The sequence below is a fragment of the Cyprinodon tularosa genome, unplaced genomic scaffold (assembly GCF_016077235.1).
Source record: "Cyprinodon tularosa strain WSP-4 unplaced genomic scaffold, ASM1607723v1 ctg89, whole genome shotgun sequence".
Classification (NCBI taxonomy): Eukaryota; Metazoa; Chordata; class Actinopteri; order Cyprinodontiformes; family Cyprinodontidae; genus Cyprinodon; species Cyprinodon tularosa.
Window position 1 is genome coordinate 1630213 of NW_024039662.1, and position 288358 is coordinate 1918570.

At 38.9% G+C, this 288358-nt stretch overlaps 11 protein-coding genes, 2 long non-coding RNA genes and 1 pseudogene across 18 annotated transcripts; 5 read left to right on the plus strand and 9 right to left on the minus strand.

Moving 5' to 3' along the window:
- The first annotated feature begins 9307 nt into the window (after positions 1 to 9307).
- Positions 9308 to 45021, plus strand: LOC119775720 (ankyrin repeat and fibronectin type-III domain-containing protein 1-like). Its single transcript, XM_038273796.1, has 19 exons — positions 9308 to 9498; positions 15676 to 15987; positions 18013 to 18280; positions 18379 to 18579; positions 22544 to 22660; positions 29052 to 29149; positions 31312 to 31402; positions 31948 to 32055; positions 35040 to 35139; positions 35485 to 35614; positions 36993 to 37112; positions 37336 to 37445; positions 37559 to 37673; positions 37765 to 37931; positions 38055 to 38229; positions 40548 to 40710; positions 41051 to 41217; positions 41350 to 41554; positions 43253 to 45021. The coding sequence occupies exons 2-19, from the start codon at positions 15826 to 15828 to the stop codon at positions 43948 to 43950; spliced, it is 3195 nt and encodes a 1064-aa protein (XP_038129724.1). The 5' UTR covers positions 9308 to 9498; positions 15676 to 15825; the 3' UTR covers positions 43951 to 45021.
- A 1278-nt stretch (positions 45022 to 46299) lies between these two features.
- LOC119775729 (GTPase IMAP family member 7-like) lies at positions 46300 to 52758 on the plus strand. The gene is made up of 2 exons (XM_038273805.1): positions 46300 to 46560; positions 51394 to 52758. The coding sequence occupies exons 1-2, from the start codon at positions 46530 to 46532 to the stop codon at positions 52392 to 52394; spliced, it is 1032 nt and encodes a 343-aa protein (XP_038129733.1). The 5' UTR covers positions 46300 to 46529; the 3' UTR covers positions 52395 to 52758.
- Positions 52759 to 52843: 85 nt separating this feature from the next.
- On the minus strand, positions 52844 to 65670 carry kdelr3 (KDEL endoplasmic reticulum protein retention receptor 3). The gene is made up of 5 exons (XM_038273806.1): positions 65287 to 65670; positions 56927 to 57027; positions 53962 to 54120; positions 53362 to 53614; positions 52844 to 53281 (listed from the first exon to the last, which is right to left on the minus strand). Exons 1-5 carry the CDS (start codon positions 65375 to 65377, stop codon positions 53238 to 53240), a joined length of 648 nt encoding a protein of 215 aa, XP_038129734.1. The 5' UTR covers positions 65378 to 65670; the 3' UTR covers positions 52844 to 53237.
- A 9968-nt stretch (positions 65671 to 75638) lies between these two features.
- On the plus strand, positions 75639 to 88787 carry LOC119775683 (ATP-sensitive inward rectifier potassium channel 12-like). Its single transcript, XM_038273744.1, has 3 exons — positions 75639 to 75875; positions 80368 to 80507; positions 83109 to 88787. The coding sequence occupies exons 2-3, from the start codon at positions 80476 to 80478 to the stop codon at positions 84721 to 84723; spliced, it is 1647 nt and encodes a 548-aa protein (XP_038129672.1). The 5' UTR covers positions 75639 to 75875; positions 80368 to 80475; the 3' UTR covers positions 84724 to 88787.
- A 1802-nt stretch (positions 88788 to 90589) lies between these two features.
- On the minus strand, positions 90590 to 109636 carry LOC119775684. Its single transcript, XR_005279685.1, has 2 exons — positions 109336 to 109636; positions 90590 to 91057 (listed from the first exon to the last, which is right to left on the minus strand). It is a non-coding gene; the product is annotated as an uncharacterized LOC119775684 (long non-coding RNA).
- A 2696-nt stretch (positions 109637 to 112332) lies between these two features.
- sox10 (SRY-box transcription factor 10) lies at positions 112333 to 121587 on the plus strand. Of its 2 annotated transcripts, none has more exons than XM_038273755.1 (4): positions 112333 to 112488; positions 114898 to 115747; positions 118610 to 118878; positions 119039 to 121587. In XM_038273755.1, exons 2-4 carry the CDS (start codon positions 115317 to 115319, stop codon positions 119794 to 119796), a joined length of 1458 nt encoding a protein of 485 aa, XP_038129683.1. In that variant the 5' UTR covers positions 112333 to 112488; positions 114898 to 115316; the 3' UTR covers positions 119797 to 121587. The 2 variants fall into 2 exon arrangements, with proteins under 2 accessions (XP_038129683.1, XP_038129684.1); XM_038273756.1 differs by having other exon boundaries at positions 118610 to 118770.
- An 8028-nt stretch (positions 121588 to 129615) lies between these two features.
- Positions 129616 to 134790, minus strand: polr2f (RNA polymerase II, I and III subunit F). The gene is made up of 5 exons (XM_038273733.1): positions 134629 to 134790; positions 134434 to 134503; positions 134189 to 134319; positions 130104 to 130175; positions 129616 to 130008 (listed from the first exon to the last, which is right to left on the minus strand). Exons 1-5 carry the CDS (start codon positions 134646 to 134648, stop codon positions 129918 to 129920), a joined length of 384 nt encoding a protein of 127 aa, XP_038129661.1. The 5' UTR covers positions 134649 to 134790; the 3' UTR covers positions 129616 to 129917.
- Positions 134791 to 136425: 1635 nt separating this feature from the next.
- LOC119775703 lies at positions 136426 to 154933 on the minus strand (annotated as a pseudogene).
- A 443-nt stretch (positions 154934 to 155376) lies between these two features.
- On the minus strand, positions 155377 to 158087 carry LOC119775690. The gene is made up of 3 exons (XR_005279686.1): positions 158044 to 158087; positions 157583 to 157717; positions 155377 to 155713 (listed from the first exon to the last, which is right to left on the minus strand). It is a non-coding gene; the product is annotated as an uncharacterized LOC119775690 (long non-coding RNA).
- On the plus strand, positions 157605 to 170540 carry LOC119775689 (ADP-ribosylation factor-binding protein GGA1-like). Of its 2 annotated transcripts, none has more exons than XM_038273748.1 (17): positions 157605 to 157679; positions 158766 to 158850; positions 160596 to 160671; positions 160766 to 160864; positions 160954 to 161077; positions 161231 to 161331; positions 161431 to 161511; positions 162762 to 162899; positions 163017 to 163098; positions 163247 to 163357; positions 163469 to 163609; positions 163711 to 163784; positions 163900 to 164087; positions 168268 to 168479; positions 168618 to 168787; positions 169343 to 169453; positions 169680 to 170540. In XM_038273748.1, the coding sequence occupies exons 1-17, from the start codon at positions 157637 to 157639 to the stop codon at positions 169788 to 169790; spliced, it is 1947 nt and encodes a 648-aa protein (XP_038129676.1). In that variant the 5' UTR covers positions 157605 to 157636; the 3' UTR covers positions 169791 to 170540. The 2 variants fall into 2 exon arrangements, with proteins under 2 accessions (XP_038129676.1, XP_038129677.1); XM_038273749.1 differs by having other exon boundaries at positions 163978 to 164087.
- A 7889-nt stretch (positions 170541 to 178429) lies between these two features.
- On the minus strand, positions 178430 to 204595 carry LOC119775710 (transmembrane protein 184B-like). 3 transcript variants are annotated; one of them, XM_038273778.1, is made up of 10 exons: positions 204189 to 204595; positions 200865 to 201098; positions 197684 to 197849; positions 192099 to 192189; positions 191899 to 191974; positions 190266 to 190357; positions 189723 to 189892; positions 183332 to 183526; positions 183096 to 183122; positions 178430 to 180549 (listed from the first exon to the last, which is right to left on the minus strand). In XM_038273778.1, exons 2-10 carry the CDS (start codon positions 201096 to 201098, stop codon positions 180320 to 180322), a joined length of 1281 nt encoding a protein of 426 aa, XP_038129706.1. In that variant the 5' UTR covers positions 204189 to 204595; the 3' UTR covers positions 178430 to 180319. The 3 variants fall into 3 exon arrangements, with proteins under 3 accessions (XP_038129706.1, XP_038129707.1, XP_038129708.1); XM_038273779.1 differs by lacking the exon at positions 204189 to 204595 and adding an exon at positions 201255 to 201274; XM_038273780.1 differs by lacking the exon at positions 183096 to 183122 and having other exon boundaries at positions 204189 to 204593.
- Positions 204596 to 207395: 2800 nt separating this feature from the next.
- Positions 207396 to 224056, minus strand: LOC119775698 (casein kinase I). 2 transcript variants are annotated; one of them, XM_038273765.1, is made up of 11 exons: positions 223843 to 224056; positions 216196 to 216286; positions 215906 to 216016; positions 214382 to 214530; positions 213690 to 213918; positions 213103 to 213273; positions 212814 to 212962; positions 212543 to 212738; positions 212276 to 212415; positions 208037 to 208103; positions 207396 to 207960 (listed from the first exon to the last, which is right to left on the minus strand). In XM_038273765.1, the coding sequence occupies exons 2-10, from the start codon at positions 216269 to 216271 to the stop codon at positions 208071 to 208073; spliced, it is 1254 nt and encodes a 417-aa protein (XP_038129693.1). In that variant the 5' UTR covers positions 216272 to 216286; positions 223843 to 224056; the 3' UTR covers positions 207396 to 207960; positions 208037 to 208070. The 2 variants fall into 2 exon arrangements, with proteins under 2 accessions (XP_038129693.1, XP_038129692.1); XM_038273764.1 differs by having other exon boundaries at positions 216196 to 216310.
- A 2761-nt stretch (positions 224057 to 226817) lies between these two features.
- Positions 226818 to 247775, minus strand: LOC119775721 (trinucleotide repeat-containing gene 6B protein-like). The gene is made up of 21 exons (XM_038273797.1): positions 247440 to 247775; positions 242742 to 242829; positions 242005 to 242026; positions 241438 to 241881; positions 238510 to 241215; positions 238267 to 238413; positions 237938 to 238134; positions 237788 to 237850; positions 237551 to 237706; positions 237258 to 237383; positions 235997 to 236167; positions 235698 to 235814; positions 233226 to 233436; positions 232985 to 233137; positions 232674 to 232841; positions 232280 to 232426; positions 230523 to 230615; positions 230156 to 230365; positions 229859 to 229929; positions 228313 to 228452; positions 226818 to 228108 (listed from the first exon to the last, which is right to left on the minus strand). Exons 2-21 carry the CDS (start codon positions 242796 to 242798, stop codon positions 227574 to 227576), a joined length of 5934 nt encoding a protein of 1977 aa, XP_038129725.1. The 5' UTR covers positions 242799 to 242829; positions 247440 to 247775; the 3' UTR covers positions 226818 to 227573.
- Positions 247776 to 250044: 2269 nt separating this feature from the next.
- On the minus strand, positions 250045 to 277367 carry zmp:0000000896 (caspase recruitment domain-containing protein 10). The gene is made up of 24 exons (XM_038273804.1): positions 277109 to 277367; positions 270027 to 270266; positions 269433 to 269570; positions 267845 to 268031; positions 267552 to 267690; positions 264868 to 265074; positions 264670 to 264789; positions 262296 to 262421; positions 261035 to 261211; positions 260838 to 260942; positions 259212 to 259248; positions 259068 to 259105; positions 258897 to 258985; positions 258766 to 258812; positions 258571 to 258670; positions 253177 to 253360; positions 252924 to 253047; positions 252542 to 252782; positions 252344 to 252413; positions 252126 to 252228; positions 251882 to 252040; positions 250989 to 251101; positions 250766 to 250881; positions 250045 to 250671 (listed from the first exon to the last, which is right to left on the minus strand). The coding sequence occupies exons 1-24, from the start codon at positions 277113 to 277115 to the stop codon at positions 250464 to 250466; spliced, it is 3075 nt and encodes a 1024-aa protein (XP_038129732.1). The 5' UTR covers positions 277116 to 277367; the 3' UTR covers positions 250045 to 250463.
- Positions 277368 to 288358: the final 10991 nt, after the last annotated feature.

Consider the following 288358-nt stretch of genomic DNA (forward strand, 5'->3'; position numbering starts at 1 on the left):
AATTAAAAATGTTTCATTAACTGATTAAATTCAATTCAGTTTATTTATATAGCGCCAATTCACACATGTCATCTCAAGTCATAACACATGTCATCTCAAGGCACTTTACAGTTCACCAGATCATACAGTCAAATTGATTGAAATTTTCTATCTAAGGAAAACCAGCTGATTGCATCGACTCATTGACTGGGATGCAATGCCTCACAATAAGTAAACTTGTAGCGACAGTGGAGAGGCAAAACTCCCTTTTAACAGGAAGAAACCTCCAGAAGAACCAGGCTCAGTGTGACTGGCCATCTGCCGAGGCCGACTGGGGTTCAAGGAGACAGAAGCAGAGACACAAAAAGCAACAGTAAAAGGCGGCCCCGTCCAGGAAACACACAGCCAGGCAGACGAGCTCTGAGCCAACTCCAATGTCAGAGGATGAAGAGAGCACATCTAGCCAGTCACAGTCAGAGAAACAGGAATATACTGGAAAAACAGGCTGAGCTCCAACATCTACAAACAAAGGTGTTGATGGCAGCAGCAGAGCTGATATTTCTCTCCAGGGTGGTGTCACAGCCAAACAGGAACAGCTACTATGAGAAAAGGCAGAGAGAGCAATTATAATATAATAGTGAAGAGTTAAAACATAAACAATAAAATACTGTACTGTAAAGAGTTTTAACACAATAAAACTGTGCAGAATAAATAACCAATATACAGCTATGGACATTTATACAGCAATGGATATTTGAAAATAGCAGCAACATCAGAAATGTGCAAAATGACATCATATTTAACTGACTAAGATAGAAACTGTGCTAAATCAGCATGAATCTAACCACTTATTGAGGTTGCTGGGAACAGTGATGGTTATAAAGTCTTACAGCTGCTGGGAGGAAGGATTTGTGATAATGCTCCCTGATGCATTTAGGGTGAAGCAGTCTGTCACTGAAGGAGCTCTCCATTTCTGCAACATCTTCATGCATGGGGTGGGAAACATTATCCAACAGCGATGTTACTTTAGTTAGGATCCTTTTGTTTCCCACCTCCTGCATCAAGTCCAGAGGGCATCCAATGACAGGGCTGGCCTTTCTGATCAGCTTATGCAGCCGCTTTCTCTCGGCTACAGATAAAATACCCAAAGTCTTCTTTTTTTTTGGTTTGTTTGGTTATGAAGATCCCTGTTTGCTTTTGCAAAGCAACACCTATTCTTCTTGAGGTCTTCAGTTTTCACATCATACACCACATACAAAGAACAAATAGAGGGACTAATTCTGACACATACATACTAAAACCATAACAACCACACGCAAGGGCATACTCTTACATTGAATCTACATTAAAGTGAAAAATAAATAAAAACACTATTGAATAAATGTAACTCTGAAAAATGTCAGTACCCACAACAAGCCTGAACTTAACAGTTCATTTATATTCCGATAGTAATCTTTATGACTTAGAATAACATCCTAAGAGTCAAAATTATATGCAAAGTAATTTAATTTGAAAACTATATATTACTACTATATTTTTCTTCTTTGATAAGGAAGAGCATCTCTGAGCATTCCATTCATTTAGTACTTTAGATATTACTGTACATTGAGCAGCTGTCTTGGTTTTAGGTAAGGTAAAAAAAAAAACCTCTTCTTGTGTGTCTTGTGCTATATGTCTGCAAATGTGAAATAAAGGACAAATTACCATATACTTAAATTCTGGAAATTCTTTGTATTGTTATTCTTTGTTTGCTTTTTAACTTTTCCATATTTTAAATATTGTAACTTTTGATTTGTGTAAAGTTTAAATCTGTGCCAAGTGGTCTCTGCTGTAAATTATCATTTATGTCTCATTAAAGCTACCAGCATAAATAAAGGTTAAATCATAATGATAATAATGATGATAATGAAAATGTATGGAATGCTTTCTCTGTTGGTACCTCATCCAGCATCACCTCATGCAGGTTAGTAAACATAAACACACTTCTTACACAAGGAAAAAGGGGATAAAATGATTACCGAAAGAATTTGTTTATCTTTAAGAGCTACAGGATTAAAATTGTCCCAGTACAAGGTTGAATATAGGAGAGCTTAATGTTTGGGTATTTTATGCCCAAGGTGGGACAACATATTTTCTCAGAAGTTCAAATTGTACCTCCGTAGCTTAAAAAGCACTGGAGATATTTAGAAGTGAATCTCCTCACCTCTGCGCAACCGCAGCTTTGTGGTTGGTCTATCAGTGTCTGTCCTCAAGTGATGCAACTTATTCAGAACCGGGCTGAAACACCATGTGTTAAACAATGTGAAAATAAAACTACATTGTCTAGCACATCTGCAACTGTGGAGCTCCTTAGGTTCAGTCCATACAACTTCAAGATCTCTTATTATGTAAACTACTAGCCAATGACCAGGGGTGTTGCTGTTTAGAATGGGGGGTGGTGGGGGGGGGGGGGGGGGGTCCGTGTCCCAGAGATTACACTGGAAAAACAATCTAGAAATAGGTAAAAAAAAATTCTGAAAGTAAGTGTATTTAACTTTAATTTGAGTTGGTGAATGAGATAGTTTGCCAATAGGATGAGTAGTTTTACTCTTAAAATAAGATAATTGGATAATGTACACTTGAAATACAACAGTGCATTTGTGTTTTCTAATTTTAAGTGTAAATCATCTTGTTCCACTGGCAAAATGTCTCTTTTACCTCCTCAAACAGGAACTACTGCACTTATTTTAAGAAAAAATGACTTATTTAGATTCAATATTTTTGCATTGTAATGTTTGATATGTGCATATAAACCCCATGGCAAAGGCATAGACCTTACAAGGAAATTGCATTAAGCTGGTAATAAAATATCGATGGCTCTAATTTTAAGGGTGCAGGAAGTGGGACGCTTCACAAACTTGGTGACGTCATGAAGAAAGAAAATTATGTGCTAGACATCGAACCATGTCCTAAAGATATCAGTAAGTCAGTTAAGGCTTAATGAATCTTATAATATCCACTAAGTTTTAAAGTAGCTTAAAGCTACAGTCTGTAATTTTCAGCGACATCTAGCGTCCAGACTGCAGACCGCAGCAACATGAACATCTCCCCCCCAGCGCTTCTCCCCCCCAACAGTATGGCGAGCGTTACGGGACAAAATGTCTTCCACGACGTCCGCATCACCTACCTTCTCAAGTGATGAGGTTTGTTTACATAGATAATTTTAATACTGCCATCTATTGTTCAGTACCGTCTCAGTTCATCTCTCTCAACTTGCCGTAGTTACTTTCAAGCGTAATGGGCGATCTCGCAATCACTAGTTTGTTGGCTCTGCGCTGCCGTAGCGCAAAAATGTCTGCCTCCATGGCTGCGAGACCCGCTCCTATGTAATTATAAATAACGAATTCTAAGGCAACGCAAATATTAAGCTTAAGAGGCTGAGCTCATAGATGATGATAAATAACATAGTTATGTATAATATATTACATTTCTGACTGTATATCCCTGTAATTATTACACACTGTAGCTTTAAATACAACAGTTGTTAAGATTTTTAACTAAGAAACATAACGCCGTGATCTCATTCCCATCGTGAATTTGTGTTTAAACATTAAAAAAGTGTGTGAGCAATGCAGCCTAAATTGATGAAATCACAGTTCTTCTGTCTGCAGAAATTTTCCAAAATTCCAATAAAACGATTGTAAAAAACATGTACAAGGATATCTAAAATATTTGATTTAACTTATTTAGTCTGAGTCATTTCTACAAAATGTTTTGGAAATCAATGTAAAGTTCTGAATTTCAATAATTTATTAAAAAATGCCTTTTGCTTTTTGCATCTAGGACTAGAAATAATGCAGGTGTTAAAATCTGGCCCAAACGAAGAAATCTTTATTCTGATTTTTTAAGTGTCTTTTTTTGTTATCTGTATGTTAAGCTGTAGTAATTGAGTGCAGGAAGAATTTCTCTTTGAGAAATAATGACATGTTAAATATAAACATAAATTTAGACTATGGGCTTGAAGAAAGGGATTCTTTTCTTAGCCTTTCCTTTTAACTTTATTTTTTGCATTCCGATAAAGCTTTTAAGTGCTAACAGGAAGTAAACTTGTGTGTTAAAATAAAAAGCATTTAGAAGAAGAACTAGGCCACTGTTTTAAACCATGGTTCTAAGGTACAAGTACCACTGGTGGAAGTTGCACCTTTGCTGGTACATAAATACAAGTTCATCAGCTGCACCAAAAGATGAAAATATGAACTGTTCAACCAAAAAGATCCTTTGATTTGACGGTTTCTTGTTCTTAAAACTCTGAGAGTAGAAATGCAGTGGAATAAAAATGAGTCAGAACTTGGATCTATGAATGAATCAAACCTTACTTGATCCTTTTCCTGTTCAGAAAAGATATTTGATATTTACTTGTTTCTTTTCTCAGCCACAACAAAATGAACTTTCTCTATCTACAAGGATGTTAGATGTGGTAAAGACTGAGGAAAAACCTCAGAATTTCGCACTTAGACTTTCATCTTCTCTGAACTTTTTGGTAAATCTGTTGAACCACAAACCTCACTTTTCTAACCTGTATATAATAATGTAACTCATACTGTACATATGCTAAGTCTTTAACTCAGTTACACAGTTTCAGTAAACGCCAATGTTTATTTTTTCTTCCTTATTTTACAACACTCTCTGTCTTGAAGCTACAGTATTAAGGATGCCAAAGGTTTAGATAACTTTTTGTGAACTTTTACACCCTTAAAATAGTAACTATAACATTACTATAACATAGTTTTATAAAATATTAAATCATTCAAAATAAGGCTGAAAGTATCACTGATGTAGTATATCGAAAATATGAACAGAAATTCACTATGCACCCCTTCTTGTTTGCAGCTGTCAAACAGAAGGAGTCATCACGATCATGTTGTTTGCAGATGATACTGTGATTTGCTATGGGAGTTCAGAGCATAAGCAGGAGAGTCTGGAGAGGATAATATTTGCTCTTGAAAGAAAAATAAAAGCAAGACAAATGAATTGGACATTAAAGAAAGTAAGACACGGGGAATCCGGCAGCTGCAAGGAGAAGATTCACTAAAGGTGGATAAGTTTGTATACCTGAAGTCAAATATCCAAAGCAACCCGCTTTCAATTAAATTAAATTCAGTTTATTTATATAGCGCCAATTCACAGCAAGTAATCTCAAGGCACTTTACAGAGACAAGTCAAATAGATCATACAATTAAATTGATTCAAAGTTTTCTATCTAAGGAAAACCAGCTCATTGACTCAAAGGCAGAGAAGAGGCAAATAGAGAGTGCAACAAAGATGAGGTGGTTGGACACAATTCTGGATGAGATCAATTTTGACAAAAGACGTAAAGTGAAGGTTAATAAGATGGTAGTCAGTCTTCTTATGATGTATGGCATGGGATGGTGGCATCGGAAAGAAATAGGGCAGTACTTTGCAGACTGGTTTACAGCTTAACAGGATATATAAAAGCTCAGCGAAAATACATATTCAAATATTTACCGTCATTGTGCATTCAAATGTTATTGACTAAAGTATTTTTTTAGATTTCAATTCATTCTAAGGAAAGTTTCTGTGTAAAATTTTAAACATTAAAAAAACATATTGTTTCCATTACTGTTTGAATGCCCCTCCAGGAAGTGAAGAAAATAAAGAAAATTACTCTTCTACATATTTTCCATAGAAGGAACTTTCCAAATGACGTAGGACCGGCAAAAAAGCCTAAAGGAGTAACTTTAAGTTCATACATCATCGTTGATTTCTCATTTTTTTCTTCTAAGGAATGCCATTGTTAAATACCACACTTTGAGTTTCATGTAATGAGTTGTGAAGGTTTTATTTTTCCTTGCCCACGAAGGCCACAGTTTGGCCATCACCATGACAACTGATTCCTCTTAGCAGCTAAGCAGCAAAGTGCTGCTAGGTGTGTGGGGGCGATGATCAGCAACTTCCAACTCAGTCTATCTCTCCATGAACAGACTGCTCTGCACAAGTGTAGGGAAGCACGTAGCCCAGAGAGTCTTTCTGAGTAAGCATTTGAGCATGCACTTATTGCCTGCAGGGAGCTCACTCCTAATTGTTTCTCAGTCTGTTGAATTTAGTAAATGTGATGTGCTCCAGCAAATATTTTGGAAGCAGAAAGTGGGCTGTGCTGGGATTCAATTTAAATTGAGTAGTCAAATAACCAAAGAAATGCATGACTGAGAGGAGCATTAAACTGACAGGAAGTTAGTAAGTAATTGGTTTTAAAAACCTCCACTTAAGCCTGGAGCTGCGCGATCTGTCAACATGTGGAGTTCTTGATGATGAACATCTGTAAACTTCATTTGGCTACAGTTTCTCATGGCCTTCAGAGAAAAGGAAGTAAAGAAAAACAAATGCAATATATTTTAATACATGTCTTAAAATAGAAACCGGTGTCAACATTGTTGACCTTTGTCACTAAAAACTATTTCTTCTTCTTCTTCCTTTGAGCCCACAAGCACCCACACACCTCAGTCTAGCGTGAATAAGTCATAGTGTGGCATGCTTTATCGCTTTTTACTGGTGTTATTCCACCAGCCACGCAGAAGACCAGATGCGGGGCTGCTGTGAAAAATAAGAACAACTAAAAATAGCCCGTTTAACATTTTCCATTAAATAGATTCTTTTCACACAATTACTGAACTCATGCAGCTTTCTGTGACAGTTACCATAAAACATTTATTAAAACCACAGCAGAGCAGTAAATAGTACTACATGAGTTTCACATTTTTTGATAGATAAAAAATATAACAGTGTATGAACCCACATTGCTTTCATACCCCAAAATGAAATCAAGGGCAAACTACCCTTAATTAGTTTAATCCACTAATTGCTACTAACCCGTGTTCAAATAAATTTCAAACGCAACTTATACTTTAAGACCTACAAAACATCAGCAAACATAAGGAACACATGGTTGAGGTTCAAAATTGTGGATCTGGACACTAAGCTGAAGACAACAAACCTTGCATAAGTGGTGGTGGAAGCATCATGCTCCGGGGATTCTTTTTTAAAGCTGGTCACAGTTAATCAGAAAAGTGTTAGATGCTTCAAAAGATGCTGTGGGGAATGACTCTACAGCTATAATGGGAATTTTTTTTCCAATATTACTGTAAAAAAAAAAAATTTTTTTTTTTTTCTTTAATTCAGCTGTAATTGACAAGAATACCTTAAAAAGATCATATAGGTAGTGTATGACCCAGAGTAAAAAAAAAAAAAATATGAATTAAAGCTACAGTGTGTAATAATTACAGGGATATACAGTTAAAAATTTAATATATTATACATAACTATGTTATTTATCATCATCTACGAGCTCAGCCTCTTAACCTTAATATTTGCGTTGCCTTAGAATTCGTTATTTATAATTACATAGAAGCGCGTCTCGCAGCCATGGAGGCAGACATCTTGGCGCTACGGCAGCGCAGAGCCAACAAACTAGCGATTGCGAGATCGCCCATTACGCTCGAAAGTAACTACGGTAAACTATCTCTCTTGGTTTAATCACCTTCTCCTCTTCCATTAATGAAATAGCATCACCAGGGACCCCTCTGGCACGTAAAAAGTCACCTAATTGTAGTGATGGGCAAGTGAAGCCTCATGAAGCAATGAAGCTTTCCAACGCAAAGTGTTGAAAAAAGTTCATTACTCGATGCTTCATTCATCACTCACTAGTGACATCTGCTGGTGAAACTGTAACAGCCTTGTTACTCAGTTGGATCATACTTCCAAATATTAGGAAATGCAATATTGTCACAAAGTTTTCATCAAACTCGTGTTTAGTAAGAGGAGAATCCTATTCAATTGTCATGTTTTAATGATTAAAATGATTTGTAGCCAATCTAATCCTTGACCATCAGTGGTGGTGTTAGGTTTTCTTTTATGACATGGACTTATTAGACAATGAAGATATGTGTTACTTTAATGTATTGAGAACTGAGTGACTGTTGCTGCAGACTCTGTGTACTTTGAGCTTGAAACTTGCTTCCTTAAAGACAGAATTTGTTTAAAATCATCTCTTCCTAGGAGTTCTAGTTCTGATTCTTAATATCAAGTTACACATAGAGTTTGCCTCTTCTAATGGCTTTTAGTCTGGTTTTGATGTGTGATTCTGATGCATCTCCTGATTAAACAAAAGAAAATATAGAAATTTCTGGATTTTAGGTTTAATTGTTTTTATTTAGGAATATGACTTTTTTCACTGTTTCAGGTTGTGATTGTGATCTGTCATCTCATAATACTCCCACATATGAGAGGTTTTTCTCTTTTTTGACGGCTCCATTACAACCACTGCTGATGAAAACTGTTCTGCTGAGACCAAACCACCTACTACAACCCACAAAGCAACAGGATTCATCGCGCTTTTATTTTGAAAACCGACACGCAAAATGAAGCAGTCACGTGACCAATGCAATGCGAGGCCTCGTTTGTTGCCAGTCACGTGGTTTTCAACAAGACAACACAGGCCTCGAAGCGGGGCTTCATTGACACGCCCCCTTATTACTCGGTACAAGCCTCGAAGCCTGGCTTCAGATAGCCCATCACTACCTAATTGCATCATTTTCCACCAATGTCACTGGCCCTCTCAAACAACTCACATATTTGTAAGTGAAGCTGAGCGCTCCCACAGCTCTTACTTCATGGTGCCCATCTACATTAAAATCAGAAATTCTGAGATTAAATTTAGAATTCTGAGAAAAAAGTCAGAATTCTGAGATTAAAGGCAGAATTCTGGGGAAAAAAAGTCAGAATTACAAGATTAAAGTCAGGATTGCAAGATTAAATTCAGAATTCTGAGGAAAAAAAAGTCAGAATTCTGAGATTAAAGGCATAATTCTGGGGAAAAAAAGTCAGAATTCTGAGATTAAAGTCAGAATTCTACATATTAAACTGAAATAATATTTAATATTGTTTGTTTAAAGTGGCCCTAATCCTCTTCCGTAGCCTACTGCTTAATTTGGGCTATAATATCTACACTTATACGACATTGTTTCATTTTATTTATTTGTCCTTTTCAAGCCCTTTTCCTGGCATTTCAGACATATGAAAACTTTGGTTTTGTCTCGGTAGGTTTTACTATAAATAGTGGGATACACCGCCCACTCCCACACCCTGGTGGAAAATAATAAACTAATCAACATTATCCCTCTCATCGCATCAGCTGATCAAATAAAAAAAAAGTAACGATCTAGTGCAACACAAACAAATAATAAAAGGGATTTACTAAATGATTTTAAAGGAAATATAGCCTAACTATTTGAAAGAGAAGTTGAGGAAGTGGGCGGAACAAGGGAAACGTGTGTGCTTGAGTGGGTGTCGGATAATCTTTGGTCTCCCACTCGGGTGTAACGGTCAGCTGGGTCTGTCAGTCTGTGGAGCAACGTTTGTGAAACGATGGATTATATCCGATCAGCTGGCGGACTTCTCTGAACAAAAACAACTATGTGGAAGCGTCTCCGGAGGGACGGATAGAGCAAAATTACCGAGTTTACGGTAAGAGACGCAAAGGTGTTTGACAGGATGGTGACAGAAGGGAGAGGCTCCTTCAGTACAGGAGAGCGCTGACCTTCTTGGCTTTAGAGTTGCATTAAAGTTTCTAAACATTTTTATGTTTATTTTAGCTTCTGGAATAATCAATGATGTAAGGAAAAAAAAAAAAAACGAAAAAAAAAAACTGTATGCTTTTTCGTAAGTTTTTGTTTATCAAATAGAAACTTAGACGTTACTGTTGACCTGAAAGAAAAATTATTGAGGAAGATATTCACGATCAGGGTCTTGAAGAAAAAAATAGGTTACAGTTTTACGAGAGAAAAAGATCTCAAAGAACTTCCAAAAAAGTTAGTCTTTGATTTAAAAGTGATCCAAAAATGATTTATAATATAAAAACTACATTTTTACCTAAATTTATGAAATAAAATGACTTTGTTTCCTTCATAACAGTTTACTTTATTGCATGTTGCAGGGTATATGGAACTGAAGCAGCAGTGCACAAAGAAATTAACTCCTTTCTAAGAAAAGCAAGAGAACAAATGTGGTCTGTAGCTGAATATGACCTAAATCATGAGATTTAAAAAAACAAACAAAAAAACGCTTTTGCACTTAAAATGAAGGGTTAATGTTAAAATGTAGAAGCTGTTCAGAGCCTCATTTAATCCCAGAAAGTTGTATAATAACATTATTGTGCGTTTTTAACCAGAACATCCTGCTCTCATTAGTGGAACAATTACCTCTTGATCCATTTTAGTGTATTCTACAGAAAAACAGCCTTCATGTGAGCTCAGTCTCTTTCCCAGAATTAACCAGTGTTTGTAAAACAAATATCCGTCATGGCTTTGTCTGCAGTGACAAGTAAAAATAGTTTAAAGAAAGACGATAGAGGTCCAAAGTGCTGATTGTGTTGTTTAATGTACCTCAAAGTGACCAGTCATCTTGTCTTGTCATAAGGAGAGTAATTGATTAAAAAACCTGCTGACAGATCCTAAGTCTATTTTGTTCCTGTAAACAAACCATTTCCCACCAACATGCTTAAATCATAGCATATCATTGGTTGTAATTAAGTGTTATCATGAGTTTCCATGATATACTGAAAGCTTTGGCATTCACAATCACGTCACAATATCAATATTTACAATATGTCAATTGCAATTGATTGTTTGGATAACCAGTCAGTTATACTTTAATTGCAATACGCTGTGCATCTCAATGATATATCTGCACAGCTTAACTCAATTCCCATCCACTCTTGATGTATATCGTGGTGGCTAAGAGGCTACAATTTTGATTATATTGTGGAGACATCGTAATGATAGAAAAGAAAGACAGAAGTCAGGAAAAAGAAAGTTAACAACCACAATATTTAGCAATACCCTGCATGTGCATTTTTTTTCCGTAATACTGTGCAGCCATAGCCACTAAATATTGACTGCAGTCATAAAACCACATTTACCCAAAGTGGGCAACAAAACACAGAAAATCAATTTCAGTCAGTGGTGATCTAATCAGGTCTAACTGGTTCTACAATTAGACATGAAATTCTTCATGTTTATCGTGAACATCTCATTAGTTCACCAATTTCCTCCCAAAAACTATGCTAAACAACCTAAAATGCAAGCTTACCAAATAGTTTAGGAGTATAATGGCCAGCATTTGTTTTTGGTTACATTGCCTTAATTAATAAGTTGATTTAATTTATTTATGAAAATAAAATTATGAAAATTCCAAAACAACAAAAAAGTCTATGTTCTTTGTTTTGTTTTGTTTTTTATTAACTAAGAATTCCATATGCCTTGAAACCAAAATAGCTGAATTCTGGAGGGTTTGGGATATGATCCAGAACACAGATAAAACTTTGCTGTTAAGACATAGCATTATGAACTTCTATATAACCCTGGATGGGTCTTATTGTGAGAATCAGCAACTCTTCTCTATTGGGTTCTGGATTTAAGACCCACCCTCATGGGAACTGAGATGCTAGGTGCCTAATGATGGCGAGCGTGACTGTCTATAAAAGTAAATGCCCTTTCCCCTATAGAATAGGGTGTTATACAGTAGAACAGATTTTTTTTAACAGAGTTGCTATATATGTCTAGTTTTCATGTTTTGGCTGATTGGTCACCTCACTCTGCTGGCTGATTTTAAAATTAAAGCAGCATTTGGTTAACAAATGTTAGATAAGATAAAAGTGAAACAATATTTTAGATACAATTATAAATCCCCATTTTTATTTGGAATTAGTTTCACAAACTCAACCTGAAGTCTATATTTAGAGCTGCCTTCACTGTTCTGTTTAACTGAAACATCCTTATTTTGCCCAAACTCTCTTTTTATGCAGTGCTATGAACTTTCCTCTGTGTGCTTTTCTTCTCCTATGTCCTGATCATACAGCATTTTGAATTGTGTTGTTACTGAAATCTACTAATAAACTTGGGTTGCTTTTTAAATATTCAGTATAAAAACTAGTGTTGATATTTGATTGATTTATATATATTTAAACATGTAGTCTCAATTTAGGGATTGTCTTTATGCAAATAAAATTACTGGCTTCTTTTTGTGATGTCACAAAAAATAGACTGAATGATTTTTTTAAGAACCTATATTATTCAGTTTAAACTGTTCAAATGTTGCTAGGCACCAAATTTCTTTGCCATATTTTCTTCACCGTGTACAAAGGGGATTCCCAATACATTTTGGATGGAAATTAAAATAAGCATCCTCAAACTGGTTCAAGACATGCAAATAATCTATTTATAGATATGAAGTTTAAGTACTTGTGCCACCCCCTGATAATTGGGCACTGGGTGGTGTACCATATTAAAAACCCCTACTGTGGATTCGTTTGAATGTTGTTTACTAAACTCTAAAGTGAACCTAATATTGAATCTAAAAACCTAATCTTTTAGGTATCAGTAAATCAATTACAACTCAGCCCTTTGACGTTTCAGGCCACTCTGTGGTTTATTCTCACAGTTGACTGTGCAGCATCACTTCCTGTGGGATTGACATTATTCATCACAACTTTCCATGCATTGCTGAACTTTAGAGCCGCTGCATTTTCGCAGACTAACAAACCGGAAAGACCGCTTGCACACATGCGGCACTCTCATGTCTGCATCAGACAGCTTCGCAAAGGTTAAAGAAAAAAAAAAGAAAATAGCATCAAGTTGAGAGTCTGACAAAAACCACAGTGAATCTGTGGTGTATTTTCCTCTCGGGTCAGTGTTTCATACCCTCCTGCTCACATATTCTCTAAAGTGCATCCTCCAGTTTCTGAGAAGCCTGCCTGATCTTGTTTTATCTGAAAGACAAACACTAAACAGGAGCTTATCTCCTCTAGCAAATGTCTCATCAGCACTTTAAGGGGGTTCTGTAGGACAATATAAACAAACAGTGGAAAGATCTTTCTTTTAGTAACACTGATACTGCCCTTATAGTCCTGTACCCAGACTTATTGACAATGCATGCACTGTGCAAACTACTGACTCACTTAACAGGCATGGCGGTGATGTGGTATCATTATGGCCAAATTAGAACTCACCATGGAAGTATTTGATTTCTCCCAAGGACAGTTTACCACTTAGTGCATAAAGACCTGGTTCCTCAGGGAGATGAGATGGCGACGGTGACAGATCCACTTATTCACATCTGACATCCTGTGAATGTCCGCCTTTAGAAAGAGGGATGCTTTTTGAAATAAAGTTGAGGCGACAGGAAAATGACTCAAAGCTGTGGAGGGGATGAAAAGAAAAAAAAAAACAGTGTCACAAAATGAGACATGTTGACTGAAAGGCAGAGAGAAGTAATTCAGAACCCGATCATAATAACATGGTTTGAAATCCTGAGCCATCATTACTGATTTTCTTTCAGGATTTAAATAGATTCATACCCATTAAACCTTTTCACATCTAGACAAATCACAATGCAAACTTTGGTGTGTGTCATTTGGGTTAAACGTCAAAGTTCAAAATGAGAATAGTATGTAATTGTTAAGTAAACAGGAAATGGTAGTTTCAAAAACTTTTGTAAATAATGGAAATATTTTCTTCTCCGTTTAATGATAATTGAACTTTATTGATCTCACATTTGAGAAATGTACCTCTGCATTTAACCCATCCTCTTGGGGAGCAGTAGGCTGCCATCATGGGGCACCTGGGGTGCGATCCCTGATTAAGGGTCTTGCTCAGAGAGCCAGAGTGGCAGTCTGTGGGAGGGGATTTTGGACTCACAACCTCAGTATTCCAAGCTCTACGCATAAGCACTAGGCCACCACTCCTGTCATGGTAAAACCGCTCAAGCTCTCATTCATTGATGGACATCATCTAGGCCATTCTATATTAACATTTGTTGATTTAAACCAGTGTTTCCCAACCTTTTTTGTTTTCGTACCCCTTTGGGCATTTTGCCTCACCATGAGTAACCCTTTTAGTCCAAATTACAGATGATTGTGCAAAAGTGAGATGTACAATAACTTATTTTAAAAAAAAGCTATTTTACTAAATCTTTTAACCCGAGCATTTAATTCTTTGGCATTTTTTTATCCTTTCCATCTCAAATAAAAGGTAAATAAGTAAGGAATCGAAAAAAATAAAGATAAAATAATAATATAAACCTGTATTTTTAAAGCTGGAGCTACTCTTAAACTTGTTCAATTGGGAAAAAAACAGAACAAAAATTATAGTCTGACTTAATTAGTTTTACTTTGTTTTCATCGAGACACCTGAGCTGCTTTGATGAGCTCTGATAGCTCATTGTGGAAAACAGCAGATCCCAGGCTGTTCTCTACATCCAGCCTGTTCCTCTGCCAGGTTTTAATGTGGGTCACAGCTGAAGGTGAACTCCAAGAAAAACATACTTTTTGGTTGGTAAAAGCTTATTTTATTTTTCAACTTGGTCTTCACAAAGCAAAACACATCCCAACCCCATTTTATTTTACTTCCTATAGGAAAAAAATATTTTTCATGTACCCCTTGCAATGCACTATGGGTACGCGTACCCCCGGTTGGGAATCACTTATTTAAACCATTCAGTGTGGTGCTGGCTGTATGGAACTGAGCCTCTGCCCAAGTGTCTTTTTGATTTTAATTAGTTCTCTCCATCCTTCCTGGCCCTTTATTTTTTTTAGCAGACGGAAAGGAAAAAAGGAAGCACACTGCAAAAGATTTCAGATTAGAATTCAAATCCTGGACCACTGCCTTTGCTGTTTTGACTAATTTTCTCTAAAAAGGATGACCAGGAGTGAAATAAATATGCAGGAATAAAGTATTTAAAAAAAAACAACTTCTAAGACCTTCAGCAAATTGCTAAATCACACACAAGGGGACTCTTTGCTCGTTAAGTTAACTAATTAGGACAATTTTTGGCTCTGAAATCTTTCAAGGGAGATCTAAGTAAATAGGGCTGAATGATAAAAAATAAATATTTATCAGGGGAGTGTCGGCCTAGTGGTTAGGGCATAGAGCTTGGAGGTTCTGAGTTTGAGCCCCACTCCCACAGACTACTGTACCACTCTGGGTCCCTGAGCAAAGACCCTTAACTCCACACTGCTTAGGTTAAATCTAGAGACTTCATTTCGTTGCTCTGTACTTGTGACAGTGTAATGACAAAAAAACTACAAGGGGAAAAAAAAGAAAAAATGATTTCTTCTAGTTAGTGTTGATCTTTAGGAAAAAACTTCAATTGATATAACTAAAATTTTGTTTTTGTAATGTGACAAAAATATGGACCAATTTAGGAGAGATTTTCACTTCAGATCCTTAGAAGATGGTTAAGTTCATAATAAAAAGATGTAGTTGTGTGAGTTTGTAAATCTTTCCTTAATTAGAACGATGGGTCACCTCCTTTGTTTGTCGCAAGATTGCATTCAGAGGGCAGAAAACCCATGGCACATAACGGCAGGTAAGAGGAGAAGAAGCAAAAGAGCAAGCGAAAGCTGAATCCTTCAAGCCATTTTCATCTGCTTTGAACAGACATTACTGGCGTCCATTTATCCACTGACAGCTCTCAGCCAATACTCAGCACTCAACTTAGAAGTAAATTGTCTTCAATGAAAAAAAAAAATCAGTTAGCCTCACTCACTTTTCTGTTTGCTCTTTTTTGGGGGAGGGGTTCCCTTTTCTCAACCTTTCATTTCTCAATTTTCCTGGCTTTTATCAATCTCCCCTTTGTTCCTCTCAGAGTTCTAATCCTTCCTTCAATTTTCAAACAACTCACATCTTTCCTCTGCAACATTTTTGACCTCTAAGCTCTATTCCCTCTGCTTTAATCTTTTCCTGTCCCCAACCCCTGCCCTTTCCTCTCCTCCATCTCTTCGCCCTCTCTGTCCTCATGTCCGTATCTATGAGGAACCCACCCCAACGCCGGCGCTCTCTGGGTCCAGTCTCACCCAAACGAATCTACAGGAACCTCTCCGTCAGACTGAGGGGAGGAGAGTCCTCGGTAGCAGCGGAGGTGGATCCACCCAAGCACACCACCAAGCCTGCAGAAGCTGTAAGATATTAGCACTCTCCTCATGCTTCACCTCCTGTTCCCCTACATTCATATTTAGCATCAACAAACAGCTCAAGCTGAGGCAGTTTTATATCATATTTGCATTTCCTCAGAAAATGTGCAACTTTTCTCATAAACAGGTAGAACAATATGGCTACTTACCTACACTTCGCCCATGTGAAAAAGCAATTGGCCTTTAAACCTAATGATTGGTTGAACCATGATCTCTTAGTTAAGGTGTGTAATAAGAAAAATATATTTTATTCTCCGTTGAAGAATTCTGGTCTGGTTTCCTGTGCAGAATGATTTGAATTTAACTGTAGTGAAGGATTTTCAAGAATGAGCTGATGCATCACCTCTTAATAAGATTTAAGGCCAGACTTTTAGATAGATTATTTTAGACAATCGTTTAGATTAGTTTTGAAGCATCTGACGGTGGCGTTGCTTGTGAGCTCGGCTTATAATTAAGCAAACAGTAGCTGGATATTCTTCAAGAGAGATTGTCTCAAAGAGTCTAATTTATAGTTTGATCAGTTATGTTAAGTCATCCAGGTTCCACAGACCATCACAGTACCTCCAACATGTTTGACTGTTAATAATGGGTTTGTTTTCTGACAGATTGAAAAGGACAAACACCTTCCAAACCTCACATATAATTTCACTAAATATTTTCCTAAATAGTTTTCTGACCATTCAGATTATTCCCAAAAAAAAAAAAAAAAGAAAATTAAAAACAATCCACTGGACTTTGTTTCCAAGTTCGAAGACGTTTCGCTTCCCTTCCAGGAAGCTGTTTCAATTCAAAATGTCAGGAATGGTCCTAAAAAATGTCAAGATTATTTTTCTTGTACAAATGTAGCACGATCATATCCTGTTTGCTGTTTGGTCACCAGCAGATTTTGAAATTCTACAATAGATTTGATCTTTCACCTAGTCTCTCTTTCTTATACATTCTAGCTGATACCAGTAAGGCCTGAAGTACTTAAGTTATTGTTCTTGGTCATTTTATCACCTCCAGGGTGAGTTGCTAATGTGCTCTTGGAGTAATTTTTCTTGGCCTCCTACTCTTGGAAGGTTTTCGTACCATCTTACCTTGTTTTTTCCATTTGTTAATGATGGTTCTTACTATATTGTAGTTTACGGGAGTCCCCCTGTCCTAAAAATTACTTTTTAATCCATATCCAACTGACTGATGCTAATGACTCTCACCTGTTCCTCAATTTCCTTAAACCAGGAACATGTATTTCTTTTTGAGTATTAGTCCAATTCATGTTGTCAAAAGGTTCTTTTAAAGTAGGTACTTGGCGCTATAGGTTTGGCACTGATGGAAATTTTACTCTGAAATCTAACTAAAGGAATTGAGTTATTTTTCCTATTGCTGCAGACCGTATGTCCTTCAACATTTGTGTTCAATTCAGTTCAAAAATACTTTATTAATCCCAAAGGGAAATTAAATGTTGCAGTAACTCATAGATATTTTTTTTCAAGCACAAAGCTAATCCTTGACAAAGATCATTTGTGCTTTCACTAAACAGAGTATGTGTTACTTAGCACGATGTCCTGTGATTTTGATCTGTTTTATGGTGAAGAGCTAAAACTACATCTGGTGCATCTGTGAAAGTTTGGCTGCTTTGTAGATTATAGCTGGGTTTGTGTTCAAACTGAGGGCCAAACTATCCAAATGCACACATAATACAGTATAAAGCATGAACACCCCCACAAAGAGCTAAACGAAAAAGAAAAAGAAAACTGTCAACACTTTTCTTTCATCTTCAGTAACCTTTTTATTCTTTAATAACTCAAATTCCCAAGCTTTCGTTATCTCATGATGCTAGAGTATGAGTTTGTTGTCCTTGGCTGCTTTGATTTATGGATCTTGTGGGTGTTATTTTTTTTTCTTTCATTTTCTTTTAATGCAGCTCCCTGCCCGCCACCTTGCTAAATAAATCTCTTGGACATCTAAAACCTTCTTTTTCTTTCTAACACTCTCTTTGGTGGTTCACCCTTCCTCCTTCTCCCCATTAGTACAAGACCCTGTGGGAGGCAGTGGAAAATGAGGACACTTTGGCTGTGCAGAGCCTTTTGTCCAAAGATCATGGCAGCTCTGGAGGAGGAGGAACAAGCTTGTGGGAGAGAGGAGAGAAGAAAGAGAAGGACTGGGAGAAAGATAAAGAAAAAGGGGTGAACAGAGTGAGCGAACAGGGTTTGGTTCCATTGGATGTGGCAGCACTTACCCACAACTCCCCTCTTCTACATGTGCTGACAAAGGCAGGAGCCAGACATAACCCTATTTGTAAGTACTATGATTTAAATGATCCAAAAAGAGCAAGAAAACAGTTAAAGGGTTGATTTCACATGGTGAATTATGTACATCGACTGTCTACCTCTCAGTGTGCCGGCCAGTAGACTGGGGGCTCAAGCTGGATTCCCTGGTGGATCTGGCAAGTAAACGAGTGGAGGAGAGGAAGCTGGAGTTGACCAGAAAAACAGGAGCGGGCCCCCAGGCACAGGCTGAGGTCCAGAGACAGGCTCGCCTCTGGAGACTCCGGCTGCAGCTGTACTGCCGGATGAGAGAGAACTTCCAGAACACAGGTCAGTGCTGTTGGGTCAGACTGTGGTTCCTCATAAACTGTGAAGTATTCACACCCCTTGAACTTTTTCACGCTTTGTCCGCCTACGGTCACACACATCGATGCATTTATCTAGGAGATTTTGTGAAAGACCAACAAAACACTTTCACTTTCAATTGGTTTCCAGAATTTTTTTGTTCATAAAAATCTACTTTTAGCTCCAAGTATCAATCGTTTTGAGAAGGCTTGAACAGGAACATCAAGAAAGCCTGAACTCAGTCAGATTAAACGAATGGGATCTTTGAATACACATTTTCAAATCTCGCAGTTATGAAATTTAAATTGGTTTCGGACTTTGACTTGGCCATTGAAACGCGAAAAAGAGAAGAAGCAGAATATGTGTTAGACACAGGTTTTGAAATTTTTTCTTTTCCCTCGATTTCAAAATTTTGCACAACTTGGTTTTGGTCCATGAAAACAAATCACATCAAATGTGCGTTCTAAACATGATAAAGGGGTAATAATGCTATGTACTGCTGATTGCATAGTGTATAAAACACCAAATTTATATTTAATCTAAAATATCAGTATTATGGGCTGTTGGTCCTTGTCTTACAAGGACACTGGAGGCCTATTGGTTGATGCAGAGCTCTTGCTTTCTGGAAAGGCTGTTAGTACCTGGTTCTAGTCCCATGGACTGTTACCCTTGGTTCCTAAAAAAGGCTCTGGCCCTAATTCTCATGCATTTTACTCTCTTCTGCAAATAAAAGTCTTTCAGGACACTGGTTTGTTGGCAGTGTGGCATGATGGGCAGCTCTCCTTCGTCAGCCATCAGCAATAAACTATTTTTGATGGATAAAAGAGCAAAACACAACAATTTCCAGAAACCAGATGACCGTAAAATAGACTTAATCTCAGTATAAGAGAGGTCTAGAGTGAGGATTGTCACATGGACACATTTTAGGAAGAATAACAGAGCACTGGAAGCTGCTTTCTGCTCCCTCGGGGTGTTGGGTTAAATTCAGGCCACAACTCTCATTGGAATGTATGTTATGGATGTTTTTTATGACAAATAAATTTGTATTAGATTGTGGTTAAAACTTCACAAACTTAACTGAACCAATGGGGGTGTGAATACTTTTGTAAAGCAGTAAAAGCTGAAATTCCTTACCCAAACATTGTTTTTAATTTCCTAAAACGGTGTGGTAGCTATGAAGTTCTCAACGTAAAACTGTCTGATTTATTCTGTAAACATTTAGAACATACTTTGTTTTGCTCTTCCCTTTTTAAGATCTTTTTTATTGCATTTACAACAAACCTGCCATATGTTTTAAGTAGTCATTTTTTTCTAACACAACCCCTTCATGCTATTCAGTGTCACTTTTCTAAGGTGCTCTTTCTGCACTTGTGAGAGACGATACACACCGAGTCCCTCACCAGTAATCTTGCTGCATGATGCCATGCCAGGGAACGCTGTTTATGCTCACGTTTCTTTAAACAGGATGATAAAACACTGTGCTTAATCTGCAAATGAAGATGTCTCAGAACAAACTACAACTCTGATTAGGGAAAATAAAAGCCCATGTTTTCAACCTAATCTGTTTAAATTTAGATGATCTTTAATGGGGATTTTACGCTGCTTCTGCAGGTTTTTCCACAGGACTTAACTAACCAGCCAAGGGCCAAACAAAAGGTCCATAGTAACTCTGGAGGTTACAATGGGCAAAACAAGACAACTATAGGTCTATGGCTGTACTCATTTGGCTTTCCTCAAAAGGGTAACAAAAATAAATCATTTAGAAGGTTTTTTCTTTTTTTTTTTGCAGTTTGTCACAAACCGTGTAGGTGGTACAGCAAACAGATGGTTAGAGGATTCAAATTAAACTAACATGTAAGATGCTGATTGAGTCAGAAAGCTGTTAATGCATATGGAAGTGGTTAAAGTTTCTTTGATTTTGATTTGTAATAATAAAAAACTAAACTCCACTCTACCTCACAGCTACGCTGTACTTTCTGAAGACCTGTCATATGAAAACCAAATGACATGTATTAAGGTTACAACATGGCAAGATATGAAAAAGCTGAAGACGTATGAAATGTCGGCACTTTAATTGTGATTACACTTCTATTCTAGTGAGCTACAGCAATGTGAGGGGATAACCTTCGCTAAAGCAATTAACCTTTCATTTACTTGCCATTCATTTACTGTCGACTTGCATGGGTCGATATCGAGACGCTTTTTTTCTATGTGACGCCATCTGTTGACTGCAGAAGCACAATCTCTGTGACAGGTATGCATACGGAAAATAGTACTGAAACAGCCATGCTCTCCCACATAGCAGTAGAGAATCTAGGTAATATATTCTACTCTGCTGGATTAGTTTGCATGGCTTGACTAGAAAGGGATGAATTCATATTAAAAAAAAATCACACTGGCTGCATATTTTACCAAGCCTCAGAATCTTAGAATTAGATTGTTTTTACAGCTTAGTAACAGCTATCGAGACGCTTTTACTCCATGTCTGATCTACAAAGCCCTCTGTGAGTGCTAACTAAACCACTGAGATCAATTAGTCATCCTCCTATCTTTTTTAGGTTTCACTGACTAATTGTTTCATCTCTTTTGTTCAGTTTTTACTTAAAGTCTCCCTTTAGCCATCCCAGTGTCTCATCATCAGCCTGTCCAAATCCTCATTGCCATTCCTCCACTGGCTGTCTAGATCAAATAAAATCCTTGATGCTGGCAGATTTATGAGCAGGACTCTGCAAACGGCAGGTTCTCAGGGCTACTGTGCTTTTCACTTCTCACACAAACCCGTTTGTGTCTCCATTCTTGGTCCCTTCAGTGGTTTAATGGGTTGTTTTAGTTGTTATGTTATTATGTGTATTTATTACGAACTGTAATGGTTTTAGTTAGAACTCTATTCATTTCTGCTTCAAGGATCTTCACATCTCTTTGCTGGCTGTTTTATCTGCTCACTTGCAAAGAGAACAAGACCTCAGGTTTTCTTTTTATGTGCAGTGAAACTAAGCATACTCTTATTACAAATCTCCGGGGGATGAGAACGTTGGCTGAATGTTCAACATCTAAAATATACATGAATTGTGGTCTTAGGTGCTCGGCTTATTGGGAATCCATTCAATTCCAGGTCACCGCAGATCGCGGCTAAACTATAAATCCCTTTGTCTAGACTTGGTGGGCAGAGCAGAGTTACTTTTGATCACAAAGGAGAAAGTTTGAGCCACTATTATAGGCGAGACAGTAAAGAGAAACTCCCTGCAGTGTGTTAGAGCTACAGGAGGCTTCAAAGGAAGATTTATTTTTGGTTTACTTAGAGGTAATTATTGCAGTTCGAGACACATTGAACTGCTAGTTGCATGACATGATAGATGGAGGATGTCTGTAAAATTTTCAGAAGACTCTAAATTGGGTTTCAGGTTGTACTTTGATTGGGCAGCTCTATTAGACATTTAAATACTCTGATCGACAACACAGTGCTGCTTTTGTAGATATTGTCTCACCATTATTCAAACCTCCTCCCTGTTTCATTAATTTTCTGCTGTCTTTCTTCCATGATCGGCCTGTATTTATTTTCCTATAAACTATGCAGCTCCATGTTCCTGCTGAATAAATGCATTGTTGTTGTTTCTGGTGGGGATAGTGTGTTCGGAGGATGAGCTTTTTTGAACAAAGGTTAAAAAGTGCCTTTATTTGGCCTCAAATCTTGTCCTTTGCTTTCAGAATAATCAGGGCTTCCAAACAGCTGTCTTCTTTCCATTCTATCATAAATACCACATTTTTAAAAATAGTGCTGCAAATAGGTTGTCCTATTTAAGCTGCAGATCCCTACTTCTCCTGCAGCACAAAGAGGGAACTTTATCTTTTCTTTTTTAATATAATAACTTGTCATAATTATTTTAGTAGATACATTTTATATGTTTCTTTGTGTAAATTGTAAAATTTTGTCTTTAACTTTTCTACGTAGAGCTCCCAGGCCCTCCCAGTCATGTGTCTTTATTGGTAACCAGCAGTTCATCCCTATGCGTGGTGATCAAGGAGCCAGAGGGTAACAACACCATGGGGCTTATCACCCGTTATAAAGGTAGGTGGTGGGGTTTTTTTTAATGCAGAACAAAATGAAATTTGAACAAATTTGAACAGCAAAGAGAAACGGTGTACAAAGCAAGAGACGCCCAATGATTCAGTAGCTTGTGGACCACTTTGATTAGACTGTTACTGGACTGTTGCAGCCTAATCCAGTTTGACTCATGATTTAGTTGACAGACAGATGGTCTCATATTTGAAGCTAATATGGCTTGATATGCAGAGAAGCTCATGGTTGAGTCAATAACTGCAGGTCACCCAAGTCTTGTTATGTAACATTGTTTTTTTTTTTTTTCTTTTTTGGAACGTCAAAGGCATTATCACTGAAGTTGATAATTTAAACAAAAATGAAGGTAGGGAGCTACCTGATTATTTAGTAAAAAAATACTTCAAAATCCAATTAAAATTCTATTGTGAAAACAGTCTGTAAATAGGCTAGAGACATTCAACTGTACCACTAAATTTAATAACACAGAAAACTACAGAAAATAAATTGTAAAAGTTAAAAGAAGTACAGACATTGATAAAAACTCATGGTGGTCACAGAAATAACATGAATCTGAACATTATAATTTAAAAAATCTAAGAAAATAAACAAATGAAAGGCTGACATTGCCTTTCAACCATTATTTAACAGAATGGTTAAAATATGTTTGTGAAGATTCTCAGTCATCCAGGTCATAGTCATTCCAAAAAAAAAGTTAAAAACAATCCACTGGACTTTGTTTTTCCAAGTTTGAAGACGTTTTGCTTCCTATCCACAATGCTTTTTCAATTGAGAATGTTAGGAATAGCGTTGAGATCGAGGTTTTATACTGTAGCCCAAAAAAGCCTTGTTTTTGTTTTGAAATCATGCAAATTGGAACGGACAAACGGGTCCACCCCTTTGGAATGGGGGTCGTTTGGCTTCTTTTGTTAGACTGCACTCTTCATGAAGAAACGGCTCAGTTGTCTCAGGTTTGCTGGCCGCTTTTTCCAGACGGCATGTTTCAGCTGCTTCCAAAGATGCTTAATAGGATTTAAGTCAGGACTCATAGAAGGCCACTTCTGAATAGTGCAGTGTTTTCCTCTTAGGCATTCTTGGCTGTTTTTAACTGTGTTTTAACATGCGACTGAGATTAGGCTTTCTGACAATGGGCAGCAGCTTTCTCTCTAGAATCCTTTGATCATCTGGACATTTCATTATGGCCTGCAGAGATTCAAGATTCTCTGTTCTAGATTAAGCAAAGCAGCCCAGATCATGACAGAGCCTCCTCTATGTTTCACTGTAGGGACTGTGTCCTTTTCTTCATATGCTTCGTTTTTCCTTATGTGAACATAGAGCTAATGTTTGGCAAATTCCATTCCGACTCTTTTATGTTTTCAACAATGGTGTCCTCCTTGGTATTCTTTTGTTAAATTCACTTTTGCTCAAACAACAACAGACAGTGCGATCTGACACCAATATTCCTTGAGTTTAAAGTTGGCCTTTATTCTCTTTAGAAGTTTTTCTGGGCTCTTTTGTTACCATTCCTGTCTTCCGTCTCTTTGATTAGTCATCATTTTCCACCTGCAGTCACATCCAAGAAAGTTATTTACTGTCCCATGTCCTTAACTGTTTGAATAATGAGTTCAACTGTAGTCACAGTGGTGTTAATTTTGTCAGCTTTTTTTAATTTAGTCTTAGTCACAATGACAAAAATCAATGATAGTCTTAGTCATATTTTAGTCATTTTAGTCAACACTGTAAACAATAGAACTTCTCCACATACTGCTTCTTTTTTAACATATATTTCTCTGTACAGAATAAAAATTCTGTGGGGTCACTGTGCCAGGAATCTTGTTGGAAGGAAGAAATTTAAACGATTAATATCTAGTGTATCAGTAGAATATCTTAATTCTATGACAGAGAGACAGATACAGGCACAGGAAGACACACACACACACACACACACACACAAATTTACATGTATGCGCCCACACACCCCTGTTCCTACTACTACTGTACAGGCCCACCTGTTCCTTACCTTCTTCCACATGGCAGCATGTTGGCACCTCAGATGTCGCTTGAGATTCGCAGTGTTTTTCCCTGCCATTTTGAAGCCGCCGACTCTTTGGTGGCGTCCTTCCTCCAGTGTTTTCCTTCGCGTTGTAAACGGAATGGCTCCATACATCCAGGCGTTGTTTTCGCCCAGCTCCTCCAACAAACGGTACACCGGTATCAGAGCCCCACGCAATGACTGCCGCGGTTAACTACTACCAGTGACCAGTATAAGCCCTGTGCTGCTATACTGAGCGGCACAAGGTATTGTGGGACAGGCGCCGTGCAAGGACAAACAGGGCAACAATGTGTAATCTTCTATGAAGGTTAAGAAACACTTACATTAACAATTACAAATTAACTATAAACATTTACATTTCTTAATGTCCATTCGTCCATGGCTTGTAAATTTCATCTGGTCTTAGTCTCGTTAACGAAAATCATTTTTTATTTTCGTCGTATTTTTATTTTCTGGAAACAATTTTTGTGCGTCATCGTCTTGTCATTGGCATGGATAAAAGGGGCGTTAGCGAAATATTTTCGTCCTCGTCCTGGTTGACGAAATTAACACTGAGTCACAGGAACATCAAGCTGTTTAGAGATTGTCTTTCCTTTCTAAGCTACTGAGACAGCTCTTTTCTTTGCTTCCTGTGGTCCATGTTGAGTGTGGTACACACCAGGTCACCAAACCTCACAGTGACGACCTGAGGCCCTATATATAGGCCCACGGACTGATTACAAGACTGTAGACACCTATGATGCTAATTAATGGACGGGCCTTGATTTAACATGTCCTTTTGGCCTTTCAGTCTTTTCTAGGGGACCATCATTTTTGGCCAGGCCTGTTTCATGAGTTTATTTTCTTAATAATTCTGTTGATGCATGGTTGAAAAGTAATGTATGACTTTCTTTGCTTATTTTCCTAGAAGATTAATTTTTTCTTTCTTTTGTCCGGTTCAAATTATTTCATTGTTGGTGTTTCTTTCATTAAATGAGAGGTATTAACAGTTTTGACCAAACCTTTGTCTGCAGGTTTAAGAAAAAAGTATTATCTTCAGGAATTGGAAATTAGCCCAGATTAGCTCTTAAAGCTAACGAAGAACAATAACTTGGGAGAGTTGATTTTTCATATTGCATTAACCAGCCATCACAGTTATGGACTGAATAACGTCATATAGATGGCACATTTGGACTCCCAATATGGACTTAGTTTATGACTGCAAATGGAGGTAGGATAGATGGGTGATGATGTCACATGTAAGTTAAGTGCTCCAGCTAACACCAAAGAAAATAGCAGTGGCACTATTTAGCAACCCCTCCCAGTCCAATGTGTAACTGTAAGTATTACTAAGACAAATATTGTTGTGTGTATTAGTTCTAGCGGCATGCCACAGATGATCTTATTATGATCAGAAAGAGCTCTTCTGTAAACACAACATAACTTATAGTGACTATCATCCTAGCATTAGCTGTTGGGATAATTGAGCACAATTTAGCAAGCTTAGTATTAATTGGAAATATTGTATGAAGGTAAATAAAGGGACAAAATGGAATCCAGTGTTTAAACTGTAACATGTAGCCCCCCATGTGGCCTACTATATATGGGTAGTTTAGCACTACAAACACATTTTCTCTGCCTGGACAGAACCTCTTGTTGCAATGTTGTCTGATGAGAGGAGATGTTGAGTTCAGCAGATCTGATCAAGAGAGAAGATGTGGCAGCCACTCTAGGTCTAGCTGCGTCTCTTTTTAGAGAATCTTTGGCTCAAAGTATTCATGCTGAAGCTCGGGCAGCCAGATTGAGGTCGCGTTCTTATTAATGGTCAGGGTACAGTCACTGGATAGACAAACACCAGACTGTACTTTACTTTGGAGCCAGGGTTTCCTTTGAAGATGCAATGTGATACTAGTTGATAGATGAAAAGGCTTACACGGATATCCTCCCCAATGTACCCATTGGAGAGCTGTGAAGAGCTACTGACATTTGCAGCTTTATAGCAACACAAGGAACTCCTTCTTCCTGGGAACAGTGATAAAAGTCGTTCACTGATGTTTACTGATGGTCATACTATGATGGACGATAGACCAAGTAAATTTTATAGCAGAATCTGGCCTTAAACTTAGTATCCTAAACTTTCTTGAATCCCCGCTTTGATCAGCGCAGTGCTGACAATGGACTTGATGACTTAATAGTGCCGAAGGTTGTGTGTTTCCAAAACAACCCGCTATCATCAACACATAGTGCTTGACAGGTGGAATAAGGTGTTTGATCTTTGCCAAATGTCTAACTGACTCACAGCCAAACATCTTTCCTTTATTCTTTTTGTTCATTTAGATGTAAATTTTCAAATCTAGGTTGTGCTGCCATATTCTTTAGAGAGAAGAGGCTTTTCTCTTCAGCCTTGCCAAAAAAAAGGCAATTTAATAACTTTAATCTCTTGAACTTTAACATTTAAAATGCTAACAGAGGCTTGTGGAGTCTCATATTTCCCTTGAGGTTTTTGTAGCTTTTCTAAACCTTGTATGGTCCGATATTGAGGTGACTTTGCAGATTTAAACTTCAGGGAAAATGTACAGCTTTTTTAAACATTTTCTGAATGACCAAATAAAGGTTTTCACAGCTTAAAGATGACTGTCATTTAATTTGGAAATGGCCTTATAATCATTCTTAGATTAACAGACATTAAACATTTCTTCTCTGCTGTCATTTTTTTTTCCTTTTTTGTGTGAATGCATCTTCAAATTGTTTGTATTGAAGCAAATGATAAGATAATAACAATGAGGAATACAGTTCACTTTTTTTTGTGGATAAACGTATACTTATGCAGGTATCTCTGCGGTCATTTTTGAAGTCCTTGCTCTTTAGCTGCTGTGGTTGTTCTTCCAATAACTTTACCTAGAACTTAATTGTAAAAATGAGAGGAGTTCAATTCAGATTAAACTTTTCCAGCCATGTAATGATTAAAGAGCCTGGCAAGACTTCAAAACAAGTTGTACCTCTTTAGGATTTGTTTAATAACTTGAAGATTTCTTATTATGATGAAGGCCAGTGTTATCTGGGGCTGAATGATGTCCACTCCAGTGAAAAATTGTCTTCTGGTGATAAATAATCTGTCTCATTGTAAAGTGGTTGTAGCAGCTCCACAGCACTTGAATTACTCAGCCAGTTACGACGGGTCAATTAAGAGCTTTATTTTATTTGATGAAGATCCTCATCCCAGTCAACACAGTTACATCAGTCACCATGAAAACTAGAACATATACAAATATTAAAATACAAAACATAAATTTACCACACAAACAACAAAACAAAACATACCTCGCTGTTTTCACTGGGGAACACAAAGTATTGATTTCTTGATGACAAACAGCTTGACAGTTCAAGTCATTCATTAGTACAATGATTCTACCAACTTTTATATGGCGTGCCCTCATTTGCTACGGCAGCCCGTGAGGTATGAAAAAATAACAAAAAACCCTTAAAAGTACAAATACCAAATAAACAAACCACAAAAAAGAAAAGTGAAAGGCTAAAAAGCTGTAATTTTAAGATTTTGAATCTTAAATCTATGACTGGACTAAAATTGGACAAAATCAGACCAACCAAACAGTCTGGACTAAATCAAGACTATCACTAACCATCCAGATTTAACCTAAAAACCAACGTCTAAATGACGTCTGGGGTTTGGGGGGCTTTCTTTGATCATTGCTGAAATCTTTCTGCAGTGGCACTGAGTTAATAAACAGCTGTATATGATTAGGAACTCACTAATAAAAGTGATTCTATAGAGGCGGTAAGGCTCACTGATGATCCATTAAATATAGTATATTTGATTAAATATTTTCCATCCTAAATCCTGTGTTCACAGCACCTTTGGTCTTAGTGGCTTCCCCCTTTCTTAATAATCAGGGATAACATGAAATTTGTTTTTGTGCTTTTGCATAAACTCAGTTTGATTTGAAGAAAAAGAACAGATTGGTTGAATTATTCCTTCTTTTTTGACCATGACTGAATACAACAGATGGATGGGTTGTGAGAGAAATGATAAATTATTTGGAATATGAAAGAAACCAAAGGGCGTTTGATGGAGTCTTGTATGAGTTCAATTAGAATCACAATCCCACACATTGGCAAGCTGGCATGAAAAAAAACAACAACAAAAAAAAAAAAACACAATCCTTTTATTCGTGCATCTAAAGTAGGCTTTCCTTTTGCAGCTGCATTATATTCCTCTGCCAAGAGTAGATTAAGCCAATGTTCTTTGAACTGTAAATACTCAAATCCTTTGTTCTTGCTTATTGGAGCTCTGAGCAAAGCCAGAGAGAATTTTGTCACTGAGACAGTTGTTTTTTTTTTCTTCTATTGCAGTGGAGTGGAGCACCTCGGCCGGCTTCAAACGCATCCTGGGTACAGCACAGGTTACAGAGACAAGGAATCCCTCCTATATCATCAACGGCGTGACAGCAGTGAGTTCTGCAGCCCACACATATACCGTATTTTCACGACTATAAGGCGCACTTAAACATCTTTTTTTCCCCTCAAAATGTGCGGTGCGCCCTATGGTGCGGTGCGCCCTATGTGTGTTGAAACTGCGACTTTTGAGACCATCTCATTGAGATGATGAAAGAGTGGCTGAATGTAAGGAGACCAGGTGTTTTTTTTTCCACTCATCACCATCGCTGTTAATATGTAACTCCATGCGTGCCCATCTCACAGCTGATGTGAAAAACATGGGGAAACAAATTAACGCTGTGCTCGCTGTTCAAGCGCTCGACATTGGTGTGAACCGGACCCAGTAGGTGCAGCAGAAGCAGCGAGTTTACATGCAAAGTCAATGGTTGACGTGCGTATAGGTGCAGCAAAAGGTCCCGCAGCAGCAGGTGCAGCACGTCGGGAAGCGTTTAAGCATCTGACGCACCGCCAACGCGCTGCTGCTGCTCGAGATGGAAAAATTGAAGTTTTGCTGCTGGACGCGCCGCATCAACCAATCAGAGAAGCTGATCTGGGAGCTGACAGCGAGACAGACACAGCGCTCTGATGACATATGATATTAAATGAAAAAGGCTGGATGGATGAGATGATGAAAGCGTGGCAGAGGCAGGTGTATGTGAGGAGAACAGGTGTTTTTTTCCACGCATCACCATCGCAGTTAATCTGTGACTCCATGCGTGCCCATCTCACAGCTGATGAGAAAAACATGGTGAATCAAATGGATGCTGTGCTCGCCGTTATCCCGGGGGTCTGACAAAGGAACTTCAACCGCTCGACATCGGTGTGAAGCGGCCGTTCAAAGTAAGGCTGCGAGCGGCGTGGGAGCGATGGATGACAGACAGAGACCACAGTTTCAGGATAAGTGGAAGGCAGCGGCGGGCAAGTTACGCCACCGTTTGCGGATGGATTGCAGATGCTTGGACTGACGTGTCTGCTGGCTCTGTTGTTCGAGCTTTTGCAAAAGCCGGCATTATTTCTGAGGAGCCGCGCTGCACGGAAAGTGACTCTGACAGCGAAGAAGGGGAAACTGTCATGTCTGATTTAGCGCAGCTGTTTAATTCAGAAACAGAGGATGATGACTTTGATGGGTTTGATTAATACTTTGTAATAAATACATGAATAAAGCACAATCATACTCAGTTTTGCTCCCGCTCTATTTTTCTACTTGAAAACTTAATTCAACAGCAGCCTCTGGGCGGGTCTCCTCCTCTTCACCGCGGTGGCTGGCAGGTGTTTTTTCATCTAAATAATCTAAATCTTGCAGCTATATTTGCTGTGATCAGTGGGAATAAAGTAGTTATAATATATTTTTAAGTGAGAAAGTCCACCTGAAAACTTAATAATTGCAGTCAGTTCATCCAGATTATCCATTTCTGTCGGAGGCGCTCAGACCCCCACATACCAGCGGTGCACCGACAGCAGAAATCCTTTCATCAGCAACTATAGGCCGGGCAGCCTCCAGGTTCACCGTGGCTGCTGGCAGGTGTTTTTCATCTAAATAATTTAAACTGCAGGCACCAGGATACCGGTAATAAAGGCGAACATATTCCGTCGGCAGGTTTCAGGATTTTAAGTTAATTTAGGAGTGACCACAGCGCTGTGTCATCTGCGATGTGTCTGTCTCACGGCCAGCTGCCAGGTTTGATTAATACTTTGTAATAAATACATGAATAAAGCACAGTCATACTCAGTTTTGCCCCCGCTGTATTTTTAAATACGCAGTAGAGGTATTTAAAGGTAGTAGAGGACATGTACCTGTATATAAAAAACGCGCCCTATAGTCCGGTGCGCCTTATGTGTGTGTTAAATACAGAAATGGGACACATAACTGAGACTGCGCCTTTTAGTACGGTGCGCCTTATGGTCGTGAAAATACGGTACATAGAAATGCTGCAGACAAGAATACACATTGCTTTAATCATACATTGCAAATGCTGCAAGTCTAGAACCACACATGGGTTGAATTTATTGCCTATTGAACCACGTTCCACAGGGGACCCCTTATCCCACAGCTCCACACTGTTCAGTGGAATGAATTAATAATAGGAAAGCTTTCTCTTTTCTTTGTCCTGTGAAGGCTGATTCACGAGATTAATTCACAGTGATAATTTGGCACTCTGGTGCTTCTTCCATACAGGGAGTGCATTACTACGTGAGAGCAAGCGCCTATAATGTGAAGGGATGGGGCCCGCCTCAGTACTCCACTCCGGTCAGCGCTGCCCCCTCTAGTAAGTATGCTGAACTGCACAGCAAGACAAGAAGTTCATCATCATTCCTATCCTCGGAGCCATGTTTTAAATTTTAGATTTAGCTGACTTCAAGCGTCACGCGAAACAAGTGAAGGTTGGCAGATTGTGTGAATAATTAAAACGTAGAGAATCTGGGATGTCATTGCTCGCTTCAGTTTAAACTGGGCTCATAATCTTCTTTTCTTGCTGCCTTTCTTAGCTTTTTCCTTTAAGTTTTTTTTCTTCTCCAGTCATGCTGCATAATGCTCATCAGAACAGCTTTTTTAATGAAGTAGAAAAGTATTTAACAATGCCGAGCTATTCATTAGATAACTTTCATTCACATTCAACTTACAGTTTAGCTCAGAATGAAGCAGCGCTGAAACTTTCAGACCATGCAGGTTTGTCATGCAAACACACACGCCTCCTTATCTTTCAGAGAAAGCAGCACTCAGAACTTGGCAGCAAATTAATTCTTGCCTTTTGAATGATTTTTTTTTCCACCTAACTGCATGAAAGAGATGATTTGTTTCTCTCTTGTGCAGGCTGGAGAGAGTGCGTTGGTGTAAAGTCGCTGCTCAGGAACCATGAGAGCCTTGTGAGGAAACTGCTGGAAGATGCCAAAGAATCCCACTACAAAGGATATTATATTGGTAAAAACTGACGCTTAGTGATTTAAGTTATTATAGCTGCTTTTACACATGCTTCTGTCTACATTGCCATGCAAACCTTTGAACTCGATCATCATTTAGTGTAATATATGAGGTAGGTGATACAGTAAACGTGAAAAAAAAAGGATTTTTTTTTGCCTCAATGCAAAGCCCTTTGTGGTAGAAAACTAAGAGTTCACATTAACCCAAACATTATTCTCTCAGTGACACATGTTGGTGGCAGCATTATGCTGTGGGGAGGATTTTCTACAGTAAGGGGCAGAGTTGATTTAAACATGAACGTTGTTAGATAGAGGGCAGACAGATTTAGGTGTTTGTTTCCCCTTCTGGGCGACCATTATAATGGTGCTTTCCATTTGTCTTTTAGGAAGTTGGAAATTTCAACTTCCAAGTCATTTATTTCAACCTAAACTCTCCCAAAAGTCTTAATTATTAATTAGAAAGTCGGTGCAACAAGATGGTACTCAACTTCTGCATTCAAGATAGATGCTACTCCTTATTTTGGCATAATTAAGGCAGTTATGCAGGTGTGTGACTTGTACCTGTTTAGAGGATGATATGTTTTCACATATATGCGCAGAATACAATGTAAAAAAGTGTTTTGCCAATATTGTGGTTGTACTAATGGCCATGGTTGCCATGGAGAAAAGTCTACAAGTTGAAAATTGGGAGGCTTTTTACCTCGGAAAATACGTCTCTTTAACAACTTAAATTCCAATTCGAAGGACAATGGAACACTGCATAAACATACAGCCAAAGCTTTAGATCAAAACATAACCATGGTTTTAATGATTCAGTCATAGAGATTGCCTAACTCCAACTGAGAATATTTGGCAGGATCTAAAAACCAATGCTCACTTTTTCAACTCTCTATACAATCTGACCAAGCTTTAAGAGTAACTAAATCCCACATCAATTTCCTAAAAACTGGACAAATTAAGCCTTAAGGCTGCTATCTCGATGTCTCTATCTGGGCAATGTTTTTTTCACATTTTCTTGTAAACTTGTCAAATTCTGCAATATTTGGCCTAAGTGCTGCCCTCTACTGTATATTTTGAAACTGTTTAATACCCATCCACAAGGTAAGGGTTAAAAAAATAAAATAAAAATACTCTAAAAAAGAATATAACCTGGATGTTTTCCATCTGGGAACCACTCATCTTCCAATGAAGATTCTTCCTGTGAACCTTTTTAAACCTGTTCTGTTCAGAAGCTGCTGATAAAGCTATTCATGCTTAGAGTTCAGTCATTTTTTCTATGTTGATGGTCTTCAACAATATTCATCCTCTTTTTAAGAAATCTTCTCTTGATCCTGATACTATTTAAAATTACAGCCTATATTCAGACTGCCTTTTATCTCAAACGTTCTTGACAAGGTGGTTTGATATCAAGTCAACTAATGACATTTTTTCTGATATTATTGTGTTTCTTGATGACATATTTGTAACATTTTAATTTCCCATTTGGAGCATTGTGTGGGTGAAAGGGCTGCATGTTTTATTTGGCAGAACAAACTGTCCTAGTTAAACTGGGCGACTTTGTACAGTATCCTCTGCTGCTAATCTTAATTGTGGGGTCCCACATGGGTCAGCATTGGGCCCCTTCGCCTTGTACTGTACCTGCTTCTACTTGGTTCTGTTTTTAGAAAATATAGAGGATCCTTCCACTCCAAGGTTTTATCTCCGTCTTAAAAAAAACAAGGGCTTCTCATTAGATCTATATTTAAACAAACAAAAGACAGAGGAGATGGTATTTGGTTGCACATCTGACATCTCCAACATAGATTTTGGCTTTCATGGACAATATATTAGACCAGTTATCACAAATCTGGGATTTATGATGGATGATGAGCTAAACTTTTCAGATTAGAGTGTTTTTCAATTGAGGCAACTAGTTAAGTAAAGCCATTTATACCTAGGTAGCTCTTTGAAACAGTGAGTCATGCATTTGTAACATCTAAGCTGGATTACTGTAACTCTGTCTTTTGTGATACATCTAACAGGTGCCTACAGGTTGTGCAAAATGCTGCAGCCCTAATTTCAGCTAAAACAAAAAGGTCTGACCACATAACTCTTATTGAAATGCTCTTCATTGATTGCCTGTACCTTTAGGATCTGTTTTAAAGTTGGATTTTTTAATCTTTCAATACCTATCCTTTTTTTCTATCTAAGCTTATCGATGTATGACTTTTTGACTTACTTTAATTCCGCTGTTATGTTCAGTTCTATGTGCAACACTTTGATGACACTTGTTATTATAAAGTGTTTATAAAAAAATAAGGTTATTTTGGTGTGGTGAGACATCTCCTGTATTTGTTAAATTCACCAACTGGCTTGATGTAACGTACCTATAGTTTGCTTCAATTAGTATTAAAGTTTGAGAGTCAAAATAGCATAACAGTTATGACCTAATGCCAGAATGAAATGAAACTATCTGCATGGTTTAAGTTTGTAAAATGTCCTGCACACAGATGTGAGCAAAGAGATGTTTGACCATAACGTTCAGCGGCACCTATAGAGAAAATCAAACACAGCCTATCAGAATAAACACCTGGGAATAATGACTCATCGTAAGCATTAATCAACTATGAATTAGGCCTTCTGTTCAACATCTTAAAGCTTTCTCAAATCATAAAAGCAACACTCTAAAGACTGCTGGGCCAATACATCTTCCACAACAATGTCAGCAACTGATGAAGCTGGAACCTGAATACTTAAAGGTATTGCTGTTTATGTCGGTTCTACAAGCAGTTAAGCGAGAGGGTGTACATCTGTACATGTTGTTTTCTCATTAAGAAATGTCTTAAAGGGGACAAATGTGTTTTGCAGAATGGTAATGAGTACAGTGTGTGTGAGAGTGACTCCGCAGTGCAGTAATCGCAGCCTGGTTAAACATCCATTTCCTGTGAAGCAGATGGATTTTTGCTAGATTGTAAGATTTTCCTCCATTCTTGTCATATTCAACAGATAGCTCGAAGTCTCTGAGCCCCAGCAAACGCCTGTCAATGTCTCGAGGCATCAAACAACTTTTCCAGTCAGCCACCAAGTTTGTTCGCCTTCTTCAAAGGTAGGTCAAATCTTTCATACACATCCCACCGTGCGCTGAAAGCAAAGAGACGGAGCAGTTACATGGGAGGTCATTAGAGCTGTGCAGATTACACAGGGTAGACTCAAGTAGCTGTCATTATTGCAATGACTGAAAAGTGCATATGTCAAATTAAACGTGCATAGTTTAAAAGTTAGTAAAAAAAAAAAATAGAAAAGCTGAATATGCAAGGCTCCTGGGAATGCCAGGCTTCTTAAGGCCTCAGAAAACTACACAAATCAACAATGCTGGGGATTGCTAATTGGTTAAGGTCTCACTGGGTTAGTTTAATTTATTTTACTGTTTTACTGTCTTCCATACCACCAGGGGTGTGTACTTGGCAACTATTTTCTACCACAAAGACAAAGTCCTGGTAACCGCTGAGGATCAGATCCCACTGGTGGAGATCCAGTGCTGCTCTACCTCCATACCTCAAGACTTCCTTTGGTTTGCCAAGGTGAACGCATCATGAGCTCAGTGTTGTAAAGGAATTTTCTAGCAAATTTTTTCTAATCCACTCAAAGCCAAAATTATACCTAACAGGCTGGGATATAAACCTCCATCCCAATCATACCACCCCCACTAGTTAGAACATAAAAGGCCTCTTGGATGAGAGGCGAAATGTCTTCTGGAAAACTTCACATCCAGTTCGCTAAACTAAACCTTTTCAAGCTTGACCAGGACCTGGATGACTGAGAGTCTTCAGATATACATCCCCACTAACACGTTTCATTTTCTCCTTGTACATGACAGTTTAAACCACTCTTCCTAATAAGAAGTAAAATTTCAATTATTTTTAACTAACATTACAATTGCAATTTTATTTCGATTGGCAAAGGAAAACGGCTAGGTGGTTTACTGACATGGGTGTTTATCAGAAAACCAACCAAGTACAGAAGCTGAGAGGGGTCGTGTACCTCAGATACTTATTCACGGTGGTTTTCTCGAGAAAACAAGTTAATTTTCTCATTATCTAAAGATAACGAAAGCCGTTTTCTCGAGATAACGAGGTGATCGTGTGTATTAAAATTGATTGCATTATTCAACACCACAACAGCAGGAGAGGATTTATAAGTCATGGCAGCCTATGTGTAATTCTGTAAATAATCATGTGTTTAACTTTTAGGTAACGAGACAACATTGATGGTTTGATGATTTGCTTCCATTTTGGATTCATTAGCAATTAGACCTATGCCTCCACTAGCTTAGCGCCGGGTGTTTTCTGAACAGCCCCGGTGTTACGCCTGTAACAGGTATAAGATGCAGTCCAGATTAAAGACTTTCATTGAAAAACAGCCATATTTGTTCCTACTGCATTTCATGCAATCCAATCATCCACATGACCTGACCATAAGTGAAAGGAAACAGGAAACTAAAAAAAATATTATTTGCGAACACATGGTACCGCGACTGCATAACCACTGGCACAGCAGGCATGGATGGGCTGGGTATCCAGGGCTGTTGGCCAGCCTAATTCATTACTCATACAGGTTAATAATTTCTTTAACTCGAGAAATAAAGGACAAAGGACAAAAAAAAAGTTGGGTATGACCGCTCTCGGCTTCCGTAGATAAGAACATGGTCAGATATCCAGAAGAATTATGCCATAAATGCAGCTATGATTTTAAACCTGTGTAATTTTATTGTTGGATGAATCTATTAAAACTGATCGCTACACCTTATATCCATTCTGACAGAAAAAAAGGTGAAAAAACTCCTAAAAAGTAATAAAAGCTTCAATGACTTCATGGCTGTTTATAAACCTCTAATTGAAGCTGTACCACTTATTTTATAATGAACTCTATCTAAATCCTCCATCCGTCCCTGTGTTGTAGCTGTCCTGCGCATGGCAGCAGGTGCCCTGGCTTCAGCAGGGCCTCTCCTCTGCACACTCCTCTCCCTCCTCCCTCCTTCAGAACCGGCACAACATCTTAAGAGCAGTGTCTCAGCTGCAGGTAGGAAGTTAAGCCTCTTACTCCCCAGATAAGAACCGTCGTTTTGGTTTAATTGTGATTTTTAATTACCTCCCTAGATCTCCTCATTCCCCTTTCTCCATTTCTTCTTTCTGCCAAGTTTATTCAATCTATACACATGGAGGCTGTATTTTAATGAAATAATCCTCAATTATTTTTAGTCTCATGGTTCATATTTTACCTTTTCTGTTATGTTTGCTGTCAGTCTTGTCTAGGAACGATGGACCTGGGCCAGGTGTATTATGAACCACTGAAAGACAGGCAGGGAAATGTTCTGATAGTGACGCTGAGGGAGTTCCCAAATCCCCCATCAGGGTGAGTCTGTTCTCTCAGCCTTTATGCACTGTCATACATTTGTTAAATGCAGGATGTTTTATTTTATGACCCCAAAAAATAATCTATTTTTTTACTGTATTTGTCTGTCTCAGTCCCCCAGACCCCCCTTTCCACTGGATTCCCCTGGACCGACTGGAGAAGAACCGCAGCAGAACGCCTCTGCTGCCTGAGCCCACTGCCATGGATACGCTCTATGAGCAGCTGAAGGTGAGTTTGTGTTTGGCTAAAAGAGGGACAAACAGTGTTTTATTACAAACAAGGGTATCCTGGCTATCATGTATGTCCGTCTGCTTTCCAGGACAAACTTTCCTTCCACAGGCACAGCATCCAGTGGACCCAGCCTGGTCTGTATGTGGGCATCCTAAAACTGTGCAGCTCTGTGGACCAGATCAGGGTCCTGGTGCCTCAGAGGCTGCCCAATCTGCTCTGCCACACAAGAGTCCGACACAATCCCCATGTAACCAGGTAACGCAGGTCATCCAAGGGTCATCCTGATATTGTTCTCCGCAAAACAATACCCAGAAGTTCTGTTATCATTGTTTTTTTCTCTCTCTTTCTCCTTTTTACTGCATCATGACTTGGTCACAGAGAGGAGTGGACTTGGCTCCAGAGTCATGTTTACACTGCACACAGCGGCGGCGCTCAGAACCTGAGCAGTGAGGATGAGAGCTCGGCAGAGAGCAGCGGTGTGGTGGAGTTTGTCAGGGCTCTGAGAGCTGCAGTCACACAGCTCCTGACAAAGCTCAACATTCCCCTCTACAGGGTAAAAATGGACCATCTTTAAAAATGTCTTTCTTAAAGCATTGCAGTGCCTTGGACCAGCATTTATTCAATGTTTTGAGTTTTATGTGATAAACCATCATAAAGTCCTTACTCATAAAACAAACTATTTTCAGCTGCAACTTTTCTAATTTTTGAGCCAATCTCTTCTTACTGAGACTAAATAGAAGGCATCATTCTTAAGACTCACTACAGATTCCTGGTGGGATTTACACTGACAAAAATAATGCAACCGTTTTTGGCATTTACTTAATCATATTTAGTTACTTTAACGCAATTGTTTCATGTTAGCAGGGTAGGACAAAAAACATTTTAGGACAAATAACATGACTAACATACCTAAAAGACATAGGCAACAAATAAGGAAAAGAAAAACAATACTAAAAAGATAAAATAACAATAATAAAAACGTCCTCCCACCCCTCCACCGTGCCCTGTAGTGCTCTGTCAGTCCAATTATGTTGCAGATCCAAGGAATCCAGGTATAAAATGAAATGCTTCCAAACACAGTCAAAATCTTCCCGTGTGTTACTGAAATTGTAACAGATTCTTTTTAAATGTAGAGCATCTATTATGACTGATATCCAGGACTTTAACGAGGGGACCTCCTTCCATTTCCATAATAGGACAACCAGTCTGTTAGCAGACACAAGACCATATGACATAAAATGGGCTTGTTTTTTGATTTGTAGTCAAAAAACTTTTTTATATTTGGTAATATTTTTTTTTCAAATGTCTGATTTTCACATTGCTTTTTACAAACTGTGTTCTCTAAATTTATACATACCTTTCTCTTCACTTCTGAGGGTGGGCTTTCCTCTGGAATGAGGAATGAAGATGCATTTCTATTAGTCTGCATGAAGGTTAACAGCCACATAGTGTTGAACAAGAGCGGTATTTGTATTGGGCTTCAGTTAAAGGGAATGTGGTCTGTAGAATACAATTTATAAAACTCAACCTGAAAAACAGAGATTTGAGAAAAATATTAATTGAAAATATAAATTCTTAAAAAGAAAAAACATGTTCTTTGCCTGTAACAAATTTTCTGTTGCTGTAATTGTTTGTTTAGGGTTGTACTTCAAGAAAGTTAATATCTTGTACAGGCTCAGCTTTACCCATCTTTCCATGAGTGTTTGAGAATTGCACTTCCTTAGCATGATACTGCCACCACCGTGCATCACCACAGGGCTATGCAGTTCTAGTTTTCCTCATTAGCACAAACGGTCTGGTCGGTTTCATACTACTAGAGCACCTTCAATTTTAAATTCTGTATTTTGGTTTGTAGTAAACAATCAATAGGATATTTTTTAATCTTTGAACTTGAAAAAACATTTTTTTTTCTTTTTAAGGTTAATGACTTATTGTTAGTCAAGAGATTCCTGCTAAGCTTTCTGCAGCTCCCTTAAAGGTATAGTGGAGGATGTCGTTTTTTCCAGGATCATTACAAATAGTGGTCCTCCTATTTGTCAATCATTCTGGTGATATATTTATGTAAGGCTGTCGTCCTACATGCTCATCCCCATTTTCACTTACCGCTGGTGAGCCTGACATATTTGAATAATTTAAAATCTTGTTTTAGAAAGTAAGCTTGTATGAGCGATGTAAACAGCAACTCTTAAACAGAGCGTGCACGAGGAGAAATGAGCTTGTGCATGCTCTGGCACACATTTTATAGGCGTTCCCTCTCAGGAGCAGGTACAGGGTTGTGCATGTGCACATGGGCGGGTCTTTTAAAAATTTTGTGAAAATCCTTCACTATGTCTTTAAAGTCTCACTGATGCTTTTATTTGCTTCTGCTGTGAATGCTGTCATTGCTCAGTCTGCTGAATGTTTGTTGTTTTATCCTTTGTCTGTTTCCTAAATGATAAATCGAGCAGAACTCTGTGAGATTTTCAAAGGTTGGGATGTTTTTTTATATCAAAACCCTCCTTTGGATCTCTCCCTGATATTCCCCCTGGGCTATCTGCTGTGTTCCTTGGTCTTTACGATGCTGTTTGATATTTTTTGGTTCCCAAACAAACCTTTTAACTTTCAAAGAAAATCTGTATTCATAAAACAACATCTGGACTCTAGTTTATCTATGGGTTTTCAGTAGAGCTGGTTGCTTTGTATTTATTTAGGGCTAATGGCTATGATTTTTATTTTCAAAGCAGTTAGATTTCCCTTTCACTTTTATTCAACAGTAACTTAAGGCTGCGCTTTTGGTTATATATAATTTTTACTCAGACTTTAAAAGGTTTAAAAAAAGAAAAGAAAGAAGCTAAAATTACAGCATACTGTATGTGATTGTGATTTATGCAGGCCTACCAATATGGCGTGTACACGCGGGAGCTGCTGCAGTTTGGTGGAAAGGTGTCCATGCTGTTGCTTCTGCCACCCAGTGAGGACTTCAGCTCCAGTTACTGGCCTCTGGTGGGAACCAAAGAGCTGGGCCTCACCATGCCTCTGCAGATCTTTGAACTGGGTGAGTCACAAGCTGCAGTCTGGTTGGATCAGTGAGGAATGATTATTTTTTGTTCTATAGTGATGGGGTAGACCAAGTATATTCTGTAGGTGCATGATGGCAATAAGGAAAAATGTAACTCTGATAAAATGGGACTTCTTTGGACCTACAAAAGAACTATAGTCATCTTTATTCTGAGGGATAAGGACTTTGAGATCAATATCTTTCATATTGAAAGGAGCTCAAGAACAGAAGTAAAATCTGATTATTTTGTTTTTTAGAGTACAATAAATTCTGAAGCTAACTGGGTTTGCTTTGATGTCTTTATTTGTCCCGGTCTCCTCTGCGAATGGTCAACCAGTTCACTTCTGGACATATGAGCGGGACTTTGTGTGTCAGTACTGCCAGGCGTGGGTAAGGCTGGAGCTGGACACCCATCTGGCCCAGCAAGCTCTGCGTGAGGCACTGGACACCAAGGAGGTGCAGGAGGCCCGGGAGCGGCTCAACAACATCACTGACCTTTCTCGTGTAAGAACATGACACCTGCTTTTTTTCTTAGTGCAAGAAAAAGGAATCGTTTCTTAAAGTCTAATAAAGGAAATATACTCCCTTTACGTCAGCAAAACTGCTTCAAATGTTTTCCTGGACTGCTTCTTTTAGCGTTTGGAGATGTTGTGGAGGGACGCCCGTTGGATAATGGACTGCCTGCAGTGTGTGCGCTCCAAGCAGTGGGTGGGAGCAGTGCCATTAGGCCTGGTGATGGGTGGAGACCCACCCCCTCGTCCTGAAGGGGAGGAGGAGGAAGACAGTCTGACTGCCAGGTTAAAATGGCCAACACGAATCCAAACACAGAGATCTATGTCAGGTAATGCAGCGTTGCAGGTGGTTATTGAATCGAATTTAATCTTTGGTGCACAATTCAGTTTTAAGGATTAAAGCTTCAAAATGTTACAAATAGTTTTGAATATTGTTAAACAGTGCAAATAGTCCATAAAGGTTGCATCAAAATATCCTTAACAATGCTTTGATGCAAGCTGTGGCAGTTTGCTGCACTATGAGGATGAATCAAAATGTCAGAATGACTAGGATGTGAGTCCTTTTGACAACTGTCTAATATCTAATAAGTTAGTTTACTTATGGTTCTAACAAGAAATCAGAGGTGATTACAGTTATTATTATTATTATTATTGTATATTATAGATTTTTTACAGTTCAGTATAAATGTGTCAGGATGGAAGGCAGAAAAACAAATATAAGCAAATAATCCATTTTGTTTGGACCCAGTGATTAAAATCTACTGGAGAGCAGAACTCAATTATCGACCTGCTGCTTGAAGAGGCAGAAAATACAAAGGGGAAGAAAGGCTGAGTGTTAAAACAGGAACAAGAGTAAAGGCTTCAAAACAGTGTGACATGGAGCTTGGAGGCTAGAGAAAATGAAGGTTAGGAAGCCACACTAGCTGCAAGGCTGCAACCAGCAGGCTGCAGCATGATGAGTAAAAGCATGAAGACAGCAGAGATTGATTAAACTACAACAATAAAGGTTTCAAAGTGGATCAAATATCTCAGTTTTTGTTTTAGTCTAGATCTTTATCCTGCATTGCTGGTCGGACATTTTCCTCGAGTTTCCTTGGTTCTTCTGGTTGTTTCTTAGACTCATTCAGACGGCCATGTTATGCTTCCCTTAAAGTATTTTTTATCAAATTCCTTTTGGTGACACAGAATTGTTAGGGAAAGATATTTTAAAGCAGACGAACTTTCCTATCAAAAAGGCAACAGAGAAACTAAAGCCAACTCTAGAAAAAAACAAAAAACAGTACAGTGTCGATATGGAGAAAGGGACAACAAGGAAGTTGGATGTAAAGAAACTGAGTAGCTTTTAAACTAGTGAATATTTCATGGGTTTCCTGCTCATAGTGCTTTCTGTTCACTAATGTTCTCTAAGGTCTTCAAAGGACAGCTGTACTTATACGCTGCAAAATAGATCTAGAATTAAGTAAAGATTTCTTAAATGAAGTGTATTAACCCTTAGTTTGAGTAGGCAAATAAGATGATCTGCCAACGGAATGAGTAATTTTCTCTTAAAATAAGATAATTAGATAATATGCACTTGAAATAAAACAATGTAATTGTTTTTTCTTATTTTAAATGTTAATTATCTTATTCCACTGCCAACGTGTCTCAATTACCTCCTCAATCCAACCAGAAAAAAATGACTTAATTAGATTTAATTTTCTGTAATGACTGATTATAAGGCACTCAGATGGAGTTTATTTACTAACTTTTGGTGTTTCAAAGTAATTAATGCTGGTTATAAATTCTTGCCTTACATTTGAGGTTTGAAATGTTTGTGATAATTTATCCTTTTTCTTCTTTGTGTTGGTCTGTCACAAATACCAATATCATGCATTAAGGCTTGTGTCTGTATCAAAACAGAATGTGAAAAAGTAAAAAACTTGAAATATTTAATCTCCTAAAAAGTCTGGGAAACTTGCTGTTTTTTGCCGTGAGTGTGAAGTCCCAATCTCTCCTAACTTCTCTCTAAATCTTGTTTTCTCTTTCAGGTTCGGCCAATGTTCCCTTACCGGTTACCGCCACGGTCTCCCCTCCACAGGGAATCCCAGCTGCCCCTCGGGATGCTTCGCTCATGTTGATGGAAGGTGTCGTGAAGGGCGGTTACCCCGTTGACATCACCTCTCAGTCGACAGTTGACCTGCCCAGCATCGGGCTGCCGGAGGACGGATACACCGGCGCTTTAACAGAGTCTGAACTCAACTCTGCAGCTGTGGCACAGCTGGAAGCCACGGTGTTGGACAACATGGACTTCCCTCCAAGCATAACGGACGTCCTCAGGCCGATGGAGATGGCAGAGCTGGTGGACATCTTGCCTACGCTGAGTCTGATTGAGGAGGAGAACACCAGCGCTCCATCCACACCGTCTGTCATGGACATGCTAGAGAACTTTGCTCTCGGTGTTGGGGAGGAAAACAACCACTTTATCTTTGAGGCCTCCAGCCTGCTGAGCGAGGGTGGAGCGGCATCAGAGCCAGACGATGTGAATGAGACGTACTGTGAGGACGTTGTACTAAACGGAGGGGAAGATGCATCTTCTTGTTCCACTGTAAGGGCCTCAGAAATCCACACCCCACTATGTGACTTACCTCTAAATGATGCAAAGACAAAGGAGGCTCCAAGTAGGGGGGGATCCCTTCCAGTGAGGAGCCTGGTAGAGTGGGACAGACCCTCCACCAGTTCTTCATGACATTAAACTGTCATTTCCAACTTTCTGTCACACTTCAGCACTCAGCAAAGCAGTGGAAAATACCCACTTCTTTTCACTGTATTCATCATAGTAGATAATAAATGGAGGATGTCTTGTGAGAAGAATATCCAGCCTCATCGGTGATACTCCAGAAGCCAGGCCTGTTTTTGCACACCTCTAAACCCTTCATTTCTAGTTTTTTTCAGCATATAGATTTGTGCTCATGAGTTTCCATTCTGAATATGGAAATTATAAAATATTACAAAAACTTCCCACTAGCTTTGGGTTGATCAAGTCATTTAGTATCAAGCAGTTGTGTTTGAAACTCCCTGGATGCCCCTGCTAAGGTGTAATTTACCTTATGCAGCGTGTTGCCCCATTTTCAACACCAACGGAACCAAAAGCAGCTTGAACTTCTGCTCTGGGTTCTATCAGCTGCATTAAATCCCAAAGGCATCCTCTGATGTTTATCTCTGTGGTGTAAGCGGGCTTTATTCATGCAAAGCTTTTTTTCTTGGTATTCAAATCAGCGGCCATTTTTACCAGAACTGCCTCCTCACTATGCATCTTGAAACAGCCACACTACAGTTTGGCTCTTTGAAGATGCACTCCTTAATTAGAAATCAGAGTCTAAATAGCTTTTTTTGAATATATTTGAGATATCTTTCCTGTTTTATACGGAAAAAAATAATGCAACCACTTTTGGCATTTACTTAATCACATTTTGTTATATTAACACAGTTGTTTGTAACTATGATTAAGTAAATGCCAAAAGTAGTTCCGTTTTGCTCCTAATCATTATCTACACCAGAGCATCATTGGATACAACCATAGGTGACAGAAAAGGTTTAGCTTTTTAATTTATGGTAATTCATGGTATGTTAACTTATGAGCACTAGTCCTAAATGTCAAATGTAAAAAGGTAATAATAATAATAAGTTATTGTTGTAGTAATGACTTGAATATAACTTGCTCACTACAAGACAAAGCCCTATTGGTGCTTTTCTGAGCTGTGTACAAACTCTTCAGATTCAGTCAAATAAATGAGTTTCTTTTGGTTTTTAAGAGAAATGCTGTTACATGTTTTTGTTTCATTAAATTAAAAATGGAAAATCTTTTTATTCCTGTGGCAGAGATATTTGAAATTCTCAAATTAAGCCTCCTCAGGGTCGTTTTAAGTTCTTTCATGATTGCTGATGTTAACCCAAGATCACATTTAGCTATATTTGATAGGTTTACTAACCCCATCCATCTTCTGACACACTGAATCCCAAGTGGGGTTGGGAGGGGTGCTGGAGCTGGGTACAGATAATTAGTCTATCAAAGGGCAACACAGAGACAAACAATCTTTCACCCACACCCCTAAGGAGAATTTAGAAAAGCCAATTAACCTAACTCTTTTTGGACTGTGGGAGGAAGCTGGAGTACCCGGAGAGAACCCACGCATGCACAGGGAGAACATGCAAACTCCATGCAGAAAGACTCCGGGCCGAGAATTAAACTCGCAAACTTCTTGCAGCAAGGCAGCAATGCTACCCACTGTACCACTGAGCAGCCCACGTTTACTATTACTATGGCAAGCCGTTTTGACATCAATTTGGTTGTACCGCCTTTACATTCAAGATATCTCAAATTGTTTTATGACTAGACGTTTAAGCGATTTAAGATATCTCTAATTATATTTTGACTAGTCAAAATACCTATTCGGGATATCTCTAATTACATTCCGACGAGTCGAAATGACGTCAGATTTACCATTTACTTGTATGGAGACGTCAATCTAAGATATCTAGAATACACATTTCAGATATCTAAGATTAAATTACGACTAGTCATAAAGTAATTTCAAGATATCTCGATTTTAGTTTTGACTTGTTATAATTCTAATTAAAGTCAGTTTAATCCAAAGGGGGAAAAGTTAAATCAGCATGTGACGCTTTAAATGACAAATCTGGAGTCGTAATTTGAGATATCTTGAGAGGAATTTTGATTAGGCAAAATGTAATTTAAGATATCTTGAATTATTATTCTTCCTAATCAGAATGTAAATACAAATATCTTAAATTACCATTCCGGATAGTCAAAATGTGGTTTTGTCTAGTCAAAATGTATTTTAAGTTATCTGAAACGTAATTATGGATGGTCAGAGGAAACCGAATTTATATTAAAAAGGCTTGCCATACTATCTCGACCCAGAGAATTGTGGCCATGGGCATTCACTGCCATCTTGTGGTAAAATATGTGAACTACAACGACCCTTTACCGTTAAGCAAAGGATTTTAAACCTTTTTTTGTATGGTCATTTTTGGCCATTTTAATAACCCTTGCTGAGCTGGGATGTAGGCTTTTTCTTCAATAACAATTTAACATTTAAAATAAGTCTCTGTCGGTTTAAATTGGAGTGCAGAGCTCAGCACTGCTCCTCCTGGCTGCAGCTGCGCCCTGACGCATAATGAAAATATAATAAATCCAAGAGGATATATTAACCACAGCAAGACAGACCGCAAACTGTACGGATTTCATTTATCCTAAACTGAATTATCACCACAGTCAAGGCTTTGTTTCATTTTCCTGGTAGGATGTCATCTGAAAGTGCTGCGTCATCCAAAGGTATGTCCTGATGTCTACTGCAGGAAGGCAGTAAGCTTCCTTTAGCTGGTTTCCATTGGAAGTTTGGTTCAGAAGGAGACTTTAAATGTACTAGAGATACAGAATATAACTCTGATTAATACTTCATTTAAAACAGTCCTCTCTGGATGCAGTCATCTTTAGGGATGTGTTTAGGTAATTTATTAATAAAATAAAGATCAAATAAATTAAGGCTAAAATGATTAAAAGTAAAATAACACAAATATTGCTGTTTAAGCGATGAGGTCAAATATTTCACCTTATATTTTTTTCCAATATTACTCAATAAAATTCATTGCTTAAATGGAAATTTTTACCATTCAGGCTCTCCCTACTTTCCATTTTTTATACTTTATAATTTCACCAACCAAAAAACTAAAAAAATTATTTTCATAAATCTAAACTAATAGGAAATGAGAAAAAAAGTCTAAATACAGTAGTCTCTTGGTAACTCAGAAACAGGGAAACACATTAAAACAGATCATTTCTGAACCTCAGCATATTTAATAAATTTTTTCTATAAATATATATATGTTTTTAGTTTTCTATACAGCAATTTCATGTCTAGGAATTATCAGATCTGTCATACTGATTACATGTAACTGTCAGCTTTACTACCCTGCTTGTATACCAACAAAAATATTTTACCAAAATTTTAAGATTTATGTAATTTTCTTACATAGCAAATTCTCATTTACTTTATTTTAAAATATTCTTAGCACATACCTTTTAAATAAATTTAATTTATTTATCAATTTAAAATTGTATATTTTTTTAGAATACATAATCCTCTGGTTTATGTATTTGGAATTAATGACAATGGATTTAATTCAAAAACTTTAAGTTTATTTGTTTGAATTGCATAAGAATCAGGTTGCCTTTATGCAATTATAACAATAAAATGTATGCATTTGGAATTTCAAAAAACTTGAAATAAATACACTCCTTAGTAGTATTTTTGAATAAGCATGCTTTAGTAATACCAAATCCATAAACCTGATGATTATGTAATTCCAATAAATAAGCTTTAATTTACAAATGAATATGCATCCTGGAAGGTTTATTTAACAGGCATTGTGTAAAAAGAATTTTTAAGTAAATGTGAATTATGTAATAAATGTTTCTGAGTGTAGATACTTTAAATGTAGCCTATGTGTAATTAAGATTATTTACATGACACAGATTTTGTACAAATCCATCCAATCAAACTTTGCAATTAATGCAAAACTTTCTGTTTTGGAACTAATGCTGTTTTAGTAATCTAAGACGGATGACTTGCATTCAGTGAACTTCTTAGCAATCTGAGACTTGGAGACTGATTTATTTTATCATTTTGTATACACAAGTGTTTAAAAAAATTAAATTAGTTTAAAACAGCTCTAGACAATTTAAATTTTTTTTAAGTGGCGTCTTTATAAACAGTAATAAATACTGTACATAAAAAGAAAATAGTAATATATTGAAAATAACTGTATATTTACAGTTCTAACATTATTTTTTTAAATAAATAAAATAACCAATTTTACAAAACATTCAGCAGTCTAATGGCTGTGGAGAAGAAACTAATGGAATCTGCTGGATCTGCATCGGATGCTTCGAAGCCTCTTCCCAGAGGGCAGCAGGGAGAATGGTCCATTGTGGGGGTTTGAGGGGTCACTGATAATGTTACGGGCTCGGGACACGCAGTGCTGTGATGAAATGTCTTTAATGGAGGGAAGAGGAGCCCAGATGATCTTCTCTGCTGTTCTCACCACTCTTCTCACCTTCCAGTCTGAGGTGCTGCAGCCTCCACACCACACAATGAGACAGCTGGTCAGAACGCTCTCTATGGTGCTTCTGTAGAAGGTGGGGAGGATGGGTGGGGGCAGGTGGGCTCTCTTCATCCTCCGCAAGAAGTACATGCGCTTCTGTGCCCTTTTGATCAGTGAGGTGGTGTTTACCACTGTCATACTGACCGTGCATGTGGCATCAGTGGAACAGAAAAAACTTTTCAGTGAACGAGACTCAATGTTTGCAACCATCAGCAGTGTCTTACAGGAGGTTTGGAAGAACAGAACAGATGAAAATAAATATAATGAACAACTTCCTTCTCCACTCTATAGCTTAATATGTTAAGACGCCACACTAAAAATCACCAAAAACAACTTTGTAATGCCTGAAAAAGCATAAATTAAATCAGCTCCTGATCTCAGAGGGTCTAACCTGCCCTGGTGATGACAGTGATGACAGTGGCATTATTCTGGCAGGATGAGACTGCAAATTTGCAGGCATCACGCATGCACCACAGACATGACACTACGAGGGTAAAAAGACACAATTTATAACTCTCATAAATAAAAATTATTTCTTACACTAAAATAGAAAATCACTTTGAGGAAAATTGCAGTGTCAGTAATGATATGACTCATTTGAAACAACTAGAGATGCATGATGTCCATCTGATGGTGGGTGGGCATTTATTGGATCATTTATTATCTTGATAAATTGATAAGATGATGAAAACAATCACAACATGGGTGAATAGCCCATTTTGTAATATTTTTCACTTCTTTCCCATTGGGGCATTGGTAAATATAAAAAATATGATTAAATGCGGTGACTACGGGATGTTCAGGGATATAAATCAAATGTATCTGGTGTCCTGAAGAACCCTAGTTTAATTTAGTATATTTTTTAAGAATAATGTTTGGGATTGTGGGACTATAATTTCAGTCACAACTATACAGTTACCTAAAAATTACTTCAAAGAATAAATGAAGGGTGTTTTATTATCAACTTTATTAACTTTATCACAATATGCTAATATTTTGAGAAGTACCTGTACTAACAAATGTAGTTTCCAGTATTTTTTTCCACTCACTAATTGCATTGAATTTCCAAAATGCATTGGCTACACCGGAAAAACGATCTAGATATAAGTAAAACTTTCTTTAATTAAGTGTATTTACCCTTAATTTGAGCAGGTAAATAATATAGTTTGCCAATGGAATGAGTATTTTTACTCTTAAAATAATTACCGTAGATAATATACACTCGAAATAAGACAATGCAAATGTGTTTTCTTGTTTAACTAAATTGTCGTGTTCCACTGGCAAAATGTCTCTTTTCCAAATGCACTTATTTTAAGAAAAAATTACTTATCTAGATTTTGATTTTTTACAGTGTAGTTATAACAGAAATATATTTTTTATATCCTTTTAAGTGGTGAAAAAAGTAGTTTTTTAACATGATTTTCAAAAAGTAGCTGCAACCAACTGTAGAATGTGTTAAATAAAAGTTATCTTTATCTTTTTCTAAAAAAAAAACGTCAAGAATTGTTTGCGGCTCAATTAGTTTTATTTAAAAAAAAAATCAATTCACAAAAAAAATAGTCTACAACGGAAATATATATTTTTTAAAATCTTTTTTGTGGGTTTTTTATGCAATTTTCCAAAAATATTAGCAACCCATTAATTCCCTTTTCTCCTTAATTTTAAAATAAAAAAATTGAGAGGGCGGAGTGCTTGTTTAAACAATTCAAATCTGTGGTAGATATTTATCAAACATGTTTTCTTTTTGTAAATAAAGGTCATGTAAAAACAAGTTATAACAGAAACATATATATATTTATTGATTGGGACATTTTTTTCACGATTTTCCAAAAATATCAGCAACCTGAGGTGGATATCTGTTAAATATATCTTTTTAATATATATTTGTTTAAGTTCATGCAATGTTTGAGGCTCTAAGCAAGTTTAAGTTGGTATTTTATCATTTTTAGCTAAACTATCAGGAGCCGTTATAGGAGAATCAGTATGCAGGTTGAAGAAGAGTCTGATAAAATGGAGAATATAAAATAACATATGGTTAATAAAAGGGTGTAACTTTGTGATGAAAGTTGATGAGGACACTCGGGTGGAGGCTGATGGACCTACAACCCAAAAACCTCAATGTATAAAAAAAATAACGAATAATAGCCGATTCCGATGCCAAAATCGATATCATGCATCCCTAGAAGTACAATTTAAATTCTATCCATCCAGAAAAAAATGGATCTGCTTCATTTTAAATATAGCATAGTATATTTTTTTCTTGTAAACTTTCTGGTAAACTTGGAGATCTATTTTATTGCATGTTGGATATCCCAGTAAATCTGTTTCACCTTTAAATCTGCAGTTCTCCCTACTCTCTCTCTGCTCTGTTTAAAAAGGTTTACAAACCTATTTACTAATATAATAATGGCAGAAACACAAATTTAAGATATGTAGAAACGCTACAGTCTGATTCTGTCTGTACAAAAAGAAAAGGTGTTAATTTTAGCCTGTAACTGGGAGTCATGGTGCTCTGAGAAGTCAAGCTTTTTTAACTAGTAATTAAGAACAATGTTTTCTAAAGCTTCTTGCATTATAATAATAACTTGTATAAACTTACAATCTGTTGCCATCTTTAGCTGAATAAAACTCAAACAAACAGTTTTCAGTGTTATAATCTCAAATTTTTTTAACCAACCCATCTCCTAACTTACTTAAACATCAAAGTAGCTGCTGGTTAATATTCACTAAGTGCTGCTGTGTCTCTCCTCCAACCACGTAGCTACTTTGTACACAGTGAAATGCGACTGCAAATCAGATGTCTCAAAGTGACAGAGCCGATGATGTTACACCGAGAGGCGGGACACGGGAGCAGCGGGAGAGGAACAAAAAAAAGCGGACTCAAAACGCTCTGAACACAGATAGCTGCACCCAACGTCTGTTACCTTTGGCTAAAGTAAATGAGTGAAAAGGGGGGAAAAAGCGGAAATTAAGGTCAACATTTTGTGTTTCTCTGTCGTTTCAGCTGTTCCGCCATCTTTAGTATCAAAGAACGATCCTTTGAGGATTGTTCTGCTGGGCAGCACCGGGTCGGGCAGAAGCTCCTCTGGAAATACTATCCTGGGTAGAGCAGCCTTCTGGGTGGAGTTGTCCCCCTCCTCTGTAACCGCAAAGTGCAGGAGACAAACCGGGACAGCAGGCGGTCGGAGTGTCTCAGTCATCGACACCCCGGGGTTCTTCCATACAAACCTGTCTCCAGAGGACGTCGTGGCAGAGGTGGGTCAGAGCGTTCGTTTATACTCTCCAGGACCCCATGTGTTCCTGGTGACCCTGCGGCTCGGCAGGTTCACCCAGGAGGAGAGAGAGTCCTTGGAGTGGATGAAGGTCATGTTTGGGCCGGAGGTATCCAGGTTTACCGTGGTCCTGTTCACCTGGGGGGACCAGCTGAGGGGCAAAAGTGTTGAATCCTTCCTGGAAGACAGTCCAGAGCTGTCCCTGTTTGTCAGCAGTTGCCGTGGTTATCACGTCTTTGATAACAGCAACCAGGAAGAGAACTCAGCAGGATCTGAGCAAGTCGTGCAACTTCTGGAGAAGATTGACCAGATTATTTCAAACAACCAAGGTGGTTGGTACAGCAATGATATGTATATGGAGGCTGAGAGCGCCATAAGGGAGGCACGGGAGAGGCTGCAGGAGGAGAGGGGACATCGACTTCAGCTGGAGACAGAAGGAGAGGATGAGAAGGTAGCAGATGGGGAGCGGAAGGAGGAAGAAGAGGCCAGGAGGAGAGCTGAGAGGCTTTTCTGGTGTGAGCTCCTGACCGCAGTGGGCAGAGGAGCCGCGGAGGGGGCGGGCATCGTGACCAAGGACAAAAGCAAACCAGTCAAGAAGGTAAAAGTGGTAGAAAAGGCGATGGGTCTGGCGGCGTCACCTCTATCCATCAAATCAGCCGCAAAGGTGCTGGAAGGAGCCGTGAAAGAAGGGAGCAAGGTGCTGCAGAAACACAAAAAGACTCTGCTGCACTGAGACAGTTGATGTTTATTACAAAGAAGTGATTTGTGAAATCTCTGCACATCCTAAGGGCACTTTAAGACTGTGGAATAATGTTTGAATGTTTCACCTCGATCTGACAGCAAAATATAATATCTTTGAGACAAGAAAATTAGTTGGCTGATAAACAAATAAAAGTGGATCTGTGAACACTTTTCTTACTTCTGAAATAAAAACAGAAATTAGACATCATGGCTATGGATAGAAACAACACTGCAGCTTCTTTGGCTTTTCATTATAAGAAAATGATATTTAGCCCTTTTTTCCCTTATAATAATAATAAAAAAAAAACAAAATACAAAAGACACAGTAAACAAGACGAGAAAAAGTAACATAAATGGCAAAAGTGAATACTTTTTTTTTAGAAGTGTAGGAACTTCTAAAAAAAAACTAAAGCTGTTAAAAAAATTAACAAACACATGAGCTGAAACCACCTTCAGGTTCATTTTCATGGATTCAACACTCAAAACTGTTAGCATGACAACAAAACTGGCTCACTGAATAATCTTCAGAGTCAGAAGCGTTTTACAAAAAAAGGAAATGTAGGACAAAAAGAAACAAAAACAAAAACTCTCCCGGCTGTGATTTACAGAGAGCATGGTGCTCATCACTGACACGCATCCTCCGCCACATTTCCATCCCTACAGCATCGTTGTACACAAATTAAAACAAAATGATGCACAAACACAGACTTACGGAAACAATCACATGATAAAATATCTATGTAATGCTGGTGTTCAGATGCAAGAGTCCCATTGCTACGTACAGCTTCAGGGACTGCGCCCCCATGCTGAACCGCGGCAGGCGGGTACGTCAAATCTAAACCGGCATTGGCAGGCTCATCTTTCCTTTCCCTCGGATCACTGCAAAAGAATAGACAAGCTTTGAAAAAGGGACTCCTTTTCCTCAGGAGGGGATTTTACTCCGTTTCACTTTGGCTCACCCCTCGTGACGTAAAGGTAAAAGAAGTCGCAGTAGAAAATGGTCTGAACCACTCCGGACACGACGGCGATCTGGTCAAAGAAGCCCTCCGTGTGGTAGCGCCACACCCAGTTGGCGATGTAGAGGGCCCTGTAGAGGCCGAGGAAGAACAGGTAGTGGGTGGTGATGGACTCCGCTTCGCCCGTCTTGGTGATCATGAAGAGCTGGGGCATTATGGCGACGGACTCAAGGAAGATGGAGAAGGTCCACAAGATCTAAATGAGGAGGTGGACATAGTCAGTGTTTTGCAAAAATATTTATAACCCTTGAAGGTTTCAAGTGCAACAGACCAATACAAAGTAGTCCTGAATTATGACACAAATGGTTTACCAAAATACAAAATTGGTCTCTATTTGAGGCAGTTGAATTTTATTTAGTGGCATCAGAATAAATGAGGTTGAATACCAATTTACATTTGGGATTTCGGCCAATAGAAAAAAAGGCTATAGACATGCATCAATTCCCACTTTAAAAAAAAAAAGAAAGAAAAAAGCATAGAGCCTCCTTCTTTGTGTTGCGATATTAAAGTGGCTGTAGGATGTAAAGTCTCTTTCTCACTTACCTCCAGTGGAGTAAAAGCATAGTTCTCCAGGAAGGACAACCCGATGACTGGAACCAACAAGAACTCCACTCTGAACGTGTCGTTCTCTGAATTGTAGGAGTTCTTGAAGCGCATGTAGATCAGGTACACAGTAGCATAGGACAGAGCCAGAAACACCACCTGGGAACAGTCAGCACTTTGAGCTTAGCCTTTGCTGTTTTGCACGAGGCTGCCTACTTTGCATCATTACTACAGACTAAAGCAGCTCTACACTTTCAGCTGCTTGCCAGAAATTCATTTGGCTACTCTAGTGAATACTTTAGGGTCACTCGGATGTGAGAAAAACAATAGGAAACCGTTGCAGTTATCTATTAATTGTAATATTTCGTAACAATATTGCAGTGTCATGCTTTCCTAATGTCACAAAGCCTCAGTCTTAGGCAATCACATTTTCTGAGGAACTAAATTTGGGGATTTAATTAGTGGTTTGATGTAAATGATGCTGCCTGGACATCCATATGTATGCAGTGCATCTCCCCCCAACCCTAAAGGGCAGATTATACTTCTGCAACTGCACACATTAAATGTCGCTTGGGTCTGGTCGCGAACCAGTTTTGCTGGTATGCTTCTGCAGCGTCAGTCTGGAATTTCTAGGGACGCACAGCAGTTTCCCGCCAAAGTGCAAGGGGGAGCCTATTCGAGAACTTCACATATTTATCTCTCAGTCTCTTCCGCCTTTGTAAACACCCCTTTGGATCCCGCTCAAGGATCTGGTTGTTCTCCCTCCAACAGATGGCAGAGACCTTGGCATCTTTATATAATTTGTCTGAGGCATCGTACAAGAAGTTGTACTTCCGAAACTCCTCGATTAACCTTTCGTCGTAGTTTTCCATTGTAGTTATTCCTCATAGATGGTCCTTGGTTTTTAAAAACTGAATTGAGAAGGACGACCACACAGACAGTCGGAAAGGCATACCAAGCACCAGCCACAGCTGCTTTTTGTCTGCGCACTTCCACTTGAGGCCTGCGAGGGTTTGCGACCGTCCGACGCGTAGTCAGGATTTTTTTTTGACGGTTGCAGAGGCTATGCCTCAGAAGCATAAATTGGCCATAACTCTGAAATCTGCAGTTATCCCTATTGATGTTTACTTTCCTAACTACATTTTTTCCTTCCACTTAACTTTACATACTTTAATACAGTCTGCAAACTGCCAGATTGTTTAGCAAAGATCTTTTCAGTCTCATTTTGAGACAATCAGCTCTCTCTTTTTTCTCACATTACATTTAACTTCTATGGTATCCTTTTATAAGAGTTAGTAACATTTTTTCCCAATTCATTCTAGGTTTTCATTGGCTGTAAGCCAAAAATAAAAAAAACGAAAGCAAATAAGCACCTAAAACAAGAAGATGCACCTATTCATGCATGCAAACGGGAACTTTTAAATAGCTCACCTTAAAAGAGAACAACACTGACTGTTTCACACCCAATCATTACACTGTGTGCAGAATTATTAGGCAAATGAGTATTTCAACCACATCATTCTTCTCATACATGTTGCCCTACTCTAAGCTGTATTGACTTGAAAGCCAACTAAGGTGTGCTTAATTATTAGGCAACTTCCTTTCCTATGGCAAAATGGGTCCGAAAAGAGATTTGACAAACTCGGAAAAGTCAAAAATTGTCAGATGTCTTTCAGAGGGGTGCAGCAGTTTGGAAATAGCCAAGCTTTTGAAGCGGGATCATTGCACAATCAAGCGGTTCATTAGCCAACAGGGGCGAAGGAACCATGTTGAAAAAAAGAAGACGCAAAATAAAACCCCATGAATTAAGAAGGATCAAGGGTGAAGCTGCCAGGAAGCCATTATCCACCAGTTGTGACATATTTCAGAGCTGTGCCAAGAAGCACAAGGTGTTCAATACACCTGGCCAGATAAGGAAAGCCGAAAAAAGGCCACCTTTGAAAAAGACACACAAGACAAAACGTCAAGATTGGGCCAAGAAATATCTAAAGACTTATTTCTCCAAGGTGTTTTGGTCTGATGAAATGAGAGTGTCTTAATGGGCCAGATGGATGGGCACCAGGCTGGATCAGCAAAGGGCAGCAAGTTCCTTATCGACTCAGACGCCAGCAAGGTGGAGGTGGGGTACTGCTATGGGCTGCTATCATCAAAGATGAGCTTGTAGGACCTTTTCGGGTTAATAATGGAGTCGAGATCAACTCCCAGACCTACTGCCAGTTTCTTGAAGACACTTTCTTCAAACAGTGGTACAAGAAGTCGCCATCATTCAAGAAAAACATGATATTCATGCAGGAAATGCTCCGTCACATGCATCAAAATACACCACAGCGTGGCTGGCCAGAAAAAGTCTAAAAGGAGAAATGACATGGCCTCCTTGTTCGCCTGATCTGAACCACAAGGAGAACCTGTGGTCCTTCATGAAAGATCTACAGGGAGGGAAAACAGTCCACCTCTCTCAACAGTGTCTGGGAGGCTGTGGTGGCTGCTGCACGCATTGTGGATGGCAAATGGATCAAGACACTGACAGAATCTAAGGATGGAACGCTTTTGAGCGTCATGGTGAAGAAAGGTGGATATATTGGTCACTGATTTGTTGTTTTTTTGTTTTTGAATGTTGTAAATGTTTATTTCTGAATTTTGAGTTGTTATATTGGTTTACCTGGTGAAAATAAACAAGTGAGATGGGTATATATTTGTTCTTCATTACGTTGCCTAATAATTCTGCACAGTAATATTTACCTGCACACACAGACATCCTCATAAAAAATTGCCAAATCTAAAAACAAAAACACATCAACTTCCCAAAATATGAAATGTTGATACTAAGGAGTATTTTGGGTTGATTGAGAACACAATTGTGGCCTAATAATAAAAATAGTCCTCAGAAATACAACGGGCCTAATCATTCTGCACACAGTGTATTACATAGGCAGCTTTCTGATAGAAATAATAACTCCAAACGTACCTTCATGATTGTGTTGTAGGCTGAAATGTAGACTGTGAAAAGGTCAAGGTACCTGGTGGTAAAAACAAGTGCAAACAGGACCTGAGATTTCCCAGAGATGCCTGTGAAAGGAGTGGGGAGAACGGTGGAAGGAAAACTTATTATTATTCCCATCAGCAGCAGATAACAGCAACAGCAATTAAGCAAACGATGCATCAAATCATAAGCAGTGTGTTTCATGATAACTAGTGATGTTATGAGATGCTTCAAGGCCGAGGCTTCAAGGTGTGTGTCGAATATTGGAGGGGCGTTTTAGACGCGTATCGAGGCTTGCTTCATTCGTGGGAGGAGCCAAAATAGATGACATCCGAAGCTTCGCTGCCCGCCATACCACATGACCGCTTCTAGAAGTGGTTCAGCTCGCCAAGAACTTCAGCAAGCATTTAAACATCCTCAGTATTCAGTCAAGATGTAGGAGTTTGTAGGAGAGTTTGGATATATTCTTTTTTTTTTTTTTTTTTCTTTTTTTTCTCATATGGACACTGCAATGTAAGTAGAGCAGAAAAACAGAAGAAGAAGAAGGAAAAAGAAAAAGAAAAAAACAGGACAAAAGATGAAAGAAAGAGGAGATAGGAAGGAGACAATGACAAAACATTTTCAGTCTGCTTCAACACCTGTAATGAGATGGAGAAAAAAAAAAAAAAAAAAGAAAAAAGAACAGCACAACCAAAAAACATGGTACGAGATATACAATAAAGCAAACACCTTGAAACTATCACTAAAGTAATATTATTAAGTCTGACATGTACTCTGTGTTACCTGAAGATATGAATGTGGGGTTTCTGTTTGGAAGTGAGTCTCTAAGTACCTGAAGCCTAGCACCTGTAGTTGTTTGTGAGGGTGAACTTGTGCATGTAAAGTTTTAACCATAGAAAAAAATGCTCAATAGTGGTTGTGGAGAGCCGGAGAGGCACACCCCCCAGAGCACTGAGTCCAGCGCCGGGAGACCCAAAGCCCCAGGCGCCCAAGGGGACCCCAGAAGCGAAGGCACCAAGGCGGGGCCAGCCCCGGAAATCAGACCCCACCAAGGCAGGAGGAGAGACAGCCACGAGGAAGCCCCCCAGCCACCGCCATGCCGGCGCCCCGGGGAGCCGCGGGGACGAGTCCGCGGGCCCCGCCGGCAGCCGGCCACCCCGAAGTAGGGCCGGGCGCCGAACACCAGCCCCCCCACGGCGCCGACCGAAACGCCCCAGCCCCACAGAGCACCGAAACACGCCCCGCCCCCCCGCACCAAGCCCCGGCGACCGGCCGCAACACCCACCGCGACCGCACCACCCAGGAAAACACTAAGACGGCCCCGCCCCCGGCCGGGGCCCATGCGCATCCGCCGCGAACCGGCCACGAGCGCCGCGGGGCCCCCCCGGCCAAAAGCGCAGCCCCACCCCACCAAGACCGATGCCAACAGCGCGCAACGAAACACACCGCGCACAGAATCAGCCCGAGAGCAGAAAAGCCGCCCGGCGCAAAACCGCAAGAGGAGCAGACCGCAGCCGGCGCAACCACCCCCCCCAGCAGCCCGAGGGGCAGCACAAAGCCAGAGCGGAGCGAACCGCGCCGCCCCCCCCACCGGACGATGCCAAAGCAGCCCAGCCACGTCCGCCACCCCCCCCCGCAGCCCGCACCAGGCCCCGACACGCGGCCAGAGCAGCTCCGCCGCCCCGGCCCCCCACCACGCGCCGGTCATAGCCACCCCAGGCCCACACCCGCCCCGCAGCCCCACCCGCCGCGATCAGTGGGAACAGAGCAGCCCCGCCATGCCTCCAGGAGGGAAAACCCACCCGAATACCCAGCCAGCGCAGCCAGCCCGCCCAGACCGGCCCCCCAACACTACCCCCGCCGGAGCCGCCCGGACCCCCACACACCAGCGGCGCGCCGCCAGCAGGACCCCCACCCAGCAGGCCCGCCTGCCCCCCGAGAAAACAGACATGCCAAACCCCCCAAAGAAAAAAAGAGAAAAAAAAAAAAAAAAAAAAAAAAGGGGCCCCCACAATGCGACAGCGGACACCAGACACCGACCCGCCCGCAACCGCTCCCCCCCACCGAGGAAGAGAAAAAAAATAAAAAAAAATAAAATAACAAATAAATAGGTAAATAAATAAATAAATTAATAATTACAATTAAAATAAATAGGCAAGAGGAGAAGTGCGAGCGGAAAAACCGGAGCCCAAAACAGGACCCAAGACCCGCACCCCACCATGCCGCGCAGCTCCCCCCCTCCCCGAACCGATACCACAGAACCGGCATAGGAAAGAAACACCGCCCAGGAACCGGCATCGTAGCGAAGGCACCGGCACCGACCCCGAAAATCCCCGAACAACACCCAGCCCCACCCCGAAGCGGATCCAGTCCCAGGCCCCAGGGATCCGAGGCCCCAAGGGCACCCCACCCCCAGACAGGAGCCCCAGCAAAGCCCCGGCCGGCCGGGGCCAGTGGAGAGGCCGCCAGGAATGAGCCAGCAGTCCCCCGGGCATCCACCCCCAGCTCCACCAGTGCACCGGTGAGCCCCGACGCCAGCCAGCGGAGGGAGAGCAGGACGGGGGGAATGGGCTCCGCACTTAGCGGAGACTTGAGATGTATTTGGGAGAGGGTGCGGTTGAGACCCCAACCTGGGAAAGAAAAAAAAAAAAAAAAAAAAAAAAAAAAAAAAACACACCATCTCAATCATGCCTTCCTCCCTAGTGCCCCCACTCGTACCACAGGAAAAAAAAAAAAAAAAAAAAAAAAAAATTGAATAAAATAATAATAATAATAAATAAAGAAAATAACAACGCAGACACACATTCACACATAACACTCACATCCAATAATACCAGGACCAAAAACCCGGTGACACCGGTGGTCGGTCCCGGGACTATCGGATGACCCCATAAGTGAACCTAAAATCCGGATGTGAGGGGAGGGGAGCGGCGACACCGCCACACCAACCCATCTCTTTCCTGCTTCAAGCCCGGCCCCCCACCCCGCACACGGACCGGACCACCCCCCGCAAGAGCCCCCCCCGGGACCGGGGCCCACCCATCCCGCGCCGGCCACCCAACCAGAACCGCCCCCCCCCCCGAAAAGAACAAAAAAAAAAAAAAAAAAAAAAAAAACCTTCAACCAGGCACTTCATGCCCCTCCATCCAACCTTCTTTGGGGAGAGCAGAGGTGACAGCCCCGCCACCAGCAGGCCACCTAGGCCCCGCAGCCAGCCCCAGCCAAAACCACGGACCAGGTGGCCCGCTCTTCCTCCAGGCCCCGGACTCCAGGCGGCAGCCGGAGAACAGGGGTGTGAGAAGACCCCGATCCTCACTGCGCCCGCTCGAATGTGGTGTTGTTGCGTGTTGCTCTCAGATGCAATTAAAACTGGGAGTACCAAGAGGGGGTGTCCGGCACACTCCACCCCCCCTCCAGGAGATAGACGGTGCCAGCACACCCTCCCCCTTCGACAACCCTCAACCCTCAATGTCTAGATGCGAGAGGGGATGGAGGAGGCCGACCGTGGTGAGGCCCATAAAATAAGCCCCCCCCGGTGGCCCTGACCCCCACCCCCCGAAAATGCCCTACATAGATGTGTGTTGTGAAAATGATGTAGATGGAAGTGTCTAAAATGCAAAATAAAATTGGGGTGGGGGACGTCATCAGAAGGTGTGGCCCTCCAGTAACGACCCCCTCCCCAAAAACCTACATGTGTGGCCGAGTGATGGAGCAGGCAGAGGGAGGATTTCGGGGATGGGGAGCAAAGGACTGGGGTGCCTGCTGCACTCCCAGGGAGCCAGCTCCCCCGCTGACTCCAATAGGCACCCCCGTTCCCCGAGAGCCCCCCCAGAGAAGGGGGCCCCACCAGTTTCACCACCATAGCCCGGGGGCACGGGACCGGCAGCAGGACCCACCAGCCAGCCGGGCACGGAGCCGACTCCACCACCCCCCCCCGTCCTGTCCATCCAAAAAATTAATAATAATAAAAAAAATAAATAAATAAATAAGTAGATAAATAAATAAAATTAAAAAAAATACATAAATAAATAAATTAAATAAAAAATAATAATAATAAAAAAATAAATAAATAAATAAATAAATAAAAAAATATAAAAGGAAGATAAGAAAAAAAAAAAATAATAATAAATAAATAAATGAATAAGGGAAGGGACAATCCCAGCCGGCCAGCCAACGCGCAACACGCAGAGCCCCCACCCCGGACGAAGCCCCACCAGGGGGCAGCACGGACCAGGACCAAGACAGGGAGCCAGACCCAAAGCCCTTCAAAGATCTTCTTCCCTCTATCACCACCCCCCACCCCCCCTCCGGAGATGTAATCCCTCCCCTACAATAACAATCAAGCTACTCACCACACAAGCGACAGAAGACATCCAGGCCGAGATCATACCTACTCCCCCTCCCTCCCCTTCCCCCACTTACAGAGTGCAAACCCGTGAGGGGGGTAAGCACTTGCCATAGGTGTTAATGTCCATGCCCCCCCCCAGGCAAGCAGGCCCCGAGGCACCCCGGCACACCAGAGGCCGTGGCAGCAGGGACAGACAGCCAGGCGTACACCGGCCCAGAACCCAAGCAGCACTCCCCACAGAACCCGAACCCCCGAACCCCCACCGGGGACCCCGCCCAAGGGCAATGCGCCCCAGGGATCCCAGGCCCAAGGAGCCACCCCAGACCCACCCCGCAGTAGGGCCGGGCAATGCCCAAAAACCCCCGGCACCGGCGCCAGCACCCCCACCCCGACCCCGGCCCCCGAACGACTCCCCCCAACACCGGTCCCACAGCACCAATCCGAAGAAGAAGAAAGCCACACAACACAGCTAAGCGCAAATCCCGAGCCCCACTCCAAGCCCCGATCCCCCCGCCCACACACCCCCTCCCACACAAAAAACAAACAAAAACAAAAACAAAAAAATTATAATATTCTCCCCCTCACCGGAGAAGAACGGCCGCAAACAAGCCAGTGCCCAACACCCACCGCCACACCACGAGGACCCCTCCACCCAGATGCTCCTCCCCAGAAAAGTCAACATGCCTGCCCTCCCAGGAGACAGGCAAGCCCGCCGAACAGGAATCCCCCCGGCAGCGCACCGCCGGCATGCGGGGGCCCGAGCAGCCCCAACAGAAACAACACCGGAAGGCCGACAAGGACGAACCGACGGCACCAACCAAGCCCCCAGGCGGACTCCCCCACCCAAAAACACAACGAAACCACCCCGCCCCCACCGACCACAGCAAACACAGCCGCAAGGCAAAGCAAAGGACAGAGCAGCCCCACCCGGCGCACGCCAGAGAGCCAGAGCAGCAAGGCCGCCCCAGCCGCCAGAAGCCGGCACAAGCAGCAAAAAGAAAGCAGCAGACGCGACCCCACCACCCCCGCCGCGCCCGGCGCGAAAGCAGCACGACCCACCCCGCTCCGGCCCCGCACCGCCCACAGGCCGCCGAGAGGAGGACGGCCACGCCGGCCACGGCCCGTCCCCCCCCCGCCGCCAAACACCGAGCAACCCTCCACTCCCAAGCCGCGCACGATGCACCGCACCACGCGTCACCGGCACCCGCCCCAACAGAGCGAAGCCACACCCCGACCCGGGGGCACTCCAAAGGGACCCCCGACGCCCGCAACCCGCCCACAACAGACACACACGAACCCCGGCCACAGGCGCGACCACCCACGCCCCCCCCGGACGACGCAACCACGGCAAGCACCACGGCCAACCACCGAAACCCGGCACCGGAAGACGAGGCACGCCCCGACGCCCCGCAGAGCAGAAGCACCCCGGCCAGCACCACAAAAGAACCGATGCCCGGCGCCCAGCCCCACCCAGCAGCAGCACAGCCACCAGGCCAGTAGCCCACGTCCGCCACCACGGAACCCCCCAAGAGCACCGCACGCGGCCGCCGCAGGACCCCCCCGCGGCGCCCCAGACCCCGCCCCGACGGGGGCAACAGTCCCCCGGGCCAGACCCGCCAGGCACCCCGCTCCGAGCACCGCCCCGAGCCCCCAGGACCCAAGGACCCCCGAACTAGCCCCCGCGCCCCACAAGACGCACCCCATAGCCCCCCACTACACTAAGTGATGGAGCCGATCAAGGGAGCCCAGAGAGATCGGTCTGATGGGGATGCAGATGCTGTCTCAAGATTAATATGATCCAACAACAGATCTCTGTACTGATTGATGTTGAGTTTATCCTTACTCTTCCAATTCATGAGGATAGTTTTCTTTGCAATACATAATGCAGTGAATGCCAAGCAAACCGATTTTTTTCCCATAGAGCTTCCCTCAAAGTCACCCAGCAAGCAAACTGAAGGGGAAATTAGGATTTTACAACCCAGGCACAGTGATAGATCCTTACATACCTGTACCCAGAATCTCTGAACCGGCGTGCATAACCATAGCGCGTGAAAATAATTATCAAGTCGATTGCCTGTGCACTGTGGACAGATGTTAGATTGCGCAAAACCCATCTTGAATAATCTTTGACCTGTATAGTGCACTCTGTGGAGGATTTTGTATTGTATTAATTGTAAATTGGGGTTTCTGGTCATGTTAAAAGTTCTTAGACATATCTGAGCCCAGATGTTTTGTTCAAAGCTGACTGATAAATCCTCCTCCCATTTAGTAATAGGAAGAGATATTGTATCATCCAGTTTAGTCAGTGTCCTGTATAACTTAGACAGTAGTTTGGGGGGGGTTAACTCTAGAAACTCTGATATTTTAGTTGGAATTATTAAACCTCCATCAATATGCTTAAATTTATTTCTAATTATAGCTTTGATTTGCTCATATTCTAAGAATTTATTTTTGTTAATGCCATATTGCAAATTTAATCTAGCGAATGTGATAAACTCCGTACCTTCAAACAAATGATCCAGATATGTAATACCTTTATTCTTCCAGTACGGAAAGTTTATCACATTATTGTTTTGTGATATATTTTGGATATATTCTAAGAATAGATTGGTGTTTTTTCCAACCAGTCTAGTCGGGTAAAACTAGTCTGGTTGGATTAAACAATGTAATAATCAAAATCTGAGCAAGCCACTGATAAAAATGTAAATCTATAGCATAACTGTGTCGAATACTTAGTGGCGTCAGCTGTAAGAGATTTCCAATCTTTGGGTTCTTTGTTCAAGACCCACCACAGACTTTTAAAAGTTTTGATAAAACACATCTAGTATTTCGGCTAATGTGACTAATTCACATTTTTTGCCCAAATATAAATATAAACACAAAAAAATAGATTGGTAGGTTTAACCAAAAGATTGGTTGAACGCATAACTTCCAACCCGATTAAAAACACAAACTGTGGGAAAACTATTATGTTTAAATAAAAAGGACTAACACCTTTCATTTTCTCATCATTGCCCAATTTCCACAAACACTTTCACTGTCTGCTTGAACTTATTTCACTAAAATGGCAGAAAAACTGTGTACCTACAATTATTCAGGGTTTATACAGGAATGAATAACTCTCACTTAATGCTTTTTAATGCTCTTAGAAATTATTTTAATGCCAACAACAGGTACTCGTCGACAGGCTGCAGCCATGTCCCGAATTCCTCGTTTTCCAGCCACTTTTGTTGAAATTTGCTTTCCCCCCATTCTCTAGCTTTTTCTCCGACTCAAGCTTATTTTCTGAACATACAGCTTTGCGACCAACCGGAAGCAGTTCCACTCAAATATAAGGTGATATAATATGTCTGACAAAATTGTTTTTATAAACATTTTTTTAAATAAAGCATTTTAAATGCCACAATAAACACATTTAATGAATTGTTATGCCAATTAAGGCCTTAATTTAAAAAAAGAATTTAATGACTTTTAATGAATTTTAATGACTATCGGAAACCCTGTTATTGTTCACTTCTAAGACATTTTCAGCACAATAAAACTTTAAGATTTGTATTATACAGACCAAACATTAACAATTTCAGATGAACTTATATGGGGGGGAAAAAAAAAATATTGCAAAAAACAAAAAAACACAATTACATTACTAGCTGTAGTTCTGCACTCCACCAGTAGGTGGTGCCATGCTCACATGAAGCTTCATGAACTGTGGGGACCATTGAAGCAATTTGACCAAACGGTTCAATGCCTCATGAAGCTTCATCTCATCATCACTAGTGATAACCCATAAAGTAGGTGGAGCACCGGGTTTTGTTGACACTGCCACGTAGCCTTTAAACATACACGTAACTATAGCTTTGCAAACTGGATTCATAAAACTCTTCTAAATTATAACTTCAAGAAGGTCAAAGGGGGGGATATGTGAAGCATTTATTCCCCTACATCCATGCACACAGAGTTAAACAACAGGAAAACAGTTGGTTCAGAGTTAGCTTACCAGCGCAGGATTTGGAGCTCCATATCTTCATTAGCAGAATGAGAATAGCCACTAAATGCGACACGTCACCTGCCAGCCGAAAGATATTCATAGTGTTCAACTTCAGAGAACTCCTCAAAGGCCTTAAAAACTCCTGCAAGCACTGACTTCTGAGTTTATGACCCAGAAAGGAGGGGAGCGAAGAAAAATAAGCCGAGATTATAAAAAGGGAAAAAACGAGCGGGTTGTTTAGCAGTTAACAGCAGACGGACCCGTTGGCTTCTTTTTGTCCAAAGAGTGTAAACAGGTGAAATGTCAGCAGATTCCTGGATAGATTCAGGTTTGAGTGAGCAGTGATGGTCCTGGAGGTAAACCAAGAGAGGAGGTGACGTGGCTGTCAAGCTAGCCCGACTAGGATCTGACGGGGACGCTGCTTTCAAAATAAAACTCCACACGTCGGTTTGGGTAAATATACTAGATAATCGGTATAAACAGGAATATTTTCAAGAAAGACAAAATTATATAAGTTTGTTATCCCTTTTTATAAGTTCTTTGTAGAGTATATTCGTATTTTCTTTTTTGTCTCAGGCTCTTATTTTGAAAGTTGATATTTTATATTGATTTCCGGTGCCGGTTTTCTTAATGTCGTCGAACTTGACAATCTGGAAGAATTTTAACTTGTAAATCCTTGATTTAACAGCAGCTGGCGACAAACAAGCAGAAAGTGCGAGCACCCATTCAAAAGCATTGCGAACTTTTCTGTTTGTTGTTATTAATTAAAAGTCAATAAAGTTTTTGTAATCTTTTTTTTATGTGTTAAAATATTGGTGGAATATAAATCCAAAGGCTTGAAAAGGGATGTAAAACTTTAAATTAGGTTGCCAACTTGGTTTCTAAATCATTTATATTTGTTTAATCTAGTCCCTGAGATTTTACCAAATGACTTGATAATTTCTAATAATTTGGCTTTGGACTTTTCTATTTAAAAAAAAAACTAACAATGCAGTTTGAGTTCTTATGGTTATTGCTAATGGTTAAATAGCTTTAATAAACAGCAAAGCAGGTCAAGTATCCCCTTAACTGGATACTTTTTTTTTTACATTTTTATATTTGTTTTAGAAATATTACAATCAGTCTAAATTTGACTATGATAGAAATTTCCATTTGATAAAATATTCACCAAAACTACAACATTTAAAGACCTCAAACAGAAATAAATGCTCCACTCTGTAAATGTCCTTTCAGCATCTGATGAAAGTAGAACCACTGTATCCATTTCTTATTTTTTATTTGTCATATTTAGAAGTCTAACATTATGAAAACGTAACAATTATAATATCTTTGCAAATATTTGAAACATTATTTGATTGAAAATACAAAAATATTTTATACCTCTCTTTAAGTTAGATTTGTTATCAAGTAATAAAAAAATAAATAAATGACCTTTGGGATCTTAGTTTGACTTCCTGTGTTTTTGTCCGCAGCAGTGATGTCCAGCTGTTGCCTTGGTTTGATTTGCCTCCTTGTGCTTTGCCTGTTTTTTATTAACTTTTTTTTTTTGTCTTTTTATTTATTTTTTTCCCATTTGCCTCCATTCTGTGTTTCTTCTTGTAAAACCTCGTTCTTAAATCAACCCTTGGATTGTTTGGTTTGCTGAACTGAAATCCAGGAACAGTTCCGCACGTGAGTGTTCTTCTCCTCCAAGTGTGCCAGGCTCAGGTGGAGAGCAGCAGAGATGGCGTCCTCAGTGAAGCGGTTGCATTGGTAGGCAAACTGGAATGGATCGAATGTTGGCGGCATATGATGGCCAACCAGCATCACCAAACCACAACCTGAGTCCACTTTGACATCCTGCTCAATTTAATGCTGATGTGCTAAAAGATTTAATTATTTGTAAAACCAAAGCCAAATGCTCGACATTCCTCATTTTAGCAAAGAAAGTGCTTCTTGTACGAGTTGTCATAAAATACAGCTTTATTCTTGCAATATTAGGACTTTATTCTCGTAATTTTATGACTTTATGCTCACAATTTTATACTCTGAAAAAAAAAAATACAAATCTCCAGCATGGCCCTAATACTCTGTCATATGTACACACCCAATCAGTTTCTGGAAAATCAGACAGTTTTTCCAGGGGATTCTTTTTTTATTGTTATTTTATTTTAGTTTTTGATGCATAAAGGGATCCCACATCAAACAATGACTGAGTGTTTGCACCATAACACAGTGATTCCCAACTTGGGGTACACGTACCCCTAGTAGTCCGCCAGTGCATTGGAAGGGGTCCATGAAAATATTTTATTTAATTGGTTGTAAAATAAAATGGGGAATGATTTTTGTTTGTGAGGACCCAATAGAAAAATTAAACAAGTTTTTATCAACCAAAAAGTACATTTTTCTTACATGTCTGAGTTAACCGAGACGAGGCAGAAAAATAGACTGGATGTAGAGAACAGCCTGGGATTGGCTGTTTTTCACACTGAGCTATCAGAGCTCTTTAAAGCAGCTCATGTGTCTGATGAAAATAACTAATTAAGTCATTTGGACAATGATTTTTGTTCTGAATTTTGTTCCAGGTTCATCAAGTTTAAATGTGATTTTAGGGGAGTTACTCAGAGGAGCTCTTTTTAAAAAGACAGGGTTTTAATATGATTTTATTTTGTGTTTTTTTCAATTGCCTGCTTCTAACTTCTAGGCAACATATTTATGTTGTTTTTTTATTTGACATGGAACTCCACTTTAAATTAGCAATGGCCAATTTTCATCAATATCTGTTGTGAATAATGCTGCTTCCTAAACTGCACGTTTGCTCTTTGACCAACAGAGTGCAGCAGAGAGGCATTTTAACTGATGACCCTTATATTAATCTTTAATAATAAGATATCTTCACCTTCCTGTAAAGATATATATATATATATATATATATATATATATATATATATATATATATATATATATATATATATATATATATATATATATATATATATATATATATATATATATATATATATATATATATATATATATATATATATATATATATATATATATATATATATATAATTGAAAGAATGAGATTAAAAACATTTTAGTAAAAAGCTGATCATCTTAATTTAATAAAAATAGAACTCTTGGTACTTTTGGACCCTTAAGTTTGCAAACATTTTGTCAATTCATCAAAAAAAAAGAAAACTACAGATGTTTTTGCTTTGTGTCATATTGGTTTGTTATCTTATGGATAAAAATAAACGTGATGTATCATGCAGTCATAGCAACGAAACGAATGAGGAACTTAAAGTGAAACACTTAATGCAAAAACGTCTGTTTTTACAGAATTTAGCAACAACTCTTTATTGTAAGTTACAACTTTCAGCCTGTTTAACAGTGTAGCTACAATCTTAACTGGAAATAGATTAGATTTAACTTTATCATTGCAAGTCATAGATAGTCATAAAAAATTGCAGATTATATCCAACCAGTCATGTCATCAGAATACACCCCCCCCTTCAGAAAGGTCCAAACAGACAGCAGCAAACCATAAAAAAAAAAAAAAACAGGGTAACCCCGCCTCCTGCTCTCCTCTATATTGTCTGCTGTCATAATTCATGCAGCTATTATTTAATCTATATGAAAAATGGAGAACAGATAAGCAGATCATGGCTTGACTACTGTGAAAAAAAAGACTGTGTTAGTTACTTTTGCCGTCACCTTTTTGGAAACAATGGAAGGAGATAAGTGAAAATAGTCTTATTGAGTGGCAAAACGTAGAACAAGTAATGTATGTCTTTTCTACTAAAATTTCTGTACCTGTATAATGGGTCTGTTTTATGTCTTGTCTTCTCAATTCAGAGGGTCCCATGCCTGCCTTTGCCTCGGGCCCCAAACTTCCTAAATCCGCCCCTGCTGGAGATGACAGTGATGTACACTGCTTTTCTAATACTGTGTGTTCATCGGCCTCAGAAATAGGAGAGTCGACAATAGCAAATAAGCCGGGAGCATTGTTCATGTTTTAGTTAATATTCGCCTGCATCTTTCAGCTGTAAATTATATCTGCAAAGTCTCTCTTTAAAGATTTCACACTGAACTTGGAATCCATTTTTTTGCCACCTTCCTTCGGCTGTTGGGAAATCCCTCTTTTCTTTTTTCACTGTTGCTAAATTAAAGCAATCTGCTGATTGTTTTGTTTTTCTGTAAAGATTCATAGATATACTGAAATTAATTTCTTCATGTCCCTTGGCTTCAAATAGTTTCTGTACATAGAGAATCTTGAAGTAAAGTAATGGAAAAATCTAATCTTATATGAAGCCATTAAAGTGAGATTTTTAACAATTTGGTCAATAAGTTGAAAACAAATATTCAGTTCAAGAATTCTACTTATGACAAACCTGATCCTGATTTATTAAAGATACGTACATAAAATAAATCAAAGTCAGACGTTCTTTGTTTTCACATTTTATTTGGTTTTCCCACTGTAGAACAATTCCAAAACAACAAACCATTTGCATGCCTCACACCTAAAATAACTACTAACTCATATAACTTACCTCACCTGTCTTTTCAGTTTATTTCAACCTACTTTAGGAAATCAGTTTATATTAGTGTTAAACATTATTAATGACTACTCGTTGTATGTGTGAAATTGTTCTTTGCACAAAATGAAAAGCTTTGATAGAATGAATGTTCTTCATGTTTTAGAAGGAGGATGGAAGATATCTCTGAGAGCTAATTTATTACCTTTGGTCATTTAGAATATTTTTATAAACGGGCTATTACTCCTTGTTGCTAATGATATGACTAAATTAAATATTTGTTGATTAAATGTGTTGATTGAATGTGAAAAATGTCTGGAGTTAAAGGAATATGGATTTTAAAAATATTTTGAATACCTAATTTAATTTCTTGGTGTAGGTTTTGTATTTTTGTGGATTTGTATACGTAGATAGACTGTAGCTTTCTCAATTTCACGTTTATTACAAAACACTTCTATTTAATTTGTTAATTTTCTCAGGACTTAAAGGAATAGTACACCCAAAACATGATTAGAAGAGCATGAGTTCTTTGCCGAGCTGAATGCGCTGGTTTGGTCTGCCGGCTTCCGTAGCGTCATGAACGCGCATGTGCGCGCTTTCAGGAAATCCTATACACTACTGTTTATGCTCTAAAAACATTCTAAATGACTTCGTTTCGAGTAAATTATGGACGCTACCCACTCAGGACACTTGGAATACATTGGACGAGCAGTATGGAGGAATATTGACACGTTTTTTGTGGACTTTTATGGACCTTTCTGCCTCGGGCGCCATAGACCTCCATTATTTGAATGTCAGCAGACAGCAAGAAGCCTTCCAGATCTCCAGATGCATTTGAGATATCAAAAAAGTACTCCAGAGTGTTGTTCAGCATGGGGGTGAGTAGAAAATGAAGGCTAATCATGTTTTGGGTGTACTATTCCTTTAATATATTTGTTTCAGTCAATTATGTTGAGTCCTAATAAAACCAAACAAATCCAATTCCTCAGCTGTAAACATTTATTAAAGTGTTTTAATTTCCCTGTTTTTTTTTTGTTATTTTTTTGTAAATTTAAAAAGTTCTCTCTCTGTATTATAAAGATCCCCATTTTTTCCCAACCCCATTATAGCCCGAGATTTAAATCTACTCTCTATTCCACCTGGACTAATGTGTTATTAATCCAAATTAGGCTAAAAATAGATATTTAAGTGTTAGCTGTTAGGGAGTGGTTTGGGATTCAATAAAGACCTTTAACCAACAATGCTCCCTTTGTGCTGCAAGCTTCCTGCTGCTCCATACGAGACGCTTCAAAGCAAAGGAAAGGATTTTTGTATCATAAAAGATCACAAATGTTACACTACTGATAGATTAAAGCCTTTATAACATCAAATTTAAGATCAAATATAATTTAGCTCTGTTGTTTTACCTCAATGTCTCAAAAACCTCATTGTGCAGTCAATGTGATATTTAAACATTGTTTAACTTATTTTATTTCAATTCAGTTTATTTATATAGCGCCAATTCACAACACGTCATCTCAAGGCACCTTACAGTTCACCAGATCATACAGTCAAATTGATTCAAAGTTTTCTATCTAAGAAAAACCAGTTGATTGCATCGACTCATTGACTCGAAGGCAATCCCTCACACTAATCATGCCTGTAGTGACAGTGGAGAGGAAGAACTCCCTTTTAACAGGAAGAAACCTCCAGCAGAACCAGGCTCATTGTGAGCGGCCATCTGTTGAGGCCGACTGGGGTTCAAGAAGACAGAAGCAGAGATACAAAAAGCAGCTGTAAAAGGCGGCCCCGTCCAAGAAACACACAGCCAGGCAGACGAGCTCCAAGCCAGCTCCCATGTCAGAGGATGAAGAGAGCACATCCAGCCAGTCACAGTTAGAGAAACAGGACTACATTGGAAAACAGGCTGATCTCCAACATCTATTAACAAAGGTGTTGATGGCAGCAGCACAGCTGATATTTCTCTCCATATGGCTGATTGTATTCTTAGGCACCTGCTAGAACGTACTGCTTAATATGCTGCAGTAATATAATATCTGTCATTCCTTGACAAAGGTACACCAAGGGAGACTGATCTTTTTTAAAAACTGCTTTTAGTTTTAGTGCAGATAGACCACTGGAATATCTGCTGAAGGACATTTTACTTACTTTTGTGTAACCTTCCTTTGGTTATCTGAAAAAGTATTTCCATCCCCTTTGTACAACAACAATATACATACTTTCCATGCTAAAACTATGCTAATATGTCAAAAGATAACGACTGTGCTAAAACCCAAGGCAGTTTTAGACAGAAATTAAGGCATAAAGCCTCTTGGAAAAACCAGTCATCTTTACCGTAACTGAAAATATGCCAAAGACCTCCTGTAAGTTTACAGCATGCTTTTATTTTCAGTAGGTTTCTTTGTTTTAAATTCTCTGTTATTGCTGTTTTTTAATTACCATTTTGCCCTTTCTTTCATCTTGGAAAACCCAACGCCGTATTTGGCTTTTCTAACTTCCATGCTCAAAGGGAAGTCCAAAGACCTGATTAGTTTTTAGCTAATATCCTAATTCTGGTGTGAACAACAGCAGTGTTCTACATTGTCATCAACAATAACTAGGCAGAAAATAAATGAAAAAAGTCTTTAATTCCAAATTATTGTGTTAAAAAAAAAAAAAAAAACTTTAGAAGATTAGGGAAAGGTTCTCTTCATGACATTAAAATATATACAGTGCATGGATGCTGTAAATATGTCCTCACTTCAGGAATGGATTTGTATTTATTATGCTAAAAAAATCTCACTCTAAAAATGCTCTGTAAAAAATCCAGCCTACATGTGGAGTGCTGATAAAAACAACAACAGAATCCACATTCTTTGTGTTTTCTCTAACAAAATGAGGTTTTTTGGTTGTTTGTTTTTGCCAAAATTTTCTCTAAGATGTGAGCAATGGGTGAAATACAGAGTTTAAATCTCCTTATTATGTGGGTTTGCAGAGAACAATAAGGTTTTTTTTTATTGTAATATAGCTAAGAAATAAGGATCTTAATATCTTTATTACTGACTCCCTCTCAATACTGGGATCTTCTTTTCTGTTTATCATCTACAAAGATTTCTATAAAAAACATTGAACAACGTTAATTGTATGTTTGATATATTATTTTCAAATTAATTTCCCCCCTATTTCTATTATTGTTAAAAGACAGAGTAGCCCATAAAGGAAGGTTATGATGCATGAAACAAACAGTTGAAGTAAAAGCTCTAAAAAAAGTTCCCAACTTCCCATTTTCCTAATCCTCACTGTTTCAATTAAATTCAGTTTATTTATATAGGACCAGTTCACAACACATGTCATCTCAAGGCACTTTCTAATTCAACCAGATCATACAATAAAATTAATTAAAAGTTTTCTATCTAAGGAAAACCAGTTAATTGCATCGACTCATTGACTTAAAGGCAATCCCTCTCACCACTTATTTCTAAAACAGTTTATTGGCAGAGGTTGGTAGTAACTAGTTGCATTTACTTTAAGAAGTTATTGAAGAAATGCACATTAGGAGAAGTTTTACAGCATTGGATTCTTAGTTGAATAACATTTCTGGCTACTCCATTCATTGTTGGTGACTTTACTTAATCAAAACAAGCTTGTTTTAAAAAAAAATATGTGCCATTAAAAGGCACAGTTCCTTCTTTTTACTGAAGGCTTATTGGTTAATTGTGTAAATTTTCAGTCATCTGGGTAAAAAAAAACACAAAACAGACTTTAAATGCACTCCTGGGAAAGGTGTCAAAAAGTCTTCAGTAAAACTAAGCTTCAATTTGCTCTCCAATCAAAAACTGTTTTTTCCATCTGCTGTCATTTGAGTGAAAATACAGTATACTGTTATTTAACATATTCTTACATACATGCTAACTTATAATCTTATATATCATCCCAGCTGGGGGGGGTTAAGACACTACAGCAGAGGGGCTCTTTCCTCTTGAAGATCAGGCCCTGTATAGTAGCTTTTTTCTTTATGTTAAATGAAAAATAAAACATCCCAGAACAAGAGAAGAATCAGGATGCGAAGAACAATTACATAGATTTTTTTACATCTTCATCAAGAATCATGGCGTGTTTTTCATGGACAATAAAGGCCAGGCTGCAGACAGAGAGCAGAGATGTAGAGGACATCCCCGAGACAGAGCTGAGCCATGGGAAGGCTATCATAATAAGTGTGAGCAAAAGGTTATGGGAACTAATCTGACACCCAGGCCTGATTAGAAGCTATTAATACATACACACCTCATACTGTGGTGAGTCTGCCTAGCTGGATGTATTCTCCTTGTAAGATGGACTGTGGAAATGACAGCCTATCATATCTTCTAATGTGCAAGGAAGCACCCAGTTGTTTAGATTATCGCCTGTCAGACATTTAGACTTTCTTTTTTTAGCTTTAACTCTTTCTCCAGAGAGGTGCGAAGATTTGCAGGAAACATTAACATGTTTTATTCCACATTTTTAATAATAATAGCAGTTTATAGATATAATAGCAGCATGTAATAGATCAAACTGCCTCATTAAACACTGAGAAGAACAATTTCAATGCAACACAGAACCGTTTATATGTTGGTATTATCTGGCCAGAGCAACAACTTTGACATGGTCACTGCCTTTATAAGGATTATGGAAAAGTGCTAATTGGACTTTATACATATTGATTTTGACAGTGACTTTCCTCTTCCCGTTTTTTCAAAAGAAGGAGATTTTGTTTTTAGAAGTTTCCTTGTCTACAGGTTCCCCCACCTGAGTTGTGAGCTGCAGTTGTGCCAGCCTTTATCCCTTTTTAAATGAAGGCACGCCTAGAACTCTTGGTAATCTTAAATTTAGTTAGCTACTGATGTGCACAAATGCTGACAATCCATTCTCACCAAGCTTGAGCTATTTTACAAAGGAGAAATTTAGTCTCTAGATGTGAAAAGCTGGTAGAAATTTACACTTTAAGACTTGCAACTTTATTTACAATGCAACAACATTAAAACATGCCATTCAAAGATTTTTCTGTTGCATGTGTACAATTTAAATCAGGGTGTTTCAGAGCTAAATCCCTTTATCTGAAATTGTTTCTGTTAAATCTTAAAGTTGAGTCAGAGTAAACTCTGTCTGCTAAAACAGGATTAACTCCTACGTAAGGAGCCCTCTACATGTATTGGGGCTTTTAGTACAAAATCCTTGAAATACATGGTTGTCATGGAGACCTGATGACGCCAGGCAGCCAATCTTTCCTGTAGTTATAGGGTTTTTGGGTTAGAGAGCTTTTTGAGCTTCCCTTACTGCTCCTCTGCCTAAAAATGCAGGACAAACTTAAGCTATCGTCCAGCTTTTATTTTTTTCCCCACAGTTCAACGTATTTGATACTTTTTAAATTATTTCCTTGATAGTCTAAGTGGTCAAGATTTGGCAAGGTCATAGCACATTTCAGCGATAACCTTATTTATAAAGATCAGAAGACATATAACTTAAATTTTTTCTTAAATCTACAATTTTTGAGCGAAGCAAAGAGTCATGCGTTTGTAAATAAATGTTGGTCAGCATGAAAGTTATCTCAAAAAGCAAAGTTCAGACTCTAAAAAAAGCTCCTGTTGTTTATTTTAGAGGAATAATTAAAAGTGATACAGTGACACTTGTCAATTAAGGTTAAAAATAGAGTTTTACTCTTGTTTTAAAACCAGTATTTCAAATATATATATTAGCCAATAAGTGTGTTAAACATGGATGCTTAGACAGCGAGGCAGCTACTAATAGTCTCCTTTCCTCCTCCCAACATCCTCTGCAGAGGAGAGATTGACACAGCACTTTCAGTCTGTTCTATGAGTCCGCACAGTAGAGTAGGATTATAATCAGTGAAGAAGGCAAAGCAGGACAGAAAAGGATTAAAAGAGAAACAACTAGGATAGAAATGATAACTAAGAAATGATGGTGAAATTAAAAGAAGAAAAAAAAGAAGGACCAGAGGAATAGAAAGGTTTGCATAATGAAGAATATGGGATTTAAAGAGTGAAGGTCTATCAAAGGAATATACATCGTACCCAAGCAAGACAACAACCACCAAACAGCAGGGTAAGTACAGTTTTTGATGAATTCACAGCTTTTTTTTGAGTAATCAGAAGATGCACATGTTGGTTTATTTTCAGCAAATTTAGTCGTTAGAAAGTGCACAAACTGTCAGAAAACTAATCAAACTACGCATCAAATCAGGTAACTGGTATCTCAGCTATCATGGACACTTCTGTCATCTGCATGTTTCACTTGATCCAGGGTCAGTTTATAAGCAGAAAGAGACGCTCAGCATTAAGTTTATTTGGAGGACTAACTGTGTGGGTCTGAAAGGTTTTCATTCATGCTTGATCAAATCAGAAAGACCCCAGCGCCTGTAACCTCAGTGTTTGATTCCTCTTCAAAAGCTAGAAAATGCAAAAACAAATAACTTTTCTTCTCTAAATGTTTTTTTCCCCTCATTAATCCTTAAAAGGGCTAAAATTAAACGAAAATTAATTATGTGAGAAGTCCTCAAAACGAAGATGTGTTATGGTTTCTCACTGAACTAGTACTGGAAAAATATCCATGTTCTTATTTTTATCATTTTCACATAATCCTGATTATTTATTATTATTTATTGTGTTTGACCTTCTGCTGTAATTCAATAGAGCAGAGTAAAAATAAAGTTATATAAAATAAAGCCAAAACGGAGGACGTCTGGGATCAGGATAGCGTGGGAATTAGTCTCTCTTTGGCTGAGCTCTCCCCTGTAGGTTGAGTCGTGAACAAAAACAAAAATTCTGAATTTTCCATGAAGATTTTTACATAATACAAGAGCAGAGAACAGTTGTGGAGCCATTTCACTAAATATTAGAACATTGCCATATTATGAATTGCAATACAAATAAAAGGTTGCAACTGCAAGGCAGATATAACGGTAGTTTCTATTTAAAACTATCCAGGAAACTTTGCTCTATTACTCCCTCCTGAATGCGTCAGGTAATTATGAAAACCTTTTACCAGGCAGTAACTTAATTTCCTCCTTTTAATGACCAGCCTAAAGACTACTTTGCATAATTGCTTCTCTAAAAGCCATCTAGCAATGCCCTACCTGGGAAAGAAAAAGCTGCTCTCCACATCGTGGAACAGATTTCAACTTTTGGCACTAAGAATTGTTCTGCTTTTGTCTGTTTTTAGAAAAAAAGCCAAATAAATATTTAATGTAAATGTGGTTCTATGTTTCTTTCCCTTAAACAGGGGTTAAATAAACAGTGTTAAAGATGCAGGATTATCTTAAATGTGCCTATATGTGTGGAGTGGAGCTGATCATGTTTACAATGGTTGAACAAATTCGTTAGTCAATGACTCTAATACAGGCATGTCCAAAGCTGGCCCTCGAGGGCTGCTGTTCTACAGGTTTCCAGTGCTTCTCAGCTTCATCACAGCTGATTCTGACTGATGCAGTTCAGCAAAAGCCTGTTGAGCTAACAATGGAAATCCGCTCTACCGAAGAAGGGAAACCTCTAAAACCTACAGGACAGCGGCAGTCGAGGACAAACTTTGGACAAGCCTGCACAAATATGATGAAACAGTCCAGTTAAGATGTAAGAATCTGATTGTCCATGTCTGTGTGGAAGTTTGCCTGTTTAAATGTGTTGCCTCCTCTGTTCCTTCTTCCTGCCATCAATGCAGCTGCAAAAGCTGCCTCATTACACAATCTTTGAGGTACAGTGATATTTTGGTCTATTCATTTGGGGCAGAAAAAACAGACAAAAGCATGAGAAAAAAGCTCTATGACTCCAATGTTTGTAGCTCAGACTAAATGTTCTTCTCAATCTGTTTTTTTACTCATCATAACCCATTTAAATATTTTCAAAATGAATTGTAGGTGTTGTGTTGCTGCCCCTCCTGCCCACACTCTCTCTTCCCATCTCTAACTCCTAAGACTCATGAGAGCTCTTAATATTGTATGCAACCCCCCACCACCGCTACTTTAAAACCAACTTCTTTGTCTCTCTTGAGGGAACCAGCTTTAGAAAAGCAACACAGATTTACCTGATGACCATTAATTGGCTTATATTACCCACATCTCATCTGTGCCACCTCTTTGTTTATGAGAAAGCCTGCAAATTAAACTTTTTACTGCTTTATAGATGACAGATCGCTACCTGATCTCTACTTCCTTTAACAAATCAGGTAGATTCATGATCTGTATGTGTGGAAAAAAACATAAAACGTAAAAAGTTTTTGCCTTGCAAACAGTTACTAATTTAAACCTGTAGTCATCCTTCATTTAAAGACTCTATTTAGAGGATGTTTTGTTGTGAATACATTCCTTGTTTGAATTGTTTTTATTTTTTCTATTGAAATTCACAAAAGGCAAATATCAACTTTGATTTTCTGTTAATGTGTCGGTGTTGACAAAATATGCCTAGAAAAAATGGAAAGGTGGTTTGTGTGACAAACAAAAAGATGCCCACATTATAAGGTGTTGAGAACAGAGATGTCATAATCATGAAGCTTTTGAGAATTATTTTTATCCACAAAACCACATTGCACTATTCTATAATCCTGCTATCTATTAAAATTGAAACCAAAACAGAAGAGTAAGTTAAAAAGGCTGATTATGTTCCAGAAAACACTTGATTGAACAATGATTGTTAAAGCATTCAAATATTTGCTGTAATTATTCCCATTATATCATCAAATAATAATATATAATAATTTTGTGACATTTGGTTTACAGCAACATCTTTATCAATCTGTTCAAATGTTCAAAAAAGGATAGAGAGTATAATATAGAAATACACTGAAAAAAACAATATTACTTGGTGTAACTATTTAATACAATGCCAGTTTAGAGTTCCTGATGTACCTGATGGGAAGAGGCCAGAGGTGAGGGCAGGGGTGGTATTTTAGATTCTGTTCCTGCCGTTCTGGGCCGAGGTAGAACGGGTCTTCCCAGCACCTATCTTTGTGCAGCTGTTGTGTTGTGTCAGATGTAGTCCCACATTGGTCTTTATTGTCAAAGCAGTATATTGGCCTTTGAATATTCCCCATTTGTCATGTTAAAACTACAAACTTTTATGTATTTCGTGGGGGTTTATGTGTAAATTAACACGGATTAGTGCATATTCTAACTGGACGGAAAATAAAGAATAAAAATCAAAGGCCCTGTGCAACCAAATAACTCAGAAGTTAATTAGTTGCTAAGTCCATTCATGTGGACTTGATCTCCAGTAAAGATGATGCTGTGTGCCCTGACAGCAATAATCAGAAAAGCAGGCAATCTATTGATGAAGTTGGAGGCGTTAATGAAAGAGCGGAGGGAAGAAAGCCATCGTTAAAAGAGTTGTTTTGTGCTTACAGTGAAACAAAGATATGGTAGCATGATGTTGTGGGACTCTTTAGCAGGAACAGAGAAGTTGGTCTGATTGTGTTGGACGATAGATGGAGCTAAAAACAGGGCAGGGTTGGAAAACTCCCCAAATATTTAAGGTTTAAAAAAAATAGAAATTTTAATGAAGCCTCACTTTCTACAGGATGACGATTGAAAAAAGGAGTTTGGATCAAAACACAATTCGGTGTGAAATGGGCCGAATCATATCAACAATCTGAGAAAAGGCTTGAAATTTCATGCTAGTTTCCATTCTGTACTTTTATAGAAGGAAAAAGGACAAAACTTGAAGCCTTTAGAAACCGATAAACTGCTGCGTGACTTCTGCATCTTGAACCAAAGCAAAAGGTTGTTCTAAAGTGTGTTTGTGTACCAGAGGTTCCAGTTTTTTATTTGTAAGGAAAATAAAGCAGTTAATCATGTTTCCTTTTATTACAGCTACAAAAAAAAAAAAAAAAAAAAAGCTGGAAGCATTATGTGCCTTTTGCATTGGTCTGGTTGGTCATCACTCCTATATAAATGTTTATTTGCAGTATAAAAATATATGTAAAAAGGGGCGGTCTGCAACATGCTTGCAAGGCTCTGTAAGTTGTATTTAAGTTTTTTTTTAAATCTAAAAACAAAATTACCCGGATTTGATGGAAGAATATTAAAAGTACACGTCCAGCAATAATACGTCATTTAACAAACCACAGAGAGACGTCCCGCAGAGTCAAATAATACAATGTGATGAGATAATCCAGTCTTTATCTATTGAAGAGAAGCTTAAGCAGGTCTACATAGTTTTGCACATAATATTTTACATGATTGGATCAAAACAAATCCAAACTCAGATATTTATTTCACTGATTAAAATGCAGCCAGTGTTAAACCCACAAGATCAAGCCATGCATTAAAACCAGACAACAGGACATCTTTGTTTGCTTTCTTTAGGTTTTACCATTGTTTTCTAATTCATAAAACTTTATATAGTAAAATATAAATAAAAACACACTCTTTTAAGATGTAGTGTTTGAATATATTTTCATTTGTAATTTGGAGCAGAATAATAAAAACAACAAATTCATTGCAACTAAGCTGATTGAGTCTAAACCTGTCTTGCAACCTTGACACAGAAAATCCCCAATGCCAGTTACAAAGCTGTTCCTGTAATTCTAATCTATTGCTTTTGCTTAGGTTCCCGAAACTTTTTGGTGGCTCTTCAGATGCACCTTCTCAGTCATGGAGAGCTAATGTCTGGGGGCCCGGCGCAGTCTGTCGTCCCAAGGAGGCCCGTTCACAGCAATGACAGGTGCCATGGGAACAAGATCCAACAGGTGGGTGATTTCCTTCCTGAAACCGCTTCTGTTTTAAAGATTTGTTTGACTGATTAAAGGTTGTTGCTAGTTTTCATAAACCCCTGCACTGTAGTTGTGACGGGCTCACATCCCACTGTGAAAATATACAGTGCGTGTTAATATGGCTTGCTGGGGTGAGTCAGCCCCCAGCTCAGGGGTATTTACAGCAAGAAGATCTTCAGAAAGGCCAAGGCCACCCTACACTGCCCTGCATGTAGGCAGGCAGAAATCTACAGCAGTTACTCATCTGAACCAGCTTCATAATGTTAACAAAAAGGTTTAGTCTGTGGGTCAGCGTAACTCAGCTAAAAATATTCTACGGATGTGCAGTTCTCGTTTTTTATTTCTGTGTGAGTGAGACATCTGAGTGGCCATCTGTCCATCCATGTTTGTACCTATTCATTAGTCGTGCATAAAAAGGAGCATCTCTCAATCACATCAGTTGTGTATCCGTGGGTATATGTATGGTTAACTGGGATTTTTACAATCTACCTGCATACTAAAATTACATAAACATGCCGCACTCTCAAAATAGGCTGTCAGACTGACACTGTTTCAAATCTAATCCTATAATCTGATGACAGAAATCCTGCTCAGATTGCTAAACTGAACTCACCTTCCCTGCAGGTAATCCCTCCAGGAGAGACAGGTTACTTTGGATGAGCCATTATGTTCAACTGTAATTTAGAAAATCTGACTAGATTATTTCTGAGCGAGAGATGAAGAAATTCTTGATCGCTTCATTTAACTGAGTGACGTGCAGCAAGTTCCCACTTATATGTTGCTATGAGAGGGCTCCGATTCTCTGTATGCCCTGAGACTGAAGCAAGGGATCACAAGAAAAAGTGTTTGCCTTAATTGTTTACTATTTTTTGCAGTCCTGATCATTCAAATCAAGAAGCCAAATATCAGAAAGTCTTTCAACTAATTTTAGCAAAATTCCATTTCAAGTAATTTCTGAAGGTGCAATGATATGGAAGTTTAGATACAGACATTAATCTGCAGTATATACACTGTGGGAGAAATATTCACATGCATTACAATAATAAATAGTTTCCATATCAGTTCCAGGCCTTTAATGATGTTTTTGAAACTTTTTTAAATGAAATTATCATATGGCCATTACAGCTTTAAGGTTTTCAGGTAAGATATAATGAAAAATATCTATCAATAGGGGATTTTCTCTAGTCCCCTCCAGGGTCCAACTATACTTACAGACTCAAATATTAAGATAAAACTCCCTGTGACATTTTGAATGTCTTCTGGCACAGTGCTTTTCATAGTGGGTGCCACTAGGGGGCGCTAGATGTTAGCTTTTTATTCATCGTTTATATGCAATTTGAAATTTAAAAAAAGGGAATATGGGAACCCCAAAAATGATAAAAAAAAAAAAAAAAAAAAAAAAAAAAACAAACATACAAAAAAATAAATAAATAAATGAATAAAATACAGTTAATATAATGTGAAATTTAAAGACAAACAACATAGCCTCTGGGAGTTTCCGGCCTGCTTACGCCTTATTTTTGTTTTATACGAAATCCATTTTTCAAATTATTCTTAAAATTCTTCTTTCATGTTCATCTTGTGTGTGTTTGCATTGTTAAAATATCTTCTCCAATGCACATCTGTTGTCCATATGTTGGTGTTTCAGTCTTAAACCGGGTTTCGGATATGTATTTTATTGCTTTTTTTTTAACCTGAAAACTTTTTTATACTATAAAGGCCTGTCTTCTCAGTTTCCTTATATATAAAACAAAGTGGAATTTGGCAAAGTCATAGTAGATCCTTTCTGTCTACAGAATCATGACAAATTTTATTCTGTTGGGATCAAAGAGGTATTTTTTGTATGTGGGATTAAGTTACAAATATCTTCCCTTAGAAACATTCAGCAGGCAGTTAGCAACTTGTGCAAAGTATTACTATCTCAGGCAGACCGTGTGGCAACATGCTGCCACCACCATGCTTGTACAGCGTTATTAGTTTTGAAAGCTTCATATTACCTCAAACATTTAAGGTGGGTGTCTGATCTTTTAAAATGACCCCCATGTTGAGTCCCTCCTTCTCCTTATACTTTTTTCACTGCTTTTCACCAAACTACTCAATTTTGACCATTAAATGTTGTGCCCGAATTGTGTTCCAATTTTTGTAAGCCTTAGAGATGGCTGTTACTAAACATCCCAGTAGATCCACCTGTCTGGTACAACCTGTAATCCCATGTTAACAGTCACCTGAATACCCTTCCCATTTTGACGTTTGTTTTGAACAGTGAATTATCCTCACCATGTAAGTTTGAATCGCCATCAATGGTTGCTTTTTTGTGTGTTAACAAGTAAAAAGACATTTGTGTTCGATATAGTGGCCATATTTGATCATGTGTGGATAAGAGAAAACCTACAATAAATCCAAACTCCTCTTTTATTTCTTTGACCCTCATGAAAAAACTCTCAAATGTGTCCTTAATGACCTCAAATTAATTTGAAATCCATGCAGGTGCTTGGTGTATTTTAGCTTTTTATCACTATTGCTATGTTTTTTATCAATATGTATTAAAGGTTTAACCTTAATCCTGCCATTTCCCAGGTACAGCATCGTGTCAGACGTCATACCAGAGGAGGAGCTGCAGAAGATTTCTAGTTTAGCCCTCAACAACGGTAACAGTTCTACCAAAGTCAAGAAGCAGATAGACACAGAAAGAGAGGACAGCAGAAGGAGGCCTGGAGCCCCTGCTGTTGTGCCTGGCAATAGTGGACAGAGAGGTATGAACAGCTACAACGGGAAGGCCCTGACAAGGGGCTCCAACCAAGTCCGAAGCCGTTTTGTGAAGAAGAACGGACAATGCAATGTAGTATTCACAAACATGGAGGACCGGAGTCAGCGCTACCTCGCAGACATCTTCACCACCTGCGTGGACAGCAGTTGGCGATATCTACTACTTCTGTTCTGCACCAGCTTCCTCATCTCATGGCTGATATTTGGGTTAATCTTTTACAGTGTCGCACTTGCACATGGAGACTTCGAGGAACCCCCTAAACAGAAAGCTAACGAGGTGGTGGCAGGGATGCATGAAGCGTCCTCTGGGCTGTCAGCTGGGGGGCAGAAACAAAAGATGCCCTGCATACTGCATGTCCAGGGCTTTGTCGGGGCGCTCCTCTTCTCTATGGAGACCCAGACTACTATTGGCTACGGCTGGCGCTGTGTTACTGAGGAGTGTCCTCTGGCTGTGTTGACAGTGGTCATTCAGTCTATTGTTGGTTGCATCATTGACTCCTTCATGATTGGAACCATCATGGCTAAGATGGCGCGGCCAAAGAAGAGGAATCAGACCCTGATTTTCTCCAAAAATGCTGTCATTTCTTTACGTGACGGCAAACTGTGCCTCATGTGGAGGGTGGGCAACCTGCGGAGGAGCCATATTGTAGAAGCCCATGTCCGTGCACAGCTCATACGATCATATGTCACTGCTGAAGGAGAGTTCATCCCTCTGGAACAAATGGACCTAAATGTGGGCTATGATGAAGGTACAGACCGATTGTTTTTAGTGTCGCCACTGGTTATAATTCATGAGATAGACAAAGATAGCCCTTTGTACAATTTAAGTCGAGCAGATCTGGAAGCAGATGACTTTGAGGTTGTTGTCATCTTGGAGGGGATGGTGGAGGCCACAGCCATGACTACACAGTTCCGGAGCTCCTACCTTTCCAGGGAAATCTTCTGGGGTCACAGGTTTGAGCCAGTGATCTACGAGGATCGGGACCGCTACAAGGTGGACTATGCCCGCTTCCACAATACCTACGAGGTCCCATCAACACCCCATCTCAGCGCGAAAGAGCTCGACGAAGCTGCGAGCCGAGCATCCTCTGCTGCATCTCCTGCATCAGCCCATAGATCTACACAAGACTTGATCCCAAGGTCTCTGACCGCCTTCTGTTATGAGAATGAAGTAGCACTGAGCTGTGCAGAGGATGAGGAGGAAGACATATTTGACTCTACACAGATGGTAGGGAAGGACAGGGCAGAGGAGAGGAGGACTTCTGTTGACTTTCAAAGTATGTTTCATGACACAGCAACCATAACCTCAGGCAGTCACAATGTTATGTGTGTTCTGGACATGGACAATAACCAAATGGAGTTTGACATCCTACAGACTGCAATTCCCCTTGATCCAGTCACCTATAAGAGTGACCAAGAAGCCTGAAAAGTGGAGCTGGGGTTAGAAAGTCAGCTTACAGTCACACGTGCTAGAGCTGAAACTCATTTTGCCTTTCCAGTGTGTTCTTTTGTATTGATTTTATTGTATTTCCACTTATTATGTCAAAATGTTGGAACTATACAGTATTTTTCCCAAGATTGCACTGCTTGGAGTACCATAGTGACCAAGGAGACCGATTCCAAATGTGGTGGAAAAAAAATATCTCCTACAGACTTTTGGCTTCATTTATTTGTGAGTTCCTAACCCAATGAAAGCACAATAATGTTAAACCAAGAAAGAAGGATGTTTGAAAATGTGCGTATATTTTGCATGGGTCAGGAAGATCTTTGTATGAAATACTTTGTTTCTATAGAAAGCAATTTTAAGATTTTAGTGGAAAGTTGTTAAAAAATGTCTTTTATGAAAAGCTTACATCTTCAAGATTTAGGATATAATGTTTGAACAAAGGATGGAAAACTTGTAACTGATGTTGTTAGTAGTTTGGAGTAATTGTGATAATTGCAAGTCTTTTGATGGAACCAGCTTAACATTGTCAGTTTATATTTGTTTAAACTGACAGTGGTAACTTGACCATTTTAAGGGAAATCTCCAAATCTAGCAAATGCTCTTTTTTGTGTTTCTTAAAGCAGCCATTTCTTCTTATAATTAGGGGGCTGTGGAGTAATTATGAATAGTCACCATCTAACATAAAGTCAACAGCAAACACAGTGAGCTAAGTTAAAAAAAACAGACATTAAAAACAGATATTTTGAGGTTACAGTCAAACTGACACATTTAGAGATTAGATAGCTGAAACAATACAAGAAACAAAACATTGGATAAACATTGGATATTATATTTAGGTATTTTTTGCAAATCTCCAACACAAATTTTCCTATTTTGAATAATTTTGTTTAGGATCAGATTTGCTGTGACTTTAAAGTAGTTTAGTCACAAGACAGAAAACGGACATTATAAAAGTAAAAAGGAAAGTAATATAGATGGATATCTGTTAGCATCAGATGATATATACCCCTTTCCCATTGGCCGAAAAACTTATTTAAACCCGGGAACAATCAGTTTTCAGTGACAGTAGCAACAGCTCACTTACCCTTCTCCAACCGAGTTAAACGACTCGGCGAGTGACCCGTGTTAAAATCGGCTCGGCTCTGATCAGTATGCGGTGGGAACACTACAGCCGGATTGCCCTGCTAATTTACATGATTCCATTGAACACAATGTACGTACGTCAACACACTGCGCTAGCCGTTTTTGATCTAACAAACCGAAACAAATCTATTTACATTCATTAAACATGGTGCAGCACTAGTAAGAGGGATTTTTACAGATAAAAAAGCAAAACAATTATGCACACTTACTACACCTTGGCTTTCTTACATGTGGCTCTTCATTGTTTACTCTCCTGATTTCTGTCGCAGTGGTGACATCATCAAAGCTAACGCTATGTGATGATATCACCTGTCATGCAGCTTGCCAGCTAGGAGTTTGACCCAACTTTTTTTGCCAATGGGAAGTAGGCCAAATGCTGATTGTTAGCGGGTCAACCCATGTTTGAAAAACACACGTATTTTCAATGGGAAAGAGGCTGTAGAGGGAGAATTGTTGGAAAACAACTCTTTGTGGAGTCAGCTAGTCATTGCACTGATGTTTATCAGTAGTGTCCCCAATTATCAGAGTAACTCCTGCTTATTTGACAAAAAGACAGGAATGTAAACAGCTGTTTTGAGGAAAGTTGATTATGCGTACGAATATTTAAAATAAGTTTTCCTGGGTTGGGTCAGATTTTAGTTAAGATAGGCATTTATTTTAAATAAGCTAGTGTAGCTGTTAGCTTGAACAAATTAGATACATGTTTCTCAGACAAAAATGTATTTACTTTTGCAAATACCTTCTTAAACTCCAAAATGTCTTTCTAAATATCTCTGGAGATAGCCTAAGTACCAACAGTATTATTTTAGAATCACATAAGAAACATGGCTCCATATTTATACCCAATTATACAAATTGAGAATGGTCTGGCTGCTGTCTGGAAGCTACAGACTGATCATAAATGCTCCACAGTGCTTCACACAAAGTAAAAAAAACCCATCAATTTTACACCTAAGACAGTTTTTTTTCCACTAAAGAGAGACTCCACATTTCAAATGTTTAGAGGTGGAATTGACTTTTAGATTGATTTTTAAAAAAGTAACATAGATTTTAGATTCTATATTGAAACAAAATTAGATTTTATAATTGGAAGTAATCAAATTATTGTGTTTTTTACATGATTACTTCCTTGATATCTAATAGTTACAGTTGTTCTGCATTATCTCTAGTAAAAGTCTGGCCTATGATGAGAAGTGGCTTTTACTTGTATGTCTGCTGTTGCTGTTTGCCAAAGGTCTGTAGTTTGGGAGTAAAAGATGGAGCTCCTCTGATCCCATTTTTGGAAAATGGAGAGAACATCACAGTTTAAGTGTACTTGGTGTCTGTGATGGCAGATAGGCGAAAGGATGCCGTAAAGAGGAACAAAAGGGATAAAGGCTGCTTGTGCCGTCATTGGACATGTTCAACATGTCGCTGGATTTGCACAGAGGGAATCAATGCAAGATTCATTGAATGTAACGGAAAGTGCTTTGGACTGTTTTGGTACAATGATTGTATGATGGATCATATTACATTACTGCAACCCTTTTAAAGGGACAGCATATGGAGAGGTTTAGATACTAAAATAAGATCTAAATCTGAGTTTAGGACGTTTATGCAAACTGTTTGCAAACAGATTACTTGCTAAGCATCAGAAATTCATACATGTGGTGCAGGAATGCTTGTTGGCTCTGTAAACTTTAAACAAAAACCAAATATATTTCAAATGTAAATAAATTACCAAACACGGAGGTGTTAATCCTACTTTAACAGGATGTGATTGTTAAATAAAAGAAAGAATAGAAAACCAAATCTTTAATTTTGGGTCTTTCTTTTTTCCCCAAATGAAAACTAAACTACAACAATACTTGAAAAAAAAAACAAATTTAAGTGGAACTGTTGGATGAAAAAGTTAGAACATCCCATAAAAGGGACAGAACTCTTTGAATCATCTTTATTACATGACGGTAAACTGAATCATTTTGACACCAAGTATCTGGCAAAACAAGGGGGGATAAAAAAAAATTACATAAACTGTGAAGCATAGAGACGTAAGAGTCATGGTAAGGGAATTGTTTGCAGCAGCTGCACCTTATCAGCTCACCATTATATAATACCCACCAATATTCTGGAGTAAATGTGTGAGATTATCTATAAAAGCAAATTATCTAAAACAGCTAGATGAGGTTATTATATAATGACCCAAAGCACACTAATAAATACTCCAAAGAATAGTTAACATGCAAGGAAATAAAAGTCCAGTCACTGGTCAGTGATTTTATTATGTTTATGCAGGGAGCCATCAAATATAATGCTGCTGCACAAAATAATTTGTGATCTGAAAATATGTATTTTCTTCTTTTTCAACTTTGTAACTATGATTTTTCCTTTTAGTATTCTGTTAATTTCTTTTTAAAGATGTCTAAAATTTTAGTCCAAAATACAGATAAAATGTCGGAGGCAAAACCATTTTTCTATAAACTGAAAGTTGCATTGCTAGTGAAAATAAAATACCTCTTCTTTGTTTTTACAAATGACAGGAAAAAAAAGGCACTCTGTGATGTATAGTAACTAAGACCTAATTCAATCAATCATCTGTACGGTCAGTGAACTATGTTGTATTTGTGTTTTGTTGTCTTTGACATGTTCACCATGTTTAGCTATAGGGCTATTCCTTTTTATTGATTGGACAAGTAAAAGAATATATAGCACAAAATATAATATAAGCTACTATATATGTTTAATGCTTGGCATCTACACAGAAAATGCAGCATTATCAAAAGGATATCATTTATTTTTCTGCAACATCATATTTAACTGTAAAAAAGAGCCCCGAGCAAATTGTTTTCCTTACTAAAAGAATATATATATATTAGTTTTAGAAAAACCTCCTGTTCAAAGCACTTTATTTTCTTTGTTCACCTTTGGTATTGTAAATAAATATCTATTTAATATCATATCTTTGTTCTTTTTTAATCTTATAATTAGAAATATGTTTGATCTGTGTGAACCACATTCACAGTTTGCTGTAACCATCTTTAACCAACAGATGTCTCTGTAGTCAGCTGAATGATGAAGTGTTTTTATACTAAATTCTATGTGTGGTTCGTTCAAAGAAGAATATCAAAGCTGAACAGAAATTCAAAAGTGGTTTCAGAAAAAGTACAAAATAGCATTAAAGACAACGATAAACTAAAAATTCCAAACTGAACGGTCTCTGTCTCCCATTCCTTTGCATTTACTGTAAAAACCTGAAAATATGACAAATATGAGAGCCAACCTTCCATTTATATAAACTGCTGAAAATATTTAAAATATGTAATCTAAAACAAGAGCAAATTGGGAGGAAAAAATGAAGCAAAGTAGCAAAGAAGGAAACAAGTTAGAGGGAGAGAGAAGTAGGACAAAAGGATAGATGGACACTGGGGACGGCAGACAGAAGCATAGGAGGATACAAGAATGAAGAGGAAACAAGGAAGGAGACAAGGAAAGGAAGGAGGGACACAACAAAAGCTTCCAGTTTTTTCCGGCTTTTTTTGTATTGTCATTACACTGTAAGTACAGAGCAACAAAATGAACGTTCTGCATTTAACTCATCCCCTTGGGGAGCAGTGGGCTGCCATTGTACGGCACCCAGGGAGCAGTCTGTGGGAGTGGGGCTCAAACTCGCAACCTCAGGATTCCAAGGGCAATGCCCTAACCACTAGGCCGCCACTCCCCCTAGAAAAGAGAGAAGTGGGGTTTGAAAAGGAGAAGAAATAAGGAAATACACAAAGGAAAGAAGAACAGGTGGTACAAAAAGCAAGGAAATATGGAAGGAAGGTGAGAAAAGATTAGGATATAAATGTATAAGGAAGAAGTACAGGAAGCTAGAGGGCAATCATGTAGTGAATGTAAACAAATTACTGCATTAAGGAAGACAACCTAAGAGGAGACCTGGAGGGCACAAGCAACATAAAGAGTTAAAAAAAGACAAACTAGAAAAGGAGGGAATGATGATACAACAGACAGAGGAAGGAAGAGAAGAAATCAGGTCGGACTGAAGGAAGAAAGGGAATACTACATGAACAACACATGGTAGGAAGTTATGAAGGAGATAATGAAATGATAAAACACAAGGCAGAAAAAACAATACAGGGCAAAGAGGAAGGAAAAATACCGCAAAAACGATGGTGAGAAGATAGGTAGGACACGAGGATGGAAGGACAAAAAAAGGGCACAAGGAGAAAAGAGTGCAAAAAGGCAGTCAGATTTTTAGAAAAGAGAAGAAAGAAGGACTAAAGTACACAAACAATGAGGAACCCACTTTCAATAAAAATGGACAGGAGACAAATTCTGATAGTTTAGTTTTTCTCGACTTTTATTCAAAGTTAGAAAAAATTTCTAAATCACATTCCATGCTTGTCCAGATTATGTAGAAAACACCTTCTAAATACAAGTGTAATGGATTTTAAATCTACTTTCCTGCAGGAGCATTTGGGGGCAATCGCCTTTTAAATATGGCTTTAGATCTCTGACTGTTGGGGGAATCTTAGATGAGATGCTAAAGGCAAAGTCACCTGACGGCTGTAAAATGTGCTTTAACAAATGAAAACACTGTATGTTTTCCCTTTAGAAGTAGTCAAGTGTGACTCAGTTTAGGTGGTTCATCTGAACTAAGATCAGTTAAGAAGTTGAAAAGAAAAAGGCAGCAACTTCTTGTGGCAACGAACTACAAGAAGGACACTGTTATAGCCTTTATTTTTGCACAAAGCAGCCTGTTACAGACAAATATGAAAGGACTTCAGATGAAAGACATAAAAACATTATGTTACACTAACATAACACCCCTAAGAGCAAATAAAATTTCCTTTAAGTCTGTTTTCTCCGTTCACGGAAAAAATTAATAGTCATAATAGTCTGGCCCAAAGTTTCCCATCTTGTCTGATGATTTTTAAGTAATTCACTTATAAATCTTAAAGGAGACACCAAGCTGGGGTTTAAAAACATCTTCAAGGATGGCGTGTCAATGCACGATATGGTGATTGGTGAACAGAGAACAATTGTAAAGAGTCTGAGGAGCAGGTCTTAGAACGGCTGTTGGAGGAGTGGTGAGGTAAGTAGAGACAGAGAGTCTTCCCCAATAGATGATGGAAATTAGGAATCCAGTAACTGCAGCCCAATTACTGTGTATGGCCATGGAAACAGGTTACTGTAAAATAGAAAGTATTAACAAAATGTAAGTGCTTGATTAACACTCATAATATCACAGTCATCATCAACATCCATCCATTTTTCATCACGCTTATCCCAAGCAGGGTGCCTATCTCCAGCTGTCTATGGGCGAGATGCGGGGTACACCCTGGACAGGTCTCCAGTCCATCGCTGGGCATCATCAACATTATGTAATTAATTTATAAAATCCTTTAAAAGAACCATCAATCTTATATATACTAACTATTTAAGTCCTTAGTAGATCAACGGGACTTTATTGGCTCTTCACCAGTGTTTGGGGCAGTAGGCTTACTTTTTAATTCTGTTATGGTGCATATGGTCAATTCGGCTAAATAATAAAGAGTAGCACTGAATGTTACAAGTGACACTCAATAACAGGGACGCTCGGTTCAATTCAGTTCAATTAAAAAATACTAATTCCAAAGAAAAATAAATATTGCAGTAACTCATATGTTTTTTTTTTTATTGAATTATTGTTGGTGTTGATCCTACTCTTCACAGCAGACTTAGAGAAGATATGCAGCATCTTGTTGCAAACACCAAAGCACCTAAGCTTCTCTAGGAAGTACAGTCTGCTCTGTCCCTTCCTGTATACTGCTTCACAGTTGCATCTCCAGCTTATTGTCCAGGTGAACACCAAGGTATTTACTCCTTCATCACCTCTACTTCTGCTAACATGATGTTAATAGGATTCAACTTGTTCCTATCTACAATCTGCAATCGTATCTCTTGTTTTGTTGACATTCAGGACCAGATGATTGCTTCCACACCATGCCACAAAGTGGTTCACCAGCTCCTTGTACTCAACTTCTTGATACATCCTTGATACAGCCAATGACTGCAGGATCATCCGAGCATTTCTGCAGCTAACATGACTCTGGTACTGGAAGTCAGAGTTGTACAGAGTGAAAAGGAATGGAGAGAGTACCGTCCCTTGTGGTGCTCTTGTGCTGCTGACTACTCTTGCCTCTAAAAAACAGAATTGTAAATTGTGTTTATATGCACTTGAGAAATCAAAGAACATAATCGTCACAGTGCTGTCTGCATTGTCTAAAAGGTGGGTTTGTTTAAGCAAGTCTTTGACGGGATCTTCAACTCCAACTCCCACAGCGACAAGCAAACTGCAGGGGGTCCTGATAGCTGCTTGTTTGCTTCCTGAGATGAACAGCAGAAGTTGCTCTAGGACCTTCATGATGTGGGATGTCAGGGCAACATGTCTATAGTCACTGAGGACTGTTGGCTGAGTCCTCTTAGGCACTGGAACAAGGCAGGAGGTCTTCCATATCACTCAAATTGTATTTTAAGTCAAGCTAAGGTTAAAGAGGGGCTATAGAATCCCACAGAGCTGCTCTGCACAAGCCTTCAGGACTCTGGGACTGACACCATCAGGACCTGGTGACTTATTATGATTCAGTCTCTTCAGTTTCCTCTTTATTTGACTTCTAGAGACAGACTAGTGAAAGATGGAGCAGCTACAAGTCCTGATTTGGTTGAAAAAACTCATAGAAGCAGGAGAGTCAGTGGCAGAGGAGAGCAGGATGTCCATGGGACTGTAGGCAAGATTAGCTTGTTCCTGAAATGAACCTGTTGAAGAATGTTTCAGTTTATTGCCTCAATCGAGGCTTCCATCTGTCTGATCATCCCTCGGCTTGAAGCCTGCAATCATCTTCACCCCTGACCACACATCTCTGATATTGTTCTGCTGGAGTTTGTTTTCCAGCCTCTTTCTGTATGCCTCCTTCCTTTCTCTTGTATTGACCTTAAGTTGTTTTTGTATTCGCTATTAATTCCCTGCACCCATTCTTCTTTTTAAAAAGTAGTGCCCTTATTGGATTCCATATGCTGCATTTTTAGATCGCCACTTGTTATCAAATTAACTCGAATTCTGATACTTGTTGGTGTGTTACTTAAAATTTCATATCTTATGTTTTTTTTTGTTGCTATTTTGTTTCTTAAATCCTCCATAGGGAAAGTGAAGCTCTCTTGACAGCTACAGTTTACTGCATTATCTGAGGTGTGACCATACAGCTGTCTTTGTGCAAAATAGCATCTGAAACACAAATCATTAAGTTAGATTGTTGACTTTAAGAAGAAATAAGTTTATCAAAAAGAAACATTTTAAGTTTATTTCAGTTTATTGCTTTTTGTTTAGGATTAACTGGAAGTACACTGAAACACTATATGTTAAGCAAAATGATCAACAAGTCATATCAAAACAGACAGTCAACATGCTAACATTATATTTCCCCTGTGCTATGAAAATGTTCTCAGATAGATGAGATTTGGCTGAAGACTTACTGACTGCCTCTAGTCAGATATATTTTAGAAACATTAACGTATCCTTCAGAAACTCCTATTGGAAAAAAAAATTAATATATGTATATATATATATATATATATATATATATATATATATATCTGTCAAGAAAAACAAAAGCAGCCATAAACTTTTGGCTGTGATCAACTGATTAGGCGAGAAATTGGTGTGTCTTATCAGAGATGAAAGCATTCTCTTTGTGTAAAGGAAACTCCTTTCAATTTTTCAGTGCATTTGTAATCTAAGAATCAAAAACAAGAAAAAACTTCATGAAATACATAGCTAACAGGTTTAGTTAGATAGCCTGATGCTTTAATTATTTTCAAATTTCATAGCAGCCCTGATTCAGCTCTGGCTTCTCTAAAGTGTATTTTTCATTGTTTCATGGCAGAAAATCAGCCAACATATTTCTAATCTTACAAAATGCACCAGAACGTATTTATGTATTTGCATTAGATCATAGACATGTGATCTAAAACTTTACTTATCTGATAAAAAAAAGCACATGAAATCCAAAATAGGGGAAGTACATGGTGAAGCAGAAAAATGGGAGCTCTATTTACTGAGTGGCAGCTTCTATATTTGTCACCAATGGTGACTCACCATATTAGTCACTAATATAGTGACTTACCGTATTAGTCCTCAACCTAACGGCCAACCTATAACTCCTGTAACTCTGTAAGGCTGACTCCCTGTTCTCTCTCTGCACGTATCCTCCTTACTAATAGCTGTCACTATGAGTCCCTTGTGCACAAAAGGTATTAATTCATTTCTTGAAACCCTAACACCTCATTACACGTCTGTCATTTTGGGGAAGCATGCAGATATGATTTTGGCAGAAAAAAAATATTCAGATATGCTTACTTCTCAGCAGACAGCACAGCAATTTCAACCAGTAAAAACCTACCGTATCAAAGGTTTTAATAGTAACAAATCATTGGTTGTATTATTAATAGACCAATCGATTTAAAATAAATATAAGATTTAGGCATTTCATTTTTAGTTTAACTCAACATTTTCAAGGAATACAAATGGAAACATGCTGAGCTTGCTTAATTCTCCAATGTGTGCTTTGGTCACTTCAGAATAATATGGAGTTTCTTGCCAACAGGCACTCCACGTGGGTCTGCCACAAAACAAAGGCAACCATGTGAGAAAGCCTGCCAGGGTCACTCTCCAACCCTATAGAGGATCTGTGAGGCTATCTTCCGAAGGCCTTGAGATCCTGTTTGTCATCATGAATCATGATCTCTCTGTGAAATAGATTTGAACACCAGAAAAGCACTCAGAGAGCGCAGACCTCCGACATATTGTGATTTCCACCTAATACCTGTATTCACAGATTCTTTCAAAAAATTCCTGCATTCAGACCATGATCCAGATCATCACCAAGACTCAATTACCTGTAGTTGTTCCTTGGACTGAGGTGCATCTTTGGTAAAAAAAAAAAAAAAAATCAGAAAACTGTTCATAACATTTCATTTGTACACATTCATGCAAACACACAAACTCCTAAAAACATAAGGTAAAAATATGGCAGATTTTTTCAAAGGTACATCTCTGTATGCTCCAATAAGTTGTTATAAAGACAGATTTTTTTCCTGCTAAAGATGTCCACAGCAGGTTATGGTCTTGCTATTGAAAAATTTTTTCAGGCGCCTCTACCCCAATCTTTACTACAACTGTTTCTGACTCTGTAAGCAAAAACGTTTACTAACTTAATTAGGATGAACAAGCTTATCCTCTGAGCCCTCATGAAAGTCCAGTCCAGTCCTGTTTTTTTTTTTTTTTCTGTAATCAAACGTTGCATATCTTGATCAGTCAGTCTATGTTCCCATTCGAAAATTTGCTCCTAAAACCTGAAATCTGAACTTCCAAAAAACAGTGGAGGGGAATTTTCAGCTGTTGGATGAACAGATGAAAAGAGGGAAATGAGGATAAAGGGGCAAGTGGCTCAATAACCTCAGGCCTGGAGGCTATCAGCTTTTCATTAGTGACTGACTGAGTGAAGGAGTGTGATCGGTGGAATGGCAAAATACGAGAGGCCATACTGGGCCACGTCAGCTATTAGGGTGATTTGGGGGCTCCTGCTGACTCCTATTGTGCATTGTCTCCAAAGTGAGCAACGGGAGCCCTACAATAATTCTTTGTGTGGGACTTTTAACTGCCTGCTAGCATGCTAATTATGGGATGTCTGTGTTCCTCTCTGTGCGAGTGAAAAATCCACCAAGTCCTGTTATTTTTCATCCCTCTCTTGGGATTTACACTCCTCCAATTCACCTTTCTCCTTTCTGCAGTTCCCCAAGGCATGTGCCCCACTGCTGTCTCTGTTACTGGATGACCCCTTTAAAACCTCCTTCCTGTTCCCACAATGTTTTTCCCACTGTTAATACCATCGTAGACAGCGTATCTGGATGGCAAAATGTCTAAAGGCCAACTATCTATGTTACTAAAAATCCCACAATGATGATCTCAGACCTAAGAAGACCTAAGGGTGATCTTAGTCATCGATCTTGAGTAAAACCTGTTGAGGATTTTGAAATAAAATGCTGCAGGAGGCACTTTGGTTAAAAAAGATAGACAAAGATCAAGTTTGATTTCAGGTTATTGATCAGGACACATCTTATTTTCTTCCTTCCCTTTAGTCCCATATTAAATAAGCAAATGTTGGTAAAGATTTAGGCCATACGGTTTAAACCTTACCAGACTAACACAAACTAGCTCATCATTTTAAAAAATAATGGATTTTATTCTATTTTTGCACACAAAAAAAATTATTTGCAGCTTTCCAGCTTCAAGTATTTTAATAATTATTTTTTTTCAGATTTGCACACGTAGAGAGCGAATACTGTGCCCATTTCCTTTTTTGTAAAGTACCTCAAACATAAATTGCATGGACAGCATCTGAGAACATTAGCTCTCAAGTCTTGGCAGAGATTCTCAATTAATTTAAGCAATTCAACTATTTCTCTGGCTGTTTGTTTTCAGTACTTGTCCTGGTTGACAGTCAATGTCTGCCTCCATCTCAATTCTTTTGAGGTCTCTAACAGGCCTTGTTCTTAAATTGCTCTTTCTTTAGTTACATTCATCTGCAAATCATCTCTTTTCTATGGTGAAGAAGTATGAGCTGTTTTGTAGTTTGGTAAATTTTTGACTTCTTATTGGTTTTCTTACATTATTCACATTCTCCCTCACCACCTTTCAATAAAAGGCGGGATTTTATGGAGTGTTTAACAAGTAGTTGTCCTGTTAACAGGTTCTCCTATGTAAGCTAAGCGTCTTTTTTTTGTTCAGTAATGTTTTGGATTTAATTCGAGGGGTTTTGGAGCGAAAGGAAGATAGATCTTTATCTTTAAAATATATTAAATGAAACAATAAAAGTATCACTCACAAAACACAGCTAAGGCAATTGCACTTTTCCCAATGTCTTACATTTTTTATCTATATACTCTATAGTTAAGAATATTGTAATACAATTAACTTGGGGTACTTTAGGCTGCAGGACAGTATCTATATGTACTGTAATATCGGTCGCTGGCTAAGGCAAGTGTAAAGTAACACAATAGATGAGTTGGGAACAGATTTTTTTTCAGGTAATATCAATGATGTAAAATATCCTTCTGATATAATGCATCAAACTGCAGGAAGGTGTGGAGTTCACTTGTTATGCCTCCTTAGCCCAAACAGGCAAGTAAGTTACTTAATAGAAATGTGTATAAATAATTGCTCAGTCCCCTCCATACTGATATGAGTTTGACAGCAAAATACAATTGCAACTCAATGGGAAAAGCTAAAAAAAACAAAAACAAACAAAGAGTGACTAAGAAATAATAAGGACTACATTTGTTTAAGCGGGTTAAACTGAAAGCTATGGCACTAGTTAAAAATCCTGCTGCTCTTACCACCATCTTCCCACAATTTGTGGACAGAAGGGTGGTCTTGAATCCACAACCTCGCCGTTTTAAGAGTGTTATGAGATGGAGAGAGTTTATTTTACTTTAAACAGAGCAGACCATCAATGGAAAAACATCAGGTTTCATCCAGAGTTCAGCAAAAGTCAAGAGGAGCAGAGCCATGAAGTACTAGAACCATGAATGGAATAAAAAAGCTACCGGTACTAGTACTGTAATCTTGGGCAGGGCTTGATAGGACACATCTCCACACACTGAAATCACAACTGTGCACTGTTTACAGAAGTAATGAGGTCTGTCTTTAGAAGTGTTTAATAGAGCTTTGTTGAAAGATACAAACAAAAAATCCTAACAGTGAATTCTGACTTCACCCTGTTATTACTCAGCTCTTGAGCAATGGTGGACGACGGAAGGTAAGGAGACAACACAACTATTAATAATGGCTTTTTGCAAAGCAATAAGTGGCCGCTGTTGCCGTAGTGACGCCTACCTGGATGTTTAATGTTAAGTGGCAATGTACTAAAAGTTGGATAAGATGCAACACGACCATTCAGACTGCAGATGCTTTGAAAGGTATTGGGTGCGTATCTGATTTAGTACTACATATGATAGTGACACATCAGTTTTTTGTGTGAGGTGAAAAGGTCAAAATGGGACCTCTCAAACTATGAAAAGGATATATGTGGATGTGAGACAGATATAAACTGCATATGAAGAAAAAGAACAGATTTAAGTCACATTTACCTCCTGTTTGAGTGTAGCAGTGTTCAAGACAAGAACTAAACCAGGAAAGGCACAATTTGCAAAGTAAAATATGCAATAACAGTAGCTCCTTAATAAATCTAGTCTAAGAAAAACTGCTTTTTTTTTAAATGACATACGTATTCTATATATATAGTGTGTATTTATATATAATAGATAGAGCATCTCCTCCACAGAAAGTTGTGAAATAATCAATACCTAATAAACCAGGCTATCACCTCTACCAAAAAGCAAAAAATAAACTATTACAGCCTAAAGAACTTAAAAAGTATGCAATTTCCCATGATCTAGAAAGCCAATGTTAATGTCTGAGCAACCAATCCTCGAACTTATACAAATTATCAACAAAGTCTTCTTCTTCTATTACTGTTTGATGGTGGTTGTCCAGCAGCTTTTGTTACGGCCACCCTCTGAACAGGAGGGTGGATCAGAGTATGAAACTTACCCACACTACATCGTAAGATCAACAAAGTCTTTGTTGGGAGTTGACGTGATCTTTCAAAAGGAATTTTTACCATTATAAAACAAATGAAAACTCTTAATTAAAATTCTAAATTAAATGTTTCGTTCATTTCTCTTGTTCTTTTGGAATAGGTTAGGGTTAGCTATTAAGAAGCCCTTTGGGACTGTTTACTTTAAAAGTAGCTGTATCAATAAAATAGTACTTTTCTCAAAACTTTAAAATTAGCCTCAGGGCTGTATTAGCCACACAGCATGCAATCACGTAAGACGCATGAACCACATTTCTGAACTAGGTGTTTAGTTTGAATATTTCCACAGGAAATACTAGGACTAGAGTAGTGATATTCATGTATGAATCCGTTGACTTCTTGACGCAAATAAGGTAAAACGGAGTGGAAGTTCTTAGTTTTATTTAGATTGTGTAAGAGATGCAGATACAGATTCTTGCTTTGCACTTTGTAAGACAGAGAACAGGCACAAGAGAAGAGAAAAGCACAGTGCATCTGAAACTTTTGTTTGATATGAAAGTGTCAGATAGCAACATAGAGGTGTCCACACTGCCGTTATAAAAGTGCAATATAGACATTTGTGCATGCTTCATTCATATTAAGTGATGAGCTGGTGACTCAAACAATAAAACGACTAGCCTGAGCCGTTGAAAGTGCAGAGGCATCAAGACGCTAATGTAGTTTTTGTCAGGATAATATCTCGGTCAAGTCTGGGTCAGGGAATAATTTAAATCGCTATTAAAATGATGAATACATTGAATTACTCTTTGTTGACTTCTTAAAATAAATTTAAACTAAACATGCCAGTCTTTGGAAGGGCACTTTGTAATTCATTGATCCACCACAATCATCTCCCTTCATCCTGCTAGTTAACTGCTTAATATGTGGTAAGTTTCCCCTCTGTGTATCAGACCGGCCTCTATCGAACAGATTTAAAAAATTATTTAGGCTAAAAAGTCTAATCACGAATTCTTAATACGGCAAAATAATTGATTTGGTGGTTAGGTTTTAAAGCCTGACTTGTTACCCTTACAATGAGGGAAGTGTTCTCGCTTAGATGAGAGTCAGTTTCCTGTTCAGGATGTTTAACTGCATATGATTGGATGCATTTTAACAGCTTTAGCACATATGAATAGATAATCAGCTAAGTATGTGTTTGGGAACAAGTAAACGTCAATATACACATGGCAGTGCATAGGCACAGCTGTGGGCCCTGTGTTTGAACTCTGGCTCACATGGGCGGAACGAGGGAGGGCCGCAGGGTAAGAAAGGGATAGGAGACCGATGCTCAAGAAACTTGCCATCTTCTTCTTCCCTTTCATCTTTAGCTCCCAGCATCAAACAACGGCCCCTTTTATTCCAGCCTGCTTTGCCACCAGCCACCCCCAGACCCCAGAGGCCTCCAACCATTCACGCTGCTTAACTCAATGTTCCGAGAAAAACTCATGATTAGAAAATGACTTTTTTAAAAGTTCTTCCTCTTAGATATCTTCTTTAAAAATGTAACCCTATCTTCCTGCTCTGTCCAATTGAGATATTTTTTTCCATTTAGATCAAAACAGTGTATGCCCTGCCAACATGCAGCAATAAAAGTTGAAGAAAACATATTTTCTGCAATAAAATAAGCAAGGATGCTGCAAGAGCTTTTGAAATGAAATATTAATACAAAGAGGTCAGCATGATACTGCTTTGAGTATAATATAAAATTTTATTTATAAGAAATATATAAAAATTAATTTAGTTTTTCAAACAAATTAAAAGCTATTTCTGGATCTCTTAGTCCTCTGACATCAGTCTGGAGAAAGTTTGTTCTGTATTTTTAGTTTGGAATAATTTATTATTGATTCAGTCTCTTCCAATCATCGGTAGACATACTCATTTCCGGGTCAGTTCTTTGCTGCAAGATGCAGTTCTGTTCACATATTCTGAGTTCCCAGTTCATGGTGCATTCTATTTTTTTGAGCTTTCCAGTCCCTGCTGCAGATACGTTTACCACTAACCTCCCACTTCAATGCCTTAAATATTGAATGAGGTTTAAAGCAAAGATGTAATCTGTCCAGAAGTCCAGGTGATTCTAATCTACACTCATCTCTGTGGAAGGAGATTCAGAACCTTTAAGTGTGATCAGTGGTCAGCTTATGTCATCTTATGAATACTCACTTAGAAACGGGTAGAGCTCAGTGTAAGTACGGCAGGGCATGGGTGAAGTGAATAGGATAAATTGATAATTTTGAGACTATTCAAAAATTTATTGATGACAATGTTGAATTCTGTAACACACTGAAATAAACAGTTACACTTATAATAATACCACTTTTAAAGATCTAGTTTTCTTTTTAAAGGAAATTGTGGTTTGTTGTAATGCAATATAATATGGTTTACTCTGGTTTTTCTGACTTTTCTTTGTTCAACTATCAAAAAGATTGGATGGATTCTTTTTCACCAAAGGGGGACTCAGAAGATAAGTTTGGTAATGACTACTTGAACTCAATATGAATAGCAATAGATGTAAAAAGTACTCCTCAGTGGTCAGGCTTCCTAAGCTGGAACTGCGGCTATTTCATATCCATAAAAGGTACAAAGTGCTCAAAGTTATTATATCACATTATATCTATGTGTTGTTACAAAATGGTTCCTTTACAGCTACAAATGGAAGTTGGATCAGTTAAAAACAGATGAGGAGTAGAAGAGGATGTACACAATGACAGAAAGTGGCAACACCAAATGATTGTTCAAGTGATCAAATAATTTCCTTCACCTAAAACTGTCACACAGCCATGATGCCATACTGTATCTATACTAACAAACACAGCACAACCGATCGCAGCAACACACCAAGGATCCTATGGTAACCACTTTCAATTTGCTGTTTTTCATTGGATGCTAAATACTGTATTTATTCTATGTGCTTTATTCAAATCTTGTTACAAAAAAAATTTTGGCAGCAAACATACAATTGATTAATCTTTTTAAAAACGCAGATAAGTTCAGGCACTAATTACTTTTTTTGATATTTTGTTTTATCCAGAGTCTTGAATGCTCATATGTACTTTGTTTGAACATTATTTTAGGATGGCTCTTAGCCCTATTCTTTGTTCTCGTCAAGTTTTGTTGTCATTCAATTTAAAAATGTCAGTGTATCTATTAACTGTTTTGCATTACTCTCTATATTGTAAAACATCAACTGCTGTCACATCCCTGCATCCATAAGTTGTACATTTTGTCTTGTAAAGGGTTAAGAATATAAGGACTGATTTTATGTAGCAGTCATACTGACCAATTAAAGTGTCCATTAGTTCAGTATTCACCCAATTACTCTTACATATTCATACAACAATATGGAGATCATCTCATAAACATGAGGGAAGTTGTCTTTGTGTTGAAGTCACTTTCAGCATTCAGTATACTGAGGTGAGGGTATACCATGCAAAGACAATCTGAATAACCTTTTATAAGGTAATGTAAAGGTAGTGTCAGGGAGAAGCACTTTTGTTGGTAGCAGTAGAAGTTTCAATTATGGGCAAAATGAAGAAAAAAAGAATGACGAGTTCTTTGTAGTTATCATACCAGTTATTTAAACCAAATTTAATGCACAAAATGCAACATTGCACGTGTGTCCTTTACTTAGATTTTGGTCTTTTTCCTCAAAACACAAAGTGGCTGCTCAAGCTGCATTATCATGTTAATCAATTTCATGTTAAAAAGGCTTTATACAGCAGTCTGGCTCAAAAAGATACTTTACTGTTCAGAGGTCCAAGATTCAGGTCGGGGAAAACTGAAAGACTTGAGGCAGTCAATGGTCATTTTGGGGGGCTGCATTTTATTTCAGGCGTTTGTGTGTATATCTTGTTGTGCTGTTCTAATCAGTATTGCATTAGTGATGCATAAGTGTAATAATTACCCAGCAGCATTGAATTTGCATCGGTGTTTAGCCAGTTCTAATTCCAATGTTCCGCTGTCATGAGACGATTTTGGACAATTTTTTTTATTTATTTATGTGAAGTCTGTGTGTATCTTGACAAGATCAGGGCAGAGTAGCAAAAATATTTAATACATTTTTTTCCCCGCATGTTTCCTAAGCTAAATAAACTTTATCAGCTAAGGAGTGAAATGAATTATAGCACTTTGAAAATGTATTGATGGAATCCTAACTCTTCTATACCTGTTACATCACCATCATAAATTCTAATATATTTCAATGAGGCTTGATGATTTGAAAGACAAACAAAGAGTTACACATGAAAACTGCTGCATTTATTTGTTCCAGGGGCAGAAAAGTTTGCATAAACACTTTTTCTCACTGTAGTTGCAACTGCAAGACATTAGAATATGTTTCTATAAGCTTTGCATAAACAGACTGAAACTGATGCACATGCATCTTGTGAACAATACATAAACGTAGTCAGATTCGATGGCTAGTATCTGTGAACACATGCTAGAATCTAATCTAAATTTAGGTCTAGACTTTGATTAGAAAATTAAAACACTTTTTTAAAAACATTTTATCATTGTCTCCCTTTTATTTTCTAATTTTTTCATCTTTTCTCCTTTTTCCTGTTTTTCCTTTCCTTTTTTTCTTTCCCATTGCAGTGTGCATATAATCTGTAACACTCCCTGCATGAATTATAATAAATCTATTTACATGCATAAATTAAGCGGAAAACTATGGCGATAGCCGTACTGCTCCACTTGTGAAAGCTAAACCTGTTGGGTTCTTTTTGGCATCAACACAATTATTCCTATTGCCACATTGTCAGACAGGACTCCAGATCAAGAGTGAACTCCAGCCCTATATTTAACTTCTTTAGAGCTTGAAAGATGTCTCTATATTCAGCTTTAGGCCTTTACTTCTTTAAAAGCTTGGCTTTCCCTTTTCCCACCAAGTGGGGATGGCATCAGTTTAGAATGGGCTAAAAGGCTTTATTAAATATTTCAGATTCTAATTTAAAATAAAAATGTAAATGAATCATTTACATTTTACTTACAATTATGCCCTATGGACTGAGATTTATTAAAATTGTCTGTTCTAATGAAATGTGAAAAGATTGAAAGCTTTTGCAAAACTAAATAAACATGATAATGTGTGTTCTCGTAATACAAAAACAATAATGATAACAACAACAAAGTAAATAGATTTCAAGTTGGCTGGTAGGGTTGGACAGCATCATAGTGGGTAGAACAAACACTTACAAGCAGGCTTGATGTAAACAAGGCATAGATCATGCATGAATAGTAGGCATGGGTATGTGACATGAACAAAATCAGGGAAAAAATAAGATCTGAAGAGTATAAATAGTGCAACACACAGGTCCAAACAGGGAAACTGATTGATATGAAGAGTGGGATACACTGCACCTGATTACATGATGGCAGAGGCCGAGCTTGGGAGCTAAAACATGAATGAAACTGATCAGAGATACGATAAAACCTCACTAAAGGAAAAAATCTTACTGCTGTAACAGAACCAGAAATTCACCATGAACAGAATAAAAGAATAAGCATGAAACTTGGCAAAGGAATAAATGAATATTTTGCCGTCTGAGAAACAAAAACATTAAAGAACAAACCTCAAAAATAATAATAAAGAGGTACTGAGAAAAAACCCACATATCTACAAATCATGACAATAGATCCATCTTAAAAGCATGTTGTTTTGTTCAGCTATCATTAATGTTACCAAACTAAATGACTTATTTATGAGAACTTTAGTTTGTGTCCAGAGGGCTGGAAAACCATTAAAACCGAACATTTTTGGAAAAGCACATCATCGCTGTGTGATGAACTCCAAAACAGCAACCAGCTAGACATGGGACAGAAGCTGTCCAACAATGGACACCCTTGTCCATAAAGCTGAATTCTTGAACATCATTTTCGACATTTTCCCTCAAATGACTCAATCTCCACGTCCCTCGCCTCTCATTCCGCTCAAATTACCATTTTTTTTTTTCAAACATGCCTTCCTTGTCCTATGGAAATGAACTGCCTCTAGCTTGGGGAGCCTCTGGCTGTAGTTTTCTGAGACATTGCACGTATAATAGGCAAACAAATGTACTAATATCCCCTTCATGGTACATAGAGCAACTCGCTGACAAAAAAGTTGCTGGTTTTATCACAAGAGAGAAAAGGGACACAAGGAACCGCTGAGGTCTCTCATTTATCTCCCCCCCTTGTGTTTCTGGTCTCTTGTGAAAGACCCAGCTGCAGCAGTGCTGAACAGCAGCAACTTTATAGGCTGCTGGTTAATATGAAAGGGTTTAATGTTAAAGCTGCAGTTATCTGAATGTAGAATTGTACAGAAGGCTTTTATTGTTGATTTCTATATTGTATATCTGTTGCATTTACAAAATAAAGGCATACTCTAAAGAAAACCGGCAGAGAGAGAACCAGATTTCTTAGAAAATTGCAAAAACAAATATTATCAGCATCACATTTGATCTAAATAGGACTTCTGTCTCTGGTTCTTATGGTGCAGAAAAAAACAATACCACCATGCAGATAAGAACCTGTTCAGGTTAAATCTCATGAGTGTCCATAGTGACATTTTATCTAAGCTCTTTCTATTTCAGGGTAAATGCGTGATGTTTACAATCTGTAATAGATGTGGCACTTCTTGGTTGCAACACATATCTTGCACATTGACTTCTGCAGAAAACAAGAACACAGAGTCCCACCCAAAACCTTTCTCTGTGGATAGCATGTGAAATCAATTTGCTTCCAACCTGACTGTGAAGCACAGCGGAGAAGATATGATGATGTGGAGATGATTTATTGGATTGCTTTGTATTCAGATCGCTGTATACTCCTAAATAAAAACCAGAAGTCCTCCAGAAGTTAAATCTGTTAGAAATGGTTTCCCCATAAAAGGAAACATCATAGTAAACAGACATTCTATTCTACATTTCTATGTATTATTGTGTGGTAGTATGCGTCCTTTATTCTATTATTAAATTTTTTGGCATATGGATAAACATGTTTATTTCCATTTACATATGACACATTTTTATTTTTGTTAAAGATGTTAGGGTTGTATTGCCTCAGGGGTTTGTTGAGCTATTAAACCCCAACATTTTCATAGCTTGTCATCTGAAAATAAGAATATGAGACATCGAGCTATATTCATGTCTTGCTAAACAAGCTGAAGAAGACGCACAGTAACCCTGAAGGAGCTGGAAAGGATGACTGTTGAAAGAACAACTATCAGTTGGGCATTACAAAGATTTTGATGTCCAAGCAAGTGGTAAGTAAAAAGCTTTTGTGTAAGTGAAAAAAAAAAAGATGCCAAATTTGCAAATTGCTACAGCAACAAATTTGGTACATTAAAGATGTAGAAGAAGCTTCTGTGGTTTGATGTTAAGTGCAAAATATGATCTTACATGAAATCTAATTTCTAACTGTGCAAAACTGGAAAAGACATGTCCATGTGTACAGCTGCAATGGCAGCAAAAATATGGATTTGCAAAGCAGTGAGTCTGAAGTGCCGATTAAAGAACTACTCCACACTTTTCAGATTGTATCTGTTAAAAAACGTAAAAACTACGTTCTATTTTCCTTCAACTTCAAAATAAGGCTGCATTTTTTTTTTTTTTTTTTTTTTTTGCTGGACTATAAGATGCAGTCCATTTTTTTTCAATAAAAGATTCATGATTTTGTCATCAGAAAATTATGGAAGAAGAGAAAATGCAGAAAAAAATGTAAAGGATGAAGAGTTTTATAGGGCACTGTGTATGATACGATCAAAAAGAGATTAAAATATCAGGAAGTTTCCTCAACTGTCCACAAAATCTCTAATGTGTCACAAACAGTTAGGGGGCCTTAATCCTGCTTATTAAAAAGCTGCGTGATGAGAAATATCTGAGCAATATCCTGGTTACATCCTTTTACCAGCAAGGATCAGCATACTTGCTCTCTCTTTCTCATCTGGGACCCTAACCCCAAATTACCCTCCTCCCCATCCACCCACTTTAACCCCCATATATCAATTTCCTCTAGATGTCCCCCCTCACACAACAGAGGTAACTGGACTCTTTCCTTCGGTTGTTGAGTGGATACATGAAACAGAACAACACAATGGGCTATTCATTAAAGTAAGGAAACACACAAGGACACACACCAACATACGCACATATCTGCTCATGCACACAGACCTTCATGCATCCTTTTACGGCTATCAAACAGCCTCCTCCTCCAGCTGCAGTCTACTACCCAAATCTGCACATAAACACGAGTTATTTTGTGCAAGACACTAACCCTGTTCTTTCTTTGGGATGGGAAAATTAAAGGGGATAGATCAATGTCTTGTTAATGTGTCTTTAGTTGTAGGATGAAGTAAAGCTTGAGTTGCTGCAAAACTGCATGATTTGAATTGATAACTTAGTTAACAGTGCACTAGATACTTGTGCAGGGCTGGTGATCCATTTCACTGAGGGCCTTTAGAGGCACACCTGCTCTGTCCCACACAGGTGCATAAAAGACAGTTATGATGCATAATACAGACTAATATGGAAAAAAATTAAAACATATTTTAAATATCAAGATATAATCAATAAAACTGTTATAATAATTGTGCTTGAAAGTTTACGCTCCCTCTCATTAAAGGAAATTATAAATTCACACTAGTTATTTAAATAACATAAAACGGAAAATGTATTAATAAAATAAAAAATACCAAACAATTATTTAGTAAAATAAAATATTGATTTAGAATTTTTATCTAAAAAAAGAAAAATGATTAAAAAAAAAGAACTGATTAAAGTACCCTTCTCATGAACAGTCAACAGGTGCAGAGGTCTGACTGACTATTTTTTAAACATTACAGAAAACACCTGATTTCAGCGGTCGTCTCTTTGATCGTCAACATTTCTTTTCAAGAGCTCCACCAGGCTTGTTTACTTGCTTTATTTTTTAATATATATACATATTTATAAATAAAGTTATATTCAAAATCAATGTCATGATTTCCGTTTTTCATAATTGTTGTTTATTATTACTTTTGTCAAGTTCAATTTAACTTACAGGCAGCTGAAATGTTTCTTTCTTAGATGGGAACGTATGTAAACCTTCATATATTTATATATATATTTTAATATATTTTATATATATACATATTTATTTATTTATTTATTTTTCATTTAACCATTGAAAGGTGAAGAGAAAGGTTATTATAGAAGGGTGGTATTATAACCACAATCGAGATGTGCTGTTCTCTAGCTAAGACTGCCTCAGTATTAGGAGGCATAGCTTGCAAACATGTTTGACCCAATGATTGTTTAAAAGCTCAGCTAATAAAGACTTATAAGAGTTCAGCATTAATGCTTCAATGATCTGTTTTAATGCTTTTGTTTAACTTAGAAGCTAAACACAGACATTCATATTTTTTCCAACACAGAAACACTCTCAGTGGTAAGTCAAATAGCCATTCATATATTTAAAATAACTTGAGTTTTTTTTTTTTTTATAAAAAATAGTCTGCACAGCCGGAATTATGAACGAGAATACCTAGTAGGCTGTGTTATCTTCATTTAAATTTTACTTTGGGGATTTATTAGCAATAAGAACATAAGGAAATCTAAGACCTTTGATATTGAAGTGCATAATTAGCCCACTTAAAGAAAAAGTTTAAATGGCTAATGTCTAGCTCCCCCCATCCCTATGGTTCATTTTTAGAAACACAGAGACGCTTCACCACAAACAGAATCAGGTATGAACACATAGGTCATTAAGATATGAGGTGATTAACATAGGCTGAAAGAATGTGCTGCTAAAGTCAATACTTTTCATAATTTTACTATATATCAGGGATCATTATTTAACTAATGTCATTTAGAAGAAATAACATGATCTAGTTTCATTGAAAAGTTGGGCTGAAATAAGAAAAGGAAATTATTTATTTAAACTAACTTCATTCAAATACAAAGAATAACAGTAATAAGTAAAGATACCAGGAATTGGTGTGCTTTGCACTGATAGAACTCTGAAAATATGTAGATGTCACGTGTTCTTTCCAGCAAACAGACCACCAGCTTTCTTCCTCATAGGCTTTTCTCTTTGATATCTTCATTTCATGCCATTATCTCCAACTGTTTTAGTTAAGATCAAACCCCTCCCTTTCTCTTTTTTCTCTATCTTTTTTATTTGATCATAGCTGTTAACTTTCAGGGAAATCAGATTTAATTTTTGAAAGCTTGTAAGGCTTTAATAATCTTTTACAATAATTTGATTTAAAACATCTCCATAAGTTTTTATGATAATTTTTGGTAATTTAAACTGGAAAAACCTTGAGCTGTTTATCGCTTTAAAACAAACCACTTTATGTAGTATCCAAAATAAAGTTTTAAACCAAACTTAAGAGAAAAAGCTACAGTGGAATTTTCTCTAAGTAGTTTCTTCACATTTAAATATTTAACTTTATTTTTTTTAAATGAGCTGAAATGTAAATTGTTAGGCTAATTTTTATCTATACAGTTTTATAGACATAAATACCATAAATTAACTGGTATTTTTTATTTTCCTACAAGGAAAGCGTAGCTTTGTGTTATAATACATGAATGTTTATTTATTATAAGTCATTGCAATGGCAATAAAATAATCTATAATAAGAATATGAGTCGGTATGATGCAAAACATCAAAGCTTTATCTATGTCAGGTCTTTGTTAGACTAAAACGTGACGAATACATTTTTTTTAAGACGCGTGAAACGGCAAGTGCATCCATCTCCTTCACGAGCTCCTAAAACACGCTGCGTTTTCTTTCCATTTCTCTTGTATACGCCCATATGTGTGGCCCTATTAAACTCACAGCAGCCGCTCATCCTCAGCCGCATCCTGAACCAAACTCCCGGAGTTGCGCTCTGAAGGTCCCCGCTGCACCGCACCATGAGGCGGACTGTCCCGTGCGGCTCCCCGGGCCACACCGCCGCGCTCCGGAAGGCTCTTACTCTCTGTGCCAGGGATCAGTGGCAAAGCAATACAAGACACAAGCCTTTTTACTATTTTCATTCCTTTTCCCCCCCATAGATGTACACAGAACTTCTTTTTGTTCATTTTTTTTCTTTTAACTGGAGAAGGGGGCGCTGGTTTTGATCACATGATAAGAATTCACCTGAGTTAGGAAAAAAATGTTTTAAAAAAAAGGAAAGAGGAGGAATAAAAGAGGCACAGAATAATCATTGTCAGGACTCTTATCAGAGTCAACATTCATTGCTAATGAAAAACGTGGTGACTCTTGGATTAGGGGCCGGTGTTAGTCGCATGCCGGAGATACAAGGGCTCATTGTAGTGAGGAACAGCGCTTGTATTTGTGTGTGAGCGGCCCATGATGTCCCCTCTGGTCTGTCCTTTACGTTTATATACAAGTGCTGTTGGCTTTTAACGAGCGCTCATGTGTCAGTCTGTGGAAAGGTGTTGATCCAGTTAGAAAACACGCGAGACCTACAAGCTGCGTGATGTGCCAGGCCACAAAACAAACACCTGCCAAATACAAGCATGCATTTTAGATGCTCTAAAATGGAAAGAAATACGCGTTATCTGTTCATATTTAATGAGGTGAAATTCCCATTTTTAAATTCTTTAATAAGGCAAATAAATGCATCCCCCCCCCCCAAAAAAAAACAACAACATTAGGTTAAGATTAACAAAAAGGTTTCATTCCAAACACATGTTTATAGGGTAAGTATTAAAGATGCTTAATAAAGGATTTTTCAGCCTAAAAGACAATGGTTCATCAAGAAAAAAACACATTAAAAGAGATTATCACCAGAAATCACTGTTGACCCTGATAAGGCTTCACACAGCCTACTTTGTTCTATAGATCTGTAGAGAATAAGATTAAATACATTTGATGCATTAACAAGCTAAATATATCCACAAAAACTACCTCGGTTAAAATGTGGCTTTTAACAAAAGTTTTACCTGTTGTTTTAAAGTAAATCATTAAAAAACTGATTTCAACAGCAAAAAATTAATAATTTAAGAAATTTTAATTATAGTCATTTCAAAGAAGTAAAAAAAAAAACCCCACTGGACTTTGTTTCCAAGTTTAAAGACTTTTCCCTTCCTATCCAGGAAGCTTTTTAAATAAAAATAAATAAATACATTTTTGAATTGAAAAAGCTTTCTTGATGGGAAGCAAGACATCTTCAAACTTGGAAACAAAGTCCCGTGGATCTTTTTTTTTTTTTACTTGTTTGGAATGCAAAATTACTTGTTCTAGGAGCACGGCTACTTCTCAACGTTTTCACACTTTGGGCATAAAAAACATTGTATATATATGTTGATGACAGCAGATATTTTCTTTTATGTCACAGTGAAAATAATTAAGGTGGTAAAGTGCATTTTAATTTAAACTGATAAAACAAACTGTTCAGTTTTTGCCAATTAAGTTGGTGTAATACTGCACATTTTGTTAAAACTGATTTCAACTTAACATTGCTCAGAACAAAAAATATGTTTAATAGGAATATGTTTCAGAAATGACCAAGAAAAGTAAAATGCTGTCATTCAGTAAAGTTTGTTAGATTCTTATAATTCTTCTCAATAGATTTTTTTTCTTAAGTTAAAAGGTAGAATTAGAAAGGTTTAAAGACATTAAAATGTTGATAAACCTATTCTAATAACTTTATTTTTCTTCACAAACAAAGTCAAAGGTTTTCTGATTTAAAGGCTCAGCTTTTAGTCAATTGCTAAAACTAGTTAAAACTGGAAATAAATGGAAGTTCTTGCTCAAACACAGAGACCATCTTGACTTAAAGTCAAATGTTGGGTTGAAATTGTGTTAAACTCTCTGAGCTGGAAATTACACCCCACTAAAAGCCAGAGTATTGCAGATGTGAGTCTTTAAACATTGCCATTTGTTTTAGTGTTTCTATCAATACAAGCCAGAAACAGCATCTCAGTTTTATGTTCCTGTTCGAGCACTAAAAATAAACATGTTAACCAATAGATAATATGATTTACTGGGCAAATAAAAGGGAACTGCAGACATTTACAACTTTTGACTTCATCCTATTTGACTGAAAGCCACATTGGAAAGTGAAATAGAAAATTCTCATTCAACTCCTACTAGGATGAAAATCCAACTACAAAGACAGAGCATATAGGGGTTCTTTGACTGATTTACTGTAAGAAAATCCATACAAGTGAACTAACTTTAGCCCAAACTGGTGAAAAAATAAGAGAACTAAACAAAACTAACAATATGAACCAACTCATTGTTGTTCAACATTGTTAAACTCATTGTTGTGGTTGTTTAAATTAACCAGTTTTATAAATATGTTGTTATTTTTAAATTAATTTCAATGTAATTTAAAATTTTAAAGCATTATATTTCACTAAAACAAAACAAAACAAAGCAATAAAACAGGCAAGGCTCATTTTATAAGTTTTTCTTTTTTTTTACATGTATGCATGCAGTATTGGGCTTTATTTAAGATAGTTTGTTTTTAACAGATTATTTGAGACATGGAATAAAACTGATATCTTTTTTTATAAGATAGATAGATAGATAGATAGATAGATAGATAGATAGATAGATAGATAGATAGATAGATAGATAGATAGATAGATAGATAGATAGATAGATAGATAGATAGATAGATAGATAGATAGATAGATAGATAGATAGATAGATAGATAGATAGATAGATAGATAGATAGATAGATAGATAGATAGATAGATAGATAGATAGATAGATAGATAGATAGATAGATAGACCAATCGGACTCCTGCATCTTTATACATGCGCTCTGCCTCTTTAAGAATTTCCCAGTTTCTTTTTCTTTTTTTCCTCCTGTCCTCGCACAAGGGGCTCTTTAAGCCCTGGCACAGACATACAGAGCCAGCATTCATTCTCGGGCTGCGAACGAGGGGGCTGGGGAGCGAGCGTCACTTTGGAAACTCGGGAACTCACGGATTCTCGTGCAAAACCGGCGACCTCCTTTTCTCATTCCCGAAGTAAGGCGCTTAGCATTTCAAACCTTTTGCTCTCTGCTGATGGTGGCTGCCCTGGCTCCGAGATTTGATCATTTATCTTCTTCAAAACCTTAACTCCAGAGCAGAAATGTAATGTTATGATTTGATTACTGATAAAGAGATGCAGGGTTATTGTATTTATAATTTTTTTTTTTTTTTTGGCTTTTGGGCTTTGAGGTTTTGGTCTTCCAGGTGTTTTTATCAACATCTTGCTCCAAAAAGCTTTTATTATTTGATGCATTATTGTTAGATTATTACTTTAATTTGTGCAATAAGTGCTTCTGTTTCACATTGATTCCCTGATGTGTTTTTATTGCAACGTTGACCAAATTGTTTTTTTTTTATGGTGTCCAACTGCTGAAACTCTATTTTGCGCACTTTTAAACTCTCTTTTATACTTTAAATTTAATGTTTCTGCTCGATGGGTTTTGACTGGCCTTACAGTCTAAAAAGAATAATAACAACAAAAGTTTTGGAGCAAGCAAATTAAGGCCAACTTATTGGCCAGTCAGGCGGTGATAATGACATCCCATCGCCCGAATTCCTTATGCCCGGAAAATGTGCTTATGATACTCTTCAATATAACCAACAAGTTCATTTTTTTTTCTAAAGCAGTTTAGACAATCTAAAATGTAGAGTCGTTTATTTTTTATTATTTGCATAAGCGTCACCAGCAAAGCAAAATGCTGAGCATTTGTTTTTCCTTTTACGCGCAGCATTGAAATCTCTTGGGACCCAATGACAGCTTGCAAATTGGGACTTGCAGACCAGGTGGTTAGCGAATATTTAAAATGGACAGGTGGTTGAGCTTCTTTCACCTTTTTTATAGGAATGAATATCATCGGCACCCATTAATTAGGCTACTGTCTGTAAAACACTTATCAATTCCTGAAGGTATCTATTTAGAAATCCAATCAGCACGAAATTGTGTTTGCAAGCGTCCATAATTGCGTAGTTCAACAGCCTCTTTGTTGTGCACAAAAGTTCGCCTTTACGAAGGTTAATTTTAAGGGAGGGGTAAATTGATGTTTTTTTTTTAAGTGCTGGTAGACTTCTTCCAGTTTTACAAATACGCAGTGTCTCGCTTGCGCAAGTGTAAAGGAAACGCGCGCACTCAAGGTTAATGTTTCCATCACCTCGCCAACTATTATGCACCAGAGCAGAAATCCGAGCTCTGTGCTGCTGAAAGTACTAATCCTACACGAAACTTAAAAAAAAAAAAAAAAAAGCTCCAGATTTAGAAAGAAAAAAACAATATTTTCCTTTTTTTTTTTCTTTAGGGTAAACTTTCATTTATGTTTATTTGATACGTTTCACAAAACAATATGACAAGTTATATATTGGAGCAGAAGTATTTCATTAAAATGTTTTTTTATTTCATGTTTTCCAAGTGAAACAAGTTGTGAAATAGTCCTGAAAATCTTCTAAGCTGCTATAATCAAGATACAGAGTTTGGTGAAAAGATGGTGGCAGGGTCTGATTGGCAAAAAAAATAATAATAATAATAATAAGAAGAAGAAGAAGAAGAAGAAGAAGAAGAAGAAGAAGAAGAAGAAGAAGAAGAAGAAGAAGAAGAAGAAGAAGAAGAAGAAGAAGAAGAAGAAGAAGAAGAAGAAGAAGAAGAAGAAGAAGAAGAAGAAATAAACAAAAAATAAACAAAGAATAAACAAATCATGCACTGGAAATTCAGTCAATGAAATAATTATTTGAAATCATGAAATTACAAATTGCAATTTCAGAGGTAACCAGTTCATCCACTTGGTGGCGCATCTACCCATCTAAGGGTTTGCAATTATGCTTTATCAAACTTAATTAAAGGACTAATGTATTTTGTCATCTCAACTTCATCTTCATTTGTACTGGTGCCATGATCATCCCTATAAGTTTGCTTATATGCATTATGAATTTAATGAATGGAAAGCACAGGTTAAAGAGCCACACTGTTTATTTACTTAATGCATTTATATTTTTTAAATATATCTTTGCCATTTATTAGCTTTTCGTAGAAACCTGTTCGAACTGCACAATGAGCACTGGATATTACAGTAAAAAAAAAAAAAAAAAAAAAAAAAAAAATATATATATATATATATATATATATATATATATATATATATATATATATATATATATATATATATATACATATATAAATGTGTGTTTGCAGTTTTCATGCGTTTCACCCCAAGATTAACAATGACCCCCAGAAGTCTGCCCTTAACTACACTTTGTGGAAGCGCCCCTGTCTAGGTGAACATACCATTATGACACAATTTAAAATCAACCTGATTCATAGTTGGTTGAATTTTATTTTGAAAAAATGAAATAAATAAAACAAGGAAGCAGGGTTTGCTGAATTCATGCCATATACCAAAACATTTGCTGTTCCAGGTCCTCGCTGTTGGATTTCAACCACAGGACACACACAGGAGAGAGAGAAGTGAGGAAGGAAGTGAGGCTGGGTGAGTTTGGCACAGACCGCTGTCCATTAGCAGGTAAACTGGGGTCCAAGGTGCGCACTGAGCCGCCTATGATACCAACAACACGGATGGAAAGAACTTTAATGTGGAACCCTCACAGAGTTTTGCAACGGAGGCTCAGAGTAGAGACAGACTGGCAGTTTATATTATAACTTCAGAGGAGGAAAAAGAGACAGAACGCAGTGCTGCCAATCGGTGCGTCAGTCCAAGTTAAACAGGAGCAGGAGCCCGACAGGTAGAGCTGAGCTTTCAGGAAGGTTAAGGTCCTCTAGAGGAGTATAAGAGTATAAGAGAGAAAGAGAGAGAGAGAGAGAAAGGGGGGCAAAGAAGATGGCGAGAGAGGAGCAGAGCTTTTCAGAAGTGGAGCTCAGTCCCGGCTTGTCGGATGACAGTCGCTCCCTGTCCCCGGGTCATTCCTCCGGGGCGGCAGGTGGACTCGATTCGCCTCTCGGCGGGCAGCAGCCGCAGCTTGCGGCTCTGGATGACGCCTCTGCGGGCTGCTCGTCCGTCAAGTCCGACGACGAGGACGAGCGCTTCCCCGCCGGCATCCGCGAGGCGGTGAGTCAGGTGCTCAACTGTTACGACTGGACCATCGTGCCGATGCCCGTGCGCGTGAGCGCAGGAAGCAAGAGCAAGTCGCACGTGAAGAGGCCAATGAACGCCTTCATGGTGTGGGCGCAGGCGGCGAGGAGGAAACTGGCCGACCAGCATCCCCATCTGCACAACGCGGAGCTGAGCAAGACCCTGGGGAAACTGTGGAGGTGAGGGGCCCAATGGGGGCCGCTGATCAATGACCTGATGCTCAGTAGTGAGGGGCCCAATGGGGGCCGCTGATCACTGAGCTGATGCTCAGTGGTGAGGGGCCCAATGGGGGCCGCTGATCACTGAGCTGATGCTTACATTCAGAATACTTACAGAATGGAGAGACAACATCAGAGCTAAGAAAACTTGATTGTTGAACAGGAACCAAAACTAAATAGACAATTGGATTAAATGTACAGGAAAGTGCTGAGCAGGCCATTATACAAAACATAAATTAAAGAAAACAAAGCATATTGTACAAAAACATATATAGTGTATAGATTAAACAACAATCTAAATACAGCTTTAATAAATGCACCACATCCTTTTCCTTTAGATGTTTTATGTGCTGTAAGGGAACTTGCCTCATCTCAACCCCTTTAGCAGGGATCTACAACCTGTGGCTCTAGAGCCACATGTGTCTCTTTGGCCCCTTCAATGTAACAACACCAAATAAGAAATTAGTTTAGGAATTAAGGTTATAAGAAGGGATTCTTCTGTATATTTTAATTCAGTGTCTGCATAAATTATCTACAATAGTACAATATAATTATTTTAGGGAGGCTTCATCTTTCATATTTTTGGTGGATCACTTATTTTGCCTCATTCTAACATATCAATGATTCCTTTTTTCTATAACTAAGAGTAAATGATTTATGGTTTTTCTTCTAAAATGGGAAAATAGAAAATTTTGGTTAAATTTCAAAATTTATAATATTTTTATTATAGCTCTTGAAAAATTTCTTTTTGTAGCAACAGTGGCAAAATAGGTTGCAGACCCCTCTGGAGATGTCTTGACAATCACACTTAGACTAAGAAATACTTTCTGTAGAGTTAGAGGTCACATCCCAGAACCTTTCAGCCCTTAAGATAAGTAAGGATAATTTAAATATTTAACCTGCCTTTCACACACAGGACATTGAACATAATAATTCCCAAATCTTTTGCATCAATATATATTTATTTACTTTAACACAACTGTTTCATGTTCTATCCTGTTAATGTGAACACTTCAATTTTAATTTTAATAAAGAGCATAAAAATGAACAATTACATCTGCACAGATATGCCTGATAAAACAATGTTTTTTTGTTTTTTTTTGTTTGGTTGTTTTTTTGTAGGTCTTTAAAAATGTCCATAGTATCCAAATAGAGAAACTGTCTAGAAGTAGAGGATTATCAAACTGGAAAGCTTAGCTTTAGGTTTGACACGAGGAACAACAAGGAGATTCTTGGAATAAAAAGCTTTTTAAAGCTAAAGACCTCTTCAGTCGTAATCATGAGCTTATAAGTTTTTTTTTTATTTAGTCTTTCAGAGTTGCTGATTAATGCATTTGGTAAGTTCCTACAAATTTGAATTAAGGTTCCAGTATAGCACCTGCAGGTTTCAGAAGGCAAACAGCTGACGTTCTAGGAACTTACAGGTTCTCTTTGGTGCTAAAAATGGTAAAAATGCAACAACTAATCCAAATACATATTAAAATGGTTATGTGCTGTGTTCAAATCGAAATATGTATTTGCATTCAACAGTTATCAGGAAAAGGTTGGTCCACCCTTTGCTCACAGAGAGGCTTCAAATGTTTGTTGTTGGAGCATAGTGAGATGACAGCATGTGGAAGCGGTTCAAAAATTACTTTTATCTAGCAATTAATATTAAAAATAATTTAGGGAGGCTCCTCGTCCTGCATGAGGCTTACCTTTATTTGGTCACAACCAACCTATTGTGCATATTTTGTTTTCGTGAGTGTCTCCTGATCACATGATTATGACTAAACATTACTGAGGGATTTTCTTCAGTCAAGATATTTTCTTAACATTTTATACTACATCATTCATTACAGATGGTATGAATTGAATTTAACGATTATACATCACCAGAAGTCTTATTCTAAATCATTGCATTAACTGAGAACAAGTTTAGATCTTCTTTCATGAAAACTCAGATCTAAAGTTTAAATTTGGACAGTTATGTGTGAAAAACAATAGTTCCCAATTAAAGTCAAGAGGCTTAGTTAAGGGAGTTTAACTTGATTGGATAAAATATAAATCTGATAAAGAGCTGACCTTGGGTTCAGGCAGGATCAGTTAATTGGCCCTGAAACACGATGAACAGGGAGGCTAAGGAAGGTCGGGGCTTTCTCATGCCATCCCTGCCAGCAGCAGTAATTGTAGGAGTTCAGTTCCATGATCCTAAACAGGATGCAACCCTGGCCTTTTTATTTCATTACTGAATAACCCCCCTAGCAGGCATATCTATCAGCTGTGGACTTTTATCAAATGAAGATTTCTGAGGAACCAGAGGCGACACTGACACAAATATGGTTTGCTAAAACCTAAAAACACCTCAGAGGATCATATTTTTATTAATTTGTTCTCCATATTTTACAGTGCCTTGTAACAATGATTCTTTCTATCAGAGAAGGCAAAGTAGTTTATAATTGTGAAGGAGGCATGCGTTTCATTTTGTTTATTTTAGAATTAGATTGAAAAAGTGCAATGTACTTTTCTATCCCTACTGACAAACATAGTGGTGGCAGCAGTATGCTGTGGGAATGCCTTGTTTCAGCACTGATAGAGAAGCTATGTAAGGGAATATGAAGGGTTCTGTGTTTAATCTGGTCAGCTGAGTACAAAGGCTTTGTGTAAAACATGAAATCAAAATAACTTGTTTTAGATTCAATGATATTATAAAAACATAATGACAGTTTATTTAAATAAATACTTATACCCAGCATATATCCTACTTAACAATAAATTTCTTTGAGCTTTTTAAGCTTCCTGTAAATCAAATTGATCTACTAAAATCTGTCCTTTCCCTCCAAGGCTCCTCAATGAGAGCGACAAGCGGCCCTTCATTGAAGAGGCTGAGCGGCTGAGGAAGCAGCACAAGAAGGATTACCCGGACTACAAATACCAGCCCAGACGCCGCAAAAACGGAAAGCTCGGCTCCGGGTCAGGAAGTGAGGGCGATGGCCATTTGGAGGGTGAGGTCACCCACAGCCAGTCCCACTATAAGGGCCTCCAACTGGAAGTGGCCCACAGCGGGGGAGCCGCGTCCCCTCTGGCTGATGGGCACCCCCCTCATGCTGCAGGTGGGCTGAAGGCTCCCTCCTGCTGAAACCCCTTAGATACTATCACTGTCACACTGTTAGTTCTATAAGAATTGCAAATACAAATGATGGTACAGCTTTAGGTAAAATGTTCTTACCTGTGAGACAAAAGAGGAGTAATATTCACTCTGTGTCTTTATAGGTCAGAGTCACAGTCCTCCCACACCTCCCACCACTCCCAAGACTGAACTCAAGAGAGAGGGAGCTGGGAATGGCAGCAACCGTGGCCCCATGGGAGCAGAAGGTGCTTCAGGATCTGGCAAACCTCATATCGACTTTGGCAATGTGGACATTGGTGAGATAAGCCATGAGGTGATGACCAACATGGAGCCATTTGATGTCAATGAGTTTGATCAGTACCTTCCCCCTAACGGGCATCCAGGGGCTGGGCAGATTGCTGCAGCAGGAGGTGCTGCCGCGGCTTCTCAGGCCTCTTCCTATGCCTACGGCATCTCGACGGCTTTGGCTGCAGCCAGTGGACACTCAGCAGCCTGGCTCTCAAAGCAGCAACAGCAGCAGCAACACCACGGCTCCTCAATGGGTTCGGATCCATCCAAGGCGCAGATCAAGAGTGAGGCGGGGGGTCCTGGGGCTCATTTTGCTGACGCAGCCTCACCAGGTGCCCATGTCACCTACACGACGCTCAGCCTTCCCCACTACAGCTCCGCATTCCCCTCTTTGGCCTCGAGGGCTCAGTTTGCAGAATATGCCGACCACCAGCCCTCAGGGACATACTACGGCCACTCGGGCCAGGCGTCAGGGTTGTACTCTGCCTTTTCTTACATGGGGCCCTCCCAGAGGCCCCTATACACAGCCATCCCTGACCCATCCAGTGCCTCGCAGTCGCACAGCCCGACTCACTGGGAACAGCCCGTCTACACCACATTGTCGCGGCCATGACAGATAGTGAACCCAGAAAGAACCGGTGCAGGTTCAGCCCCGGTGTTAGACCAAAGCAGGAGAGGCGGCGGCACCAACAGCAGCTCTGTTGGTCACGTCAGAGATAGAAGTGCTCTGGTCTGGGGGGATTGGGCTGGCACTGGGGGAGTTGGCTGGGGAGGCAGAACGGGTCACACCTTCTGATCCCAGCCAGATGCAGAGAATGCCGTCACAGCGCAAGATTGAGTATCAAGCGTTGGGCTTTTGAATCGCGTTTTATTTACTGACAGCACTCGTTTTAGGAGTCTGGGAGAGTAATACCGTGGCGATACAAAGAAAAACACCTATTCAACAGCACTGCAGCAGAGCTTCAGACACTCAAAACATCACAACTAAACATTTATAAGAGGGAGAAAAGCTTAAATCCCCATTAGTGTGAAGACTTCCTGTGCATTACAGATGGTACATCAGCTTTTACAAGCCTTTTCCACAGCCAGGCCTTGTGTTGTAAGGGGTTGTGAGGGGTCTAACTAAAAGCAAGCCAAATTGTGTTTGTAAGAAATGCATCAAATGCCACACATTGGGGCTTTCCATTCTAACTCAGGACTGATCTCTAATCTCCCGCATTATTAAAACAGCATTATTTTCAGTTTACACATTTGCATGTGTTCATCCGACGCCTCGTTGTAAACAAAGCAAACAGACACCAGTTAAGCAAAGTGCGTTGCATGTTTTCACTGAACTGTGCGCCGTCTTCGAGATAGGCGACGAAGGCACCTGCTAAATATTTATGCCTGCAGATGCAAACTTTTTGTAAGATGACCAAAGTTTTACAACCAAAACTTTTATGTTTTCTATAGAAGAAAGAGAAACTTTCATAGATGTTTCTCCCAACGTGACATCCCAAACTACCTGACATTCTGTACTTAAGTAGACCTTTTTTTTTTTTAGGTTTAGCTTTACTTTGGAAATGTTTGTGTCAAAATCTACGTTTGCCTCTTTTCTTTTACATTAGCACTGATAAGTATGAAAATTTATGAGCTTTTTTTTTTAACATTCATGATCAATTTATTCTTTTTATTGTTCGTGGTAAAAAATAATGTGCCACAGAGAACACATTTCATTGTATTTGCTATTAATACTTTATTTTATATATATACATCTGGCATCACTAACTACACTGGAAGACTTCACTGTTGTTTCTCTCTTTGGAAAAGTTCAGTATTCAGCGTTTGAGAGTCCAACAGCTGCCTGCCACATGTGAAGTGTTTTAATGCAGTTCGATATTAACTGAAAGAATGTGCCTTTTCCTTATTAATGCGTACTAACGATTCATACAGAAGAGCAACACCTTCTTGGTCATTTGCTTTTTTTATTGATAACTTTTATGTCTCTTTATTTTCATAACTAATATCACTTTGATATATCAGCTTCTCTAAAGCTTTGATTAACCTTAAGCAAAGGTGAAATATACAAAAATATTATTTGCTGTCTTGTGTAAAATGTATAATGATTTGAAACATGTTTAAATTTCTGGCTTTCATTTTCTTTCACTGCTTTTTCTTGTAATTTGAACATTTACCTTCACAGGTCGGCTCTTAGTGTTTCGTGTCTTATTTAAGTGTATTTTATATTATTTTGCACTGCCATTTCCTTTTATTATAAACCCATATAACTGACACAGAGTTGATGTTTTTGACCAGCAGATTATGACTAAACCACATAAAAACATGAGCTCAAAGCCTTAAAATATGAAAATTATATGTGCTCTTTTTTTCTTTTTCTTTGAATAAAATGATTTGTCTGCTTGAATATGATGCTGCCTCTTTGGTTATTCTAGTGTTAAGATTTAAACTGTTAGACTGACTGAAAATTAAGAAAAATAAAGCTGAACCAATGAGATTCTTCTTTTGAGTAAAGAACACCACAGCTTAATAGTATCATAGTTGCATACAAAAAAGAAAAAAAGTATAACAGGATCTGAAGATTTACCTGAAACAAAAAACTAAATTATTATTAAATATTTATTAATATTTTTATTTTTCAAGATATATCTTTGCAAATCTACATCAAAACTTATTAAATGTGCCCATTTTCAGTGCTTGTGATAGAATAATAGACTTTTATTCTCTTTTCTGCAACTTAAGCACCTAATTAATGGGACTTTGTGCTCGAGTGTCATGATTTTGGACAGTTGCTTGACAGACGTCCAAATGCATTACCTGGAATGTAGACAGCAGACCTTCAAACATGACTCTGCAATCCCTACATATCCCTATATTTAATCTGTGCTTTCAATTATGGGTTATAAATGCAAGTAAATAAAATGGCCAAACACTACACTGTAAAAACTCCTGTCTTAAAACCAAACCCTTTTTATTTCCGCTCTCTAAGGTTATGGATTTTCAACTAAAACCTGGGTTAAAGTGACAGTCCTGCCTAATGTAGAGGATGCCAATGAGTGGGTTTGGAGGGATAAACCCTAACCTGTTATACTGGATACATAATAATGTAAATTTTAAGATACATTAAAAAAAATAATAATAATGTTATTTTTTTTATTAGAGATTGTATTATGGTAAGTAATACATTTTTGGAACTTCTGGGTTCCTCTGTGCCTCTTTCATATAGAGGTTAGGGTTAGGGTTAGCGTACCAGCCCGCTGCTGTTTGTAGTTTTATGCTCTAATAAGGCACTTCACCAGCCTGCCTGCTCTCCAGCCTGTTGCTCACTTGAACAAATCATCTCTCCTGGATATCAATCTGACTCTCTTGAATCCTGGACCTTCTTGAAAACAAACCTGGGACCTAACAACCCCAAGCTCTCACCAAGTAACCCATCATCTCATCTGTTTTCAGGCCAGCTTTGTTAATCAGCCTCTCTCCTCAGTAGAAGATCTGGAAAAGATGCAAAAACTCCAACCCTCCTATAATACTGCCCTATCGCCTTGTTAAAACTTTTGTGAATATTCTTACCTTAAATATCTTAAATTCAAGGTAAATATCTTACTTTGATCTACTCCTGTGTGATTCTGCCTGTGGGTCAAGAAATGATCACCCAGTATGACAGAAGCTTAAGGGGACAGCCGTTCTTTTCTAAATTATTGTTAAGTGAACCGGAAATGTTCGGGTAAATGTTTCCTAGAGGCCAAACAGTTAAAGTTTCATCCGTGGTCTAATCATAAGACATTGATTTAGTGTGATGTTTTTAGTACAAGGGCCATAACAGTTGGATCCTGTCTAGAACCACCCATGCAAATTGTGAGGATGTGACGTTGAGTCTTATTTATTTAATTCATATTATTCTATCAAGTCTGGCCTGGCTTTTGATCATCTATCTGGACCAGCTGAGAGTAAGTTTTAACTAGTGGGGACCCCGAATTATCTGCTTAGCCATGAGAAGAGTAGACACCAGTTCTTTCCCATCAGTCTTCAAAAGTCTTCAATCTAACTGTTTTAGCTTGGGGGCCTCCTGCTGGTGTGGAGCTGCTTGGTTTGCCTCTGAGTTAATCAGGGTCAGTTTAAAGATTTCCTCTACCTAACTTGATCGAGTAGCCTAAAGAAGGAATGGTTGGTTTCAGATTCCTTGATGCATGTTTCAGATTTCTCCTGGTTTCCATATTTGTTAGTTTCTCATTGTACTGTGGGTTAAGCCTGACTCCTAATTCCCTCCCTGTAATCGGCTGTGTGATACTTTGGAAAGACAAAGAGGGCCATTGATGGGAATGTTTGGGGGAGGAAGGGAGGAAAGGGGGGAGTTAGGGAGCCTTTACCCAACTAACTGCTTCGTCTGTAGCTCCACAGGGATACAAAGGGACCCTTACTCTCTGCAATCCTCCCTGCTCATACCCTCCCCATCACTTCCTCCAATGCTCACCTATGAAATAAACCACATTTCTTCATCTCGTTCAACCTGGGATGGAGTAAAAGGTGCAGAATGTTGAAAATGGCATGATTTGGGAAAGTTTGCAAAGTTAGACCCCATAAGGAGGGTGTCAGGAGAGATATAAGCTGCTAATTATTTTGATTTAAATAATTGCTCCTATTAACAGAGACAGAGTTTGCATTCAAACTTTAAAATGGGTTATTTTGACATGGAAAAAATATTGACATGAAAAAAGATCTATGCATATAGAGCCACTGGATTTTGATCTTAACATGGATAAGCCACAGAGCTATGACCGTGTAATGTTGTTATATTTTAATAATAGAAACAAATTAAAACTGAGTGTTATGAATTAGCTCATTTACACTTTAATCTGTTGTAAGGACAGCTCATTGGTACAATAAGTGAAAGAGGGACAATAGGTTTGAAGTTAAATACAATATAGGGAAACCCACCTCAGGCTCTGCAGCCCTACCTGATGAAAACAAACGGCAGACAAAAACTTAGCCTGAAATCATCTTGTTTGCTGTTTTTCATGTGGCCTGATGACCCTGCAGTGGTTGGGCGGATGATCATCACATGTCCTCCCTCTCTAACCCATGAGACAAGCATGGCGTCAGCCTGAGGCACTGTCCCCTCCAATCAAAGGACTCCTGGGTTAAAGATGTTTCACACAGATTCTTAAAAAAAAGTAATAAATACTAAATAAGGACATTAAATTATGTCTGCCTGGTTCACACCCTGGATTCGGATCAAGTTTTAAAACACAAGCGCTGGAATAAGAATTTGCTTAATTTGAGACCTTATCTTAATGATAAAGGTTAGATAGCGTTTTCAAGCATAAGCTCACAATCAACAAAGAGCCAAACTTCGGCATCTGAGTCATACTAAAGCCCAGACTTTGACTAGGCCAATCCAAAACTTTCCTTTTTTAATTTCTCACCTTGTAGGGGAGCTTGTGGATATGCACTGAATCATTGTCCTGCTTTAATCCCAAGTATGATTAAAGTTACAGTCACAAACTGATGGAGCAAATCATCAGGGCCCTGATGCAGCCCCAGATCATCATACTACCACCCCCATGTTTGACTGTCAGTATGTACCCCCTTACTTTTCAAGAGATCTTAGTGCTCACCAAGTTGTTTTTGATAAATATCAGATGGCACATTGTGTTCTTTTTGGTTTTCTCATATGGGTGGCACTTTCACCCAATCTCTTTTCCTAATATCGAATAAAACCGTAAGCTATAACTGAGGCAAATGAGGCATGTAGTGCCTCAGGTGTTGCTCCGGGTTTTTGTGTTTTCGTTAGTGTTTCCTTTTAGAGTTATTTTGCGAGGCAGAAAATTTTTTAGGTTTTCCTCTGGTCCATGTCTCAATGGTTGTGGTAATGCTGTGGTAATATTGGACTCCTAAAGCCTTAGAATTGGCATTGTAGCCCATGCTAAGAGATATCATTGCTTCATTTCATATTCTTAAACATCATTGGATGAAAAGTTGTGTTTTCTGAACTTTTAGGCTAGAAACTCATTTACAGTGGAAGAAAGACATTTGAAAAAATAATTAATATAGGCTATCATTTTCTCAATTTCTGACATTAAATCAAACATTTTTGCTGTTTAAGGTCAGTTAGATATAACAATACTGCAAAATCCATCTTAACCTAATACGATTTTGGATATGAAAGGTCTGCAACCTTTCATATCAAAAACAGCCATTGATGGTGGAGTGGAGGTGTGGGTTTCTAGTGGTTAGGGCATAGGGGTTGGAATCCTGAGGTTGTGAGTTCAAAACCCTCTCCCACAGACTGCCTGATTGTTCCCCTGGCGCCCCAAAGTGGCAGCCAACTGCTCCCCAAAGGGAATGGGTTAAATGCAGAGTTAATTACTGCATTGTTACATCAGTAAAGTTTTATTTATTTTTTATTATTATTATATGTTCTCAGTCTAAGTAAAAGGTGTTTAGAGTTGCGAAATATTACATGACTTTTTAATAAAACACAATCTTTTATTTTTTCTAAATATCTGCGCTGCTGCACTTTATGGAATGGAAATGTTCATTTACTGTCTGAAAAGCTGTACTAAATGAAATAAAAGTGTCTAAGTCATAGAAAATCTGTTGCCAAATTTAACAGCCATCAGTAATTTTAGCTTTTAAAATAAGGAAACACAAAATGTTCATAAAGATGAGGCATTTATCTTCTTCTGTAGAGAAAAGATGTTTTACATCTATTTAATGTGGAAAAAAAAAAAAATCTAAATGATATAATTTCTAAGCTAATTAAAAGGAAAAATGGACTGTCACGTTTTGGTTGAGGTTTGGAGGACCCAATTGCAGAGGCAGAGAAGCTGAGGTGAATACTTGTAGTTTTAATGAATAATGAACCAACAAAGAGTGAGAGCAGAGGGAGAGCATAAATAGCTGACAGAGGCAAAGGGAGGGCTAATGAGCTGACAAGGAGCAGGTGTGAGGAGACAACGAGGGAGCCAAGGGGAAAGGAACACACACACACACACACACACACACACACACACAAGAGGGCAACAGAGGACAACAGAAAAACATGAGAACTAACATAAATCTAGAAATTACAACAACATAGGAATTAAACCAATAAAACTAGAAAACAAGGAGCAAAGTAAGGCACAACATAACCAAAACCATGACATGGACTGAAAACATATTTCTGGTCCTTTTAATGTAATTCTGTCAAAATTCTGCTTAAAAACCACAAAAGCTTCTAACTTTCTTTGTGAGACGTTTTGCTACACAGCAGAACAATTGTTGCTTTAGGCTCTTCTAAAAGTAATGTCTCTTTTTAATTTAAGTGCCTGTTTTTATTTTCTTCTATATTATCCATGTATTTGCTTATTTTAGTGGAATATTTGTTTTACTCAGTCTATAACTGAAAGTTGCCATTATTTCTTAGGAGAGATAATGACAATATAAGTAGGTCCATCATGTTTTTAGGATATTTTGCTGACTTCGGGGCCACAGTGGTGTCGGATGCGGGAGGTTGCCCTGCAACCAGAGCGTTGTTGGTTCAAGCTCCGGCTCCAAGACCCTTCAGCTGCATTGCCTATTGATGGTGGTCAAAGGGCCCAGTGGCGCCTGGGTACGGCAGCCTTGCTTCTATCAGTGAGCCCCAGGGCAGCTGTAGCTACAATGTGGCATGCCACCTTCAGTGTTTGAGTGTCTTAAAAACAAAGATTTTCAATGGTTGTGTAAGAATCTGGTAATTTTAAACAGCTGAATAAACTGCATGGACACCAATGGATGCATTTTAAGGAAAAATCTCAAACAGACTGCTTCCTTGTGTGTCACCATGGAAAAATCTAAAGAAAATCAGCCAAGGGTATCCTAAAGGGAATGTAGACTTCAAAAAATCTTTATCTTTGAGTGTAATTTCCATTTGCCTGAAGGCGTTGCTTTCATCTGGTAAAAAATTAAAGTTAAAAACAGGATGAAGATGTCCAACCATCAAATCATTCAGGAAGGTGAAGACTTCTGTTTGCCAAAGACAAATAGGTTTTGGTACCTAAAACAAATATAGACTCCAGAACAGTTGGTATTATCCACAATTAAACAAATCCTGTACCAACATGGGCTAAAAGGTCAGAGAGGAAGAAGCCATGACTTCAGAACCAGTGTAAAATGCTGACATCATCACCCCAGCTGTAAAGTACAGAGGTGGTAGCAGCTTGTCTGGTTTTTTAATTGTAGGGAGGATGGGTGCTGTTCTTAAAATAGATGATATCAGTAAATAATATTATGGGGAAGACATATTTAAATACAGCAAGGGCTTTGCAATGGATTTGAATAACTTTTGCATCAAAATGTTTATAGATTGAAGATTAAAGGTTAATAAGTTTAATGTTTTGTAACTGTCGTCACAAAGACCTGAATGTTTGTGAGCAGATCTAAAAAGTGTGTAAGGTCAGTCTGTCCTATATACCAGACTCAGAAGGAACTGGCTAAAAATCCACTAATCAATCCAAACATCCTAAAAAACTGCTTTCCGATATCAAGCAAAAAGAAATGAGATCCACGGTGGGACAATGACTTTTCATTGCTCTATAGATCCCATGCTTAGCAGATAATATCTACATCTTTTCACCAGTCACAGAGCCTTTTCTGAGGCATGGCTAGTAATATTACAAACCTTTAAAACTCCTTTTTCCTCCAGCTTGCAACTTTCTGCCCGAACAGCAGCTCATTCCCACAATAACAATAAAGAGACTGTTTAGCTGCTTTGCATGTGCGTGGGAAGAGAAGGGAGCCTCGTCGGGACAGTTTTTAAAGTTGTTTATCAGCTGGAGTGAACTGGCTACTGCGCTTGAAGGCAACTTCTGAACTTCTGTACAAAAAGCATCCGGTGCTTTTATAGCTTTAATAAAAACATGAAAATAAACTAACTACAATCAGGGCTCTAACTTTGGTGAATCAACCTGAAATCTGTTTTACGTTGTTACTCAGTTTTACATCAGGTTTAGTTTTTTGTTTCCTGACCCGGCTGTCTCTGCATGGAGTTTTTTTTTTTCCCTCAAGCGTGTGTGGGTTCTCTCCGGGTACCCCAGCTTCCTCCCAAAGGCCAAAAATATGACTCTTAGCTTAATTGGCTTCTAAATTGTCCTTAGACGTGTGAATGGTTGTTTGTCTCTGTGTTGCCCTGTGATGCACTGGCGACCTGTCCAGGATGTTCCCCGCCTCTCGCCCATTGACAGCTGGGAGCAGCCCTTGCTTGGGGATAAGCGTGACAGAAAATGGATGGACAAATTTTAGGACAATTCCAAAATATGTGATTGGTTTGCATCCACAGTTCAACACCTTCTCTAACATACCATGTCTGTGCCCTTATATCTATTCTATGTCACATCAGCTTTAAGTTAAAGAAACAACCAGGAAATCAGCCAAGGCAGCAATGTTAACTCTGGAAGAGCTACAGATTTCCACACCTCAGGTGGGAGAAATGGTCACAGTAACAATCGCATAATTGATTATACAACAATGCATAATCCACTACTTCCTAAATTTAAGTATTTTTCTGCTTGATGAATTGATTAATCCAGGTGGGGCTGACATCAGTAAACATGGTGAGATACGTCGGGATTAATCAGTTCACCCAGTAAGTTTTCATCTATCGTGGGGGGTAAATCTATGGAATGGACTCAAACTGTAAATAGAAAGCAGTTTAGAAGACTATACAAAAATGAAATTATTGAAAAACATGTCATGTAGGATGGGCGTATCGAAGGCAAACAATATCATGGATTATATTAATATGAAATAACAAAAGGTTTAATATGTGGTTTCTTTTTTTGTGGAGCACGAAATTATTAAGAATTAAAAATGATATGGATCTTAATGATCAAGATCTTATGTTTTTCACTTGTTCAAATTGTGTAACAAAGTGTATGACCATTTGTCTTTTTCTCTTTTCTTTTGTTTGAAATAAACCACTATGAAATTAAACAGTTAACATGCAGTTTGGTCACAAAAATTGTAGTTTGAAAATATTAGGAAAACATTTTGGTGATGAACTCAGGTTCTTCTCATTAAACTTATATATATATATATATATAACAGAAAACTAATTTGAAAGTGGTTTAGGGTTAAGGTAACAGTTATTATTAGACTACAAAGAACACATACATAAAAAAAACTTGAAAAAAATGATGTTCCCAGATCTTATTCACTCTTTTATTCACTTACCAGGAACTAATCATGTTTAGTGTTGGTCCATCACAGAAAATAAAATTGCATTGAAGTTTGTGGTTGACAATTGTATGAACTGTTTTTCTTGGCACCTTGGTAAAAATTCAAAGACGTGTCACTGTGTAATTGGACATTTGTATAGTCAAATCATAGACAAATTACTGACGTTTCATGTGTAAATTCAAATCTGCAAAACACCAGGGTGACACATTACGCTATAGGTAAATAAGGAAGTGGAAGCTTATAGAAAAGAGTTTATTCAGAACAATAAAACGGTTTCTTTACACAAATAATTTCTTTCAAAAAAACAACAAATGGAATATTTCAACAAGAGAGTATTTTATGAATTAAAAAAGGAAAAAATATGTTTAAGTGACATGTGTCCCTCTTGTGGCGCTTCCTTGCACTACAGCTGTTAAAACAGAATAAATTAATACTTCTGATCTTGACCCGCTTCAATCTGTGAGAATATGTGTTAAACTGCAACACAGAGAATAGTGAAATACGGAGAGAGCAGATGGACGCTGACGCCGGATAAGAGGTCTAATCGGTTACAATGAGCTCATCACAGCCCCAGTCTTCATAGCTGCCATCAGGAAGATACCTGCGGATGATGATGGGGATCTTTCTGCTTCTGTTGGAATAAAACCACAAACTGAGATTAAACAAGAATTTTGTTCTGAAATGTGTGCCGATAAGAGAGGATTCAGCACTTTTACTGTGACTTACTTAAGTTCTTTCATAGCGATCTGCAAGGGGTCTGTTTCTCCTTCCAGCTCTACCATCACTGGAGCACACATGCTGTGTGTAAAATACATCAGAATAAATATTTATAGGATAAATTCACTGCATTAAAATTCCAATATTCTGCAAGTGTTGCAAATGCAAAAGTTGAATAACAATTTGGGGCACTTCTGAATACGTTTTAAGCATATGAAAAGCTGTTAGAGGTTTTGTGGTTTGATAAGGTGTTGGCTGTAAGTAGAGAGCAGATGCAGCGTGGAGGGAAGTGGGAAAGAACTGATCAATCTGGTCTAATTGGTCATTAAAGAGCTGAATTAGTACTGATTAGTTTGCTCTGCATGGGTGCCGCCTCCTACCTGTTACATAATGCCTTGACAGTGGCTGCTATCTAAAGGATCTCACTGAGCAGGAGCAACATCAATCTACAGTATCTATGCTGAAACTAACATCCCCATGGTAGGGCGCCCTGTGTGGCCGAAACGATTAATCGGATTAATCTATTATTGAAATAATTGTCAACTAGTTTAGTAATTGATTAATCGTTAACTGGAGTATAGAGACTGTAAACATGCGTCTAGCTGACAGAGCACTTAGAGCAGGAATCATATCAAAATTGTAAAAAAAAATAAATATATATAAACATTTGGCATTTAAGATAAAAAAAAAAAAAAAATTTTGCCTGTCAATATGGTCAATCCAGAACTCCTCAAGTGAAAAAGATTTAGTTTCACCTGGTTTAATTTCCTAAATATTTCCTAAAAAAGGAACCTTTTGCTGTCCAATTAAAAATTTATTAATCAAAAAAATAATAATCAACAGATTAATCGATTTGCAAAATAATCGTTAGGTGTTGCCCTACTACCATGTACTTGGAAATAAGGCTTCTAACTGGGAGAAAAACACAGTCGCCTCCAAATTGCACATGCAGACTCGGGAGACCAAAACAAGTATTTGTGTTTCCCTGCTATGTTTGGTACTTTTTATGCTCTGAAAACCGAAGGTAAAATCCAGGAGAATCCCACTGGTTTTCTAGAGAAATTACTCGTAAATTCACAGACTCACAGCCTTCCTGTTAAAAAAATAAAAAAATAAATATTGTCAATTTTAACATTTTATTTAGATTACAAAAATAAATCGTAATTAAAATAATCCTATTTATGAAGTTTTCAAAATTAAGACCTACGAAAGACTAATTTAAGACATTTTAATACCAATTAAGGCCTTAGTTTTATTTTGAAGAATTCAATGCCTTTTAAGACTTTTTAAGGACCCGCGGGAACCCTGGAAAAGGTTGTCTTCAGACAGATCAGGCTCAGCAAATAACAATAAATCCTTTCCGCAAAAGTAACCTTAGATATCAGAAACTTAATTATCTGCCAGGGCTGTAGAATAAAGAAATGACAACAATACAGCTCGTTGGAAAATGTAAAAGAAAACTAAAACGTTATATTTTTTTTGAGAACTGATAAAAGTGGAATCTATTAATGTGGGAATGGTTAAAAAAAACATTTAAATGGCTTTAACAGTGACAGTGATAGTTGTTAACAAACAGAGAACACATGGAACATTCATGACTTTCCCAGGAGGCGTCAACTAACAAAATTATAGCAATTATAGTGAGGGTCAATATGCAACTCATTCAGGGGTCACAAAAGAACATCTAAAGCCTTCCAGGAACCACTGGTCTTACTGGAGCACAGGATTGGACAGTTTAACAAAAATTACTTCTATGTGGGTGTTTCAAGTTACAAACCAGGGCCGACCCAAAAAAAACGTATAAGAACAGTTCAAATGTGTCAACAAAACAAAAAAACCTAGTGATTCCCAAAATCCTGGGCCACTTTTTCTAAGGATGTGAAACTATGCGTTCTGCATAAAAGTGCTACATTTAGTATGAAGAAGTGTGTCCATCTGAAGGAAAAACACAGAGATGGTACTAGGATGGTCAGGAGCTACTTTGCTGGTCTCAAATATAGACCACTTGCCAGTATTAATGAATTCTGTTGTCTGGCAGAAAATATGCCCATAAGTACAAAACTTTAGAGACAAGTGTTGTTGGTTTGTGCAGCAGAAAAGCAACCATGACTTTCCCACTTTTAAGGAGATCAGTTTATTTAAAGGTGTAGGGAAGGATGTTCTTTTTCCGAGTGGATCATAAAAATAAGTGGTCCTCCCAAGTGTAAATATTTCTGGTGATATGTTTACTAGGGATGGAAGGGTTTTTGAAAACCGTCCGAACCGTTCGGTTCAACTGTCTCGGTTCGATTCGCGTGTGTTGCGTTCGGTTCATGCGCTGCTCCTTTTTCTCATAGGCGAAGCGTTTACACTCCAGAGCAGAAGGTGGCGGTACTGCGACCAAAGCCAACCGCCAGTAGTAAACAAGAAGAAGAAGAAGCGAAGCAGCGTAGCCGGGTGTAGCAGGGAAAAAAATCAGTTGTGGAGAATTGTGTCGGACTGGCGAGTGGGAAAGAACAGGAGTTGGAAGACGCGCCAGCAGCACTTTATAGGTCTGCTGTATGGGACCAGTTTGCATTTAGAGTGACCTACGATGACGGCGGAAAGAAAGTTGTGGATAAAAGTGCAACAGTGTGCAAGCATTGTGCAACACGTTTTGTTTATGCTAACAGCAACATGACCAACATGTCATGCTAACCCCGAAATCCCACATACGCCGTCAGCGCTCTGCCCCGCTGCGCTCCAGACCGCCTGCACAAAGCAAAGTCTGTAGCGTCCGCTGTGGCTCCCGTCCGCTCCGCTCTGAGTTCCTTGGAGATGGTAGAGAGCGTGCGCGAGATGATTAAATTCAAAGCAGCAAAACACGCGGAAATGATCCATGGTTTCTGCGAATCATTAAAAATAATTACAATTCATAATTTTTTTTGGATTTTTTTTCATTACAAAAAAATATTTTCATTAATTTTTATAATTTTTTACAATTTTTTTTATTTTTCGGTGTAACAATAAACATATACCGAACCGAAAACCGTGACCACGCCTAATGTTTACATAAGTCCGTCCTGCGTGTTCGTCCGCATTTTCACTTACCGGTGGTGAGTCTGACATACTGGAAAAATGGCAAATCTTCTTATGGAAAATAAGCTTGTATGAGCGACGCACACAGCAACTTTTAAACAGAGCGTGCACGAGAAGAAATTGGCTCGTGCACGCTCTCACACACGATTAATAGGTATTCCCTCTCAGGAGCGGGTACAGGGAGGTGCATGTACATCTTTTTTCTTAGGTGAGAAGGGCGCGTCTTTTCAAAAATTCGCAAAAATCCTCCACTATACATTTAATAATGTATAGTGCTGGGTAAAAAAATCAATATAATCGATGTCTAGGAAATGAGATCGATTAGTTTTGTAGTAATGCACGTGACGCATTCCAATGAGCAGGAAAGATGCACTCAAGATTACTTCAAGCCAGACAGCTGCAAATATACCCAATAGGTTGACTGAAGACATTAACAAATGGGGCTGACCAGAAAACACCCTGTAGTTGTAACAGACAACGGTGCAAATATGGTTTGAGCAGTGGAGATAATGCAACTCATGCATGTCTGTTGTGTCCCCACTGTGTCACGGCTGCTTGTTCGATTGAGGCTTTTCCACTTTTCACAAACAAGTTTGCACTTTTGAGACAATTTTTTTCAGATCTCAAGTTTAAATTGTCTGATTTTACAAGTTTGCACTTTGTGTTTGATATGACAGGAAAAATAAATAAAATACATGAGTATTTTGAAACACAGTTGAACCACTTTCATTATTGTAAAAACAGATCGAATCGAAATTAATCAATTTAGAACGCTATGAATCAAAATAGAATCGATTCAGGACTTAAAATATAAAATAACCAGCCCTAATAATGAAAATACAGATTTAAAATTTGTTTTGTATTTACTCAGGTTGTCATTATTCAAAAAATATATATAATTTATTGATTTTAAAGGTGTATCTAGGTCAACATGGAATAGAAAAGAAGAAAGAAACCTGTATAAAAAAAAAAAAAAAAAGTAGTGTGAACTGGGGGATGTGAAGCCCTGACAGACTGGATGCTTGTTCAACACTCACGCTATCTGCAGAGCTCTGGTTCCCAGCACTCTGGCCCTCTCATACTTGGTCATGTACGGTGTGGTGATCCTCTTCTGGTTTGCCTGCTGTCCCTCTCCTGCAGGGAGGATCTGCACATTCTCCTGATCCTCCTGTTTAGCGGAGAGAAAGCAGAATCAGACTACATGGCTGTGCTACAATGAGTCCGAGGTTAGCAACATTAGCTTCAGCGTTCATAATAATGCTTAGTTTATATCGATACTTACGTCTTCAACGTTCTCGAGGTCATCTAACCCCTCATCCTCTTCAGCGTAATCAAAATCTCCATCATCGAAGCTATATATTTAAAAACGCATGTTAGTTAACGTGCTAATCGTCGGTTAGCATCAGAATTATATCATTTACACATTTCTTTAACCATGAAGATGAATGTTTCCGGGTTTTGCTGCGTCAGTACTTACTTATCTTCGTTGTCGGACATTTTTCTATTCGGAATTTGATTTTTTTAGTAGCCGATATTAGTGTTTATGTAGTTCAGGTATAATATTTGTTGTCAACATTGGCCCACATGAGCGTTACATGTAACTTCCGGTTGGCTGGTCCCACCGATAAATATTCCGTGTGCGCAAAGCGGAGGAACTTTCGAGTTCTGCTTCTTTTACTCAGTGGCCTCTACTGCCCTCTACTGGAGTTAGAAAGTTTCACAGTCTTTGTTTACACTTTGAGGTTAATCAACATAATTTCTTCTAGATACATTTCCTTTTGATGTGATTTTTATACTAAGGGATGGATAACCTACATGGAATAATGATGATGATTTCCAAATAAACAAACACCATTTTAGTTTTCTGTTTCTTCCTTTATGTGAAGATATTTCAAATAAATATTTCCCTACATTTTTTAAGTTCAGTACTTTCTATATCCTGGCTTACCTTCCTGTGTGACCTTCGCTCAACAGTGTGAATCAAACAGAAAACAAAAAAGGTAAATTTAAGTAATTTAATTCAAAACATTACATTTATAGAGACCCCTTATTTGATTTTGACCTTTATAAGATAATTTTGATAGACTTCAAACTAAAGAAAAACACAACTTTCATTTTCAATTTAAATTATAAAATATAACAGAAAAAAAAATATTAACACAAACATTTGAGCTTAAAGCCATGACAAGACCTCAAACCTTACATTCACCCACAGTAGCTTCCCTTCATAGGAGGGTTAGGCCAAAAAGGGAGGCGTATATTTAAATCAACCAAATGAAGGCTGGAGGTTGACCAGGCAGTTAAAGGGTCAATTAAAAGCAAAAGTGTGATAGGAATAGATGCACAGGCATCAGAGACAACCATAACCATGTGAGGATTGTTAGACAAAGCCCATTAATGTGTTCTAGGGAGATTCACTAGAACTGCAGGTTGGTTAACATATCCATAACATGGGCTACAACATCGGAACTAGAGCAGACTCAATCATTAGCTTTTATTTTGGCTTCCTTCATTCTCTGCAGATATTTGTTACCAGCTTCAGATTCAGCCATCAGTCTGGTTAAGTTAAAGGTATCTTATTTTAAAATGAGAGCAGATGATCCTAATTATAACCTTGTTGGCTCTAAATGCTGACATAACCAAAGTAACACCTAACATAGAGATAAATATGTTTTAACAGCATAATTTTGTTAAAGATGCCTTTTTTTTCTTCTTTTCTTTTGATAAATTGGATGTTTTCCCATTAGGGGTTTCAGCAATAGACTTTCTCCAAACCTGACTACATACATTAAATCAGTGTAAAATGATGCATGTTTATCAATGTAGATCTATAAAGGCATAAAGATATGAAAACATTAAATCATAATATTTAACTGAGAACAGAAAGGCCTGATATTAAATATGAGAAGCAGATAAGGAGTAATTATGTTGCTTAATAGAAATTAATTGTAATATATGTGTTTGAGGATTAAAGAAAGGCTAAGGATCAGTTCTATGAACAAGTTCAAAAAGCAGGACAGATTTGTTTGAATCATTTGGATTCACCTTGATTTAATACAGACAATGAGCACTTTAAAAAAAAAAAACAATGCGCAAAACAGTTAAGAAATAACACTAATAAAATGGTTTAATAACAGGACAAATTTGGTCTTTTAAAAATAGAAGTTGAAATAGGTTCAGCATATTTTTAACATACTGATGTTTTTTTTTTAAGAAACACAGTTTGAGATGAGTGACTTTGAACATGGGTTATTATTGTGGTCAGGCTGCTTCTTCAGCTCTTTCTCTCCACTGGCTCCTTGCAGCTCTCTGTCTTCTAGTTCAGTATCTTAAAGACTTTTGAAGCCTTGAGCTTCCCTTTAGATTTTCTCAGCTCTTTCAGTCCGTCTTGCTGAAACCCTGAGGAGAAACATCAGTTCATTAGGAGCTTCCAAATCAACAGAGTTTGCATTTCACTGTGTAAAAAGCAATTTCATTGATTATTCACCCTTGTTCCCTATGCTTTCAAAGTCTTCATCTCTTTCTCTGATGACAAAAAAAACAACAGCATGTTAACTTTTTTAAATTGCGGGATGTTAAAAAAAAGATAATAATAAATAGAGGAATCCTTGTTTTCTGGTGTATACCTATCCTGATCCAAGGTGCTGATGATCTGGTTCCTCTGTTCAATAATGGTGACCAGCTCAGCCATCAGCCGCTCCTCTCGGCTTTTATCCTCCTGACTCCAGTCTTTTTCTGATTTAAAAAAAAAATATAATAATCCATGAAGATTCAACAAAGACCAACAAACTGATGGTATTTACCGTCAAAAGAGACAACTCTACCAGGTTTATTGAGAAGACATCTGAGCTCGTACTCCACATCTGCTTGTCTGTCCTCTAATATTTGCTGTTTAGTGCTGGGAAAAAAAGTACAATTAAATTCCCATGTTTTGCCTCTCAGAAAATATAAATTAATCATTAATTTTATATTATCAAATCATTCTTTGAAGAATAAAATGTATTAGAACAACATTAAATAGCAAAGCTGTGGATGAATTAATGGTTTTTAGTGTTATTATTACCGTAATAATAATCTGCAAATGATTCATGCTATATAATTCTCAGTCAATACCTTACAGATTTACAGTTTTATTGCAGTTGATTTTCACATCAAGTCACTAAAGGTTTTGCCGGATCTTCCTTGCAAAAAAAAATGTAGCAGAAAAACTGAGGAATCTCATTCTGTAAAGATGTTTTTTATGCAACACTGGTTTTTGAGGAGCAATTAATTTGGATTGTAGGCCACATTTGTAGTCTGGTCACTGTGCCGTGAACAAGATAATCAGAGGTGGTGACATCTCTGAAGGATAGAATACAGTCCCTCAAAGCAGAGCAATCAGATGGCCACTGTTTGCAGCACTCAGCTGCTTCCAGTTATGATGGGCTGGTTTTTCCATTGACTATCAAACCCCACTTAAAGCTGTCTGACACATGCAAAAAGGATTTTCTCTGCTGCTCAGAGCATTTTTCATGCAAATATATGAGACCATTTAATGAGAAAATAGTCATGTAGATGTCACCGTGATAAGACTTATAACAAAGAAGAAAAATCTGGTAAACAAACATTTCCTTAGTTTTTGTGCAATGTTTGGTTCCAGCTTAAAGTTCATCCAAAGTAGCAGTTTATATTTGTTCTGACTTTGTCAAATCACAAAAACATCTGTCATTGATCACTCAGCAAAATGGATATTCTTGAAAATGCAGTAAGGCGTGTAAAATATTGTCATAAAGGTCATGGAAAGAAAAAAAAAAGAAAAAACGAAAAAACACCAGATTTCTCTGCTCTGAAAAGCTGGAATGCAGCAAACAAACTGACAGTAAATAGCTTTCCTCTGAACCGTGGCAGCGGTTTGCCATAATTCACGGGAAAATGGGAAAAACAAAAACATTCTCTGTATGGATTCCACACGTAATTCAGCTGCATGATGACAGAGCTGCCCTTTCAGCCACACCCAGAAAATCCTAAGAAGAAACCTTGAAACTGAAATTAAATTCTAACTTCATGATTCTCAATTGTTTTTTTTTTGTTTTTTTTTACAAATTTAGCATATATTGGTGACGTAATGCGTTTAAAATAAATCGAAAAGATCCATTTACAGTGTATTTAATGGTGGATGGAGGACATCAGTTTCCATAGGGTTTGTCCTTTATTAAGCTCCATCCATCTCCCATCAGCTCTAACCTCCTTCCCTGTCCCTGCTGAAGTTCAGGCAGAGGGAAACATCCCGGTAGGTTTGGAATCATATCATATTCTGAGATTATCAAATGATGAAATCAAAAGAGCTCTGAGAGATGTTGAAAATCTGAAATTAAAAGGAGCAGACGGTGATCGATTTCATTACCTCCGCCAAGGAGGTTATATTTTCAGGAGAGCCTGTCTGTCTGTCTGCCTGTCTGTCTACAGGATAACTTGAAAAGTTATGGACTGATTATAACGACATTTTTACCAGAGGTGCGCCTCAGTCCAACAAACAATCCATTACATTTTGGTGATGATCCACATCATAATCTGGAAACAGGATGCTTTTAAAAGATTTGTTCACATTGTGAGATAGGGATTTATGGAGGAAAAAAGAAGTTCTGCCCTTAAACCAGAGGGTGGCAGCAGTGACTATTGACAGCTTTGGCGTCAGACTCAAAAAGTCATGATCCAGATGTTTGAGTTTTAGCTATAGGTAAGGTGACTATATTTTGACTTCTAAAAAGGAGGTCACTTTGCCCAGCCTCCAGACTGATTCAGACAGGCTTCTCAGAGGTTAATAAACATGCTTTATTATATCAAATTGGTGCAAAAATAACTTCTATAGTAAACTGAAATCTGTAACTACCAATGACAAAATGATAGCTCTTTTAAATTACATAAATAATATCAAATAATGTTCTAAATACAAAATCTTCTAAATTAGAAAATGCAGCTTCAACATATTACCTCTTTAGAGCCTCCTCCATTTTCCCAGGTCTAACAAACTCGGTCAACTTTACAGAGGAGCTCTCACCTCGAACAGCTTTAAAAAAAATTTTAGTGTTCATGTGAGCTTCGAAATCTCCGGCAGTTTTTTTTTGCAGTTCATCTGTGAAGCTGCACTTTCGTTTCGGCATTTTGTGTCCAATGCTGATTGCTCTGCTCCCTGTGTGTGTGTGTGTGTGTGTCTCGCTAGACCCTCCCACAACACAATCCCTTAAGAAATACATAGTAGTATTCTGATCAAAGCGGCAGTCGATTTAAGCATATTATTATGGTCCCATTAAAAACAGTGAAAACCGGACATTGTTATCATTCCTCTCCGGACGCCCCAGTCAGAATGCAAAAAGTGTCAAGGCAAAAGAGGACGTTTACTCACACTAGCTATAGGTGCAGGTCACAATATGAGTCCAAATTTGCTGCTTAGTGGAGGTCTGCTCTCTGAGTGCTTTTCTACTATTATAGTTATTTGGGTGGATAAACAAAACAAACAAAAAAATGCTTTTTTTTTGCATTCAGTTCTGCACAATTTCTTGCTGTTCTATCTCAGAAGGAACAAAGAAGATTTTGCTTTCAACATGAACTTGTCTAAGATTGAACTTCTCTACTTACAGATACACCAGGTCCTTATTTCTGCGCAGCAGAATATGCTGCTCATGGACAAGAATGAACCACTCTATGAGCATCTGTTCTTCTTTACCTGAAATAAAAACAGACAGATTTGATAAAAAATATGAATCTCTCCAGAGAAACAAGGGGGAAAAAATCCTGTTTATCCAGAAATCCTTCAGTATGGAGCGTTAGATGTTAGATGTACCCATCCTGCATTCTCTGATATTCCTCTCCAGGTCGACTCCTCGTTTTTCCAGGGCTTCCAGATGGCCGTCCAGGTTTCTGATCTGCAGCCGCAGGTCCTCCATGGAAACGCTTTGGTCTGTCCTCACCTAACGTGTAAACAGAGAGAGCATTTCAGTAGTGGAATAAATTCAGATTAAACTCCATCTTTATTGTAACTAAAAGCATCAGCGATTTAATTAAACATTTAGACTCTGTACCTCCCTCCTGATGAGAGGGAAGCCATGGCCAGGAGCGGGCCCACGAGTGGACGACAGGTTCTGAACCGTCTGGGACCTGGGCATCTCAGATGAGTGGGCAAATGGACTTTCTTTATAGGCTGACTGAAAAATAGAACAACAAAAAAAAACATTTTGAAATGTAATGGCTGTTTGTTATGATGCAACTTCATATTGGATTGTTTTGACATTATCTCAATAGCCATTATGGATGACAGGGAACAACTGTCAGCTAATTATCCATTTGGGTCGACCTTTTCTTCATAAGGTTTTTCCCTGCACCTTTTCCTACAAAAAAAAAATAATTTGGGAAGACAACAAACTTTATCCAAATGCATATAATTTTTGACAGGAGCATAAGAAACAGAAGAAACCTCATGTTAGCTTTGTTCTGATATTAAAATTATATTAGCAATAGTTACCAAATCTAGATTAATCTAGGAGTGAAGATTGGGAGAGGTTTTAAAATATTTTTTCTCCTAACTAAAATGTTTACAGCTTTTAAATAGTTTAGGAGAGCTCAGATAAGGATGTCAGGACTTTATAAGCTTCTGATTTGTATCTGAGTAAACTATAAGCACTGCAATGGATGTTTTTACTGGTAGGAATGCTCCTTTAAATATGGGGAAATTAGTCTAATAAAATAGAAATAAAATGCACTCTGGGACAAAGACTTTAACACTTTAAGCCGAAATCATAAAAAAGGTGGTCTGAAAATGTATTTATTTGGGAACTTAAGTTGTCACTCAGCATTTTGACAAACAATAAAAAACACATTTTAAATAAGTGAAAGCTATTTGCGTATCTGTGCAACTATTAATCCATTTTTTTTTCACGTTTTTCCAAGAACTAATAGATCAAACTGATGATGTGGAGGTCTCAAAAGCTTTGTCTCAAATATTATAGATCTGGTGTTTTTGGACAGTCAAGAAACAAGATAAAAAAAAAAAACTTAAGTGGAAAGGTAATAAAAGCCGCAAAAACTAAAAATCTGTCTATGCAGAAAGATAATTTCACCTGACAACATTACTTTGACTCAAGATCATACTGTAAAAATTGGACATTTCATCTAAAAAAAAAATAAAAATCAACTTGTAAAGATTTTCATTTCATCTTTGTAATAAACTGGTATTGGCATCGGCCTAAAAAAAAAGTCAACCGTTAGAACATAGTCCCAGCTGTGATGCACGGTAGTGGTAGCATCCTACTGAACAAGTGTTTTGCTGCTAAAGGTTCTTGTGAACTTCAAATAAAAAAAATCAATTGATTTTCTCCCTTGTTAGCAAATACAAACCATTTTGGCCATATTAATATACCTAAAACAAAATAACGTTAGTCTGATTGAATGTTAGACAAACTTTACGTGCCTTTCAATACAGAAAACAGGAAAGTTGTCATTAACCTCTGTTTGAAATATCGGGATTATGAACTGTACCACTGCAGAATAAAACAGTGTTTTGCGAGCATTTTTATGAAACATTACGCTGTGCTATAAAAATAACATGCCAAACAGCGGAATAAAAAGCAATATAAACCTAAAAAAAAAGCTCAAACCCATGGTGTCAAAAGTATTAATATTTATCAGTCAAGTAGAAGTATAAATCCTACCTTTTAAAAACTTTTGTAGAAGTTACAGTATCAACTTAAGCTTTTTACTCAAGTGAAAGTGTAAAAGTACAATTTTTAAAACTACTTAAAGTATAATCGTAATGCAGGAAAATGTTAAGGACAGATGCTTTACTGCACTAGCCTATTAAAGGAAAATTTTTCTACAATTCTAGACCATAACTTCCTTATGCTTTTTTCCATTAGTTTTGTAACTAATAGCAACAGTGGCAATTTTAGCATTACATCACCTTGAAAAACTATTTACGAAGGTAGGTGGCGAACAAGTAGGTGCAGTACAGAGTTCAACCACAAAAAAATGTATTGGGTGAAAGAAAGAAAATATTTTTTGATGGTTTTTATTTTTTGTAAATACCAACCTACCATAATGGAAAAAATTAGCTGACATAAAACAAAACTAACAAGTCTTTTTGTTTTATGTAAGGAGTAGAAAGCATAGATCATTGCAAAAAAAACAATTATGGAGTAGAAGTAAAAATTTGTCTGAAAAATGATTACACAAGTAAAGTATAAAATGCCAAAATTTCTACTTCAGTAAGGTAATGAATCACTTTAATTTGTTTCTTGACACCTGTGGCGTAAACACAGATTCAATTGTTTTCCTAATTATTCATGTCTCCTACCTCACGTCCACATGATGAGATGGATAGATTGGCCTCATCTTGCCCTGCAGGTGTCGAGTCGGTTTCAGAGCGCTCAGATGGGATTGTTGGCACCGACAGACTTCTGGGTAAATTGGAGCGCTGTTCTGAAGCCAACCCTGGTTCTGTTGCATCCGATGCGCCGGATGGACCTCCCTCTGCAGGTTCTTCGATGCTTCCTTCCCCCTGACCCTCGGCAGGATCAGGTTCAGCACCATCATGCAGCCTCCTAGAGCACTCTTCATCCTGTTCCAGTTTTTCTCCTTCATCCAAACCAGCTTCAACATCAGGGTTCTCACTCTTCTCTGAATAAACAGCAGTCGCTGACACCTCTCCCTGATTGGCCGACTGCTGTTTGGGAGCTTCCTGCTGAGCTTCATTCTCCTCCTCCTCTTCTTCAAATGGATTAGGAGCAGACATTCTGGGTCTGTTCCATGGCGTCTGGGGATTAGAGACGGTTTTGGACCGAGGGAGAGGTACTGGGGGAGGAACAGGAGGCAGCTGACTCCAAGGTCCAGGGTGCACTATGGTCATCCAGGGATGGTTGCTTTTCACTTTAGGACTGGTGCTGTTTAACATGAGGAGAGAGAAAACAGGTGATCTCAGAGGTTTGCTCTCATACTATTTCAATGCTTCCTGTTTAAAGCAGCAGCTCGTACTCAAAGTTATCTTTTTACTTCCTCATCTCTGCCTTTGAGGCTTGTTTATAGAAAAGCAACCTACAGCCTCACTGGATGTTTACATTAGAATAAAAGGAAGGAAAAGGATTTTCACCGTGAAGTGTTTCCTTTTTAATAGCTCAGGAGTCTTTGTAAGGTTTAACCCTTTATAGGGCACTCAGTGAAATACTTTGAAAATCTAAATTTAAAGCCAATAGTGGTATTGAAATCCAGGACAAGAGCTTTTTACCTTTGAAACGTTCAAAGAATATGGATATTTTGATGGCAAAAATGAATGTCAGAGTACCGGTAATAACTAAAAGCGCTAACTTGCTCGAATATGTCAAGAAAAATAACAAAAGTGCTTCTATAAGAAATTCATGAAAAACACTCTGGGAGTGAAAGAAACATTTTTTTTTTTTGGTACAACATAACCTTAGAGGCATTAATGCTGATACTGGCACTGACACTTTTTAGTTCATAAACCTAAATATAACTGTTAATTAGGCTTATTAACTTTTTAACTTTTCAATTAGCTTTTTACCTTTTTTCTTAACTTGTTAACTTTTTTTTCAAACTTGATTTACAGTAGGTAAAATATTATTCAAAGGATCATCTAATTGGTAAAATGCCAAAATAAGATGTACAGCCATGTAGCAGCATCTTTGCTGAAAGGCTGGATATAGATCTAGTGCTGGGGCTCCATTTGTAAGGGTTAAACGAGTTTTAAAAAATGGTAACTTGACCTATAAAGGTCTTATAAACTATAAACTGGATGTGCTCCTAACACAACCTCCTGATCCTCCTAATCTCACATCTGTGAAACTCTCCAGCATCACAGAGGAAGAGCTCCTGGTTGTTCGTCCATCAACTTTAACCTGCCTGGTTCTAATATAACAGGACTTAGAAGAGAGTCTGAACTGATTGAAGATTGTTTTGAGCTGAGCTCTCAGAGCAGCTGTAGTTTTTCCAAAAAGCAGGACTTGATCAAGTCAGCCAGGTGAAGGTCGCCTTGTTTAAACTATTGATGCAAAAATGTTCATGTTAGATTGGACTCTGAGGTAGAGATGGATCAATATATCAGCTGGCAGATTTTTTTTTCCCTTGTATTGGCCGATAAATGCACATCCTCATGGATTCATCAGTGCATTCAGCAGCCAAGCTTTGAGATCAGGTGAAGAGCGGCATGGCCGCTCCCTCCGTTTTCTATCCACTGGTAATCTTTTGTTTCATTTGGTAATTTCTGCTTCTTTTTTGTCTACTCTGAGACTTGTGTAAAATTTGTTATCATTGTGTCATTTTTACCATGTAAAATGAGGAAGAAAAGCAATGTGAGCTTTTAAGGTATTTCAATATATCTAAAGCTAATTTTGTGAATACTTTCATTGCCCAATTTAATGAAAAATAAAATCCTAAAGGTATAGTGGAGGATGTTCTTTTCCTGGGTGGATCATCATAATAAGTGGTCCTCCTAATTGCCAATCATTCTGCTGATATGTTTACGTAAGGCCGTCCTATGTGCTTGTCCCCCTTTTCACTAACCGGTGGTAAGTCTGACACACTGCAATGGAAAATTTGTAAACTGAAAGTAAGGCTGTATGAGTAATGCATGCACTAGGAGAAATGGGCTCCTGCATGCTCTAACACACGTTTAGTAGAGGTACAGGGTTATGCATGTGCATTACTTCCTATATTGAAGAGAGTGGCTCTTTGCATCCATATCTGTTTTTATTAAAGCTTCTCCCCCTGTCCTCAGCAGATGTTTGTAAATTCTCTGCTTTAGAAGACCGTAACTTTCATTTTCTCCTCTCACTTCCTGTTGCAAACCGCTTGCCCAATTCAGAAACAGGTGATAAAACCTTTGAAATAACCTGAGACCTGATGAAAAACAGTTTTTTTAATTACTTTACATTTCCCCCTGATCCCCTTATGAATAATCTAAATAATTTTTCACCTTATTTTGTTTAAGTTTAATAGAAAAAAAGGAAAAATAAATATAATAAATAATATATATATATATATATATATATATATATATATATATATATATATATATATATTCAACAATTCTTATTCTTACAGTGAATATTAATCATTAAGATGATCCTTTTACTGAGTTTATGAGACACATTTAGGTTTTGCTGTTTAATAAGACTGTTTGGTTTATCAAATCCAGAGTCATTTTAAATAGACAATGGCTTTGATCTTTTTAAAGATCCCATAAAATCCACATGATTTTTTAAAAACAATCTCAGATTAGATGTAAAACAGAACCTACACGATGCTGGTTTTATCTCCTGATTGATCAGTGAAGTTTTTTCACTATAGCGCCTGGAAAAAATGCATTTCAGAGCAAAGACCAGCATCTTATTACAAAAAAATATACTCTGTAGCTAAATTATCGTCTCAATTTTTAAGACTATTGTTTAATCACAATGCTAAGATCGCAATGTGCTAAATAGACTAATAGCTCCCTCAGTCTCATCTCTTTACAATCAAACATTTAGACGCATTCGCTGCAAATCAGATCAATTGTTTAAAAGAGCTAGATCCAAAACTAAAACTAAAAACTATTTTTGCTTTCATTAGGGGAGTTAAAGTATCTATGAGTCTTGTTTATGATTGAGGGGAGAACAGAGCAGGTGATCGACAGATGGATCAGTGTGACTGGTGCAGTATGCTGCCCCAGTCCGTTCTGATGAAGAGAGAGATTTTTGGCCCTGCTCCTAATTTACAGGTCGGCCTTCGGTCAGGAAATCCGGGTCATGACTGAAAGTGGCTCAGACAGCATTCATTCATGTTCTCTTGATTAGTCTATCAGGGTCACGGTGGGGCTGGTGGCTTTGTCCGGCAGTCGCTGGGCAAGGGGCGGGGTGCACCCTGGACAGGTCGCCAGTCTGTCACAGGGCAACACAGAGACACACAATCATACACACACAAACTCACACACACACACCTAAGGAGGCCGGGGACACCCTTAGAGACCCTTTGAAACAGAAAAAATAACAGACTAAATATATGTGTGGGGAGGTAGTGAGGCCCTGGTGACATTTGAGAGTCCTAAAGATTGAAAGAAAACTTAAACTAGCTGAATTTCCTTAGTTAATGTTCAGATTATTATTCTAACTTAGTATGTTGATTTAATCTGTTTATCAAATTTAACATAATGTTTAAAAAAATTCCAGAAATTCTAATTATGTTTATTATTTATCTTTTTAATTTAGATTTTACAATTTCATACTTTTTAGATAATATTTTCATACATAATTTTTCAGAATTTTATTTTTTCTATTTATTTATTTTTTCATTTTGTTAGTGTTTTAGTCAAGACCTCACCAACCGAGACCAAGAAGTAATACCTTCTATGGTCTCGGCCTTTACTCAGTCCCTGTTCTCCTATAACTATACCCACTATAACTGACTATAACACTACATTTCATAAATTCTATGTATCAGATCCTTCGCTTTCGGTCCTCTTTGTTTTTGAAATATTATTTAAATATTCTTGGATTATGATATTATTGTTTTTAAACATATTTTGCATATCTATGCCTCTTTTTTACATTTGCAAAACCTGTCAGTTTTTTCAATTTGGTTTAATTGAATAAAGATTTCCTGCCCTCCAACTGCTTAAACTTCTGCTGGCCTGTATCACTATAATTCTAGTATGGCTGAAACAGTTAATCGATTCAGTAATTGATAAATCGTTAACTGGACTGTAGAGGCTCTAAAATATGCCTTTAGCTGACAGAGCAACCTACTTAAAGCAGTAATCACACTGAAATTGTTAGAAAACATATGTAAACATTTTGCATTTAAGATAAAAATCTTTTTTGTCTGTCAATCCGCTCTAACCAAAACTCCTCGAGTGGAAAATGTTTAGTTTCACCTGGTTTAATTTCGCAAAAAGTTTCCTTCAGGGAACCCTTTGCCATCTGATTATTAATCGATTAATTGAAAAAATAATTGACAGATTAACAGATTTGTAAAATAGTCGTTAGCTGCAGATCTAAATTTGACCATTATTATTTCTGACGTTCTTCTCTCCATCCTCTGGAATGATACCGATCCCTCATTTTGGTCACGACTGCAGATATTTTTGTGTGAAACTTTGCACATGACATTCAGAAGTACTAAGAAAAAGATGCAAAAACAGCAACCTCACTGGAATTTTTGATCTTGAAAAATCTCTGCTTGGGTAGATGTTTACATTTGCATATCCTCCACTCATAAATCTGCACAGTTTGGTCATTACATTAAGGATACTGATGAAGGCACAGATGTAAAAAAAAATAAAAAAAAATGCATCATCCTTTGACATGTTTGTGTCTGTTTTAAGACGTGAAAACGTTTTGAAAATTAGCCCTCTGTGTTGCATTTAACTGAAAGAAAAGTTTTCTGTAAATAAAAACGGACTGAAATCAGATAATAAATTATGAAAATTAGTTACTAGAAGTTTTTAGCTCTTTACCAAAAATAAATGCAGACTTAGACATGTATAAAAATATCAAGGTTTGAATTGTTCTTCCTATCATGATTATTTGCATGAAAGGTTCTAGCCCACTTACATATGTTACTAGAGATAACTCAGGTTTAGCTGCCCTTTCTGTCTTTCACAATCTAATTTATGTGCATTTCATATGATAAAAGCAGCTGCCATACATCTGGGAACTGATATAAGTAGATCAAAGTGATCTTAATAACATTGTGTTTGTGTAACCATAATAAATCGCTTTAGTACACTTACATGCGGGAAGGATGAGGTGAAGATTCACTCTGGATTTCTGATTCCAAACAGAGAAAAGATGAAAACAAAACATCTCATTTATCTTTATCTTAGATTCTGACATGAGCCAGATAGATATGGAAAGATTAGGCCACTACAGTAAAACAGTATTGTTTACCTGCAGCAGGGGAGCTGCCCATTGTTTGGGTGGTTCTGGACCTGGGTGCAGGAACAGGAAGCCCAGGGGAGTCTGCACATTTTCTGGGAGTGGGGGCAGGATATGCACCCCCCTCAGTCCCTTGTGTGGAGCTTAAGGAGAGTTCAGAGGTCTTTGACGGCGCTTTTTGTCCCTTGCTATCCTCCACAGTCTGCCCTAAATCACCGGGATGTAGAGGATGAGGATTTTCCCTGTTTTTCCCCTGCAGCCTCTGAGTCTCCTCATTTTGGTGTGTTTTAGAAACCAGTTTGTCCCGTGACTCTGCCCTCGGAGCATAACGAGGCACGCTGCAGATAGCCAACCCACTCAGAGAGTAAACAACTGTCTGGGATGGATGATCAGGCTGTTTATCAGCTGATCTGAAATTCCTGTTGCTATCGACACCAGCAGCTTTGCTGTCTGTTACATGGTGAGTGCAGACGAATGACGTCGTATCCCTCCCCTGAGTATAACAGCCGGGTAAAAGAACGCAGCTGCAAACTTTGCACCTGAAACAAAAGTGAAAATATTAAAAGTTCTGCAGAATAACACACTACAGGTGCTGGTCATAAAATTAGAATATCATGAAAAAGTAGATTGATTTCAGTAATTCCACTTAAAAAGTGAAACTTGTATATTATATTCATACATTACATACAAACTCATATATTTCAGATGTTTATTTTGTTTAATTTTGATGATTACAAATGACAACAAATGAAAATCTCAAATTCATCATATCAGAAAATTAGAATATTACTGAAGACCAATAAAAACAAAGGATTTATAGAAATGTTGGCCAACTGAAAAGTATGAACATGAAAAGTATGAGCATGTACAGCACTCAGTATTTAGTTGGGCCTCCTTTGGCCTGTATTACTGCAGCAATGCGGCGTGGCATGGAGTCGATCAGTCTGTGGCACTGCTCAGGTGTTATGATAGCCCAGGTTGCTCTAATAGTGGCTTTTAGCTCTTCTGAATTGTTGGGTCTGGTGTATTGCATCTTCTTCTTCACAATACCCCATAGATTTTCTATGGGGTTAAGGTCAGGAGAGTTTGCTGGCCAATTAAGAACAGGGATACCATGGTCCTTCAACCAGGTACTGGTAGCTTTGGCACTGTGTGCAGGTGCCAAGTCCTGTTGGAAAATGAAATCTGCATCTCCAAAAAGTTGGTCAGCTGCAGGAAGCATGAAGTGCTCTAAAACTTCCTGGTATGTGGCTGCGTTGACCCTGGACCTCAGAAAACACAATGGACCAACACCAGCAGATGACATGGCACCCCAAACCATCACTGACTGTGGAAACTTTACACTGGACTTCAAGCAACGTGGATGAAGTGCCTCTCTTCTTTTCCTCCAGACTCTGGGACCTTGATTTCCAAAGGAAATGAAAAATTTACTTTCATCAGAGAACATGACTTTGGACCACTCACCAGCAGTCCAGTCCTGTTTCTCTTTAGCCCAGGCAAGACGCTTCTGACGCTGTCTGTGGTTCAAGAGTGGCTTGACACAAGGAATGCGACAGCAGAAACCCATGTCTTTCATACGTCTGTGTGTGGTGGTTCTTGAAGCACTCACTCCAGCTGCAGTCCACTCTTTGTGAATCTCCCCCACATTTTTGAATGGGTTTTGTTTCACAATCCTCTCCAGGGTGCGGTTATCTCTCTTGCTTGTACACTTTTTTCGACCACATCTTTTCCTTCCCTTCGCCTCTCTATTAATGTGCTTGGACACTGAGCTCTGTGAACAGCCAGCCTCTTTAGCGATGACCTTTTGTGTCTTGCCCTCCTTGTGCAAGGTGTCGATGGTCGTCTTTTGGACAACTGTCAAGTCAGCAGTCTTCCCCATGATTGTGTAGCCTATAGAACTAGACTGAAAGACCATTTAAAGGCTTTTGCAGGTGGTTTGAGTTAATTAGCTGATTAGAGTGTGGCACCAGGGGCCATCAATTTTGAACCTTTTCACAATATTCTAATTTTCTGATATGATGAATTTGAGATTTTCATTTGTTGTCATTTGTAATCATCAAAATTAAACAAAATAAACATCTGAAATATATGAGTTTGTATGTAATGTATGAATATAATATACAAGTTTCACTTTTTAAGTGGAATTACTGAAATCAATCTACTTTTTCATGATATTCTAATTTTATGACCAGCACCTGTATGTTATTAAAGGGATCATTCAACCTACAGCCAAAATTTACTTCTGTATGGAAGACTGAAGCACTGCCTTACAAAAGATTAATCTGAATTACATTTTTTACACCTTTGCAACATTAGATTAACAAATATAATTCCATCGTGATTTTTAAAAATAGACCAACATACAATATTATATTACTCTGAAGTGAAAGACAATAAAAGAAAAAGAAAATCTGTTGGAATCACATGTTTTCAAAAGCCTCCCTATAAACAAACTGGCTAATAAGCTAGGAGAGAAGCTATGAAAAAACAACAACATTAAAATATTCCTGTTTGCAGGTCCAGTCATGAACAACAAAGCATGTAGAACATGTAAAAGAATGTGCTCTCTTTAAGTTGCACTAACATCCTTGTTTTGGGCAACATTCCAGGTGTTTTGGAAAAACTAATTTGCACACTACCCTGAATGCATCATTCCCCCCAATAAACATGACGATGGCAGCATGATGCTGCAGGGATGCTTTTCTTGGGCAGCTGTAGGAAAATGAGGGAAAGTTGATTGGTATATGGAAAGAGCTAAATAAATTGCATTCCTGGTGAAAACCAGTGATAAAGAGGAGAGGAGGTTATGTTTCCAGCAGGGAAACAACCCCAAACTACTTAAGATAATAGCATTTCCCTGCATTAGAATGGCCTAATCAAAGTCAGGAAAATAAAAAATAAATAAAAAACATGCACTAACTACTGATTGTTCTCAAAAAATGTTGGTCGCCAAATGATTTTTGTAGAAAGAATATTAAAAAGCCATTTCCCCTATAAATATGCATAACTACTTTATCTCTAATTAACAACCCCAAAAAAGTAAGTGAATACTTAATCACTCACATGGGTGTAAAATAACACCACTCAGTTAAAACAGGCATCCCTCACCTAAAACAGCCGCGATGGTAAACCTTTCCATCAATTAGATATCTCTGTATGAGGTGAACAGGCTTCAGACATAAAGTACACACTGCCCATGCGCTTGCATTAGCACAGCCTTCTCTGCTGGTTTCCAGTTCAGTCAGGCTCTGAAAGCAGAAAAGAAACCAGTCATACGGCGAAGACAGCAGCTGAAGCTGCGACATGGGAGAAGCAGAAGCTACGAGACTCCACCTTCTGGCTTCTCAGAGTTTTATATCCCTTTGAGATGTTTAAAACGTGTGATGAACGGGATCTGGAGGGACCTGCTGAGAAGGTGACAGAGAACAGTTTGGGAAATGAAACCTGAGGGATGTTTGGAGATTCCAGTCACATGAACAGTCAATAATAAAAAATAGAAATAAAAACAAAAAGGAGGCACATAAAGCGAACTCAAAGCCACTTTGTTGAATATTGACTTATAAACAACAGTTTTTGACCAACACATGTTTTCAAAACTTTACAAACCATATGCTAGGACACACAGCATCTTACAGATCCAGTGTCAGCTCTCTGCTTAATATTCTTTTCCATTTCTTAAATACATGACTTTCAAACACTGCTGATTTGCTGAAATTAGCTTTTCTAGGCCTAAAAATGTATTTCGCTTTAACTCGACATCCCCTGATCAACTAACAGGGCTTAAAACGAGAGGGAAAAGGAGCAAACATTGAAAATAGAAACAATAAAACCCTTTAGAAAATCTGGTAAACTAAACCTAAAAGTTTAAAATTAAGTTTCTATATTAGAAATGAGAGCAGGGGGGGGGAAAAACCCTTTTGGCAGTGAACTCATCAGTAGTAGGCCTACTAAGTATTTAAAATACTTAAATCAGTTAGAATTCGAATGTTACTTTTAAGTTAAGAGTTTCTAAACACTTCTGAGTATTAATCAATATCTACCCCATAGCACATATCTATTTTGCCGCCAAACATTAGGATGATAACGGAGAAAAGTCACTAGAGCTGAATTTTAGAACTACGGCACAAAGTGCTATTAGACGCCATTTCTATTTCAACTGAGTACTTGAGGCAAAAACAATTTCATTAAACACCTCAGTTAGGTTTTCCACTGTAAAGTACAGAAGAGGATATGTCATGCTGTGGGTCTGGAGTTGTGCTAGGTCATGAAAATACCAGATAAAAAAAACAAAAAAAAAAAAACAATGAATTGCCACTTTCAGCAGAATAATGACAAAAAAAAAATGTATCAAACTAACACAGAGAGAGTTCATCAGATGTAAAATTAACCTCTTCTAAAGTAATAATGAATTCAATACGGTTAAATATTTTAGATTTCAAAAGGTCATTCCAAAAAAAGGTCTTTCAAAAGGTCTTAGGATGAAATCATGCTACTGCACACAAAAAAAAGTTCATTTTTACGGTTTCAGACTTTTAGACTAAGATATGTCTGCAGTAATTAATACAGGATTTTACTAATGCATCATTAGCAAGGCAGTAATGTTACCAATCTTTAGTCTCAACCTTAATCCATCTGAAGTGTTAGACAAGGACAATTGAGCCGAAAGCCCAGAACTGAAACTACTGCCGGTGCTCCAGCACAGGGAGGTCAGCCCTGATACGGGAACAAGGGTTTGAATTCCTGCTCCAAACTGAGAAATGTGATATCTAACTACTAACCTTAATAAATAGTATGACAGTCATTTTTTTTAAAGTTTGTAAAGTTGTTTGACCTTTGAATTGTTGAATGAAAGGCTGGGGTAGTCCTGGTCTGTTTTCTTACTCAACTGTACCTCACAAAAATCCATTTGAACTGCATAACTGTGGGCTGTTTCACTTCAACAATCGTAAAGCAATACATACTATGAAAGCTAAATGACCAGAAAAAAATGGGTTTCTCTCAACAAACCATGAAACTTTGCACTGAAGAAGTTGTAGTAATGAGAAACGTAGGTGATGACACTCAGAAAATCCGGCATGGTGGTAGAAACCATGTCCTTTGGGTCCAGCAGAGGAGGGATTCCCAGCTTTGTTTCTGCAACCTCAAAAGCCTATAGATTCAAGAGGTTAGATCAGTTTCTAGTACTACTAAAGGGAATAGCAAACACAATACTGCCTGAGAAATTCATACAAGTTTATGTCAAAACATGGATGCAAATGACTCACCAGCTTGTTATTCTGATAAACATTTTCCCTGGAGAGAGAGCTGAAATCTCTGGAGTTAAGAGAGAGGAATAGAGGGAGATTACAAAAAACTGACAGAAGATTTCAAACAAAAAGGTTTAACATCAATATAAACCAGCTACATTTATGAATGGCAGATTACAAGTTTTAAAAGACTGGAGGTTAGCAATGGTATGATGCATTAAATTAGTGTTCACGCGCTGTGACTGAACCAACATCATAATGAACAAAAATGACACAAACCTGCAAGCAATCTGTCTACCTGAGCTAGCAGGTGGCAACTGTGATTAGAACATTTTTGGAGTTGGACTCAACAAATCTTGGGGAATGGCCAAAAGACAGCTAAAAGCAAAGCCCTAAGATGTTCAAAGATTATATTCTATACCCTTCGTGTGCCGGAGAGCCAGCACACCACATCACCTCTTGCAAAATCTCTTTATATTGGGGATAGATAGAGGGAGTATGAGGCAATCCTGGAAGAAAACCTGTTGAATTCCAGAACGATGAGGAGGTTTGTCTTTCTTTAGGATAATGAGCAAAAACTTACAGCCAGAGCAGAATGGATCAAGGCTTAGTGGAAAAACCCCATGCACACTATATGGCAGGACTTTTATGTTCTGCACAGATTACTCTCCACCAGATTTGAGATCCATTAAAAATAATTAGCAACAAGTTTGACCAAATATTTTAGTTATAGTTGTGTTTTTTTTTTTATTAGTGTGAATATTTAAGAGGAATGAGTATTTTTAGGAAGTGATTTAGAAATCAGATGATCCCTTTACAGAAAGTTGACCTGAAAAGGATTAAGGATTAATCTAACGAGGACAGCAGATTAGTCTCCACAGCATAGTGTTGCAATTTCATTCGGTTTATTTTAAATCTAAATGAAGAGTTTCCAGTCAGGAGAAGGCATCAATCTATGAAAAGTTCAAGCTCCAGCGCAGCTAAACGACTGAAACCTTTGGTCTACTTACATCAGGTCGGGTCGATGTTTGTGGATGATGGCACAAAACGCCAGCCCATCCCTGAATGAGCCTGACATGTTCTTTATTTCCACAGCGGGGTAACCAGCGCATGTGACGCGGCACCACTCCAGCAGAGCCTTCGGTGATGCCATTTCTTCCGCAACTTTCAGGTGTGGAGGGGATCAGCATTGCCTTTTACGGGTCGGGCATCAAACAAACAAGCAGAGCCGCGTTGGTTTGGTGAAGAGAACAGGAAACGATGATCATCTTTCAAACTGCAAAACCGCTGCAGCTTCTGCTGCGACTCCACTAACCAGGATACAAGAGAGGATTTTTATCATTACAACTAAACGTGCATCTTCACATAAAAACATCTGGATGGTTTTTAGCCATAAGCAAAGTTAAAGAAGGAGTTTTTTTCTCACTCACCAAACCGCAGACTCGGTTTTTCACCAAAAAAAACAACCAGGGAGCTCGATGGGAGGAGATCTATGGTTCGAAATATACCCACTTCTACGAATCCTCCTTAAAAACTTCCCAAAGTAGCTGTTAAAGTGAAATAAATAAAATAAAATACAGCGACTGGATCGCTCCACCTTGTGCTCGACTGTGTCTATGAAATACCACCGCTAGAGGGAGACATAGAGCTGCTCCACTTCTATAATTAGGAAGCAGAGGTTTCCAGTTACAATATTATTATCAGCATCATGGGGCACATGCTTTCTATTTCACAGATAAATATGTGTTGTTTAACTTCTCATTTTTTTTTTTATTAAATGCTTTATCTTTATTTTGTTTAAGATGTCATCAAGTTAAATATGTGTTGTTTAACTTCTCAATTTTTTTTATTACATGCTTTATCTTTATTTTGTTTAAGATGTCATCAAGTTTTAAATTAATTCAGATTGAGTAAATAGGATCTATTCCTTTTTTTTAAACATATCTTTATTTCGTTTTCCAACTTATACAGGCAACAAAACCCCACACAGTGAAAGACAGGAAAAATGAAATAAATGAAAATAAGTACCGGTAAGTCATAAATAAAACTAAATCAGGAAAACCTGTAACAATATGGTCTAAAAAGAATAACATAGCTAGTACAGAAAGAAAAAAAAAAACAATACAAAAACATGTAACAACATTAAAGCTCAGATTATTTAATCAATTAAAAGGATACATAAGCAGATATCCAGGCATTACAGTTTCACTATAATAACTGGTTGAATACACTCTCAAGTATAGTTCCCTCGAGGAATCTTAGACCAGAAAAGTCCATAGAGTCCCTTCTGTATAGTCCATTCACTCTCTATGCCAATGTAATCTAAGAATGGATCCCATGTTTTGTGAAATAACAGAGGTTTGTCCTTAAGGCAGTGAGTCATTGCCTACAAGGGAATTAGTTCCTTCACACTCTGCAACCACTGTGGAAGAGCAGGAGGTTTGTTAGAGATCCATTGAAGAAGAACACACCGTCTGGCACCAAATAGAAGAACATCTAGCAGTCTCCGCATACAAGAATTTAAGTTCAGTGCAGGATGTAAACCAAGGATACAAGACAATAGCATCTATTCTAATGGGCTTTGACTGGGCCATTAACATCCTGAGTTGAATCGAACCTCTTTAACCATCTCTTTTCTCTGCTAAAAATAAATAAATAAAAATAAACAAAGAAAAAACCCCACATCCAAATATTTTCCAATAATGATAATTATTATTATTTATTGCATGCAGTTGTAACCTACAAGTTTCATGTCTGTTCAGTGAGTATTCAATGTTTCAAGTCTAATCTAATGAAATGCAAGAAAAAAGGACTCATAAATATCTTTGCTCTGTAACTATGTGAACAGGGTGCACCTCTTTTATCTGATAAATCTATAATCTTAATTTAATAATTTGTGTTGAACAAGTTGATTAATCTGTCTACTGTATGTGCATGTTTCTGTTTGTATCTTTAGATGAATCTCAATTTTATTTGTGTATGAAAGTCTTTGAGCATCTATACGATTTAAATACAGTTTTATTTAAACTATGAGCTATATTTGCTTCATGTAACACGATAAATATTCCTCAATCGAAGGAAACTAAAAAACTGAATTCATAGAAACTTTTCAACATTTTTATTACTGTCTATTAATGTAATTTGTAAAATAATTTTTATTGTGGCATCTATTTCATTATTTGATTTATTTGTCAAAAGCGGCTTAATGTGTGTCTTTATTTCAATAGGATAACTTTTTCTATGTCAGTCTTAACTAAAGACCAGTTTTGGTGATTGCACGACAGAGATTTTACCTGATGATATATCATCCTACCTGAGTGTTGGCTCACTACAGCTCCTCCATAGGCCTTTGGTTGCTTTCCTGATTATTTAACCAAAATTCTGCAGTTATAGAAAAAGTACTTATAGGATTGGTATCCACTTTAATGCAAATGTGGCATAAGTTTTGTTTCTGTGTATTGTTACAAGTAGTTTTCTAATAAAATTATCTATAAATGTAATTAGCAGGTTATAATTGGGTTCTTCTTCTTGTTGTGTTTTATGGCAGTTTGGAAACTAGTTTAAGTGCATTACCACCACCAACTGATAAGGAGTTAAACGAGGAAACAGGAAACAAGACTCACCCCCAGACATTTTTTTTTAATGAAAAAACATAATAAAATAAAATAATAGTTTTGCAAACTGTATGTTTTAACCCAACATGATGAAATACATAATCAATTATAATTACTAATCTGTCTTTATGTTTATGTCACTTAAAAGTATTTTTCCCATCATACTTTCAACCGTTTTCAAGCTTAAATCTTTTACTTCGAGGTATCTTTCTGCAGTTTTCATGGCTATTTCGATTTTTTTTGGTTTTCTTTGTCGTCTCAGCACTACAATCAATTACTTCTACAATAAAAAGTACACAATCCTTCTTTTTAAGAATCAATGAGTTTTCTGCAATTTGGGGGCACTCTTCCAGAGGGTTTGAACTCTTTTGGGCCCTATATTTGGGTTATATAGTACTTTTGTGTGTGTGTGTGTGTGTGTGTGTGTGTGTGTGTGTGTGTTTGTATATATATATATATATATATATATATATATATATATATATATATATATATATATATATATATATATATATATATATATATATATATGTATATAATTTTTTTTTTATAAAATATTGCCAATTAAGTGTGTTACTTTTTTTTTTTTTTTAACAATGAAAGCATAAACAATCTAATCCCTTGTGTGGAGTGTAAGATTATTTCAAATCTTTCAAATGTGTTCCGTCTCTCCTCACCTCCTACGTCACTTCCGTCTTTGCTCGACGTAACCTTACGTACATCTCGCAGTGATGGCTGCGCCGCCCGATACGGAGAGTTTGGAGTCTCGTATCAGTAAGTCTTTTAAACAAATCCCTCCGAGTCGGTGTTGCCTGGGTTTAAGGACGGAAAGTAATTATCATCCGTAAGCGGTGGAGGAATTAGCAGCTCATTTCAGCCTTAGCTGTAGCAGGAATAGGAGCTCAAAGCCTGCCGCCACCTCCAGGATGCTAACCTATAGCTGCCAGCTGTCAACACTCTGACAGGCGTAGTTTTAGCTTCACCGCGACAGCTACTACCGGCCATTAGGGCAGAGTTTTTAATTATACTGATGTTACAAATGGTAATAGCTGCTGTTTTTATGTTGTAGTAGAAAAGACTACACCTGCTGACAGAAAGCTAGCTACAGTGACACTGTTAGCAGCTGAGGTAGACTCACCTACACGATGACAAGCTGGGATGATTTTTCAGTTGAAGGGTCACGCGGCTAGCAGTGGAAGCTTTTGGGCTGTCTTTCTTGCTAACTTCATATTTACACCTATTTTTTATTGGAAGGAATTTTTTTGTGTGTTTTTCTTGTCTACATGGCAAAATCTAGCCTGCATCTGGCTTTTTGTTTCTTACCAAATGTTAATTATTTGAGCATTAATATAGTTTTATTCTAAATAATATGTTATCATTCTTGCAAATCATTATTTTGATTTGCATGGCGATAAGCTAGTGATTTATTTACATAAAGAAGGAGAGGGGGCATAAAAAGTTTTACTTCTTCATACCACTTTTTAGACAATTTACATTAATGGATGTCAGTTCTCTGGCTGTATATGCCAACAGTTTTTTGTGGTGGAGATTTTTGTTTCTATTTATGTTCAGATAAATTTAGTTAGCTTGGAAATTGGTGTTTGGTTTGTTTTGATGGGTTTTATTTTGTGTGTATTTGATTGAATCATTTATTGTTGGTCTGAAATTGTCCGAAAAAAAGAAATCCTTTACATAAAGATAGTTTGATAGAAGGAATTACAATAAAATATCTTCTGTATAAACAAATATATATTTGTTGTCTGAAATGCAACCTTAATATAACCAAATTCACAAAAAGTTGTGGTGTTTTGTTCAGCTCACCTCCTAATCCTGTTTTGTTCATCTTTGTTGACTTTTCAGACAGAGCCACAAATCCACTGAACAGAGACACAGACTGGAGCAGCATTAATGCCTTCTGTGAACAGCTCAACAATGATTTGGAGGGGTAAGACGAGACTCTAAAGGCCACAGGGATGTTTGCAAGCTGGCTATTGCAGTTTATTTATTGGGAATCAAAGTGGAAATTTATACAAACTGAGGATTTCCATGTATTGCTTGAGGGAGAAATAAACATGGATTTAGATTTCTGATATTAAAATATAAGTAATTTTAGGTGTCCTTTTTCATAATTGGTTACAATAAAACCAATGCAACTTGTAGGGAATATTATGTGATCGTCCAACATGAGTCCATTATTGTGAAAAGTATAAAAAGTGAATAATGGTTTTGATTAGGGCTGAAACAATTTATTGGATAATTGTGATTAATTGATATTGAAAAAAATCCTGAACTAATTTAGTAATCGATTAATCATCAACTGGATTACAGAGACTCTAAAACATCATTTAAGCTGAAAGAGCAACCTAGCTAGAGCAGTAATTATACCAAAATTGAAAAAAAAAAGATCAAATATCTGGCCCTTAAAATAAAAATAAAGAAACGGTTTCCTCTGTTAACAAGCTCTATCCAGAGCTCTTCAGCTGGAACATTTTTTTGGTTGACCTGGTTTAATTCTTTAAAAAAATCGTCTTGAAGGAACCTTTAGCCATTTGATTATTAATCTATTTTTCGTTAAAAATAATCGACAGATTAATCTATTAGCAAAATAACCGTTACTTGCAGCCCTAGTTTTGATATTGTTATTACAAATAAAATTCAAATGCATTTGGTGTGCATTTGTGTTCAGCCCCGCTGAGCAACCCTTTAACTTGCACTCCTTTAGGCCATGTCTCTATGGCTACGTTGTCACTGCACGCCTTAATGCTCAAATCTGCTCAGATTTTCAGGAATCTGATTTTCTTTTCTGGTCGTTTCCCTTATTTTACAATGTTGCCTATATCTGACTAGGGTGAGCTGCTTGCTACTCCAAACTGACCTGCATATTTATAACAACAATAAGAGTGTTATCAGACATAGCACAACAGTAAACACTGAGAAATAGGTGTTATGATTTAATGCACAACAGAAACCATTTAATGTTTCAGCTGGAAACGCGTAAATAAAAGAGGAGAAAAAATAGTTGTGGTATCTTAGGGAGATCTTAGTCCGATGTAGCATAACACAATGTTTGCATGCAGAGGCGCTGCCAGGAATGGTTTGACAGGGATGTTAACAGCTACAGAGACTAAACTGCTCTAAGAAGACTTGATGAAATCCAGTATCCGACTGCAGCAGGAACAAATCACATACTTGCTAACTTCCATAGCATTCTAAAGACCTGTGTTTGAAGGGTTAATTGCAAAATTTTCCATATGGCCCACATCCAGATGGATGGTTCCTATGAGGCTTGAATGATGTTTTATCTCTGTTTATTAACAGGTCTAACATCTCGCTGTCTCTTCAATGCGCAGAGCTACTGACGCTTCAGATTGTTTTGCCACCTGCTTCAGTTTCATGATAGGAGGCTAAAGTTGTAACAAATGATGATGGAAAGTGATTTCAAAGTTGCATCAAATTACTCTTGGTCATTCTCTCTTGTTTTATAACAAGCTTCTGACTATTTCAAAGAACAAATATTTACTTAAGGGAAAGAAAATAGAAAATTACTAAAGGGTCGCCCTCTACAGGCAGTTGGTAGTGCTGGATTTGTTTTTAGGTGCATCACATTCAAATCGACAGCTTCTTATTTCAGGTTTTAGTAGCAAAGAAAAAAGAAAAAACTATAATTTTTCTTCTCACCTTCTGTTGCAGACCTCAGTTGGCCACCAGGCTTCTGGCCCACAAAATCCAGTCCCCCCAAGAGTGGGAGGCCATGCAGGCACTATTGGTAAGTTACCAAAATACACATCTTTACAATGCGGACTGTTTCCTACACCCTGCTGCCCTCTTTTTATGACCCGTTTCTATTGTTTGAACCCAAGGTTCTGGAGACGTGTATGAAAAACTGTGGGAAAAGGTTTCACAGTGAAGTGGGCAAGTTCCGTTTTCTCAACGAGCTCATCAAAGTAGTTTCACCAAAGGTAAGACTTCTCATCTCCTAAAAATGAGCATCTTTCTATCTTTTCTTTAGATAAACTGTTGAATAAGCCTTTCTGTCCTGGATGTCCAGTATTTAGGTTCTCGCTCGCCGGGACCAGTTAAACATAAAGTGTTGGAGTTGATCTATAGCTGGACGTTGGCGTTGCCTGATGAGCCTAAGATCTCTGACGCCTATCAGATGCTAAAGAAACAAGGTAGGAAGCTGCTAGCCTGAAGATGAATGACGGGTAAAATCACACTTTCTGTATTCTGGTTTCTTTACTTCGACAGTGTCACATATATGTCTTTAAGAATAGCTAAAGTAGCTCTGATTTTAAATATTTTTTTAATCTGTGTCTGTGAACCAGGTATCATTAAACAAGACCCAGAGCTGTCTCCTGACAAACTTTTACACCTTCCTCCACGCAGACCTAAAAATGCCATATTTGAGGATGAGGAGAAATCAAAAGTAAGGAGCTCCCAAGCAGTTAACATAATTTAATCATTTAATGAGGTAAAGGCTCCTACCATCGGCTTAACATGTCTCCTTTCTCTGTTTGCTGGATAGATGTTGTCCCGCCTGCTAAATAGCTCGCACCCAGAGGACCTAAAAGCTGCTAACAAACTCATAAAGGAAATGGTCCAAGAGGTAGACTCTGTTTTCTTATTGCTTCCATTTGATGACATAATGACGTGTTTCTGTTGAATTTAAGGAACTCAGAAAAAACGTAACTTTTTTCTAACTTTTTTAAAAATTTAGACCAGTTTGGTGCAAAAGTGTGAATTAAATGCAAATATTCTCTATTTTAAAAAGGCTTAATTTTATACCCGATGACCCACTATGATGTGATGATTAAGCAAGTTCCAGAGAACCACACAGGTTCAGGTGTGATTCCTACGGAAAGCTCTTCCTGATAGAACTGGTTGAATTTATTTCTTGGTGTGGATCCATCTTTTAAAACCAAAACCAACTTTGTTTAGGTTTGAGAATTGTTGTCTGGTTGGGACACCTAACCGCGTCAGACTTTCACTCATCTAATCAGATTCCTACATTTGATTAAGGGGATCATCAGGATGTTATTCAGGGGATCATCAAGGTTTACATCTCTCAGTAACAAGAAGAGCTGGAGCAGCAGAGTTGCTGGCTGCGGTAACACGGAAGACTGAGAGTGTTCTAGTTTTTAAATATGGTGACATACGCATCATGCTGAGGGTCTGTTTCACGGCCATTGGTTTTAGGGTGTTACACAGACGGGACAGAATAATGAAGAAAGATGACTTGAACTGAATTCTCTACACTTCATTTGGCTTTTGAGGAGCTGAAACTGAGACAGGGCTGGATGTTTGAACAGGGAAATAATCATAAACGCATAAAAACAGGTTTGACCAAAGAAAAAACAGGCTTACAGTACGTAAACATCTGAAAACACTGACGGTAAGTCTGTTCCTGGAAGCCAGCCAAGGAAATGTGCTCCATGGATTGTGACTGGACTGGCGGTTTCACTGCTGCTTATTGAGACATTTTACCAAATATTAATCAGAAAGTTGTTTAATGTTAGACCTGATTGGGTTTGATTTAAAAAAAATCCAAAGTGAAGTCAAATTCTTATTTTTAGTATTAAGTAATTTATTAACGATATGATATGAGCTCCATGCTGGAACGGACATTATAGCATCTGCTTTAGCTCATTTGTGAATTTGAAAATTTAGCTCAACAGGAAGGATGTTGTGGGACACCATGTTTTGCTTTTAGATCTTTTCCATCCTGATTATAAAGCCTTGCAGAGACTTTATGCTGTGAACTTTCCACTCACACCTTTACCTTTATTATTCTTTGTCTGCTGCCTACGATGGGTTTGTACATGGTTCGGTTGACTTAGTTGGATGTTGTTTGTTCAGGATCAGAGGCGAGCAGAGAAGGTGTCTAAGCGAGTGAACGCCATCCAGGAGGTGAAGGAGAGCGTCGCTCTGCTGACTCAGCTTCTGCAGGACTATGACCGCACGGCTCCTGCTCAGGACAACGCTGACCTGATACAGGTGGAGTGAAACACGGATCCTTTGGCTTCGGCTCTTTTTTTTTTTTTTTCTCACACTCTGCTGTGGTTTGATCCATCAACATGAAACCTGTCTGACTTTCTCTCTCCTCGTCGTCAGGATTTGTACCATCGCTGTGAGAAGATGAGGCCGACGCTGTTCAGGCTAGCCAGTGACACAGAGGACAACGACGAGGCTCTGGGTAAGCAGCACATTTTAGTTTTTTCCCATCCGCTAATAAGTATTTTGAGAATTTGATCACTCCTTCTGGGTTGTATCATCTATCTGTCTGGATTTTTGTTATATACTGATATTTTTGTTGAATAATGTTTGCTCGCTCCTCTGCGCAGCTGAGATCCTCCAGGCCAACGACAGCCTGACTCATGTCATCAACCTGTACAAGCAGCAGGTGAAGGGAGAGATTGTGAATGGAAACACGTTAAATACACAGAAACCTGCCGGTGGGTCTCAAAACGGACAGAAACTATTTAGAACGAAAGAGGAAATCCCTGTTTTTAGGACTTTGATTGATGCTGACTAAAATAATGTCTTTATTTTCTGCCCTGCTGCAGCACTGCTAGACCTGTCAGGATTGGACACCTCCCCCCAGTCACCTTATTCCTTCCCTGAGCTCCCCACTCCCACAGACAGTCTCAATGCTCCCTCACAGGACACAGGAATCAGCCTCCTTGACGATGAGCTCATGTCACTCGGTAACATTTTCTTTAACCAGTCCCATTAAGTTCATGAAGTCTTTAAAGATTTGTAAGACTTGAACCTGCTTCTAAACTATGAATCTTTGTACTTTATGTAGGTTTAAGTGAAGGAACGCACCCATCTAACCCCATGTCACAACCAGAGGACTCCACAGCGTGGGATTCCTTCCAGGTGAGAGACCGGAAACGATTTTCCAGATCTGGGAAAGACGTTCAGTTATTTACTCCTTCTGAACCCCACTGAACCTTTTCAGAGCGCCTGGTTAATCTTCGCTGTTTCTTCGCAGTCCTCTGACAGCATTGAAGCAGATGTCCAAGCAGCACCTAGTCTCCTCCTGAATCCCGACCCGCTTCATCACTCTCAGGCTGTTTCTTCTGGCTCCAACCCTGGGAACTCGGCACTGGATGAGCTGGACCTCCTGGGAAAGACGCTGCTGCAGCAGTCGCTGCCACCGGAGGGTCTGCAGGTCAAATGGTATGTAAAATGAAAATAGGGGAGAGCTAATAAAAAATACTCCCTTTGAATTCTTATGAAGATTTTCTTTACTCTCCTCATCCTTTTACTCCACGCAGCCAGTGACATATTATATTTGATGGTAGTATAACTGAAAAAAACAGTCAGGGGGGCTTGAGAAACCTTCCTCTCCCATGTTTCCACCAGGGGAAACTTGCAAGCTGTTTGCTGAGTCATACCTTACAGAAAATATCTTCCACTGCCAAGTTTCTGTATCTTGAAAACCCACAGACTTGAGGAGCTGCCTCTAGACTTGTACTTGACAGAAGAGTTTAGTCTTGTGAGCTTGCAGCTCTCTGTGAGCTAGTGATTTGTTTTCAGTTGTTGTAGCTTCATATAATAATCAGTAAAGTGATTTGGCTTCAGTAGAAACAATTGATGTAACAACAAGAAGAAGCTTTACATCCCTCCAATCATCTCTTCTGTCTTTTAAAGCTTCATCATTATGAAGAAAAATTGATCCGCTTCCCGTACTACTCGTTCAGAAACGCCAAGTTCTCTTGTTTAATCAGTACAGCAAACCATCATCTTTAAAATTAAACTTCATCAGAAGTGACCTAACATTGAATAGAGCAGTTTCACCATCATGCTTTAGGAGACACTGATTCCCATTGAGTTTAAACGCTTCGCTTTTGTTAAATGTGTTTTCCTAAGTCCTAAATAAAAACATATGTTAACTTAAGCCGGGGATACACTGTGATATTTTCAATCGTTGCACACAGCTACAGCTCAAACTGTATGAGGAAACCACAGGGTTTAAAAGTTCACTACTCCCGATGCATGTTCTCACGCTGTGCGGCCCGACGCTCTGATGCGATCCTGCGAAGGCTGACTGAATTTCAAACATGTTTGAAACATGACCTTACAAACTTTACCTCATAATTCCTGATTGGAAGGTGGTTGTGAGAGGCTAATCGCCCCTCAGTACCCCCTGTACACTACAGGACGCATAATCAGGCTGAAAGTCAGCCAGATCGCAAAATTCTCCAACGACTGGAGTATCGGCTCAAAAAAGGCAAAAATCGTACAGTGTGTCCCTACCTTTACAATGGCCGACTAAATTTCAAACGTTTGATTTTCTCCCGACCTTACGATTCTTCATCGGGTGGAGGTCATGAGAGGCTAATCGCCCCTCGTTACCCCCTGTTCACTACACGATGCACAATCAGGCTGAAAGTCGGCCCAGTCGAAAAATTCTCACTCGGCTTAAGTAGGTAAAAAAATATGGGATTTCTTAGTTTCCCACTTGTCTGTTATCAGGGCCTTTGTGAACAAATAGTGTCTGACTGATAGAGGTGTAAATCACACCCATCATCGCGATTCGATTCAGTATCGATTTCCTGACCCAACGATTCGATTATTTTCGATACTCAAGAATACACCACAATACGATTCGATTTGATTAATTGTTTCATTTTTTTTTTAACCTTACAGGCTAGACAATGTTTCAAATTTGAAACAAATCAATGAAAGCTGTAATATCGTTATGCATCTTTTTGAGAAACAACAGCAAATAACAGAAGTAGAAAAGTTTTACTCCACCTATTCCTATTAAAACCTCATTCACTGAAAAATAATAATGCCCCTGCGTTATAGATTCTGAAAGGCCTTGCATCAAAAAATACTGCACAAAATCAGTGCAATGAGTGCAATGCAACTTTGGCTCTAGAGTGTCGACATCCTCGCCCCCTCCACAGACACTCTGCTGCACCTCTCCCAAATTGTAGGTGACCGCAGACAGGAGGCCGGCTTGTTTTGTTTTTATGACCGAAATTGTGGAAAACAACTTGTTAAGTTGGACCAGCTTGAAGAGCGAGGTGCGCGAAACAGCCTTTTTTCACCTGGATCCCCTCTATTTTTCGCCGTTATGTCCCTCCGTTGTCGGACAAACTCGCGCCAACTTCATCTCTGTCTCAACCTTATCTAGACCTACAGCGTGTTGCGCAGACCACGCTTCAATATTGGGCATAAATCAAAAAATGTCTGTGTCAAGCTCACTGCAACACACTGCTGCAAGAGTATAACCAGGAAGCGAGGTAGGAGGGCAAAATAAGTTTAGCGCCACTGCAGCAAGGGAGTCAGAATTACGCCAAGGAGCAAATGGATAAAAATAGACCGGAGGGGAAAAAAACATGAATCGATAATCTTGCGGACGTGTCGATGCATCGGATCGTCGGCTGTTGGATCGATACAAAACATGGCTATTTACACCCCTTCTGACCGGTCACCCGTGTTCATTCAATGGCCTCCTAAAGAACTTAAAAACCCTCTGGGTCAGCCTCCCGATACTTTAAAGATGACTCAATATTGAAGGTGTTTACAGTTCACTACAGTCCGATTCTTTTACTAGCGTTCTAACGTGATAAATAATTCATCTTAAATATCATTAACTGCACATCTATTTATGGTTGAATTAATAGCCCTTAAGAAGAGATTTTTATACATAAGGGTACATCCACATATTGATCTGTTCTAAGCATCTAACCAGCGCTCTGATGGGTTCATAGTCACCTGATGACATTTTGATGTAAAGCTGTGTGTCGTCTACATAATTATTGCAACTGATCTTGTTGTTAGCTATAATCTGAGCAAAGGGGAACATGTAGATGTTGAATAGGAGGGGCCCTAGAAAGGAGCCTTGAGGAACTCCGCATGTGATTTTTCTGGTCTCTTATTTAAAGGTACACTATGCAACTGGTGTTGATTTTCCAGTGAGGCTCCCTCCAGAGGGCGAAAGTAAAAGTGCACTGTCGTAAATATGCACAGCTGTTCTCCTGGTTTCTCCGTCAAGCCAGGCGCACCGCAGCTGGCGCGACAGAAGCAGCGAGTTTACATGCAAAGTCAATGGTTGACGCGCGTCAAGGCGCAGCAAAAGGTCCCGCGGCGCGTTTTGAGGCAGCAGGCGCAGCACGTCTGAGCAGCTGAAGCAGGGAGAGAGACACAGCGCTGATGATCAGAGGCTATGATCTCTCCTCTTAAACAGTTTATTGACGCCTAAATTAACTTAAAATGCAGAAATCTGCCGGCAGAATATGCAGTTTGGATTATTTAGATGAAAAACACCTACCAGCTGCCGCGGTGAACCGCGAGGAGGTGACCTGGCCAGAGGCTGCTGATGAAGGGGTTCCTTCTGTCGGCGCACCGCTGGTATGTGGGGGTCTGAGCGGCTCCGAAAGAAAAAATATTGAAGGCAGGATAATAATCTGAATGAACTGACGGCACTGATTTCGTTTTCAGGTGTATTTTCTCATTTAAACACATATTAAAACTACTTTATTCCAAATGATCACAGCAAATATAGCTGCAAGGCAGAGAAAGGATAGTGAAGCTCCGCCCAACGCGCGTCAGACACACTTTTGCACCGCACAGCCAGAGCGTCAGAACTAACTGGTTCAAGCAGCAAAAATGAAGCAGCAGACACGATTTTGCTAGTTTTGCTGCGTGAACGTAGCATAACTGCACAAGGATCGCCACTGTGCTAGCAACGAGCATGCTTTTAACTGGGGGGTGTAGCAGTTCTCGCCGTAAAGCAAGACTGACTCTCACGAGACTTCTGAGCCTGTGGGTGCGGGTCGGTGCTCCTGCAGTTGCAAGTGCGGTATTTCCCCCACAGACCACCAGGGCGGCCGAGAATACCTTTGTTCAACCTGAAATGACTCATTTAATCATCCAAAACGTTATGGAACACATTAATTAACTGAAAAATGTTGCATAGTGTGCCTTTAAAGTACCCCACTGACTCAGGTGGGACACCTGACATGATGGATGTGTTTATGATTTGATTCAAATCAGACTCTAAAACAGGTAAAACCTTCTTAATAAAACCTGTGGCTCAGCTGCTGAACAATTTCTTCTAAACTTTTGTAGTTTAGGCAGAATTGAGACATTTTAACAGAGTTTATTCTAACAGGAAACAGTATTGGTACTGGTGTTGGTGATGTTTCTAATACGTTGTATTTTTTCAATAAAGAACTTTGCAAAGTCATTGCAGGCCTTTTTAGATCGATTTTTATATATATAGTTAAAATGTTAATAATCTGTAGGAAAGTGTCCCATGGTGGTCCAAAGGGACCAGAATCTGCTCAGTTGGTGTATTTAAAGACTTCATTAGTGGCTCAGCTGCTGATCTTTTCTCTTTAAGGGACAAGCAGCAGTCCAAGCCCACACTGAGGGATCTCCAGAGCAAGTCAGGATTGAGCACAGCTGCACATCCAGTTGGAGGTTTTGTGCCCGATCATCCCGCTCCCAGCCTCGGAGGCTCACTGCTGGACAAATCTCCAGCTCACTCAGCAGCTCTGTCCCCAGAAGTTACCCTGGCTAATGTTTTTGTACCGCTAGAATCCATAAAGCCCAGTAAGTACACACCCCAAATCTACATTTCTGTCATTCTTACTGCAATCAATATTATTATTTTCTTTTTGTGTTTTTATAATTTGGTGATTTTGGGTTGGCGGATTCCTTTCGCTTATTTTTTCCCATCTCCTTCTCCAGGTAGTCTGTTGCCCATAACCGTGTTTGACGGCCACAGTCTGCGGGTTCTTTTCCACTTTGCCCGTGACTCGCCTCCGTCTCGACCCGACGTGTTGGTGGTGATCATATCCATGTTGTCCTCAGCCCCTGTTCCTGCCACCAACATTCATTTTGAAGCTAAAGCTCCACAGGTTAGCAGAGATTAGCCGATGCAGTTCAGCTCCTTGTTTCCTCATTAGAAGATGTCTGAAGGTTGTTAACCCTTTATAGGACACTTAGTGAAATACTTTGAAATTAGAATTTCAAGTCAATTTTCAAGGTGTTTGTAGAACAGAACAGGACATTTTTACTTTTGTAATATTAAAAGAAATAACCCTCAAAATGCATGCTGACACAGGAACTTTAGTGGTTTACTTTTTAACTTAGCTTATTAACATTTTAAATTAGCTTTAACTTGGCTTATTACGTTTTTAACTTTTTTTAACATAGTTGGTGACATATCACACTCGGTAGGCAAAGTTAGACTACTGGCGATATATTCTATCAAGCAGTTACACTCAGCTGTAGGACAGAGGTGGACTTGCAGACCTTATTTGACATCACAACTTTTGCCTTGTTTGATGTAAATTGGTGTTTATGTCCAAATGAGCAAAAATGCTCATTTAGATATAGACACAGTTTTGATTTAGGGGTCTCAGACTACAGGTGGGAGGTGGAAATTTTGATGTTTGTTTTGTTCTTTCCAGTCTGTGGGGGTGAAACTGCAGCCTCCATCAGGATCAGAGCTCCCAGCATTCAACCCGATCCTCCCTCCTGCAGCCATCACGCAGATCCTGCTGATAGCCAACCCTAATAAGGTAGCTATAGATCCTTAAAGATTGAATTGCACTCAGTCAGGTGAATTCCTGCAGGAACTATAGGAGCAGTTTAAAATCCTTTCGGTGACATGTTAGAGTGAGCAGATTGTTTTCTTAAAACTTCTTCACTTCAGAGGATGCATTTATTGCTTCAGTCGTTGAATATAAATACCATAAGTATAGGTAATTTACAGAAACATAACCTTTCCTTTTTTGTTTTCTTTAGGAGAAGTTTCAGCTGCAGTACAGACTAAGCTTCTCCATGGGCGAGCAGGAGCACAGTGAAAGCGGCAGCGTAGAACAGTTTCCTAATCCCGAGAAGTGGGGGAACCTATAGCACCTAAACACAACCTGACAGACTCTGCTTCAGACTCAGCCTCCCTCTCTTGAATGCTCCACCTCAGCTCGTTTTCATTGCAGCCACACTGACGAATATTTTTTCTGGACGGTTATTTTCTTTATGGATTACTGTCATGCTCAGTCAGTGTGATGTGTGCCAGCTTCGCTCTCATTTAGCCATCAGTGTGTAGGTCTAGAGTCTGGGTTTCTGTGGCTGCATTCAATGGAGCCTGCAACTGCTTTTCATCCCATTTTGAAAGGAAGAAAACAAACGTGTGCATGTTTGCTCATTCTGTGTGCTTTGTCCTTGTTTTTTTAACCTTTTTTTCTAACTTATCTGCATCAACCCTCGTGTCAGCATGCTCTGCAAACATGGGACAACATTTTGGAGGATTTCTGCACAGACAAACACGTGTTTAATTTGTGATTACTTGCTTCTGTCACGGTGGCTGAGTCACTTTTCGATTGCACAAAGATTGATTGTTCTTATAGTACTGTTTTTCTTTCTCTTGTCACTTCCCCCTTCGTCCTGTGTAATGAACAAAATCAACTGTAACATCAGAGCTGTGTATTTTCTGCCATATGTGCCTATTTTGCTGTTGTATTATTTAAAAGTTTTAAGCGTTTGAATGGACTTACCCTTTTCATCTGTTACATGTTATTCATTAGCGCTGCTGTGTCTTTGTGTTTAAACACATGATTTCCTGGGTTTAAGTTAATATTAAAGCATTTAGCAGATGAAATTGAATATCAACTCAAATATATGCAAAATGAGCTGTACTCTGATCTGTGTGCACAGTGTCTCAGTCGAACATGGAGTTGTTTTTACATTAATGCATGGTGAACCCTCACAGCCCCCCAATCACTTCACATATATTCAGTATGTGCTATATGATGGAGAAACTGGCCTTTGGGTCGGAGTTTGATCAGTGTGACCTGCAGGAGCGCAAAAACTTATGGGAAATGTTTTGTTTGTTTTTTTTTTAGTGATCCTAAGAACTTGTGCCACTTGTGGAAAGATCCAAGTACAACATCTGCAGTAGACAAAAATGCACCGAAATTAATCTAAAAGGAAAAACTTGATGCACTTACCTGTCTGTCCTAGAAAACTTGTAGGGTTACAAGAATCTGGCTTGTTTTTTTTTTCCTTCTGCTGGGTTTATACTGTAGTTTTCATTAGACGTCAAAGAAACTTTTCTGCTCACTTGCAATAGGAAACTCTAGGAGCTCAGAAGATTAAAAACTGTCCTGTTTTTGTGAAAATGAACTATGATGTAAATAATCTTAAATCTGTGAACTGGGTCAGTAAAATGGGCAGATTTTCCAACAGTCTTATTCTGGTGTTGTATGCTCCAAATGCCTCCTGGGGCATTTCCGATGGCAGAGGCAACAGTTTCTAACAATAAACTCTATAGAAGAGGGTTCTGAAAGATGCAGAGAAAACCCGACCAAGTGGCCATGTATGATGTGTTGGAGAGCCACGCTCAACATATACCTGGGAAATTGGTTATCAGGTTAAGATAGTCCTCTTTTAGTCTGATAAACCTTAAATAATCCAGTGCTAACGAAGAGTCGCTTAAATAGTATATTCCTTTATTTTGATGTTAATCCGGGGATAAATGCAGGTGATCTGTGGAGACCTCAGAGTTGGTCAGAGAACATTACATAAAAGACCTCATGACCTCATCAGATCAGGGTTACAGCTGAGTTTTTAAAACAATATTGCAAACTTTCACAGACCTGGATTCCTGTCGGTATGAAAAGCATGATGCCTTAGATCAATGGAGGGCTTTTGGTTCAACACACATGAACCAAGTAATTAGATGATGGATAACTGACTGCATACTGAGGAAATAATTCAGTGGCCATTTTATCCGGGTGTGTTGAACCAAGGCTGTATCTTTAAGTTGAAGGAAGTGGAATTGCCCACCCTTAGGTAGTGTCCTTCCAAATAATCTGTCCTTGGTGACTGCCATGTTTTGCTTGTAACGTGCTTTGATCCATTATGCATTTCTGCCTTACCATGCTGCCTTTGTTACATGAACTGACTTCCTCCTTTAAGCTCTCAGCAGAAAGCTTCGGTCAAAACTCTGAAACGGAAATGACTGTGCTAAAAAGCGCCAACAGTGCAGATTTACTGCTCATGTTTAGGTGGTCTCTGCTTGGCCCACCGTTCCTACAAGACCAGAAACATAGCTGTTAGATAACTCATGGAAAAGAGGTGTGTTGAAGATTAAAGATGCTGACAAGTAACTCGATTTTTTTCTCGACACTTTGATGATTGAAAAATAAAACCACTTACGAATCAAGTTATACTATGAGTGTTTCTCTGCTATTTTTGATCTTTTATATTAGCTTTTTCGTGCAAGGGTTCTGAAACCTCTGACGATGTTTATCAAATGCAAAGTATTTTCCTCACATATGTAATTGCAAAGTTCTAATTCAATTCAGTTTATTCATATAGCGCCAATTCACAACATGTAATCTCAAGGCACTTTACAGTTCACCAGATCATACAGTCAAAGTGATTCAAAGGTTTGTATCTAAGGAAAACCAGTTGATGTCATTGACTCAAATGCAATCCCTCACACTAAGCATGCTTGTAGCGACAGTGGAGAGGAAGAACTCCCCTTTAATAGGAAGAAACCTTCAGCAGAACCAGGCTCAATGTGAGCAACCATCTGCTGAGGCCGACTGGGGTTCAAAGTGACAGGAGCAGAGATAGAAAAAGTAACTGTAAAAGGCGGCACCGTCCAGAAAACACACAGCCAGGCAGACGAGCTCCGAGCCAGCTCCCATGTCAGATGATGAAGAGAGCACATTCAGAGAAACAGGACTACACTGAAAAACAGGCAGATCTCCAACATCTATAAACAAACGTGTTGATGGCAGCAGAACAGCTGATTTTTCTCTCCAGGATGGTAACCCAGGCTATATAGTCTATATATGGATATATATATCTATATATAGATATATATAAAGATGTGACTGTAAACTTACAGTTCTAACGTTTTCTATATACATACATTATATATATATATATATATATATATATATATATATATATATATATATATATATATATATATATATATATTTTTTTTTTTTTTTTTTTGTCTAGAGAGCTGTTCTTTTTTTTACTGAAACAGTAAAAAATACAGCTATAAAATAAATGAATAAAGTTTAAACAAGCTATGATCTACTTTTGAAGCTTTTTGGAAATTATTTTCGATAAATTCTCAATTTCAACATAACTCTTCTCTGATCTAGTACACATGATTTTTCAAATCTGTTCAAAATCTCATGTCCAGCATGCGTTTAGCATAATCTAGCAGTCAGTTTGTTGTTGTTCAGTCTAAATAATGAGGAATCTAAGACCTATTTTTCAGATATTATTGAAGGTTAAATGTTTCTATTTAGCAGCCAAAGCCTCCAACGTTATTAAATACATCTAGGAATAAGATGCATTACTGCATATTTAAATTTTTCTCTTTTTTTTCCCAAAAACTTAAAACTGAGAAACTCTTAATCTCTTTCAAGATTCTGGATTAGAAGTCATTTTTGCACACAGGTGCTTTTTCTGATGATGGACTTGCTGGAATCAAACGCCCCCTGGTGGTCAAGCTCTGCCAGTTTGTTTGGAAGGTTCAACACCAAGCAGTTCAGAAAAACAATTAAATATTATTACAATGCACCAACATGTTTTTGACAACACTCAGTTTTCTCCACATCCAATAAGGGATGTATTGTTGCTCCTAGAATAGCTGTGACCATTTGCTCACATGCAGAACACAGCTAACAAATAAATAATCGGACTTTACTCTGGTGTTTATTGATCTGACCTGTCAGATAAAGGAGAAGGTCTTTCCCAAACCAGTCTGTGATGAAGGTTCTGCTGTTTTAGGTGGTACATCGCATATTCTGAGAGAGTCTGCCCAGGGAAGCCCACCACAAGGGATGACAATAAGAAATAAATTATGAATAAATGTATCCTTCTGTAGCACATCTAGTAGGTTTACTGAAGAAAGAACATATTAAATGGATGTTGATGATGCTCCAGTCAATCTTATATTTGGTGCCAAAAATAATTCAGTAGTTTTTTTTTATCAAGTCTGGACTGAATTTCACCATCTGCAGTCAATGAAACCTTTACTCTATTTGTGAGACACACAATATGTTTTTAAATTATTTCTTGGCATAGAGAACCCCATAAAATTTTATAAAACATGAAAAGGACCAGTGTATTGACTGGTCAAACTTGGACTCATCTATGGATCATTTCACACTAACCTTTGATCAGTGTTTTTAGATCCTGATATGTTTATATAATGAAGACGCTCCAAGAACCACCACTGAACCCAGCTGCTGTGTCTCTGGTTAGAGGAGCCAAACCGGTGGACTGAGGAGGAAAGTGTGCTTCATGGAAGGAGGTGATATGCTCTGGGAAGCCAGATCAGTGATCCGTGATTTTTTCTTTTTAGAAACTCCTCCAAAACACACTTTTTTTTTGTTTTGTTTCCAATTTGTAGGTTTTACATAACTAAATGTACATAATATGTTCTTCTATCTATCCTGCATATCACAATCAAATCCTGACTCTTCTTTTTTTTAGGTATTTTCTTTTATTTTTACCACTCGTTTTGACTAAACTCTTCAATCGAGAGTCAAGTCAAAACAAATCTTGATTGAAGAGCTGTTTTTTTTATTTGATTAATCTATCTCTGTTACAGGGATATGTACCTAAAGCTTTTAAGGTTGCTGTAATTAAACCTCTGCTTAAGAAACCGTCTCTTGACCCAGATGACTTGATCAATTATAGACCTATATCCAATCCTCCTTTCTTATCCAAAATTCTTGAGAAAGTAGTTGCCAAACAAGTTTGCGATCACTTACACCATAATGAACTTTTTGAAGAGTTTCAGTCTGGCTTTAGAGCTCATCATAGCACTGAAACAGCTCTGGTGAAAGTCACTAATGATATTCTCATGGCCTCAGATAATGGACTTGTATCTGTGCTCGTCCTGTTGGATCTTAGTGCTGCATTTGATACAGTTGACCATAATATTCTTTTAGAAAGACTTGAATATTTTGTTGGAATTAAAGGAACAGCACTAGACTGGTTTAAATCTTATCTATCTGATCGAATTCAGTTTGTTCATGTTAATGATAGATCTTCAACACGCTCAAAGGTTACCTGTGGAGTACCACAGGGATCAGTGCTAGGACCAATTCTCTTTACTTTATACATGCTCCCAATTGGTAGAGTTATTAGACAGCATGGGATTAATTTCCACTGTTATGCTGATGATACCCAGCTATATCTGTCTATAAATCCAGATGAAGCTAACCCATTACATAGATTACAGGCATGTCTTGAAGACATAAAAACCTGGATGACTCTTAACTTTCTGCTTCTGAATGCAGATAAAACAGAAGTTATAGTCTTTGGACCAGAGTCTCTGAAAAAGAAACTGATTAGCCAGTCACTTCATTTGGATGGGATTAAACTGATTTCAGATAATAAAGTAAAAAATCTTGGTGTTATTTTTGATCAGGACCTGTCATTTAAATCCCATATCAAAGAGGTTTCTAGAATTTCCTTCTTTCATCTGAGGAACATTGCAAAAATTAGAAATATCCTGTCCAGGGGTGATGCTGAGAAACTAGTCCATGCATTTGTTACTTCAAGGCTGGACTATTGTAATTCTTTACTATCAGGAAGTCCACAAACTGTAGTTAAAAGCCTTCAGCTGATCCAAAATGCTGCAGCCAGAGTTCTGATGAAAATTAAAAAGAGAGATCAAATCTCGCCTATCCTGGCTTCTCTTCATTGGCTTCCTGTTAAATCAAGAATAGAATTTAAAATCCTCCTTCTCACATATAAAGCCTTAAATGGCCAAGCTCCATCTTATATCAGAGATCTGATTGTTCCTTATGTTCCTAACAGAGCACTTCGCTCTCAATCTGCAGGTTTACTAGTGGTTCCTAGAATTTCTAAAAGTAGAATGGGAGGCAGATCATTTAGTTATCAGGCTCCTCTCCTGTGGAACCAACTACCAGTTTTAGTCCGTGAGGCAGACACCCTGTCTACTTTTAAGGCTAGACTTAAAACTTTCCTTTTTGATAACGCTTATAGTTAGTGGCTCAGGTTATCCTGAGCTATCTCTATAGTTATGCTGCTATAGGCTTAGACTTCTGGAGGACATAGGGACCTCCATTTCATCATTCTGCTTCATTCTCTCTCTGTTCTCCTATTCTGCAGAATCTGTTAGTTCAATCTCTAACCTTCTGCTCTCTCTGCTTTTCCTCAGAGTAGCTTTGCCTCGTCTGTTCCTGTTTGGCTGTGACGTCATCCTGGAAAGAAACATCAGCTGTGCTGCTTCCATCAACACCCTTGTTTATAGATGTTGGAGATCGGCCTGTTTTCCAGTGTGGTCCTGTTTCTCTGACCGTGACTGGCTGGATGTGCTCTTTTCGTCCTCTGGCATGGGAGCTGCCTTGGAGCTTGTCTGCCTGGCTGTGTGTTTCCTGGACGGGCCCGCCTTTTACAGCTGCTTTTTGTATCTCTGCTTCTGTCTCCTTGAACCCCAGTCGGCCTCGGCAGATGGCCGCTCACACTGAGCCTGGTTCTGCTGGAGGTTTCTTCCTGTTAAAAGGGAGTTTTTCCTCTCCACTGTCGCTACAAGCATGCTTAGTGTGAGGGATTGTATTTGAGTCGATGCAATCAACTGGTTTTCCTTAGATAGAAAACTTTGTATCAATTTGACTGTATGATCTGGTTGAACTGTAAAGTGCCTTGAGATGACATGTGTTGTGAATTTGGCGCTATATAAATAAACTGAATTGAAATTGAATTGAAATTATTTATCATTTGAACTGTTTTAATTCAAAGAGACATTATTTTAAGTCAAACTGTGAGGAGCAACCCTAAAGGAGTACTTTGGGTATTCTTTACAGCTCAGTATGACAAAGAGATTGTGCTGGTATTAATACCTTTTCTTCCTGTTTGGGATTCTAATGCAGCAAAGTTCACCACAGCGTTCTGCGCTCCAATCATAGTACCTCCTGCAGAACTTTGGTCGGCCTTTGATGTTTACATAGGGAAAGGTGGATTTTTCGCTTAACATTCAGACAGAAACAGTCAAACCTCCCTGCTGCCATCTCAAACAAGCTCTGCACCGGATGCTACTGGTTCCCTTATTGAAATCCTGGTCCTTGTTCCCATTGATGTGCATCTTAGAGCCTTCTTTGCAGCACTTCTCACTCCTTAATGACTGATATGTTGTCGCCTGTTAAGCCTTTCTGAAGCAGAGCGACAACAACAGCACGTAGCCCTGACTAAAATAGACTAGTGATACCAGGCACCATTCCTTTGTAAAGAAACCATTCTTCTCTGCTAATTCGGTTAGGATGAGTGAGATCAGCTTCTCTGATTTGTCAAAAGATTCCAGCAAGTTAGCGGCAGACCTAAAACAGAGTTCTTGGTGATTAAGTTAGCTTTTACAAGTCTGTAAAGGAGAATTGATGTTATTAGATTAGTCATCAACCAGAGAGCAAAAGCAGCTGTGGATAAATGACTGACAAACCCATGATATGCCTTTAATGCTAAGCTGGAAATAGAATCTGTCTTTTTGCAAAATACCTCTTTTCTTACATTAGTATTTAATATTTCAGAAAATGTCAGGTTACCCTCATATGTAAGATATCAATCATAAAAATATTGTGACATATTCTTCTTTATTAACATCCAACCTCATTTTGATATAAAAAATATTTTTTTGAGTAAAATGTAGTGGCTTATAAAAACATGATGTTGAAATAAAAATGCTGAAGCTGAAAAATACCTCAGGATAAACTTAATATTTCTCATATTTATTTTTATTTGCTTTGCAACACCAACTGAAGTCATCATAGCTTCATTACAAACAACCAATATACATATTAAAAAGTATACAACCAAAAATGGCAGGAAATATAAAATTAGAACAACTCAAAGCTAAAATATTACTACAATGAACAACGCCTCACACATTCATTCCCAGCACGAATCTCACAGTGCTTCATTTACCTCTATTTACACTCATGAAGCTTCCAGCTTTGTGACACTTTACGCATAACATCAAAACTATTTAAATCTTTTAAAATGAAGATAATAAACATAAAACAAAAAGCTGAAGTTTAGTAGTGAATCTGTTTGTTTTTTTTAACTAGTGTTGCTAGTGATTAGTTTTTGATCCGACACAGTAGGGATGCATTTTTTCAAAGCAGATGAAAAGTTGAAGAAATATTTCGGCAGCAAAAATCTGATAGACTTTCTACGGAAGAGGATTAAGGCCACTGGAAAAAAAAAAAAAAAGTTAACTGATTTTCAAATTTTATTTCAGTTTAGTATGGTAAAAAAGTGAGAATTCTGAGTTTTTTCTCAGAATTCTGACTTTAATCTCAGAATTCAGATTTTTTTTCTCAGAATTCTGAATTTTTTCCCTCAGAATTCCGACTTTTTTCTCAGAATTCTGACTGAGTTCTGACAATAAAAAAGTCAGAATTCTGAGATTAAAGTTAGAATTCTCAGATTAAAGTCAGATTTCTGGAAAAAAAAGTCAGAATTCTGTCAGAATTTTGTCAGTCCACCTTTCCCCCCATACTAAACTGAAATAAAATTTTAAAATCAGTTAACTTTTTTTTTCTAGTGGCCCTAATTCTCCGATCCTTGCGATCAGGGTTTATTTTTGTGATTCTAAAGACATCTTAGCAGAAATATAAATGCTGTATTTATCAGATTTGTTGAAAGTCACATATATTTAATCCAGTTAGATTTTCTACATGAAGCTGAATGTTTTCCATGATATATCAGCCTTCACATGCAGCTAAATGATAGGCTAACGCTAGCATCTTAGCTCTGTTTTGATCGGACTCATTGATAATTCAGCTTTGGACACATTTAAGCTGGGCTCCAATTAATGGCTTCCAAACAAAACAGTTATTTTGAATGTAGGGGCTTTACTTTAGGCATTATTACCTGAATAAATGCAACCACATGCTTGAGATTTACAGCACAGATTTGGTCACTTGAAAAGAAAGAGTATTTCATTTGTAAAGGAAAACCATTGTGTATTTTAGCAAGCTGTCCACATTTATATCTGCTGTGAGTTTTAATGAATAACAGCAGAAGAAGAGCAGCTATAGGGAACTGGGTTTAGCTGGAGACTCTTTGGATCAGATCAGAACATGCCTACTCAGTAATAAGATACTCACCCACCAGTCACACAAATTCCCATTTGAAATTTATTCATTCATATGAGCTGTACTCTGAGGTGCCTTGTTTTTCTATAACAATAATCAATTTAAAATGATATGTAAACCATGATTGAATAATGCATGAACAAAGATACACATTCAAAGGCATGAGAAACCCTATAGAGTGATGGCTAAAATGTAAAGGTTAATAAGGATTTCCTTAAAGCCAGCAGAGGACAGCAAACACCAGAAATCACAATTTTCTGCCTTGATACAATCCTAAAACTTTTTGTTTTTTTTACATTTTAAACAAACTCTTAAAATAACATTCATAGAAATATTAATCCTCTTACAGTTAAAGCCTTACTTTACCCTAAAATAATCATAGTGGTAAATCTGGAATCTACTACAGTAGAAATGCGCTTCCATGTAGGAACCAGCGGGGGCAGGCCTGATCTGTGCTGAACATAGCATCAATTATAAGATTACACACTCCAGTATATCACAGCTGGGCCAGCTCGGCAGGAAGCAGCGCTTCTTCTGTAATCTGTAATCTGTGTAGGCGCCGTCCTTCCGCTTGCCCCTCCGCCCACGCCAGATAAAAAAAAAAAAACAACAACAACAGTAGTCTCCTGCTACAGCTGTTCTGTCAGGCTGAAGGGGCCGTAAACTAGAGTCCCAGACAGCTGGATTGACCTTCTTTTGAAAACACACCTACAGTAACAACAAATGATATAATTTTTCCCAATATGTCCGACATAACGGTGTGTTAATGAGTTGTACCCACAGCATAACATAGAAAAGTTGTGATAAAACAATCATTAAACAGCTAAAGCCAGCAGATCATGCTCTGTACCTTTCACTATTAAGCTTAGGAATCAGTGGAGCTCGGATTTTTTGGCAATTCTTTTAAATAAGTAAAAAAGAAAAAAACATTAAGAAAGCTGTGTGTTTTAAATAAAGATGGCACTTATTTCAGGCTTATGTTTTCTGCTCTTCCATCTAAAGTGCATTAACCAGATGCTATAAGGAGGCACGGTTATTTGTACTAATCCATTCAGGAGGTGCTTACAGCTCTTCTGTAACGTAACAACCACAGCTGCTCTCTGACTTTGACACAGTTAGCAACGTTCCACTCCTCGCTGCCTCTAACACCTTCCCCGTCGCTGCTTCAGTTCAATGCAAATCTGAGCTCTCCTTCTCATCCAAATTAAAAACTAAACTCCACATTTCATGTTAAGGCTTAAATAAAAGAACAGATTGGTGACGGCTTTACAGGAGGTCTCCGTCTCAGAACTCGTCATCAGAGCTGAGCAGCAGGGTTTTCTCGTTGTCGCCCCGTGCGCTGACGTTACTGTGGCTGCGGGACAGGGACTGCCCCCCGCCTCGCTCCAGCGTGGACTGCTGAGTGTACTGCTGGTAGGCCGGTGAGAAGTTATGGATGGCGTCCTGAACCATGTCCCCTGGATTCATGGTTTCCTTAAGGCTGCTGGAGATGCTCTTCATCGGAGCGCAGCGACCTGCATGCGGGACGGCAAGGTTGGAAGATTAATGATGGAACAACTGGAAAAAATATACAGGGAGAGAGATGGAAGGGCTGGAGGGGGATGAAAGAGACTTTTAAATGAAAACAGGAAAAAATGATTTAAAAATAATACTATAAAGTAGAGTCCTGCACCGGGTCGGGTACCCGTATAAATGTATATCTATGGGTAGAAAAAACCTGTATTATTTCATTGGTGCGGGCATAGCTATCATAGAGTTACATCATGAATGAAACTTATTCATATTTTCTTATTTATTAACTCTACATCTTAAAAATAAATTGATTCAAGAATATCCAGATAACAGTAATTTTTAAGCAACAAGGCAAACCTTCTTTCTTCGGCCAACTTACAGCTGTTAATCTGTAAGTGCAGTATGCACTGGATGCTAGTGTGAGGCTATGTTCTTTACTTCCCTGTTATTATAAATGGCTGTGTGTACACTTTGTGATCACAGGTTGGGTCACACTTTATTATTTACGGTCCCTTGCGGTCCCGACCGGGTTTTAAATGGGGATAATCAGGGTTAACAGGTCGGGTCTTGTTTCTGAACTCTGGATGCCGGCGAATACAGTTTTGAAAAATCAGACTCATGCAGGACTCTGCTTTGAAGGATAAATTAATAAAAATGGGTCAAAGTGATAAATAAATCCAGTATATGTAAACAAAAACAAAAAAAGCAGATTAAAATTTCTTAAAGATGTTTTACAATTAAAATCTGTAGTTTTGTTGAATATATTAAATCTACATGTCAGGAAAAGTTCCTGGTGCTTTTATTTGGTTATTTAAGAGTATTTCTGAAGACCTAATATCATAGTGGAAAAGACCTGCAGAACGCTGCACCATTATCACTATAATTCTATCTCAACCAGACATTTTAAAGTTTTTAATGTTTGTTAAGAAATGTGAAATGTTTACTAACTTTGGTTCAGTTCGGCACTCCAACCTTTCACGTTACTTTCTTCAGAAAGACCTGAACACACTACAGCAGGACTAAAGGGGTAATAAGGGAATACTCTTAGGGTTGCTGCGGCTAATCTTCATAGGACCTCTTCAGATCATACTTTGAGTCTGTGATCTACTCTGGTTCTAAACGTCTCATCATCTGAAAGCTGTCGACAGAACGAGGGATCAGAGATCTTCTACCTCTCATCCAGGTAGATGCTGAACCATAATGACCTTCAGCAAAGGCAGAAACATGGAACCAATGAGGAGTCGTGAACCTCTGATCCTACAAGTGTCTTTCTAATGTTGGAAATCTGTCGATTAACAGCTTCTGATGCAAATATAAAGTATTTATCTTTTTTCTTTCATCAAGGTGAAGTTAACACTGAATATGTACCTTTGCTTTAAAACACAATACATACTAACTAAACTTGGTAGTAGTAGTAAAGTAGTACTTTGTGTCACTTTATGAATGACAAAGTTGGCTGCTAAAACTAAATTAGGCAATAAAAAACTATTTGGATAACAATCCCATAAACCATTTTAGCAGCTGAATAAACTCTGTTTATGGCTGCCAGGAAAAAAAAAGATTTTGTTTGACCTTTTAAATTTAGAAACCACTTTTTATTCTTAATTTCTAGATTTCAGCTAGAATAAAAAAGACATCCAGTCATATAAAAAAATATTTTAACAGAATTACCATTTATTAATATTTTTAAGAGCTAATGAGAAATAAAAATAATTTTAAATAGTGTAAACTAAAAGAAAATATAGCATGGAAACATTAAAATATGCCAAACAAGCTTTTTAAATTGTTGTATTTCAAACACTTGAGATGAGCAGAATTTTAATTCCTTTAACATAAAATTTGTAGTTTTGGAGCCTTTCATCTAAACAATTTTCTTGTTAAACTGAGAGGGGGAAAAAAACTCATATTTACTCATATTTAAATATCTGCAGATCCTGAGACTTTTCCAATACCAGAGCTCTGTTTGCTTTAGTGTTTTTTTATTTAAGAGGCTGTTATAATTATTTAATTTCCCATTGGGATAAGTAAAAAAAATTATGAACTGAATTAGCTCCTCTCTACAAGCAAGCATAATAGTAACAGGAGTATCTCAAAAGGGAGTCATAAAACCAGTATGTCAAGAGGACAAACTCCATTCTGGGAACTGATATGTAACTCTATATCTAATAAATTAATGACCGAGTCCTATAAAGGGGTAAACTTTCCTAAAGTTTGGAAGATTTTTTACCCTGAATTTAATTCATTATAGAAACAGAATGAATAGATATGCCGCTATGGATCAAGTCCACTTTCAATGATGCTCAATCTGGAATATCCTTCAATATCAGGACCAATGCTGATATTGCTTTGGGATCTGTGCATCTCTGACTTAACTAAATCGTGCAAACAGAAATTAAACAAGAGCTAAAACAGATTTTAAATGATAAGAAATAATATCACAGAATATTGAGACGAGCCACCAAAGCAATAGATCACTAAATACAATAGAATCAGCCTTCTGACACACAACGGGGGGGTAAAGAAGAAAGAGAGCCGACGTTGGTCCTACCGTATTGTCCGTAGATTGGAAAGGAGCCTTTAGGTGCAGCAGAAGAAGAAAGTCAGGAGGAAAATAAAGGCAGAGCAGAAGGAGAGAGAACAGCCAGTGTTATTAGTTGACTGAGTTATAGACAGGAATCAAAGAGGAGGGAGGGACGGACAAAGAGAGGTTAGATCCTTCCAGAAACACTCAGACTGTATCAGGAACAGAAGAGCTTTGTCCAAACTACAGACGGCGTCGCCTACCGTAGGAGTCCAGCCGTTTGTCCATGTAGACCTTGTAGGTAAAGGCGTGGCGCAGCGCCACAGCAGCGAAGAACATCTCGATGCAGATGATGAAGTTCTGGTATCCGGCCGCCACCGTTCCTTCTCCCACTGAGAAATCGGCAGAGTTGATCTGAGGAATGGCGCCGCATTTCTCCAGGATGGCCAGAAGCATCCCTGCATCAAATCATCATCCAACAGAGGCCAGTTAGTTTCAGGTGGGATTTAAAAAAGCCTGATCTCATTGGTTAACACACATTGTCGTAGGAATACATGCTGTCAGTTTGGACTTTGAATGATCTTTTTTAATGCTTTTTTCATCCAGTGTTTTCCGAGTATTTATACAAAATTAAACTGTTGTGAATTTTCAAGCTTCAGTCATATTAACTACTGACCAGAATATAGGGTGACCCTGATTATAAGACGATCCCGTCTTACAAGGACCAGTTTTTAGGATTTCGTTTGTTTAAAGAAAACTATTTTATTTTGAAGTGGTAGGAATTTAATTTAAATAATATTGCATTGATAGATTTGTCCTCTCCTTGGGCTGCCACCTTATCGTGGTGGAGAGGTTTGAGTGTCCCAATGATCCTGGGAGCTATGCTGTCTGGGGCTTTATGCCCCTGGTAGGGTCACCCAAGGCAGACAGGTCCTAGGTGAGGAACCAGACAAAGCGCGGCCCAAAGACCCCTATGATGAGCAAAATATTTGGATTCAGCGTTCCCTCGCCCGGACGCGGGTCACCGGGGCCCCACTCTGGAGCCAGGCCTGGTGGGGGGGCACGATGGCGAGCGCCTGGTGGCCGGGCTTTTACCCATGGGGCCCGGCCGGGCTCAGCCCGAAGAGGAAACATGGGTCCCCCCTTACATGGGCCCACCACCCGTGAGAGGGGCCACAGGGGTCGGGTGCAATGTGCGTTGGGTGGCGGCCGGGGGAGGGGACCCTGGCGGTCCGATCCTCGGCTGCAGAAGCTGGCTCTTGGGACGTGGAATGTCACCTCGCTGGTGGGGAAAGAGTCGGAGCTAGTGTGTGAGGCTGAGAGGTTCCGGCTAGAAATAGTCGGTCTCACCTCAACACATGGTTCTGGTTCTGGAACCAGTCTCCTTGAGAGGGGCTGGACATACTTCCACTCTGGAGTTGCCCACGGTGAGAGGCGCCGGGCAGGAGTGGGCATACTTGTTGCCCCCCATCTCGGTGCCTGTACGTTGGGGTTTACCCCGGTGAACGAGAGGGTAGCCTCCCTCCGCCTACGGGTGGGGGGACGGGTTCTGACTGTTGTCTGTGCTTACGGGCCGAACAACAGTTCAGATTACCCACCCTTCTTGGAGTCCTTAGAGGGGGGTACTGGAGGGTGCCCCTCCTGGGGATTCTCTTGTTCTGCTGGGAGACTTCAACGCTCACGTGGGCAATGACAGTGAGACCTGGAGGGGCGTGGTTGGGAGGAATGGCCGCCCTGATCTGAACTCGAGTGGTGTTCTGTTGTTGGACTTCTGTGCTCGTCATGGATTGTCCATAACGAACACCATGTTCAGGCATAAGGGTGTCCATATGTGCACATGGCACCAGGACACCCTAGGCCGCAGTTCGATGATCGACTTTGTCATCGTTTCATCGGACTTGCGGCCGTATGTCTTGGACACTCGGGTGAAGAGAGGTGCTGAGCTTTCCACTGACCACTACCTGGTGGTGAATTGGCTCCGGTGGTGGGGGAGGATGCCGGTCAGACCTGGCAGGCCCAAACGTGTTGTGAGGGTCTGCTGGGAACGTCTGGCGGAGTCCCCTGTTAGGCGGAGCTTTAACTCCCATCTCCGGCAGAACTTTGAACACATCCCGGGGGAGGTGGGGGACATTGAGTCCGAGTGGACCATGTTCCTTTCCTCCATTGTCGAGGCAGCTTATCTGAGCTGCGGCCGCAAGGTTGTCGGTGCCTGTCGTGGCGGCAACCCTCGAACCCGTTGGTGGACACCTCCGGTGAGGGATGCTGTCAGGTTGAAGAAGGAGGCCTATCGGGCCTTTTTGGCCTGTGGGACTCCGGAATCAGCTGATGGGTACCGGCGGGCGAAGCGGCATGCGGCTCGGATGGTTGCTGAGGCAAAAACTCGGGTGTGGGAGGAGTTTGGAGAGGCCATGGAGAAAGACTTCCGTACGGCTCCGAAGCGATTCTGGTCCGCCATCCGGCGTCTGGGGAGGGGGAAGCAGTGCAGCACCAACACTGTTTATAGTGGGGATGGTGTGCTGCTGACTTCGACTCGGGACGTTGTGGGTCGGTGGGCGGAATACTTCGAAGACCTCCTCAATCCCACCAACATGTCTTCCATTGAGGAAGCTGGGCCTGGGGACTCTGGACTGGGCTCTCCAATCTCTGTGGGCGAGGTCGCCGAGGTGGTTAAAAAGCTCCTCGGTGGCAGGGCCCCGGGGGTGGATGAGATCCGCCCGGAGTTCCTCAAGGTCCTGGATGTTGTAGGGTTGTGTTGGCTGACACGACTCTTCAACATTGCATGGACATCAGGGGCAGTCCCCCTGGATTGGCAGACTGGGGTGGTGGTCCCCCTGTTCAAAAAGGGGGACCGGAGGGTGTGCTCCAATTACAGGGGAGTCACACTCTTAAGCCTCCCCGGCAAGGTCTATTCGGGGGTGCTGGAGAGGAGGGTCCGTCGGATAGTCGAACCTCGGATTCAGGAAGAGCAGTGTGGTTTCCGTGGAACGCTGGACCAGCTCTACACCCTCAGCAGGGTCCTGGAGGGTGCATGGGAGTTCGCCCAACCAGTCTACATGTGCTTTGTGGACTTGGAGAAGGCGTTCGACCGTGTCCCTCGGGGGGCCCTGTGGGGGGTTCTCCGGGAATACGGGGTGCCAGGCCCTTTGATACGGGCTGTCAGGTCCCTGTATGACCGGTGTCAGAGTCTGGTCCGCATTGCCGGCAGTAAGTCGGGCTCATTTCCAGTGAGAGTTGGACTCCGCCAGGGCTGCCCTTTGTCACCGATTCTGTTCATTACCTTCATGGACAGAATTTCTAGGCGCAGCCAAGGTGTTGAGGGGATCCGTTTTGGTGGCCTTAGGATTGCGTCTCTGCTTTTTGCAGATGATGTGGTCCTATTGGCTTCATCAGGTAGTGATCTGCAGCTCTCGCTGGATCGGTTCGCAGCCGAGTGTGAAGCGGCCGGGATGGGGATCAGTGCCTCCAAATCCGAGGCCATGGTCTTGAGCCGGAAAAGGGTAGAGTGCCTTCTCCGGGTCAGGGGGGGTGTCCTGCCCCAAGTGGAGGAGTTTAAATATCTTGGGATCTTGTTCACGAATGAGGGAAGAAGGGAGCGGGAGACCGACAGGCGGATTGGTGCAGCGTCTGCCGTGAAGCGGGCGCTGTACCGGTCCGTCGTGGTGAAGAGAGAGCTGAGTCAAAAAGCGAAGCTCTCGATTTACCGGTCGATCTAGGTTCCTACCCTCATCTATGGTCATGAACTCTGGGTCATGACCGAAAGAACGAGATCGCGGATACAAGCGGCCGAATTGGGTTTCCTCCGTAGGGTGGCTGGGCTCTCCCTTAGAGATAGGGTGAGAAGCTCGGTCATCCGGGAGGGACTCGGAGTAGAGCCGCTGCTCCTCCACGTCGAGAGGAGCCAGTTGAGGTGGCTTGGGCATCTGTTTAGGATGCCTCCTGGACGCCTCCCTGGTGAGGTGTTCCGGGCACGTCCCACCGGGGGGAGGCCCCGGGGAAGACCCAGGACACACTGGAGAGACTATGTTTCTCGGCTGGCCTGGGAACGCCTTGGGGTTCCTCCTGAAGAGCTGGAAGAAGTGGCTGGGGAGAGGGAAGTCTGGGCCTCCCTTCTTAAGCTGCTGCCCCCGCGACCCGACCCCGGATAAGCGGAGGAAGATGGATGGATGGATGGATGGATGGATGATAGATTTGTGCAATTAAACGATAAAAAGTGAAAAGAAAAAAAACACAGTAATAACCAGTGTTGTATAAAGTACTGAAATTTCGGAGTCAAGTTAAAGTATAAGTACCTCTCCAAAATTTGACTTTGGTAAAAGTCCAAGTCACTGACTGAAATGTTACTTGAGTATAAGAATTACTGTAAAAATAGATGTACTCAAGTAATGTAGTAAAAAGCATAAGTAAAAGGTAAGTGCAGTTTGAATTACATTTTTTTTTACATTTTGGTACACTTTGAAGGTTAAATTCACCTAAAATAATATAAACAACCAAGTGTAGGATAAATTTAGACTGGCTTTGCCAAACAGGCATTTCCTATTGGTGTTGATGAACAAGCCCAGGCAAGACCCCACTTTGTAGTCACACTTGCGTTTCTCTCGCTCTCTCGCTCGTTTTCGCTTTTTTTACTTAGTAACTAAACCAAACATTGAAAATGTATCGGAGTAAAAGTATGCAATTAAGTTCGTAAATGTAGTGAAGTAAAAGTGAAAGTTCTCAAAAAAAATGTATACTCTTGGAAAGTATAAAGTACTCCAAAATATACTTAAGTACAGTAGTGAAATATTTTTACTCTGTTACTATACAACACTGGTAATAACATTTAGTTGAAATCTTGGAATACTTCAACTGGAATGTAATCTGACTCACTCACAGAACGTCTCTAAAACCTGTGTGCTTTTCCTCACAGACATCATCTGCCTCGCCGTCACTCCTACTCTCACCCTGAACTCTGCAATTTTTTATAGCTTTTCTTTAGCTGTTCGCATCTTTCTGGTCTTTTTGAACGTGTCATTGCACTCTGTAACTTAAAATTTCTCTGCTGCCTGACTGTTGTTTGGTGCCTCCGCTGCGTTGACCACCATTATTTTAAAATTGCCGTAACTCAACCTCAAACGTCTTTAAACTTGTCTGACCTGTGATCCACTCCATTCTGGGCAGCGACTCCGCATTTGTAGCATCTTTGTCACTTCTCTGTTGTGACAGAAAGATGACCCCAGCCACAGTGAGGTCACTGGCTTTACTAAAAACTGGCAACCTCTCCTGTTGTGTTCGTGTAGCGAACCCCAGACAACTGTCACACTGTATAATTGGTTAGATCCTTATAATAAGATGACCACACATTTTCACATTGTTTTCAATGAAAAAAAAAAAGTCTTATATTCAGGCCGATACGGTAGTTTGAATTTATCAGGGATTTTCTCTCATCAGTTTAGCTTCAAAATGACTGATATATTCCAAATATTTACCTCCCAACCATAACGGCAGATCAGAGTGTTTCACTGAAGGCTTCATGAGGCCTCAGTCTAATGAGACTAAAACACTGATTACTGTGAAGGGCTGAACTGTCCAACAACAGGAGGCTAAAGAATTGGCTGAATACAACCAAGGTGGACTGGAAAGCGAGGGATTCCCTAGAATTAGACGCCTATGAACCGAGAGAGCGAGAGTTTTGGAACCTAAATGGAAGCTTTAAACTTTGTTACTACATTCATGAATAAACCGACAGCCTTCGTTTTAGGATCAGACAAAAAAATAAACAACTAAAAAATTTGGCTGACATGAAAAGAACCATGTTTAGAGAGGTGAAAGTGAGGCTTTCAAACCACAAAACACTAAACTAGCAGTTAAGCAGGTGGTGGCAGAATCATGCTGGGGTACTAGAGAACAAATTGACAAAACTAGTTAATCTAACAGGACAATGAACCCAAACAGGCCTTTAAGTTTGTATGGCATGGATAAAGTGGGCTAACATTAAGCCCTGAACTTAATCCTAAAGTCACAAGTAAAGATAAAACAAATCATACTTGTACATTTTTTTTTAATCATGTAATTTTTCCACCTTAAAAAAACAAAAAACAAAGAACAAATCGCTGCTTAAAAAAAAAAAACTACTAAAAAAACTGTATTAATTTAAATCCAATCAATACAAAAGATGAGTTGTAAAAACTTTTGATTATGGTTGAATCCTTTTAAACACATAATTAATGAATGATTGAAATCCTGAACATTTCTGATGTTGGCCAAACAAAGAGTGCTTTGTTTATGCATTTACCTTCCTTTACCTACATTGAAACTCTTTAACTAATGCATTCATTTAACTTTATTATTGGTGTCTCAGGCCTATTGTATTTTTTATTAACAGAACACCTTTAAAGTCCTTTTCTGTTTCAGTTTATTTGAAGGAAAATAAACTTAGAATTAAATCAATCAGAACTCAGTGACACGAAGAACTTAAAAACTTGCAAAAAGTAAACTTGCAAATTGATAAACATTTAATGAAATTGTTATTATTAGATATAAATTTAATAGAAAGACTTGGATCAATATCCATTTTGCTGCCTTTACAAATTTTTATCAATATTATATCAGCTATATATACATTTTACCTTTTCTGTCATATAGGTTAAACAAGCTAACAGGGTTTAGCGTTCTCACCCTGCCAGAAGGAGAGGAAGATGACAGACTTCACCATGAAGAACTTGAGCACGGGGTTGTAAGGGACCAGCAGCTCACGCGTGGCAAAGTAAAAGAGGAAAAGCGCGTAGAGCGACAAACTGACAGAGATGTTATAGATGATGGTGACGTACAGATAGCCGCTGGCCACACTGGAGAGGACAGAGAAAATAAAGTTTAGTAACCATTAGGAAATAAACACAGGGATAACCAGTAGTGGACCTGGTTAAAGGCATGAAGCATAAAATATTCAATTAAATTTAATTCAGTTTATTTCTATAGCGTCAATTCACAACACATGTCATCTTAAGGCCCTTTACAGTTCAACCAGATCTCCAGTCAAACTGTTTAAAAGTTTTCTAAAGGAAAACCAGTTGATTGCATCGACTCATTGACTTGAAAGCAATCCCTCAAACCAAGCATGCTTGTAGTGACAGTGGAGAGAAAATAATAATATAATTTTATCCAAACATTCTGATGTTGAGAAACTTTTGTATACAGAAAACATTGCGGTTAGACTCTTACTTGAAGTCTCCATCTTTGTATTTCCCAAAGGCCTGAAGGATGACGGTGATGACCGCCATCAGAGGTTTAACCACACAGAACTGGAGCGTAGCCTGAGGACGCAGAGGATGATGGTTTAGAGAAGGCTAATGCAAGAATGTTATTACATACATTTATATGACAGATGTAAGCCAGCTAGGGATTGGATGGCCAACTTCTAAATGCACCCCAAGGGACATTTAATTAAAAAAATTCCCCCCATCCCTCTTTTGGGGATGGGGGGAATTTTGTAGTAGGACCTATGAACATATGTGGCTATACTGAGATTAAATCACTGTCGTTGAATACTTACTTACAAATCTGCAGTTTAAAAGTATTTAAAAAATGAATTTATCATCAAATAAAAACAGATTTTTTATCACTGTGTGCAGTGAAATGAGCACAGGTGAACGATTTGACTTGTAAACGACTTCATCGCTTTTTTTCACAGTTGATCAGGCAGTTGGGTTAAAGTCAGAGGAAGCAAAAAAAGGGTTAGCAACATTTTAAAGGGTAAATTATTCGGTAAATTCAGGCTGCTACAGCAGATAGCTGGACTTCGCCAGCTGCTGATCTTCATGCGCTAAATAATAATTGGTACGAAGCAGCAACCTGACCTGAACCCGTCTAGAAAAGATACTAAGGAAGGTAAATAACCAGTTTAAGCATATTATATAGATTTATTTGAATGATAATAATGTTTGCTGACATCAGAATATCCAAAACGATTTAATATTAAATTAATTCAATAAGAAAGTCTGCAATCAATATGATCTGATATTATCAAACACAATCATATCAGCGCACAGAAATGTAGTTTATTAAAAACAATCAAAATGGATCAGCTGTTCACATTCTGACACAGCATGGCTGAAGCTACCCATCCAAAAGATAAAAACACGGATCAATAGTGCGATTTGCATGAATGTAATCAAAATCTTTATATCAATATGGATCGACGTGTTGCTACACACTGAGAGGGTTCAGGAAGGCTGAACGTCTAGAGGTGTTTTATTTCTCTCTTTTAAACTTTAAACCTACAGTACAGCTGTTATGGAAGCTGCTGAATTTAATCTGACGTCTAAATAAAAAGGAAAGAGTTTCTTTCCTTCTCAGATGGGAACAAGTTGTTACTTTTCAGGTCCAAAATTAGACTAAAGTCTTTATAGTGTAGACTTTAGAGAAGACTAACAGGTCCAAGTCATTAAAACGTCTTCCCTGAAACATTAATGATGATAAATATTTTATATTCTTACTGTCGGTATTTTGGTTGGTAAACTTTGACTTTAGTGTATGAATTAAGTAATTTCGAGTAAAGAGTCTTAAGTCCAGCTTAACAGACAAGTTATTAATATTTAATTGAAAACCGAGTCGTAACCCTCTTCTAATAGGATAGAATCTCCTTTTCTATTTAAAACTAATAAAATAATCCTCATGGCAGAAGGGCAAGAAAAACATTTCTTATTCCATTAATTATGTCTCTGTAGAAGGAACTGGGAGTGTTCATCTTTTAAATAAACAATGAATCAAATCTTTTTTTAAACAGTACAATAATCAGATTGTCACAGAGCTGAAGGTAAATGCATGCAGCAGGAAAAAGCAGGAGGATTTATACCTGTTTGCAAAACCTGAGGAAACCGATGGAGTAGGCCTTCCCCCACAGACAGCAGGTTCCATACATGCAGCTGGATCTACAGGAAGGCAACACAGGCGCAGCGAACATTTCTTAAGAATCTGGGTCATCGCCATGGAAAATAAGTGAAGCCGATAGTAAAGATTAAAACTGCAGCTCAGCTGGCAGCCTGGGAAACTTACTCGATGGGTTTTCCTCGAATTTCAGCCATGATGGCGCTTTCTCCACCCAGATATTCATAACACAAACTAAGAAAGTTGTAGATGACAAAAGCTGAAAAGGGAACAAATACAGGAAAAAGGTTTAGCTTTTATTCTCTGGAAAATAAAGCAAAGCTTCATCTTAAAACAACGACACATCTAAAACAAATTACACTGTTTTATATGAATAGATAAACTAATTCCTAAAAAACACTCAGACGTTAGGCAGCTATAGCAGAAGCATTACTCAGTTGTGAGATCTTCACAGTGCCTGACACGTGTCTCCTAATTACAGCTCTGTTTTGCTGATTCTGCCAGATTCAGGCAGAGAAATGAATCACAGCCATCTGCTGGTTAATACTAAAACACCGGGCTCCAACGTGGCGGTGGATCAGCAGGGTGAGAGGGAACCTCTGGGAACACGTTCGAGGAAAACAAACTCCTGGGACAGCTTCTGTTCGTGGAATGCTGCCACTAATAGAGATACGAGCCTGATGTCATGGTTGGGTCTGTTAAGACGCCATATTGTTCTCCTGCTTAGTCCCAGTGGTCTTTTGCAGGCATGGATTTTAACATCAACATCAAATTGTTAGGCTAGAACCACAAATAATGATGTAACTGCCACTTTTTGTTAAAGTGAGGATCAGATTGATATGCAGGCTTTATGTCGTATCAAATAAGAATCAAAAATGTCTGTGGTTATACTGTGAGAAAATGCTTAAAGGGTGTGAATAATTTTGAAAACTTCAAGATTTGAACAAATCAAAGACCAAGGAGTGAGAATCTGGACATATTTAAGGCCTAAAATTAAGATGAGAAAGCAGCTTTTTAACGACGTCTTTAAAAATCTGCAAAGAAATGAAAGTATTAATCAATTCATTGAGTTAGCAGACAGTTTCATCTGCTGCCCCACAGATGCCAGCTCCACTCTGCCTGCACTCTGCGTTTTATTTTAGTGTCTAAGGTGGCTGAGTTTGAATCTGCAGCCAGAGTTCAGTCAGCAGCACAGTGCTGGCTTTGTTAGAGTTGCATAATCACAGATGCTGTGTTTTTCCCTCTAAAATGAACTTGCGCCTTGTCGCTTGACAGGGCCAAGCATTCCATGAAAGGAAAACATTGTTCATGGAAACCTCTAGGAGAAAACAAACAAGAAGAATTATTTCAATAGAGCATAAAGCAGCAAATAGTCATTCGTTTACATTATTACGAGGTTGTAAATACATTTTAAATGCTTCACTGTGCACATAAAAAAGTAAGCTGTTACGTTTCTTTTATTGGAATCAGATTTTTTGGTATTTCCAGATATATGAAGTAAAGATTTGATCTCCATTTCTTCTTAGTGTTTGCACGTTTTCCTTTCATCTGACCTGGTCCTGTTTTTGGTTTGAAAATGTTCTGACTCTGAAAACACAGAAATATCTAAGACACAGTCAGCTCTGAAGTCACAGCATATAAAAATGAAACACTGCTTAAAGCAGTTTGGAAGAGGCCCGTTCCAAAGACGGCAGCTGATGTTTCTGGGACAGTTTATATGTTTTTAAAGGGAATGCAATATACAGAGAAATACATTAAGCAACGTATTCACTTTATCACATCAGATCAGGATCAGATCAGGCAGCTTCTAAGTTCATCTAAACGTATAGTTCTGCAGTTATTTCAAACGATGCAAATGGTAACCAGCGTACAGATACCACACTGAAAAAAATCAATGTTTTAAGATCCTTTCACGTTAACCAAACAGCTAAAGCAGCATAACACAGCTCAATACAGCATAATGAGCCAACTGTAACTATTCCAGACCCCTTCAGCAGTTCGTGTCAGAACAGTGATTCCAATAAAACCGCGCTGATGTTGAACAGTGCTTGGAAAACTGGTCCTGCACTGCAAAGCTGATCTGAAGAAAAGTAGTAATTTCTTGTAAATAAGACATTTGCCCTCCATTTTAGCAGGTTTGCCAGTGGAATAACAGTACTTAAAATAAGATAGTGAACTATAACTAAAACAAATAATATCCCGTAGCATATCATTTGACTTACCTACTCAAATCAAGTTTGAAAACCCTTATTTTAACTAAATTCTACTTACATTTAGTTCACTTTGTGCATTGAAACCCTTAGATTTGTATAATTTTTGCCGAACTACCACCTCATGCTTTGATACAGTGGGGCAAAAAAGTATTTAGTCAGCCACCAATAGTGCTTCTCCCATTTAAAAAGATGAGAGGCCGGTAATTTTCATCATAGATAAACCTAAACTATGAGAGACAAAATGAGGAAAAAAAATCCAGAAAATCACATTGTCTGATTTTTAAAGAATTTATTTGCAAAATATGGTGAAAAATAAGTATTTGGTCAGTTACAAACAAGCAAGATTTCTAGCTCTCACAGACCTGTAACTTCTTCTGTAAGAGGCTCCTCTGTCCTCCACTCGTTACTTTCATTAACGGCACCTGTTTGAACCCGTTATCAGTATAAAAGACACCTGTCCACAACCTCAAACAGTCACACTCTAAACTCCACCATGGCCAAAACTAGAGAGCTGTCAAAGGACACCCGAAAACAAAATTATAAAACTGCACCAGGCTGGGAAGTCTGAATCTGCAATAGGTAAACAGCTTGGTGTGAAGAAATCAACTGTGGGATCAATTATTAGAAAATGGAAAAGATACAAGACCACTGATAATCTTCCTCGATCTGGGGCTCCACGCAAGATCTCACCCTGTGGGGTCAAAATGATGACAAGAAGGGTAAGTAAAAATCCCAGAACCACACGGGGGGACCTAGTGAATGACCTGCAGAGAGCTGGGACCAAAGTAACAAAGGCTACCATCAGTAACACACTACGCCGCCAGGGACTCAAATCCTGCAGTGCCAGACGTGTCCCCCTGCTTAAGCCAGTACATGTCAAGGCCCGTCTCAAGTTTGCTAGAGAGCATTTGGATGATCCAGACGATGACTGGGAGAATATCATATGGTCAGATGAAACCAAAATAGAACTTTTTGGTAAAAACTCTACTCGTCGTGTTTGGAGGAGAGAGAATGCTGAGTTGCATCCAAAGAACACCATACCTACAGTGAAGCATGGGGGTGGAAACATGATGCTTTGGGGCTGTTTAGCCATGTATCGTCATATTTTGAGTGAAAACCTCCTTCCATCAGCAAGGGCATTGAAGATGAAACGTGGCTGGGTCTTTCAGCATGACAATGATCCCAAACACACCGCCCGGCTAACGAAGGAGTGGCTTCGTAAGAAGCATTTCAAGGTCCTGGAGTGGCCTAGCCAGTCTCCAGATCTCAACCCCATAGAAAATCTTTGGAGGGAGTTGAAAGTCCGTGTTGCCCAGCGACAGCCCCAGAACATCACTGCTCTAGAGGAGATCTGCATGGAGGAATGGGCCAAAATACCAGCAACAGTGTGTGAAAACCTTGTGAAGACTTACAGAAAACGTTTGATCTCTGTCATTGCCAACAAAGGGTATATAACAAAGTATTGAGATGAACTTTTGTTATTGACCAAATACTTATTTTCCACCATATTTAGCAAATAAATTCTTTAAAAATCAGACAATGTGATTTTCTGGATTTTTTTGAGGTTTATCTATGATGAAAATTACCGGCCTCTCTCATCTTTTTAAGTGGGAGAACTTGCACTATTGGTGGCTGACTAAATACTTTTTTGCCCCACTGTATAATCTGTTTCAGTTCCACTGTGTGTTAAATGATAGAGGATGGGAAACATTCCAGGGTTCTCAACATTTCCTTCAATTAAAACTCAAAAGTGTGATGTTAATTTCTATCCTTTTTTGATCTGATACTCTAGGTTAAAAGATAGTGGGTCATGAAGGTCTGGGTTAGGCTGTGCCTTACTATCCCAAACTGTAGACATCATACAAGGCACTATTTAATCCAAACTGCAAATCTAAAACATCAACTAAGACTGAGACCAAGAGGCTGATGGTAACTCTGGAGGAGCTGCAGAGAATCGGTTAGTTTTACTCGCAAGAAATCTGGCCTAACAAGGAAGTAAAACCATAAATAAAAGGAAATGTTGTGAGTTATCCATGTTGAACAAGGTGCTATGGTTACATGAGTGTAAAAAAGGGGCCAAGTGGAATGGTGGTAAAGCATGCAGCCTCAGCCCCTCAAACAGATTCCCAATGCAGTTTCTTTTTAAGGCTGATGCCAACACTAGCTACGTTTACATGGACACAAATAATCGGATTGAAGGCCTGATCAGATCAAAAATGTTTCATGTAAACATGTCAGACTGAAGATTCTAATCCGATTCGGTCCGATCGGAAATAAATTTAATTCCGAATGAGAGAGGTGGTTTTTGCCGATCGCCATTCTGATTGGCGTCCATGTAAACACCCATTCGGATCTTAAGAATAAAATAATCTTCACTGCGCATGTGTGCGACGTCAGCGTGACGTTTTTCCGCCTTATCAACAACAGGAAACCACCGGTCGCTCTCGCTCTTGTTGTGAACAACATGGCGGGAGGAGTCTAGGAACGCCGACTTATACACTCAAGTTCATTTAAAGCTGCAGGAAGCAGGAATTTATCCTCCTCCTCTTCCTCTTTTCTCTCTCCACAGCCCACTCGCTCTCCCACGCCGGTTCAATCGCTCATTCCCTACATTTTCTCTTGGACATTTCGCTGCCAAGCGCTTTTTTCCTCCTCTCTTTTTTCTTTCCGCTCGCTCCGAGCGCATCGTTTGTCAGGCCTCCCAAAAACCAGAAGCAGACAGAACTGCCAAGTTTGGAAGGAAGTTCTGCGCATGCTTAAAAGATTTAATCTGATCCAACGCTTGGTACATGTATACACACGTCATGATCGGATCATTTCATTTAGTGTCCATGTAAACGGAGATTTTGAATTTCCGATCAACCAAGGTTTGGATCGGATCGGGGAAATTTTGCGCATGTAAACGTAGCTAATGATTATTCAGTCTCACTGATCCCCTAAATGTAATTTAGTGCCATAATTGAAGCCAATATTGTTTTCTATTTGCTAAACTTTGCATTTTCAAAAGAAATTAGCAGAATATTTTTGCAAATATTTGGTCATCCAAGTATGATTGACTTTGGACATTGCATAGTATGGGCAAAAAAAGGTCAGGTCTTGCTGAGTATAAAGCCCCACACATTATATATTTGGAAAATTATTCTGAAAAACTTCAATCACATAAAACACTTTGAAGTTTACTCTTGTAAGTTCACAAAAAGTGAACATTTATTTTCCAGGCTTCATGATCAAACTTTATATTAATGATGTAACCATAATTGGCCAGAAGAGTTGTGATCAATCCTCTCAAAGGTGGGATGCCTTCTGTAGGATTTCTAGTTGCTAGGAAACTGGTTTCCCCTCCTCTGCAATCCCAGCAGGCCTTGGAGACGTGACAACAAAGATGGCGACCTTTGTAAATGAAGACGACACAAAGGCCATCTGCCAGCAGGGTTTCACATAAACCCTCCCTCCCTGTTTTTTATCAGGAGTTTGAAACACCAAACACTCCACCGAAGTTTGTTTACAGAAGCCGGTTTCTGACTCTAGGTGCGTACCAACCTTCGTAGCAGTCTCTGACTGTGTCGAAGTATACGTAGTACTCCTCGTTGGTGAAGAAAAGGAGGCTGAGCCAGGAGTCAAAGGCATAGATGGGGACTATGAAGAGGATCCGGACAATATGCCTCTGCTCATTTGGAGAGCTGTAGTAACGCAGGTGCATGTAGATCTAAGAAGAATTGGGGGAAAAAAGAAAAACATTTCTACCTATAGATTCACAAATTTAGAGATTTAGTTTTTTCTACACTTAATGGAGATAGAAAATCACCACATAAAGGTAAAGGCAGTGTCTGTGTAAACAAGAAGCAGAGTTTTATTGTCTGGTTGTAATAGAGAACTGAGAGCAGGTGAACAGAACCAAAGAACCACAGTATGGTATTTGTCGTTCTGGGAAGACCTAATCAGTCAGAGGTCTCGGGTGTCTGCCTCTTTTGAAAAGCCGTTGTCGATGGTAAAAAGCATGTAAACAACATCAGGATGGATGGAACGTACAAAAAAATGGCCCAGGACCTACACTTAAGCATCCATGCAGCCAGAGGGGACAAAACGCAGGAAGCAGAGAGAGTTTAAAAGGGTTAAAATCACAACTAAGTCCTGGATCAGCTCTGCTTTCAGTGGAGCCAAAATTTTACTTTATGTTTTGCAAACAAGCTGCTAGAAACCGAATCCAACCTGCTGAAACCCGAACCCCGATGGACGGTATTAACTGGAGCCAGCAGGATGTGTGCGTGTGAAAAAACATGCAGGGGGGTTGTTTTAGGAAACTGACACCAAGCTTTCATCAGTCCTATTCAGAGCAGCAGACGGCAGGAACAACAGGAGTAATCCTTCATCATCGCCGCTACTCTTCTGCCTTCTCCCTCCCCCGTTGGCTCCCTTACACAATGTCAGCACCTATTGCCTCTCCTGGCCTTTAAACAGACCCACACCTTGGGTGGAATGATGAAAAAGTGGCTGACAACACGACGAGCTGCTCCATTTACATCAATTGTTACTCGGTGGCCTTCAGCTGCATCTGCACGCCTACCAACACGAGCAAAAGCCCTCATCTGCTGATTATTGATGAGGTGGTAGTCGAGCACCTGTTGCTCAAGTGACAAAAGCCTATTCTATCTCTGTATGCGAAGGGCATCGGCAAACAATGAGAAACAAATAATCTGGCCTAAAGGGTATTATAGATCTGCAACTCATAGAGGGACGCTGACATCAGCACCACTGAACATCTAAAAGCAGGGTCCTCAGAGATCTGCTCTATGAGTTTCAACAGGTGCCATCAGCTTCATTGTGAAGACTCTTCTTCTCTCTGAGGGTCAGCATGTTTCCACCATGTCACTGTATATATATTTTTGTATTATTTGTCGTTCTTTTTCTCTAGATTCTCCAGTTTTCATTCCCAACCAGATCTTTACATTTTGTCTCATGACCAACCCAAACCTCAAGGATTTGTATGTGACAGACCAACACAATGTGAAGCGCTAATATAAAAATGAGGGAAAAATCATTTTTAACTAACTAAAATCTGAAAAGTGTGACATGCTTTTATTAATCCAAGTCTAAGTCAATGCTGTAGCGACAATCCACAGCTCCTGTTCCTTCAGATTATTTCAGCTTGGCACAGCCATAAACTAGATTATTATCACATTTTTTAGAATCACATTTTTTGATCCACTGTACCAGATTATCACAAGCTAATTTGCATATCTGGTCCATTGACAGGTAACAAAAAGTAGATATATAGATATGACAAACAATAAGGTAGTTCTGGACTATAATTCGTTTCAACACATAAACAGAATTCACTCTGCATCAGTCCACTTCTTCAATCTCCAACTGGTTTTTTGTTTTTAATTTGGGGTAAAACATTCCCACAGCATGATAGAAATCTATATCTTGGTAGTTCTTCAGTTGAACTACACTCCTCTAATTGTCAGATGATAAATTGAAAAGAGCTCTCACTGCAAAAATCAATCTACAAATAAGATTTCTTTAAATAAATATACTTGTACTTGAATTGGGCAGCTGAGATATGAATGATCGCCCGATGAAATTAATATTTTGGTTGCTAAAAGATAAGATAATTATATACACTGCACTTAAAATTAGATACTGAAGAAGTTTTTTTTTTTTTTAAGTTGAAGGATAATAAATAATAACGTACATACAAAAGGTTTATTAGAAAAGATTTCGTCGACACCCACCCACAGAAATACGCCACAGAGTGTTTTTAAATACACCTCACGCTTAGGGGGCAGTATGTTGCAAAACTAAAACTTGTCAGCCATTCAGAATCCTTCAAAACAGCCATGACTTTCTGTTAGGAATGAATCATGATTTAAAAAGCACAAACAGAAAGTCTCTGAGAAAATGTGAAAATCAGCACCTCTCTGACGAAATTCATTTTAAACAAAAAGCGTAAACACATGTGTGAAGAAGCTGTTTTCATGTACAATGAATGCTCAAAATTACAGCATTTAGAAATCCCACTTTTAGCCTGAGTTTGTTTTAAGGGATGTATTACGCCGTTTAAATGTGGCTAAAAGGCATAACCACATAAACATGTATCATTTTTCCTAAATATCGTGCAACGTGTGAACAAATGCTTAATCCTGCTTTAAACATCTTTATCCCGGACCTCTCTGTTGTGTTCTTTCACAGATCAGATGGATTTATACTGAGATTATACAACAAAACAGGTGAACTCTACTTTCTAAATAAGAAAAACTTCTCAAGGTGATTGGTGAGGTTGAGTTTTACAAAAAGCTAGAGAATTAAATCGACACTTTTATTTGTAAAACATTGTAACATGACTTGCTTTCCCTCATAGTTATGTGCTGCTTTGTGTTGGTCTGTCACATAACATCCACTGAAGTTTGTGGTTAAACTGTGGAAAAGTTCACGATGGATGAATGCTTTTAATTTTCCTCCATCAGCTACCTCATTGCATACTCTAATAATATACCAAATAAAAGAATTAAAAACTTCCCAAACACACCACAATAATCAGTCCTATTAACTAACATCTTCCAGGTTTTAAAAGAAAACCTTCTATCGACATGAAACAAAAGACTCTGGGTGTGCTCAGGTGTTGTAGCGCAGGTAAACATGCGAACAAAGACTAAAAAAGGCCATTGTTAGGATCTCTTCTGTAAAAGGTTGGATTCGAATTGAAATGCCCGACTCTTACCTGGTGACACGTGATGAGAAGCGCTGTCCAGACAAAGAACCCGGAGATAGTCTGGGCAGTGGACGTCATGAGGAAGATTGGCTCCTCGGGTCGGACCACCGGGGCAATGGGCGCCCAGGAAGAGTTGGACCCCTGGGGGGCCACGGTGCTCGGAGAGCCTGGAGGAAGGCCATCAGGAGAGTCGCTTCCCAACCTCTCCGACAGGCGCTTGGCTCGCCACCAAAGCTGACTCATCTGTTTGAAGACAATGCGACTCATCAATGATCATGCTTCATGTGATATGATTGAGTTCAAACCAGAACAAATCATGCAAGCAGCTTAAAAAAATATGATTGCAAGGTTAAAACCCCTGAATAAACGTACGTGATGTGAAAATTCAGCCGAACAGACCTACAAAAGGCCTGTTCTGTGACCTAAATCTGCAGCCAGCGTTCACTGATGTTAGAGAGAGGGAGAGAAACAGGAAAGTAGGACAGCGCACAGATCTAAAATGCAGAAGGCATTGGGTGGATGTGACGTGAGATCAAGACCGTGGGGGTGAGAGGAGATGGTATGAGGTAGGTGGGTGAGGAGAGAATGGAAATGACAAAAAAACGCACACAGCGATAATAAAGCCAAACAAAGAGAGATCGGGTATTTTTCTGTGCCGAAGGCAGAGAGAGGATGTACTAAAGATAGAAACCATAGAAAGGGAAGACAGCTAATCACAATAGGGGCATTATAAACTTTATTCAGATGAAGGTACAAAAAAAACTAAACTATATAAAATAAAAAGCTCCAAATGAATGATTTACCACAGCAATCCTATACAAATATTGATTAACAAATAGCCAGACTTTGTAACCTAATTTGAGGCTCTTTTAACACCATAAACAAGCAAAGTTAACAATGAATCTCGATTGGATGGATGGATGGATGGATGGATGGATGGATGGATGGATGGATGGATGGATGGATGGCTGGATGGATGGCTGGATGGATGGATGGATGGATGGATGGATGGATGGATGGAATGAATGAACACAGTTTTTCTTCCAAACCCTCACAGACTTGGACTTTAATTTTCTAAGCTCCATGGCTATCCTGAAGGCTTTAACCAATCAAATTAAAGATAAGTAATGTGCATCAATCACTCGTATAACAATCACATAGAACGATGACAGCCAGGGAGGCCAAATCTAAAAGCTCATTACATCAACCGTGTTTGGGATGAAGCCTGACATGGCCGCCACCAGCATCGTTACATCACATCTCTCAGAGCGACCACCTTGACAATGACGTTAGCATCTCGGAGACGATACCAGGAAGGCAGTAATCTAATCGTTCACACATAAAACTCCCCCCAACCCTTTCTGAGTAGCAGCTAAATATAGGCATGTGCACAGAGTGGTCATGGGTGAGTCATGCTGCTCGCCTTGAGACTCAATGAGGATGTGACAATGCAGAAGCAGGGAGCATTAGCTGAAGATGGATGGATGGATGGATGGATGGATGGATGGATGGATGGATGGATGGATGGATGGATGGATGGATGGATGGATGGATGGATGGATGGATGGATGGAAGGAAGGAAGGAAGGAAGGAAGGAAGGAAGGAAGGAAGAACGAGAGAGAGAAAGACTGGAATTGTCTTAAACTGATGTCAGAGTTGTCTTTGATCTGCTTGTTTAAATTTTTATCTTTCCCAAATGTTTTTTCTACAGATTATAGCAGATACAACAAAAACACTGTGTCGCATGAAATGTTCAGATGTTTTGGGATTTCAAAGGAAATAAAGGAATTAAAAGATGATCCCAGTTTATGCATCAGATACTATGTGCCCAACTGTCATCAAATCAGATCAGAAATCTGCATCAAAGCAGATAATGAGGATTCATGCATCCATAGCCAGGAAATAAATATGGTATGTTTTAAAACATGACTTAAAACCAGGATTACGGATCACTCGATTAAGGAAAAACTGACTGATTTTAATCTGTGGATAATTCAGCGGTGCATTTATATATACCGTATATATAAAAAAAAAATAAAAAATTATCATCCTTTGTTTTTCTATTATATCAATTTAAACCTATGAGATTCTAAAATTCCCAGTCTTCTCCAGATTATGTAGGAAACTAACAAACAGCTCCGACAATCCAATGTCATTTTCAAAAGATTAAATTCCTTATCAGTATGGACTCAGTCCCTCTACTGTCTTACTAATCTTTTGAAAAAACATTTCCTTTATTCATACAAGGGAAAAGAGAAGCAATGATCTGAACATAAATAAAAAAAAACTCCATAAAAACTGCTGGTTCCTTTAAACCAGGACTGCAGCTTGCTGCAGAATTTGACAAATGAACCGCTTGTCAGATCAGTGATCGAACTCTGACTGAAGAATAGATTTAAACTTAGATTTAAATTTGACTTTTAAATATTCATTTTAAAAATGTGATTCTTTTTTTTTTTATATACATGAAAAGCTCTCTTGTAAGCAGTGCTCAAAAGCTTCCCAACTGCACTGGGATTGTATAGATAGATTGTAATGTATAGATTGAAAATAAACAAAAAATTTTGATATTATGTTTTTAAAGCTGTGATTCAAGGTTTTTTTGGCTGGTTTCTTACTTCTTTTTAACTGGAACCCCACCTTTGGTGGTTTGAAGCAAACAGCAAAGTAATCCCTGCTACAAAATAAATACATATTAATGAAATAAACATAATAATTTCTTTTTTCAAAAGAAAGAGAGAAAAATCCTCTCCAAGTGTTCTAGTTTGCAACCAGGAACCAATAAACCTTAATATAATCTTATTTCCCCCTAAACTATGTAAATACTTTTTTAAATATTGTGTTCATTAGTATAAAAGTAAACCAAATCAAGGATGACATTTTTTTTTATATTTAATATATTAAACCAGAGCATTTTTCAAATAAGAATAATTCAATATTCCAGCCATTAAACACATCAGAAAAAAAACATTTAGACACAGAATAAACAACTTGATCAAATATATTGTCCAGTAACAGCTGACTGGTTCCAGAGGACAGCAGACAGCAGCAGATCATCAATCATCCCAGTTTAAGTTTCAAAACATGGACTTTACTCTGATCTCCATCGAACCAGTAACATGTCATCATTAAAGCACCAAGCTGATTTCACGCCAGTCAGGGACGAATATAACCATTTAATAACACAGGAAACTATAATCAAAATGCTAAATGAAAGAAGACAAAGATCAGTAATAATGTCTAACCTGACGCTGGAGATGCTGACAGATATTCAGCCGTTAAAAGAGCTAAAGGATAAACGTTAATGTCTCCATCCTGCCGCTTTAAGCTTACCTCCTTTGCAGATGTTTAAATCCAAGCATCAATTTATCTCTTCATCTCTAGCTGGTCGTACAACTTTATGGAGTCCAAAATAAAAGATAAAGGGTCTAAATATTGAGTCGACAACGAGCCACGTATGTAAAATCACTGCATTATTGTCTGAACACCGGAAACTTCTCCCCCTCTTCCCAGGAAAGCTGGATAGAGTCGCTCTCTCGCTGGCTGCTGCTAGCTCTGTGGCATTAGCCTTACAGCCTAAAAAAACCCTCAATGTAATGGTAGAGAAAGCAAATAAAGATTATTTTAACTTCTAGTTAGTGAAGAGAAAAAAATAATGAGGCAGTCCGAAGCAGAGGGACGCACACCGATATATCACTAGCTGGTAGCCGCGAGCCGTTAGCAGGAGCTCTGCTCTGACGGCGCATGCGCAAACAGTTGGCTGATTGGCTGCGTTTGATTCCTAAACTTTAACCCAAGGCCTTAGATGTGTGTGTGTGTTTCCCCCAGCAACTTTCCGCAGAAATGGTGTGAACATTTCACCAATAAGTTCAATACATACACTTTGGCTTTTAACAATATATGGGAGACGATTAGGGCCACTGGAAAAAAAAGGTAACTGATTTATTAATTTTATTTCAGTATGAGAAAAGGGCAGAATTCTGACCTTTTCCCCCCTCAGAATTCTAAATTTCATCTCAGAATTTTGACTTTTTTTTCCTCAGAATTCTGAATTTAATCTCAGAATTTTGACATTTTTTCCTCAGAATTCTGAATTTAATCTCTGAATTCTGACAGCAAACAAACCTGTTAGCATCAAATAGTAGCCATGTCTGTTTTAGAGACTAAACTAGCTCTCTTGTTTTAAACACCTTTTACTCTTCCATTAATGAAATAGCATCACCAGGGACCCCTAAGGCATGTAAAAAAAAAAAAAAAAAATCACCTTATTCTGTCATTTTCCACCAATGTCACATCTCTTCCTTCATGTTGCCCATCTACAATAAGATCCAAAATTCTGAGATTAAAGTCAGAATTGTGAGATGAAAGTCAGATTTCTGAGATATAACTCAGAATTGTGAGAAAAAAAGTCATCTGAGATTAAAGTCAGAATTGTGAGATTAAAGTCAGATTTGTGAGAAAAAAGTCAGAATTCTGTATTTTTTTCTCATATTATACTGAAATATAATTTAAAAATAAGTTAACATTTTTTTTAGTTTTCAGTGGCCCTAATCCTCTTCCGTAACAATATGTGGGACAAATTTCTAAATTTGCTGCTGTTAAAGGAAGATAATCACTGATTTAGCTGAAAGGGAAAACATCCCTCAATCAATCCACATTTTTCTCAATAGGTTGATGGATGAATGAAACTCAAGTCGTTTCCACACTAGGGAGGCATGATGTATTGCTGTTGGCATCGGAATCAGCTGTTTTTCATCCTTTCTTAATGTCCAACAACTTATAAATATAGTGTATTTTGGTTCTTTTGTGTTCTCAACAATAGGAAAAGATTCAATAAATATATGTTTGAGATATTTTTTGGAAAATACAAACCTTACTGAAAGCATCTGTGTCGAGTAACTGTAGGTCCATCAGCCGCTAGTGTCCCCACCAACTTTCATGACAAAGTTACACGTAGTTACACGCACCTGAGTGAACGGGAGGGAGCATGAAGGTGCAGCAACTCAGAGAGATAAGGTGGAGCAAGACCACAGAGACTTCAAAACAAAAGAACTTTAAAATAAATGCTAAAATGCACAGGGAGCCAGTGTAATGAGGCTAAATTGGGGTAACGTCATGCTTTAGATTAGGTAACTTGCAAAACCTGATCGTAAAAAAAGAGCTGATAGATGAAGTGCATAGGAATAGATGGACAAATATGAGAGATGGTTGGTAGAGACTGATGGTAAAGAAATATAAAAAAGCAAAAGGGATGCATTGATAGATAACAGGTAGAAGGCGGTTGTATAATTGACAAATGGATGGGAAGACAGGAAGATAAATGGATACTGAATTACAGAGAGAGACTAAAGACTGCAGGATAAAAGCGACCTTCAACCCCCCACCTATTTTCAATTCCTGAAAATATTTCAACAAATTCCATCATTTTCAAAACTAAAAATGGTCTAACATCCAGCTCATTCATTCATAAAAGACAAACAAAAAGAGCTCTTTCAGCAATGTTATCCATTTTTATTACTTCATAAAATATACACAAATACTGTAAATAGTGTTAAAGAACTGTACAAGATATCAGTACACAATAGACAATGTGAATACCTCTCGCCTCATCCTTAAATCTACAACTGCGATGCCACTGGGTCATGGTGGCCTGTACAATGAGAACTATACACAGTGCACACAGTCCATACACATTTACACACACACCATCAGACGCAACTAATGTCAAAAGTTGGTGAGAAGATAATGAAGAACAGCATTAAATAAACATTTTTCTGCGACAGGAATATGAAAGTTTGAAATATTGTGGTTTTAAGGAATAGGCAGTCCAAAGGTGAGAAGATTCAAGGTTTTAAAAAAACAAAAGTAAATAATCATGAATGGATTAAAGTTGGAAAGCAGATAAAAGCGACTTTATTGATCTTAGAGGTTTAACTGTAGCACTCAACTCCCTCACACCTGTTAGATGACCCAGCTGGCACAGCAACAGTCACTCATCTCCATCTTTATTACTCCTGCTTCAACACTCTATAGTCATTAGTATGCATTTTTCTACTTTACACCTTTACAATAACCACATTTGGCTTTACAATGAAATAAAAAAAATATTTACAGTGGAGTAAATAAAAAAAAAAACTAAATAAAAACAAATTTGATGCCCTAACCCGCCCCATGTCGTTCTTAACAGTGACAGCCCCCCCACTTCCTCCATATAACAAAAGATTAAAAAAGGTAACGTTAAGAAACATCATAAAAATTGCATCCCCCGTTTGTGAGCTCAAACGGGCGGCTGTGGTCTCAGGTCAAATATCAGAATGCTGAGATATTTCCTGAGGAACTTCTCTAGAGACTTAGGAGTGAGTCCTTTGAATTTCCACAACAGTACTTCACCTTACCGTCACAAATTAAAACCAAGGAGAGAAATAAAAGCGTAAAAACCGGCAGATGTTCGGAGGGTTTTCATGTCCTTATGGGAGTGGGGCGAGCAGTTACCAGAAACATCTCCAGGAACATAACGGCTAAAACATCACTTACCCATCCTCTTCAGTTCTCTTTCTGGTTGCAACCTTCTGATCTACATGCCTCATCCGATTAAGCTTTCAATTCTTAAAAACATCAAATAAAAAAGGAAAAAACAACCTTCCTTCTAATAAACCTTTATGAACAATGAAGATAACAGTTACATTTGCTGTGCTAAAACTGAAAAAAAAAAAAAAAAAAACCCTACAAAGCCTGTACATCACCTTTGATAAGAAACATGCATGTCCCTGAAATGTTTTTTTTTGTTCCTTCAATGCCAACAGCCTTTTCACATTTGTCAAAGTATTAAGGGAATGTTTTGAGGAACATACAGTGTAGGAATGAGCAACTGTCAAGGTGCAGCATTGTCGTTAGCTTTGTGGTAATCCTACGTTTAGTAAGAACGGTCCGGGTCAGAATGCTTGTTGAATACCTTCATGTGTTTTCCTGAATCCTTGAAACATTTAAGGTCTTGCTCCGAACAACCTGCATGTCCATATACAAAAAAAAAACCTTTTCAAGAAAGAAGGTATAAAGTACAGGGGAAAAGAAAGGTGTAGAGAGAGAAAAAAAAATCCTTGCAGCCCTGCAAAACAAAAGATTGGTATCAGACTCTGTTTATACATTTATAAACAAAGACGAAATGTGAGTCCAGACTTTACCTGTCATTTTCTGTGCATGAAGAGCTGAGGAAATTCACTTCCCCATGTGCTCGAATGGCACGCTGACCTGCAACAACACAGATTCAAGATTTTAACACCCAATTTATAGTTCGTCCATCTCAGTTGCAAACGTCTCCGCTCCACTGCAGTGTGATGCCCGCAGTAGAAAGCAGATCTCACATTAAAGCTCTGTGAGCAGCCTGGAGGTCAGACCACAACGCTCCTACGTTAGATTTAAAACCGTTGAAACTTTGTCACTTTTAATTTTTGGACATCCAGATATTTTCAGTTCTATTATACAATGGATTATTAGGTTGAGTGCCTTTAATGTTTAATCGCTAGCTTTTGATTACCTATGTTAATATATACATCTCTATAATTAATTCATAATTATTTATAAATAATAAGTCTATGGAAAGAAAATGTGATTTCAAAAAAATGTCCTGCCATCTTTCTGCTGCATTTGCTGCATTCTAAAAAATAGTGTGGTGGGAGAGTCTCTGACCCTCAGGGGTTTTCATGTGTGCACATTTTTAAGCGTGGTGTATCCCACTTAAAGGGGAACACCGTTTTTTTACATTGGGCCCTTGATTTTACGTTATTACATCATGTTCTACTCATCCATATAAGTTTTGTGTCATTTGGAGCTGTTCTGAAGATATTCCGTTATATCCAAGTAACGGTTATATCCAAGTAACGTCTTCCTATGGGCAACGACTTGAAGGCACACACTAAACTGTTCATAATTTATCATTTATTATTCGCCAGCATTCATAACATGTAGGCGAATCACTGTCCCCCAGACATCAGCGGTTTTATTTTTTATATTTATATATTTTTAAAACAAAGCGGAGTGTTTATGACATCATCTGTTCGCCGCACTAGAGTTGTGACCGGAAGCCCGGGCCACAGGCGGCTACGCTCTACCCCTTCTATTCATTCGGCTAGCTAATCTGAATCGTTCAATTCCATTTCAAGAGCGAGATCATCTGTGGTAGTAGCACTAGACATCTTCCAGGCATGAGTAAAACTAGCAGCAGTTCAGAATGAACAGATGCCGGCGTGCGCGGGTGACATCATACACACTCCGCTTTTTTTTTTAGATCATCATGTGATAACGTAAAATCAAGGGGCCAATGTAAAAAAAAAAAAAAAAAAAAAAAAAAAAAAAAAAACGGCGTTCCCCCTTGTGGTCCACTAAGCAGCCTACAAATCATTGTCTTAGAGAGGAAAAGTGATGTTATAAAGAGTGATGTTATAAAGAGAGATGGAAAAGTTGATTAAGTGACTGTTGCTGTGTGAATCAAATGCCGTTATTTAAGGTAAAAAATTTCAAATTCAGCTATTTATTTTAGACCAAATAAAATTTACATCCCGAGCGCTACCGCCCTGAATGTAAGCCGGGGGGGGGCTTACATTCAGGGAGCTGAGGGTAAACATGCTGTGGCTCTGACTGCAGCGCTGAGAGGGACTCCTGCGGAAGCAGGAGAACGGGATTGAGACGGGGGAAGAGTAGGAACGATACGTGCTTTCACGTAAGAGTCTCCAAAAGCCGCCAGTGACACCAGAAAAACTCGCTAGATTTGTCGCCAGTCGATAAAGAGTCGCAGGAGGGATGTGAAAAGTCACTAAATATAGCGACAAAAATCGCTGAGTTGGCAACACTGCACGGGTGAACCAGGCAGCATTTTTATAAAGGAGGGTGGGAAACATGCTTCGAAAAAAATATAACTGGCGCTTGGAGTGAGTCTCGCCACTGACCATCTCTCTCTCTCTGTGTCTGTATAAGACCCGTGGCGGGCTGTCACAGTCTCGTTCATTAATGAGAAACACTGAGAATTGAAATTTTGCAGCTGTGCCGTCTATTCACCAGCGCCATGTAGAGACACTGACATTGTTCTTATCGATAATAAGACCACTATGTAAATTGGTAAATAAACAAAGTTGGACACAGACAAATTTTTGTTTTTGCAAAACATGCTGCAGCCACCAACATGTTTTGCTTCTTTCAATAATAGGTTTCACACAACTCTTCCAAAAAAGCCAGATTTTTGGGCAGATTGTTTTGACATCAATCCAACTGTTCCCTTATGCTGCCAATTTTTTAGATTTAGTCTTTAGGCTGATATGGCTTTGACACCATGATAACAAATGATACACAAATCTAAAAGGAAATAATAATTTCTTTGATTTGCTCATAAATGTTTAACACAGGAAAGCAAATGGAGGCAGTAACAATACATGTGCATCACATGATATTCGCCTTCAGGCGATAGCCAAACATGAAAAAAGTGCCAATATCATTCAGCTGATGTTGAAGAGTCTATTCACTGCGAGTACTTTTGTCAACATAATTTAGCACATGAGTTAAGGATCTGAGTGCTCCAGATATCAGGGCTTCCTGGTTGTTTCTGCTCAGTGGTATCAATGGACTGAACTTCAGCAGCTCTGTAGGATCTTCAAATCTAGAAAATTGTTTGACTTTTTCTCATAATGCAAACTGCACAGCTTTTTTAGGATAACATCTAGAGGAGCTTAAACTAACTGTTGCATTTAGTCCCGCGGTTCTCAAAGTGTGTGGCGCGACCCACTGGTGGGGAATTGAGACGTGACAGGTGGGGCGCGCCAAGTTCCGGTGTGTGTGTGTGTGTGTGTGTGTGTGTGTGACTATAAATGTAGAATGTGTGAGAGCAAACTGTCCTTATAGCTGTATGTTGCCGCTTTTTAGACCAATCAAACCCACAAAGTAATCATTACTAGCCTACATGCAGTCTAATTAAAAGAACATTAGATATGAGAAAAATTTCCCCTGGAACTGAAGTGCCAAAATAATGATTGACGTGACGTCGGCATATTATTTGTAACAGAATAAACTTTCGCGCCCCAGTGTTGCCAACTCAGCGACTTTGTCGCTATATTTCAGACCCCTCCAGCGACTCTTTTTCAAAAAAACAAATCTAGCGCCTTTTGGAGACTCTTACGTGAAAGCACGTATCGTTCCTTTTCTTGTCCTCCAGCGGCAGGTGCTGCCGTGGGGCGCCTCCCCCGTCCCAACCCCGTTCTCCCCCGCTATTGCAGGAGTCCCTATCAGCGCTGCAGTCAGAGCAGAGACACAGCATGTTTAACTTTTGCGTCCAGACTGCAAATAAAGCGCACATGCGCCGGGATTGACGGCGCAGGTTGATCATAAATAACTGAATTTGAAATATTTTATCTTAAATAAATAACGGCGTTTGATTCACACAGCCACATGTTCATGTTTCTGGTTAGGAGTGGAGAGCGAGTATCCACTCATCGGGCAGAGAGCTGTGTGCATTCTTCTTCCCTTTGCCACATCATATCTCTGTGAGATGGGCTTTTCAGCTGCTGCTTCAATGAAAACAAAATACAGATCTCAGCTGAACATTGAGCATGACTTGAGAGTGGCAGTATCAAGCCTGCAACCCCGTTTTGAGAAACTGCAATGCAAAACAGGCTCATTGCAGCCACTAATGCAGGGATAAACTGTCTTGCCAGATGGATTTCACTTCTTTTCTTTTATTAACAGATTGCAGAGTGGCACTTTAATTTTTTCTATCTTTGAGCTTGATACAAATTTTGACACAGCTGCATTTTTATTTTCTTTATTTTTGAGCTTGCTGTTATTTGATGTAGATTTGTATTTAGATACTACTTGTTACTTCAATAAAATTGGAACATTTTAAGATTGTTGAATATTTCATTAGCATTGTGTTGGGGCGATGGGGACAGGCGGGGCTTGAAAATTCCCCCTTGTCCAAAGTGGGGAATGACAGAAAAAGTTTGAGAACCACTGATTTAGTCCAAGAGTAGGTGAAATGTTTATTAGCTAGCTTTCTTCAGAGGTCAGTGTATTTTCAATCACATCAAACCATACTGATTATCATAAAATCCCAGTAAAACATTCTGAGGTTTGTTGTTGTGTGGTTCCCAAATGCAGAGAACTTAGAGATGAAAAAAAAATATTTGGCCAAATAATAGTGGTTATATCTAACAGCCAATTAGATTATCATTAGATGTTGGAGGTAATGGCTGATCCCAGAACAGTTATAATTGAAACAATCCACATAACGTTTCCACGTTGTCCATTAAAGTATCTTTATAACGTATATAAATGTTAATAAAAAGTTCCAAAGGATTTTAGAAAATGTGTTAATTGAAAAAGATAGATTATGTTATTCAAATATTTAACCCACTGAAGACATCCTAACTTCAGCTCACCTGTGACGTGGATATCCTCGACTGGTCTTGACGCGCTGTGAGGTCAGAGGACGATACGTTGGCAGGAGCCCCGCGGTGTAAACGCATGCTCACTTTCCTCTCCCGCTCAGCGCGAGATATTGCACGTGGCGACGTGTTGCCTGGAAAAGATCAATTAGACACTTTGAATGAGCTATAAAAAAATGCTGCCGACAAAGTTATTTTCCTTTTTTTTTCTCCTCAAAATTTAACATTTTAAAAATCAGACTCTGTTGGTCAGTAACGTACCAGACTGTTGAACCCGTGAGGCAGGGTTTGAGATGGCTTGTTCTGGTCCATTCCTGACTCTGTTAGGAGCGCCTTGGGTGGGACCTGAGGGGAGGCCCCGTGACGCAGAGCCCCTGGGGGCCCCTCCTATCCGATCTTCTCTCTCATCCCCCGTCCTCCTTTCCCGTTCCCCCTCCTCAGTTGTTCGACTGGCGCCCTGATAAATGTGATCAGCCGTGTTAATTTTAAAAGTTAAAACCACCACTACCAAAAGCTTTTAGTAAAAACGTACAAATTTGAGCATGTTCCAGTCAAAGACGTAATCATAGGAGAATCCCTGACGGTGGAAGAGATTCCGGAAAAGCTGGCGTAGGTAGGAGTAGTCTGGTTTGTCATCGAAACGGAGTGAGCGGCAAAAATTCAGGTAAGTGGAAAACTCCGCTGTAGAAAGAAGAATCATCAGAACCAGAAGTTAGCAGAGGATCCACTAGAGCCCCAGTTGCATTCTTTGCAGAACAAAGCAAATATAGCATCTGTGGATGATGTGAGAAAAAAAAACGAGGAGAAATAAAAGGACTCACAAGGATAGCCTTTGCAAAGAACCTCGATGGGTGTGGACATTTTCTTCTCGCTGATTCGCTCATACTTCTGTCTCTTTGTTGCAGCCTTAAGGCCCTGCCAGGGGAGGGACCCCAGGTTGAAGTACATGAGGACGTAGCCCAGAGACTCCAGGTCATCACGTCTTGACTGCTCTGTGGACATAAAGCATCAAATGCATATGAATGAAAGAAGTAAAACCTGCCAAATTAGAAACAAATGGAGATCTAAAGACCTCTAGTTAGCTTAAAGGCTAGCTGACAATATAAAGTTACAAAATTATCAAAGAAACTTAAAAATAATGAAATTGCCATTTTGATACGTTTACATTTTATTAAATAAGTAGTACTTAATGATTGAATAACAGTGATTGCATAGTTGAATTTTTTTCAAATCCTTTGCTTGGATTAACACGATTAAATACAAAGTCAATCCCATGCAGAATGACACAGGAATTTCCTGTTGAACTAAAATAAAGCCTCATTTTCCTTTGATTTCATTTACCGTTGATCGATATTTAGCTCCATCCACCAAGTAAAAATACAACCATTATCTTTCGACTAAATCTTACCAATTCCAAGATGTGTGTTGATGGAGGCGTAGCGTGCCGTTCCGGTCAGGTTCTTGTTCTCCCTGTAAGGGATGTGCTGGTGCGTGCGTGCATCGCGGTACTTTTTGGCCAGCCCAAAGTCGATGATGTACACCAGGTTGCCCTTCTTGCCCAACCCCATAAGGAAGTTATCTGGCTTGACATCTCTGTGGATGAAGTTCTTGGAGTGGATGTACTCGATGCGACTAATCTGGATTTGAATGAGATTCACATCAGAAGAAAATATTTAGTGACAACGTCACAAGTATAAGATGCGCCTTAAATAGAAGAGACTGACAGCAGCAGAAGCCATGAGCCAAGGCTGAAAAGCAGCTAATCAGACGTCTGTATTGAAGCCTGATAAAGCAACCTTGGCTGCAGGTCAGACAAAAGGTGAATCAAGAGTCTGATCTACGATATGCAGTATCTAGGTCAACCCATTGTAAGGCTGGGCACTCATCAGAAACTACACTGGCAGTAGCAAGGACAGGAGATTAAAACATCTCTAATCTTTAAAAGAGGCTTTAATGGAACAGTATACAATGTTTACACACAGAATACACACTGACTCGGTGCAGTAAAGGTCGCCCCGATCAGGTTTCTCTACAGGGATTGAAAATAACTCTTTCACATGCACGCTGTTAAACTGGCTGGATGTCATGTTTGTATCATACCATCTGGTCGGCCAAAAGCAGGACAGTCTTTAGGCTGAACTTCCGGGAGCAGAAGTTAAAAAGGTCCTCCAGACTGGGCCCCAGCAGCTCCATTACCATGACGTTATAGTCTCCCTCCGCACCACACCATTTTATCGATGGAATACCAACTGGTCAAACACAAACATAGATGATCAAGACAAGATTCTGGTCAGAGACACTAATTCAAACAGCAAGAAATTGAGAATATCTGGGGTTTAGCAGCAGTGCTGTATTAAGTTATACTAATGCATTTTTAAATTGTTTCAGTAATGCTTTAATTAGTCTATCAAACTTGAATAAAGCTGTGAAAATGTTTTACCCATTTTATTCTTTGCGTTTAAAGATTTAGTTTCTAGTAAAACCTTTCTTATCTGCAGCTGTGATTTCTTATCAACAGCAGCATCTAGTGTTTATACATCACTGGTATAAACAAATCCTCTGCCACGTTAACAGAAACTTGGAGGTTTCTATTACTATTGTGACCCCCCCATAAATAAAATCTTACTATGAGGAAGCCTTTTATCAATGAAAACGCCTACTGCAGGAAATAAAAAAAGTTAAAAATGCCATTGACTGGACATTGAGGAAGTCTGATAGTGAAAGATAAAACTAAAGAGGAAGCCACAGCGTGGGATGACTTCTGGCAGTAATAATCGGGAGTTAGGTGTACATAAGGCAAACTTCCTCGATAAACAGGAACTACAATGATAGGCTGATGTCAGCTGATCCTAAGGGGTATCAGTAAATATACCAATAATCCCCCCCCCCCCCCCCCCCCCCCCCCCCCCTAAATAAAGCCCCTTTAAATGGTCTTGTTTTAAATAAACCTGCTTCTTCAAACTAACAGCACACCATATTTGATCTAGTGAGTTTAATCACCCAGAAAGCAGACCTTCTTATGTTAAAACGTGTGTGTTGGTGTCTGACATCAGTTAAAACCTGTCGGACTATTGGAGCCTGAACATTAGCGGTTTTAAATGCATGATTTAACTCAGACCTTTAAAAAGAAAAAAAGTCGGTAAAACATACAGTTAGAATCAACTAAGAAATGACAATTTTGCCACTTTCATTACCAATGGCAACCTTTTACCAAAGCAAAAAGTTACAACATTATAAATAAGCTGGAGAACAGCAGCTGTATTTTGCAATTACTTATGATACTTTCATGTTTAAACTGTTTCATTTTATATTTCTGATTGTAATATAAAATGTCCTGGTATTTCAGTAAGGCTCAGTGTTATCAAAAAATAAAATATGTGAAACATTCTTTCAAGGAAACCGATTTTTCCAGACTGAAAAGAAGCCTGATAGACACACCTTTTATCATTATCCCTGTATTTTAAATCTGCGACATGTTGGAGAAAATTTAAGGTTTCCCGATTTCTTACAAGTGTCAGGTCTGGCAGGATATCTGCATGGGAAATATACTGCCAAGAAAACATCTGAGAAGGAATGCAAGAAATGAGAATCTCTGACAAGCGTGTCAAAGCTGGAGGTTCTTACCTCCTCCCTGCATCATCTTGTAGAATTTGCTTTCAATGTGCAACTGTGGGTGTTTGGTCTTCACACATTCTAGCTTGATGGCTACCTCCTCACCAGTTGCAATGTTGGCACCTGAGGAGAAGCGTACAAAAATAATCACATCTGTAAGGAACATGTAAAAGAAACATGTAGGACCTGATCAAAGATCTATTTCACTGTCCGGACAAAGGAAGCTAATGTTAGGATAGAAGAAGTGACTGCAAGTGCATTCATGTGGGAAGAATAGCTATATCATCCAATTTTCCGCTTACCAAGGTAAATGTCTCCAAAGGATCCACTCCCTATCTTTCGCCCCAGCCGGTATTTGTTCCCCACTCTCAGCTCCATGGTTGCAAGGTGCCACTGTCATCAACAGACAATGCAGATCTAAGAGCCAAGTAAAAAAAGCATACTTTTAATCTCATAAGTCTTATTCCTTTCACACCAAAAATGTATATAGATATATATTTGACAGGTTAAAAAAAAGCTTTCAGCTGTAAAAAAAACAAAACAAAAAAATTCGATACCCAAATATATATATCTGTATATAATAAATAAACTTATACTGTTATTTTCTCTTTAAATGCCATGAGACAGAATGCTCATGATAAATTATCTTGGCAGAACTGACCACATGTTTATGTGAGGAATCACCCAGTTAGCACCTCCAGTTGAGCAGAAAACATTCGTCTAGACTCCATTAAGAAAATATGATTTTTCTAGAGGGTTGCAGGATGGGGGATTGGTCTGAACTCAGCAGAAGAGAGGGGGGTAATGTAAAAATGGCTGTTTTGACATTGAAGGGAAATTAGAGGAACTCAACAAGTACAAGGACTTTAAATGCATGAAGAAATTAAGCTTTTTTTTTTTACTAAGCTGCACGTGAGGGCAGAGCGGATTCATCACTTATTTAGTGCTTCCTCGACCACGCCACACTGAGCAGCCACTGAAAAAGCAAGGTTAAGCTCTGTGGCGCTCTGGGCTGGCATCGCCAAAGGAAAGGAGGCATGAGCAGCCGCAGCCACTGGCTGAATGTATTTGTGTCAAAGCTCTCAGACTGTCCTCAGTAATGAACTCCGGGAAGCAGAGCTGTAGAATAGCTTTGTTTAGACTTTGTTTGCTCAACACTAATTTGGGAACCATGTGAAGCCTTTTCAGGATTCAGCATAGAGTCTGCAAATAAATGGGAAAATACAAGTACATGCAATTTATCTCCTTTATTAAGGCCTGTGATGCACCAATGAAGGTGGGTCAAATTAATCCAACTATACAGTTTCTAAAACCCAAGAGCTCCAAAACAAAACAAGTGCACTTTGAGGCTAACTCAAGGAAATTGAGCACACATTTTATGCATCTAATCCTGTTCATTCTAAGTGACTCCACTAAGAGTCTGAGATTTCAATTTGGATTATTCTAGTTTTATTATACTAGCTGCAGATTATGCAGATGATGGGGATGGAGCTGAATGGGTGCTCCTACTTTCTGTAAGGAATCATTTTAACAGATTTCTAATCTCTGCCAGAGTCAAAATGGTTCGTTCAAATCGAAGGTGATTTGAGTCTTTTAACGGAAAGTCTACACTGGAAATGTGACCCAAGGCGTCCAGGGATACCGCAAACTTGTTTCAACAGTCAGGTGCCCTGTGTTTTGAGATTAAGCATCTGAAGCAGGAATTGGGAAACCTGAACTTTATGAGGCTGATGCAGCGCATCGACCCAGCAAAGAAACTCAGCTTTGTTTTTCCGCTGACATCAAGCATCTGTTATAGTGTTCTAAAAGATGCAAAAACCAATGTGGCTCAGCAGGTTTTCAAACTAGGCAGCTCCTGGAATAAATGGGTAAATTAGCCAAAGTCTGAATACCTCAGAATCATCTCGTTAATCAAGACAAGGCACAAAGGCGCCAAACGTTTTCTAGTTTTATTCAGAAAATAAAACCCAGCCACTGTCTTGATTGCATCTGCTTTTAGACACAAGAGAACGCAAAGAAAAAAATAATATGGCATATTATTTGTGCTGCCGACCAGAGTGTGCAGTATTTAAATCTCAAATGGCTCCCTAAACACATGTATGGGGCGTGCTCAATCTTCTAAAACTGCTCCGCCACTCCTCTTTGGCATCAACTCGACTCTTACTGTCCGTGCTGAGAATCATTCCTGTGCGTTATAGACCTGGACCCTCTTGACTTGACACTAGCTGAGTGCTGTCTGTTCCATCTCTTTGCTCACAACCAGATTAACTGTCTGTAAACAAACTACACCAGCAGCCAATCAAAGATCATTTTATCTAATCATACTCCCTGCAAATACATTCGGGTGGACAAACAACTAATCACACCCAGTAAATCTAAATATTACCAAACAGATTACAAACCGAAAGGAAGGATTTAAGAAAAACATCAGACTGTAATTAATAAACACTTAAACCTTTATCATTTTAATATACTTACTTAAACTGTTGCTCTAAAATATTTTTAATTTTATTGAAGTGCAAAGCGACTGCTAAAAATGCTTTTCTCTGGTTGAATTATTAGAAATGGAATTAAGATAAAGACTGTCTGTGGCTCATGGAATGAGTATATATATATATATATATAAAAAATTTGGATCAGGGTTGCAACTAACAGTTATTTTGCTTATCAATCTGTTGATTCTTGATTTATCATTGGATTGAAAAGGTTCCTTAGAGAACATTACACACAAAATTCAAGCAAAGTTAGCCCTTAGATAGAGTAATAATATACTCTGGATAGAGTATATAAATGGACAAAAGTAGGGATGCATGATATTGGGATTTTGGCCGATATCCGATATGCCGATATTTTAAAACTCATGTAGCCGATATCGATACCGATGTTAAAGCTGGACAAAAATAAGTAGTCATTGAAAATAGCAGTTTTGTTATCCATTCCTGACACTTTGAAAAATAATATACTCAAATATATTTTCATATGCTTGATTTTTAAAAACGCGGTATCGATCTATTTTACTTTCAAAATCTCGTGAAATTTCATCGTTCTGTTACAAACCCGGGTGATATTTTGCAAATTCTTGTGAGATTTTGTTAGTAAAATAGATTGATTCCAGTGTCAATATATCAACATATAAAAATATGGCAAAATTTTGTGAATTTTCGGGGGATTTCGTAGCATAACGATGACATAGCAATATTTCATTAGTAAAAGAGATTGATATGGTGTTTTTAAATGACAATATATCAGCATATGAAGATATTGTGATATTTTAATGTATCAATATTTTTTCCCTCGTCTTTAGAAGTTTTTAAGTCTGTAAAAAAGAAGTTTTTGAGGAAGAAGAAGTAGTATTTTTTTTTTTAGACTTTAGAAACTCAGAAGCTGATCAAATATCGGGTTAAATATCGGTGGGGTGGCCGATGTCCGATATTCAGTTTTAAGGCCGATACCGATAGGGGGCCGATTATATCGTGCATCCCTAGACAAAAGTGTTTTCAATCTTAAAAATGCTAGATGTTTATACATTTTTTACAATTTTGGTATAATGATTGAGCAGAGTGGGTTGCTTTTTCAGCTAAAGGTATGTTTTAAAATCTCTGTAATCTAGGTAACAATTAATTGATTACTAAATTAGATATCGATCATATTGATTAGCCACAATTGATTGTTTCAGCCCTAATCTGGATAAAATATAGTACCTCTCTTTGGTAGAAACCAAGGTGCTGCATCATCTATCAGGAGCTATAAGAAAACAAACCCTGAAAATAAGGCAAAAACATTTTCCATGTAATTTAGTAATTTAGTAGCTCGTGAAAAGTAAAGATACCATTTAAAGATAATTTGTAGGCCTTTATTTGATCATTTTTGAAGGTTGTCGGATAGAAAATGGGATTAGAGAGAGAAGGAAGGCAAAAGACTCAAAGTCGAAAACGAGATCACACCTATACAAGGGTAACTGCTAATCAGTCTTTAATTTGTCCTCATAGATACATTACACACTTAATAGATAAATGAAAGCTTAAAGCAAGTGGTGCTTTGATTATGCATTTAGTATAGCTAAATGTTTCACAATTTTTGGTTGCATAAGTTTGGTCTGTTTGGTATGACTAGTTGATGCAACACAGACTTCAGACAAAGTGTTTTATAAGTCATCTAATATGATGCATCTGACCCTGCTTTTAAGAATGAGGCTGGGGGCGACTTTAATGTTGTTTTTTTTTCCATGGCTGACCTGAAGTAACATAACTGACCTAATGTCCGAGTTAGTTTTATATTTGCCTTAAAGGGACCCAGTGATGTACTACGACCAGCAATGAACACTGGTTGCATATTAAGGTCTTCTGAATAAACTATAACGCTGTCTTTGTTAAAATCCCTTTTTTTTCATTTGCATTTGCTCTACTTGTTAGAAAACATACTTGATTTCTCTAACACTAGCTACATGACTTGAGATTTAATATTGCATACATATGAGCCAAGGGAGTAAGTGACCTTTAGCAGAGTTGTGGAGAAAAAAAAATAAAAAATAAAAAAATAAAGTCCAAGATGTGGTGTAGAAACAAATGGGTGGTACCCGACCGCTGATTGGTGTTCTCTGAAGTAGGATTTAAAGATGCAGAGGCATTCAGCTTTCATTACCAAATTGACGGATGCAGGAGTACATAGCCTTACCAATACCGATCCTAATGAAATCGAGGCTGTTTTTAAGCTCTTATTATGGAAACGAGTAGTTCATAAGATGACTAATTGCCTTTTAGAATTAAAAACTGTGAATTACATTTCAGATACGGACACTGTTGAAAGCTCTGCGGAACAGATACTGCGCAATAATATTTATCCTTATTCATTTCACTCGGTGCAAAAATTATTCTTAGGTTAAGAAAGGGCTTGGTAAACACCAGCAAAACAAACACTTTGTATGAGTCTTTTTTATTAGTCACAGTACACGTCCAGAACCTACGACAAAGTATTAGGGCCAGACTAGGTAATCTAATTTTTGACAGGTTCTAATATCATAAAAAAAAATGACAGATTAATGAGAATAAAGTCATATTCTGAGAAGATACAATGTTGCAAAATCATATTATTAGATCAATGTTGCAATATTACAAGAAAAAAAAGTCAATATTTAATGATAACTCTTGCACTGCCGTCCCCTGCTCTGACATGAGGACTGTTGAGAATCTTGTGAAGTTATACCTTCATACTGGCATAAAATTATTACGCCATTATGTTAAACAGAGTGCCAATGGCTATTTGGTAGTTTGCGCAGGTCAGATATTGTCCGAAAATATTTTTCTGAAACTACCAATAATCCAACCACTTTGTTCTATCATCACTTAAATCACATAGAAATTACGAGAATAAAGTCTCAATATTACTACTTTTATCTCGTATTATAAAAATGGTAATATTATGGGAATAGTCATAAGAATATGACTTCATTTCTTTAATTTCTAATCTTTTTTGTCTAACCCAAATACTTGTAGTAGTCAACCTTTAATGTTAGCCGACGGCAAAAATAAAATCAAAATTTTTAAGAACAATCTACTTCAACATCTGTCCATGTAAACTATTGTCTCCACCTAGGTCCACCTAGGCAGAGTGGTATTACAGGTAACAGCTTGTCATTTGCAACATCAAACCCATCAGAGTGCCATATAGCTTTCTGATAAGCTGTTAAAATGCTAAAATATCATCAAGATTATGATTACTGATTGAAAAAAATAATAACCTTAACTAGTTTTATTAAAGCCTTCACCTAGAAAATTTTGTGGTTTCAGATTTGTCACAAGGACTGAAAACCAAATGTATTTCTACCTCAACTGCAATTAATAGGCAATTGTTTTATATTGGAATCAGAGGTGATGTCATTTCACTTGTGTGAGGATCAGATTTTTAAAACTCGCTGTAGCTAAAATTTGACCCAGTTTAGCGATTTCAACTTAATAGTATGGTCAGCATCTTTAGTAGAGTACACAATAGTCTGTGTACTTACCATCAAGTCTAATAATACTTCCATGATAATTCCAAATCTACATTTTCTAACTTGACTTTGTCCTGATAGACCAACGGACTGCTTTTATACATATTCAGCCCTTTCAACTATCTGATAGCAAAAAAAAAACCTTGAAAATTTGTTTCCATTGTACTACCATATTAAATATATAAATAAATGTCTATCACTCGAGTATAAAACTCACTTTGACTTTTCTTTTAAGACTAACCACCAGTCAGAACTGTTTATTAAAAAATTTATACAGTTCTAGTAATCAGCAATGTTTAGGGTGAATTTTTCAAATTGACCCTTTTAATGCATTTCTTTTGCTCCTACGTTTGCTCTAAATCTTCCACATGAATGCCTTTAACACCAGGTCTCTCCCACACTCCTTACACGTTGATCACTGCTGCACTTCATACATGGAAATGTTCATTTCACTGCCAAGCTGCTCATTCACTGTCTAAAAGCTGTATGTATCAAAACTTTGTTTTTTATACACCGTGTATAAGAAATGACAATAAAGATGTAAGTCTTAGGCTTCATTTTAAAAAGTAAGAAAAATGTAGTTTACACTATTGGGTAAGGAATATACAATAATTGACTTTAAGACTACTCTGATTATGAGCGAGGGGATAAACTGCATGCACTGTGACCATCATCACACAAACCCACAGCAGATGGGCAACAACATTTCAAATGGCTAAACTGGGTTGTAATTGACCTGATGAAAACAGCTTACTATGTTAGACGTAACTGACGCAGATGGATCAGGGTCAATAAAAGGTTTGGGTCATTGCACCCAAAACTGGGGCTCTGTGTTGTGATGAAAGACCAGATTCAACAAATAAAACTAAAAATCACAAAAATAAAAAGCAAGGGCTCAGTTCAGGAACAGGCAAACACTATTACTGTACATTCTTAAGATCATGCATGTGTAGTTTGTATAAAAGCTTACAGATTTAGTTAAAATTATTATTTGAGTTGCAGAGATGGCGTACGTGTAACACGAAGCAATGGGAATTAGCCTGTCACACTGCACTGGAAAAACAACATGTGCTGTAACAGTAGTAATCGTCTCCAGGAGAGTGGATTGGTACAGCACACATCTGCTGGTTTAAGGGGAGTCTAGTAGTAGCTGTGAAGACATGATGTTCTCAGGAAGTGGAATACTAGAATTTAATACCTTATGGTGACTCACTAAACAATAAAATGGTAAGTATTTAGAAAGTGCACCCATCTACATAACTTTGGTTAGGTGCGTGTATATGCAAAAATGTATCAATAAAGCTGTTAAATTAAATAAAAAAATAAAAAAATGGTGCCCCGGAACCATGTTATTTCGCAATCACATGAACACTGCTAAGGTTACGCCCCTCACAGCTGTCACTACAAACAACAACAACTTTGTCTTAAATTTGACGTCTGCCACACTTTGTGCGCATTTTCCTCCCTTTACGTTAAAAAAAGACGACTGTTCTGTCACGGTATCGGTACAAATCAACGTTTCCTTCCTTCCGTCTGTCAGAGTACTGCGAGATAATTTGTAAAATAAAAATAAAGACACGGAAACAATAATTTGACAAAAACTATGAAAAGTCTAAATGGCTTACACAGGCTTTAACTAGTTTACGCTGGAATTACAACCACAGGATTTAGCGTAAATTGGCCGTTAGCCGCTATCACTAAGCTAGTAGACTTACGTTACCAGAACAATTGTAGGTACTCTCTAACGGGTTCTTTATAAAATAAAATATATCACAATTCATTTAACATCGGTTTATATATGATATACAATCGCACCCTTACACACCGACCAGCGTAGAGAGCCAGTTTTACTACTTGCCCCCTCCCCCTCTCCTGTAAGCCCTGAATAGGGGACTCCGCTTCGGTCGAATCTGGTCCCTTTTCCCCCTCTGTTTAACTGCTTCTCCAACCCAACACTCACACGATATCGGGTTGGTCCGACAGCTGGTTAAGTGGAGCTTCTGATCCGATGGTTGTCAGTCGGACAGGAGACCGACCCGAGGAAGATGGGAGCGGATTATGACAGCTCTCATACCCCCAACTCTAAGCTCAGTCGTCGGTTGCGCTCCCTGCTGACAGTCCCTACGATGCTCCAGCAGTACAATCGGCCGTTCTCTACTCTGGTCGCCTCCCCTCCACTTGGTATATAAGGGCCTACGTGCTCTCAACGTCAATGATGTCACCAACATTGAAGAAACGTCACGACTTTCTACACTTACCTTTATTTAATTTGGCCATTCATTAAATGTGTCCTTTATTCGGTTAAACACCTTTAAGTGCATAGATTTTAAATGATAGATCTTGTTAAGAAATTAATCTCTGCTTAGCTTGTAAATATTTAACTGTAAGCCACTGATGAGTGTAGAATGACGTTGGTTTTAAATAGGATGATGGTAATATGAAAGTAAAAAACATGGCTTGATTCTTTTAAGACCATTGGCTTCAAAACCTACAAAATCTATTCAATATATCATTAGGATCTACAATATAACATTCAAAATAATACTGTTCAAAAATTTCCATGTCATTGCTACTAAACAAGAGGGTAATTTCAAATGTGTCTGGCTCTTAAGTTTAAAAAAAAAACATTAGTGTGAGGATCATTTTTGGGCCTTTAAGCATTTGGTTATTTTTAGAAGGCAGAGCTGAAATGTTAGAAAATGGACTGATAAATTAATCCATGTTATTCTCTAATCCACATCTGCTCTGAATTATACTAAGACTTAAATCATGCAATCTCACTAATATTTAAATAACTGTTCCTTAGAAAATTGTATAGAATAGAATAGAAATACATTTCTTCAATGTGGAAATTAAATAAATAATAAACTACATGTTTTTTTTTATTTTATTTTGCCTTAAAAAATAATCTGCCAGAAATCAGGGCTGAAGTTGTGGCTTTGCGAAGGCCCATTCCAAAGAAATACTTCTCATACTTGATGTTTAGTATTTTTCCCTGTTTGAGAAACATCACCTCATTAAGCCTTTTCTGTCATTCCATACTATAAAGTAATTAATAAAAGTGTGCATGATTTATGCTGATATATCAATCAATACTAAAAAGCAGCTAAATTGCTATCCTATCATGAATTAAAAAGTTGTATCATGACATCTCTGAAAAAAAAAGCAAAAAAGAAAAAAAACCACTAGCCTGCTTTTTTAATTCTAAAACCAGTTGTATTCATTCTCCTGGAGCATTTGAGTATTAACCTTCTGCTGAATTGAAATAATATTAAAAATTAATTTACTTTGAACGATGATCAGTACCAGTGGAATTTAAAAAAAAGCACACCATGATGCTCCCACCACTTCTACTCCTTTAAAGGTATTTTTTCCCCTTATATTTTGTCTTATCTGACAATGCGTCCGTTTGCCAAATCACTTTCTTGCATTCAAAAATTGAAAATTAGCAAGTGACGTTTTAAAAAGAAATATCAAAATGGATGGATAATGTAGAACAAACATTTTGCCCTCAGCTCTATTGAGCTATTCTTAACCAACAGACATGAACACTTCATATTCTGTCAAGGCAGTCTTATGTAAATATTAGGGTGTATGTATATGCTTCAGCCTGTAATATTAGTCTCTTAATTACAGAAAAATTAAATTTGCATTCATCCATTTTCAGTCACGCTTATCCCTGCTGGGGTCGTGAGGGGTGCTGGTGTCTATCTCCAGCTCTCTATGGGCGAGAGGCGAGGCACACCCTGGACAGGTCACCAGTCTATTGCAGAGTAACACAAACAACCATTCACACGCACACTCACCCTAAAGACACTTTAGAGAAGCCAATTAACCTAACAATCATGTGTTTTTTTGGACTGTGGGAGGAAGCCGGGGTACCTGGAGAGAATCCATGCATGCACAGGGAGAACACGCAAACTCCATGCAGAAAGACACCGGGCCAGGAATCAAACTCAGAACTTAGTAGTTTGACATGTACATTTTGAACAATAATATTCTAATTGTTATATCGTTGATGCTTACGATATATTGATAGATAAGATTTTGTAAGTTTTGCAGCCAAACGTCTTATAAAAATTAAATGGAATTCACCCAATTCTTGGTTTAAAATGATTATTCCTTGAATAATCACTCAATCTTAATTGCAACAAAATATAACTTTATAGCCCAGATAAATGAAAAGTTATGACCAAAGTGTTCTCACATTAGAAATAATAAAAAAAAAGAGACGGAAAACTTAGAAGCCAATACTTTCATCTTTATTAATCTTGTTCTCATTGTTTAAATAAATTTTTCTTCTGTAAAATCTCAAAACGAAAACACTGAACAGGAGTGTTAAAGCCTGTCTTAATTTAAAACAAATACACAACAACAAACCATTAAAAACGAACGGTAACGCTTACACTGTATCTGTAAACAACCCGCCCCACCCCTCCCCTCCCACTGCACACAGTTTGATAAGATTTGGCATGTCCATTTTCTCAACGCATATGCCTTCAGCTCTTTGTGTGATTAAAATGTTGTTTTTTTTCTATTATTGCAGGTCAGACAATAAAAAAAGACATATCTACTAAAAAACACTTCAAATGAAAGGAAAAAAAAGCATTAGTGCCAATATTTCTTTAACACAGTCAGCAGAAAACCAAATGCACTCGTATAACATTTTTTTTTGTATAGACCTTCTGTATAAGTAAGCAGCCATGCCCACATTATGACAGGCATTACCCATGCACACATCGTCGTCACATTCTCACACACATGCACAGCGACTGCGGTGGTTTAATCCACTTACTTGGTCTCAGTCTCACTCATACTCATAATGTGTATGATGCTGCACGCAGCATCGACACGTGGAGAAATGCATCGTAGCCTGAAAATGCCAGCGATTAAACATGTATCACTGCAACAGTAACAAACATGTTCAAGAACGAATAACAGAAAATAATAAAACAAAGAGTGCGTGAGATACAACAGTAGGAGGTCAGCATTTTGAAAACAGATCAATGACTTTTTTTTTTCTTCAGAATTTCACTATTCAAAAATTAAACCATACATCCAAACAAAACAGGAAGAGAAAAAAAAATGACATACACAGTAAGATACAACCCTGATCTTAATCAGAGCTGTTTGCATGTGTTTGGATTCAATCTCTGTCTTTAAGGGGATGTGAATACAAACTCCGCCCCCTGGCCTCAGTGTTCTCTTATTTGACGAAGGTAATGCTGTTTACAGTGCCTGTCTGTCTGAAAGGCTTCTCTGTATTTGGTGTGTGCATGTTTCATGTAAATCGGTTTAAAAAGTCCCCTACTTACTAAGCACATTGCAATCCAGTCGAGTCTTTAAGACTCACTGACTCTTTTTCATTCTTTATCAGGTTTTCAAGTCTAAGCAGTTGAAATCTTCATGTGTGGAAAAAAAAGGCTGAATACACATCTAACAGTCCCTGCATTTGTTTTTTATATAATAGCTTAAGTCTGGCCATGAGAATGTGTGTAAGCATATCTCACATTTCTGCTTTAAGGTGTGTGCACATTAATATGCATACTAGTATACGTATGCATGGGTATGTATTCAGTACATCAATATGCATATCATGTAAATGTGTGTGTGCCATATTAAGTACATATGTATCCCAGTGTATGCCCTATCAGTGTGTTCGAATCCGATCGTACTCGTGGAGAGGGCTCATCAAATGGAGTCGGCCCCTCCCCCCAACAGGTCGCCAGGCAACAGTCCAGCAGAGCTGTCCATTTGGTGCCTTTCCTCCATTTGCGGTGCTCCCCACAGGCTGCTGCTCGGGTATCCGGCGTTTATGCCCCCCCACAATCCAGACCTCCCGCTCTCTACTCCGCCGACGCCCCCTTCTCCGGCCCCGTTGGTGCTCCACTGGGAAAATATCGCAAGCCCCGGTCCTTGGGCTGGAGCCGTTTCTGAAGAAGCGCCCGTACCGTCGAGGCTCTGCCATCCGGAGCCGGACGCCCTCTCCCCTCCGGCGTTTCCATTTCCGCCTCCGGCTGCAGACGTGCCCACCGCAGGCCGCTCACTCCCAGGGGAGCTCCCCCCGCTGCTAGCCACAGCGGTGCCAGTTCCAGAGGAGCTGGGCGCTCCGTTGCCCGCCGCTCCTCCTGAGCTGGCCGCTTCGGCCTGGGAATGTGCAAAATAGCGTGCAACCTCTTCTTCGCTCACAAATTCAGCCAGGATGGTGGTGTTTCCAAGAACACACCTGTGAGGAAGTCAAAATGGAACATTTTTAAAACGAAAAGGGAATTCCTTACTGCAAAGCATTTACTGGGATTACCATTAAGATCGGTGTGAAAAGTGTTGCATTTGTCATAGAATAGGTTCATTTATACTGGGATTAAATTACACAGTCTGTTTACAGATTATTGAAATCTGCAGTAGCATTTGCGGATTCTGGTAAACTTACATGTGAAGAGCACCCTGAGCCTTGGCTGCCTCCTGCCGGCTGTTGTATCGAACCAGAGCGCTGCCCTGGGTTAGGCCCAGGTGGAAGGTCAGCAGGGGGCCGTGCTGCATACAGATAGTCCTCAGCGTGGAACCATCAATCTATGATGGAAAGAAGAGAAGGATTCATATATAACATGTCAAGAGCAGGTAACGAGATGTGAATGATGTCAGCTATACAGATTATACACCAGGTCCATTAACGATTGGGCCAGAAAAGGTAAGGAAACATTGGTGGTTGCGCAATTTTATCACTGCTTCACTTTTTAGAAATGGAAATGTCTAGAGAGCTGTACTGAATGGAATTTTTGTACAAACCCTGTATATACAAAATGACAAGCAGTTTGTGTAAGTCTAAGTATAATAATGCTAATGCATGTGAAAGGCTGGGTCCAAATAATGCAGACATTACTCTGGGTATTGCCTTGATTTGTAACTGGTTAATGGTTATGTGCCATCAAATAACTGGTGTGGATGATTCATGTAAGTTCATAAATTAATTTTATTTGGAGATTTTCCATGAGAAAGGTCCAGTCAATCTTAAATTATTATATGTCTTGTCTCCAAAATCCGATCTTAGGAGGGACCTGCTTCAGTCTGCCTGCTTTGCATAAAATTCGTCAAAATGTGAGTGGCAAAAAAAAAAAAAAAAAAACTATTTTTCATTAAAAAAATAAAAATTTAATGCACCTTTCGATTCCAGATAAAAATACGGTAACTTGGAGATGTCTTTTTTTTTTAACCCTCTTCTGTCACAATCACAGACTTCAATGTGTTTGATGAAAGGTCATGCATATGTGGAATGCAAAGGACGAAGCAGCTCTTTGCAACAAACAATTCTTTAAAGATAAATTTAAAGTTTTGCCAGAGAATCCATGTAGTTTTAGGCCTTTACTTTGACTAGGACATTCTAATGCATGATCACACTTTAAACTACTGGATTTTAGATCAGGCCATTTGTTTTTGGTCATCCTGCTGGATGTCGCTGTTGAAGCTGATTGAAAATGCCAAAAAAAAAACACTTTAGATTGGTGAGGTGTACATTTGGAAAACAACATGATTTCCCTTCCCCTTTACAACTACACATTAAGATGTGTTGGTATCTCAATGAATCCATTTAAGTTTGCAGCTGAAACGTAAGGAAATGTGAAATAGTTAGGAGTTGTAAAACCTTTAAAAGGCCCTGTACTATTTTCTATCTGTAAACAGCTGCATCCAATACTGTTTGTTTATCATAAAATACAGAAATAAGTAGGATTTTATGAAAAAAATTATCATATATAGCATTCACAACTTTGTATATGGGTAGTTTTATCTTTTTGTATTTTATAAGAAAGCCTATTTAGTTTACTGTATGAACCTGACTGAATATTCAGAGGTTGATGTTGAACAAAACAGAGATTTTGGAGATGAATCCAAGGATTACATATCAGTTATTTTATGTTACTTTTGTAACCACCAATGATGTCATCGGTCTCTTATTTCCAGGTCGCTTCCTCTGTCCTTACCTGAGGAGTCAGGTTTCTCAGCAACAGCCAGCAGCTGCCTCTAGAGGAACCACCATCACTCCAAGCTGAGCCTAAAAACAAACATTTATATAACAGAAAGAGAAATAAACAGCAGGATGAAACAAAAAAGATGACAAGCTGATGGCAAAACAGAACAACTAAAGTCTCTCTATAAACCTAACCCAAATTTTGCGGTCACAGTCACAATCAAGTTATGTGAACTGAAACAATCTCATCTAAAATGATAAAACAAAAGCTGACAAAATGGTTATGAAACCAACTCTCTCCAAAAAGTACCTGACCCAAATCTTGACTCTTGGTTCATCCCTCCCCAACTCCGGGCCAACCGTGGACCTCCAGTTCCCCACGGGGAGGGCGAGGCTTGCTTCTGATTGGTTAGGCCAGGAGGGGGGCGCGGCAGCTGCGAGCTATTGCGATTGGCCTTCCATAATTTGTTTTGTCCGATGGGCTCTGGAGGCCAGCTGGGCTTGTACTCCGAGTACTTTCCTGCGAGGAATATTGAGGGAGAGAAGGAGCATTAACTAAACTATGCAGAAATGGCAGCTTTGCAGGCATCCAAAAACCAGAATTGTTTAAATGCAATGAAAACATAAGAGAAGAAGAACTTAAGGTGGACCAGAGCAAAAAGGAAGAAAAATCTGACCTGTGCTGTGTGCATTGCTGAGGGGGCTGTCTGAGGCACTGTAGGGCCAGGCACCAGGTGAAGGCAGCGAGGTGTTGAGGGAGGGGTTTGGCCCTGCAAAACACACAAACATTAAAGGTAAACATCCAATGCTGTGATATACAATAATACAATTATTATTGTAGGGTGCAAAAAACAGCAGCAGGTCAGGAAAAAAAAAAATTAGCATCAAACTGTTTGTTGGAACCATTATAAGAATGGCAAATCACAAACAATCCAAATACTGATTTAATAAAAAGATCTTTGTGTCAGAGCTGCAGGAATCAGGAGAGCTGAGCGACAGCACAGAGAGGAGAGTTCTCCACTGTACTTATTCCTAAGCGATGTGTCATTTCCTTTGAGGTTTATTTAAGATGAGCCTGCATCCTTATAAGCCCCATTTACACTACCCTTGAAAAACCGATCCAGGCCCAGACCGGTCCGAGCTTGGATCGGTAACCAGGCCAAGCTCAGTTTTGACGACCGTTCACACGTCACACTTATCTCGGTTATCTCGACTCCTCGCCTCCTAGTGACGATGTGCGGTATTACTGCTAGGATTGAAGGAGGGACTCAAGCAGCTGGTGGCGGTAATGCACCAAACGCTGTTTGTCAACCGCCATAAAACCCAAGAAGAAGAAGACGAAGGAGGAGGGAATCAAGCAAATCAAAATGGCGGCGCCCGTCACATTCAGAAAGTTATGCTTGATTATTATTGCTGTACTTCCGTGTTTGCGGTGGGTCAGGCGAAGACGGCAACCTTGCGCGGATGTACTTGAATGGAGTGTGAATCGGCATGTTCAGCCAGTCGGCGATGACGCGTTCTGCTCATGCGCTCTTGTTATCAGAGAACCGAGCCAGGAAAAACCGAGCCGAACCCACCTCGGGAACTGGTCTGCAGTTAGCGCGGTCCGGTTATGTCTATCTCGGTTCAGTTCAGGTTGTTTCCGTTCACACACGACAAGTTATCTCAGTTACTGAGCTCGGACCGGTCTCGGCTCAGTTTTTTAAGGGTAGTGTAAACGGGGTAATAGGGTTTAGTTAGCTTCAATGAGCTAACCTGCCCTACCTGAGAGAGAAGAACCAAGCTAAGACACAGATAAGGAAATCTGTAGGAATGGGCAATATAGTCAAAATGTAAAACATTTGTTTCCACCAAGTCCGGTTTTATCGATTTTTCTCCCCCTTAAATTTCATAATAAAGAATGAAAAATTATACACATTAGTTTAAAAATCAGCTTTTTTTCAATCCCCTATGGTAGGTGAGCTTAATTTAAAGGGCGTCAGATTTCAAGCTCTTGAAAGTGCCTATGAAACAAGCGATTTTCACAACAATAAAAATATAACACACTAAATGTCTGCAGTTACTGGTTTTTCCACAGTAAGCTGGTTTATCAGTCATTAGCACACATCTAAGAACAAAAACTTATGAACTTATGTCTCTCTGAGCTATGGAAGCCAGTGGAGTGGAATTGGGAAGGAAAAAAAAAAGTAATAATAATAAAACTGTGAAACAATGAACCACTAAGCAAAAACAATCTTCAACTAATTCAGTAATAGATCAATGGTTAACTGGAGAATATAAATTATCACTCAAACTGGAATCTGAATTTGTTTAGAATATCTATTTTTAGAATTATATGAAAAAACAAAAACAAAGGGTAAGTGAATGGATTACTTATATAAAAGACCTACCACCCCAATAGCTGAACATGTATTTGTGGGGTGCAGTGAAGTACCTATATTGTCTCGCAGTAACGGGTGGTCGGGATCATTGAGGTTTGGGGATGCTGGGGAGCCGAGGACTCTACCAGGGGTCATGTAGGGATCAGACTCTGGGTCTCCAGTGCTCTGTATTCCTTTCCATGGAACGCCAGGCTGGAACTCTGTCGTAAGGGAACAGAAACACCATAAGGAGCTGAAATGATCAGTAAGATTTACATGTATTAACAAGATTTATAGCTCCGACTAATCTCTAATCAGATATTCTAACAATTTTAATCCCCAGAGTTCACATTTTCTGACTTAAACTCCTTAATCTGCAGTTACTTAACCTATACGAAGTAGAGATTTCATACTTTCCTCCTCAGACTATCACTAATCCTGTTAGCTTAAATGATAAGATGTACAAACCTGGAGGCCAGCTTGAAGTGGCCGGTTTGTTTCCCATTTTACTACCAGGAGTTCGGTGCCAGCTTTCTGCAGAGCCCTCAGGTGGGATCCCTAAACCTGCACTGCCCAGCATTTCGTACTGGGAGTAAGGAGACCCTCCTCTGACCTTTATAGAGCTGGGTAAAGGGCCTTATGGATAGCATGCGAGGAAAAGAAGAGAAAAAAAGAGCACAAGTCATTTTCCATTTCAGGTTTCCAGAATGGAGGTAAGTAATAAAGACAACAGGAGACATAACTATTACAGATGTATGAAAAAAAAAAAATCCCATTACCGTTCTTATGAAGGGCTGAGTCTGGAGGAGAGGGAGCAGGGGAATGTCCCTCCATCATCCATTTAAAGCGGGACTGTTGTCCGCTCATGTCTTTCATGCCCCCCATCATGGGGCTGAGTTCTAGAGTAGGAAGGTTACCACCACCTGTGAGCCCTGACAAGAACATATCAACTATCAATCCAGGCGCTAACGGGGCAGTTAGACACCAGATCAAACAGCAGCGAGTGTCTGGAGGACGTACCAGAGTACATTCCTTGTGATTTGGCATGAAGATCTGGTAAGTTACCCCCCATTCCAGCATGTGGAAGAGGGTCTACCATGGACTGCTTGGACACTCCTCCTCCAATGTGAGATGGAGACAGCTTGGGGTTCCCTCCTCCAGGTGTTGCTCCTCCAACTCCAACCTGCTGCTGTTGCCTCTGCTGCTGGATAATAGCCATGATTCTGGCAAGCTGAGAAGAAGACAAAGAAGTAGAATAAGGGCACCATTTCTTGGGCACTGCTCTTTACTCCATAGCCAGGAAAATATTTGATGCCATGGAAATAAAAAAAGCCAAATAATTAACAAAAAAAAAAACATATTCACAAGAATAACTCACTAATTTTATTCACAACAGAATCAGGGATTATATAAATTAAATAAGTGCACAAATAAACATAATAACCCAAATGTGACACCATGTGACAATATTTTATATTGTTTTAGGTATTATTCTTTTAATGTGCAAGTAGTCAAGAAATAGACTAATATTTAGTCTTATACCATGCCAAATTAGTTGTAATAACCCTACTGCCCTTTTTCAGCTTTTACAGCTAGCAGCTATATGGGGGTGTTTATGATGCTGCAGCTCCACCAGGAATCTGAACATTTTCTATCTCATGAGATTTATTAATAAATGTTTATACCACATACACCGACTAATAGAAAACTTTAGTGGTTTTAAAACCATAACTTTTTCCTGTTGGACCTTGAAATCTCTAACAAAACAATTTCTAGAACTTCATGATTGATCGCTCACTCTGATTATTTGATCCTTTTCTGCTTTCTGAGAGCTTCATTTCCTTTCCAGGAAGCCGGTGGTTTCTTTTTTTTTTTTTTTTTTTTTTTTTTTTTTAAACATACCTTTCCTGGCTTGCATAGGCATGCAGGCCTCAATATTTGGTGGAGAAGGAATATAAAAAATATTAGCATTTCTTTGAATGGTGCTAAGTTTTGGAGTTTTTCCTTTTTCAGTTTTCAAACCTATTTCAATTCCTTGCCTTCCATGTTGACCAAATGAGTTTAGGTTAAGGATTAAAGCTTAAAAAAAGACAAAAAAGGTATAAAACACCAAACTGATTCCTTATGCTACGGCTTCAGAATCTATGCTTTATTATGTTGCAGAATCATCTAAAGCTTTGAATCATTTCCTCTAGAGCTGAATGAGGAGACCACTTGATGTCTTTCTTATTTACTTGTTTATAGTTGCTGCTAATGCATTAGCAAACACAAGTGAAATGCTATTCACTCATTGTTTATGTCGTACTGTAGTCGCACCGCTTAGCAACGCAACCACTGAACTCAACCCGCTGAAAAATGAGCAGCGCAGCAATCATTATAGCTTGGCAGGAGGAGTCTGGCAACAAATGCTCCATGACTCGCTGTACAACAATTCCTAATTGTTTTTGCAGACGTCAGGAAATATTTGCGGCCCTAATAGCACGATTGGTTCCTCGCTTAAAGGAATAGTACACCCAAAACATGATTAGCCTTCATTTTCTACTCACCCCCATGCTGAACAACACTCTGGAGTACTTTTTTGATATCTCAAATGCATCTGGAGATCTGGGAGGCTTCTTGCTGTCTGCTGACATTCAAATAATGGAGGTCTATGGTGACCGAGACAGAAAGGTCCATAAAAGTCCACAAAAAACGTGTCAATATTCCTCCATACTGCTCGTCCAATGTATTCCAAGTGTCCTGAGTGGGTAGCATCCAGAATTTACTCGAAACGAAGTCATTTAGAATGTTTTTAGAGCATAAACAGTAGCGTATAGGATTTCCTGAAAGCGCGCACATGCGCGCTCACGACGCTACGGAAGCCGGCAGACCAAACCAGCGCATTCAGCTCGGCAAAGAACTCATGCTCTTCCTCAACACTGAAGTCCTCAGACATTTTTCTTTCATTGTATCTTTCTTTGCACAGGTAAACAGCACATTTCTTCTTCTACGCTTGCATTATTGGCAGAGCAGACGCTGAATGCGCACTCTCATCTGGTTTGGTCTGCCGGCTTCCGTAGCGTCGTGAGCGCGCATGTGCGCGCTTTCAGGAAATCCTATACACTACTGTTTATGCTCTAAAAACATTCTAAATGACTTCGTTTCGAGTAAATTCTGGATGCTACCCACTCAGGACACTTGGAATACATTGGACGAGCAGTATGAAGGAATATTGACACGTTTTTGTGGACTTTTATGGACCTTTCTGTCTCGGGCGCCATAGACCTCCATTATTTGAATGTCAGCAGACAGCAAGAAGCCTCCCAGATCTCCAGATGCATTTGAGATATCAAAAAAGTACTCCAGAGTGTTGTTCAGCATGGGGGTGAGTAGAAAATGAAGGCTAATCATGTTTTGGGTGTACTATTCCTTTAATGTCTTGGTAATTGAGGAGATGTAGCTGAAGCTAAGAAGCTCTAGATCTGCAGGGTATGAACGGCTCCAGAGGCTCACCTGCTGTGGGTCCGTCTGCTGTCTGAGAGGCTGAGGCTGGGGAAACTTCCTCTGGTTCTGCAGAATCTGCTGCTGCTGCTGTTGTTGCTGCTGTTGTTGTATCAGGAGCTGGCAAGCCTGTAGGTTGATAGGCGCTCGGTTACTGACACAAACTAATTACTATGAGGGCTTTATTCGCTTTCAACACCATGACTTGGCTGTTAAAGCAAGGTCGACAGTGGTTGAGCTAATGTAAATTGGTGAAAGCGATCACCAACGATGACTCATCCTAGTGTGCTGCATAACGTTATAGCACGTACCAGATGGAACTGCTGCACGTGGGGGTAAATGTTGCTCAGCATCGCGAGCTGCTGCGGGGAAATCGGAGGCGTCAAGACTCCTCCACCGACACTTGCAACGCCACCGACACCTCCCACCCCCCCGACGCTGCCACCAGGAGAGGGCATCTGCTTCAGCATGGGACCCGGCACCTATATGGGAGGAATGGATTGGGAATATAACATTGAGAGGAATGGAAATCAAAACAGAAGTGCACTGATTGCAGCGGAGATAGACCAGTTCATCTGCCAACAGTTATTTTTGGCTGATATTAATAGTATTTTTCTATCCATCGTTTATGTTTTCTTTAATCTGTTAATAAATGTTTCTTTTTGTTTAACATTTGTCAACATTGTTTAATGTGTATCATGCTACATATTTTAAGAAGGGGACAAGGGTCAACACCCCCCTCTTGGACATTTTGTGCAAAACATTACTTATTGTCACTTGTGCAATATTCTTCTCTCTTATTGTACAATAATTCATCTCAACTACTCTGTAGCCTGTGTAATTTTTAACTTATTTACAAGATCAGTACATTTCGGCAGCACAAGTGCAATAATCCAAGTCAACTACTAGTCTTCCCGTAGCTCTCTAGAGTAGATATTTTTATATCTAAGCTAAACATATTGCTTATATTTTTATGCTTTTTGTACTATATGCTCTCTTTTTATATTATCTGTCATACTTTTATTTTTAATGGCATCTTTAACTCTTTGTACTGTATATGCAACTAGAACAAGAATTTTCCTGAAGGAGTTTTCCCAAGCGATAAATAAATAAAGTTGGAGTGTAAGTCTTTATGCTACAAGTTTGTTAGAAGGTTAAACACAGTAGTGCGAAGTTGATATTTTTTAGGTTTCACACTTATTTAGGTAATTCGCAGGATCTGGTAATGTTAGCAGTATTTTTTAAAGAGCTAACTGCATTAAGTGTCAATTTAGGAGGTCAAAAAACTTCAACTAAACTCTCTTATACACATTGATCAAACTTAGCGAGCCATTAGGCTAGTACTCAGGATATATCACCCACACTTTCCCCATCAAAGTGTTGTTTACATCTCATCTCATGTATTTACGTTCATGGAAACAAAGGAAGCTTATGATCACAATTATTTTGACTGATTTCATTTCTACACCTTTATACAGATACGGAAAATTTAGCAGCTCCAACAAGAGAAACGAAAACCTGTTTGTAACCCAAATAATAAAAAACAAGAGGAAAAAAGTGAGGACAACAGACCTGAGCAGACAGGAACTGATGAGGCACTTGACTCCTTAACCCCTGGGAGGCGTTCATGGAATGCATGCCAGGCTGGTGCATCCCTCGAGGCTGAGGCATCCCTCCAAATACTCCATGGCCGCCCATCTAGTATGAACAACAAAAAAATTTGAAAAAAAAACAAACAAGGAACAAAATAGAACCTTGATTTTTGTTTCAGGTGATTTAATTCTTTTATTTACGCTGATGTTAAAGTTAGATTTTAAAAACTTTAAGAACCTGATCATTTTCTCAGGTCATAGTTACACTCTTACCTTTTCACCATAGGGTCCCATGTCACCGGGGCCCATGTCTTTGGAACTAGGCATGCGGTACCCTCCTCCACTTCTTCCTCCCCTTCTCATTTCTCCATTATAGTCATTCATTCCCCTCTTGTCTACATCCAGCTTTTTTTCCATCCCTGGATCATCCTAAAATAAAAAGGCCCATCATTAGATACAAACTTTTCATAAAAGCAAAGCTGATCAAGTTTCCTAAAAACAACTTCTTACCAGGAGACCCATGTTGGAAAACTGGCGTGAAACTGGATTCATCCAGCTGTCTGCTGCTCCAGTCTTTAGAAGAGAACCACAAACATGACCCTTAGTCCAAAGACTTGTTTTAAAAACAGTGATGCGCTAAACCGCCCGTCCCGTTCCTACCTTGACATTTCCTCTCTTCCCAGCATGACCCTGACCCCAGCCTCCAGAGTTAAACGAAGAGCCGCTTCCCTGAGAACCCGTGCTGTTCCACACTCCGCCATCGCCGCCGCCGTCCTCATCCTCCTCCCAGCTCGGATGCCTGGAGGCCACGATGGAGCCGTCACTCTTCCCGCCCCAGCTTTCTACAGTTTTTACTCCTGCAGCGAAAAACAAAGCAGCCATTATTTGCCGTTTGCTTTAACAAGGAAAAATCCAGTCTTTATTAACTAAAGGTTTTAGGAAATATTGCTAAATTTTGCCAATATCAAGCTTTTCTTCTCTGTTCTTACCAGGTTTACTGGGGTTTGGTGAAGGGTTCCTCCAGCCAGAAACTTTGCTGGAATCATCTGGGTCACCCCAACTTGTTGCAGCATCCGACGCCTGGCCCCAAGCTGCTGTACCATCATCCACATTTTGTGTAGTTCCGCCCCACATGCCTACAGACGGAGAGATCAAAGAGTTCAACATTTTGTTTTCGTCTTATAATATAGAGGAAGCTGAAAGCTTGTAATCAATGCTGAGGTTTTTCTTACCCACTGCGCCGCTGCCAGGGTTGGAATTGATGCTGTGCTGCCTCCTCGGCGGCTGTTGTTGGACTGGTGGCGGGGGGCCCTGCTGACCGTGATTTGGGCCCGGCGTCGCACTGTTCTTGTCCCACAGGTTCACGTTCTTGTTGTTGTAGCGCGTCGGGTCCCCCCAGGCCGACGTGCCGTCGTCGATTTCCATTTTCCGACTGATGGACTGAGGGGAGGGCTCCTCCCAGCCACTGGGCTCCAGGGAGTCGCCCGCACCCCCAGAGATTTGAGGGATTGGACCAGAGGTCCAGCCTAGACTTTGGTTGGGGTTCTTTGAAAGCTGACCTCCTCCTCCAGCACTGGGCCGGCTGTTCCAGCCGCCCGGCGGGTGCTGCCCCTGTGATTGCTGCTGCTGATTTTGGGCTTTCATTGGTGCCACTTGGCTGTTTGGTATCTGTGCTGCGTTGGGTTTGGCGTTCCCCCGGTCCTGGTGGGATTTGCCTCCACCCGCATCGCCTCCTCCTCCTCCTCCCCCCCATCCTCCTCGCTGAGGTCCTCCTTCTTCCAAGTTTCCCCAGGAGGATCCTTCATCGGAGTTGCTTCCGACTCTATTCCTCCCATCTCCCAACCCAGCTCTAGATGTGGAGTCTCTCTTCCCCCATTCTTCTCCCCAACCACCCGCTTCTCTTGCAGACCCCTTCCACCCCCCTGTTCCTTTATCTTCGGCTGCATCTCCCCACCCACTACCCTGTTGTTCAAAGTCTTGCCAGTTTTTCCTTCCTCCTCTGTGACCTCCCCACTGTAGGTCATCCGTCCTCCATCCTTTGCCCTCTTTTTCAGGCGGCAGCTCCCCCCACCCTCCGGCTATCTTTCCTGGGCCGCCCTGCGCATCGTCTTCTGGTGGTCCAGGCTTCCTCATGGTGCTACTAGACATAAAAGGACCACCGGCAGGCTGTGCCGTACCACCATCCCAATTATCCCTGGATGCAGATGAACTGGAGTTTAGGCTGCCAGATGAAGCGTTGTTAGAAACAGAACCGCCCTCCGATGGGTACCTAGAGCTGCGGTTGGTGGTAGTGTTTATGGCTGCCGATGAGAACGCAGAGGAAGATGAAGGGTTCCTGTCATTTCCGTTCCCCACACCCTTCGAGGTGTCCAGGTCCCAGGCCACATTCTGCTTGATCTGAGTCTGACCCCAGCCCGTGTTGGACAGAACCCTGGGGTCCAGGTCAGATCGGTTCAGCATGCTAAGTAAGGCCACTTCTGCCCCGGAGGCCTGGTTGGAGTGCTGCTGCGCAGAGCGCTCCTTTTGTCCACTTCCGCTCCCGGCTACGGATCCAGCGCCACTGGACGAAGAATGTCCTCCACCCTCGCCTACGGCTCCATCCTGACCCCCCGCTCCTCCCCACTCCCCAACCACCCCATCCCCTCCTTCCATCCCTTTCTGATTGTCCCAAGCTTTTGTAATATTTGCTAAATTTTGGGAGGCGGAGTCGTCTAAAGAGCCACCGCCGCCCGCGCTGTCCGTACTGCTGCTGATGCTGCTCCCTTCCACCTCTCCCCCACTTCCTATTGCTGAATTAACAGAACTCACACTTTCTGAAGTGCCACCCCAATTTGCTTCCGTACTCCCTCCTTCCCAAGCTCCCTGAGATTCGACTGGGTTGGTTGACCCCCCGCCATTCCCCCTGCCCCACCCTGCTTTGTCATACTGGCTACCAAACTTCCAAACACTTTCTTCCTGCCCCTGAGCCCCGGTAACCCCTCCGCCCCACCCATCGGCCTGGGAGACACCTGTGCCAATTTCAGATGACACCGGAGGCATGGCGCTCCAAGATGAAGAGACAGAAGTAATGCCACTTGCTTCACCTTCAACCTTAGAGTTTCCCTCGTTGCTGCCTGCCTGATTTGGTCCCGCTTCTTTCGCCGCCCCCTCTGGACATGGCTCCGGCCCTGGGTTCCCTAAGTGCTGCTGTTCTCCAGTCTTGGCTCCCACAGCCGTTTCAGTGTGCTGCTGATAGAGACCAGTTTGATTCACAGATGAAAGTGTCTGAGTGGTGATGACAGTGGTGCTGGCAGAGAATGAGGAAGCTGAAGTCACGGACGAGTGTTGCTGAACGGAGGTCCCGCTCTGGCCTAGGGCGGGCCAGGCAGAAGGGTTCACATTAGGGTTAAAGTTGGCACCAGGGACGCTGCTGCTGCCACCAAAGGGGCTCTCTGGAGGCCCGGGAAGATGGGAGACTTTGGAATTGTAAGACGCTGCCGAGCCGTGGCCTACTTCCACTTGGGACTGGGTGGAAGAGACCCACACACCACTTGGCTGAGCACATTCATTAGGCGAGGAGGAGGAAGAAAGAGGAGAGGAGCGAGGTGGGGAAAGATTGTCCATGTTGCCTTCTCCTCCTCCGGCTGTTCCTCCCTTCTGCTGCATGTTTCTCTCCCCCCATGAGGCACTACTGTTGTTGTTACCAGGGCAGTCCTGCTCCTGCATCCCTCCTCCGGCCCCTTCAGAACTCAGTTTGGGGCCGGCGGTGATGCTAGGCCATTCATCCAGGTCAGTCCCGTCCATAAACACCTTCCCGCAGTCCTGAGAGGAGGACTGGCTGCTGGAGCCTGCCCCCCATGTGGAATTTGCATAAGTTGAAGTAGTAGAAGACGACAGAGCAGCAACACAAAATGAGGATGAGTTGGGCGGTGAAGGGGGGGATGAACCCACGTTGGAATCTGAGAAAGACATTTTACTTTGAGTTAATTCAACTGGAAATGAATTCAAACATTCACAATGTGATCTTTAATCTTTAACATTAAACTGATCCCATTACAACGTTTAATTCTGACGTTTCTCATTATTAATTTAATAAGAAGCTCTGGCTGCAGAAATAATTTTGCTTCCTAAATTATGACTAACTTACTTTTAACGTTCATAGTAGCAGATTTTAGCCTTACCTGTGTTTCCATCTGTGTTTGCATTAGGGCTATCTGCCCCCTGTAAGGATGGGCCACCATCCCACCCGCTGCCGCCCCCGCCGGCCCCTGCGCTGGCTTCCCCTCCCCCCAGCAGCATGGAGGACAGAGGTGGCTGGCCCCTCTTCAGTAGCACTTTATGGTCCTGCTGGCTGCGGAATCGCGGTGGGACCTCTCTAGACATGTATCGTTGCTGCTGCTGCGCACTTTGACTTCCAGAAGGAGACGAAGAGGAGGAGGAGGAGGGCTGTCCGTTGGCCACAGCAGTACGCTGCTTTGCATTGTTTCCACCACCAGGAGGGACTTGGGCGGAACCCCCAGCGGCACCAGGACTGGGGGACGATGGGGCGACGGGGCCAGGGCTGGGGGACACTGAGCCTGGGGCGGCGAGCGGCTGGGGACAGGAGGGCTTGGCTGGTTCTGGCACTGAGAGGTAAACGCAGGAAGGTGGAATTTAAATCGTAAAGGTTACAAATTATAAAAAGCACAGGAACCCTTTATACCATATACCATAAATTAAGTATTGATTGAAAATAAAAAAAAACATACCTTTGATTTTCTGTTCTGGCACCTGAAAAAGGTCAGAAAGAGAACGTTAAGATTTAGTCCTCATTAAATGGTGATAATGATACATTTTAATTAACTTTAAGCAGAATTCCTTAAACGTTTTTCAGTATATAGCCAAGTGATAGTGCTATATTTTCATTCTGCATCTGGGGAGAAGTTCATAAAAAACAAAAACAAACAGAAACTGCGCCTTGCAAAGTGCCCAAACCCTTTAAAACTTGTTTTCTACTTTCTTTTTAAGACAAACAGAGAGAATAAAACCAGAAAAACCCAATTAAATACCCAGAGTGTTTGGCTTACTCAGAAAAGAATGTAAACAACAATCTCCGATCCAAAAATAACACATTTACTTATGCAGCAAAGCTGCAGCACAATTCAGAGAGAGGAAGAAAACATCAGTTGATTTACTTCATATAAGCATCCATTAGCCTCATTCCCAGTTTTTTACTTTTAGCTAATTATTGTAGGTGGTAAACCAAAACATTAGTTAAGTTTTTCTTCCATATGCTTAACAGTTCAGGGTCAGCCCATGTATGCACACGAAGAGTGCATAGGTCAGCTAAACCTGCTTAGATGTTAGCCTCGGTAGACCTCCACCTGTGGTCAGAAATCAGTCTGACTCAAACTAGAAGCAATGAACCACATTTAAACCGCTACTCTAAGCCAACAATAAGTGATATTTACCAACTGAAAACATTCAGTAAAAGCCAAAGATGTACCTTCTGAGAGGTTTCCCTTTTCTTTTTCTCTTCTTTCTTCTTTTTCTTGTCTTCCATGAACTGCTGCTCCCCTTCTTGATTCTCCTGTCTGTAAACAGAAATGCCCACTTTTAATTATTCATGTTATTAATGTCCCTTGGATTTAAACTTTCATGTCTCCAAACCACAGCATCTACATAAACAAACCACTTGAGGTTTTCACCAGAACTTAACCTAAATGCTCAAACAATGTCAGAGTTATAAGGACAGTAATGTTAACCAGGGGGAGACAACTTAGAAATAAGGCCTTGGTACACTGTGTCTGCCTTGCATAATTCATTAACCGGCAAACCATTGCATTTCCAAACGGCAGACAACACAGACTGCAGGAAAAACACTGCAAACATGTCTGGCTGCAGGATCCAGAGGATAACAGGTCTACTGTGAAATGATCAGAGGTGACTCATGTGTTCAGTTCTAAATAAAAAGTGAGATTTGCAATAGAAGAGATTTTAAAGCTGCATTTCATTGCGAGAGATATTTTTTTTGAAAAAAGAAATCTCCCAAAAAAATATATGTTATTACTTAAAAGGCCCTGTGACATCAGTAGAGTGTTAATCAATGGCGCTTACCTTGGCCACATTGTGGCACTATCTTTCTTATACCTTATCCAAAACGCTTAGGTTATCCTGAGCCATTTTCTGCATTTGTGCTGCTATAGCCTTAGAATGCTGGAGGGCGTAGGGACCCCTTTTCCTCATTCTCTCTCTTTTCTCCCATTCTGCAGTATTTGTTATTTCAATCTCTAACATTATGCTCTCTCTGCTTTCTCTCATAGTGGCTTTATCTGGTCTGTTTCTGTCTGGCTGTGACTCCATCCTGGAGGTGGTATTAGCTGTGCTGCTGCCATCAACACCATTGTTTGTTGATGCTAGAGCTTTGCCTGTTTTTCAGTGTAGTCCTGTGTCTCTGACTGTGACTAACTGTATGTGCTCTCTTCAACCACTGACATGGGAGCTGGCTAGGAGCTTGTCTGCCTGGCTGTGTGTTTCCTGGACAGGGTCGCCAGTGGAGTTGATAGACAATTGCCTTTTGTATCTCTGCTTCTTTTTTGCATGTCCGCTTCTATCAATTTGAACCCGTCGTCCTCAGCAGATGGCCGCTCACACTGAGCCTGGTTCTGCTGGAGGTTTCTTCCTGTTAAAAGGGAGTTTTCCTCTCCACTGTCGCTACAAGCATGCTTGGTGTGAAGGATTGCCTTCAAATCAATGAGTATTTGCAAACATAGGGTTTTCCTTGGATAGAAACTTTGAACCAATCTGGCTGTATGATTAAAGTACGTTGAGAGGACGTGTTGTGAATTGGCACTCTATAAATAAACTGAATTCAATATCATTTTTAGGATAATATATAAATCCTAATCTTTATGTCTGCTAAAGGAAAGGAAACTGTTTTAAGAAAACCGCAACTCAAACCTAAACAGTACATTCTGTTAACGCCATTTGTGTATTTATTAGGTAAACACTGGTCCATATTTTTTAACTTCTAGATTCGGATATCTGTTTCTGATCCAGACACTTTGTCTGTTTAATGTCGTCATCGTTACTGTTGAGTTTTTAAGAGGCTGTCATAAACTCTCTACACTCAGGTAGGATATGTATAAACACTAAATGGTGGCTCGATATTAGTAGAAGGTCAGAAAAGGAAGTAATCAAAACAGGAAACCTTGTTTAAAGGGCCAGCTTTATTCCTGAACACAATCATTCAACTAAAGGGTTTACATTTTGTTTTTAATTAACAAAAGACAGATGTCCATAAACTTTTCTGCAGTTCAACAGATTTTCTTTACATTACTGAATAACTGTTCCCCTGTGAATCAGGTCAATTTTTACCAATAAAGGATCTAAAAATGTTCTTCAACATCAGGACCTGTACGATAATATAAGATCCGTGCACCTCTAGTATTTAAATAGTACCAAATATATCGAACTTTAACAACAAAAAATGGTTAAAAAGGTACTCATTGTGCATGAATGTATTCAGAATTTTTAGGGTGGGTTAAAACCTTTTCTTTATTGGTAAAAAGTATATCTTTATAGATTTTTACGTATTGTAGTTTAGCCCCCTTTGCAGTACCTCTTAATGCAGAACGTAACCCCTCCTTCATTGGGGTGTGTCTCAACTAGCTTTCTAGGAACTGATACAGCTGCTAAATCCTCTGCAAAATAGCTAAAACCGAGTCACATTAGATGGAGAAGCTGTGCTTTTAAATTGTGAAGAAAACGTAATTCGATTTAGATCAAATTTCCTACAAAAAAAGCAGAATGTACTCTGTACTCTCCGCCTTGTTTTCAGGTTCTTAAAACCTCTTTTTTTTAGGTTTTCTTTACTTTTTCGCTCCATAAATCATCTCCTAAGCTTCATCGTCTTATTAAGGTGAAGCCTCCCCAGCATGCTGCTACCGTCGCCGCTCCGTATTTAAAACGAGGACAGATCATTCAAGGTGAACATTGGAGTTATGTTACAGTGTTTTGCATCTAGTTAAAAATATGAATTTCTGCTCATGGGTTTCTGCCCAACAGCTTTTTCCCCCCTTTTTATTTAATGTTCCCTTTGACACTCTTTATTAAGCCATAGTGCACCTGAGCAGAGCATCTCTCGAGCTCCTCCACAACCACCATCAGCATCTTGCTGCTTTTTCTGGTTATTTATCTGAAATATTTGCAGCTTTTTCATTTCATTTCCATCTACAGGTTCCCTGGTTTAAGTCAATAGTTTGGGACATGGTCTTATAACCAAAAACTTCCTTTAAACCTCCATCCATAACATCCTCCCTGACCTACTGCTGCTTTCATTTGCCTTCAGGACATGTTTTGCTCACCATCTCCTTTATGAAAACATCAAGAAAAGGTTTTAACCACTTTAAATAAACTACAAAGATGGAACCTATTAATTAATTTACATCTCATCACTGATGTTAAAGAGGAAAGAAAATGCTCCATGCAAATGTAGACATTTGTAAAACAAAAAAGCTAGATATGCCTCTCATTTAGCTTCACAATGTCTAACCACCTTGTGTTGAACTATTATAAACAATCTGATCTAAACATATTTAGGTTTGTGTTTTTTTTTTCCACTATTACAAAGCTCTTTAGTGGCTGTGGATCTCAAACAATTCAGCTTCTTAAAGGAATAGTACACCCAAAACATGATTAGCCTTCATTTTCTACTCACCTCCATGCTGAACAACACTCTGGAGTACTTTTTTGATATCTCAAATGCATCTGGAGATCTGGGAGGCTTCTTGCTGTCTGCTGACATTCAAATAATGGAGGTCCATGGCGCCCGAGACAGAAAGGTCCATAAAAGTCCACAAAAACGTGTCAATATTCCTCCATACTGCTCGTCCAATGTAATCCAAGTGTCCTGAGTGGGTAGCATCCAGAATTTACTCGAAACGAAGTCATTTAGAATGTTTTTAGAGCATAAACAGTAGTGTATAGGATTTCCTAATAGCGCCCCCATGCGCGCTCACGATTCTACGGAAGCCGGCAGACCAAACCGGAAGGAAGTGCGCATTCAGCGTCTGGTCTGCCGATAATGCAAGCGTAGAAGAAGAAATGTGCTGTTTACCTGTGCAAAGAAAGAAACAACGAAAGAAAAATGTCTGAGGACTTCAGTGTTGAGGAAGAGCATGAGTTCTTTGCCGAGCTGAATGCGCTGGTTTGGTCTGCCGGCTTCCGTAGAATCGTGAGCGCGCATGGGGGCGCTATTAGGAAATCCTATACACTACTGTTTAGGCTCTAAAACGTTCTAAATGACTTCGTTTCGAGTAAATTCTGGATGCTACCCACTCAGGACACTTGGATTACATTGGACGAGCAGTATGGAGGAATATTGACAAGTTTTTGTGGACTTTTGTGGACCTTTCTGTCTCGGGCACCATGGACCTCCATTATTTGAATGTCAGCAGACAGCAAGAAGTCTCCCAGATCTCCAGATGCATTTGAGATATCAAAAAGTACTCCAGAGTGTTGTTCAGCATGGGGGTGAGTAGAAAATGAAGGCTAATCATGTTTTGGGTGTACTATTCCTTTAAGCTGCACATAATCAGCAGGGTGTTTACAGTGCTAGTAGCAGCTAACTTTTTCACTAGTTTTTAAAGGATTTATGGATTTTTTTTACAGTTCTGCAAGCAGTAGAAGAAGATATCATCCTGATCCCTATGTAAATAACATGCTAACGTGCAGTCGATGCTAGCTGTCAACAGAGTAGCTTCCCTTCCAGAAGCTGATCCCGATGAATTAGCGGCTGAACGCCGAGATGTGAGCCAGAGAAGCGGGCTGAGCTGTCAGACAGCCAGGTGTCCATGTAGCCACATCCTAAACGCAGCCGAATTCACTACAACCACATTAATTTATCAACAGCCTGCCACCTGCGCTCATTCCCGATCATTTTCACACATTTTCAATTACAATTAGCTTTTTTAAAAAGAGCGTTTGGGTTAGCAGGCTGCTTTTAAAATGTGCAGGGCCAAATTTATACGACGAAACTTGTATGACGTTTGTCCAGGCGAAGCTACCCTAAAACAGAAAGCTTTTAGCTTACCGTGTAAATGAAGGGAAAAAAAAACAAAACCAAGCTGCGGGGTTAAGCTGCTTCCTATTTGATGTGAAAACGCCCAATGAAGCGCATGAACGTTTTAAAGTATTCACTCACCTCGGGAATCACACAGGACATAAAGTGCTTCTGTGCAAAAATTCTTGCAGACCCACCGCTAGCAGGCTAGCAAGGGAGCTAGCCTAGCGAGCTAGTTCTTCGAGGCTTTCAAGGCTAAATTGAATAAGAAATGACATCACCGGCGGGCGAAAATACGTTAATCGTAGAAAAAGTGGAAAAAAAACACAACTGTCCTTTTTTTCTTTGTTTGCTTGTTGCGAAAATGTAGTTCTCAATCTGTAAACAAAAAATACATATCCCCTCGATGACTGTCTATCGCTGTGTGATCAGTTAGTTTACAATCGGCCATTTTGCTTCTCTGTGGAGGTTCAGCCAGTGTATTATATCACCAGGCTGCTTGTTGATCAGAGAGGGGAGGAGGAGCGCGGCCAGTGCGGCTGCTCGCCACCAGGGGGCGCTTTAAAACTGTTGGCAAATTCCCTATTCCATGGGCGCTGCAATTATAAGTATGAGCCACCAGAAGGCGCAATTATTTTAAATTATACATTCAATTGCCCAATAAATGTGATAATGTGACAGTGGTGTTAAAAGTGCACATCTTTGTTACTTAAGTAGAAGCAGGGGGGGATTTAGGAAATTTGGGGCCCTGGGCAAAGACATGCATGGGGCCCTCTGAATAGAGAAGACAACACAAAAAGCAGACCCATAATACAGATAAAGAAATTTTGATAGAATAGGCATACATTATTTGTTCTAACTTTTATTTGGTTACCTTTTACTCCATGTTTTTTTTGTCCCTTTCTGTTCATATTGGCAATGTTTCATGCTGTCTCAAAAGGAATCAAAGATTTTCCAGCCACTAAGCCTATTCTAACTTTGCCGATTGCTCCTTCCTGTGTTTCCAAAAAGGCGACGACAAAAGTAAATCTTTTCACTGAAGACAAGCCATGATCTGCTTATCTGCCCTCCATTTTTCATTTGTATGAAATAATAGCTGCATGAATCATGACAGCAGACAAGAAAGAGGATAGCAGGAGGCGGGGTTATGAATCTACTCGCTCTGGAGAGCAGAGTTAGCTGCTTTTATATGTTGTTGCCAAAGTCTCCAGTAGCAGAAAAAAGTCGCTAGATTTTGGGCAAGGCGCTCTTTTGAAATCAAAGTACTAGAGGGGTCTGAAAAGTCGCTAAATATAGCGACAAAAGCGCTAAGTTGGCAACACTGCTCTTGCCACTGTTTGTTTTTAAATGGTTTGCTGCTGTCTGTTTGGACCTTTATGCACATGTGCAGCAAATGGACTGATCCAATATGGTGGAAACTGGAGGGCCTGAGACACACTTAGTATTATAAGGGTTCTGATGGCATTTTAAGGAAGGGATTTTTATCAAAAACATAATTAATGTGCACAAATAAGGAATAGTTGTATTAACCATACATGTAGACAGAGTTTTATGGGGCCCCCGGGAACTTGGGGCCCTAGGCATTTGCCTAGTTTTGCCTAATGGTAAATCCGCCCCTGAGTAGCAGTATAGATACTGCAGTTTAAAAACACTCTGGTAAAAGTTGAAGTATCAGCTTGACCTCTTTACTCAAGTAAAAAAGTATGTGCTCCAAAAACTACCTAAAGTATAAAAGTATAAAGTAACCTTAAAAAAGAAAAAAAAAAAACAACAGCCAGATGCCGCTATATAAATTGTAAGCTCAATTTTTCGACTATTTTGAAAAATTCTTTGAGATAGGGCCAAGGATGAGGGAGGTGTTGTTGGTCTCCATCTACCCATACGCTCTCGTCTGTGTCCGACCTTTCAGACATTTCAACATCTTTTTCTGAATCTGACATTGTAGCATGGCATAGACAATTCATGTTTGCAGTTTGACGAACACCTGCTTGCTTCTAATGATTTCCTTTAGCTAACCAATGAGTTTTTGCGTTATGTGACTCATCCAATTACACTAGTTTTCACTAGATGTGGATGGAGCCAATGATCTGCATCGGATGGCGCACATGACGTGAAATAAATATTTATAAGCATTAAACTGAAGCCAAGAGTAAAGAGTAACGTTTGTTTTAAAAATGTAAAGGAATAGAAAGTACAGATACTTGTGTGAAATTGTAATGAGTAGAAGTCAGAAGAAAAATAAGTAATGGAGTAAAGTATAGATACCTAAAAAGTGTACTTAAGTACAGTAACGAAGTATTTTTACTTCATTACTTGACACCTCTGCAAATTATTAAACTATTATTAAACAACTTTCTAAGCATCTCTACAAATAATTACCATAACGCTTGTTACATTATAATAACTTATAATAATAACATAACAATATATTGTATAGTAAAAGTATTTCTGATATTCATATTAATTTAGTGATAGTGATACACAAACCATCTTTTACATCAGCTTATACAGGAATAATAAAAGTATCAAATGTTTCAACAGCAAATTTCTGATTATACTGAAGAGAACTTCTGGGTTTTATTTTATAAGTTCAGTATTATACCAGGCATTTACAAAAAACAACAAAGAAATTCCTTGTTAAATAAAAAGCATGGTTTTGCAGTGTAATGCATCATTATATTCCATTAAAAAATAAACACAACAATAAAAGAAATCCAGACCAAAATGCTGTCCATTTTACTTAAACATGTCAAGAAATGTGCATGGCCTTTAAAAATATCATAAAAAAGAATTCACAGTAGTCCAGAAAGTAGGATATATATTTGGTTGCTGTACAATACTAACCATTTTTTTTATAACAATATGCCTTATTTAAAATGCACAGCTTTTAAAAATATAATAAAACTTTTCATTTAGTGAGAAGCCTGAATGTAAAGACATGCTGCAAATTGAAGAATTTCCCGCAGACTTATTTGCAGCAACAATAGCATGCACATTAGGAGTAGGAAGGAAATAGTTAACATCAACATGCTTAAAAGGCTGATCTTGTTCTACTGAAATTCAAAATGTTCTTTGCACAAATACTTAACGTCATAGCCACTATAAAGACCAAGGTTAGGTTTAGTACCTTCTCCTCTACCATCATAATCTAGTTTGTGTATCTATCTAATGCAGCCGGTCAAGTTCAATCCATGCTACTGCCCTCTGCTGCCCTTGGATTGCATTGCGTAAGGCTTCCAGCAGCTCCTCGGTGCAGCTCCAGGTGTTTGGCTCCACAGTGTAGTAAAGAAGAGGCAGGGTTTCCAGCTGCAGCTCCTCGGCCTGGCACACCTCCTCCATTATGTTGTCCTCTCCACACCTCGGAAAAAACTTCCTGTTTAAAATCACACCAACATATCTCAGTAAAAATGGTGCTCTTTAAAAGTAACATTATTCTAGCTTCAACCTGGGAGAACGAGTAAATCTACCGTAGCTTCTTGTGCTTTTTGTTTTTAGGGCGAATGTGGATGACAATGGGGTAAATCCCCTGCCTCAGCAGACCCTCAACGCTGGGCAGCCCCAGCTCTAACAGACAATGCCTGTCCTGGTGGAGATAAAGGGGAAAGAATGGGATGACAACATGCCTTCAACAATGTGTTTGGGTTCTGCTTTTGTGCCACGCAGAACAAAAGAACACCAAGTTGTTTTTACCTGACTGATCACATCCTGTATTGATTCCAGCCGTATTCCCAGATTCTGCTCTGGACGACAGGAATCCAGCAAAAATATCTTTTTGTCCTTTTGTTCTGAAGCGTGAATAGGCTCTAAAAATAGGAAACAGAATGAGATGTTGGTCAAACTTTACATCCACATGATGCTTTATAGCAGAGGTCTTCATGACCCCTAGTGGCTCTGTGACGGTACTGCATAATGCGAGATATTTCCAACATTTTTTTTTCACATTTTCTTTTTATTTAAAAGATATGATTCCACCATCTAGCTAATTGATAAACAGAGACATAAAATAATGTAATTCACTCAGAAATGCTTCCACTGAGTGGGCACACTAGTTTCCTCTGAACCTCTATGCATAAGGTTACCCCATCCATAACTTCACACACTTTATATTTGCAAAAATGTTTGAGTTATTAGTTCTGCACTTAATGCAAAATAACAAGCAGGTTGTTCTCAGCAACACTAAGTAAAAAGTAATGTATTAATTGTGTAATCTTATTAAACATGTACAGCCATAAGGCAGGTTTAACATAATACTAAGCCTTATTTATTGGAAAATGTAATATATTACATATATATATATCTGTCTGTATGCATGTACAAAAGGGAGTCCTTGCTTTGTTTCTCTATCAGTCTTGGATTAAAAAAAATATTGAGTTCAAAAAAATCATTTTGAAAATACTTTATTGATCTCAAATGGGAAATTAAATGAGGACCACTGCTCTAAAGAATCAGAATAAACAGAAGCTTTACTCTTTAAGTGTATAAAGATGTTTTAACTTCTTCATTATAAAAAAGTGAAAATCGTTAATCATTTTCTTTCCACCTCAGAATTATTTTCTTCTTGACACATTTTTTATCATCCTCACCGGGCAGACATGTGTTAAAGTTCAAACCAGACTCCGCCGGCTGCAGCAGCCTCTCGATGAGCCTTCTGGACAGAAGAGAAGGTGAGAAGATGACCGGCCGCTTAGTCTGAACCTTCACCGGCTGCATCAGACTGTATGGGATCAAATGGTCGTCATGACCTGCGGAGGGGAGGAAATATCTATAAGAATAATGTGCTATAGATGAATAAAAACGGATTGCTGCACATTTGGAGGACGAGCTTACGTTTGCTAAGCGTGTAAAAAACCTGCTTTGTGGAATCGCTTCCCCGAGAGCTGGGATCCACCGCCTTGACCAGTCGAATGCGGTCTGGTGTTTTCTTTAAAAACTACAGAAATGAAGCCCAGTAATACAGCATTTAGAGTTGGCCGTTCAGAGGGTCAGTTACATTTTAAGTTATAACCATAAATCAAACTGAGCATGTTTCACGGGAACAAACCCACCATCCTCTTCTTGAGGTTCTTTTGCTCCAGTGACATTTTACGTAGCTTTATCAGCAATAACTGCTGTGCCCTGGAAAAGAGTAGTCCTGCATGTTAAAGGCAGTGAAAATTCTCTAGTTTGATTCCAATCCACTAACGCTGCATCTTCCTAAAACATCACTACTAATAAAGCAGTTGATTCCTTCGTTTCTCTCCAACCTGTTGTAGTTGGGAATGGTTCCAGTCTGCAGGGTTACGGCCGTGTCGTGGTCCACCAGGGAACAGCGCCACTGGTATTTCCCATTGTGCCTTGTGTCAGTGACGTGTATGATGTCATCGCAAAAAACACCCATAGTTGGCGGGTCACCATGAGGCTCCATGTTGAGATTGACACGTGCATAGAAGGAGTCCGCGCCCACAAAGGAGGGTGAGGAGATCTCTGAGCAGAGCTTATAGTAGGCTGAAAGCAGGACACAGGAGAATGAACAAGAGGAGAATGGAGGAATATTCCACATAAGATCCCTGCAGGCATATCTGCAGTCTGGAACAATTTTTTTTAGAGCTGTTAGGTCCTTGAAAAGAGTCAAACCTGCAGATTTACCTTCTAGGTTACTCTGGTGTTTGAGCATCGAGGGTTCGGTCCACCACTGCAGAGAAAAGTGGGCCACCTCAGCAGTGCACTGAACCAGCTGCACACTTCCTCCGCCAAACAGAACCCCATCCAACTGAACAACGTTAAGACAAACGCAGGTAAGAAAGTCTCAGCTTCACCTACAGCTCCAGACAGAAGCTGCAGTGACTTGAGTATTAAAGTGTTTGTCTGAAAAGTCTTCATGCAATTAGCAGAAACCAACCTCTAGCAGCTTACAGCCCTCCTTCAGTCCACACTTTTCAGCCAGAGAGCCTGCTTTCACATGGCTGACGAATATCCCTGTTCGATTTCCACCAACTATGGTGATGTCATCAGCCAGACTGGCTCTTCCCAGCTTTGGTGAGGAGGACGGGCTTGAAGGTAGAGAGCAGGGTGAGGCTGGCTTCCTGAGAAGAAGAACAAAACCCAAATATAATCTGTTAGTCCAAAAAAAATACAGTTAATGTGGATTATTCCTTTGTGGAAAAATCAGGGAATGAAGAGAAAGATCAATGGTAACTCTGAAGGAGCAGCTGAGGTTAGCTGTAAACTCTAAAAATATGAGGTTTATTTTAAAAACTTGCATACACACCATAGATTAAAAAGTTGTAAAATGTTCATAGTTTTGATTTTTATTCAGTTTTTACTTACGATTTTCAATTCTTATTATTTTATTATTATTATTCTAGGTTTAATTTGCTTTTAGTATTGGTTAGTTTAGATCAGTTTATTTTATCTTAGTTTCCGTTATAGGTTCAGTCTTTTACGTAACATGACTTACATACTGGAGGGGAAGACTAAAAATAAAATGAATAGATAAAAAAAATAAAAAAATGAATGAATGACTAATAAAAAGGACAGACTGCTGCAGGAACACAAATGACCTGACTGAGGAAACAGCTGTTAGGATTCCGGTTTGCATTAGAGGTGAGTATTGGCATGAGTGTTGCGATTCGATACATGTCGTGATACTTGGGTCACGATACGATATTATCATGATATTGCAGTATCACTATATATTGCCATATTTTCCCCAGCTATCAAAATCAAATGATGAGATAAAACAGCAAGGGCTGTATATTTTCATCAGAAAATATTGATTAGGTATTATTATCCATGTTGTTTGGGGTTTTCTTCCACTGTGACTGCCTCAAATACAGATTTGGTGCTGCACGCACAGTTAAAGGGCTCCACAGCGCTTTCTGCCAGAGTGGTGGTGCAGAGGTAGCCCATTTTCCCATCACTGTTTTATGTAACCATTTTTTTTTTGTTGAAAATCGATACTAAGAAGTGAAATATCGATATTATATTGGGCAGCCGAATATCACGATATATCGTCAAAACGATTATTTCCCACACCCCTAGTTTGCATTGGTTTTTTTTTTTTGTGTGTGTTTTTCTCTCTCCACCACCAGACGGTGCCCTGTCCTCATTGGGCCTCCCTGCACACCTGCTGGTCGTTGGGTCATTACCAGAGGAGTACTTGAGCAGTGGGTTGTCACCACCTCGACGCCAGAATGTTTGCCAGTATTGGTTACTCTAGCCAAACTGAGATTAGCAAAGTCTAACCTTAGCATTGTTTTCTCTGAGTTTGAACTTGTTTTTTGTCTTTGTTCTTCGGCAGGAAGACTTCCTGTGTTACTGGATAAGCCTGGACCTTCTACCCCTGGAAGGATTTACTGAGTCTCAGCGAGGGGAAAACCTCCACATGATCCGTTCAAGTCCACTCCAGGAAAACCAAGTGACAGTCTGCTCCTTTACTCCTCTGGGTCCAACGTATGTCTGCCTGTCCGTTCTCCAACAAGTTCCCTCTTCTCTGGCTTAAACCCCCATAAATTGGATCCAAGGATCAACCAAGAGCCCCCCAAAAGTGAGTGCCTCTCCAGCATTATTCAAGTCAATTTTCCTACTGTCCCTTAACTGATCATTGTGATCTCCCTTTCACAGTTTCCGGTTCCGGTTCACCAGTCCGCTGAGTCCCAGCATTGTTTCCCCACTGAGTTTCAATTTCCATCAGTGTTTGCAAACCTACAATAAACGTGTTAAACTTTTACCCTTGGTCTCTGAGTGGTTCTCTGCATGTGGGTCAGATCTTTAAAGCCCATTATGACAACAGCAACTGACCTTATATTAATGCATTGTGATGAAGACACACACATAAAATACCCACATTCTCTCTCAGAATTTTGTTTGTTTTAATTAGTTTTGTAAACTCATTGCACTTACAATTTTTATTTCAAGGTCGATTTTTTTTGTTCTTATTCCAGTTAACGGAAATATTTTTAAAAATCTTGTTTTAATCATTACGTTAATTTCAGTAAATGATAATATTTGTTATGCACATAACAGGACCTGAAAACAGCAAACACCACTTTCCAATCAAATGTTGTCGCCTATGATAAACAAAGATGGTGTGACTGTGACTAATATTTATACAGTACACACATTTTGGGCAGGTGAAATGATGATACAGTTAGTGAGCATTGAAACCGAAGCCAAATTGCACCATAATTCTTCTTAGACGTTAAATAATTTCATGTAAAACTTTTGTCGTAGATCTGAAATAGCATCATGATGTTATCATGCAGTCTGAGGCGTAATTAGAAATGAGGACCCGTCACACATAAAAAGAGGAACATAAGCCAACTTAAATCCTGAATCATATTCTGCATATTTAAATGTTTAACAGTACGACTCGTACAACAGATGAGGATATAAATGTGAAAAAAGTGTGAGACATTCTGCTTTAAATGTTTAAGCATCATTATGACACTGCTATGTAATGGTGAACAATGGATGCAATGGCTCTAATGATGCTGAAAATGGGAGAATTAGCAGGAAATGTTTTTTCAAGGATCAATAAGGTTTCCAGGCCCATTATGATAAATGACTAATGAGCTGATCAGACTAGCTAGTGCATCTCTGGGATATATGATCTTAATGAGGTCTAGTGCTGAATAGACTGACCTACGCCATCCCTGTCCATCACAGGTGGTAAAAAGAACAAGGTCCATGTTCACAGCATGTTCACAGCTCAAACTCCCAGGCGTGGAGTGTTAGAGGTTCCGTCATGGGAGGATAAGCTCTTACATGGGATGTACCCCCGAAACATAACCGAAGTGGTAGATATCAGGTAATCCTACAGATGACTAGACAAAGTCAGACTATAGGAAAGCACAGAGGCACTCATCGTGGCTGAACAGCAGCAGGCCCTGAGCACCAGAGCAATCGAGGCCCAGATCTACCACATCAGACAAGACCCCAGGTGCAGACTGTGCAAAAAGCCCCCTGAGACAATCCAGCACAGAACCGCAGGGAAAGCTTACATGGAGCGCCATAACCAAGTGGCTGGAATAGTATACAGGAACATCTGTGCAGAGTATGGGCTGGAAACCCCAAGGTCAAAGTGGGAAACACCTCCAAAGATGGTAGAGAATGATCAAGCCAAGATCCTGTGGAACTTCCAGATACAGACGGACCGAATGGTAATGGCAAACCAACCGGACATTGTGGGGGTGGACAAAAAGCAAAGGAAAGCCACTGTGGTTGACATAGCAATACCAAGTGACGGCAACATGATGAAAAAGGAACATGAGAAACTAGAGAAATATCAGGGGCTCAGAGAAGAGCTGGAGAAAAAACTGGAAGGTCAAGGCATCAGTGGTGCCCCATGTCATTTAAGCCCTCAGGGAAGTGACCCCACACTGAAGGAGTGGTTAAAGCAGATCTCTGCAAATACATCAGACGCCTTGGTCCAGAAGAGTGCAGTTCTACTGTAAGAACAGCAGAGATACTGCAGAACCCTCAAGCTCCCAGGCCTCTGGTAGAGGACCTTGGAGAGAAAAAGCGGGTTAGGGTTTATATATAAAGTCCGTGGAAAAGGGCAAAGCCTTATGCCACAGACATCCTCTTAAAGATCCAAGATTAAGAATGTGCCGGTATATCCAAATGAGTTGACTTTTTTTTTTTGCCCAATTATTTGTCTGTAACTCATTTTTTAAAATTAATTGGGCTTTAGTTAAATATTTTGTTTATTTTAAGAGATAAATATAATTATTTAATAGATAATATAATTTTCCTGCACTGAGGCACTTCATTTAAACTGTCACACACCCATCAAAGTCAAAGAGGCGAGACTCCATAGAAACCAAGACGTCTGATTGGCTGTTTCTCTCAGAGCACGATAAGACAACTTCTGGTTTTCTCTTACTCTATATCAACACTTTTGCATTATTATTTACACATTTCATGTGTAAATAATTTCTAAAATGTGTTGCCATTTATCTACAGCACATTATGTCAGCGATTCCAGCCTCTAGATCCATAGTTTGTTAAAAAGTTAGAGAGAAAACATGAGCAGACTTTACTCAGTGGGCGGGTCTAACTTTGATTCTGCTGAAGTCTCTGGTTGCTCTCACCACCCTAGACCACAGTTAGCTCTCTCGTAAGCTTATAAGATATATTTCAAACAAAACAGAAATACAGAGGCTGGATTTCCTCAAATAATAATTTGCTGTAAAAAAAAAAGCAACATGTTTTTGAAGTTATTTCCACCTTTTCCAGTGATAATCTTAACTTCTGAATAAAAACCAGGAAGAATTTTTGTGTATCTTGCTCAGTGAGGTACAGCCAACCATGTGTCAAGTTTTCCAAGGAGTCCCGCCTCCTCAACTTTGATGGAAGTGTGACAGTTTAAATTATTCCTGGTGTGATTCACTGCAGGAAAATGATTTAATTTATGATATCATGAAACAGCTATATTATCTATAGTACGTATATAATCACTATATTTAATATACCCATACAATTAACTATCTATCGATTAAATAAATTCTGTATTTATTTTCAGTTTTAATAAGTAAATGACACATATGGAAAAATTATCTTATAAAGTCTTCATTTGTTAAATTGTAGCACTTGTCATCCTCCATATGTATGGAGATGTTTGCCTTTTTTTTGTTAGGTAAATTAATAGCAGCTCTTAACTGCTCTGGGTTTCTTATTACCCACCATTGTGGCCATCAAACATATTTATCTGATATTCACCAACACATCCATTCCTACTTTGGTTAAACTATGATTAGTTATTTTTGCTTTCTTTCCTGCGGTTGCCATGGGTAACCTTTAAATAACATTGATCAGCTGGATGTGAATGTGAGCGTGTAGAGGGCCAAACATGAGGTGGAGCCTTGGATGAATTCTTTAAGGTACAGCTGTGATTTCTAAAGGTGTATCTCTAGGTTTAGTGAGTGTGCATGGTATTATAAACAGATTTTCATTTGCTGCATGCTTTTTTTTGTTTGTTGTATTTTTGGTGCAATATTTTTTAAATGAGACGCTTGGCCATCAAGGGACACAGTTAACCAAAAAAATGAACGTCTTGTTCTACAAGAAAAACACTATGATGGTGCTTTTATGGTGCTGTGCAGATTTTTTTTCTTTAGCCTTAAAGGGGAAGCAGGTTAGAACGAATGGGGTAGATTGCAGTTATAATGTTTCGAAATGAGAAAAATTATCAAAATTATTTAGAGATTGTTTAGCTGTATTCTTAATTCCCCATTTTGCATCAAACTTTAGCTTTCTTTCCCCATTACGGTGATTTGTGTTGAGGTGGTACCTGGAAACAATAGGGCTGGATGGGTTGACCAAATCAGGGGGGAAGAGATGAGAATGCAAAGAGGTCCAGGAGTCTGACAGCGAAGGTTCACTCTGTTCCCCTAAAGGAAAAAAAAAAAGGCAGCATTTTTTAAGTGTGGTTAATCATCCCCAAATAAAAGCTGTCAAGCTTCAAGCCAAACTGTTGTAAACATACCTGGAATAATATCATTATCATCACTGCCCCAAGACTCCAAATCAAAGCTTCATAGAAACAGAGAAATGACAACGTGGTTAAAACAACTGTAAAATACAGCTAAAAAGGTCAAAGTGGAGGGTTAAACTCACTCTGAGTTAAACCGTCTGTTGATGGAGTTCATGCATGGAGGAAAGGCGAACGTGGATAGACGATTTATTTGCTTTTCGTTATCTTTTAACTGAGGAAACCAAAGCAAATGTTAAAATGGTGATTCCTGCTCAACGATCATACTGGGGTCGAACATATTTTGAAAAACTCACCGAGCACACCAGGTTCTCCTCTGAGTTGTAAACGGAATCTAAATGAATAGAGAAAATAAAATTATAAGCTTCTTTATATAAAAAAAAAAAAAAGTATAAAAGTATTTTTCATTGAAAAACCATCTTTCAGTTCAGTCTGCTAACCCTCAGAGTTCTCAGTGCTTTGTCCACTAGGGGGCGCCTGCAACAAACAAAACATAAGACATTGCATCACTTCTGGGAAGTAGGATTTGGTTGGACATGTAGAAACTTGCTGATAGTTACATAAGATGGTTTTACACCAGGCAACAACAAGACTCAATCTAACTCAATGAAATACATTCCTTGCATAATAAACTGACAGAAGGAAGTAAAGGTGTCTGAGCAGGATAGGGCAATGTGAGTCATACAAATCCTGTCTCACGATACGAGGAAAAGCATTGCATTCTAAATCAACATAGATTAATAAAACATACAGCACAGATTACTGACAGTAGCACCAGATACCTACATGTGTATTATAACCAAGCAGCAATAATTATAAAAACTGAGGGAGGGTAAGCTAAGGTTTTAGTGTTATTGACATAAACATACACACATTTCTAATTTTCGATTTTATGCAATTTCTTTCAAAAGATCTCCATGCAACTTCACCCCATTTACATTTTTTAATGTAGCAACATGCATTATAATGACTTTCATTGGGATTTAATATGATAGAGCTTCATAAACATTAATGCTTAAGTTTAGTTATAACATACACATATGCATTTCTTCTTCACAAATGGGCATTGGAACCCACATTTGATAAATTTTAAGCAACAACGTGTTTAGGATATGTTGCTAATAGCATAGCTTTTAAGTCTTGCCACAGATTCCCATTTTAATTTAGGTCTGGACTTTGACTAGGCCCTTTAAATTCATTAATATCGTTCGATCTGACTGATTCCACTGCAGCTCTTGTTGGAAGTTTAACCTTTGCCCCCAGCCTCCAGGCTTTTATAGCATCTGAAGGACTTTCTTCCAGAATTTCCCAACGCTGGTCACCCCTGCTTTAGAGTTACCATAGGCCATCTGTTTGCTTCTCTGATAAGCACTCTTCTACCCTTTGAGTTCAGGTGAATTCATATGTCTTGGTAGAACATAGTCTCTGTCATACTCTTTCCATTTATATCTTATTGAATATTCCCTGAGATTGTCAAAGCTGGGATATTGTTTCATTAGTTTATTCTGCTTCTTTCCTCTCCCTCTGGCCTTCAAAGAAAAGCTGGATTCATAAAGATAATCATACACGGACTCTTTTTACCAATGTGGTCATAGGCTGTTTAACTTTTTACTGGGTGTTAAATTTTATTTTAGGGTGTCAAAGTAAAGTGGGGTGAATAAGAATGCATACCACGTTTGTGTTTCAGTTTTCTTCAACCTTAAGGTGTATGCAGTGTATGGTGCTGATCTAAAACAGGGTTGGGCAACTTGGTCATGTCGTGCAGCTTTTGAATGTATTCCTGCTCCAGCACCTGAAGCAAAAGGCTAAATTACCTCCTTTGTATGTCAGCAGGTTTAGCAGAGGCGTGGCCATTAATTTTTCAGGTGTGTTGGAGGAAGAAGCTCTGCTTTTTGCAGCTCTAGGATCGACGTCTACTTCGGTTCTATTAATTAAATCCTAAGTAAACACAAAACCTTTAGCTATAAAGTAACAAAACGTGGAAAATGTCCCTTTTAAGGAGCTAATGCTTCCGTTAAAGTTTATGAGTTCATCTGGATCACAATGGGACAGAGTCCAGCACTGACCTTCCGTAGCACCAGATTAGTTCTGCTGAGCTGAGGACTCAGATCCAGGTCAAGGTCACAGCACGGGCCGAAGCACTGTTCCTCACTGCACAGAGACAGGTGGGACTGGGGAGCAGAAGCATGGAATAACCCATGTGTAAAATACTCTCTAACAGAAGCAACCAAATGACACTACGCCGAGTTCAGTGTTGACTCACGCAGTTCAGGCAGGGACTCTGCTGTATCTGCTCCCGGCAGCGTTCTTGCTCCTTCTCCAGCTCTCTCTGCTGCTGCTCCAAGTTGGCCTGCAGCTCTGCAATGCGTTTACGCAGGCGGTTCTTATCCAGCAGGCAGTCAGTGTACTCAAGCTGCAGGCTGTCCCGGCTGCGTAAAGCCTGAACAAAACACAAGTATAGACCAAAAATTACAACTAGAAGGCAGGTGTTTGCAATAAACAGTAGAATTGCAATTGCTTTGTGTTTTATCCAATCCAAATATTTTATTATTATGGCCATTTAGTTCAGCTAGTCTCAAACACAATGAAACAACATCTAATTTTAAAACCTGTTCTCTTAATTTGGTCAAAGTTGCTAAAAAGTTGATAATTATTTATAGAGGAATTATCCAACATCTTTAGTCACTATGTCCTGACATTTAAAGTCTTCATCCCAGTTGATAAATTCTTATAACTTTAAAAAAAATCTACAGACAGCAGTAAAACTCTTTAGAGACAACCTTTACATTTCATCTCCGCTGTTCTGAAAGAGGGCAATGGTGAGGTTTCAACAGCACCAAATTAGTCACACCCCTGTTTTTGTAATGTAAACAAAATGTTCAGCTTCCTTTCAAAATGTTCAACATATTCTACATGAATTAAATATTGGTTTCATTGAAGTAAAAAAAAATAAAAATGAAAAAGCAACACCTAAAATGTCTGATCATATTTACTGACTTGGAAAGGGTTAATTCTTTATCTAGCCATGCTGGTTGTTTAAACAAACAAAGTCAGAATGCATGCGATCTGAGGGTCGCCTGACTTTAGCATTGTTATGAAATGACCCAAGAGTTTTCAACATGCTGAAGCAAGCTACACCGCAAAGCAAAGAACAAAAAAACATGAATCAAAAATTGCATACATTTGGTTGCAACAAGAGTTAGAAAAAAATGATCAATAGCTTTCCTATGAGCAGACTTTAACCAGCCATTGGAAACACGAAAGGTTGATTCCCTACAGTCCAGCCATGTAATAGAAGAGACTGACCTAAATTATTTTGATAAAGCAGTGATTAAAAACATTTTGACAACAGCATGTAAGTCTGAATAAGGGGAAGTAGGTTCCGGCAAGGAGCACACCATACATGACACAAACTATTTTCAGTTAACCAATTTCCTTTCAGTATGGTGGTGGCAGTATTATTATGTGATCCTGCTTGCAAACCGTTTTAAAACACTTACTGAGGATCGTTTTCTCTAAATTACCTGGTCTCTCTCTTTCTCCAGCTCCATGATTTGGTTGAAGTAGGAAACGCTCCTCTTCTGCTCCGTCTCCCAGTCCAGCTGGAGAGTCCTGACCTTCAGTTGCAGCTCCTCACACAGCGCCTCCAACTGCAAAAAGTTTGCTTTTACCTCCAGTACTTAAAGCAAGAACATCTGTATTGCTAGAGTTTTAAATAACGGTGGAACTAATTGCTGTAACACTTATATGAGGCCTCCCATCATCTGGGTGAGATTTTATAGTAAGTATTCATAAAGATTCATCTTTACCGTATTTTCTGTTATATCCTGGTTACAAAATGACTTTCTTCCCTTATAACACTAAAAGACAACAGTGATTTTTACGACCACCAGATAAATTGAATGAAGCATATTTAGCAGCATATGCTTCCTCATATACTTTTTGGATACATCTTTGCAATCATGCAGATCTGTTTTTAGTGATTTTCTGCTCAGCAGATCCCCAGTTTGGATGAACAGAACAATGTCATTAAACATTCATGTTTTTCTAGAGATTTTTGAATGGATTTAAGTCCGAGCCATGGTTTGTGGCTCAAAGATATGTGTGAGAGTATGACAAATTCTAAGAAGAGCGGCAGATAAGATTGACAAATGGTGGACAGTCACCAGCAGTGTGTTAATTTTCTTGGGTTTAAAGTTTTATTTTTCAGAGTGGACAGTTTTGAAGCATTTGGGTATTTATGAGTTCAAGTGAAAGGAGCTTTTGAAGTGTTAATGATGCAAGAAATATCCAATTCTTTTGCTCCTTCCTGTAAAGGAGAAAGATCTGTGAAACATTGCTTGAAGGCCATAAAGAGGTGAATGATTGAGTTTAATGTAGGGTGTTCCTGCAAAGAGTCCTCACAAACCCAGCAAAACATATTTAGGGAAAAACAGTTGCTGTATTTGTAAAATAGTAAAAAAGAAAAACAAATAAACACACCTAAACCTTGGGGGATAATGAAGATGTTACATCTGACATTTTGTAAGTTTTAACTGAAAAATGTCTTTAAAAGAACTTTTTTATTTGACACTTTACAGCTAAAACCTTGTTTGATGAGCAGACTGACACCTCAGTTGTTTAGTGCCGATGAATCTGAAAGCCTGTGGCCTATTTTTCTGAATTTATTTCGGGAAGGAAGTTGCCGTGCTGTTCGGCAGACATAATGTCAAGCGTGTCCATGTTAGATGGGTCCAAGCAAGCCAAAAATCAAAGCGTTATATTCAGTACTCAAGTTGAGGGTTGATGAGTGGGGATGGCATCCCCCTTCTTAAAAAATATTAAAAATCTTCCCCCTTCTTTAATGACCATCCCCCATACCTTTCCCCTGTGAAATTGTATCAATGGATGTGTAAAATTGCTACTACATATTAACAGTAATGGCCATAATATTTCCCTTTCAACATTTGGCAGGCTGTGGGCTTACGAGTTGCCTGAGTAGAATAAATAAAATCAAAGAAGTGACCTTCCACGCGCGTCCTCCTGACTGCAGCAGCCGGGCGGCAGCGGCAGGTTAAGCGGTGAGGGGGGGAGTGGGGGCTGGGGCGGGATTCAGCGTGTGTGAGCTGTGATTGACACTCCATCAGACGCTCCTCTGGCTGTGATTGGTTGTTTTGACTCGTCCCGAAATATTCTTTCCAGATTGAAATACAGGCAGTAGGCGGGACCAATTGAAGCAGTTTTTTTCACAGGTTACATATCACATGTACTGCTGTCTGGGCATAGGGACAGTTTTAGCCAATATGACAAAAAAGTGATTTTTAAAAACTTACAGACTGCAGCTTTAACAATACAGCCTTTTCAAGATGGTTGAAAATAAAGACTGCTCTCTGCATTATCGTCAGCCACGATAGTTGTTTTTCTTCCTGCTTCTGCGTTGCAAGAAGTAGAATAGTGGCCTTTGATGAGTATTAATGACGTACAGGTCAATGAATGCGACCTGACCGTTCACACACAGGTCGCATATTGAAAGATCAGATACGTATCGGATTCAGGAAAAATCGGACCTGTGTAGTTCAGACTGAAAAAATCAGATACAGGTCGCATACGGGAAAAAAAAAACTGATTTGGGTCACTTCAGGCTTCTGTGTGAACGTGGCCTTGCAGACTAAGATGTCACCTAAGTTCATATGTGTATGCTGGCATACTTTTGACCGTAGTGTATCTATATTAAAATATTCTATGTCCATTTTTGTTAGAAATTGTCAAAGCTTATACTGAACATTTCTGACTTTGTTATGACCAGGTGTATCAAAAGTTTACATTTAATCAGTCTTTGAATGTAAAAAAAAAAAGAAAAAAGTAAATAGGAAGCCTGGGAAGTATCTGGTTGCCCTGGATAAATTTGTTTTTCTCTACCTTGTCTCTGTTCTCCTCGGCGTTCTGTAGCTCTCCCTGAAGTCTGGTGATGATTTGACAGAGCTCCTGCCTCTGTTCTGCAGCCTCTCTGCGGTCCTGCTGCAGGATATCCATCAGGGCCTGAGATAAGCAGAGACCCTCTTATTAGAACATTAAATGACCTCAACATGCATCTTTTTTTTATGTGCATAGACTTACATTGACTCCGGGGGAGGGATCTGAGTTTCCCTTCTGAATTCTCTTGCCTTTTTCATCTTGAACATCAGACGGCTGAGATGGCTTCTTTGCTAAAGCAGAGCCATTTATCCCATTGGAGAGACCGCTATGGCTTCTGCTAATCTCTGGACCGTTAGCTTTGTCAGGTCTCTTATCTGCCTCAGCTAGTCTGGACTTCAGCTCCTCTACCTGTATGCAGAGAAAGAACTCTGAGAAATTAGCAACTAAATATGCAATCTAAACATGCAGTTACGATATTTGTTAGTTCCATTTTTGTTGCAACACCAATAACTCTGTTGTGGTTTATTTCTATAGTAACAACAGAAATAACAAAGATAGTAAATTTAATATAAGTGCTTCCTGATCAAACCACAACGCCGTCTCTTTTTGTAGAAGCAGGAAAAACAAGCAGAGTAAAAAAAGTTTCTGTCACCATGGCTGGATCTGGTCAGTTGTGTGTTTACTCTGCTATTGTTGATTTTAACTGAAAGTAAGAATCTTGATAATGATATTATCATTCATTTGCGACAAAGCAAATCATAACTGAGGGACCAAACAAAGAAGAGGAGTTGACAGAGCTGCAAAGGTGCCTGGAAATACTTTGTCTAATACTCAGATTTAATGCAGGCCCCCTCATGTATTATAAAAAGACATACAGGTTTTATTTGCCCAGAGCTCCCAACATACCAGCTTACACTTCCCCGTGTTATAATTACAATCTCACATATATTGTTATACAATTTTTTGTGACGTTTTTCAGTCAGTGTCACATTTTGTGTCATAATAGATTAAAACAGCATATTGAAACAGCATATTTAACAAGACATCTACTTCAATTTACAGGCCAGGAGAGTATTATATAAGATAAATTGTGAAAGTTTATTGTTAAGTCTATAGGAACTGAAGAGACCCACTGATAAGGTGAGCAAATCTCCAACAAGACAACTCTGCAGTAAGAAAGTCACCAGAACTGTACCTTAAACACGTCCATAAACCAGTAGACAAAGAAAATATTTAGATAAAGGTGTATCAGATAACGTGTAGAAAATATCCCATAGGCTAGCAATTTCCTCTGCGGAACATGGTAGTGGCGGCATATTGTGGAGATGCTTTTCTTCAGCAGAGATAGTGCTCCCAAGGTGTAGTTAGAGGATAATGCCAAATTGAGTTAAAAACTGGGCAATTCGCAAAAAAAAAAAAGTTTAAACAGGGGTGTTTAGTTAGGTATGAATGCAAATAAAAGCTGCATTCTTTACCATTTTAAAAGCAAGTACTATTTTATTTTCCCCTCAGAAATATTTACTGCTTTAAATTGCATAACGTCTTAAAAATTTTGTAGTTGTGATAAAATGAAATGTGAAAACATTTAAATGGAGCTAGCAAATCAATAAATCAAAGGGCCTGTAATATGATTAATCAACTTTTATGAGCTTTTAAAAATGCTTTGATTATATTCCTTCCACTGATATATATTATGGGATAGGACATTGTTCACTCACAATGGTTTGAAACACAGGAGAACTCGCTATGTACTGAATCAGGGTTGGTGCAGAAGCAGAAGCTTCAAAAGTATGAAAAATAGTTTTTTTTTTAACCCCTATAAACTTTTATGAGACAGTTTGACTGGAATATAGTTGAAATCCATATGAAATGAATTATTATAATATAAAAAAATATAAATATAAAGAAAAAAAATATTACCTGGTAAAATATAATAACAAATTTAATAAACAGGTTTCAATATTCATAGTTGGCAATTCACTATTTTGGTTTTGAAGGGTAAAATGAATCTAAAACATGTTTTAGATATATGCTATGCTAGATTTTTCACTTTTGGGCTCTAGTGTTTATGTCTTAGCTGCTCCGTTGTGAACAAACATTGATTTGAGGTTGGCTAAGGAGTTTTGTTTTTTATCCTCTCATTCTCTCTGTTCCTCCTTCTCTTTTCCACGCTCAATATTTCAGTGTTTCTCTGCCCCACTGTTACTGACAGCCTCAGCCCCAAATAAGGGGCAATAGGGTGTCTGTCTTCAGTCTGAGAAATTGTGCAAATCATAACATCAAATATTTTCTTAGCTTTATTTATACACATATTTTGTAAAAATCAGATAAGAAATAAGAATGAAAAAATATCTTTATAGGACAGTTCCATGCTCAATCCCCATTAGAGCAGCAAGGTTGATGACATGACTTGAGGCATAGCAATGGCGCCTGGGTGCGCATGTCACTAGCTATAGTGGAATAAGAAGTTGTCCTACCCACAAATGCATACAGATGATTCCTTATTAAAATGATGCCCATGCATTGAATTAAAATGTATTTATTCATGTCTGACTACTCCTCATGACCCCTGCTCTGAGCTGCAGTCCCTCCCTGTCGTTGAAAATGGTGTGTATTGATGTGAGAGGTCATTTTTGCTTAAAGTTGAAAAAAAGTGGGTCTCTAGTACCTAATTTTCACATATGAAGAAACAGCACTTTTTTAAATGAAAGTGTTTTGGCTATAAGAGGTCACGCTTTTTTTCTCAGCCTTCCTTTAAGAACAGCTTGAGTCTAGAGTTGAAAAACAGCTGAAAACAAGTTTGATATAGAACCTTAATAATGATCAAGTTAAAGATATACATTTTTTTTGTTCAATTTTACTGAAGTTCTTCATGGTGGACCTACCTGACTCAGCAACTCTCTTTCTCTAATGGTGGCTTTGTTCTGCTCCTCCAATGCCCTGGAGTATTTCACCGCCTGTTCAAGGTGTCTGTCTTTCAGGTTACTGAGCTCTCGGCTGGCTGACTCCCAGTCTTGACGCAGCCTAAACACACATATAGGAAACATGAGATTTCAGTTTAGATGTTCCATCAATTAGATGATCTCTGTAGGAAAAAAGTATTGATTTCAGTAGGAAATATAACATAAAAAAACTGAGTGATTAACCTTTTTCCAAAATTGTTAAGAAGGAGACAGACCTTTCAAGCAGCATTTTGTCATGCCGCAGCTCCTGAGCTTTGCGTTCGGCTCGGCTGCGCTCGTCTTCCGCCATTCGACATCGCTGAGACAGACGGCGCTCACAGAGGCGGCTGTTTCTCAGCTGCTCCCTGAGTTTACGCACCTCCAGCAGCAGAAACTGAGTCAACCCCTCTGGACCTTCTTCGTCTGCGAACACATTTCCGGTTCAATAATTTGATTAAAGGTTTGATGAGTACAAATTTTTCTACTAGGTAATCTATACTAACATGTTATTTTGCCAAAAGTCCTATTTCCTCCCATTTAATTCTAGAACACGTTGTTTAATCTCACATATTCATCTTTTCCAGCATATGCTCTTTCGCAGTCATATCACAGATTATGACTCAATATTTTAAGTGGTTGAACTGTATTTTAATCATTCATATTTAGAGAGTTAATCTGGATCATTCTACACAGAACAAACATAGCTAAGAAAACAAACTGAGATTTTTAAGAGCTGTACCCTACTTGTTAAAGACTCACAAAAAATAAACTTTTAAGGATTTCTCGTTACTAGGTCTATGACATTATTCATGAAAGTTTCGTGTTTTTCATCTGAAAATTAACAAATTAAGAGAATATGGTTTCCCACAACCTTGACCTTAAAATTCAATATGGTCACTTAGCATGACCAATTTAGCGATAACATCTCTGTAAAAGAATGTTAATTAGCACCTGATTATCTAATCTCAACAGTTATTTCTACTTTGTGGATTTGATATTTAGTATTTAGTGAACCAACTGCTACTGTCTTTAATCGTATCTTTAGCTATTACTGCTAAAGACAGTTAGACTGGACACTTATCGTAGAAAATTAAAATTTGTCCCAAACGTGGACTGGAAAATAATTCAAATTCTTTTGATATAATTTCAAAATCTAAATTCAGGAGTTTTAAGGCATTTTGGTGAGTTTACATGTGGATAGACCATAGCATAATAGCCAACAGCACTACCATCTAAATTAATTTATACTGGCGCTACTGGACGTTTTTCTTTTCTTTTTTATTTCTCTCTTTAGAGATGTTTCTGATAAACCTAAAATCAGTGCATTGAAATAAATTATTAATTGGCAGTTTATCATTATAATCCCTGCATCAGAGCTTATTTTGATTAATCCAGCAAATAATTAATGTGAAAATTTCAAATGAATGCCACTAAATGCAACTGAAGTACCAACTTTGGCAGAAGAAAACAGTCTAAAAAACACTGAACTAGATTCTAAAGATATTAGAATCAATCATATATTTTTTTTTAGGATGGGGTTTTACTGATTTATTTCAATATATTTGGAAAAAATATGTGTTAATCTTTTTACTACTAGTCAACTCTGGTGCTTTTTATACAACTGTTTAATATTCTCCTGAGGACATTTTTTTTTTAAATTCAGTTTGTTGATCATTATCTGCCTTTTTGACTTTAGCTATGAGTTCCAACAGCTTATTGCTCTATTGGCACATTTTCACTGTAGTTTTAGCACATTGTCCCATTATGAATCCATGATAAATAAAGAGTTTAATGGTGTACAGATGTAAAGTAAGAGTTCCTTGCCCAGTATGAGGGAACATCGCTGCGTCGGCGGTTTTCCTGTCAGCTGTGTGTACTGATCTGGATGGTAAAACTCCAGCGACTCCATGAAGGCCTGAATGCCTCTCTGGCCCTGACCACGCAGAATGTCCAGCAAACGACCTGTGAAATTTAAGATAGCTCAGAACAAAACCCATCTGGACGGAAAAGAGCCAACTGATACTTAAAATGAAAACAATTCAACTCTGTTAGTCTTCTCTACAAAAATGCTGCCTCTTTGATGTGTGGAATCTTCCCTTTAGTCAAGATGAATGTCATAAATGTCTGACATGAAATGACTCACAAAGTACAGTAGAAACAGCTTTAGGCAGTGTTGATGCGGGTACCTTTTAGAGCATCAATCTTTTACCTTTATGTCCGTCCACTCCTCCTACTGTCTCTTTAATTACCAACTTATGTCACTGTTTCATAATTCTTGGAAGTTTATCTTACAAATATAACATCTTCCTTTAATCTGGTGTTGTGTCTTCTGTAGTTTTATTGAAAGAACTACAGTTTATTCAGATGAGATTGCTGACTGATGTTGATCCCTAATGGGATGATTAATTGCTCCCCTACCAGCCTTGCTGATGCGCAGCGGATACTGCGTGGAGTTGAGCACTTCATCCTCATCCTGCTCGTCGATGACCTTGCACTGCCGGAGATATGGGGTGAGTTTTGCCGGGTTGAGGATGCGGGTGAGTTTGTGCCGCACTCCCTCCACACGATCCCACAGCTCCTCGCAGCGCTCCTCAGACCACTGGGGGGAGGATCTGGCCTCTTCCTGATATCCTTCGCCCTCTAGGAAGTCTGTATCACCTGAACATAGACCAGAAATCTGATGGTTTAAGAAGGATGTTTTCAGGATGGCGCTTCTTTACACTGATTACTATCAGTTTACTAAAACGCATTCTTGCAACTCTGCGACACGTCTCTCTCTTCCAGTCCTATCTCAGCTTTATGTGGTACTTTCAGACATAGCACATGTCCACTATCAGACTAAATAAACATTCCCGAGGGAAGTCAACCGGAATTTGTTATTGTCTGCTGGCTTCTATGTATCTTTATATCTGTGAGAGTGCATTGCTAGCAAATAATGTCCTATTAACACAAACAAACCTTTTTGGAATATGTGATTTCTTAAAAACAATTATCAACATGTCCTCTTTCAAAAATGGAATGACTTCAGATGAACATATGCAATAGATCGTAGGTTTTACTCCACCCTGAGTTAAAAAGATGGGAATCTGCCAGGGAATTCCCGAATGTTTTTTTTGCCCCCTCAAATAAGCCATCTAGAATCCTTGTTATATACTCAGAGGTATCTTCTTAAAAGAAGGATTTAACAGTTTTAAGATTACAAAATAAACAACCATCTGTGAGGAAAAGAAAGACATCTAGATGAGATAAGAACACAGTGCAGGCTGAGGGCGGAAGCACACATATGCTCATAAAGTGGGAATAACATCTCTACATCCTCTCATGAAATGACTGGAATAATATGGGTTATTCTATGAATGCATATTCTCTAGACTTAGACAACTTTTTATTGTGACTTTATATAAATAGAGTGTATACAAAAGAAATTGTGTTTAATACAGCTTTCCAGACAGTAAATCAACATTTCCATTCCATAAAGTGCAGCAGAGATCAAATGCAAACAGTGTGGGAGAAAAAACATTGTGCAAAAAATGCATTAATATGGACGTTGTGAGCATGAAATATATATGGTGCAAATATGCAGTATTTTTGGTTTGGTGTTATCAGTGTGATGCAAAGTCTGTGACATGATTTAGAGTTTTTCAACAGTTCAGCAGTCTGATGGCAGTGGAGAAGAAGCTGTTTCAGAACCTGCTGGTCCTGCATGGAATGCTGCGAAGCCTCTTCCCAGAGGGCAGCAGGGAGAATAATCCATGGTGGGGGTGTGAGGGGTCACTGATAATGTTACGGGCTCTGGACATGCACCGCTGGGATGAAATGTCTTTAATGGAGGGAAGAGGAGCCCCGATGATCCTCTCTGCTGTTTTCACCACTCTTCTCCCTTTCTTCCAGTCTGAGATGCTGCAGCCTGAACGAAACTTGTTTCTGAAGCTACAACAGGAAATGATCTCAAACATCCCAGACTGGTTTTGCAATACATAAAAAGTAGTTAAATATTGGGCCTCTGGAATATCACCAACCTAAGCATGCTCAATCTATGCAGAGATTAAGCTTAAATGTATGGGAAAAAAATCTATGTCAACAATTTCTACAATTTCTAATACTGTTCTTAATGCAACTTACTGTATGTTAAGGAATAAGACAACAAAAACAAACTACTTTTAAAAGTAGTGAATTTGCATGCTCTTCTATTAAACCAGCCATACAGAAGAAGAGCTCAAATACATAATTGAAAGCCCATCTTTGTTCTGACATCAAAGCCAGTAATGAGTGCATGTCAGCATCTGACCGGAACCATCAGTGGCCGAGTATGTTAATCTAACAAAAGGTCTTGCCCTGTGTGCTCATGTGTGGCAGTGAAGACTCAGTAGGTCATTATCTCAGAGCACAGGAATGAAAACTAATGCGTGACTCATGTTCAACACCTAAAAACAAACCAGCCGACCACATCCCAAAGCTTTCTCTGTGCATTCACTCCAGGAAGCAGCAACAGAATATTTCAATAAAAGCTGCAATTTTTTTAATCCAACTTAAACATATCGATGTTATCAGTTATCCTCATATTTACCAGAAATAATCCAGAGAACTATTTCTGAACTAAACACACTGCAACATAAAACCAACTCCATCGACCCTGATTTGAACTGCAAGCTGAATCACATCACTTTTTTTTTTTTTTTTTTGATACCCTTGGCAACAACAAAAGAAGTTGTTATTGAGGCTATTTATCCATCACATCTCTGCTGTTTCCAAGTGTGTTACTAAAACTATGAGTAAAAGCTAGCAGCTGGAGGGTTTAAAGCAAACAGACAGGTTAAGGCGTGTTCCTGGATGCTTTGGAAGCACTGTTATTACCCAGAAATGGCCAAAAGAGACTTTGCCCTCACATGATCACCACAGCTCACTACTATCAAGACAAAAATGCTCACAATCTGTGATACCTGCTATCTATGATAATTCCAGATACTTAAAACAAGTAGTTATTATCAAGATAAAGATCTGTTGAATGTTCAACGGATAAATAAAGACCAGAACAAAATACCTTGACTAATGGGTAGAACCTAAATCTAGGATAAAAGCAGTCAATGTTTGAACCATTTAAATTCATTATTAATTCATGCAAATGATCTTTCTGAACTAGTTTTCAACAGATTGATCTATTGATAACTTGTAAAACACTCTGGCCTGTTTGGGCAGAGTTTTTCTGAGCTTTAAAGGCGCCTTAACTAGCACTAGATTCTGGGGACCTCTCCTAGTTAAAGGGAATACTGTTTTTTCACAATCGGCCCTTGATTTTACGTTACTACATCATGTTCTACTCACCCATATGAGTTTTGTGTCATTTGGAGCTGTTCTGAAGATATTCCATTAAGTTATATCCAAGTAACGTCTTCCTATGGGCAAACGAGTTGAAGGCACAAACTAAAATGTTCATAATTTATCATTCATAACATGTAGGGGAATAACTGTCCCCCAGACATCCGCGGTTATATTTTTTATATTTAAATCTTTTAAAAACAAAGCGGAGTGTGTATGACGTCATCCGCAGGCGCTGGCTACTGTTCATTCATCCTGTCCTCTGAACTGCTGCTAGTTTTACTCACATGCCTAGAAGATGTCTAGTGCTACTACCACAGATGTCTGCTCTTGAAATGGAATTGAGCAATTTTGTTTAGCTAGCCGAATTAATAGAAAGGGTAGAGCGTAGCTGCCTGTGGCCCGGGCCAGACATGGGCAATGTGGAGTCAACAAGTCATCTCCATGTCATGTATTTGTTTTACCCAGCCACTGAAGCAGGTGAGTCCAATCTTCACCGTGAATTAACCTGTGCAGATTGGACTCACCTGGTTAATTGGCTGGGTAGATTAAATACTGTACATGACATGGAGATGACCTGCTGACTCCACATTGCCCATGTCTGGCCCGGGCTGCCTGTTATGACTCTAGTCCGGTGCACGGATGACGTCATACGCACTCCGCTTTGTTTAAAAAAAATATAACTATTAAAAATATAACCACGGATGTCTGGGGGACAGTTATTTGCCTACATGTTATGAATGTTGGCGTACCATAAAGAATACATTATGAACAATTTAGTTTGTGCCTTTTAGTCGTTGCCCATAGGAAGATGTTACTTGGATATAACCTGACCGAATATCTTCAGAACAGCTCCAAATGACACAAAACTCATATGGGTGAGTAAAACATGATGTAATAACGTAAAATCAAGGGCCCAATGTAAAAAAACGGCATTCCCCTTTAAGGCTGATTTATACTCAGAAACCAGGTCGTCTGCATGTGTGTCGCAGTGGACGCAAATGTGCCCCGCTTCTTCAGCAGACTCTCTGCTGCATCTCTAAAATTGTAGGTGACCGCAGACATTGCTGCAGACAGGCGGCCTCTGATTGGTCAAATCTACACCTACACTATGCGCATTTCCTGTTTGGTACCTTCCTGGCTTGTTTTGTTTGTATGACCGCCATTGTGGAAAACGACTCGTGAAGATGGACCAGCTAGAAGAGCGAGGTGCGCAAGAACGCTGGGACCCTTTTCCACCTGGATCCCCGCTCTTTTTCGCCCTCATGTCCCTCCGTTGTCGCAAAAACTTGCCCACACCTCCTCACTGCCTCGGCCGTATCTAGACCCACAGCTAGTTTGTGACTGTCCCTTTTGCTTCGTGGCGTGGAATAACATATTACAGACTGCGCTTTAATATCGGGCATAAATTAAAAGTATCACACTGCTCTGGGAGTATAACCAGCCCTTTAGCCTGTCTCCGATTTACTTTTACATAATGAATCTAAATTTTAAGTAACGAAATTCATCAGAAAGAACAAGGGGTGGCTATTTGTTTAACATCTGACTTGGAATGCTCTTAGGAGGATGGACCTCCGTGCTGCTTAAATACATCGGCGCTCCAGCTACAGCTTGCTCTGATGTGTGCAAACAGAATTGACAAAGACTCCTGGATAAGTGTTGAAACGTCTTCAAAAATCTGAGTGAAAGTCCAGTTGTCTTCCAGTTAAAACCTGTTTTGTGATTGCCATGACCTGAATGTCTAAGAATTTAAAGACAACACCATACAAGATTCGTTTGAACGTCCAATCCCTTCAAAACATCAAGGACAAGCTCCAGGAAAACGGCCTTCACCTTCTTGAAACGATGGATCCTTGTGTGTCGGCTCTAACCAAAACTGGGCTTTCTAAGAGCGACAGTGATTTAGACTTGGAGCTTAAAGGCTCTGGGACTCCTGTTCAGCTGGATAGAGACAATGAATTACCAGGGAAATCCTAAAGAGGCGAGGTCTCCATATATATCAACAAATGGTTGAGCAACAATGACAAAGTCCTGGAGTCTATGCACCCATGATTGAACTGCTGTTAGTGTCAGTCTGACATGATTTCCACAGGGAGTTCTCTCTGGTATTTATCACAGTGTTTTATGTTCATCTCAAAGCCAACATAAAAAAAACGAAGCTATTCTAAAAAAGTGAATTCATGGAGTAATTACAGCTTTTGTCCTCTGATGAATCTGTTTTTATAATAGGTGATTTTTTACTATTGCAGGCTAAGCTCTTCCCTAACTCATTCTTATGAGTATGTTACCTGTCCTACTCATTTTAACAAAACTCTTGGTCTCACCTATGGATTCATTAAGGATATAAATAAATCATTTTTGATCCCTCCTTTGGCTTCTTCTAATCTAAATGGTTTCAGCCGGTATCCATCTACAACACTTTTAAAAAGAGAGATTGTCCAATTAAAAACTGTGAAGCAGTGGACCAAGGATGCAATCCAGCATCAACAGAGCAGTTTCTGATGTTACTCGTCTAGAAAAAGAGCAAAATCACTGCTTGTGGTTCTATCAAGTTTTGGAAAGAATCAGGTGCTCCTGTTTCTCAAGCCATTGCTTAATAAGAAAAAAACTCATAGAGAAAGGTAAAGAAGTCAAGTGATTGGTTAGAACAGAATTTAAGAAAGCTAAGATAATTTATAAGGAAAAACTTGAACATTTTAAGAAAGATAATTTTAAAACAGAGTGGAAAGGCAAGTCATATATAACAGGGACTCAGAAAGTACATAATTTACACTTCAAAGTAAATGGATTTAATTAGTTTTAATAACTACTATCTAAGGTCTGATTGTGTTTAGAGGCCAAATTAATTAAATCAAATAGCGGATTCTTCTCCTCCTTCTTTGGGAAGGAAGTGCTTAATAGGATTGAAAGCACATAGATAGTATTTAAGGGCGTCTTCTTACAATAGACTTTGTGCAGACCAACTTTCCAGTGTTTTCTAATATATTTTAAGAAGTCATGGGGACACCAAAGGGTTCCAGCATTGAGGAAAAATTATTCCTTTGAATGAATCCTTTGTAATGATGAGACCAGATAAAAGCAAGAAATCATGATATGAGAGTAGCTAATAAATCAAACCCACATTATCACCGTACAGCATGCTCAGTGATGCCTAGGCTGTTGGAGCTGCTGTCTGTAACAACTTGAGTTTTAGATTTTAAGTCAAATGACCGTTGAGTGTCTGGAGACTGAGTCTGAAATTAGGCCACCATTAGGTACCCTGCTGACTAAGCAATGGCAGGAAGGTTCGGCTTAGAACAATTATGGCAGCTAGAGCTAAACCAACAAATATGGAGCTAAATCAGTCTCAATTTTCAGAAATACACATATGTGATTTATACATGCACAGGACAAGCTCCACACACACACAGATTCACTCAAGCACAAAAAAAGCATGTCCTGGAGCTTGTCCTTTGCATGTATGAATCACATATGTTTATTTCTGAAAATTGAGACTGATTTAGCCCCATAAACAAAACGTTCTATCCTGGGGTTTAAGTTTTAATGAATCTAACAATATAACATGTTTCCTCTGATTAAAAGTGAATTAACATTTAACTGGGACTAATTCAGACTCCTGATCCTAATCTGATAGGGAATATATGGAGCAAGATAGATAACAAGGAGGCTTGTCTAATCTCAAAGTCCTGGATTGCATTAACACTGAAAATTAAACAGAAATACCAGTGAAATTATAACAAGGCATGATTACTATACTGTAGACTTTTTCTTTTCTACCTGGCCATTGAGAAGGGTGTATAACTATTTTTCTACATTTCTCAAAAAATGTAGTGTAAACAATATCAACCAACCAGATAATTTATTTGTAAAACTGACACATTTCCTTTTGTCTCATCCTTTTAAAGTAAGTTCCAAATTCTTATCAGAAAGGATAAAGATGCCTGATTGTATCACAATATTTTTAGATTTGATTTATACTTTATTAGTGGTCACTCTAATGCATATGTCTGAGTATTATAAGCTTAAATACAAGTCGCACCCGATCATGCTGCTCCTTTAAAGCGCTACCTCTGACACACGAAGAGCTGATTTCTTGGTACTTATTAACAAAAACAATCTTTGTCTGATAGTTATTTCCTCGTTATGGATGAAACTGCCCTGCAAGCCAAGCTTAAGTGTCTTACCGCTCATCGTTTCTTTCAGTGGGGAATCAGACCAGGTTAAAGGCAGAGTAAACAGTCCAACATCCCGCTTTAAAGCCCTAACTACGAGTCACGGGTGAAACTGAAGAGTGGGTTGTATGACAGGGTTCAGCGATGAGCGCTTCCTGACAGAGAGCCTCGGTGCGCACAGGCGGGCTTTATTTTACGCACACACTCAGCTGCGCGCACAGCCTTCCTGCTCGGCGTATCTCTGCAAAATCAAATCCCACCGCTGTAGATGTGTCATATTACTAACTCTGTCAGAAAGTCACTAACAGGATCCTCGGGTGGGACGTCTGCTTGCTGCGTCCGCAGGCACCAGATGGCGCTTTGGACTTATAAATGTCCCTACAGAAAGGACTATCTGCTCTGCGTTATTATAATTCCCAATGTTACCATATGGTTTCTGAAGTGAAAATCCACATTTAATCACGTAAGATTGACGGTTGAATATGAGTTTCAACATAAAACCACCTCCTTACATATCCTCGAGGCCAATGACTCATTGAGGCTGTGATTCAGCCCCAGGGGTTTTTCTCCAGGAAGGTTGAAGAATATATTCTTGCCATGGTAGCTAAACAAAAACAACTGATTTGAAGTATACGCTCATATCAACCGTTCTTCAACAGGTTTGCCTCAAACGTTGGACTGTATTAATTGTATCCATTAACAATTGAACCTCTGAGCTTTTTTTTTGTTTTCCTGTCCTTGTAAAGGAAAAAACATCTCCACAGCACAAGGCTGCCACCACCAGGGAGACTGGGTATTCGGGGGGATGTAGAAGGCTATTCTTAATAACTTTCCATGTAGTTTAGACATTTCAAAATCTTGGTTTTTATATTCCTTCTTGTTCACTGATGTTTTCCAGTCTTGAGGTTTGTGTTGACAAGATAGATGCAGAAGTTTAAGCAATATGAAAACTATTGTTGGCCCGTTTGGATGAATGGACATAGATTGTGTTTTTTCCTCTTTTTCATCAAATTTCACAGGAGATTTAAACACATTTGTTTTAAAATTGTTGTACATGATTCCTTTACTCGAGGTCCACAAATTGAGTCTGTTTTTTGTTTTTTGTATCTTTGAAGATGATTTATTTTACGCTGAACATTTTGGATTTGCTATTTATTTATTGTCATTACACTGTCACAAGTACAGAGCAACGAAATGAAATCTCTGTATTTAACTCATCCCCTTGCAGAGCAGTGGGCTGCAATTGTGTGGCCCTGGGGCAGCAGTATGGGGTTAAAGGTCGTTAGCTTAGGGAGCCAGGGTGACAGTCTGCGGGAGTGGAGTTCAAACTCAGAACCTCAGCATTCCAAGCTCTTCCCTAACCACTAGTCCGCCACTCCCCCCTCAAATAACTCAATAAATAAAAAATAAGTTATTTTACTTATTTCTAAAACAAACTAACTAATTACACCTTGAGTTTGAAGACATATGGAGTTTTGAAAGTTGGGTTCTGTAAACTCATCCATAAAAGTTCCCTTAACTAAGAGGTCAAATCAGTGTGTGCTACCCTGAAAAAAATAATGCAACCGTTTTTGGCATTTACTTAATCATATTTAGTTACCAAAAATTGCTTTATGTCCTACCCTGCTAACAGGAAACAATTGTGTTAAAGTAACTAAATATGATTAAGTAAATGTCAATTGCGTTATTCTTTTCAGTGTATTTAAAAAGTAAGAATCCTTAGATTGGTGAAATCTAACCTACTTAGCAGATGCATGCTGAAATATTACACTCCACCGAGTGATTGATGTGATCAATAGATGGTGAAACCAGTGGAAAAACAGTTTTAAAAAGTCTGAAACCCGGAAACAGTAGTAATATATATTCAGTGCTGCTGTACAACCAACAGACAGCCTCAGAATCCAAAGATTTACTACATTCTTGTCAGAGTCAGGGAGGAGGCGAAGAGCCAGAGGGAAACCTAGAGGACTGATACTATCAGCATAATTTCTAAAACAGGTTCACACAGAGACGTGGGTGTTGCTTTTTAGAAAACAGTGCCACATATATAAACAGTCCCTTAAACTCGTAATATATTGTGTTATGCTTATGTGTGGGCTGCTTTTGTTAGCACTGTTGATATGTTGCTAGGGTGCATGCAACAAATTTAAGCCTGGAGTTTTTCTGTATGGAGTTTGCTTCCTCAAACAGTAAAAAAAAACATCCCCCGGATACACCAGACGTAATTTAGAGGTTGGTTTTTAGGCTAAATCTGGTCGGTCCTTCAAAGTCTTGGTTTAGTCCAGAAATAGTTGATGAAAATTGGCCTATTTTTGGTCAGTCTGATTTTGTCCCACTTTAGTCCAATAATAGATGTTGAAAACTGGGTTTGCAATATCTTTTAAAAAATCTGAAAATTATGGCTTTTCACCTTTCACATTTCAACGAAATGTCGGTTTGACGTAATTCATGTCATCTTTTCCACCAATATTTGCTTGGTGGGATGACTGGAAGGTGAAAGTCAATACTCAGATTGGCCTTTATATTTTAAAACAGGTGTACATAGTCGTATGATCTTTGTTACTCTGTTTGCCCTCTGATGGACTGATTTTCTATTTACAGTGTATCTGATGTCTAGATGTCATGTTTTTCAGTTAGAGTGTAGAACCAGAAATGATCGGTGCCTAAAGAGAATATTATCTTTTCATTAGGTGTGCATTTTTTTCTGCAACGCATATTATAATCTGAATAAAAGAGGGTTTCATGATGGGACTTTATGTGGTTTTGGTGAAGAAAAGAGAAGTTTAGCAAAGATAGATCGTAATGCACCCACTTATAACTTATTCAATTATGTTCATTTACTGTCTGGAAAGCTGTACTAAATTAAATGTCATTTGTATACACTGTGTGTAAACAAAATGACAATAAAAGTTGTCTAAGTCTACGTCTATCCATACTGAATGATGAAAAACATCTGGTTGGTTGTTAGAGCAGAAATGTTAAAAAAGGCAAGACAAGTTTATTCTGTACATGGATGATTCAAAGTGCCTCACATGAATTAGACAGTCAAATAGAAGAAAAATAAAAACAGAGTAAAAGCAAATAATGATAAAAACATGACAATAAATTAGTAAAACAAATGCAACAGTTGGACCACAACCTTAAACCTCAGTTAAGATTTGAATGTCAACAGTCGAAGGCAGTTTTAAACAAATTTCGTTTTTAACTTTGAATTAAAGGAACTAAGGCTTTCAGTGCTTGTTTCAGATAAGTGTAGCATAGTAGAGTTAGAGTTTCCATGTTGAAGGAACAGATTCAGCTGTAGTGATTGGCTGGATACAGGAGATGGCGCTGTTGGAGTGGAGGTACTTCTGTTGGGATTTCATGCCTGTTTTTGGGGGTCTGAGGAGTGGTCACTGCTCCAAAGCAATGATGGATGTGACCTTTATTTCCCTACTAACACATTGACCATTTCGGCTGTGTTTAATATTTGTTCATTCCGTTTTTGTTCCTGTCTCAGAACTCATACGGCAAGTCCTCAGCAGAGTGGTTTATCATCAGGGAAACTCTTCATCTGGTTTTCATTCACATCATGTACTTTGTTCAGGTAGTAAAAAATGTTGGTGTCATGAGCTGCCCTGATAGTTGACCTTAATTGTTCATGTCACTCACCTGCCAAACTCTGCCCGGTTCCTAATCATTCCTCATCTTATCCACCTGTGTCTGTTCCTTTTTATTCGGCTCAGCCCAGCTAAGATCATGTTTGATGCCTGTTTGTTTAGGTAGTTTTGATTTATTCCTGGGGTCATGTTCTTGTCCCCGTAAGCCAGTGGGTTGAGAGGGTTTTGGTGTTTGTCTTGTCTCCTGATTGTGTCCTGGCTCCTAGGTGGAGTACAGTTTAATGTCTGTGATCCTGGCTCCATGTCTTGTCTCTGTCCCTCAACCACAAGGCCTGTCTGCATCTCTGTCTGAGCTCGCTGCTGGACTCATGGAACTCTGAACCTACCTTGCCGCTTTGTGGATTCCTGGAACCCTCCATCTGTCTGTTCCTGCTTGGATCAGAACCCCTGGTCAGGCTGCGGACTCTTGGATTCCTGAACTGTCTCATCTGTTTCCCTGACCAGGATTGGATCCCTGCCTGCTCACTGCGGTTGCTGCGTCGGGGCCACCGGCTAGATCCTGCCTTCTTTGGAGAGGATGGACTGAACTGATTAACAAGGTAAGTGACTCACTCACATTATTCTCTCCCATGAAATGTTAGTGGTCACTTATCCGTTATTCTCCCTACAGAGTGTCAGTGATTGGGTGGTGCCCCAGGGGCGGATTTAGGGAATTTGGGGCCATAGGCAAAGACAGGCAGGGGACCCTCTGAATTGAGAAGACAAAACATAAAACAGACCCTTTATACAGATATATGAATTTTAATAGAATAGATATTATTTGTTCTACCTTTTGTCCCTTTTCTTGTTGTTTTCCTATCTATGTTTTTAACTCAGCTGACTTTTCGGGGGGGGGGTTGCTGAGACACACTTAATATTATAAGCATTCTGATGGCATTTTAGTGAAAGGATGTTTATCAAAAACATAATTAATGTGCACAAATAAGGAATAGTTGAATTAAACATACATGTAAACATAAAGTTTTAAGGCCCCCAGGAACTTGGGGCCCTAGGCAACTGCCTAGAATTGCCTAATGGTAAATCTGCCCCTTGGAGATTCAAACCTGAAATGATGGCTTTTAGTGTGCAACCCCAAGATTTTTAGTTGCCCCATCTGGCCACCCCTATGAAAAATTTCTGGAGGCGCCACTGCATAGTAGTTGCAGCTTTAATGCTGTGGGATTGTTATTTTTCTGCAGCAACAGGAAAACTGGTGAGATTTGATAGGATGATGGATGGAACTAAATACCGGACAAACTTAAAAAATGAAAGGGAGGGAAGATAAGGGCAGAGGTTCACATTTCAGAAGCCATAAATATACGGTACTAGTACTAGTCAGATTTTTGTTATAGTTTTGTGTATTAAAAAAATGTAAAAAAGTTATTCACTATGTTCATTATACACATTAGGTTTAACAAAAAATATATATATTGCGACGAGGATCTTATTACAGAATGATCGCCACTTTTTCATAGAGAATTCAATATTTTTAGGGAGGGGATTGTACAACTCAGCTGACAGGATATATTACAGTTCAGTCTAGGAGTGTGATTTTTTTTTTTACAAGGAATCTTATTTTAGTGATCTACAAATGGAACAACAGAGAGGAAAGAGCTTGTAATAAATGTAAAAAAGGCGTACCATAATAGACTTTATATAAACCTGCGCATTAACTCGAGCAACAATCTTTTCCCTCACCATCCTCCTCTCCTTTGCAGCTGTAGCGCTCTTTCTCTGACTTATAAACACATTCTCCTTTTTTATCCATTTCTGCATTAAACTCTCAAGTTCCAAAGGGGTGAAGAACTTCCTGTTGCCTGTTGTCATGGTGATTCGTTGAATCGGCGCTCCACTGATAATGGCTTTTCATACTTGTTATGTACGAGCTAAACTCCTGAGTATTCATAGCAGCCGTTGTGAAACTGAAAACTCAGAGTTTCTGACTTTAGGCTAGATCAATTTAGAGTTGCGGATTAGAATCTGAGTTTGTTAAACTTGCTTCGTGAAATGAACCCCTGACACAGTGGAGTTAAGTTCAAGGTGCTTTAATACACTGGGGCCAAAAACCAAAAAAAATCCAATGTATGCAGGAGTTTCATTAAAAAAAGGCTGGAATGCTTGACTCAAAGGACAAAGACAAACTAGCAAAGGGAAGCTGTATGTCTGAGAAATGAATCAGCCAATTAACAAAGGAGGATCACAAACTCCAGGTGAATGACATTTAGGTGTAGCAGATTGTGATTGCAGGGAGGAACTCAGGAAGTGAACTTGCCTAAAATGAGTTAAGAAATGAATACAAAATAACACAGGAAGTGAAAATAAATGGTAGCACAAGTAAACTTAACAAGTCATGACTGCCTCTGACAATTCCGGTTTTGATTCCCATCCTGGGGTCTTTCTGCATGAAGTTCCTATGTTCATGCATGTGTGGGTTCTCTCTGGGTTCTCTGGCTTCCTTCCAGAGTCCACAAAAATTATGCTGATTTAATTGGCTTCTAAATCTGATCCGTATTTCTCCCTCTTTCCTCAGCTCTTTTCCTCCTTTTGTTTCTCTGCCTGGCTGTCTGTTTTATCTGCAGACAGGCCAGTTCATCCTCCCGCAGTGTCTATGGAGGGCGATAGTTTGGGGATGAGCATTCCTGCTTCTGTCTCTGAGGTGACAACAACACAGAGGAGCTTTTGAGTGGAGTCCTGTGCCCCATGATTTACTCATGCCGGAATGTGGGAATTCTTGACCAAAATAGCCCAATGTCCAGAAATCTTTAGGTGTAATCCAAACTTCAAGTAGCAACTGAACAACTTGCTTTCTTTTTTAAATGGCCAATGATTAAACTGATGAATATTCTTGCAATATTTTGAAACTTGTACCATTTATGTGTGGGATACTGTATACATTGCCCTCTAAATTGAACAGTCAGCACTCAGTCTTCTCTAATAATACATTGTAATGTCTGATTCCTATAGCTTCCTGGATCTCTCTTATGATCAAAATTGTCAAAATGGTATCGTTCAAAATACTCTGAGATTTTTCTACAAGATTTCAAATATTGTAGGTGTTTGAACATCTTTATAATCGGTGCGGATTAATGTTGAGGGCAGACCCAGCATGGCCATAAACATGCAACCAACAGGTTTTTTTAATAATGAAAAGAGAGGACAGCATTGGTCCAGCAGATTCCAATAGATATTTGGTTGATAAGTGGTAGATACTGTCTTTCCTGGGGTGAGAAGAGGCTTTTGCAGCTTCCCTGCACCCAGGATGAGTGCCACATTCCACAATGAGCAGATTAAATTGCAGCAGTGTCTGTTGCCTTTATTCCCTCTGTTTGTTCCACTCTGTTCCCGCTCAGAACACAACAAACCCAGCTCTTCATCCAGCAGCCGACCCCCTAGGGCCCAATCTATGACTCAAGCTTGGCGGCTGCACAGAATCACCCCTTTGTGTTCAAGAAGAATGTGTCTTATTCTGACTTTTTTTTTTGGAAGTGGAGAAAAAGAGTGGTGGAGGCATGAGTAACTGGCAGAGATTTGAATCTGTAATGATTTATGTTTCCTTTGTGATAAAAATATGGGACAGTTTAGACTAGTGTGCAGCTTACCGGAATGCAACCCCCTTAAACACTTTAGGACAGAGTTCTGATCCAGATCCAGAATAAAGATAGAGAAATGAATAAAGGAAGCACATTGAACCTTTTTGGTATAGTAAAATATAAAGTTGTGATTCAACCTTGAATGTTTTTACATTTTTGTCACAATACAAACACAAAATTTGTTGTATTTATAGTAAGTCTGTTGGACCAGGAAGATGATACTGGGTCTTCCAAATGTTTAAAATCTGAAAGTTGAGGGCTGAATATTTATTTGGCCCCTTTGATCAATTGGCCCCTAATTCAAAAGTTGAAACCAGCAGACCTTTGAAGGCTTCTGATGTTTGTTAGAGAAAACTAAAGAACAAACAGCATCAGGCTTCAAGACCAAGGACAACAGCAGATGCTGATAGGCGAAGGCTCTAATACATATGTCTCCAGTTAATTCAAAGAGCCATTCTTGCCTTTAGTAAAAAATTTTTTTATTATTTATTTATTTATTCATTCATTTCATTGAATACCAAAAAAAATAGCCTATCAAATTTTTGATATACTAAAAAATAAAAATACACCTCCATCCATACATACCTACATATCCATCTGTATACATTACACAGTGTTGGGCAAGCTACTTGTCCAGTGTAGTGAGCTAAGCTATCAGTTACTCAACAATAAATTAAGCTTCACTACACAAAAGCTACCATCTAAAGAATTATAGCAAGCTAAGTTACACTAATGTGTTAAAAGTAGCTTAACTACATCAGAAGCTACTTAACGTCGTACCAACCTAATATCAATTCAAAATGAGTCTGATACAATGGTTAAAATATTTATTAAAGATCAGCCAATGACATATCAGTGTAAAAATTGCTTTATGATCAGCATATTAAAATAAAAAGTGAAGTAATTACTAGTAGACAAACTAGTAAACAATCTGCTGTTATTAGAACCAAATGAAAGGTACTGTGTAGTGTTCTACATATCGAGACATGGCGATGAGTTTGCATTCAATGGACATCTCTAGGGAAAACAAAACCCTACAAAAGGCATCTTATTTCTTTAGGGTCTCCCTTAGAGAAAACTTCTTCAGACCTCAATTAAACAGTCGATTCAAGTAACAAATGAAGCTGTTTACAAAAAAGGTGAAAAAATAAAGAAGGTAATTAAGTGAAACATATATTTATGTCTCACCATATACTTTAATTTCTACCTACATATTTATTCATTGTATTTTTGGGGGCAATTAATTGAATGCTTATTTATTTATTTATTGAGCATTTATTTTTTTATGTATTTATTTTATATATATGGTAGAGCTGTTCCTCCATAAATAAAATATCTTATCTGTGCAAAGCCTAAAAACAGATTTATGTAAACATCCTGTCAGGTAAACTAGGCCATGGAAATACAATATGGAAGTTTCACTACTGCTCTCTAATTAGAGTATCTTAGTGGCACATATGGAAGAATTATCCTGCCATAATGCAAGAGCACATCATTTCAATTTGAGAAAAGAATTTCATCTTCTTGCACTCAAAACTTATAATGCTCACACTCAAAACATGCGCTCTCTCTCAAATCTTTTCTCTTCTCTCTCAAATCTTTGTTTCTTCTCTCAGATTTAATGCTTCTTGCACAGATATTCTCCTCTCGCTTGCCTCCTTCTCGTCGCGCACAAACCGCGTTCTTTTCGAGTCTCAGATACGCTCGCAAACCCTTGCGGATTTTTTTTGCTCTCTCGGACTGCAGTTGGATCGTCGCCTAGCAACCATTCCAGCCAATAGAACGACAGACTCGGAAAGGGTGCGCTTGTTTAACCCTACGGAGTGTGCCTGTGCTACTACGCCACTTATAAGAGCATCAGCTGAAACTGCTATTTACAGTAGTTTTGTGGCTGATTGTTGTTTCAAAATAGAAAACCTGGTTTCATTTCTTAGTTATGCCCTGGATTTTGTAGCGTTTGTGGACGCTACGTCGCTTCTTGATCAAAACAATAACGCTACAGGAAAGTTACTTCATAAATAAAGCAGCGACGCTACGGCCAAGCTACTGGAAAATGTAGTTAAACTAATAGCTTCGCTACATGTAGCGGCGCTACTGCCCATCACTGACATTACATACATATATACACACACAGACATACTACATATGTATTTCAAAATTTTAAAACAAAATGAAATGAAAGGCAGCAGAAAGAAGAAAAAAATCTTATAATATCTGCTCCTTTTTTCTCAGCTCTGAAACTAAACAGGGAAAAAATGGTTATCTTCTGCAACAAAAACAAAGTCAGTCGTCAATCTCAACTAAACAACGATAGTATGAGCTCACTTTATACTATTTCATACTTCTTCAAGAATCCAGTCTTTAACATTCTCTTAAACATGTGCAGTGATTTGGCATTTTTAACATCATTTTGTAGTTCGTTCCAGTTTGACTCCTTGTATCGAGGTATATCGTTCTTTCAAACTGGTTCTGAATTTGGGTTTCTTAAAAATCTGGGTCCCCTTAAGGTTATAACTGCTCTCTCTCTTTGCAAAGATTTTTTGGATGTTTGAGGGTAATGTATTTAGGCAGTGGCGGCTGGTGAAAAATATTTTTGGTGGGGCTGATATAGCCTAGTGTATGTCTCCAACTAATCCGGAATAAGAATTCAAATAAACAATTGGACAATACATACAATTTAACAGTAATGATTTAATTTACTATATAATAACAGTAACAGTGATGATTTGGGTCACTGTGACGGGGTTCTTTGGCCTCCAAGAATCCAGTCTCAGTCGGGTTACCGGTGTTGGTGATTTATTGAGCTCAAAAACTCAAAACAGGGTGCAAAAGAAACTAAACATGTACAAGATACTCTGGGCCTCAGCCTCCCTCCAGTTACCAGCAATGTAACAAAGAAACAGAAAACAAAAATTGCCGCTTTTCTTCCCACAGCCCTCATTAAATAGTTTAAGCCCCTCACATCAGGCTCTCTTATTTCTGATTTCTTCTCATTAATCAGTTTTGTCCATATATTACCTCCACAAACAATTGATGTACAAAAACAAATAATTTTTTACAACTTAATTCTTTTACACAGATTCATTGACTTATTCAATTACACCATACTGGGTTTGAACCCAGCAAAGACGCAGCCAGACTGAAGATGACAAGTCCCCATAGCATAAACACGTACACACCCACATACACACACACACACCCACACGCACACACACACACACACACACACACACGGCTAACCCCACTGAAATATTAAGTGTGCACCCTCAATACGCCAGCAGGTAACCAGGAACAGCTTGTGTGCTTTAAGTTCATGGAGCTACTGGTCTCAGCGCGAGTGTATTGGTCCTCACAAGCACAGTATAACAGGAATGTGTGTGTGGCGCGCAAAGTTAGAGAGGTTGTTTTAAGCGACGAGGTGGATTCGTCACAGTCACAATAACCATGACATGAAATGTTCATATCCTACAACAGGGATATTCTTCTGGCAAACGGGTAGATAAATAAGGATCTCACCGAATTTGGTGGAAGCTGCATCTCGGTCGTTACATTCGCCATCTTCCCTCTAACTGTCTGCACCTGCGCTTGGGTTCAGAAGCCTGTTAAAGTGCAGTATTTTCAGCGCCCCAATACCATAAAGTTCCGAGACGCTGATTGGCCATTAAATTCACCTAGCAATAGTACATGATTGACAGATTCTCTGCAAATGTGGGTCAGTCTGATCAGCGCCCCCAGAACAGAGACGGTAGGAGTCTGTCTGTGAAAATCCACAAATTAATGACAGTAGATAGGGAAATGTAGTTTATATAATTTGTTTTGCTTATAGGTACACAGTCTAGAGAGTAAAACTGACATTTATGAGTTAATTTCTAAAAATATATTTACGTTTCTCTCTTCTTATCAGGGAGGGCGGTGCCCCAGCGCCCCCTATGGGCCGGCCGCCACTGTATTTAGGTGTGCCTTATACATAACTAACAAAATATCATAATCAACTAAATCATAGAATTTCAATAACCTCAATTTACAAAACAATA

Bases quoted from the DNA above. Each gene is read 5' to 3' on its own strand.
- sox10 (XM_038273755.1), top strand. From the start codon at position 115,317: ATGGCGAGAGAGGAGCAGAGCTTTTCAGAAGTGGAGCTCAGTCCCGGC. The intron at 115,748-118,609 runs GTGAGGGGCCCA...TTTCCCTCCAAG, and splicing joins ACCCTGGGGAAACTGTGGAG to GCTCCTCAATGAGAGCGACA. The intron at 118,879-119,038 runs GTGGGCTGAAGG...GTGTCTTTATAG, and splicing joins GCACCCCCCTCATGCTGCAG to GTCAGAGTCACAGTCCTCCC.
- LOC119775729 (XM_038273805.1), top strand. From the start codon at position 46,530: ATGTCATCTGAAAGTGCTGCGTCATCCAAAG. The intron at 46,561-51,393 runs GTATGTCCTGAT...CTGTCGTTTCAG, and splicing joins AAGTGCTGCGTCATCCAAAG to CTGTTCCGCCATCTTTAGTA.
- zmp:0000000896 (XM_038273804.1), bottom strand. The intron at 269,571-270,026 runs GTAGGGGAGCAA...TAAATTTCACAG, and splicing joins GCTGCGCATCAGCAAGGCTG to GTCGTTTGCTGGACATTCTG. The intron at 251,102-251,881 runs GTGAGGATGATA...TCCTATTTTTAG, and splicing joins CTTTAACACATGTCTGCCCG to AGCCTATTCACGCTTCAGAA.
- LOC119775721 (XM_038273797.1), bottom strand. From the start codon at position 242,798: ATGGAAGACAAGAAAAAGAAGAAAGAAGAGAAAAAGAAAAGGGAAACC. The intron at 236,168-237,257 runs GTCTGTTGTCCT...CCTCCCATATAG, and splicing joins ATCAGTTCCTGTCTGCTCAG to GTGCCGGGTCCCATGCTGAA. The intron at 229,930-230,155 runs GTACTTTTTGGA...GTTTGTTTTTAG, and splicing joins AGAGTCAAGATTTGGGTCAG to GCTCAGCTTGGAGTGATGGT.
- LOC119775720 (XM_038273796.1), top strand. From the start codon at position 15,826: ATGTCCGTATCTATGAGGAACCCACCCCAACGCCGGCGCTCTCTGGGT. The intron at 31,403-31,947 runs GTAAGTATGCTG...TCTCTTGTGCAG, and splicing joins GGTCAGCGCTGCCCCCTCTA to GCTGGAGAGAGTGCGTTGGT. The intron at 32,056-35,039 runs GTAAAAACTGAC...CATATTCAACAG, and splicing joins CTACAAAGGATATTATATTG to ATAGCTCGAAGTCTCTGAGC.
- LOC119775683 (XM_038273744.1), top strand. From the start codon at position 80,476: ATGACAGGTGCCATGGGAACAAGATCCAACAG. The intron at 80,508-83,108 runs GTGGGTGATTTC...GCCATTTCCCAG, and splicing joins ATGGGAACAAGATCCAACAG to GTACAGCATCGTGTCAGACG.
- LOC119775698 (XM_038273765.1), bottom strand. From the start codon at position 216,271: ATGGAGCTGAGAGTGGGGAACAAATACCGGCTGGGGCGAAAGATAGGG. The intron at 216,017-216,195 runs GTAAGCGGAAAA...GCTTCTCCTCAG, and splicing joins CTTTGGAGACATTTACCTTG to GTGCCAACATTGCAACTGGT. The intron at 212,416-212,542 runs GTACGTTACTGA...GATCTTTTCCAG, and splicing joins CTCACGGGTTCAACAGTCTG to GCAACACGTCGCCACGTGCA.
- LOC119775689 (XM_038273748.1), top strand. From the start codon at position 157,637: ATGGCTGCGCCGCCCGATACGGAGAGTTTGGAGTCTCGTATCA. The intron at 161,078-161,230 runs GTAGGAAGCTGC...TCTGTGAACCAG, and splicing joins TCAGATGCTAAAGAAACAAG to GTATCATTAAACAAGACCCA. The intron at 162,900-163,016 runs GTGGAGTGAAAC...CCTCGTCGTCAG, and splicing joins ACAACGCTGACCTGATACAG to GATTTGTACCATCGCTGTGA.
- LOC119775710 (XM_038273778.1), bottom strand. From the start codon at position 201,098: ATGAGTCAGCTTTGGTGGCGAGCCAAGCGCCTGTCGGAGAGGTTGGGA. The intron at 189,893-190,265 runs GTAAGAGTCTAA...TGTCCTCTCCAG, and splicing joins TACAAAGATGGAGACTTCAA to TGTGGCCAGCGGCTATCTGT. The intron at 183,527-189,722 runs GTGAGAACGCTA...GATTTGATGCAG, and splicing joins CTTCCTCTCCTTCTGGCAGG to GGATGCTTCTGGCCATCCTG.
- kdelr3 (XM_038273806.1), bottom strand. From the start codon at position 65,377: ATGAATATCTTTCGGCTGGCAGGTGACGTGTCGCATTTAGTGGCTATT. The intron at 53,615-53,961 runs GTAAGTGAGAAA...CTCCTCATTTAG, and splicing joins ATGCTTTTACTCCACTGGAG to ATCTTGTGGACCTTCTCCAT. The intron at 53,282-53,361 runs GTGAGCCAAAGT...ATTCTTTTGCAG, and splicing joins TTACCTTTACGTCACGAGGG to TGATCCGAGGGAAAGGAAAG.
- polr2f (XM_038273733.1), bottom strand. From the start codon at position 134,648: ATGTCCGACAACGAAGATAA. The intron at 134,504-134,628 runs GTAAGTACTGAC...TTAAATATATAG, and splicing joins ATGTCCGACAACGAAGATAA to CTTCGATGATGGAGATTTTG. The intron at 134,320-134,433 runs GTAAGTATCGAT...TCCGCTAAACAG, and splicing joins ACCTCGAGAACGTTGAAGAC to GAGGATCAGGAGAATGTGCA.